Source organism: Crassostrea angulata, chromosome 5 (genome assembly GCF_025612915.1).
Source record: "Crassostrea angulata isolate pt1a10 chromosome 5, ASM2561291v2, whole genome shotgun sequence".
Classification (NCBI taxonomy): Eukaryota; Metazoa; Mollusca; class Bivalvia; order Ostreida; family Ostreidae; genus Magallana; species Magallana angulata.
Genome location: NC_069115.1, coordinates 61357128 through 61626565, shown reverse-complemented (window position 1 = coordinate 61626565; position 269438 = coordinate 61357128). Strand labels below are relative to the sequence as shown.

General features: G+C 32.7%; 15 protein-coding genes, 1 long non-coding RNA gene, 1 other non-coding gene and 5 pseudogenes across 22 annotated transcripts; 14 read left to right on the top strand and 8 right to left on the bottom strand.

Moving 5' to 3' along the window:
• Positions 1-14176: 14176 nt before the first annotated feature.
• On the bottom strand, positions 14177-22723 carry LOC128184803 (microfibril-associated glycoprotein 4-like). The gene is made up of 7 exons (XM_052854391.1): positions 22414-22723; positions 19451-19541; positions 18147-18228; positions 17870-17982; positions 17577-17673; positions 17255-17419; positions 14177-14517 (listed from the first exon to the last, which is right to left on the bottom strand). Exons 1-7 carry the CDS (start codon positions 22653-22655, stop codon positions 14273-14275), a joined length of 1035 nt encoding a protein of 344 aa, XP_052710351.1. The 5' UTR covers positions 22656-22723; the 3' UTR covers positions 14177-14272.
• Positions 22724-39653: 16930 nt separating this feature from the next.
• Positions 39654-44805, top strand: LOC128185546 (uncharacterized). Its single transcript, XM_052855119.1, has 5 exons — positions 39654-39762; positions 40007-41311; positions 44163-44228; positions 44324-44413; positions 44617-44805. Exons 2-5 carry the CDS (start codon positions 40007-40009, stop codon positions 44803-44805), a joined length of 1650 nt encoding a protein of 549 aa, XP_052711079.1. The 5' UTR covers positions 39654-39762.
• Positions 44806-71293: 26488 nt separating this feature from the next.
• On the top strand, positions 71294-76218 carry LOC128184801 (uncharacterized). The gene is made up of 4 exons (XM_052854390.1): positions 71294-71335; positions 72719-74029; positions 74598-74684; positions 74828-76218. Exons 1-3 carry the CDS (start codon positions 71318-71320, stop codon positions 74673-74675), a joined length of 1407 nt encoding a protein of 468 aa, XP_052710350.1. The 5' UTR covers positions 71294-71317; the 3' UTR covers positions 74676-74684; positions 74828-76218.
• An 8270-nt stretch (positions 76219-84488) lies between these two features.
• LOC128184800 (uncharacterized) lies at positions 84489-95686 on the top strand. 2 transcript variants are annotated; one of them, XM_052854388.1, is made up of 5 exons: positions 84495-84557; positions 90413-90428; positions 93329-94636; positions 94911-94997; positions 95089-95686. In XM_052854388.1, the coding sequence occupies exons 3-5, from the start codon at positions 93329-93331 to the stop codon at positions 95089-95091; spliced, it is 1398 nt and encodes a 465-aa protein (XP_052710348.1). In that variant the 5' UTR covers positions 84495-84557; positions 90413-90428; the 3' UTR covers positions 95092-95686. The 2 variants fall into 2 exon arrangements, with proteins under 2 accessions (XP_052710349.1, XP_052710348.1); XM_052854389.1 differs by lacking the exon at positions 90413-90428 and having other exon boundaries at positions 84489-84557.
• Positions 95687-108759: 13073 nt separating this feature from the next.
• On the top strand, positions 108760-111485 carry LOC128184799 (uncharacterized). Its single transcript, XM_052854387.1, has 3 exons — positions 108760-108879; positions 109091-109261; positions 111233-111485. The coding sequence occupies exons 1-3, from the start codon at positions 108868-108870 to the stop codon at positions 111440-111442; spliced, it is 393 nt and encodes a 130-aa protein (XP_052710347.1). The 5' UTR covers positions 108760-108867; the 3' UTR covers positions 111443-111485.
• Positions 111486-111650: 165 nt separating this feature from the next.
• Positions 111651-114695, bottom strand: LOC128184798 (uncharacterized). 2 transcript variants are annotated; one of them, XM_052854385.1, is made up of 4 exons: positions 114501-114695; positions 112940-113093; positions 112499-112618; positions 111651-112274 (listed from the first exon to the last, which is right to left on the bottom strand). In XM_052854385.1, exons 1-4 carry the CDS (start codon positions 114552-114554, stop codon positions 112027-112029), a joined length of 576 nt encoding a protein of 191 aa, XP_052710345.1. In that variant the 5' UTR covers positions 114555-114695; the 3' UTR covers positions 111651-112026. The 2 variants fall into 2 exon arrangements, with proteins under 2 accessions (XP_052710345.1, XP_052710346.1); XM_052854386.1 differs by having other exon boundaries at positions 112940-113089; positions 114501-114588.
• A 4725-nt stretch (positions 114696-119420) lies between these two features.
• Positions 119421-123571, bottom strand: LOC128184370 (uncharacterized). The gene is made up of 3 exons (XM_052853813.1): positions 123247-123571; positions 120570-120798; positions 119421-120286 (listed from the first exon to the last, which is right to left on the bottom strand). Exons 1-3 carry the CDS (start codon positions 123301-123303, stop codon positions 120045-120047), a joined length of 528 nt encoding a protein of 175 aa, XP_052709773.1. The 5' UTR covers positions 123304-123571; the 3' UTR covers positions 119421-120044.
• A 6002-nt stretch (positions 123572-129573) lies between these two features.
• On the bottom strand, positions 129574-131009 carry LOC128186128 (conodipine-P3-like). Its single transcript, XM_052855861.1, has 3 exons — positions 130886-131009; positions 130081-130257; positions 129574-129850 (listed from the first exon to the last, which is right to left on the bottom strand). Exons 1-3 carry the CDS (start codon positions 130889-130891, stop codon positions 129641-129643), a joined length of 393 nt encoding a protein of 130 aa, XP_052711821.1. The 5' UTR covers positions 130892-131009; the 3' UTR covers positions 129574-129640.
• A 1804-nt stretch (positions 131010-132813) lies between these two features.
• LOC128186129 (uncharacterized) lies at positions 132814-134659 on the top strand. Its single transcript, XM_052855862.1, has 2 exons — positions 132814-132971; positions 133098-134659. The coding sequence occupies exons 1-2, from the start codon at positions 132909-132911 to the stop codon at positions 133371-133373; spliced, it is 339 nt and encodes a 112-aa protein (XP_052711822.1). The 5' UTR covers positions 132814-132908; the 3' UTR covers positions 133374-134659.
• A 3473-nt stretch (positions 134660-138132) lies between these two features.
• LOC128184546 (uncharacterized) lies at positions 138133-139492 on the top strand. The gene is made up of 3 exons (XM_052854080.1): positions 138133-138278; positions 138401-138662; positions 138784-139492. Exons 1-3 carry the CDS (start codon positions 138216-138218, stop codon positions 139038-139040), a joined length of 582 nt encoding a protein of 193 aa, XP_052710040.1. The 5' UTR covers positions 138133-138215; the 3' UTR covers positions 139041-139492.
• Positions 139493-154140: 14648 nt separating this feature from the next.
• Positions 154141-175180, top strand: LOC128184432 (ATP-citrate synthase-like). 2 transcript variants are annotated; one of them, XM_052853885.1, is made up of 28 exons: positions 154141-154241; positions 157552-157728; positions 158050-158172; positions 160797-160859; positions 161087-161185; positions 161569-161660; positions 161846-161925; positions 162075-162205; positions 162370-162488; positions 162697-162895; positions 163060-163177; positions 163467-163612; positions 166100-166347; positions 166682-166734; positions 166964-167079; positions 167331-167435; positions 167574-167665; positions 167767-167953; positions 171312-171422; positions 171693-171820; positions 172025-172118; positions 172314-172468; positions 172780-172930; positions 173270-173413; positions 173531-173644; positions 173924-174006; positions 174206-174282; positions 174734-175180. In XM_052853885.1, the coding sequence occupies exons 2-28, from the start codon at positions 157579-157581 to the stop codon at positions 174850-174852; spliced, it is 3297 nt and encodes a 1098-aa protein (XP_052709845.1). In that variant the 5' UTR covers positions 154141-154241; positions 157552-157578; the 3' UTR covers positions 174853-175180. The 2 variants fall into 2 exon arrangements, with proteins under 2 accessions (XP_052709845.1, XP_052709846.1); XM_052853886.1 differs by lacking the exon at positions 154141-154241 and adding an exon at positions 156029-156165.
• Positions 168170-171188, bottom strand: LOC128184433 (uncharacterized). 2 transcript variants are annotated; one of them, XR_008243733.1, is made up of 4 exons: positions 170725-171188; positions 170244-170375; positions 169627-169692; positions 168170-168359 (listed from the first exon to the last, which is right to left on the bottom strand). It is a non-coding gene; the product is annotated as an uncharacterized LOC128184433 (long non-coding RNA). The 2 variants fall into 2 exon arrangements; XR_008243732.1 differs by lacking the exon at positions 170725-171188 and having other exon boundaries at positions 170244-170469.
• Positions 175181-177924: 2744 nt separating the features above from the next.
• On the bottom strand, positions 177925-177996 carry Trnad-guc (transfer RNA aspartic acid (anticodon GUC)). Its single transcript has one exon. It is a non-coding gene; the product is annotated as a tRNA-Asp (tRNA).
• A 4592-nt stretch (positions 177997-182588) lies between these two features.
• Positions 182589-183871, bottom strand: LOC128184976 (uncharacterized). Its single transcript, XM_052854636.1, has 2 exons — positions 183377-183871; positions 182589-183182 (listed from the first exon to the last, which is right to left on the bottom strand). Exons 1-2 carry the CDS (start codon positions 183440-183442, stop codon positions 182721-182723), a joined length of 528 nt encoding a protein of 175 aa, XP_052710596.1. The 5' UTR covers positions 183443-183871; the 3' UTR covers positions 182589-182720.
• Positions 183872-186776: 2905 nt separating this feature from the next.
• LOC128184477 (uncharacterized) lies at positions 186777-188516 on the top strand. The gene is made up of 4 exons (XM_052853970.1): positions 186777-186929; positions 187098-187356; positions 187677-188111; positions 188335-188516. Exons 1-3 carry the CDS (start codon positions 186867-186869, stop codon positions 187922-187924), a joined length of 570 nt encoding a protein of 189 aa, XP_052709930.1. The 5' UTR covers positions 186777-186866; the 3' UTR covers positions 187925-188111; positions 188335-188516.
• Positions 188517-196682: 8166 nt separating this feature from the next.
• LOC128185052 (toll-like receptor 4) lies at positions 196683-197862 on the top strand (annotated as a pseudogene).
• Positions 197863-197900: 38 nt separating this feature from the next.
• On the top strand, positions 197901-199526 carry LOC128185053 (toll-like receptor 4). Its single transcript, XM_052854723.1, has one exon. It carries the CDS (start codon positions 197901-197903, stop codon positions 199071-199073), a length of 1173 nt encoding a protein of 390 aa, XP_052710683.1. The 3' UTR covers positions 199074-199526.
• A 2432-nt stretch (positions 199527-201958) lies between these two features.
• On the top strand, positions 201959-202904 carry LOC128185545 (toll-like receptor 4; annotated as a pseudogene).
• Positions 202905-207980: 5076 nt separating this feature from the next.
• Positions 207981-209292, top strand: LOC128185544 (toll-like receptor 4; annotated as a pseudogene).
• Positions 209293-214839: 5547 nt separating this feature from the next.
• LOC128185543 (toll-like receptor 4) lies at positions 214840-215809 on the top strand (annotated as a pseudogene).
• A 5827-nt stretch (positions 215810-221636) lies between these two features.
• Positions 221637-230101, bottom strand: LOC128185908 (tolloid-like protein 2). 2 transcript variants are annotated; one of them, XM_052855615.1, is made up of 9 exons: positions 230001-230101; positions 225007-225112; positions 224776-224888; positions 224197-224352; positions 223827-223911; positions 223578-223714; positions 222972-223121; positions 222204-222326; positions 221637-221879 (listed from the first exon to the last, which is right to left on the bottom strand). In XM_052855615.1, exons 2-9 carry the CDS (start codon positions 225057-225059, stop codon positions 221740-221742), a joined length of 957 nt encoding a protein of 318 aa, XP_052711575.1. In that variant the 5' UTR covers positions 225060-225112; positions 230001-230101; the 3' UTR covers positions 221637-221739. The 2 variants fall into 2 exon arrangements, with proteins under 2 accessions (XP_052711575.1, XP_052711574.1); XM_052855614.1 differs by lacking the exon at positions 230001-230101 and having other exon boundaries at positions 221637-221876; positions 225007-225155.
• Positions 230102-248213: 18112 nt separating this feature from the next.
• LOC128185923 (toll-like receptor 4) lies at positions 248214-251163 on the top strand (annotated as a pseudogene).
• Positions 251164-269438: the final 18275 nt, after the last annotated feature.

Sequence of the window (269438 nt, the reverse complement as noted above, 5' to 3'; positions counted from 1 at the left end):
TTTTTATAGGAAATTAAATTTTTAAAGAATATATTTCACTTTTCATGCAAGACACACTAGTTCTTAATTCAAAATTGGTTATAAACTTTTTATATAATATTTCTATAAAATGCCACCTTGACACTGACATACGCAGTTCACAATTCAAAATTTATTATTCATGTTTATTTGCTAGAGTAAAACAGCCTTAGCTTCCGGTTGCTCTCACTTTTCAAAAGCAGGTGTATCTGGGCAGATACAATATTAACAAGCATTCTGAGAGTATTGCATAAGCAATACACGTCCCCTACCGGTTTGTAGAAATTTGTTATGCAGAATATCATTCTTACCGTCTTCTATACCCCGAATCAACAGACCAACCCGATAACAAACCCGATTGTAATTATACAAAAAACCCTTTCGAATAAATTAAAAACACAATGCTTGAAACTATTTTAGAGAACTTATTTGTTTTGTTAGAAACAATTAAAGAAATGGTCCAAGTAATGCACAACTGCCTTATCTCGAGAAATGTGTTCATTAACTGAGTTACCTTCTGGAAAGGATAGATCATGGATTATTCTAAATTCTCCCTGTAATGTTTTTGGAACAAGCCCCAATGGAGAGCATACAGAAGTTATCAAAAGGTTTAGAAGTATAAGGACCAGGAATGCGATTGAGACCTAATTCTTTGTCTAACTATTTCCTGACCACCATCGGACTCTTTCTAACCGATGAATGATTGTTCTTAGCAGAATTTGACTGAAATTTAGAGCACCCAAACCTAAATCCAAATTTGAAACCATCAACCAGAAATGTTACCAAACTTTTGTCATAACCTTGCAATTCCTGAAGCAAAAAATCATGCTTTATTGTTGTTGGAACTGAAAATCTTGGTGTTTACCTTGTTTCTATCTGAGTTGTCCCGGTTGCAGTTGATTTTGGGGTGCTGGCCATTGCATAGCTGGCACATGTGCTTGAAATTGCATGGTGAGTTTTTGCACTTTTTACCATTGTTGTAGCTAAAGCAAAAGAATCGTGGTGATCTTGCACTATACTGGGTGTATGACGAGGGACGAAAGGAATGAGTGAGAGTGAAAGCTTTGACCATGTACTCTGTGATGGGGACTTGCCAAGGTACCTTATGTGACTGACGCAGCTAACGGAAGTTCTCGTCATAATATCTCCAGGCATTGTCACCATTGGAGCTCCTGATTTCCCTAACTGTGAAGCAGTATTTAAGCAGATTGGCAAATTCTTGGGGCAACTTTTCTGTGTATATGGACATGAATATCAGAAAGGCTGAAGTCCATTGATGTAAGGACATAATTGACTGTTTGAAGGGCTGAGATTTGAATTGAATTATTCTCTATTTTGATTGACAAATCTTCTTGTTTGAAATTTGGCAGCAAACATTTGCGATCAATGAATTGCTCATTCAAAATTTTGTTTTTGACACGGACCGGAACAGTTGACCCAAGAGGTATGCCATCTGCAACTGTGAGTGGAACAGGATAAGGAGAGTAAGTGTTAGAACCTATATCTGCCACCGACTCACCTGAAAATAGCTCTTGAAGGTTGTTGAGTAGATTAGCATTATTCAAATCAATAGAACTATTGCTACTTGATGAAGCCTGCAGTTGTGTATCAGCAATAGGGGGGTTGCTTGTAGACGGCATTGCTTGCTGTTGTTGCCTGAGGATGGCTGCTGCCAACTGGTCATAGTCGATGAGTGGGTTGCTTGCACTGCTTACTGGTTGTGTGGTTGGATTCAAATCTGTATTGATTTGGCTGACAGGTTGTATGGACATACTCGGATCTGCAATGGTCTGACCAATAAATGTAGAAGCATGACGAGTGGATCTCTTTGATGTTTTTGCCGGTGGAGTGGGTTTAGGAGCTGAGGATTTTCTTTTCTTTGGTGGCATTATGTTATACAATAAGTGCATAGATGGTGTAGATGGTGTATTGACAAGACAATAAGCAACCCAGAATTTTATTATACATAGAGTGCAAGGTGCAAGAAGCCCAACTCTCATAATTAATATGTTCTTGCCAATTTTTAACCAGCCATTGTCAGTAATATTTAACACGAAAATTATTAGTTCAACAAGATAGACATGGCAGGTAATATTGGCTCAGTAATTATATTTGTCATACTTCCCGACCCCCCAAAACAACATGGGAGGCTAATTTATGGATAAACCTGTTGCCATTGGCGAGGGGGGATCCCCGGGCTTCAGGCTTCTCAGCGGAGGGTTGGCGAGGTGCACGCCATCTCTGCCTATATGGGACATATCTAACCAAAATCCCCTGTGTCTCCAGTAGAAGATGTTGCTCAATGTCTGTGTTTTTTGTTTTAGGAGATCATTAACTTACGTCACACTCTCGTTGTATCCCGGGGGATTCGCGGAAGGATCCCTTTGCAGAAGCTGACCGATGATTACCACTCTTGTCCCGAAGCCGTATATCAGGTACTCGGCGAAGGAAACAATGTTGGTTACAATTTGCTTATTTGGTATAAAACCAATGTCATTGCCACGTATTTGTATAAAAAACATATTGGGAGTCTCTGTAACGTCCCTTATCATTCGATGCAGGTCGTATGTTCGTAAACCTCCTCTGGCACAAACCGAGATATTATACCGGTCATCGTCTAGATTTAGGTTTTGAAAATTCGGGTTAACGGTCATAAATTCTGCCAGCCTTCTGATGTATGGGTGTCCGAGGAGACAGACGTGTGTTTTTGTTGATTCGGGATCCACCCCTGCATGTTAATTGAAGATATCAGTAGACTTACTTTCTTATTTCACTGCATTCGTTAATTTTGCACCTCGTATTAAAAAAAACTAATTAGAGCGGCAAAGGTTTTAGATTTTGAGAGTTCGATCCCGATCAAAATGAACTTGAAGATAATAGAAACAATACCCAGAAATCGGAAGATTTGAAAAATTAAATAGCTTATTAGCGAAAAAAGTTTGTATATAAAACATTTTATGGAACATAACATTTTATTGACGTATAATGATTATATTATAATTTGAGATTTTTTTTATATGATTCTCCAGACACATATTATAAGTGTTTGAACTGTACTGATCAGGTTTACCGACTATCATTAGAGTAACATTATCTTTTCTTAAGAGGGTAAAAAATCTTACCCTATCAGTTGGTACAACTCAATGCGTTATGACTTGATTCTGTTATTATACACAAATATATTTGTTATCTTCAACATCCCAGATCATTTTTATGATCTACTAAAAATGAACATAAATATTTACCATTTTATTTCAACTGAGATTTTTGTAACCTAAAGCCAAAATGTTTTAACATGTACCAAATATTATTTTGGTAATTTTCATACGAATTCCTAATATGTGGTGTATTTTTGTTATCGTAATTGTGACAAGCTTTCATGATGGTAAAATAATAGTATGTACTTCTATCAAACTTAAAATAAGTAAATCTAAAAATATACCAAATAGTATCTACCAGTAAAACGGCGGTTTTCTTTTGCCTAGTTTTACCAAGTTTAGAGTTATTTCTATATTTTAATGGAAAATGTATACACAGTATGTTAACAAAACTTTACTTTGCATAAAAGTGTAACGATTTATTCAACCCTTCATAAAGATCCAATCCCGATTGTAATACTACAATGGCATTCACTAAAACCAGTGCAGGCTTTCAAAAATGTTTTGAAAGATCAAAAGTAAACATTTTTATATTTTCAAGAATTATTCTGCATTTTATTTGTGTTTTTAATCACTGCAAAAAAGCAGGTTGAATAACCCAAGTAATTGGGAAATAAAATCAAACAATTCTCCTGTACACAGCCATGTCGCATTACTATTTTCTTTGTCTCAACACGACTATGATGTTAGCTTCAAAGCAATCTTTTTATTAAAAGGAACCGATTATGTTTGAGTCATTTTGTAAAAGTTTATAGCTTGTATAGATATTTTGTTAGTAAGGAAATAATTGATAATGTATCAAGCAGAGTTAGTGTCAAACAATGCATTAAACGCGCTTTTGAGAAAATATTCGAATTAACCATGACATAATGTTGATAAAAACACATAATAACATTCAAGATCAATATGTAAAATATATAGAAAACAAAAACGCTCACGTTAAATTTGTACAATGTTTGTATCAAATATTAATTAATTATAAAACAGGTAAAACTTATGTTTATATATATGTGACTCTTTCAGGGAACAGTTTATGTTAGTGATTAAATAATAATCAATGCTTATTTTGAATAAACATACTGGTGATTTCTCGGCTGATGAACTTAAACTTCGCTTTTTGTCGTAATCAGGAAAAAGGAAAAAATTCATAGATACATTGAGTGGAAAAAACGATTTAACAATAAGTATTAAAAACGTCAGTCAGCATTCGACCTAGCGAAATGAATTTATTTACAAGGACGCGTTATCGACCATAGAACTTATGAAACGATAACGTCAATCGAGACTGTTGAAAATCTTATTACGACATGAAATGGAGCTCGGCTTACTTGAAAATGAGTGTGACTAAAATAGCTGTGAAATAGGTAGCGAAACCCGGGCCGGGCCGGGATTTTAAAAACTGAAAACCGGGTTTTTGTTGATTTCTTACAAAATACTCATTTGTTCTGTACGAAATTTGCAGTACATCTTTAAAAACATCTTGTTCCGTCTTCGCTGAAATTTTTATCATCAAAAAATGAGTTTTTCAATATCTATCACCGATTCTCATTTTTCAAGTGACTAAAATGGGTAGCGAACCCGGGTTACAGATTTTGGCGATATTAAGCGAATTACATTAATTAATTTGGAAACTTGTGTGTTAAATCAATTCTATTTATGTTTAAACACTTAGATAACACAACAATTTCGTCAAAAAATATTATTTTATTGAATTATGGACAAATATTATAAACCCGGTACGGAACAAAACCGGACACGTTTACCCGGGACAAACCTTTTATTTCCGAAAAAAGCGACGAGAACAAAAACAGACAATATGATAACATAAAAAAAAAATCAGTATGATAACCAGCAAAATTAGAACTAATCACTGAATTATTGTTAAACTCATTATTGAACATTTATTTTCTAAACCGATTGAAAGGATGAACTCTTCTCAGCTAGTTTCAGTGGTTTTATTTAACTGTAATAACTTGTTAATACTAGTAAAATCTGCACTGCTAGCTTGGTAACTGCTCTAATTAAAATCATAATGTACCTATTAGTATGATGATATCACAATTGCGCGCTTGCTACAAGTTTAAGTTCAAGTTCAATTTATTCGCTCAAACCAAATAAGTTGGCGCAAGAGGAACATATATATAATACATACAAATACAACTCGTCAGAGGTACATATTGGTCTCATTGGTGATGAATTTCATTATATTTTAGAATGTTCGGCACTAGAAGAAATAAGGAAAAAATACATAAACACAAAATATTGGAAAAGACCTTTTTTACACAAAAGACATAACCTCTCATTCTAAGGAATGTTATACCATCTGCCTGTCTCTACAGGAAAACGATGGTTTGATGTACGAAATTTAATGAATTTTTTTCTTAGTTTTACAGGTAAAATATCAAGATACCTCTCAAAGCCAAAATATGGTTTTAAAATTTTATATACTTGACCTCTGGAAGAACAATTTATATCGTTTGACCATATTTGCATAAATTGGTCTTTTAATCTTTGGTTTACAGTAGCAGATAACCATTCTATATTGACAAAATTATGGTTCTGCCAGACATATTGTAGCCCGCACATGTTCAAAATTCTTTGAATACAATCAATCCATGGGCTTTTACAATCGCTATTAAAATGTTGTGAAAATAAATATCTGTACACTGTATATACAATTTTGTTCTCAGGGCTTATTAGCATTTTCCCCCAATATGTAATTATTCTTGTATAAACATTAATATACAACGGATAGCGCCCTGTTTCTCCATATATCATAAAATTCGGTGTTGTGCTTCTTAAATTAAGTACTGTTTTCAAAAATTTCAGATGTACACGATCAATAATATCTAGATTTTCAAAGCCCCAAATTTCGCAGCCGTACAATAAAACTGATAAAACAACCTTATCAAACAAATCAAATTGACAATTTACTGGTAAATTAAAATTTCTGATTTTTCTTATAACACCATACATAGCCTTTTGAGCCTGTTCACACAGATGCTTTTTTGCTTTAATAAATGAACCAGTTCTTGACAGAACGATACCCAGGTATTTGAATTCTTTAACATTTTCAATAACCTCTCCTTTATAATAAAAAAGCTTTTTTGATGTTGGACCTTTGGAGAAAACCATTAATTTTGTTTTATTAACATTGACATTAGGTTTCCATTGAGGATGTTGGACCTTTGGAGAAAACCATTAATTTTGTTTTATTAACATTGACATTAGGTTTCCATTGAGTACAATAACTATAGAATTCGTTGAGGGCGTTTTGAAGGTTTTCTGTCGATTCCGCCATTATGACGGTTTCGTCAGCGTAAAATAGAATAAGTAGTTTCAAATGTAATAATAACTTGTTTTCGATTTCATTACTAATGCTTTGTAAACCAGCAATATTTTTTTCCAAAAGAAAGTTTTCTAAGTCATTAATGTACAAAAAAAAATTAGAAAGGGGAAAGGTTTTCTCCTTGTCTAACACCTACATTACATTAAAAATAAAATAAAAGCAATACCATTTAATTTTACTAGTGACTTTATACCCAGGTACATGTTTTTAATATATCTAAAGCATTTCCCGTTAATTCCATTCAAAATAAGTTTACTCCACAGGCCGGTCCTCCATACAGTATCAAACGCTTGTTTAAAATCGATGAAAGCACAAAATAATTTCTTTTTCCTTTTCATGAAAATATCACAGAGAAATTGTAATGTCAAAATATGATCTAATGTTGAGTAGTTTTTTCTAAACCCAGCTTGGTTTTCATAAATAAGATTTGTTTCAGTGGCGTATGCTACACGAGAATTAAATATATGTTTCAATTAGTTTAATTATCGGAATTTGTGCTCATCATTCAGCTTCTATTAAGATGAAAGTGAATTAATTTACAAAATTATTGTAATTGACTGAGCTTATTTTACAGGTCTTCTATATATATAGTGTCTGATACTTCAGATGCCTCACTTTAGTACCCGATCGTGTGATGTGCACACGTTGGCTATCTTAAGATTCTCACGAATCACATTTAGTAGGTATGCTGATTTGTTTTTTAATAAAATAAAATGCACAAAAAATACATGTATGTTGACTTTCAACTCATCGCTCGGGAAACATCGAATTAATATGCTGTTATAATTTTAAATGATTGAATATAAGGTTCTATATAAAAAGTACATTATTATAAATAAATTATATAGATGTATTAATGTTTAAAGAAAACAGCATATTAATTTGATCAGGTATAGTATAACATGTACGGATACCTAACGGTGACAACTAAGTACAGGTCTTTATTTATTTTCCACACCACACGTCTCCTTTCATATCTGTGTCTGAGTTCCTTCGGGGGCTTTTGGGAGGAGATAATGCTGGGCATTTTGGGGAGACTGCAATATAACTGTATATGTTATATGAAGTCTTAACCCATTGCACTCCCAGCCGGATATTACAAAGAAAGGAGACTAACTTTTTGAGTTATAGAAAAGATGTTCAAGATTAGAATTATGCTGATTAAAATAAATGTTTATGAATATGGACAGGAGGATCCATACATAAGGGTTTTGATGAAAAGGAAAAGGATTACTTACGAGTAAACGAAGGGTATAAGAAGGACAATTATAGGAATGAATATAAGTTTTGAGAGCAAAAGATAAACATGGAATAGAAGACCCATACATGGATCACTTTGATGTGCGTTATGCATATTGATAGTATATTAAAAAAAAAAACGATTGTTTAAGAATAAAACATTTAACTTTGCAAATGCATAAAATATGTATACAGAGCAAGTGGATTAGAGGACCTATACATGGATCACTTTGATGTGCGTTATGGATATTTATAGTACATTGAAAAAACAAATTGTTAAAGAACAATATATTTAACTTTGCAAATGCATAAAATATGTATATTGATATTACATAGTTTTTATATACAAAAAAAAATAAACAGTTCAAAGTTTTCAGGCATCCCAAAGAGGCTAAACCGATCAAAAAATGAAGATATTGCAAATGAGAAATATATGTATTTTGAATGCAGATTTCCGATTAAAAATTACGGTAACGCTAAAACGTGTACAGCATATTAATCAATATACATTTTGTTTTTTTCTAAAGTAATTTAAAAACTTATAATGATATATATCTTTAAGATCTTTTATCTTTTAAGAATCATTTTATTTATCTTGAAAGTACTAGTACAGTTATAATTAAATAATAAAAAATAACTGTGATGGAAATACGAAGCTTATAGAATAAGACTACATGTGTAATGACGAAACTAATGATGATTATTTTGACTCTCAGGATGGAGCAGGGTGTTATGACCGCAAAGGTTTACAGGACACAATCGTCAAAATTAACCAGCAAAGAGGCTCTTCAGATTCTTCAGAATCATGATCAAAGTTTGATATCGCAAATTCCCCAATGGCGAGCAAAGGCGGGCGAAATATATTTAATATCTAGTGGTGGTGATGACAGGAGGAAAAATGATTGGTCTCATGATGGGTATCAGTGGGCTAATAAAGGAGGAGATGGCTATCCTAGGAGGGAGAAATTATTGTGGAGGAAATATTACAGCATTAGTACCATGCCTACAGACAAAATTGGCTCGTCTGAATTTCAGCGTACATCTTTCAAGCTTGTTGACAATCATTCAATAATTCTTGTTCACTACACAGGGGATGAAAATGTATATGTGCCAAGACCTTATGGAAATAATAAATCAGATCCAGGGGACGACTTTGTATCCACTTGTTCTTCAGTGTTGTCACAGATTAAAGAAAAAGTGGTACATGCATCTGACAAACCCCAGGAAGTTTATAGGAGTATGGTAACAGATGGAAACAAAGTAAGTGGAAAATATCAAGGTGTATTGAATCCCAGAAATGCAAAACAAATCAGGAATATTCAGACGAAAATAAACAAGTCAAGAAGGTTGTCGCACGACGAAATTTACAACACACTTCAACTGGCATACCATTTGGATAATTTTGTGCACCAGTTTTCTATTTTCCCTGATTTGCAATGCTTTGTAGCAAACAAAAAACTTCTACAAGAGTTAAACAAAATTCTTCAAGTGAAATCAGACGAAATTCCACTTTTGTCGTACGACACAACGTTTCTTATTGGAGATTTCTATGTTTCAGTGTTAGTGTTTTAACACGTATTGTTCGATTGCAACCCTTCCATCCCAGTTGCCTTCTACATACACTATAGAAAGTCAGAGGAAATTCATTTAGACTTCTGGAGGAAAATCGCCACACTGGTACCGAACATCAATAGGGCATCGACTGTACTAGTGACTGATAGGGAAAAGGCAGTAGTAAATGCAATCAAGAAAGTAGTTCCAAATGCAGCCTTGGTCCATTGCTGGAACCACATCCACAGTGATGCTAAACATTGGATTAAACAACATGGTGGTAAAAGCGACGATCAACTGGTATATATCAGTAATTTGAAGGAATTGCTACAGATGCAAAATGAGGATGACTATGCTGAGAAATTAGAGGAACTATCTCAGTCATGGAGCAAACCATTTCTTGAATATTACCAGAGCAAACTACATCAAGACATTATTAAGCATTCGGCAAAATGGGTTCTGGAAGAACACAAGGTTTATGACCCATATTCAGGTGTGACTAACAACATGTCAGAGAGCATGAATGCAGTCATAAAAAGGATGATGCTACTGTTTTGGCTTTGAATTATCTTCAGACGTTTTATGTGTACGGAACAATGAGAGGACTTAGCGGTGTTGGAAATTACAGGCTAAAAAATATGCTTTCAGGTGCTGCTGTTGATAGATGTGATCTTCCCAAATGATGTGTGTGCCCCGGAGAAAATTGTTGACTTGGTGAAGGGGAAGATGGTAGAGACAGAACAGGATGGTGAAGATAAAGACCAAGCGGAAGACCTGCCAGTTAATGCCACAGTTATTGACGAAAAAAAACAGCAAAGTACAACACAGAAATCTTTGGCGATTGCTGCTGTGAAAGACAAAAGGGTATTTCATGTACCAGAGGCAGGATCGTTTGTTGTAAAAGGTTCAAATGGAGATAACTACAGCGTTTCGTTGTTCCCAGAAAAATGCCAATGTCCATCCGTAGGTAGTTGCTATTACATCATGGCAGTTAAGATGAGTATGGGCGAGGAAAATATTGAAGAAAATCGCATATACAATCTCACACAGCTGCGAAGGAATAACAGAAAACGGGTAAACAAAAAAGCAGGTAGCAAAAAGCCAAGACCATGCGACAAAGATGTAACAGTCATTGCGGCTCCAGATTCCTGCGTGAAAAGAAACGGAGAATGGTCAAAGGATATTCTACCTACGCATATGGACGCCTTCACGCCAGTTTGTGAAAAACCAGATGGACCAAATTCTGTTTCAACAACCAAAAGAAAACGAAATGACAGACACTCCAAAGCCAGAAAACGCATTAAATTTGAGGATGAAAATGAAATTTATAAAGAGTCAAGTGATGCTGACATAATGAATCCAGGGGAAGAAAAATGGGTAGAAAAAGGCAAACAATTTCTTACCACCAAACACAAAAATGACATTATTAAGGACAACATGTTGTGTAGCGATGTAATAAATTTTGCACAAAGCATCCTTAAACAACAATTCCCGAAGATTAATGGATTCCAACACACTGGATATGCTTCAGTTGTAAAGGACAATAATTGGGAGTATAAATTGCAGATATCACCGGAGATTGCCTCTGTAGCCCAAATTCACCACACTGGGTATCAGCACTGGATTGCCAGTTTGAAAATGAAAGCAAGTGAAAACCTAATGATTCTAGATAGTTTCAACAAAAAGAGAGATTATTTGTCACAGTCAACACAGTTACAACTGGGAAAGATGTATGGAAAAGGAGAAAAAACTTTTAATGTTTCCATCTTGGATGTTCAACAGCAAACAAATGGCGTTGACTGTGGCGTATTTGAAATTGCAAATTTGACTGATTTCTGTTTTTCAGAAGACATCAAGGACCAACCAATTCCATTTGACATAGAAAACAATGAGAAGTCGTTTGATAAAATGTGTAGAAGATAAAAAGTTTGAAAAATTCCCAAAGAAACAAAAACAAAAGAAACGCTTGAGTTTAACCCGGAAAAGGGAATTTATTAAACAAATCAACATTGACTGTGCTGCAGAGTGTAGCCTTCCAAATGTATATGACAACATGATTGCTTGTGAAAATCCATCATGTGGACAGTGGTACCATCTCCGCTGTGTTGGAATCCAAGATCCAAAAGAGAGTCTGGTCTTCGTGTGTCCATCATGCGCTGACTAGGCCGAAGAAATAAAGAATATGAAAAAAAACGCATGTCTTTGTTTTTATTTGTTTTTAATGGGATTGTTTGGTATTTTCTAGTGCTTATTCAGGTTAAACAGACATGAAAATCGTGTCTGGGCCCTGGTAGGGCGTTGCTGACAATGCAATAAGAACGGTTTTCTTGTAACTTTGTAAATATTTTGTACATATCTAATTACAAGAAAAAAAACTTTTAAAATAATAGATAGTGCTTATAGATAGTTAGTATGAGTTTCAGTAAACAGGTTAAATCATTAAGATGTACCGAGTCTGGGCCCTGGTAGGGCGTTGTGTTTTACACAATAAGAACGGGTTTTCATCGTGATCTGATGTTTGCATCCTTAATATTTGTATTTTAAAGGGGGTGGGGGTGTGGGGGAGAAGGCTCAAATGAGAATACCTCCGCGTGGTTTGAGCTTGGCAATGTCACATGAGTGACATCCTCTGGTTACTTTTTTCGGAAATTAAAGGTTTGTCCCGGGTAAAAGTGTCCAGTTTTGTTCCGTCCCGGGTTTATAATATTAGGCCATAATTCTATTAAATGATATTTTTTGACGGAATGGTTGTATTATCTAAGTATTAAAACTAAAATAGCAATGATTAAACACAACAATTTTCCAAATAATCAATGTAATTCTCTAAACATTGCCAAAATGTGTTCCCCGGGTTCGTTACCCATTTTAGTCACTTGAAAAATGAGAATCGGTAATAAATATTGAAAAACTCATTCTGTGATAATGAAAAATTTCAGCGAAGACAAAAAAAGATGTAATAAAGTATCCCTGCAAATTTCGTACAGAACAAATGAGCATTTTATAAGAAATCAACAAAAACCCGGTTTTCATTTTCGAAAATCCCGGCCCGGCCCTGGTTTCGCTACCCATTTTAGTCACACTCCTTGAAAATGTTCTCTTTTTCTGTTTCAACGTGCGGTAAGTGGCCAAGTGTGCGTAAAGCGTTCGGTAGTAATCGATAGCTCTTTATTGTTAAGAATTTGAAAAGTAATGTTGCAAAGAAAGTTAAGTTATATAGGCATACGTTTTAAAAATGTTTATTAATCTATTGCGTAAAGAAGACGAGATTGTGTATGTATGGGTTTGTATTGTTTTTTTACAAAGAATCATACGATTGATAGGTGTAACATATATACATAAGTAAAGTGAACAAACATATGTAAAATTTTTTTAAAAAGCACAAAAATAAAACAAAAAAAACAAAAAAGAAAGACCATCGTAATCTTGTACTAGACTGCGTGTGCACATAGCAGTCTGCGAAATGTGCATGACAAAAGTAAACAGGATAATGAAGAGTATATCCTCAAAACAAAAACAATAGTTATAATTTTATCGAAATTTTGAGCATTTATATAGGTATTTTCCAAAATTGCACAACTCTTTGATATTCTTTGTTGAAAGTAATTGAATAAGTTTAAAGACTAATTTTATCGTAATTTTGAGCATTTATATAGGTATTTTCCCAAATTGCACAACTCTTTGATATTCTTTGTTGAAAGTACGTAATTCAATAAGTTTAAGGACAGAAGGCTTTTCATAATAATATTTTTTACATACAACTTTCTTATTTCCTTATAAAATGGACATATCAAAATAAAATGAAACTCATCTCCAATCTGTGATAGTGAACATAGTTTACAAACTCTCTCATTTCTATGGAGATTATAAAATCTGCCACGCTCAATCTCGAGTTGATGAGAGGATAAACGGTATTAACTTATAAATTGTACATATACAGTTGGTATTGGTTTTGTTAAATATTCTTGTACTTCGAATTTCGAAAGTGCTTTTACATTATACATATGGGGGAATTTTCAAAGTAGCCATGACCCTCTTGTATAAACATGTCGGTCAACCTCTGCTTCACTTCGAGTAGGAATACATGTTCATTAAATTGTTCTTTACAGTTCCATATATATCGAAAACGTAATTTGTTAATCAATTGTTTTATGTATGAGAGCCAACAATTAGAGGCTAACTGTGTTTCACATTCATTTACCATATCTTGGTATATATTGCTTAAAATACAATTATCAATATTCTTTAATTTTATCCAATATTTCAACATTCTATAATTTCTATCCAACTGCAGTGATTTACACCCCAATTCAAAATATACCATCATTGATGTAACACTTTTCATAACACATAATAATTTCTTACAAAAATCTAAATGTGTACTTTCTAATTCACTTACTGGGTGCTGTCCCCATAATTCACAACCTTAATGTACTATGCTACCAATATGTGTATCAAACAGTGACAATTTTGTATTTACGTTCAATTGTAATGGTTTCATTTTGGACAATAAACAAAATACGTCACCTGTCTATTTGGTGTTGCAAAACAACAGTTAAAACGCTTTCTGCACATAAAATGCAAACTGTATATCATACTGTCTCTTTTATGATGGTTTATCACAAATATATCATCGCTAAAACAAAATTTTTCTTTGAATTGTAGTAAAATGTGTACATTTATTTAAACAAATTATATATTGTTGTCAATTTCAATTTAACTTTTAAGGCAATAATGTTAAAGAATGCAATATTGTACACAACTTCGTCATTTAGGAACTGTGGAACCGTAAATTATACATTTTTAAAGAAAACATTTGTAGCGTCAAAAAACTATGTACAAGTGTAATGTTTTTTTATCCATTCATATTCTAAATTTTGATTTTGCAGCGTCACCACGATGATTCTATTGCATCAAACTCCCTTTGTCTTCAAGTCGTCGACACGATTTCTTGTGTACTTTATGACCGCTTAATTTTCATTTCTACATAGGACAAAGACTGGTAGTGACCAGTTATTGATTTCCAGTTAATCCCTTTGCCGTACGTAGTATTCTGATAAAGTCCATTCAGGTTGGATTCATGGCACCCTGCGTACCACCAGGCACCACAGAATTCAATAGCACAGTTTAAACTGCGGGGTCCATCATCATTATCTCGGTCAAATGTTGAAAAAGGCCGTCCATTATGTAAAGATAAACTATCACCTGTACAATACATAAATCAAATACTGTTTAAGATGATAAAAATTTGTGAGTACAAACAATAAGTAGATATGCATCGTGATGCGCATTGCCCCTTCACAACTATTATTCACCGTACTCGCTTTACTGTCTTATATACAAAGATGTCTTAATATTAGTCCACTACATATGATCCGGGGGTGAGGGGGGGGGGGTTACAAGTTTCATTTCCGTACTTCTGTCAGTTCGGCAGTCATTCTGCCCGTTTTTTTTTCGATACGATTGGAGTATTTAAACGTAAATGATGCTATGTAGTTTAAAGTTTGTTATAATTGAAATCGACAGGTAATAAAGAAATAGAGTCTAATCGGGCTCGTCATGTAGAAAAAAAATCAATGTTAAAATGGAATGTTTAATCACTAAATAGAAGTAGATCTAATATCACAACCACTTTTCATTCTTTTTACAGAAGCTTTATCACAAAGGATGTTCAAGCAACATGCATACGTGTTTTCCTTCGAATTAACCTATGTTATTTTTACGTTTATGTCGTTAAAAAAAGATAATGTATATTGTTATATTGTAATAAAGATAATGTATATATTGAATGGGATTAGGCAGCAGGAACAGCCTTCTTTAGACCTCCCCATACATGTACATCAAGGCCAAATTGAACCAATCAAAATATTGCAATGTTTAATACTGATAACAGCATTTAGAATTTAGAAATGAATCAAATAAAGAAAGAAAAAAAATCTTGTGTGTAAAATAAAAAAACCCAAATAATTTCAATAAGGCCTGATTTCAAAGTAGGTTCTAAACTAGAATCACTTCATTATATCTTCTGAAACAGAAGATGTGCTAAAATCAAAAAGGTATTACATGTATTATGATTAAATAATAAATTAATTAAATATTTTAACATGGTTTAAAACAATATATTTTAAACCTTGACATTATCATACAAGCGGCATTATTACAAAGTCGACGCTCCGACCACAGTATATCTACCGTAAAATACGCTTGTAAATTACCATTGTGTGCATGTTCTATTGATTCATCTCATGATAAATCACAGACACAAGTACAAGATATCATATTGACGCAAGCGTCAAATTGGCTGCAAAAAATATAATTGATTGTATACACAAAACACACAACAGAGAAGAAAGTAACGAATTGGTTGTACTAATTTTTATAGTAATTTTTAATATATTTTCAGCAACACGTTTTGAAGTTTAAAATTTTACTTTTATTATAGAATCAAGTTTGTTTCTATAGGTATTTCTAACGGTAATTGTATGATCATTGCCATAGTTTAAAGTAATGGAGAACACATTGATTCGTACATTATTCAAATACAAAATTCAATTCATTATTCTCTTAGAGATTATGAATATTTCAAACTTTTTAAAATTTTGTGTTGCATTGTTTTGAATTAAAACTTAATGCATTAGTGTATATGATTTCAAGGGACCACATTATAAAATAGAAATGGATAATTTTAAAGGTACATGTAAGATCAAACTCATCCGGTAGAATCTGCACAATTTCTAAGTTAAAAAATAAGCCTGGTATCTTTTCCCCAAATGGAATTATAAATCTTTTCTACACTTCAGTGTATGAATATTATGATGGTTATTTAATTGCATGAGGTTTTCAAAAGAATTATAAATAATTCAGGTTCGCTGAAATTTTCAGCTCTTTCATATTTTTGCGTAAATAATTGATATGGATGTCATTTCATGATATTTTTCTACCTTATTTCCAATGAAAATACATGTATAATAAATACACACACAGTCATTTTATTTGACGGCGCACACAGAAATTCAAAAAAATCATTTATATGAAAGTTCGTGTCACTCAGGTCTTTAGTATTTAAGGTCTTTAGTATGTCCCGTATACCGATCCCGCTACATTGTTTTGAAAATAATGAACAACTCGAAATTTTCCGAATATATTAAAGGGACTTGGACACGATTTGAGATCAAAAATGTTATTTTTATTTTTTAGGTATAAAATTGTTTACTGGTGCATTTTCAATAATTGACCAAAATATTGAATGTTAAAGTCAAGTTACAAGCGAGATACAGAGGTAAGAATTGGTTGTAATGTAAACAAAGCTCGAGTCTTATAGTTGTTTACAAAAAATGTATTGAAGTGAATTACCATTTCTTAGACAAAATGACATGTAAAAACAATTTAAATTAATTCAGTATCTTCATAAATACCATTCTTAACAATTGAAAGATACTTTTGATTGAAACTTACACCAATACAACACATTTGTAAAAATGACCAAATTCGAGCTTTGTTTACACAAAAAAGAATTATGAACTCTGTAACTTACTTATAACTTGATATTTGACTCTCAAATTTTGACATAGCATTCTAAACTTCCATCTTTATCAGAATAAACTTTGAAAATGGAAAAATAAAATTTTAAAATTTTAAGTCAAATCGTGTCCAAGTCCCTTTAAAGTCTCGATAAAAACTCGCCTAACACGACAGTCTATGACCTTTTTTTACATTTATGAGTAAAACAAAAAAAAAACCCCAAAATATGTAATATTTTTTAAAGGGCATATTTTACATGCAAATTTTCTTAAAATTTTTACAGTTAAGCATAATAATAATTCTATTTTAAAAAACTATCCTGCAGAAACGCAGTTACAATATTTAAATGTATATCAAATAACGGACCGCCTTTTTGGGGCCCGTAATAAAATAAATCACAATATATATTTTTTTTACTCACCTGCATTGCCTCCCAAAAAAGCGGAAAAGTTCAAACGAAAACTGCTATTCTCAGACTGAATGAAAAAGTCCGAATATCTGGCATAGTAATTCTGTGAAGAGAACTCCATATCAATTCGTAGAATAAATTTACCCTGGCTGGTAATTTCATGAAGATTTTGAAGCCCTGTTGGCAAAAGAGAGTAAAACTTTTAGACATTAAGGACATTTCACCATGTGACGAAATTTTAAATTGAAAAAAAAAAAAGAATTTTGTTGATTTTTTGACATTATTACAGGTGTAAAAAAAAAACTATTTGGACAAGAAAGAAAAAAAACATCACCTATCCAGTATTCGCCACTTGGGTCACCAAAACCCATTTTGTAGTCATCCCAACCTCTATAAAAATCTACAGATCCGTTTATTCTACGCTGTATTACCTAAAAAGATAGATAATAGCACGACATACCAATAATCATACACTATGCATATAGAGCATTAATGGTTCAAATTAAGCAATCATTAGAAATATAACTATATATTTTCAATTAGTTAAATTTTTTACGTTGTCATAACATTCGAGGAATAAAGTGTGATAGAATGTATGTATTAGGTAATACAAGGGGATGTCCTTACAATCCAGCCGCCATTATCCGTGTCCATGTCGCACCAAACAGGTACGGTGCTGCCTCCTAGCGACAGAGAGTACAGTCCAGTGGAACCGTGGATAAGCTTAACGTCTTCACAGTCTAGTTTAGAATAACATGGCGTGGCCTGATTTTTATTTGTATAATTAAAAATAAGTAAAGAGGTGAAACAAGGAAAAAATAAAACAATTAGATTACAAACAACAATCAGAACAATGAACGATTTCAATCCTACTATTTCAATTCTTTAATAAGATCTTTCTTACCTTTGTATTCGCAGTATGGAGAACACTTCACGCACACGTTGTTGTGTCTATTATACACATGATCAATGTCGCAGTCTTTTTTCTAAAAATCGATTAAGTATGAAAAAAGCAAAATATTGTATGAGCAATCAAATTAATTATTCACATACTGAACGTTCGTGAAGATACACCAACATACATCTCTTTGCGCATAAAGCTTTGTAATTTTATTATGATTTCAACCATGTTTATTATCTTTTGAAATAGTGATGATCTTGCTATAGTTATGCTTAGTTTCCTGTTATTATCAAAAAGAAACCAAAGAACACTTGATGACTTTCATCTGTCAAAAGAACAACAAAAAGTATAAAACGCGTGTTATGGAACAAATGTTGAACTTAAATGCTCATTCTCATTTAATAGCATTTATCATTAATTGAAATAGTGGGAACAGATGATCAAATGTAGATTTTCGGTACATTGCGAACAATAAAAACTGAGGTTATATTATTTATTGATTCAATGAATTTAATTAGTTGTTATAGTCTAACATGTAAAGTACTATACTTACATGATACACTATAATACTAAGGCGACGTTTGAAAATTTCGAAAATACAAATAAATCCAAAGTGGACTGTGAAATGATTCATAACAAGAAAGAAGAAGAAAAACACACACATACACACATAGAGAAACAAAAAATCAAACAAAAACAAAAAGCAAAAACATTCGATTAAAATAATATATCAAAATTTAATTATACAATCATTAAAAAAAATTACATCTATATATGTTTCAGTTAAGAAGAAAAAAAATAATGTCATTGAATGTAAACCCATAATCAGTCAATGGCAAATAATGTTGTAATCGTCATAGGGTTCATTTTCTTAAGATTTTATAGAAAAAAATTATAGATATTTTTTTTTCTTTTTAATGGTATAGTATTGCCATTGTGAATGATTGAAGAACGATTTATTTAAATTGTAGATGGGTAAAAATAAATCAATTATCTATTTTACTTGCATTGCTGATAAACAACATATATTGCAAATTGTCTTCAATTACAAACGCCTAAACATATGAAGTTATGTTAACAAATCTAATTCATTCATAAAAATTAACTTAATTTCAACCAACCATATGCTAGATTGATGTCATTCTTAAAGTTACACATAATTATATAGATAAATCACACCATTTTTGTTATCCTTGTAAGCAACATATGTTGGATGATAGTGAAACGATATTTTTGACAAATATGCACCTCATTTCATTTATACATATATATTTTTTTTAATGAATAAATAAAACTCATCTACTTACAAGTTTATATGCAATGCATGGCATTGATTCATTTTGGTTTGTATTCTGATCATAGAGAGAGGATAAAACACACATATTGTGGCCGCTGAGGCTGTAAAAAAGAGATATTCATGCAACAGCTAGGCAGAATAAAATCAAGGGGTTTATTATTTCTGTACATAAACACTATACCTCTTTCATTACGTTTTAATGTGCATATGATACTCATATTTGGTGAAGTGTAGGGTTTTAAATACTGCCATATTGACAATATTTTTTTTTACAACCACTGGTATTATTGCCGATTTGTCATTCAGTGTAATTCAGAAAAAAGACAGTTTAAATTGTGTTCCCCTTTTACTAATTATTAGTTCTTATTATTGGAAACAAAGAAAGAAATGCGAGCAACGTTGTCGTTTCTATACTTACTTCAAAATAATATTTTACAAAAACGTGTTATTAGATATAAGTAGTTATATTTGAAATAAACCTTTACACCAAAATATAATTTAATAATATAATATCGTTTTTATAACGAAGAGATAATTGTAATTTCAAGCAACACTGATATAAAAACAAAGTATAAAATGCAAAATATTTTAACGTAACCCCCCCCCCCCCCCCCGCTCGACCCACTTAAGGAAGACTAACCTAATTTGATTTGAGCAGATATATTGTTCACCTAAAAGAGTTAATGTAAATATGAAAATCGAATTGAAATTTCCAAATATTACAAACAACTACTAAAACTCAATGAATAATTGCTTATGACGCAATTTGAGGGTTTCCTCAGTACCCTCAGTGCCAACATAAGAATTTCGAAGAGTTTTTCAGTGCAAACCTAACTGTCACTCAGGGTTTTCTCAGCACAAATACCTTAAATGAAAGTCGCAGTTCTAAAGCAGGGGCTCGTAACATAAAGGGTACTTCAGTCTAAGACAGTGCTTAAGTAGGACTTATGTTTATTCTTAGACTTAAGTTCATAACTAGAAGAGTGGTTAGCAAGGACAATTTACCCACAACTTAGGCGGCCGATAGAGGTGACTTAAGTATGTCTTAAGTAATGTTTTCACACATTTAGAAGACTTATTGTTAATTATTTCAATTCAACATATGATTACAGATTATTAATCACATTTTGATATTTACACAGAATAAATATCATAATACTCATCAGTATAAATTTTTTGATTTGATTGATATAAATATTTTCCATAAACCAGTGGTGCATGTGGACTGCTAAATAGGTTTTAAACACGTAATGGTCGGTTTACAAGAAGTAACTGCATATATAAACTTTATTTATAAAGATTTATAATGGGGAATGTTTACATCTTTTCTCCATTCGGAATACACTCGAAATACTTCGCGCAATTTTTCAACGTTATCATCCGGGCTTGCTGCAATACAAAATCTCCGTAAACATCACATTTTCTAGCATTGTGGCGTTTCGACTGAGAAATCTTGGAAATTTTTCATACTTTTGAATGAACATCGTTTGAACCCTAAGGTATTTATAAATATTAAGCAAAATGTGAATCCAGGATATCTTGGGACAGAGTATATATAATTATATCAAGTTCTTACGGCCTCGCGATATTACCCCACATGCAGTCTTCGAGAACGACTAAAATAGTAAATATTCGTCAAAACAGAAGCAACAACAATAACCTGAATATATTGCCCGATATTTATCGCTTTGAGTTATGTTTAAAATTTTAGGTACAAACGTATATATACTAATGTCACCTTGAATGTTGTGTATGTACATTTACATCTACCCCCATCTAATATCAAAAATGTCATGCACGTGTATCTATAAAAATATGATTTTATTACCAATACATTCAAATTCGACAAAGGAAATGAAAAATATGTTTATACTTTTAAACATACACATGACTTAGCTAGGACATTGGTAAGTTTGCTTTATGTTACGGTATAAGACATACTTAAGCAGGACTTACGTAGGTCCAAAGATTCCGCCTCAGTCCTACTTATGACCCTACTTAAGCCAAAATCTTAGCATGCTTTATGTTCCGAGCCCCAGGTTTTACGTAAGCTTACATTACTTATAACATGCACTTAAATTATTTAACAGAGTTTGAGCAAGTGAAAATATCTTTTGGATTCCAATCCGCTTCAATACTGGTACTAGAAATAGACACACTTTGACAGTTTTTTTGTTTCATTATTCAAACTCAAAATAGTGTACATAAACATTCTTCTAAGGGTTTGTGCATGTTCATTTTAGGAAATATTAGAGAAAACTAACGACACACCGTACTTTGGCGTGTGCTACCTTAAATATGAAGTCGATAACATGGTCATTTTTAAATGACGTTAATTCAAATTACTATATATAAGTATCATTTTCAATTTAGATAGAAAAGCAGAATTTAAACAAAGGTATTTTTTCTCTTAATGAATGCCTTTTCCCGTAATGTTCAATTGAAAAAGAGAAGTAATATAAACAATTTTAGAAACGGTCTTCACTAAAAATCTAATTCGATTTTTTTTTAAAATTTTTGATTTTGATATCTCTTACTCGTATAAACCTTTCCTGAAAATTCACTATTGTAACAATTAATAAGTCAACCATCCTTAAATTGATTTTAATGATTGTTTATTTTAAAAAATATTGAAAATAGTTTGGTAATTAGGGGGAGACATTCTTGGTATTTTTATGTACTTGATTTTACGCATAAAACACAACTTAACTTTATATTGTTATGGCAGTATAGCTACATAGGATAGGAATAGAATCGTACGAAAATCACAAAAACCAAGCTGCCAAGAATTCATCGGTTCGGATGTAAATCGGCTAAATTTGTTTGGCAGACATAAAGTATAAATTTCTTGTTGCTCTATGAGAATTGTTTCTGAAGGTTTCTTTTTAATTACAAATCATTCACATTCAAGAAGGTTTGTAAATACTGTTTGTTATAACTTTCAAAATAAACATGTTCAAGTTAGATAAATACCTGCAAATGTAGAACATAATACAAGTTCTGTTTTGAGCACAGTTGATAGCACAAAATATAGGTGTTGCTTCAAAATCACTTGCTCCATAAATTACTGTTCTTTGTTCCGATGAAAAATTCAGATGATCTTGCCACCCGTAGAAGGAAAACAAGCCGGTTTTAAATGTTCCACATGAAATAACAATTGATAAAAGGTAACATGTACCAACAAAAACGCATTGCATCAAAATATTTAAGAGCATTGCTATTATCTACTCTAAGTCCTGATGGTCAGTTTACAATATTATTTCTTGTGGAGCTGTGCTCCTTATCAGGGTGTGAAAAATTAGGTTTGATTGTTTATTCTGCGACATCCAATTTTATCGAAACATCGGCTCCGAAAACAAATACTGTTTATTATTAACGAGGTTTACTGTTTATTAATTATGCATGTCATTGGTTATTAAGGATAAATTTATGTACATTATTAGCACACCATTGTACAAGTTTTATGTCAATAAATTCAAAAACTTCTGTTAGAAATGTGATCTATCGTATGGTATATTTTTTATCCATGTACAAAAATAATTGATAATATTTTATATCAGAAACAAAAAATGAAAAGATGTCCAATGACACCTTAGTTAGTAAAGTGAAAATTATTCTTTATCTGGTATTTACATAGATATGTATGATATTCTGCATGCTCTTTTTTATATAAACACATATTTTATATATATTTTTTATATTTTTAAAAAGGATAATTATGTAAACAAACATCTAAATAAAGGTCTGTATTTATTTTATCGTAAGATAACAATTTTTTTTTATTTCCTTATAGCGTTTCAGGCCTATTAAAAATAGGCATCAAAACTTTCATTTGATTTGCAAGCTGAAATTCATTGTACTATACATGTTCTTCAAGATTCACGTGAATTCTATTGATTTACGTTTTACACTCCATTATTAATGAATTACAGGAATTGTTTATTACATTTGCACTTCCAAAACATCCATAGATTGTTTCTATTCAAATAAAGTTTCAGATTCATTCATTAAAAACGATACCAAATATTGGTTTGTTTTGACACATAAATCTAGGGTTAAATGCTTGTCGAATTACTAAATAGATTGAATTATTAACCGTATTCTGCATATCTAATATATTTTGTATTTAAATTAAAGTGAATTTTAAATTTTTCAAACTGTAGGTTGTATAACAATTGAGTCTTTCAGGAATAATGGGATAATGATACATAATAAAAAAAATTTTCTTTTATAACAAAATAACTTATGTTTTCTACGGACAGCGACTTTGTAAACAACAAAGCTGTGCATTTTGAATCTGAATACTGAGTTTTTACTTTGTGTACTGACACTTCTATATGATATTTTAAGCTTATTATAATTAGTTCCTCAATCCTTTTCTTCGATACATCGTTACATCGTTTAGACTTTCAATGAAGCAGTCGAATTACTCGAATAAGAAAACGATGATGTTAGTTTTTCATGCGCTTGAAATTGTATGAAAAGACTAATTTTTAGGGTAAACTGGTTTGCAGAATCCTTTTAAACAGATTGTGAAATTAACGCTTTTTAAAAAGCTTGCCCAACTTAACAAAATTCGTCCATTGCAGGCATGGATTTTTAGATATTCCAGAAGTAATCATTTTATAGCATACAAAAAAAATTGTCTGACATTAACTAGGCTATCTTCGAAGAAATCAATTATAATTGTTTGTTGCTGCTGTTCATAAATGCATAAACGGAACATGCAGATTTAATAAGCCATTTCAGTCTTTCTTTCCGATCTTCGCAAACCGTAGATATGTCTGACGTCATGACGTCAGGCAATTCGATCAAATTGACCTCGAAAAACAATTGCTCAAGGAAACTAACTCCTCGTACGCTTGTACGCCTGACCTGATAAATTCCATAAAGGGAAGCAGCTTCAAAATATATTTAAGTTTCTTTATAAAGTAAACGTATGCGATACTCGTGTACTAAAATCTTTATTGACTGGTGATACAGACAATCAGAATTTGGTGAACGAGTAGGTAAACATCTCGTCATTGTAACATTGCTCTTTCGCAATGCAAATTCTTATTGACTGCATGTTTTTCGTAGCAATTATTTTTTTTTTAATTAATTAATTAGACCGACATAAAATTTAATGTAGAACCAGGGACGTATATACCACCCTAGTAGGACATACAGTTCAGCTAGTCATACAAATCCGTCTAAAATCACTTTATGTAGACATTTGTAACTGTAAGATATTCCAACGAAGATCAATTTAGATAAATTATTTATTTACTGGTATTAATTTTCTTCGTGTATATAGAGATAAGCAGCGTTCACAAACACAGGTAGAATGCAAACTCCGGAGGCTCTCACACCTTTTAAGATAAGCCCTCACCAGAGATTTACCACCCGGTAAAAATTCAAGATATATGATATCGCCCAATTGATTTAGAAAAAAAGGTTTTATAAAACTTCTTTCAAAAGTTATTTGTTGTGCGTTAATTGTGTGAATTTTACATCAGTTTACAATAAGTCACATATTATAATATAAACATTAGACTCTTTTGAGTCGAAAATAGTTGGGGAAACCCCTGATCACGTGTTCCACAATATCACAGATCCATACATTACATATAGTAAATTAAATTAAATTAAATATTGTATCAATGTAGATATACCAATGCACACTTGTTTATCTATTTTCTTCTGGATAACACAAGTGTGTGATGATCATCTTACTATATAACAATTTCTTTGAATACGAACTAAAAAATATAATCATTAAACAATTAAACATGTATTATCTTTTTATTTAAAATATTGATATATAATGCTACATGTTGGCCCGATTGTAGCACTGTTCAGGTAATTCAACATTCAGAATTAAGATAAATATGCATGACCTCAGACAAGGATTACTGTAAACGTATTATATTTTACGTGTACGATATTTGGTCTTTGTCTTTGAACAAGTTGGTGTGGATTTGAATAAGCGTATTCCTGAATGTAACTATTCTAATACATATATGAAGGGCATTTAGCGATGTTCTTGATTTAGCAGAAGCCGCATTCCGCCAAACGCGCTAAATATAATACACAGCCAAATGTAATACGTTAACAGTATTTTACCGACCAACTGGTAATGATATACTGAGTTAACTATGCATATATCGTTTTGAAAAATTATACATTCCACTTAATGTACCAAAGTTTTTCATAGGAATTACTTAAATGTTTTACACTCATTTGCAGTGTAGCAATTGATTTTGTTTGTGTTCTTAGGATTTTAGAGGAAAAAAATGTCGACAGAATTTTTCTTTTGATTTTTAATACTCTTCGCTTATTTATAAAAAATCTTTGAATCATATTTCTAATATTTTAAGGGCAATTTGATACGATTATTACTACATCACGCTATAAATTTTATGTAAAAACATGCAGTGAAAATATGCTAGGGAGGTCCTAGGAACAGCCGCATTGATCTCTTTAAAATAAACATTTGAGGCAATACACATCGATTTTACTGGAACCAACACGCGAAATTGACATAGTTTCAAAACTGATTTCGTGTTTTTAAAAGTCGTACTTTCATGATCAGCGCGAGACAAATAGGTATTTCTGATCTGATAATTTACTGATGACATTCGTAGTATATAGGAGAATAATGTCCGCGGCATCACTTGATCTCGGAAATAACTGTAGTAGAATTGAGAAATAAAGTACAAGTTTTCGTGAATGTTGCAGAATAACCTCCGAGTTCGAGAAATGTTGTTTTGAAATATAAATGCCGAGGCTTTTATATTTCAAACAACATTTCGAGACCGAGAAGGTTATCCTGCAACATTCACGATAACAAGAACTTTATTTCTATTCTACTAACAGCACAGTATTTTTACAGATCGTTTTCCTATAGAGAGACGATCTAGGTCATGTAGACGGCTGTTCCGTGTAACCCCAATGGTTTTGTTAGTAATGTTTACAACTGTATCGATCAAAGGAATCACATACAGACGACAGAATTTTTCTTTGGAATTTTGATACTTTTTACTTATTTATAAAATATCTTTGAATCATATTCCTAATATTTTAAGGGCAAATAATTACGATTATTACTACTACACGTTATATATTTTATGTAAAAACACGCAGTGAAAATGTGCTAGGGAGGTGCTAGGAACAGCCGCATTGGTCTCTTAAATATAAAAATTTGAGGCAATACACACCGTTTTGACTTGAACTAACACGTGAAATTGACATGGTTTTAAAACTTTTTACGGTTTGAAGTTGTACTTTCATGATCAGTGCAAGACAAATAAGTATTTCTGATCTGACTATTTACTGATGACGTTCGTGGTATATAGGAGAATAATGTCCGCGGCAACTCTTTGATCTCGGCAATAACTGTAGTAGAATATACAATAAGTCACATATTATAATATAATATAATATAAACATTAGACTCTTTGGAGTCGAAAATAGTGGGGGAACCCCTGATCAAGTGTTCCAACAGTTCCATATATAACATACAGTAAATCAAATTAAATATTATATAATTGTAGACATACCAATGCGCCCCACCCCGTTCACACTTGTTAATCTAGTATTTCTTTCAGGATAACACACGTGTTTGATAATCATCTTACTATATAACAATTTCTTTATTAACGAACTCAAAAATATAATTATTAAACAATTAAAATGTATTGTGTTACCTTTTTATTTAAGTATTGATAATGCTATATGTAGGTCCTATTGCTAGCAATGTTCCGATGATGCAACATTCAGAATTAAGATGATTATGCATATTAACGTCAGACAAGGATTATTTTACCGACCGACTGGTGATGATATACTGATTTTATGTTAATTGACTATGCATGTTAGTTTTGAAAATGTACACATTCCACTTAATGTGCCAAAGTTTTTCATACGAATTACATAAATGTTTTACACTCATTTGCAGTGTAGCAATTGATTTTGTATGTGTTCTTAGGTTTAAAGAGGAAAAAATGGTTTGCATATATCATGTTTTCATAAAATAAATATTTCAATTTTACAAATTAATTGCTTAACTCTACTTATTCTCATATTTTCTTGTTAAAATCATCCATAATTTTTACGCATAAATGGCAAAAATCAAATAATATGACTGCATCATATTGGATATCGATGTGATTATTCGAAATAAAGTTGAGGCACTAATGCATAAGCATATTTGAAGCAGAATATACAAGAATAAGCATACATAGTGCAATAATTTAACGAAATACTTCCATAGAAATTGAGATACTCGGATAACCATTGAGCAAACAAACTCTAGACATGATTTTACAAAAGACGGTTTAATTAGTGTCTGATACGAGCTGTATTTTAAATTTGTAGGGATCTTTCTTTATTTGATCGCGACCGCGGATAAACTCTGGCACAGTCGTAGCATTGACTATCCTTAAGTAATCGAGAAGAAAAAGAAAACTGTTATCAAATCGAGCTTGGCACTTACCGAAATTGCATGTTCATAATCTTTTTAAGCGGGCATACCGAGATGTTTTCTTAACACAGCTTGCTTCTACAGTGCCAAAACTTACTTGAAAGAAGGTAAATACTAAACTATGCATTTTGTAACCTAATTTTTGATAACAGTAACTTGTCTTTTATAAGATACATAAAAAGGCCTAATACTTCAAATTTTGAACCTGTGCCGTTCAAAATAAATTTCGATTGATTAATCATACTAAATGTATTGAAGTCATTGCACTAATATGATACGCGTGATGTGATATTTCGTCAAATTTACCAAAAAATCGCAGTAAAATTGAAACATCTTATGATTTTCTTCCCAAATTTACTAGCACATTGCGTTAAGTATAGTGATAACAGTGATTTTGATAATTTGAACATTAAACCTTGGATATTTTTAGGATCATTTTCATATTTGGGAGTTATTTTTTGTCAACTCTCCTATGCAGTTACTCTGGCAAAACAGAAGTATAATAGTGTGGCATTAAGCGCACATCATGAATGAAAAACGACAAGCTGAAAAGACAAAATACTAGCAAATAATTGATAATCGCATAAATTTGATATAATGTTTTAAAAAAAAAATTGTTTTCCAAGGGGACTACGCGCATTGATGAGGTTTTCCGGTCAATTCTTTCTTTTATACGTCGATCAATAGAAAAATTATCAAATTCATTTCTTAAATCTGGGCAAAGCGAATTAGGACCGTTGTCCTTAGCGTCGTAAGCTGCAAGGAATGTATTGCATTAATATTTCATTGTATAGAAGAGTTCCAGTACAAGCTCAGATTTTTATTTTGTTTTATCTTTTAGATAGTTTGAAAAAGAAACAAATGACAAAGTAACGAAGATTTTATGAAAGTGATTTAAGTTTGAACTCACATTTTGCCGAGTATATGACTGCATTTTAGAATAATAATGTCATTTTCAGGTCGCATATATATGGCGAAGCCTTGCTCTCAATATTAATACTTTTTCACGATTTTCAATAGAATGAAACACGGTGTTTCAACGTTCACATAGTATATTGTACCTGATAAAGGTCTGCATTTCAAATCAATCAAAGTATCTTCTCGTTAGAATGAAATAAAACAAGAGGACAATAGGCCTTAAAGGTCACTTGAGTAGCATATAACCCATACACAAACTTGTCGAGGAGTCTCATATATGCATTTAATTAGGTTTCATTCTGGAGTAGAAAATTATAAATTTGTAATGACGTTTGTCGTTTAAATCCAATCCAATTATAAAAATGGCTAACAGCACCTTCTTGCTCAAGGTCGCACGTGACGTCACTCATAATGGCGGGTAGATCGAGAGAGAAAAAATGCTTATAGCGACATTTGAATTTTATCGCTTTCAAACTAACGAATTAGCCAGATTTTTTTAAATAAACGACCATAAACTTCATTTTTAATTAGTATAGAATGATTTTGTTTAAAAAAAATCTGATAATTGTAAAAAATGGGATATGTCGTTTTTAAAAGTTCCTTATTTTTATTTTTATTTTGGTAAAAGACCTTATTTTTAAATTTTGGTTTTAAATTCTAAAGATATAAATCTTTCTGTTGGAAGGGGACATTATTTTTTTTTAATAACTTTTAAACCAATCTAGTTTATCTGGGATATGATTGTAGTTCATTCATTCTTTACTGTATCCTTTGATAACTAGAGGATCATTACATTATAATCTACACATCTATAATGAAATTAACAAGACATGAAATTAGCAAATTTACACATTTCAAGGCTGTAAGTAAATATAACCATTTACAATTGCTTAAATAGTATACATTTTTCATGATAAAAATATTAGTATGCATTCAAGAATCAATAACGACTTCCTAGGTTGTTGTAAATTTGACTGAATTGGTGAGAGCTTGTTGACATTTTAAGTCAACCATTAAGCTTTTAGGAATTTAAGACTTCGAAAAGGTTATATTTTAGGATTTCATGAAGTACAGTCATTTCATGCATATCTTTTCAATTTAATGCTATGCTTTGGTATGCGATTTTGATAATATGCTTTGAGATTTTAAATCAATGCTATGAGATTTGTATGCTATGCTATGAGAAATTGAAATGAAGGGCTTAATGCTAAGGTATGCTATGCTATGGTATGCTATGAGATTTGAACAAAAACGCCGCCATACACAGAAGAGTTCCACACATATGGAAGTAAAATGATTAAAAGCGAAAGGTAATCATTTATCCGCAATATGAGCATATTCCTCCAAATAAAAAACATTTAAAACCAAGTTAAAATCATGTTGTATGCTATGCTATGACAAATGAGATTCTATGAGATTATATGCTATGGTATGAGATTCCAATGCTATGCTATGAGATTTCAATGCCATGCTATGAGATTTCAATGCTATGCTATGCTATGGTGTATGTTGTAAAAGATATGCTTGAACTGACTGTAAACGTTAAAAGAGTAATGTTTAATATCAATAAATGTCACCAGAGTTTTAAAAAATAACGATAACCAGAAACCAGATATATATAACGCAAAACGATGACATGCATATATTTTGGTATATTGAAATATGGGTAAATAGATGATTTCTATCCATTGAGATAATGAAAATAGAGAAGTTCTTCATAGAACTTTATATTGAAATACACACATGTACACATCATTAAATTAATTGGGTTTATTTAAGATGAAATTGCCATTTGAAAAAAAGGCAGTTTGAATTAATATGTATGTTTTTCAGAAAAGTATATAATTATGCGTTTTAGTCTTTTGACGGGTGTCATTTTTGCTTAGTTAGTTTCATGAGGGTCAAAGGAGTTTAAAACGTACTGTTTAGGCTACGTTATGTTATCATTTGATTTAGATGACAATCAAATTGTTCAATGGAGTATTAAAAAAATCAGTTTTATGTATCATAAAATTTAGATTGTTCAAGGAATAATCAGGGGTACTTTCCGATAAGGATTGGTATCAATTTTCTCTTGGATTAATCCCAAAAACAATAATTGGATTAAGTCTGAAATGTTCGGATATTCCGTTCTTTATTGTCGCAAAAAGAGTTTTCTATATGTTCCAAATTGCTTGTTTATGATTCAACTGTAATGAAGTCCAAGGACATGTTTTCAAATGATCGTTAACTACCATTTCAATATTCCTATTCAACAAGCAGTGCTTGTTGGAGACTTTCAATAGTTGTTACACGTAGTTGCTATGTATTAAAAATTTTGCAATGATTTTTTTAAACACATGCGGCCATTATAGGTAACTGTTGACGTAGGTTATGATTTAATTGGGTTATTTTAAAATCCACATATCGCGAATAATATGCAAATTAAGTTTCAATTTCTTTTGGAAATTAAAACCAAATTCGGCCACACTTACAGATTTAACAATTAATACAATTTTAAATCCATCATGTTAAAACTCTGTATGTGGATAAGAAAATCCAAACCTGAAGTTCATCTTAATGATTCATTCATTGATATATTGTTCCAAATTATAAAATAAAGGGCTTCTTAAACAAATTTAAATTATTTACCTGTCAAATAGGGTTAATTTTTTTTTACTTTAATGTCAGATGGATGAATCAAAAGGGGAAAAAGTGACAGTGAGTACAAAAACAAAGCTGGAAAAAATTAAATCCTTTTGTGAGTCCTTTGGATGTGCTGTAAAAAAGATTATCCAGTACATCATCGACAGATTGAATGATTTACCTGCCAAGTACATCACACTCTTAGATACATTATGGAAATCCATTGAAGGACTTACTGCTGGAACTTGGAAATCTATAATTGTAGAGGCAATGAAGATATTAGGCCATATATTGTCTCTTGTTGGATTAGCTTTTCCAATTGTTGGGCTACCCTCACGAGTTTTACTTCTAGTGGCTTCTTTTCTAAAGATCATTTTTTGTATATCTGATCTTAAAGTGATGCTAAAGCCTGAATCAACGGTGAACGAATCTTTAAGGCATGATTTGTCTGGTTTAGCCGAGCGGTTAAAAAAAACTGCAATTTTTATTGATGCCGTAGATGAAGAAGAACATGTAGATAAATCGACTCTCCAGAGTTTAATTTCTAACGTTGACATACATATCGGAGTAAATGAAATCGGAAATCTTCAAAGTCGCATTAGGGCCCTCCCTTCTGGTAAACAAGAAGATTGGATGTCATGTTTGCAGCTGTTGACATTGTTTGTTAAGATCTCTACTATGCGACAAATGCTTTTATTTAGAATGATGACTTGCTTGAAAATGAAAGAATATAGTAGAGGTACAGTGAAAGCGTTGCAAAAGTACCTTGAGAAAGAAAAAATAGAAAATCGTGAATTTCTTACCTTTTTCTCAGTGCCAACATTAGAAAACGTAGGTATTTTGACAGTTTTCGATCCATCAGAGCATACGGAACTTGCAACATACGTAAATGAAATGCAACTTTCTTTTTTAAGACTTGAGTACAGGTCAAGCTTTCCTGATCCAACCAGTCACTGATAATTCTATTCTTCTCGGAAGACCGTTTTCATCTTTAAGCTCTGTGAGATCAATGTTGAATAGTACCAGAATCATATTTAAGTTCACTGCGTTGGAAAATACATTTAATGAGTTTTACATCCAAACGCCAAATTCAGGTCAATATATTTATTTGAAAGATAACAGGTATTGCAAATTCAGTAACATGACTCTAGTACCAAACTGTGCGCGATGGCGAGTGATTCTCGTTTATGAGACAGATGACAAAGAGGACCTTCCGTCTCGATTTATATTCTGTACCAAACAATGGCCGTATCGATTCCTCTACTTAGACAGTACATATTTAAAAGCCAGTAAGGAATGTTTATATATAGTAAGATTAGTGTAGTAAGATTTTCAATATCAATGATGTCGATTGGTCAGGATTTAAAAAAAAACCAACAAGGTTGATAATGAGAAAACCAGCAAGTGTATGCTGTTATGATTAATTTGCTGTGGGTTTTTTTCACTGTAAACAAACTTAAATCAATTACTTACTTTGTAAGTTGCCTTTAGATATGCTTTGAAAAGTTAATAATCTCTCAAAATTTTACACTATAATCGAGATTTTTTTTATTTGTCAATGAACTAATAATCTTAAAGAACAGCAATGTCTCTGAAGAGAATGTACATGTATACTCCAAGTAGACTTTAGTTACCATGGCAACCTCGACACAGAGAAAATATTAGCTGTTTTTTCTTCTTCATGTAACATTTTAATTTATATAAGAATTATGTAACTCCATTCACTAATATTTTATAAATAATTAATTGAATGACACCAAAGTGGATGCAAGCTACATTCAAACTCGCATGATACACGACAGAAACCATTTAATTGTTTACAGATAACACAATGACAAATTCTATACCTTGATTAGTGCTAACGTTTGAATTCCATGTTATTTACTACTGTTTGTTGATGTAGCGTTTGAATGCAAACAACGAATAACTTAAAATCTACTTTTTTAAAAGTAATTAAATTTGTGAATTGTAGCTTTTACCGCCTGGAGAAAAGCCGCTCTCTGTCCGAATGACAATTCCAGGGAATTTGGAAGGAATCGTATCTGATTATCAAGACAATGTAATTTTTTTTCGACAAAATATTTTCAGATGAAATTTTACTACATTAAAAATATATTAATTTTTGCAAGCAAAAGTTGTCCGATCAATTTAAAATGTATCTAGCTAATTCGGTACAATATCCCTTTTAGGACCAACTTGTAACAGACAATAGATCATCTTCAACGGACACCGGTCAAAAAGCGCATCTGCAAGCAATCCAGGCCTTTTTGGATAGAAGACAAGTAAGCTTGATAAGAATATTAAAAATAACACAACAACAATAAGCACTGGTTTTTTATGTTGAAAACATACAGACAATACTTTTTTCTTGATTATAGTTTCATAACTGATACTGTGATGTACGTATATGTTTTAAGAGATGTTTTTAATAAATATTTTCTAATCTAAAAGATAACTTACAGCTCAACTTAGTTCTTTAACAGCTGTTGCAAGTTTAAATCGTCATGTTAAAGAATGAATATCATATAATAAGCTGCATATTTTTAGCGAATTACATTTTAAATTATTGAAAATTCAGGCTTTTTTTAAAGTAACGTTAGGGGACTTGCTCGAAATCCTGACGAGCAGATTTTAAAAAAAAATAGCAAATCCTTAAAATCCTATTCCGTACAAAGAAGGGTGCATTGTTACAACGCACTTTAAAAAAATACGCACTTTGAAAAAAAAATCAAAAAGCGTTAAACTTAGGACCATCTTAAGGTAGTCCACCCATAACTAAGGCAAATTTAACGCTTTTGATTGATCTAGACTACATCAAATACGTATTTTAAAGCTATTATGAGGCTGACATAAACCAAACTCGGGTGTATGTAGTCGATTAAATGAACTTTTTGCACTTAAATTTTTTTTAAAAAGTTGTCTGCCCTTTGGGAAAATTTAGAAAATGCATTTTCTGAAAATATGTATGGTAAACTATGAAAGTTTTTAGAATATTCAAAGAAAGGGAACGCCTTTGCAACTTTTTACCAAAAGAAATGTGAGAAAATTACTTGTACAAAAGAAATATACTTAAAAATGCATTTTCCCATAGACTTCAATGTTAACTTCAACATATGATAAAGTTATTAATATCAATTTTTTAAAAATACTTCAAAGGTGAATCTTTGTTATTTAATAAACTCCCTAAAATCACACTTAGATTTTAGTGATCAAACTTGCAATCTATTAGACATGAAATATGATAGATATGGATGGACTACCTTAACGCACTTTTGAAAAACATATTTTTTTCAAAGTGCGTAAATATCGACGATATCAACGCCCTTTGAAAAAAACAAAATTGCCGATTTCTTGAACTTTCAGATCAAATTGGTACTTAAATTAATTCCTGTTATAACGTCCAAGATCTATCTATCTATCTATCTATCTATCTATCTATCTATCTATCTATCTATCTATCTATCTATCTATCTATCTATCTATCTACATATACATTGGGTCAGAGGTACAAAAGTATGAACATATATATTTATAAGGTTTATAAAGTTGAGAAAAATTTTATAAGTTGAAACTTATGGAGAACAAACTACCTCGTATATTCTTGTCATAAACCTCAATACATAATTTCCTCAAAAATTTAATATAACATGTTTTCTTAAGGTACGAAAATTTTAGCACATTTGGTCAACCCTATAATGTTTGATCTATAAACTTTTTGCGGACTTGTGATATTGCGTCACATTCTAAAATATAATGAATTTCATAGGCTATACGTTTTGTGTTAAAAGAGGACAAAACATTTCATTGAATGGGATACCCTCCTATCTTCCAAGTTCAATTTTGTAATAAATTTAACGCACTTTGAAAATGTATTTCAGAGTGCGAAATTTCTTCAAAGAACGTGCCACAATGCATATTGTATAATGGCAGTGTAATACATACACCCCAACTTCATTTTCCTCTAATTATCTCAATCCTCAACCATCGGGAAAAAGGGGGCTGTATCTACCTCTTATATAATTATTTATAATGTTCCAATTTGTTTATATTACTATAATCATTGACATGCCACCTCCCCACCCCTAAAAAAGTTGATTAACGAGAATTATTATTAATTAAAGAGAAAATAGATGTTTTTTGTTCGTTTATAGTTCTTATCTTTATAGTTGGTTTCTAAAACTGAAAGAAAACCACCGGAGGACAGTAATGGAATAGCGTTCCTCGAAGCAATCCATGCTTTTTTGAGTAGGAAAAAAGTAACGATAAATACGGATATTGAGAAAGTAAAGAGATACATCCTCGAAGATGACACCTTTTCTCTGTTTTCTACATTGGAAAATATTTCCGAGATCATATGTTGTCTAGATGAAGAACACTTTACCGACAATACCATGCATCGAATATTAGAGGTGTTTTCAATTAATTTTTACCTCTTTAAAAACGATTTTCCATTCGGGTCAGTTTTCCGGCAACTATTGAGAGTTTGTGGTTTGGTGTTAAGTTGTATCTGGCAATTGCATGATATCGAAAATTGTGTATGCCACCACTTGGACAAAGGAGACAAAACCCGATCAACAGTTTCAAAAGATATACGTGAATTAAAACGATTTGCGTCTTACCTTCATGAAATTGAAATTGCAGATAATATTCTTGAGAAACATATTACGGACAAAAAAGTATGGGCAGCTTTTGCAGAGAGTTTAATTCTCTTATATCTTTAAAAGAAAGAGCAATATCTGATCCACGCCTAATTGTTATGGCGGTGAAGATGAGCATTTTACAATTATCCATATTGTGGCAAATGTATGCCGTAGAAAAAACACCTGGCCATAGTTATATAACTGCAAACTATTTTAAACGAGTCATTTTGATGCATAAGGATGATGATTTCAAATTTGTAGAAGAATTCAAGGAAAGTCATTTGTTCTTGGATAATCGTGAAGATATGGTGTTGGTCAAGACATATCTGGCCTGCACTGAATGTAGTTCGTTGGAAACATCCAAATTAACAAGCACACAAGAAAAGGAACTAATGAGTATGATTATTGCTCCTATGCTAGAAGAGGTACAAAGAAAACGCAGAGATTTGTTAACATCAAATTTTGACGATCAGTAGATACATGTATCTGATTATCTGTACTTAAGTTTACATTGAAATGAAATTATAATATCTACATTATTTAATGAATGATATATAAAATTGGGGTTTGTTTTTTGGATAGTTTTTCAAAAAGAGTTGGTTTATGGCAAAGCTTACATCAAAATTATTGTTGTACCAGCACTTTTTAGAAAACTTTGGGTATATTGCAGGAATCTTATTCCGTCCGTCTGTCCCCTTTTCTTTCTAATACTGGTCTTACAATTTATGCACTAGAAGTATCATTCTCTTACAATGTGACATAGGGTGTCATGGTAATTTGTATTTAGGTTTTTGAAACATTTTAATCATCGAGGCTTATAAGTTGCTAAAAAGGACGTTTTTATTTTCGTCCTAGAACGTCTTCTACAATTTAAACAGTATCCAAATCATCTCTAAAAGTATGATAAAGGTTGGCCTGAACATGTAGATGCGCAATAAGGTTTCTGAAATTCATCCCAGAGGTCAATTATTTGCTTACCTTCTAAAACAAAATTGCCTTGATTTGTTTAAACTGTTTCAGAGTGACAGACTATTTTGTTTTTCTAGATATCAAATTTTCATAAACATAAAAAATAATCAAGTTCTAAATCTTTTTGTCTGTAAAGTTTGACCCATGTGGGTTTTCCCTATTCCCAATGATGATTATAATTACATTTTGTTTTACAGATAGGGTAGAAATTGGATATTACTAATCATATATAAGAATTTAAAAGAAAAAACTATTATAGTATTTTTTAATCTGTTTTGAAGTGCGGAAAATGACATTCTCCTATAATATATTCCTATATTAAGTGTACCTCTATTTTGAGATGGTCTCTAAAAGAACCAGACGGTCGATCTTCTTGAAACTTCGCAGATAAATGACATACGGTTAAAAATGAAAGAGTTTTGTTTTTGTATTTTTTCTGAAAAATAAAAAACCCAAATAGATTATGAAAAAATCAATACAAAGGTCTCTTTAAAAGGAAATAAGGTAATAACGTACAGTCACTGCCAAGAAATGGGTAAAATAAGGTACATGTACAAATGCTGTTAATTTTTAAACACATGCAATGCATTATTATATTTGCAATTTTTTTTAATTTTGTAAAACAGCTAATTGCTCTCCTCTATTAATCACAGATAATCATTATATTAACCGTTATACATATGAACGTGTAATTAAAGAACGCCAGCATTCAAAACTATGTATTTTTGAATTATTCCTCCATATTCAAAATTAATTTGTAGAGGGAAGATTTTGGAGTAGAGATTACGATTACCACAAATTATTTACATACATTACATTAAATATACATGTCAAACTTATTATCCAAGTAGTGATGATATCATCACATCAATGTTTTTTCTGCATATTTATTTATTTCATTGTTGATTACCCGCCATAAAATCCCCAATGTGTGTCGCACAGATGACCTTATATCATATTTGTCGAAACATTGATAAATATTATTTGGGTTTATCAAATTCAATGACACTGTCTGTTTACAATCAGATGATAAAGGGTAAAGTGTAAAGGTTGAGTACTTATTAGGAATTTTGATAAAACATCACAAACAATTCATAGTAATGTTATGTCAGTATTTTGATTATCAGGAATCTCAATGTTATGACTGACAGCTGTAGATATAGAATTTGACTCGTTCTTATGCCTTCAAATATTTGAACGAAAAAAAGCTTTAAGTCTTACTCCATTGGACAGATGTAGAACTCTTAAATCTCGTTAAACAACAAGTTAAAAAAAAATAGTGTTGTATTTTGAACCATATTCGCATTTATGTATCTACCAGTGAAACACAAAAAACCCATTTAAACCATGTAGCAAATTAGAGCACATTTAAAATCAGATTCTATCAAATTTGCCCATATCAACGTAGGGCCTACTTAAAAAGCTATTTAAGTGCGTTTTTAGTGCACAGAATATTTTTACGTTGATGCACTAAGGAACTTTAAAGAATAGATATGTACAAAGCTGGATTTCGGTTGTCTATTTATGTAAGAAGTATTATTCAGTACTATTATTTATAACCATTGTTAAATAAAATCTAATGCCATTTGACAGGCAAATCTAAGTGCGTTTTAAGTGTACAGTATATTTTTACGTTGATGCACTAAGCGAACTAAGTGAGTTGTTTAAGGGTTATTTATGATTAAAATTTTAAACAACAATGTCACTTATTATATCATGATCGTTTTAATTAGCTTTTAATGAACTAGATAATGATAAAATAAAATGGCACAAAAGTCAACATTCTAAGACTACTTTCAAAATAAACAAAAAAAACCCATCTTTTTTTAAACCATTCTAATCCATCGATTAAAGATTATCGCAATATATTTTTTATTGGGTGTTTCTTAAACACTAGATTAACTTATATGCTGTGAACTTCGTTTTTGTGAAAACTGATAAAATGCTTGTATCCTGTTACCTTTTTCAATGTAAACTACATTACCCTGCTAAATGAAAAAACAACAACCCCGAAGTCCATTATTAACTCATTTAAATCTTGACGTCATATAAGAAATACAGGGTAGTATGTGTTACCTTACAATGGAAATCTGAGTTATCCCCTTATACCGGGAAACCTTACCTTAATTTCATGGGTTTTTGAGAATAGTTTTTCCTCGAAAATCTGTAAATAAGGCAAAGTTTAAAGTTAGGTACTAGTATGATAATAACTAGTATAAACGTATAACGTATTACACATTAAAGGCTGTTATTTTAAAAAATAAAATAGAACATTATAAGTAAACATAAATTTAAGTTTATTTTACGTAAAGTATTCATTTGGAGACAGTATCTATGCCAACTTTGATGAAAATTTTAAACTCATTAAACTGAGCATTATATCCTTTTGTTATACTTAATAATACTTTGTATAAAACAAACCACAACACCACAGGGCATCGTTGAATTGCCGTAGAACTACATGTATTACATTAGACATGTCTCTCGGACGTCTGTATTATCACTTATCTAGCGAATAAGATTGCGCAGTATTATCACCTTTTGTGAGTGTATGGTTATAAGAGGACATATCAAGAATGGTTGTGTAGAGGTCAGCTTTCGGTTATTACACGGGACAATAATGGCAGACAATTACTCTTCATACAATACGGCCGGCTAATGACAGCATCCCCATATTTAAAACACTTGTCGTCAACTTCTTGAGAGGTACTTCTTTTGTTTTCATGGATGTTATTTTAATTTTAATACAGTTACCATAGATTTTTGTATTGTCAAAATAATTTCTTTATTACTGATATATAAATCAATTATAATTATTTTGTTTATGTGAAAATATGGATTTCAATCAAGCGATATAATTACGTGATATTTTAACGTTTCAATTTGATAAATGTCTGCAATACATGTGTTTGTCGTTTAATGCATTGTACATGGATATATTTTTTAACAGATGACGGAAAATGCTAGAAACAAACTCAAGAAAATCATACATTTTTGCAAGTCCTTCGGATACGCTGATCATGACAATATTTCTCAATGCATTAGGGCCACATTGGATGACGCACCAGATAAAGTTATATCTTTTATCGACTTAATATGGAAAGTCTTAAAAGGACTAGATGGTAGGAAAAGAAAAGAGGTTATTGTAGAAGGAATACAGATATTAAGCAGTACATTGTCATTGTTAGGGTTACCCATTCCAATAATGAGTATAGCTTCAAATGTTTTTTCACTTGGAGGATTTCTTCTTAAGATTGTTTTTTCTTTGACTGATTTCGAAAGTGTTTTAAAAACAAAAAACAAGGCACTTGATACAATACAACACGAACTAGCTGGTCTAGCTGCACGATTGGAGAGAACTGAAAAGTTTATCGATTTAGTAGATAGTCAGGAATGCACCGGAAAAAATACACTTAAAATGTTGAGGAATGACATCGATATGCAAATTGGAGTCGAACAAATTGGAAATTTAAAAAGTCGCATCAAGAGCCTTATGTCAGGAAAAATGGAAGACTGGTTTACAGCTTTGGAGTTAATAAAATTATTTGTTCGAATCTCTACCTTGCGGCATTCACTTTTAATTCGAATACTGACATGCTTGAAGTCAAATAATTTCATCCCAGCCACAGACACGGCTATACAGAAGCATATTAAGGAAGAAAGAAGGGAAAACCAAAGATTTCTATCAAGTTTTTTCTCTGTGCCATCACTTGAAACTGTTGGTATTTTATCCATTTACGACCCAACAAAAGAGGAAGAAATCGATACGTATATTAAAGATATGGGTTTGTCTTATCAGAATCTTAGAGCAACACTACATGACAAAGTCGTTCAGCTCATACCATTTTCGAATACATCTATCGTCTGTGGCAGAGCAATATTTTCATTCTGGTCTGTAAGATCGATGAAAAGATCATGGAATGCTAAAAATGTTAGAAAAGACTTTAGATTTACTGCAATAAAAGATACATTCAATCTTTTTTACATACAATCACCAGATTTCGATGAATATGTCTATATGAAAGAGAACAACTATTGCAAATACAAAAATATTTTTTATGTGCCAGACAATGCGCATTGGCGGGTTATTCTTGTTTACGATATGGCAGGAGTTCACCAACCACAATTTGAATTCCGTTGCATTCTAAGCACCAAAAAATGGCCTGACAAATTTCTTTACATTGAAAAATCATATTTTGAATGTGCAAAGGGACTAGAAAAAAATTCTAAACTGAGTATTGACTGTTTATTTACGGTAAGATCACTATACTTCTACCTATACACAAAAGATGTTACATGTTATAACAATAATTTCAGTTTGTATATCTCCCAATAATAAACCCACATATTTATAACTGCTATAATGGCAAGAACCTTTAGGTTAATTTCTACCCAGAGTTATCGTTCCTGTTTTGCTCCACTTATACCTCTGTTAACGTCTAAAAAGTAGTGCCACGAAATCATTGGTAATGGAGTATTACTCCGAGGAATAGTTTTTTGTTTGTTACCGTGATTTACCAATACATTCTTTTTATTTTCAAATGTAGATTGAATACATATAAAACTATAATTTATAATATCATGATTGAGAATGGGTTTTGCCAAGATTCTTGGCATTTAGACGTTAACAGAGGTGTTGTAGCGCAAAGTAATACGCCCGCTGGTGAGAGATTGCCTTTAGGTCATAGACAAAATGTTATAAAAAAAAATCTTACATGAAATCAGGGCTTTACTAGTGATTTTGTTATCATCATAACGGAAAATAAATATAAATGGAGCAAATACATAATGTAACAACAATAACTATTTTGAATGTTTAATTATACCCGGTTTTCTTCTTCAGAAATTTCGGGTATATCGTTGTTAACTTGTTCCGTCCGTCCGTCTGTAACGTTCTTCTTTCTCAAACTGCTCTAACATCTGAAAAAAAAACCTGAACTCTTGGAGTTGAGTTTGATTTGGGGTGTAATGATGTATTAAAAAAAAAGGTTTCAAAAATTCTTTGGTAGTCTAGAGGAACAAATAATTGGTAAAAAATATCGTTTTTTCACAAAAAAAAACTTTCTTCCTCGAACTCCTCCGATATTTTCAAAAATGGACAAATCATTTCTTGGAATATTTTTGGGGTGTCCTATAAATGCAGAATTCGGTTTCAGAAATTGAAGTTTTGTCCAGGGGGTCATTTGGTAGCTAAAAAAAATGACTTTTTTTCCCAAAACAGTTTGGGTTTTAAAACGTCAACAATTTTTGCAGTAGCCAAATGATCATTTAGAATATGATTGGAGGTGTCATTTTGAAGTGTGATCATGTTTCAGAATTTTTAATGTCTTGGGGATCGGTGGGTAACAAAAATGGCGTTTTTCGAGAAAAAACAGCATGGTTCCCACAACTCCTCTTACAACTTTTGGAATAGATACGTGATCACTTGGGGTATGATAGGGGCTGTCCTATAGATGTGCAATACATTTAAATTCCGTCCAGGAAATTAAATAATAGCAGAAAATTGACGAGAGAGAGAGAGTATATGGAGTAAATTATAGATGATGCAGATAAACGAACTATCAATCGATAGTTATGAAGTGACAAATCAATGTCTAGCATATCTTATAAATTTATTTAACTTTGAAATGTTTTAAAATTCTTTAAGAAGGGAGCAATGATAAATATATATATATATATATATATATATATATATATATATATATATATATATATATATATATATATATATATACTGTAAAACGAAAAAATATGGCGCACTACAAATTTTAGCGCCTTTGGCGCAACTGCCTCTGAGCGCTAAAATTTATAGTGCGCCAACGATTTTCCATATGTAATAAATTTCTTCAAGTTGCAGAACAATAACGTCAGTCCATTTTTAAGTCTATATAGAAGTGTTCATTTAAATATCAGAGGCTGTCGGTTCTGTTTGTTTAAACAATTACACAGGTAAACGGTATGGGTTATCGGGTACAAAGGCCTAAACATGTTTTAATTAATTTAGTTTTAATTGCTTTTTAATATCTCTCATTAGCACCTTGAAAATTGGGCTTCTTCCCATGCCACTTCCATTTAGCGCCAGGAAATTTAGTTTGTTAGTTCATAATGCGAGAAAAATAATCATTCATTATGTCTCGTGTGGGATAGTGAAATTCCACCTCGGGGCCAAGATTCACGGTCTAGGACTCGGCAGAGCCTGGTCCTAGACCGTGAATCTTGTCCTCTCGGTGGAATTTCACTATCCCACAATCGTAATAATGAATGACTCTACTATTCTCCCTCTCTCTCTCTCTCTCTCAATCAATCAATCAAGTCACGAGCGGCAATGTATAAACTCCGCCCAACTGCGATCGGATTGGAAAAAGGTCAGTTAAAACATTACGTAGAAACTTTTCTGAAGTTAAACGCTTCTACGAAATAAACAATAAAGTATAAATATATAAATCTTTCCCCCCAAAATAATGTTACCAAACAGTGAAGCGCAATGGGTTTGAGCGTAACATTAACTACGTGTCTGTAAGTAGAGAGTTCAATTCCTTACGGTAGTATGGGACATCTGTCGATATTAATGTGGATTAAAGTATATTGTAATAAGAATAAGTAAACATTGTAAAACCCCCAATCTGGATTCATATCTGAGATTTCAAATTTCAAATGCAAACAATTCAGCCCCAAATTGTACATAAAGGGCTGCTCATGTGTATTATGGGACATCATCCATTATGAAATTTATAATTTAAAAGATCACCGGAAATGACCTTCATTTTTACTAAAACTGGTACAAAACAGTTTTATTTAGGGGCAAACACTTGGTACGGGTATTACTGTCTAATGACAGCATCTAGTTTAACTTACAAAAGAAAAAGCTTTAGGTTCGTGTGCATACGTTTGCATTTTAAAGAGTCTTTATGTGTTTTTATGTGTTTGCAAAAAAAAAATAAAATTAAAGGTTGTATGTGGATGAATTTGAAACATTACACTGTTTTATAAGTAAAATGTCTTTAACTGGGCGATCTACCTACTTAATTACTTTACATTTTTTATATTTGAAAGATATTCTATCCAACAAAATTATCTTCACTTATACTAATTAGTATTTATTATAGCTCAGAGAAACATATCCTTTAAGAAGTGTCTTCAAAAAGACAGAACATGGAGGTACTGGAGCTGAAGTATGTATGACTGTAATATTTCTTGTATTAAATACATTTTTCACATCATTTTCCCTTTGTATTTCATGTATCACTTTCTTGATTTAAAATTAAAGATTATTCTTCCTAATGATTCAACAATCTCTGTGCCAACAATGACACCGCTTGGAACGTTAACAGACGATGAAATTAATGACGAATACACGGTATTAATTCTATATTTACTTAAAAAAAATAAAATTACTCCTTTGTTCGATCAAATACTTATGCACATTTAAATAATATTAACAAATGTGAGCCATATTTGATAAAATATCATCAAACGCCTAACTAACAAACAAAGACTGTGAAATAAAAAGAAGTACTCGTATACCCAGTGAATTTTAATTCTTTTTTTTTAAACTTTCAGGAGATATCGAATCAAAACGCAGGAAGTTATACTGAAGAAATACAAAATTCAATTGTTTCCATTCAATCCTTCATCGATGAAAGGAAAGTAAATGTGAAAAAAGATATTGACAGAATAGCGAAATTTATCTCAGAAAAGAAAGATCAAGAATTTTGTTCTTATTTAAAGAAAATAGCATTCCTTGCTTAGCTGGAGATTGTTTTACTGATAGTACCATGGAAGGGGTCTTGTAGATGATATCAATTAATTTCGAGCTATTTCAAGAAGAATTTGAATTTGATTCAGTTTTAAGGCAAATGTTGAGGGTTTGTGGTCTTGTTTTAAGTTGTATTTGGAAAATTGATGATATCAATTCTTACGTAACGCACGATTTGAAACAAGACGATACACATCGCTTACATATTGAAAAAGATCTACGTTCAATTAGGCGATTTGAAATCTCTCTAAATCAAATTGAGTGTGCAGAAAATATAATGGAAAGAGATATTCGGGAAATGAAAAGCGATGGGGTATTTTGTAAGGAGTTAAAATGTCTTGCAAAATTGAGAAAAAAGGTGAAATCTGATCCTCGTTTATTGGTAACCAGTGTTAAAATTAGCATCTTACAGCTAGCCGTACTATGGCAAATGTACGCCGTCGCAAAATGTCCTGGTCATAGTAATATAACTGCAAATACATTACGAAATACTATATTGTTACACAAAAACGATGAAAAATCCTTTTTAAAAAGCATCTTTGAGTGCCGTCTGCCAGTGGATGACTCTGTGAATATGACTTTGTTCCATAAATACGTGGCTTGCATTGATTGCTGATCGAATATTACTCAATAACTACCAAATTACCCAGGTTATTCTCGGAGTTAAACATTTGTCGTTTTTCCCTTTTTAAAGACAGACAACTAAAAGTCCATCACCTTTTGTAAACGCATATTTGGTGGAAAAAAGACAAAATAACTGGTAAAGTGACGTTTGAGATTTAGTAAATTGATATATTTGATACAAATCCCTGTAATGAAATGTTTTTGATGATTGTGAAGATATGGATGTTCGTTACATCAATTATTTAAGTTTATGAGAGCTTTACCAATCATGTCAATTCTCAATTCGACTGTCTGCAACATTTTAAAATGCACATTCTTTTCTTGGAACTTTAAAAGGAGTTCTTTGACTAAAAGAAAAACAAAAACAAAAAGCAAACAACAAAAAACTGTGAACCTAAGGAGATTGACGGTTTGGTTTTTGTTTACATATCTGTTATATTGGAGGAGAAATTATTTTAAAATGATTTTTCCTGTATACACATGTAATGTTACTACGACCTTAATAAAGTAGTTCAACTCTTTTATCAAGTGTTTTTATTGATATGGTCATGTTTACAGTCAATTACGTGTAAATAAAGGCTTTGTTTACATAACATACATACCAATAAGCTAAAAATCGTGAATGATTGCGTCTATGTGAGAAAACAACTACTGTTAAAAAAAATATATCTAGTAACTCTAGATTTTTGCATTTTGTTTTGATAAAAAGATAATATAGACATGTTGTACATTGAAATTTTAATATTTCAACTGGTTTTGATTTTATTTTAAACACATCTATTTTATTTTTAATGAATAAGAACATATTTGTAATCATGGTATTTTTTAATATAAAAACTATGTACAAATCATGCAGTTTTTTGTATCGGTACCGGAAACGGACAATTGGAAGTGAATAACGAAAATAAAAGCTGGTATTTTTTGTACGTTTGCTTAGTGTACATTACTGTTTATCAGGACAGATGAAACACCAAAGAAAGTCTGTTAAATTTGTTAAAAACATCAATTGTTTGAATCCTTCCGGTGAGTACCGGAAGTGACGGTTGAGCAAATGAAAGCGGTTAAACGCATTATCTATCAAATTTCTCTCATCTATATAAGTTACGTTTATTGATCACTTGACTTTCTGAGATCTCATGGGTGAAACAATTATATGAAAAATGCTTAGAGATATTTGAAATATCTCACCGGAAGTAGAATTTTTTGTTTTTATTTAACATAGGAACGTGATATATGAAATGATTAATACTTATATTTTAATTCTATATAACTTAAATTAAATGCAAAAAAAATATTTTTTGAAATGCTTCCGGTGACGACTGGAAGTTATGACGAACAAATAAAAATAGTTTAAGGACATTTACAAGTATATGTCTTTAATTCTACAAAGTCTGAATGCTCAAGTTTTTATCATATTTGAGATCTCAATGTCACAAGCTTTTTGTCGCGTGACAAGAAACGGAATACAGGAAAGGAACTTTGGGAAAAAATGAAATAAATTCCTCGAGATATACTTTTTTCTATCAATGTTGAAATTGTAAGAAAACTATCGAGCCATCTCTAAGATATCTTGTGTACAAAAATTAGTACCCAATTTTCGAGCCTAGTGAGCTCTTAAAAATGGCGCCACTGGCGTAAAACAAAAAAAAATAGGCACAACTTCAGACTATGGTCTACCTATCCTAAAAATTTCATATTCATATATCTGATAGTTTTCGAGCTTAAATGTGCACAAAATGGTCGTTTAAGTTACATAATGAGCGATATATCGGTACCGGAAGTGAAGACGGCAAAAATATTAAAAACAAAATAATTCAGATCACTTCCAATCATCTGTGAAAAAAATGGTGTGAATCAGATGGTTAGTTTCCGAGAAATCGCATGCACAAAATTTGTGGAAAAAAATAACTAGGTACGATCTCGTTACGAGTAACGAGTAGGTCCTTTGTTGTTGTTTTTAAACGATACGATTAAAATATCAATGAAATTTCAGAATTCCCCTCAACCACTCCCTTTAAGATAATATATACGAGTGTCAATATCCTTTAAATGCTTAACAAAGTGTTTTGCTTTTTCACATACAGCACATTAAAGATTTAAGATTTACGTCCCCTAAAATCCCGAATTACGTCATCAATGGGTGTGGCAACGGGTTTTTCAAACTGATATTGTTACAATCAACAACTTTGTTTTTATAATGCATTACGTGATCTTAATCGTTTCAAAGTATGTGTAAAAGACTTGGCCCCTAATTTCATGGGCAAGTCCCTTTTTCTTGAGTTCATTTGAAAGGTCTCACGAATACTTACATTTTTTGTTCTTACACTTATCTAAACTTGTTGTTAATTTTTTTAAGATACAAATGATCGAATATTTTAGGGGCCAGCCTTCTATATCTTTAATGCAGATAGACATTGGTGTTAATTAATTGTAATTGATTGATTAAAGGAATCGATTAGAACCATCAATGCAAACATTTTCTCTTCTACAATGCTAAACAAAATATGTCTCCTTCTCTAGATATATTGCATCAAATTTTTTTGAGTACTCTGGCCCCAAAAATCTCTATTTTTGTAATAAGTGGCAATGATTTTACCTGATGGATATTGTTACGATCAACAACTTTGTTTCTATATTGCATTAGAAAATCTTGATCGTTTTAAAGTAATTTGTAAAAGAATTTACGTGTGTCTTGGTCTCTAATTAAAGGGGACAGCCCCTATTTCTTGAATTTGTTGGAAAGAACTTTTGATTTTCTACGACTTTTATTACATATGTTTAAAAAAGATATCAACTACTAAAAAGATACAGATCAAAACGTTTGATAATTTTGATTCGAAATCGTATCCAATTTTCGTGTCTAAGCGAGCTCAAAGAAATGGCGCCACTGGCGTAAAACAACATAAAAGTGCACAACTTCAAACTATAGGCTTCCTATCCTGAAAATTACATAGTTAAATATCTGATAGTTTCTGAGATCTGCTCTGCAGAAAATAGGTCGTCAAAATTCACAAAATCCGCCGTTAGTCGGGACCGGAAGTGACGACAAAAAAAATCAAAAATGTATTAAGTTAACATCAGGTCCAATCATCTATGAAAACATATTGAATTCTGTTAAATAGTTTTCGAGAAATCGCGTGCACAAAATTTGGGGAAAAAAATAAGAAGAGACAGTTCGAAAACAATAAGGTCTTCGCTGGAAACAGAAGACCTTAAATAATGTATTATTTTTGGATGTATATCGGGATATAAATACGGGTTGGTGCGTGATCAAATCTTCCATAAAGCCCTTCAGCAGTCCGTATTTACATCCCGATATACATACAAAAGTAATACATTATTTCTTTACTAACTACATTCATGACAAGTTCTTTCAACGAGGCGGACTTTTTCTAGGGCTATAATATTGGGTCCTACCTTTGAAATAAAAGATAATCGGATTAAGACACTGTAAATTATTTGGATGCAGCATTTCAATTGGGCGGACCTTTTCTTATACTATAATATTATGTTATACCCCCTGAATCAAAATGTAATTTAAACAAACATCAATAAAATCATGTTCCATTATGTATTAATTACTAGTGCTTAATGCATTGTTAAATTACTTATACCAACATGTTTTTTTTCAACGGGTAGACATTTTTTAGGAATTATTTAAATTAAAAGATCATCTGATTATATTAATAGCAAGCATCAATATGAAAATTCGTTATCTGCATCCAGTATTTCAATGAGGTGGACCTTTTCATGAACTATAATATACACGTACAGGTAAGTTAACAAGTGAATGTGGCAGACGTATACATATGATATCAACATCTAATTTGCCATAAGTAAAGGATAAAACATGTCTTATTTTCAGGCTAAAGTGAATACCAAATTACATAGTTCTTTTTCATTTTTAACATAAAAAGCCGCAAATGTTTAGACATTGAAGATTTTTTCCAGTGATAAGGCTAATTGTATTTTTGCGATAGCCTTTGTTTAAGTACTGATTTCAATGCATGACACACCACCGCTTTTCATATAGTTTGCTTGTAAGAATTAAGCATTCACTTAAAATATGATTAACCTCCTGAACATTGAAAACTTAAGTCTTAAAGCGCTGCGTCAAAAAATGGGTGTACAAAAAAATGGTATTCAAAGTAACAGTTCCAGTGATGATGGACCCTCTACCTCCTTCATTTGATGAAGGACCCTCTACCTCAGTGGCAAAACCCCCAGAAAACATACCTGTCTAGATTTGGAAATAGGAGTGCATACAAACATGTGCATAAAGTGGAAGTTGGTTGGATGCATGCGGGTAAAGAAATAAGAACGCCTACGCCTAGTAGTGGCACAAGAAAACCGAACCTCCCCAAATCGTGCAAGAAGGGTGAATCTCAGGAAGTAAAACCCCCTTTTTCCCAAGAAGGAAAATCCCCAATGGTTCAATCGAAGATTTTGACTTTTCAGTGGCTGATCTTTCGCAAAGAGAACTTGATGTTAAGTCGATAAACGACTTGTACGTAGAATTCAAGATGACTACACTTCAAGTATACCTTATGAACTCAAAGAAACAGAGATAGAGGCGATTCTGCAGTAGATGACCCAAATTCTTCAGGATGAGAGAAACTTCCCGATCCACAACTTACTGATGTTCATGGTGAAGAGGTTCCTGAAATCGCAAGAGCAAGCTCCGAAGATCCACTGAATATTTACGGTAACTGCATGGGTTATTCCAACACACCCGATCATACCACTGAAGATCATTTAGCCGCTGCAATATGAGCATCAACGCAGTGTCTGACGAGGTTTTCAGACTTTCTTATGTACCTGCAGGTAGTTTTTTACTCGATATCCAGAACTACATTTATGACCCATACCTTCCAGTCCAATTTTCCGGATCTTTCTCGAAAAGTGTATTTTTTATACGACCCCGTCGAATAAAAAGCTTCTCGAGTCATTTTTGAGATGTTTACCTGATATTGATAGATGTCTGATCAAAGGTGCTCTCGACAATCTTGATAGTGTAGATGAAAATGAAATCCACGCTTTTTCGAATTTGAGGCTTAGAGTGTTTCCCTCCAAAGACAACTTAAGAAGCTTGTGGTTGAGTTGGCACGCCATGAACTTATCAAAAAGCCGTCTTTTGTAACCCTCTGCTGGTTTCCTTTTTTACGTTGTCATTTGAAGCCTCTGATGGGTAAACTGGAATACAGGTATAAGCAAAGCACATATAGTCATCACCAGAAAAATTCTGAATTTGCTCGTTTTCCGAAAGGAAATGTCGAAGGCAGAGAAGGCAACAGCTGAAGCTCTGAAACGATATGTAAAGACGTGTACGACTGAGAAATTGGTCATGTTTTTGCGTTTTTGCACTGGATCGGACATCGTCATCGGAAAGAAGATCACTGTACGAATCACTCCTCCCATGTCTGATTTTTCATTCTGTCCAGTGGCTCATACATGTGGATGCGTGTTGGAGCTGTCCAGATATTACGATAACTTTCTCCTATTGAGGGAGCACATTGAAAATGCCCTTAAGACTAAAGTATTGAGGATGGGTATTGTGTGAATTTGCTATACTATATTTGGAAAACAATGTTAACTCTTTTGATTTTGATTATTTTGGAGCAAAGGGCAACCAGCTTCTTAAAATTCTTGATGAGAAAAACTTTTTTGTTTGTCAAACGTTTAACAATATTCATGTACAAGTGGGTTTTTTATTTGTGGTTTATTTTGTTACAACATTCTTACGTTATGAAACAAATAAAATTCATTGTTGTATTCATCTGTATTGTATTCTGATGCTGAGTGTGATAGCAAAACACATCTTTCTTTCTTACGTACCACATCTCTTCTTACAACGTAGACTATAAATATTCGTTTCGACGTATATTGGAAATATGATGAATAACATGAATTATATTATGTTTACATTAACCAAGTATTAATTCCTCAATTCCTTACGAAATCTTATAGTTAATTCATAGCTTTATAGAAACAGACAGACTGAAATATACACGCCCTATTTATCGATAAGTCGAAATCTACAGCGACTGAAACTAACAAGAAATTGACTGACTGAAATTGAAACACCCTGCTTTTAGATTGGTGGAAGCCTACAGCGACCTAAAAAATCACGGACTGCACGAAATAATAATGATGATGTCAGACTCAAAGTCATAGGAGACAAATTAGCTGTTTCATTTAGCTTATGTACTTATGTACGTTAACAGTAATTGAATTAATTTTACTTACATTTTACAATCAATTTATCAATTAGTTATTAAAATAAAGATAAAAATATAAACAACTAGATACGATCTCGTTACGAGTAACGAGGAGGTCTTCCGTTCAATTTTTTAAACGATACCATTAAAATATCAATAAAATTTCAGAATTTCCACTCATCCTCTCCCATTCAGATAATGTATACGATTGTCAATATCCTTTCAAATGCTTAATAAAGTAACAAAGTAACAACAACTTTGCTTCTATAATGCATTACAAAATCTTTATTGTTTTAAAATTATTTGTTATAGATTTTAAGAGTGCCTTGGCCCATATTTTTAAAGGGCCAGCCCCTTTTTCTTGACTTCTTTGAAAAGGTATTAGAAATACAAACATTTTTTGTTCTTACAATCATTTAAAATTCTTGATCATTTTTGAGATATTTATAATTGAATATTTTAGGGGCCAGTCCTCTAGATCCTTAATGGGAAAAGAAATTCGTGTTTTGATATGTGGAATCGATTTAAATCATAAATTCATACATTTTCTCTTTTATGATGTCTAACAAAATATTTCTTCTTTTCTAGTTATATTGCGTCAAAGTTTAAGTACTTTGGCTCATAAAGATCCCTAATTACGTAATAAATGGGCGTGGCCATATTTTTTTCTAATAGATATTGGTACGATCAACAACTTTGCTTCTATAATGCATTACAAAATCTTTATCATTATTAAGTTATTTGTAAAAGAGTTTACGAGTGTCTTGGCCCCTAATTTAAAGGGCCAGCCCCTTTTTCTTGATTTCTTTCAAAAGGTCTTAAGAATACAAACATTTTTTTGTTCTTACACCAATCTAAAATTGTTGATCATTTTTGAGATACAAATGATTGAATATTTTAGGGGCCAGCCCTCTAGATCCTTAATGGGGACAGAAATTCTTGTTTTGATATGTGGAATCGATTTAAATCATTAATTCAAAAATTTTCTCTTCTATGATGTCTAACAAAATATGTCTACTTCTCTAGCTATATTGCGTCAAAGTTTAAGTACTTTCGCCCCTAAAAATCCCTAATTACGTAATAAATGGGCGTGGCAATAGTTTTTTTCTAATAGATATTGGTACGATCAACAACTTTGCTTCTATAATGCATCACAAAATCTTTATCATTTTTAAGTTATTTGTAAAAGAGTTTACGAACGTCTTGGCCCCTAAATTAAGGGGCCAGCCCCTTTTTCTTGATTTTGTTGGTAAGAACCTTTTATTATCTACTACTTTTGTTATATATGTCTTAACAAAATATCAACTGATAAAAAGATACAGAACAAAACGTATGAAAATTTTGAATGAAAATTCGTACCCAAATATTGTGCCTCAGTGAGCTCTAAGGAATATAGCCACTGACATAAAATTTAATAGGGCCTAACTTCAAGCTTTACTCTACATATCCTGAAAGTTTCAAACTCATATCTCTAATAGTTTCTGAGATCATCTCTGCACAAAATAGGTCGTAAAAATTACAAAATCGGCCGTAAATCGGTACCGGAAGTGACGACGTCAAAAACTTTAAAAACATATAAAATTCAAGTCACGTTCCATCATCTGTGAAAAAATGATTGAAATCGGTTGAATGGTTTGCGAGAAATCGCGTGCACAAAATTTGGAAAAAAATAATAATAATAACTAGATACGATCTCGTTACGAGTAACGAGTAGGTCTTCCGTTCAATTTTTAAACGATAGCATTAAAATATCAATGAAATTTCAGAATTCCCCTCAACCACTCCCTTTCAGAAAATGTAAACGATTGTCATTATCCTTTAAAATGCTTAACAAAAAGTTTTGCTTTTTCTTATACAGAACATTAAAGATGTAAGATTTTTGTCCCCTAAAATCCCTAATTACGTCATCAATGGGTTTGGAAATGAGTTCTACAAACTGATATTGTTACGATCAATAACTTTGTTCCTACAATGCATTACAAAATCTGTATCGTTTTTAAGTTATCTGTAATAGAGTTTACGACAGTCTTGACCCCTAAATAAAGGGGCCAGCCCCTTTTTCTTGAGTTCATTCGAAAGGTCTCACGAATTATAACATTTTTTGTTCTTACACTTATCTAGAATTGTTGTTCATTTTATAATTACAAATGATAGAATATTTTAGGGGCCAGCCCTATAGATCCTTAATGGGGACAGACATTGGTGTTTTGATTAATGGAATCGATTAGAATCATCAATACAGATATTTTCTCTTCTACAATGCTTAACAAAATATGTCTTCTTCTCTAGATATATTGCGTCAAAGCTTTAGCACTTTGGCCCCTAAAAATCCCTAATTACGTAATAAATGGACGTGGCAATGATTTTTTCTGATAGATATTGTAACGATCAACAACTTTGCTTCTATAATGCATTACAAAATCTTTATCGTTTTTTCGTTATCTGTGATAGAGTTTACGAGTGTCTTGGCCCCTAATTTAAGGGGCCAGCCCCTTTTTCTTGAGTTCATTCGCAAGGTCTCACGAATTATAACATTTTTTGTTCTAACACCTATCTAAAATTGTTTTTCATTTTTGAGATACAAATGACTGAATATTTTAGGGGCCAGCCCTATAGATCCTTAATGGGGACAGAGATTGGTGTTTTGATTAGTGGAATTGATTATTATTATTAAGACAGACATTTTCTCTTCTACAATACTTCAGAAAACATGTCTCCTTCTCTAGATATATCGTGACAAAGTTTAAGTACTCTGGCCCCTAAAAAACCCTAATTACGTCATAAATGGGCGTGGCAATGATTTTTTCGGATAGATATTGTAACGATCAACAACTTTGCTTCTATAATGCATTACAAAATCTTTATCATTTTTAAGTTATTTCTCATAGAGTTTACGAGTGTCTTGGCCCCTAATTTAAGGGGCCAGCCCCTTTTTCTTGATTTTGTTGAAAAGAACTTTTGATTTTCTACCACTTTTGTTATATATGTCTTAACAAAATACCAACTGATAAAAAGATACAGATCAAAACGTATAAAAATTTTGGATAAAAATTCGTACCCAATTTTCGTGCCCAGGCGAGCTCAAAGAAATGGCGCCACTGGCGTAAAACAAAATAATAGTGCACAACTTCAGACTATAGACTACATATCCTGAAAATTTCATAGTCATATCTCTGATAGTTTCTGAGATCAGCTCTGCACAAAATAGGTCGTAAAAAACTACAAAATGGCCGATAAATCGGTACCGGAAGTGACGACAACAAAAATTTCAAAAACATATAAAATTCAGATCATGACTCATCATCTCTGAAAAAATGACTGAAATCGGCTGAATAGTTTTCGAGAAATCGCGTGCACAAAATTTGGAAAAAAAAATAATAATAATAATAACTAGACACGATCTCGTTGCGAGCAACGAGGAGGTCTTCCGTCTGATTTTAGAATTTGAGATATATGTTAGATCTTGATTTTGCTAAACATGATTTAGAATAGAAAAGCGGGGTCTACATTCAAGGGCCAGATACTATTTTGTTTCAGGGATAAGAGCTTTGTTCAACAAGTGTTTAGAAATTCGTCACCGTTCTTGAGATATCTGAGAAAAAAAAGTTTTAGGGGCAGTCCCTTACCTCCTTATTGGAGCCACTGAACCAAATTTTGAAGGTTGCATTTTGTAAAGTACATCATTTTGAGTATCTTTTCTTCTACACTGCATTTCAAAACATTTTCCTTTTTGAGATATAGCTGGTCATAGTTTATGGACCCTTGACCCCTAAAAAATCCTTATTCCATAACACATGAAAAAATCATTACATAACTTGGATACAGAACTGTAAAATAAACATATTTGCTTCTATAGCCTTTCATTAAACTTTCCTCAGTAAAGAGCTACAGATGAAACATTTTAGAGCCCTTTAGTTTCCTAATTTTAGTGGCCAGCCCCTTTTTTGATATCAAATAAAAGGTCAAATGAATCTCAACACATTTTGTTCAACAACTGTTTAGTAATTCGTCACCGTTCTTGAGATATATGGGAAAGAACGTTTAAGGGGCTGATCCCTTAACTCCTTATAGGGGCTATTTAACGAAATTTTGAAAATTGCAGCTTATTAAGTACATCTTTCTGAGTATCTTTTCTTCTTTACTGCATTTCAAAATATTTTTCCTTTCTGAGATATTGGTGATCAAAATTCTATAATTTTGGCCCCTAAAAAACCCTTATTATGTAACACATGATAAAATCATTACATTGCTTGGATACATAACTGTTAGATAAACATATTTGCTTCTATAACCGTTCACAAAATATCCCTCAGTAAAGGGCTACAGATTAAAGACTTTATAGGCCTTTGGTCCCCAAATTTAAGGGGCCAGCCCCTTTTTCTTGGTATCAAATAAAAGGTCATTTAATTCTACACATATTTTGTTCAACAAGTGTTTAAAATATCGTTACCGTTTTAGAGATATACATGTATGAGAAAGAAGGTTTTAGGGGCTGGTCCCTCAACTCCTTTTAGGGGCCATTTAACGAAATTTTGACGGTTGCATTTTGTTGAGAACATTATTTTGAACAACTTTTCTTCTGTAGTATTGCATTACAAAATATTTTTCCTTTCTGAGATATGGGTGATCAAAATATTTGACTTTTGGCCCCTAAAACCCCTTAATTACGTAACACATGATAACATCATTACATTGCTTGAATACATAACTATAAAATAAACACATTTGCTTCTACATCATTTCACAAAATATCTCTCAGTGAAGGGCAACAGATTAAAGACTTTAGAAGCCTTTGGTCCCCTAATTTAAGGGGCCAGCCCCTTTTTCTTGGTATCAAATAAAAGGTCATTTAATTCTACACACATTTTGTTCAACAAGTGTTTAAAATATCGTTACCGTTTTGGAGATATATGAGAAAGTAGGTTTAAGGGGCCGGTCACTTAACTCCTTTTAGGGGCCGTTTAACGAAATTTTGACGGTTGCATTTTGTTAAGAACATCATTTGAAACAACTTTTCTTCTGTATTGCATTACAAAATATTTTTCCTTCCTGAGATATGGGTGATCAAAATTTTGGACTTTTGGCCCTTCAAAACCCTTAATTACGTAACATATGATAAAATCATTACATTACTTGGATACATTACTGTAAGATAAACATATTTGCTTCTATAACATTTCACAAAAAATTTCTCAGTAAAGGGCTACAGATAAAAGACTTTAAAGCCCTTTGGTCCCCTAATTTGAGGGGCCAGCCCCTTTTTCTTGATATCAAATGAAAGGTCCTGTAAAAATTAACTTTTCTTACATTACATATCTTAACAAAATATTTTTCAGGAAAGAGATAAACAAAGAAAACAAGAAAAAAATACGACATTTTTTTAAACTAAATTTTCGGGTCCAGGCGAGCTTCGGCGCCTTTCAATTCAGTTCAAAATGAAAATAAAATTGCAAATCTACAATCTTTTGTCTACCATTCCATGAAAGTTTGAACTCAATATATGTTATAGTTTAGGAGAAGTTAGAGTAACAAGCCACCCCTCTAAAAATCGCTAAAACGTCAATATCTCAAAAACGTAAGTGACGTCATCAATATAATTAAAAACCTATAAGGTTTCGATCACCATCTATCATATCTGAAAGTTTCATGAAAATCGGTGGAGCCGTTTCTGAGAAATCGCGTGCACAAAATTTGTAAGAAAAAAAAAATAATAATAATAATAATAGGGAAAAAGAAACCGAACGAAAACAATAAGGTCTTCCGTTGGAAACGGAAGACCTTAATAAGAAACAGTACGAAAACTATAAGGTCTTCCGTTGGAAACGGAAGACCTTAATAATAAGAAACAGTACGAAAACAATAAGGTCTTCCGTTGGAAACGGAAGACCTTAATAAAATATTTTCTTTGATGATTCCTGCGAGTTATAAAGGTAGCGATTATTGCCCAAAAATATGCATTTTTCGGCAATGCACTGCCACCTTCATATCCCGCATGAATCACTAAAGAAAGCATTTCATTGTTTAAACAGTTCTTTTTTTTTCTCAACCTGATGACTTATCATATTTTGAAATAACTGACTAAGAGAACTCTTTCTCAGCAGAAAGTTCAAGAAGAACCAGACAAGGAGTGCCCTCTTCATCATACAAAACATTTTTTGAAAGACTGCAGAGCCTTTAGAACCAAACCTATAGAGGAAAGAAGATTCGTCAAGGAAAACGATATATGCTTCAAATGTTGTGAATCAACAAAAACATGCTAGAAAGACTTGTAGAAAGACAGTCAATTGAGCTGAGTGTGATAGCAAAACACATATTTCTTTCTTACGTACCACATCTCTTCTTACAAGGACCTCCAAAATGACTGAATTTCATGGCGGGGAGCAGACGGGAGAGACCGGAATCATTGTAGACTCGAAGTGCACCCAGATTTGCAGAGTACACTGTACAAGCAAATCATGTTCCAAGACACTCTTAGTGAAAGTGTATTGTGAAGAGTCGCCAGAAAATGCAGTGAAACTGTACGCCATAATCGACGACCAAAGTAACCGTTCACTAGTAAAGTCAGAACTATTTGACACTCTACAGTTTAGAGGCGGACATGTGAACTATATACTCACATCATATGCAGGCTTATTGGCTACAAAGGGGTGGCATGCTACAGGTATTTTGTACAGTCCACACATGGCAGCACTCATCTGAAACTTCCAACCCTCATAAGAGTGCAACAGCAAATCAGATGTTTGCTCTGAGATTCCGACACCAGACGTTGTTAGATCTTACCCACATCTCTTAGACATTGCCAGATTCATACCTGATCTAGATGACAGTGGCTATACACTGCTTCTTATCGGGAGAGATCATGTCTTGGACCAACGTCTTGGTCTAAGGAACACGCCATATTCACATTGACTCTATCTTGGTTGGGTAATTGTGGGAGAAGCGTGCCAGAACAAGACAAACAAACCAGAAGTTGTGAATATCAACAATATAAACATACTTGGAAATGGACGTCAATCTTTATTCCTACCTTGCAACAACAGTTTTGAAGTCAAGGAAACAAGCAGCATATCTACCATGATCAAACCGACAATTGTTCAGAATGCTGTTGATCCAGACATTTTCATTAGATCTAACTACAATGAGAAGATTGAATATTCTGAGGAGGATGACCAATTCATCAGACTTATGGATGAAGAGTTTCAAAGGGACTGCGAAGGAAGCTGGAAAGCTACAGAAAACTCAAGACGCCATGAAACAAAATGGCAATTTCAGACTACATAAATTTGCCTCAAATAGTCATATTGTGATGGAATCATTTGATTCTTAAGATCTTGCCAAAGATGTCTACCAACTTGACCTAGAGGACAATCCTCCATTACAGCAAAGTATTGGCATCAACTGGAATCTCACAGAAGACAACTTCCGCTTCAGTATCTCAACAGATGACAAACCTTTGTCCAGAAGAGGTGTCCTGTCAACAGTGAACAGCCTAGGAAGACATATCCTCAGACAAATCGTCTGGGACACTTCAAATTGGGATGACCCGTTGACAGAGCCTTTAAAGTCAGAGTGGAACCACTAGAAGTCATCATTACAAGCCCTGGAGAACATCCACATTCAAGGTGTTATTACACTAAATCTGAGCAAGTCCGTAAAAAAGGGATTACTGACTTTTTGTGAAGCTTCAGAAAAGGCCATCGCAGCCGTATCCTACATGAGGAAAACCTATGAGGATAGATCCCAACAAGTAGGATTTGTATTAGGAAAGTCAAACTGGCACCTAAATCGGGTCACACAGTTCCACGACTTGAATTATGTGCAGCCGTTTCAGCAGTTGAAATAGCTCAAACAGTTCAAAACCATATTGACACTGAGTTTCAGGAAGTGAAATATTTCACGGACAGCCGTTTTGTTTTAGGTTATATCCACAAAAACACAAGCCGTATCTTTGTGTATGTCTCCAATAGAGTGTAGAGTAGACGGTTTCGGACCATGGGATGTCATTACACGTAAAACAAGAGGATCCTCTGCAAACAGCAAAAGATGGGCAGCTTTGTTCACCTGTCTGGTGACTCGAGCAGTGCACATAGAAGTACTCGAAGAGATGTCATCATCTTCATTCATAAATGCACTAAGACGGTCCACTGCTATAAGCGAAAAAGAGAAGTTGTTTTGGTCAGATATGTGTACAAACATTGTTGGTGCCATAGATCCCTTACGCATAGATGCAATCTGTGCCGAAGATACCTAGTTAAACAATACCTTTACAATGAAGAGACTGTATGGAAATTTAATTCGCCCCGTGCTTCCCACATGGGTTGTGTGTTGGAAAGGCTCATCGGTGTGATATGTCGAATTCTCGACAGTGTACTACTAGCTAGATCATGGCAAAGTTGGACTGACGCATGCTTTAGTCACTTTCCTAGCAGAAACGAGTGCAATTACAAATTCTCGTCCTCTATCAGGTGTTTCATCAGATTAAGATTCACCATTTATTCTTACACCAAACATGTAACTTACACAAAAAACGGATTCCATGCATTAACGGATTTCCTGTGAGACAGATTCCAAAGACTTGTTGCGTGTCCAGTGGAAAAGAGCACAACATCTTGCGACCATATGGGATAAGTGGAAAAAGGAATATCTACACACTTAACAGACCGCAAGAAATGGTACCGGACTGAAAGGAATGTCCAGGTCAATGATGTAATCTTACTTAAAGATAAAGACGTGCATCGTAACGATTGGCCTTTGGGCGTTGTCACCAACGTGTTTCCTGGAGGAAATGATATAGTGCGTAAAGTAGGGGTCAAGGTTAGCCGGAATGAAAGAGTTTCTTCATACATCGAAACAATGAATGAGATTGTTGTTCTTCTTGAGCGGTGATGGACTTTAGTTGTTCTTATTCTTGCTTAATTCAGGCATTTGTGTACTTTTAAAATCCGTATGACGTTTTAGTTTTTATCATACACAGTATTTGTAAATAAACTCTATTTATGAAAACTATGTTTGAAAATACTTTTAAGGTTAAGTGAAAATAGTTTAAAGTTTGATGTGATATCATTAAAATATCAGACGGGAAGTGTTCCGTCTCCGGAAAAATTTTCAATTTTGACCGGATTTGTGTTTCTCTTTTATTATATAGAAACGTTGTACAAATGTTTTGCTTTAGCATCAGCATGTGATTCCGAGCAGGATTCCTATGTTTCATGTCTCTTTCATAGCAAGATTTATCATAGTCTGTCCCTGCACAGCTTAAGTGTTAATTATGATATTTTCTTAATAATAAGTTTGTATATATGGTTTATTTACTCGTCCAAATATATAACACCACGCAACTATTTAAATAGTAAAAGAACATTCGGATTGAACTTCTCGTGGTACATTTTTCCTATCTTTTAACATAAGTACTAAGTATTCAAAATATATTGATACATTTCATATACCATATATCATATGGATCTTTGGTACATCTCTAAACTTTATTACTTCTGTATTTTTCTACACATGTTTTTGTGTGGCAAATGTGTATTGTGAAATTGTGTCATGATATTAACGCATACTTTTTACATTATGATAAGGCATTAAAGTGAAAAAAGTTATATTTTATACTTATGGGGTAAATTCTGTTCAAATTACTCATTTTCAAGGGAATTTAGAAAGTATGGACACCAATAACTGTCACAACCCTGTATGATTATTTTTTATGTATTGTTGTCTGAGATTGAATTGTAATAGACTAAGTGTGTTTTGTTATTTTCAGTTATCTTACCATTTGGGCCTGACCTCTATAAAGTAAATCATCTTTATTTCGCTGCTGCCTTTGGGGTTATACTAGCGGTATAAACAATCTCCAAATTAAAGACTGCACACTCCTGTATTAGTTCATAGCAGCAAGCGTTCTTTTTAGTGAACGTTCGCAAAGAAGTACCTGATGCTGTAAAGCTAAGCAACTTACTATATCATTTTAAGTTAATCCGAGTGAGAAATAGAAATGCGTTTAATTGCAAAATTATTGCATTTAATTGCAAAACGATTGCGTTTAATCACAAAATGATTGCGGGTTTTTTTTTAAATCATTGCGTTTAAACGCAACAATTCTTTTGCGTTTAAGCGCAAATCGTATTGCGATTAACGAAAAAGATTGCGATTAACGCAAAAGATTGCGATTAAACGCAATAGTAATTGCGTTTAAACGCAAAAGACATTATTTTTCTGCTAGACTGCCCTCAATGAGCTTTCGTTTATATAGGACATATTATAAACTGTCCTAAGATATCATGAATTCAGATTTGGCTTAATTGCTTGTTATTTATAAATACCTCAGGGTTCAAACGATGTTAAATTCAAAAGTATGAAAAATTTCCAAGATTTCTCAATCGAAACGCCCCTGTTAGCTTATCAGGTTTCAATACAATGCTAAAAAAAGTGACGTCTAGGTGGAATTTTGTATTGCAGCAAGCCCGGATGATAACGTTGAAAAATTGCGCGATGTAATCCGAGTATATCCCGAATGGAGAAAAGATGTTAACATTCCCCAAAATAAATCTCCGTAAGGAATCTGTTTCGTTCCTGTGAATTTTTTCGAGTGAAAGATGATAATGTGTCAATGACATTATCTTGGAAAGTATCCCTTTCAACCATTTCATTTGCACTTCTTTCACTGGTATGTGTATTTTTATTAAAAATCGTCCAAATGTGCTGCATAAATATTTTGAGCAAACTATAGAATAAAATGAAATTCGTCTCCAATAGAAATTGAAATTAGAAACCAATTGGTGTGTCTTTTAATATTATAAAATCGACCCGTTTCTATTGCTAATTGATGCGAAGACAACCCGAATCTTGTAATACACTGTTGATATTTAATTGGAATAGAGTAACTTACCAGATTATCAGACTTTTATTACTTTTCAAACACTAAAAGCATTATAAGCTGCATTTTTCATGTAGAATTTTTTTTTATACTAAAATGTTCTTTTCTACTAAAATGACAAAAATATCATGGTTTTTAAATTTCTGTTAGCCATATTTTTATGGAAAATGCCGTTAAGAAGCCTTATTTGGAGAAAAATTGAATTATTGTCGTCCTGTACAAAAATTGTTTTGCTATGTATTCCTTAAAATATATTTGCTTCGACAAAAATTAATGATGTTTTTTAAATCTTATTTATCATAAAAGTTTAAGTTATATGCAGACTTATCATACTAGCAGGTTTTTGCAGCAAAATAAAATTCTAAAAAAAAGCTCATATTGCTTTAACATGTAGTCAACCAGAACATGCTTTTTAATTATAGGTTCACTACATCAATGATGTATCAGTGTAATGTTTGTGACGAAAAAGATTTTGTCGTCATAGCACTCGTTTTAGAGTTTTTACATCCACAGTTTATTCCAATTTCACTAGAAGACCACAAAACAGATACTTATCAAATATTAAAACAATGATAGGGATTCTATAGGTATTTCTAATGAATTTTTTTAAATGTTTTGCGCGTTTTTGTAAAATGTTTTTTTTTCTAAAAAGACAGCTATTAACCAATTGATAGGAATTTTTTTGTCATATGATGGATATTTCCTTCGGACACATAAAAAATATCTATAACACTTCTTAACATTCAAAAATGTTATTATTGCAATTTTTTTTAATATTTCCCCAAATCATAACTTTTCATAGTTTCTTACTCTGTTGACAATTCATCTGAAAAAGTTGCTTGATGTTATAAGAAAATATTTTTTAATAAATGTGACCAAAAAATTGAATGAAAATCATTGCAAATAAACACAAAAAATATTTTAAATTTTATTTGGTATGACACTTCCTCAGGTAAGGGTTATCGTTCCTAAGTCTCAAGACCCAAACACCTTGGGGACTTTTCATTTCTGAGTTGAAGAAAATGTCCTAAATATAATGCTGGAATGATAAATACATACATATTTCATTATAGGCCTGTATACGTGAATATATTCGCTTTAATGCAAAACTAAGTCAAATAAATAAAGGGGAAATTGACTAAGCTAATAGGATTTATGTATCCCAACCTGAGAGAAATTCAAAGCAACCCTCCCATCCCCTTAAGGTGTCGATATTAATGTGCATAAAAGTATATTATAATTGAAATATTTTCACCGGTTTAGAAATTTCTTTCACAGTATTCAACCAAATAATACGTTTAAGAAAATTTTGTTAAGTTAAAAAATTCATTGTTCTCAACGGGAATCGAACTCATGATGTATAGGTTTGAAATGAACCCACAAACCCACTGCGCTACGGTGTAAGATATCGATGATGGGAAAAAAACTATTTCAAAAACTATACTTGATTTTATTGTTTATTTCGATCAATAATAATAAACTTGAATTATAATAATTTGAATAGATTTAATTGGGGAAAATAAATTCAAAGTTGTATTTTACTACTAAACCGAATGGGCATTTGCGCCATCTTATTAGCCCTCCTTCTTTCCTAGTGACGTATAAATTGTTAATATATTAGCATACGTTTCTGATCTACTAGCTGAAGATTGAACAAAGCACTAGCTAAAAAGACATTCTTAGTTGTGTAGATCACTGCAGCGGAGTCATTTTTTCTTCCTAGTTTCAGCACAGATGTGAATGCCCGCAAGGCTTCATTTATCCGCGTTAAGTTACATGAAACCTTCTGAATTTCTACTAGCATGGATATTAAAAAAGCATTGCCGATTTAGAGAATTGATGCTGGGTGTCATATAGGGAGAGGATGTTTATCTTAATTATTTAATAGGAACTGCGGTGCAAGCAAGTGGTATCGTTTTCGAAAGTGAAAGTGAGGGGCTGGGAAGGGCAGAATCATCAAAATATCATGACAAGCAGAGAAGAGCGGGGGAATACACTTAAAAGTCATTCAACTCCATATCCCGGGGGGAGGGTTAGCGTACTGTACTTATAACTTAATGTTTTTTCAATTACACTGTTTCACTCTTAATTTCCTTCCTTTCACTGTATTTTCTATAATGCTCCCAAAATAGTGCGGAAGGAGGACACATGTCTGTACATGTTAACTTGTATAGGAATGAATGATAGTAATTTGCAGCCTTTGTTCATGAAATGATTAAGAGAGCAGGTCAAAAACTTCGGTTGGTGAAACGAAACAGTGTTTTAAAAATTGCTAATAAATGGTTTTCTCTCTGACATTGCACTACACAAATATCTTTCTCAGATTGAAATTGACACATGTACAATCCCTGCAATAGTTAGTTTTTCATCTGTAAGATTCAGTTTTGTTTTCTATGATGTGACATAGAGGAGGCATGTTCTTTAGTTACATGTACTTGTTAAACCAAAGGACGGTATCTTAAAAATCATTGAAATACCGGTATGTTTTTTTTAATCAGTTAAACTCTGTAAATTAAAAGAACTCTCAAACTGACATTTCAAATTTTAAAACAAAGAAACTGATCTACAAAATACATGTATATAATTATAGAGTAACCCCATCGCTAAACTAGTTTTTAAAGCTAGAAAATCCTAATCAAACAAACAAATTTTAGCGAATCAATTTCATAAAAGGATGACTGTATTTAACGCCGTATTTGGGCCGTTTTTGGACACTATTGTCACGTTTATTCCTTATAAATATTTCAAATGCGATGATTTGACCCAACATTTTACGAACTTTGAAAAAAAAAATCAAAGTGCGTTAATTTTGTCCAAGATAACGCACTTTGTACATATTTTTCAAAGTGCGTAATATTTTCAAGTGCGTTGCCACAGAGCTATGTTTGCACAACATACATCTGGTGTCAGAACAAGTCATCAAGCCATGTTTATTAGTCCCCCACCGGTTTTCACCGGAGGGGACTATAGCTTTCCTCTGCGTCCGTCAGTCCGTCTTGTCTGTCTGTCTGTCCCACTTCAGTTTTCCACACTTTTTTCTTTATGCGTTTGAGTAATAATAAGAAATTTGCTAAACAGCTTCAACATGTCAAACTACAGATCAAGTTTACACTTTTGTAACGTCTGGTTGACATATTTTCGAGAAAATAAATGTTTTATATTCCATTTTTTTAATGTCCGGGTTCGTTATCGGGTTCGGTGTGTAATGAATAAACGAGGAAAGTATGTAGTCAGTAATAATATCGTGATTTACTTGTACCATTCCTTTTATTGTTTCTAACAAACAAATAAGTTCAATCTGTAAAGTAGTGTCAAGCGTTGTGTTGTAAATTTAATTGACGTTTTTTTTTTGTATTATTATTACAATCGGGTTCGCTATCGGGTCAGTCTGTTGATTCAGGGAACAGAAGACGGTAAGAAAAGATATTCTGCATTACAGTGCATTGTGTTCACAAAATTCTACCAGCAAGTACTTAATGGACTTGGCGAAATTACTGGAGATAAAATAAAGAGTATTTTTTAACCCATTTTTTATTTAATTTCTATATCAACTATGTAGTTTGACTTTCCTCTGTTCATTTATCTCTGATTAAAGCCTAACATCTCGTTTATAATAGTTTTCAAATTGATGTATGAGTCGACGCTTTCATAGAATAATACAAACCGGTAGGGGACGTGTAATGCTTATGCAATACTCTCAGAATGCTTGTTCATTGAATCTCATAATTGTTCAATATATTTATTTCGTCCACCACTATATTATTCCTAAGACATCCTCATTATTTGATGTTACGGACAGGATGATGTATGTAGAGTATTATTATTGCATACCATTACTTGTGAACCCCGAACATCAACAATATTTATTTATTGTTTCCCGTACGTATTTCTGACAAAATTTTCAATTAATGAGAAATAAACAGTTGTCAATGGTTCAAGCCCCATCACTGGCCGGATCTGCAAAATATTTAGAAATACTTCTTGCCATACTGATTGATTTTCCAGTTTGCCATCATAATTATCATTTTAAAGTTGATTATTGTCATGAACTTTATACTGATGGACAACGAAGATACCTTATGTCTATTGTTTACAATATAGACATCTGAACTTTAAATGTGTTTTCTAATATGCAAGGGTTTATCCAAAAATAGTGTCACAATATGCACAACACTCCTTATGGGCGATGTATTAAATTTTTGTAACTCGAATTTTAATTGGAAATTTATTGGTTATTAAAAAGATATTTGTTTACAACATTATGTATACGTGAAATATCTCCGCGTTATGAATTTATGTCTTTTTAAAGCTTTATTTCAGAAGAAATTCAATGCTTCAAAATTTGAAAGTCAAAAAACAATATTTTGTAACAGATATAATATATAAGTTTTCTAACTGTTTTAAAAATATAGTTAGGGAACGTTGCCGTCAATTTCGGAAAAATGCGTTTTGTATTCAGAACTGCGAATTGTGACATGATGCGTTATTACCTTTGATAGATAGAAATCAGTCTAAAATAGTTATGTTATTAAATTGATATATCAAGCTAAAAGTGAGAGCAAGAGAACAGAATACCCTTTATTCTGTTCCAATATTTTATAAAAGCATATGTCATGTTAATAATGTTTTCTCCGAACATTGTTCTGCCCCCAATGTCACAACATCTATGGACATCCTGTCCTAAAAGCACAATCCTCGACAAAACTCTATCGCCACATAGAGCTACACTAATGGGAAACCCCGGGAAAAAACCTTGAACGAATTTGTTGACAAAATATAAAAAAAAAAAGTGCCATCAAAAGGCTGTCGTACAAAGTACAAAACTGCCCCAAGTTATGCTGAATCGTATAACATAGGTAGAAATTAAATTCCATAACATGTAACATGACATTTTTATTTATAATACTTAAACTGGTAACACGTGCCAAAATTTAAAGTATACAATTCGAACACGCTGACAAATAGAAATACTACAGTAGTTTAAAGTAAACTTTTAGCTGAATATTATTTCCAGTATGATAAAATCGAATAAGATAAACTTACCCTGACTGGAGATTCAGTTACCACGAACTTAAAAACTACTCCTCCATGGGCATGTCAGTCTTAGCCACACCTGGTACATGGAAAACGTGCCCTACCCGAGACAAACTCTCCACCCCTTAAATAGCAACACTGGTTTTAATGCCCGGAACAATGGGACTCCTTGCAGTGTTATATATTCAACTCTACCTGTACGACAACAAATCTCAAAACAGGGTGACACATCGAACAAATTCAATATTGACTAACAGTGACATTACTTTTGGATTAACCCTCGTATTTCACATACGCGTTTATTTTCTTGGTTTCTTTTAGTATCAATAATTGATTGATATTTAAAATATATACAGTGTACATCTACACTTCGTTAGATATATCTGGAAAGATGCATATATATAATTCATGATAAGAAAGAATTTTTGTAAACATTTTAAAGTGCTTCATTGCAGTTTTGTTTTTTGTTTTGCTTCATTCACAACTGTATCTTCATGAGGGATTTTGCTAGTTTAGTGATTCTATATTTCCGATTATAGATGTTCGGGTCTTTTTACGTTGGCTACATCATTAACAAGTATTTACTTTTGTGTGAAGTATTCAGGAGTCTCAAGCAAATTTTCTACTCTGTATTTTTTCTCTAGATTTATTTTAATTTGACACCCTTGCATAATTTTGTCTGTTTTATTCAGTTATTTCATTTTTTGATATAATGTGCAATAAAAGAAACAACTTTCTTTAATCTGTATCAAAATCAAATGCACTTAAGGTAACTCCGTACCTATAATATCATGGGTTCAAAGTTAAAAACTTAACTTTCATCAAAAAATAAATAATATATATATATGTTTCCATACTATTTAAGATGTAAGGTAAAAAAAACCAAAGGCTGAAATTATTATTTGAAAATCACACTTTTTCTGTTTAAAAATTAAATATAAGTGGATGGATACTTATTTATCTACTTAAATTTTATTGCTTACTATGCCAGAAAACTAAAATTAATTAAAAAAGAAAAAGAAAAAATTGTTTACATTAGAAAAATTATAGCATTTAGATATATCACTTAGAGAAAAGTAGAAAAGAGTTATTTCCCTTTGTCATTATTGAATTATGTCAAATATAAGGATGAAAAACGCTTATTATATATCTCTAAGTAAACAATGATTTGAGTTTTTGATGTGCACCTATGATAACATAGAAATTACAAATCTACTTGCAAGAATTTTAATAAATTCATGGTTTATATAAAATGTATGACGTCACAGGAGGGTGGATTTACTTTAAGTCATGTTTTAAGAAAATATTATTGGTCAAAAGAAAGTAATCAATAGAACCATGTGTTTAGAAATTCGGTTTAATCTCCCTCGCTTGCATTGTGGGGCACACCTCATTATGTAGTCATAATGCTCCCTCGTCCAGTTTTTAAATAAATATTTCGAAAACTATAAAATACAAACCATTCTATTCTTGTTCACATCGTCACCTTATGTTCCTTATTTCTTGGCAACATAATTTTCTTTAACATTCTATTTTGTCTATAATACTAAAAATAAAAACTTGTTATTTAGTGATTTTTTTAATAATTATATTATGTGTTTATGTGACCTTTAGACTCTAGGGGCTATTTTTTACCATTATTTGTAGGAAAGACAATCTTTAAAATCCTAAGAGTTAACATTGTAAACCAAATATTATTCGCGACGACTTTATCTCGCGATCTACCATAGCAAGCCTTTTCAACACATGTTTTTGTATTACAACTTTATAGTAAATACTAATTCGCGGCGAGAAATAATGGCGACAATTAGGCTCTCGCGAACCTTGTGAAAATTTCTCACACGCGAATAAAAGTTGGTTTACAGTAACTGTACTGACATGTTAATTAAAGTAAGAATTTCCATCAGTTCGGCGGTTTTTGATTGGTCACCGCTTCACGAAAATTATCTAAATCATTATGGGACAAAAATCTAAATCATAAACAATTAAGATCAACACCTATTTTTGTTCTTTTCTGGTATGCAAATTCCTTATGCATAGCGTTCTAAGTGAATACATGCTTGACATTTGAGGAATTATATCTGTATTATCACAACAGACTGTTTTTTAAAAGAAAATATCTTATACCAGCCGTCATATCACTTAGGTTGTACGACATATTTCTATCTTATTGACGACATTAGAGCATTCTGTCGAGTGAAGTTTATTTTGAATTACCATATATAAAATATAACATAAGTCTTTAAAAAATGGTTTGGGCTATTTGAAGTTCAAACATGTTTTAAGGACGATATTCTAAATATTGGTTTTGTACATGTACCTATATTTTGCTATTATATGTAAATTGTTTATGGCATAGTAGTGTGCATTCAACAAACAACAATATTATTTTTCATTAATAAACGTGAGTGATTTTAATTTCTCTAAAGGTATATATTTAATTTCTCGCCATAAATATTGAGATAGATAGATATATAGATATATGATAGGTAGATATATGATAGATAGATAGATAGATAGATAGATAGATAGATAGATAGATAGATAGATAGATAGATAGATAGATAGATAGATAGATAGAAAAGAATTAACTACATGTTCTTGTTTAGTTAATGAAACCAGTTTTAAGTTACAGTGTGTTATTTACATCCGTTGTAAATGTTTTATCGTATTTATTGTTTCAAGTGTTTTTTTAATAAACGGAGACTTATTTCAATGAAAGTATGTGTTAAAAGACACATTTACAACTAACTTGGCATTAAGTTTGGACGTGTGTACTTTATCATCTCTATTAAACAATAATGTAACGTCAGGTGAAACCCCTTCTAAACGTGTTTTTGATACCAAGCCGTTTATTTGCGGTGCAAAATATTTACACAGATCTTAAGTATGCAAGGTTTATCTGGACAGGGTGAACTTTGGAAGGCATTTTTCAACAAAAGTAAGATAAATTCGCCCTTTATCATTTTATACAGAATGATCGATTGTTTATATAGAATCAATTTTAAAACGAGAGGACAGAAATTACAGATAAGATATCATTTGCACCTGCAATGTAGACAATGTGTCTGTACTTGTGGTAAATAGCTATGCTTCAACCAGTACAATTATGCATTAAGTTCATGCATCAAAACGTTCTTGCTAATGAACAAATTCAACATAACCATACATTGTGCAAACTCCCATTCCAAAAAAATAAAACCCCTAAAATATCAGGTAGCAAATCAGTACATGTATAATTCATTGCATGTAATCATACTCTAAACTTTTGTTATTATTTACAAATAATAAATTTTCCTTCTGTTTTAGTCATTGAGTGCATACATATAAATATTGATCCTCAGTTTGATTAACTATGATTACATTTGGACTTGGAATTGTTTCATGAGGTAAATTACATATGTATTACGCTGTTTCAAAAATACCATCCACATAATAGGTATTGTTATTATTTTTATTATTATTATTATTATTATAAATGTAATCTTCATCATCATTATTATGAATAGACAAATACATAACGGTCGATCTGTAAGTTTTAAATTCTTTGAAGTATAATTTCAGATACACTTACATGTACCTGTTAATTTGAAATATTTAAATGATTAAAAACTAATTATATTACATATTTGATAACACATTATTATTTCAATAAAAAAACCCAATTGATAAAACAGAATTTGTTTGGGGTCAGTCATGTGATCATCACCTTTTACCAGATAACAAACACACCCCATTTTTAGAAAAGAATTGATGTCGTTTGCTGTAAAGGTAACTTGGATTTTTGATTGTTTTGTAACAACAATGTATTCTTCTACTATTACTGTTTTACGGTTTTTTTTTGAATTTTTAATACAGTAATTTTTGAGAAAAGGGACTTTTTATTTAAATGATAAAAACAATGTCTGAATGTTTCAAATATGCGCTTCTTTCCCCCTTAAAATGTTACTAACTTAAGTTTTGATAAATATAACCTAACAAACGTTGAATTTAAACTGAAATAAAACGCATGGGTTAGTATTTAGTATAAATGGTTACATGAATTATTTCATTAGATTTGCATTACATTGTAATGATTAGTAGAATAAACTGATCTTTACACAGAATGATATTTTTATATGTAATAAGAACTCAATTAATTCTTTAAATATTATGATTAATAGACCTTCTTACTTCCCTTTTTTACTTCCCATTTATTTTTATAATATTTATCATCAGTCTAAATTGCTAAGACCTTTCAATGCACATAAGTCACAACAAAGAATAATCTCTTTTTTTAATGACCCACTGTGTCACAAACACCACCGCCGTTTTATCAATCACAAGTATTTCATATTTTACATAAATGTGTAAAAATGCAATTTTTAACTGAGATTTATGAAACAATCTTAGTTTTCTCAATATTTGCTAATCTTTGATTCATTATTAAGAAAACATTATCTATTTCTGAGACGTTTAGCTTGGATTTGTATGTAATATACTTTAAAATAAGCTATGGATGCGTCCAATTTCAAGTGTTGATTCGAGCTTACTGTGATTTTAAATAACAAACAAAATATACGAAAAAAGGCAGAAGTTAAATTATACTGTAAAAGAGAAAAAAAAGCTTTTTTTTAAAACCATGTATTAAATATTTATTGAGAAGTCCTTCTTATTATGTAGCAGCATATTCATAAGCAGGAAATTTAGATTAAAGTAACAAATATTTAATGTAAGAGAAGCCATTAATTTGACCCTTCTAAGACTGAGGTAAAGGTATGCAAAGTTAAGTCACTTTAGGCTCAAAATATGTCCTCATTTTACAATATATACAAACTTCTTAAGAACATGTCTACATTGCTTACTTTAGGTAACATACGTAATTAGAATCAACCGCCTAGGAAACCATTTCTTATTTGAAATTCCCTGTATTGAATCTTTGTATGTAAGACAAAACTATAAAGTTCAAGTTAAATGTCAATACTTGATATATGGGTTGCTTACTGCAATATGATGGCTCTCTTTACTATAATGTAATTATTTTTCTCTTTTTTGAGTCTGTGGAAAGTTAAAGAGTTGGATTATCTTGAATCAGCCAATTAAAATGAACTCTAATTATTTGCTTTTTTCCCTTTACATGCATGTACACAATCCAATGATTTTTTATTTAAAAAGATGGATGGAACACATAGTAAAGAGGTATCAACGAGAACAAAATATGACAAACTTCATGGTTTTTTAAAATCCTTTGGATACGATACTGATGCTATCATACAAGATATCAAAGCTGCTACAAGTGAACTAACTGACGATGACGTTGTAATAGTTGATGTGCTATGTAACTCAATGGAAGGTCTTCAGAAAAGAAGTGGAAAGAGTTCCATCATAGAAGCTATAAAAGTAATGGGGTGTGTCTCTTCAGCAAATATCATTAATGTCAAGGCTGGTTTAACGACAAAGGTAATGATTTTGGTGGTTTATGTTCTCAAGGTCATTTTCCGCATTGTTGATCTCAAAGAATTACTGGATCCAAAATGTACATTCATACATATCACTGTCCATGAGTTCTCCGGCCTTGCAGAGAAAATTGCAAAAAAAGAGATCTTAATTGATGCCGTAGAGATGAAAGAAAACGTCGATGAACCTTCACTGCACAGCTTAATTTCAAATTTTGACATACATATTGGAGTAGACCTAATAGGGAATCTAAAAAGTCGGATCAAAAGCATGATGTCTGAAGGACAGGATATGCAAACATGTCTCCATTTTTTGACATTGTTTGTAAGATTATCTACGTTACGACATGCTCTATTATTTAGATTTAAAACTTGTTTGGAGGTAAATAACTACAGTTCAAGCACAAGTGATACCTTGAAAACATATATCGATCAAGAGAGAGCAGATAGCGAAGAGTTTTTGAGATTTTTTTCACTCCCATCTCTAGAAAACGTCTACGTTCTAGCAGTATTTGACCCAGCAGAGGAAATAGAACTTGCAACATACCTTGAAGATCTTCGTCTTCCACTACAAAATTTACAAAAAGTGTTAGATGGAAAAATCTTTAATATCCAGCCATACAAGAATCCATCAATTCTTCTAGGAAGAAATTTTCCGTCGTTTGGTGCAGCAAGAGCGATGAAAAGTTCAACAGATGTTGATAATGTTCGAATCCAATTCGAATTTGAAGCTGTAGAAAAGTCATTTAATCTTTTTTACATTAAATCCCCGGATTTAAAAGAATACCTCTACATGACAACCACACTTTATTGTGATTATTCTAAAAATTACAAAGGTCAAACAGGTGCTCAGTGGCGGGTAATTCAAGTCAAAGACACCAAAGGAAGAGAAGATGACCCATCTTTGTTTGTTCTATGTACAAGGAAACAGCCACGAAATTTTTTGTACATTCAAGCAGCCGTTCTTATTGATTTTGCCAGGGGTTTAGGAGACAAACGTGAGCCACCTGGGACAGAATGTTTATTTCAAGTAAGTATGGCAGAAAGCATTGCAACCTCAAAAAAGCCCTCGCACTTTTGCTACATTTATAACCTTTTTTGTGCAACAGACATTTCTGTTAATCGTTGACTACTGTGTCGTAAAAAATCAGTATACGTCATTCAAACCAAGTGTCAAAGTATAAGTTATAATATAATGAATAATCAACATTTTAAGCAAATTATTGACTGGAAAATTTGAAACGATTGACTTTTCAGTACTTCATGTGCCTTCTCTCGTTAAAGCGATGTTATAAATAGTTAATTAAATACCACATTGTTTATGAAATTCAATTTGAAACATAAATACGCCTCAAAATTTAAATGTTGGGTCAATTATCGCAACAGAAAAAATTAAATAAACAGGTGGTCAAATAGATAGACGGGTCTGAGTCTCAAGATCCTTTATCTTGTCGCAAAAAATGATATAACCTTATTCAACCATTTAGATAAGTAATGCTGCAAGTACATGGAACTATCTTTGAATGGTATTACTGAAAGTTAATTACGTCATGAGTAGGCGACAATATTTGTATCTTGCTTTGAATGATTTATTTCAGCTGATTCCACCCGGAAAATCTCCGATCAGCATCCATCTTCCAAGTCAAGGACATCTTAGAGAATCTTTCAAACTGTAACTTAAAAAGGTATGCAAATAACAAAGAATTGTGATTTAAATGGTTTTATTTGTATAAATCTTCAATCGTATTGTAATGCTTCCTTTTTTGAAATATAATAATAATTATATTTGTTTAATAATAATCATTATAATATACGTAATGAATTTCAGATTTATCAAAGATCTAAAGAAACCAATGCCTACAACAATGATTAGAAACTAAAGTCAGCGGGTGTTGTCTAATTACTTGCGCTTTCATGGAAATGTATTTATTGAAAATTGAAGACGTGAATGGAGCCTCTTTTTTAAAATCCAGCAAGTTATAAAAAGGTTATGAAAGTTTTGCAGTGATTTGTTTAGTTATCATATAAATTTCATGAAATATTATAATATTGAGTATATACCTAATTATGCAGAAGAAATTACATTTGGTTTACTGTAAAATTTGATATCATAATTATTAAATATATTGTTATCAAGTTATAGCCAATGGATGAAAATTTAAAAAAAAACAAAACCTTATACGTGTGGTGTATGGTTGTTTATCAACGGGTGATACTTTGTCAGATATTTTCGGTAACAAGTATATTTGTCACAACTCCTTGTTTCCGCACTTCAGTGCACTAGTTTTTAAAGATTTACATGTGTATTTTCTTCTAGTTTTTGCTACGAAAATGTGAAAATGATTTCATCGAAGATTTAAATTTAGAAATTTAAAAATAAAGAAAAACACATAGGTATGTAGTAGACAAAACTGCAAATCTTGGTAGCTATCAAGTCTCCTACTGACAAAAACAGAATGCTATGTCGTGTTTCTATAGATCAGAACTTACCGAAATAAAAAAAAAATCTCGCACATCTCTATTCCACCACCTTAATCAATGTTTATAACTTCGAATCAATTGTAATTGTTTCATCAACATAAACAACTGTTTCTCGTTGAAGTCAGTTCAAACTAACAAGCATCGGAAATTTTGTGCATGTCAACAAACGTAACTTTTCACTATTTCCATTTTAGTTATTAAGTTTTAAAAAAACTTAATAATTACATATTTACAAAAATCATTTCTATTTAAGTGATACTTTACAAAAAGCCAGCGATATTCATCTCCGAAAAACGTACTAAATTGTATCGTCCAAAGTCTACATGTAAATAACCGCATTTCACAACGTTGCATTATCGAATAGGTAAAAAAAGATATGGTGTAACTGTAGGATTTATGTAAAACAAACCGTATAATATAGATGGGACATCTTAGGTGTGTGATTTTATATTTGCTTTACCCAAATCGTTTTATTCGTTCGGCAAGCCTCGCTTATAAAGCAAATATAAAATCACACAATATTGATATCCTTTATATGAAAGTGTGCCCTTTTAAATTATATTTTTGTACTGAATACGTATGTCTGTTTTGCTTAAATATTTGTTCATTTACATCTTTTGCAATGCTCAATAAACTTCATTTCTGCTTCAATGTCAGCATAACGAATGTGGTTAATTTTTTACAATAGTTGTGGCATATCTCTGCACACCATGATCATAAATGTCTGTACATTTTTATTATTTACACTTTTCTGCATGTTTTGTTTTCAACATTCATATGAACTACTCTGTTTATATGTAATGAGCTGTTATCCTTAACAATGTGTAGAGTACTTGTATCGGAGAATAGATTCATATCATTTACTTATTTTTCTAAAACACGTTTGGAAATTAAAAGACAAAAATACTTTTAGATCTTACATACAACTCTTTGAACAATTAATAGTTGTACATTAAAATTGTCTTTTTATCATTAGATTAAGCAATCGGAAGTATTGAACACATTATATATGACTACAGAGCTTGTTTTTGTGTATACTTAATTCTTTTCCAGTCTCCTTTATTAGCAAAATAAAAACATATTTCGATAAAAAAGACTATTTATTACTACGTCAAGTAATATTTTATCCTGCATACTTTATCAATGTGAGGGTAACCAAAACAATTTAAGAGTTCAAGTTTTTCTATGGTATGCATTTTGAAATATATTAAAATCAAACCAAAATCACAGATGTGTTGTCTGTCACATTAATTCTTCATCTTACCAAAAACTACCCACCTAAGGAGAACCAAATAATCAGTCTGATTTATCTCTTAACAAATCTAAAAAGATAAATTGACAATTATAAGACAATAGAGTTAAGGAACATTATCTACGGTTGATGATACAAATGTCACAATCGAGTTTCAAGCATACACTATCCCAGTCAGAAGTATACCCCTTATAACAGACGCTCGCTGTGTATTCGGAATATACAAGGGGAAGGGATTACAGACAGTAGGATGCTAAGATAAAAGAAGGGTCTGCTTCATACTTCAGTGCGTACTGTTGACCTCATAAACAATATCCAAGAAAACCCAAAGTAAACCCCGAGAAATCCCCGAGTGGACCCAAATTTTCAAAAATTAAACCCAGAGTTAACCCAAGAAGTAAACCCAGGGTTTAGTTTGGGTTTACTTTGGTGTTAAGTTGGGTCTGATCGGTATTGTAGTTAAACGTCTTTGATCTTACCATCATACTGCCTGTAATTTCTGCCCCTTGTATATTCCGAATACACAGTTAGCGTATGTTTTAAGGGGTATACTTCTAACTGGGTTTACTCGCTGTGTCCATTCTGGGTTTACTTTTGGTTTACTCTCGGCCCACTCTAGTAAACCTGAAGTAAACCCAGAAAGTAAACCCAGGGTTTAGTTGGGGTTTACTTTCTGTTAGGTTGGGTCTGATCGGTACTGTACCATTGTTTATATTATCAAGTTTATTTACATATTTACAGCAAACACAGTTATTTTTTTTGAAATACGTAATCCTCACATACAGAAAGCACATCCGGTTAAACTCCAACACTTCCATACTTACTATGTCTTATATCTCAGCTTACCCCCGAGCATGTCCATACAACTCATATCAAAACAAATCAAACAATGTGATAGTGCCAACTTTCATTTTTCAGAAATATATCGTGCATTGTAAACAAATGACAACCACTGTGTTTAAATACCGAAAATACAAAATGGTTGTTGCTTAACCAGCTAAAAAGCACTATTTACCAAACATGGCAGCAACACAAGCATCAATTACATGTAACTTTATCAAGCCTTACAAATTCATTCCACTGCAGTCATTCTGCAATAAATCGACATCAATTAACTCGGTGGCCCTGTAACAATACAAGGAACTGTTTAAATGAAGAAATAAAGCTTGGATTACGAGGTTTTTTTTAATATGTTAATTTTTTATTCATATGGTACCTGTGATTTCAAGTACATTGCATTAGAGTAGGATGTAAGATTATCTTATCTGTTTTCATATTAAATGTACATGGTGACAAAGTTTGCAGCAGGACAAAGTTAATGTCGTTGTCATTATTTGGTATCTAAGTAGATTCGTCTGATATAATGTGTGAAACTCCGGCCGTTGCTATTCGTATCTATGCGCTTAGAGAATTTGACATTCAAATATTTCTTTTATACATTATGCATTAAAATTTGTTTGTTATCGGGGGCCATCGTGCAAGGTAACCATTTTTATTTGTGCTTCGTGAATTGGTTATTGGTTCATATTTGAATAAAGTAATTATCTATCAAGTATTGTAAATGCAATCCTCCTATTTCTACAAAAGCAAAAAAAAAAAAAACCCGCATAGTTGATTTGTTTTAAATATCTAATTTGTTCATTTCACATTAAATCATGTTTTGCAAATTAGTTGCTACTACTGTTTGATTGAAAACATTAATAATTGATAATGAACTGGGTACAGTTTCAGTCATGATTTGTCGAGTTTAAAAGTGATTTTCAAAATGCACGCAAAAAATTGAATATAACATTTATTTACAAAAGAATAATTATAATAAAGACTTGATTAAGAATCTATGAATAGCTCACTGATTTGATGTTCAAAAGGAGACTGTGACATGTAAACGATGCATTTCACGTTTGTTTTTGTTAAATCTAAGCAGAAGAGTATTCTAACAGTATAGTTTTTTTTCCAAATAGATAACTATGTCCACAGCCGTTGCCCACCATGAAATTCGCATTACAATTTATCAAGGAATATCAAATCACATAAAATATTATTGATTTCGGTGTGGGCAACGGCAGGGGACACGTTCACTTCTTCACAAAACTATCAGAACATATGTCTATTTCATAATTTTTACTACATCCTAAAGATTTAACAAGATTTAGGAGTCATTTAAAAAAAACCCAGGATAGAAGTGTATAACTTTGTACATTATATACACGCGTCATGAGATTTAAACACCTTTTGAACATTACGTTAAATATCGCAAGAAACTGTACCTACTTTTTATCAACTAAACAATACAATCTGATTCTTCCATTTATTTCCCAACCTCTCGACAGCCATTTTTAGAATTGAAATGAACTGGTTTTTTAATGAGGTAAAAAATGCTAGCTTTTGTTGGTATCAGAAGAAATTGATGATGTAACGCTTAAATTAATCAGTAACGCACAAAACTCGTAATCCGGTAATACTGAGGCCAAGGGTCGAGTCATAAACCATGATATGTTTTTTGCAATTGTGAGTCTGAGGGCTACATATCAATTACATACAGTGTATTGATTAGAAACCTTGACCTCAATGGACAAACACAGATTGCAATTGGTAATCCGAGTTACCTTCAAATGATTTTACAGTCTTATTTAATGTAAAGTTGGTAAGTTATTTTACTAATATATTGATGTTTTCATTAATTTCTTCTTAAACATATGATAATTGATGCTTGTGTATACCAATACCTTTTCTAATATTACGACTTGTGATTGAAATCTTAGAAAACAATTTCGAGTTTGATTGTTTATTCTGCGACATAAGATTTTTATTGAAACAATAGCCCCCAAAACAAAAACTGTGTCTACTATTATAAACAAGGTTAACTATTTTTTGACTGCTATTGATTGGTATTAGAGAAAATTTATATACATATCAATAAGCAATACAAGTACTATGTCATCAAATTCAAAAATGTCTGTAAGATGTGATTTTTCTTACCAAATATTTTTCATCCATTAACAGTGATAAAGGTATAACAATTAAATAAGGTATTGATTTTTTTATGAATGTGTAGAAACGAAATTTGAAATGTTTTCGTCCAATGACGCCTTAATTATGTAGGTAAAATCATTCTTTTTTTGTTATTTTAATAGATGTGTATTATAAATTAGCATTTCATTCTGTACACTTTTTTAAAATTATTTTTATAAACATGCACAAATTTATGCTTAGAATGTTTTAAAAACAATGTCAATATCTATATCAAGATTCATTGTGTAATTTCTAATTAACTTTAAAAATATAGAATAAAATGCAACAAAAGTCTCCAATTTTGGACTTTTATTATGTTAACGACAACATCTTTTTTGTAACATATAGTGCAGACTCAGATCATTTAGGTTGACAATCTGAGGGACGTGACTTTTTTTAAGGCTCATACTTGTAGTATTAGCAATAAAGATATGGACAAGTTGCTGTCCTTTAAAAAAAGGACTACAATACGTGGACCATTTGCATATTTTTCCAACGAAAACGTGAAAGCTGTAAGATTATCAGAGATCCCATCGACTCTAGTCGCCTACTTTTTACCACTAAATTTGTACGTTGTATCATGTATAGCCTTGACTTTTTATCTCAGAGTTTAAAGGGTTTATACTTCTAAAATAATTATAAACTATAAAAATGAAGATTGCATGTATAGTATCAGGCATTCGTCGAATTCTACTATTTGCACACACAATACGCTTCGCACTACTTTGTTAACTATGCAGTGACAGCTTTGTGAAAATTAATTTCATATTTTGATGCATTTTTCTTGAGATTTTAACTTTTATACAGTGACATAATTATTCAATCATCTATTATATACAGTCACATAATAATTCAATCATAATTAAATGCTGAAAATCTTTAAATCGGGAAGTACTCTAGCTTCGCCTAATGTAAAAGTAAAGTTAAGCTACATGTGAATTCGGAAAACAACAAAACATTGCAAATTATGCTATTTGATGCCAGTTGTCGTTTCGGCATAACGTTACCTTATTTCATAATACTGACATTTCATATCACATGCCGATCATTTCTTTAAAAGGAAATCTGTGTTTCTGTACTGTTTACCGACAACTTTACAATTACAGCGCCTTTGAACTTATGTGTGCAACAATCGCAGCTTCTCGGGCCTTTCCGGCAAGCTCGGAAAAACACCTCGAATGTATTACCTAGGCGTCTATGACAACCCCCCTCTTTATAAAACTTGATATAAATACAACATATTTTACGAGCTGTTGGGATGTGTGCTATATTTCATTATAGTCAACTATATACCCTAAAATAAAACACAGAAGCGACATACAAGGCTGTCTAGTCGATACTTATTTTAATGGGAAGCGACTCCATTTTGTATAAAATTCTAACATCCGATGATGTTAATACATTCGAGGTGTTTTTCCGAGCTTGCCGGAAAGGCCCGAGAAGTTGCGATTGATGTGTGCAAATGGCATTGGATCCCGATTAAGATAAACGTGTGCTAGCAACTACCCAATTCGTAAAGGAACCAGGCTAACTCATGTGCGGGCTGAATTTTCCCAATAGCATCCGGTTTAACCTCGCTTATATATTTTCTGCGTGGACCTCAGGGTCCACGCAAAAATAGGTTGCAACACAAAATGTTCCATGTGGATAACCTTTACTAGTTTGTGTCTTCCAAATCCAAAAGAGTTATTGAATTAGTAAGGCATTAGGCTCGCAGGATGTTAAGGACGCACGTGTAGTCGAAGTTACATTTAATTACACAAAATAACATCCTACTAATTATGTTCCTATTTAATTATTAAAACAATGAATCCTATTTATTTATTGAAACAATGAAATTTAAACCAAAATAAAATAAAATACCAGGGACATTTTATTTTTTATTTATAACTTAAACTCTATTACGTAGATTTACATATTGATATCGTAATGACTTAAAGGGGAATGTCGTGTACGTATGATCGTGAAATATTGTAAACAGATTTAAAATATTAGAAATCGAAGAACTTTAATAAAGTATTTTTTTGTAATTTGTTGAGTACTGAACAAAAAAATACTGGGACGAATATTAACTTTATGAAATATTCTAAAGGTATGTAATTTTCTTTGTCGTTGTTTATGAAATAAAATCTTATTAGAACAACAATACCCCGTTTATTTAAACTTCTTCATGTTTAACATGAAGTTATAGTTTGATTAATCCTTACCTCGAAAAGTGGGGCTAGAATCAAGCCTTATGTGTTGCTTTAATAACCGGACGAATAACTATTAAATCGAGGAGATATATAATTTCAGCAGTAGTTTTTTAACAGTGGCGTCGGAGGCAAATTAAAATTTGGGGGGGGGGGGGGCTAGAAAGAAATATTGACAAACAAGAAAACAAATCCCAAAATCGTGAAAATCTTAATACGAGGTGGGGGTGGGGGCTAGTATACCTATAACTCCAACACAAGCTTACCTACCAAAATTCTCCCCCCCCCCAATCATGAAATTTCTAATCCGGGAGGGGGGGGGGGGGAAGGGGGTTAGAGATCTATGACTTGTGACTCCAATGTTCATACTTTAGCTCTTAATATTTCTATTTCTAAAGGTAAATTAAGAAAGAACTATGTGTTGCTGTGAGAAAAGTGGGGGTCTGACCCCTTTCCGGTGCTATGTACATGATGCTTTGGTCTAACTTTGCCAAAACGGTGGGAGGGGGCTGTGCCACCCGACCGCCCCCCCCCCCCCGGTTCCGACGCCTATGTTTTATATATATATATATATATAAAAATATGAAAAACTCCTGAAGATTATAATGAAACCGGTAGAGTTTTGAATCGGCTTTCTGTTATTTTTTATTATTTAATACTTGTGTGGATTAACTTAACTCATTTGGATTATATAGATATATATATATATATATATATATATATATATATATATATATATATATATATATATATATATTTATATATATATCCAAAGTCTCTTTTTCAATGAATAATAAAAAACTTTTAAAACACTGTTTCAAAATATTTCGACCGTGTTACCGGTCTTCATCAGTCGGTGTTTATTGTCTATAGCAACACAACGTAGAGCATATACTATGACGTCACAATATGAATACAGTCTGGCAAGTGACGTCATACAACAATATTGCGCCAAAAACATATGAAATAAAGGTGAGAGTCTATAGAAAGCACAGTGATAGCCGTAATTAGTACATAAACAAGTAATATATGAAAAATGTATAGATAACGGGACATAAAATAAAGGATGTGTCTATACAAACTAGTAATAATGTAGTCTAAAGACAATAATGTTCCCTTTTGTTTATACCAAAAGGTATATGAGTATTTAATTTTTTCTTCCACAAATTTTCTCTGAATTTTCTGTAAGTTTCATCTTTGTACAATTTTTCGATACCTATTACAGAATAATTCTCAACTGTGTGTTCGTCAGTATAAAAATGCATTGCTACAGGGTCGTTAGTTTCTGAATACCGGTAACACGGTCGAAATATTTTGAAACAGTGTTTTAAAAGTTTTATATATATATATATATATATATATATATATATATATATATATATATATATATATATATATATATATATGTATATATATAAGGCTGATATTTGGTACCTTTACTTGATATGTTTTTATTTATTACTGAGTATTGCGGGGTAGTATTGTTCTACCTTATTATATTAAATGGAATATAATTTAAGTTCTGGTTTAAAATGTATTTTTAGTCCTACGATAATTTTTACCGTCAAAATATGACACCACATTGTCCAAAACTTTTCTTCTCTAACGATCTTAAATCTTTAGCAATGTTCGATAACTCTATATTCTCTGGATTTTTTTATCCATACCATAAATCTGCCTTTTATATAGACAACTTCAACGTACTTCACTACACCTTCAAATAGTTTTTCAAATCAGCAGAAACTTACCTGATTATGATGGAGAGCATGATGGATAAGAAGTATATATTTCAACTAGGCGGATTCGAACTCATGATATGTGGTTCACAAGCCTGATACTTTAACCACTGAGCTATGACGATATACATCTGAATCGATTGATACAAACAGTTTAACAAAACATTCAAATCGCCGTCTTGTGACGTAGTATCTTAAAAAGTATAGTGTAGTGATGTACCTTAAGGTGGTATGGGACATCTGTTAATATTTATGTGGATTAAAGTACAATATAATAATAATACTTTCACTGGTTTCGAATTTTCAAATTTTACAATTTTTAAATGAAAAAGAGATTTTGAAAATATTTGGAGAGGTAAAAAATGTAAAAAAAAAAAAAAAAAAAAAAAAAAAACCGCGAGGTTCGAACTCATGACTAAAATATTTTAGTAAACCCTCTAACCCACTGCGCTACCCTGTTTAGGGACAACATTGGGAAAGAAACTACTTACATAATTACACTTTATTTCATTACAACATGGATGTGTCCCACACAACATTAAGTAATTTTGAAGTGTTAATGTTACGCTAAGTCATTCAACGAACTGCCGCAATGCTCACGAACTCTTCCGAACGAATGATTCTTCAAAAATACAATAAAGTGCCAGGTACGGGCTGTATTTTAATCTGATGGGATCCCGCTTTATTTGATAATGACAACAGGCATAATCTGATCCAGTTGGTTCATTGTTTGTTTAATCAATAATCTTTAAAAGAACATTAAAAGAAACGTGCCATCAAAACAAGCTCTGCACTTACCTTACTGAAATTGGTTTATTTAGGTGGGCATTTGCGAGATGTGTTTGTGATACAACTTCTACAGTGCTAAACCTTGTGTTAAAGAAGGTAAATATTAAGATACGCATTTTGTAACCCACGTTTGATAAGAGTAACCTGTTTTCCATAGGATCCGTTAAATTGTCCAAAAATTTTCACATTGTGAGGCTGTGAACGAAACTTGACAATCAAAAGGCTTCTTCGATAAGAAAGAATTTTATGGAAATAATCATACTGAAAATATTGAAGTTAATGATATCTGTAGAACAGGGGTTTAAATTTCTAACATACTTATTAAGCAATTCTACCTTCACTCAGATAGGTTTTTGAAATAAGATTTCAATCCATTCATTTTTGTTTTGCTGTTGTATTCTTTGATAACTAAATAATCACACATCACAATCAGTTAAACTAATTTACTGAGGGCAAGGCATGTAACTAATTTAATACTTCTTTTTCTGGCATTAACGGCGCTTATTGCATTAAATTGTCATTGCAATCGATACGATAGTTTAAATGTTTAAATTATTTTGTATTTATTTCTTTTGATAAGATGTGATAAGGTATTAAATCGAATCCATTTCTCATAAAAAAAATTAATGAGATTGTCTGTTACTTAAATATTTGTTTTAGTAACCATTTATCGGCAATCGTTCTTCTATGACGTCAATGAAAGAGTTTGCCTTCAATGGTATGAATCGCAGACCTGCATAAAGCTATTTTTATATATGTTTGTTCACAAAAACATGCACATCATAAACACATAGTAAATATTATACTCGGGCATGCGCTAACTGTGTCCTTGTTGAAAAATAGCAGAGAAACACTAATCTTTTGTTCTTTAACATTTTTTTTCATTAAGGTGATCGTTTTATCATTTTATATTGATTAGTTTGACGAGATATGGTGCTTCTGATTAGTCGAAAAAGGACTATGTGCGATATGGTAAAATATCTGCCCCCGATTTCAACCAATTTTTAAATAGTATCGTATAAAAATGAAATCTTTACAAATCATTGTAAAGAGGATGCCTATCACTTTAAAATCTTGATTTTAGTCATCATTGCTCACTCGCTGTTTATCTATGACGTCACCTAAATTACCTAATTTGCAAACAAATGAAGATATTCTCATTTTTGCTCTATATTTTGCATTCGGAAGTATAGAGCGCAGGTCTGCCCAAGTGCGATTTTAACATATGTTTTTCTTCAGATAGTTATACATATCATACTAAAAAATGGTACTTGAGCAAGCCTGCGCTCAAAGTTTCCCAGTCGAAAAATCATCGGAAAACACCCATATTTTGCCACAAAACATCAATTTATCAAAATAATGCAATATTCATGACGTCATTTCTACATTAAATTATGACGTCACTGTGGTGATAACCTTTTACACCTTTATTTCGAATATGATTTTAACTATCTTTCACCTTATTTTAAAGCTCTTTCTAGAACTTTGATTTGGGGGGGGGGGCAAAAATTGCAAAAAACCGCACTTAGTCCTTTCTTTGATATCCTCATCAACAAATTTTTTTCCGGATTTACTTTTTTCATCTGTTCTTGATTGAGCACTATTTATGGAACGGGAATTTCTAAAATAACAACTGTCAACAAAATATAAAGTTGTTTCTGCTTAATTGTAAGCAAACAAAATACAACGTTATGAATAAAAAAAAGTAAAGTTTAACCTTAAATAAACAATACGCATTAATTATTTCACTAAATTAAAAATTAAGTGTCTTCTCACGATTTCGTCTGCTTGTGGCAACGATCAACATTTACGGCGAGGATGGCTGTTCCAGGAATAATTATAATGAACACATAGGCCTATACACTTTCACGGTAGCACTGTTGTTTAAATTTTCCAACGATTAGTTTTGAATCAACACACGTGCATGATCGGTCACAAGGATATGCATAGTAGAGAAAAGTCATGAGTAATGAATCAACTCCTTCAGCGTATTACAAGCGGTAGATACGCGATATAAAGTACCTCACTGACTATCCAGTTACTACAGCATTAATATTTACAAAAGTCACACATACATAACTATTTTCGTCCACTATCTCGTCTCCTTGCATCATGGTTATGCCCAGTTGCATATTTCAGGAATTTAACTCGCATTTAAGAGATTCGCTCCTCTCTTTTAGGTACATGTAACTATTTTATGTCAGCTCTAGTTTAAAAATCATGCATCATAAATCATTTATATTTGTAGTTTTATTGTTCACAATGCCAAATGAACCACTTGGAATAAAATTACTGAAGGAAAAGTTTATATTTACAGAGTTTAGTAAGGGACTATATTTTGTGGCGGAAGAGTTTCAAGAAGAAAATGAACAATTTTCATAACTCAATAGTTTAACAGTACTGTTACTTTAGCCTCCTAATTTTCAGCAAAGGCTAAACTTCCAGATAGTTTGTGTATTACGATATATTCAATGTTGACCTGAAAAACATATTTGAACAATTTTTTGATTTTTCTATCAAAAAGTTTTGGCATATTTAGCTTATAATTCATAGAAGTCAAGAAAAAATTAACTCCAATTTTTGCCTCAAAATAGCTTATTTCATGTTATATCTAAATTTTTTTTTAGATGTGACCCCTACTTTTTTACTTTTATATGAGACAATAGAAGTCTCATTGTATAGTATGTCCATTTGTATGAACAATTTTGAACAGATGGCATTACTATTTTTTTTATTTGCGTTATAATTTGATTACTCAATCTTTTCATTAGCTGTTGTATTCATTCTGCACTGCCAATTGGAGTCATCAGTAAAGCAAGGTTTTTGAAACTTTGAATTGGATATAACTTTTATAGTCACATGTGTTCAAATTCATACTGTATTGAAATCATTACTAAATAATAATTAAAACTATAATAATGTGTTTGATTTCTTCAAATAATCAATTTTCATGTCAAAATTTTAGCAATAATTTCAGGAAAATTATCATTTCTGTTAGGGGCCCCATATTTCCTAAAAATGGCATGTGATATAGGTCACAAATAAAAAAAAATGAATAAAAGGTCGCAATCTTTATTTCCAGGATGTTTTCTTGACATTACTAGTATTTCAGGTGCCAATCTACTTAAATTCAGTTTTAATGAATCTTGCTGCACAGTGAACAATATCACAAGCCATCGCATGTATTTCCCTTTCGTTTTCAATTCAGTCGGTTCAGATTACAACTTTCTATCTGTGACTAACCTATAAAATTCAGCTTAAATGCCTGAGGGCAAATCAATATTTAATATAGTTGGTGTTATTGTTTTGTATTCATACATGTCGCTTCCGATACATTATTAATAATTTTGATCGAAGACACTCACCTGTTATGCTTTGAAAATGTTGAATCAAATGGTGAGAAACGAATGTAATAATTTTTCTATTGATCAAAGGAGAGTTGACCGGAAAACATTTCCGATCAATTTTTCCTTTGATACGTCATTCATTTCTACTCAGGGTTCAATTTCTCAATTTCTGATTGTTATTAAGTTCAATGTCATAAGTAAAATTTGACCTAAACACAAAAGTATTAATGAAATGAATTATTATTGACATAACATTGGATATTTCTACTATATTATGTAATTAACCTCACAAAATGGGGCTTCTAGGAAAAGAGAGGAAATTCGGACTACAATGTGTATATTTTTCAGATTTTGTTTTTCACTGAAATATTTTTGGCAGTACTATAAAATTGAAAGTTAACATTTTATTTGTTAGTCAACATAATTTTGGATATTTCTGTTGATTTCATCTCACTTTTTCATTAAGATAAACGTATTACAAAAATATTAAAGAATGCCTAAAAAAGATAAAAGACACCATATTTAAAATTTTGATCGTTGACCTCATATAAATTTGATGCCAACAGAATAAAGTAAATATAATTAGTTTAGTACTGTTAATGTTTTGGTATTATCATCATTCAATATTTTGTCAAATCGAATTAAAAATGGGTTGGGATTTGAAAACTGATAGAGAAAATTCCGGAATATTTATAAAAAAAATTCAAGGAAATTTTGGATGCTTTATATCTATTTAGTGCCACTGTCATTCATTAACTGTATTTCATTTTTTACATGGTTTTAGAATTTCTATTACATTGTCATAATTAAGAAAATCACAATGAAGGTGTATGATTTTAAAGGATTTTTCTTAAATATTCAAAAAATATTCAGTATTCATTAACTCAAAAAGTAGATCATTGACCTACTTTTTTGAAATGAAAAATAAAATGACAACAAAAGTTTTCAACACACAATAGATGGTTTTTCATTATCGTCATTGGATTTTTTTTCACTCTGAATAAATGTAATTCTTTAGGATCCTCTACACTCCGTGACTTCTACTTTTTATGACAGTATGTCACAACACGGCGATTTAAGCGCATTGTGAAACAGTTTATACCACCATAATTTGTTGTCTATATCTATACCGCATTGGGTGTTGCTTCGGTCTACCAAATACAACCTGAAAGTCCTGAGTTCGAATACTGCAGATATTTTATTTCTATGAACATCGGTAAAATTTAAAAGGTTGATCCCCCCCAACTGATATTTTTGGGGTCATTTTCAAGTCAAACACATGCTAAAAATCCATATCTTTAAGTAATTTGTAACGATGGGCTTGTCGACAGAATCTTTCCTGTATGGAGGACCATTAAGGCATCTTTGTTATTTAGTGTTGTCACCAGCATAATCACTTTTGACATAGTAATTTTCAACATGATTTTTAATAGCTTCAAACCTAATTTTTCTTAACAACTTTTATTTTAGCGGTAAAAATGCATAATATGGCATAATGTACTTCATTCATTTACATAGGAAAATCAACGTAAACTACCTTGAGTCGTTTTAAATTCGACTGACTGACTGAGCGAAAGTTACAGAGTTTATTGACTTAATAGAGTTCAATTCTTATGATTAACATTAAACAAATTGTATACTGCATGAATCAGTTTTGGATTTCCTAAAGTTTACTTTCAAGTTGAAAGCTAAAATATTAATTAATATCATCAACAAGATCCTTTTTTTTAATGTTGACGAGACCAAAAAAACATTAAGATACACCGATGATTGCAATAAATATCCCAAAGGCAAACTCTCAGAACTATATGAATCACCTCTCTAAATATGTTTAAATCAAAGATAGGATACATAATATAACATCGATTTTAATGAATTTCAGTTTTAATAAATGACGTAAAAAGAAAGTTTTAAGTATCATCAACCTTTATTTACCTGAGTATAATCAGGGTTTGTTTTCGGAAGGAAGTATTTATATTTCATCTCGAGCGTTTGGGTTAACGTTTTTTTTTTTAAATAAAAACACGGGATAATAACCAAGGTGTTCTGATATTTTGCATTGTTTGGTCGCAAAACATTGGTATTCTCTTTGTTTACATGTACCTGATTGCATGCAGTGAATTCTATTGTCTCTGAAGGACATCTTTTCAAATGTTTTCAATATTCCCATTTAACAAATAGTGCATTTTGGAGCATTTAAATTGTTGCTTATTTTACGTTCAGTCCCAATCAGACCCAACATAACACCAGAGTAAACCCCTACCAAATTACAGGTTTACTCGGGGTATACTCGGGAGTTATCCTTACATTTTGTTTTGACAGTAATATTGAAAATTATCTGATACCATACCAATACTTTATTACTAATAACTAATCTGATAATATATAAACCAAGCAGCTTTTATGTTGGCCTTTTACTGTTGTCATGGCATATTTATTATAAAAAGTTATAAAACGTTATATATTCAATTATTCAAATACATAAAAAATATATGGGTCATTATAAACTTATGCTTAAGTTTTGTTTACATAAAAAAGTTTAACATTAAAAAAACAATAAATCTGCAGGTCATATATATACAACTCTCTTTCTGACTCTTTCAGGAAACAAGTCATTCAGGTAAGGTTTTTTTTAAAGGTTTTAAAGGGGGTTAAAAAAAACCTTGATATCTCTGGCTGTACTTTAAACTATATATGAAAAATGACAATAACAATATGTCAAACGTCACAAAATCCATATAGCGAAATACGAATTCAAGGTAGAGAAAACTCGGACCTCTAAAAATTATAGCAGTGGGATCAAGTGTCTAGGAAGAGTCAGCATCTACCGACCACTCGCACCCGGCGTGTGCTCATTGTCAACACCATGAAAAACGGAACAACCTGTAGTAAGTTCTATGCATAAATGATTATCTAACATGTATGAAAAAGTCAGTCGGCATGTGTCTTCATGAAACATTGTACTTGCTGACAAGTCAAAGATCGACCATAGAACTTGCGTAAAGATGATTTAAATCAAGGTAGTACAAACCCGGTCAATTTCCTTTTCTATGGTCGGATGTATTCCGTTACACTTGCACACATGATAAATTGTTTATACGCAAAATGTACAGTCACGTGATTACTTACTATTTATATAACAAATTGTTTTAGCCTGATCAACGTGTATGGTTTCGTTCAGCGAAAGAGGTAGCATTTAGCTTTTGATTATATTCATAATTCTTCAGAAAATAGTTGTTTCGTGTTACGCTGATACTTTGAGTATATATAGTGTTAATCCTTTTATAATTTAAATACAGAAATTAAATAAAATCATTAGGTTTTTTTTATCATTTCCACTATAATAATTATTAAATTGTAAATGAAAATTCATCGGACGCAGCTTTTACTTAATCTAAATTGATTAAGCAAACTGTACACATAACAATAATTCATGGGATTTTTCAATATAATTTTAAATTTTAAAAAAGCGTTCCTTGATTATTACTGCGGGATATAAAGGTGGCGACATTGCAGAAAAAGTACACAAGCCGCGTTAGCAGGTAACGTTATTTTCTCTGCAATGATCACTAACTTCAAACCCTACATAAATCATCAAAGAAGCATTTTTTTGTTTATATTAACATCTTTCTTTTAACAAATTAAATAAACTGAATAAATCGATTGTAATAAGTAATTAAAACTTATACTTTACAGATGAGATTAAATTCATGAACTATTTATATTTACTTATTGATGATGACATGAGTATGTGTGAAGTATACCATACATTAATATCTGTCAGCATACCTAATGTGTGCAGCATTCGCGCCGATATGTGATATTAACATTCTTTCCAAAGGTTACAAATTCAAAGATTTTAAAAAATTGTTGGATATCAAAACTACTCAAGAGTTTTGCGGACACTATTACTTAGTTCATTTGTTAAGTTTTCAACATTAAAACACCTTCTTTGTACTTCTTTTTTCTTCATTACTTACGTCGATATATCCCAGTAAATTTGAAATGAAAGATAACACAAAGTCTTTGACATCTGTATCATATTTATATATTTTTACTGGATAGGGACAGTGATTGGTATAACAACAAAATGCATGATAAACGTGTTGACTTCATTTTTTTCTATAGTCAACTTTCCATACTTTGTAGCAATATACCTTCATTACCATTAGCATGCTCTTTGTATGAACAGTTTCTAAGGCGATGCAAGCTTCTGGCATACAAGTTAGAAAAGATAAAGATAGAAAAGATAAAACAGGATTATCAGCAGTTTCGATTGAAGTCATCTTTTCGCAAGTTCTACGGTCGATACTACGAATTTGTCAGCAAATACAATGTACCATTGGGTCGCATGTGGGCTGACGTATATTAATTGTTAGACCATAATTAATTACCCAATAGTTTTCGGATTTTTTTAGTTTTCACCGATTTTGGACAAAGACCACACAGCGTAGGTGAACGGTCAGTAGAGGATGCTCACTACTCCATGGCAACTAATCTTCACTCTAATTTTTAAGGGGTCCGTATCTGCTCTGCTCCTGTTTTGTATTTTGCCTTTGGATCTATAATTTTGGGCCCTGTTCGTTATCACCACATATCATTTTAAGACTAGTGGATGACATAGCATTCCAATTGATGGTATCCATTGACATTGTTTCTTTTGGAAAAGTAATCAAAGATTAAAGGGATTGTGTTCTATATTTTGGAAAATTTCAAATACTTTTTTTTTTAATTTGTGTTTACGTTAAAGGTTAAGAGACTTAAAAATTTGTATTTTTTAAAATTTAGCATTCATGACAGATTTTCTGGTTAAAAAATGTACCTCTTCTTGTGCTTTTTTTCTGTGATTTATGATTAACCTCTGACATTTTATACAAATTGTAAACCTTGCAAAACTATAAACATCTGGTACACTGGTATATTGATGGTTTGGGTGAAATAAATTAAATCGATATTAAGAAAGTTCATTAAAGGTAATTTTACCTAACGGTAAACAAGTGTTTGCTTTTTAATCTCTTTTTCTATTCTTAATTAGATTCGATTTTTTTATTCTGCACAAACCAATATTGGATAAAAAAGCGGACACTGCATGAAACCTCACTACGTTTTTAATAAATTTTGCCGTATGTGTTTTACAATAAAAACTACGTATTTTAAATTTTTGTCAAATTGGAATCAGATAACGTTAATCTACTTAATAAATCTAAAAGCATCCATATCTAAGATATGCATGTTGATAATATCTAAAAATAAATAATTTAGCAATAAGAAACTATATATCATTATGTATTTGCTTGTGTAATATTAATAAATGATCATCGGCTACACCTCTATCGGCAAAATTCAGCGAACAATTACAAAACCCAAATGTTTTGTTTTTTGATAAAGGATTTAAGAGAATTTTTCAAAAGATTTCACATTTTTAGCTTTTAAAGATTAGATATTTACTACACTATGGTAATGCCAAATTTTATCAAAGAAGTAAAAATGATTTAATCTGATTTTTTACTCATTATAAAGATGGATGCTGTAAACCAAGTCATGCCAGTGTCTCAAAGAAGAAAAATTGAAAGCATTGATTCTTTCTGTAAGTCCTGCGGGTATGATGTCAGTGTCATCACCCAGTTTATCACAGAGAACCATAATGAACTAACAGAAAATGAAGCTTCAATCATAGATGTGCTGTGGGGATCCATTGAAGGATTGCAGAGCGGAAGTGCAAAGTACAGTCAAACTGAAGCTATCAAAATAGTAGGATGTGTTTTGTCAATACCAAAATTAGTTTTCACCATGACAGAGGTCATGAGAAAGGTCGTAGTATTAGTGATTCATTTCCTCAAGATAATATTTCGCATCACCAATCTTAAAGTGATTTTTGATCCAAAGTGCTCAGAAAAAAGCATCAATATGCATGAATTGTCAGGTCTGGCTGAAAAAATGGAAAGAATGGAAGTTTGTATCGATGCCGTAGATGTTTTGGAAGACGTTGACGAACCAACTTTACATAGTTTAGTCTCCAATGTCGATATACATATTGGGGTTGACCAAATCGGAATTCTGAAAAGCCGAATTCAAAGCATGATGTCCGAAGGAGACATGAAAGTGTGTCTTCATTTGTTGACATTGTTTGTGAGAATATCCACCGTGCGTCATTCTCTATTATTCAGAATGATTACTTGTTTGAAGACGAATAACTATAGCAAACATACGAGTGAAACATTGCAAAAATACATTGAAAAAGAAAGAGCTGACGGTGAGCAATTTCTTAATTTTTTTTCGTGTCCATCCCTCAAAAACGTAGGCGTTCTAGCTGTCTTTGAACCAGGTGAACAGATAGAACTGACAGCATATCTCGAAGATATGCATATTCCATTAAAAGATTTACGAAAAGTGCTAGATGGTCGTATTTTTCTAATCCAACCATTCACGAATTCTACAATCTTGCTCGGTAGACAATTTCCGTCAATAAGTGCTGCAAGAGCCATGAAGAGTTCAACAGATGTTGATAATATCCGCATTAGATTTCAATTCAAAGCTCTAGATGGTTCGTTTAATCTATTCAACATTTGTTCGCCAGATCTGGAGGAATATTTATATATGCAAAGTGGACTTTATTGCATATATTCTAAAAAGTTTCAAGCGAGAACTGGTGCACAATGGCGAATAGTACAAGTTAGAGATGACGATGAAAGAGACGACATGCCATCTCTGTTTGTATTGTGCACCAAAAAAAGACCACAGCAATTTTTGTACATGGAAAAATCATTTTTTGAGTGTGCAAGAGGTTTAGAAGAAAAGATACCACCCACAAAAAAATGTTTATTTAAAGTAAGCTTCATTTATACCTAAAATAATTTTGATACTTTAATTTTTTAAGATATCAATAAACACAGCTTACTGTTCAAAAGGGCATGGTCACGATTTTGGTCACGAAATAATTTTAAAAAAAATACTAGTGTCTACAAGAATTACATTGAACGTTAAGCTGGTTTTGTTCACCTTTTTTTAAAACCATATCATATGTATGTAGAGAAAAACAAATTTTCTGGGTTTTTTCTCATATTCTAAAATACAATTCTATCATTTTGTTATATCATTTTAGCTAATACCACCAGGAGAGTCCCCAATACACATTCCAATATCAAATCGTGGAGTATTAGAACGTTTTAAAATGACAGCAGAAGAAAAGGTAGGGACAGAAATATACATATCTATATGTAACGGGAAATGATTTTTAACAAATAATATAGCCATAAATAGTGATTATATTTTGATTTCAGTGATCAAGACGGGGCTATTTTCCTATCGAAAATCTTGATCGAGAAAAATAGGATATACAAGGAAAAAGAAATAATAATCATCTACAGGTATAGCAAGGAAAAGCTACATGTATATGAAGGAAAGTTTTGAAAACTTTAAAATTATCCTTTAAGCATTTGAAAATATGTGTTTTTATTTTGATTTCTGTTTGATTCAACTGTTTATGTTTTGCAGTTATTTCAATATCATACAATATGTTTTATCATTAAGAGTTAAATGTAATTACCATCTGTTTTCTCTGTAAAGATGTCTTTGTTTTGTTCATGTATATACTTGAATTCTAAGAAAAATATAGATGAAGTGTTTACCTAAAAAAAAAATTCTGATGGCTCAACCTTTTGATCACCATTTTCAGCAATCCAATTGTATTATGTGTGTGAGAGTGGGTTTTAAAGAGACATCTTAATGTTATAAAAAATAAAATATCTTAAAATCTTTCATTTCTGAGTCCATTTTAATGCTATTCGTTTAGACAAGAAAAATAAAAGCAAGCATACCGTTTAAAATATGTTAACACAATTATTATTGAAAATGTTGAAACCGTTTTTGATTGAAATACATGGGAAAGTTATTTCACTTTGTGTTATTATTATACTGCTAAAGTTTACATCCGGAAGTACATAGTTTCGTCTCATTGTTTCAAAAAGGTATGGAATTATTTATTTTATTTGTCAAATTGCGTCATATTTTACAAAGGAAAACTTTGCACCAAGTTAAAAAGCTTTACATAATTAAAATATGATGAGAGATTATGCATTTCTTGATTATATGCTTTTATTATATATATTTGATATTATATTATATGTATGGTAAATGTATGCATCAGAGAGTGCATTTTATTAATAATACAAGTTATTGAAGGCATCAGATTATCAATGTCACCATATCCTGCAATATGTACAATCACCCGCACCTGCATTGCTATAAGTCGTAAGGAAAAATCAGTATTTATGTGGTGGCCCAGCAAATTAGTATCATTGGATTTATTTACTCCTTAATTTAAGTATTTTAAAAGGTCATCGTTTTATACATGCATGTAGTTGACATCGTTTATGATGGTTTGACATTTGACCATCTTAGAATAATAATTCTTTGCAAAAATCCCAGAGACTTTGAGTCAAGTAGCTAAACCATGCGTTGAATTACAGATGTTTCCGTTGTAAAAATAAAACCAAAAAAAAAAAAACAGGGTATGGGGCCAGATTCTGTTTGCAAAAATTAACGCCAAGTTAGCCCCCCCCCCCCCATAATTGATTAAACGACCAAAACAAAACCAAACTATACTTATATGTAATATAAAGCAAAGTCGTTATCCACTGATAGAATGCTGGAATTCTGGTAGGTCAGGACATGTTTGCAAAGAGTGCTGAAGTCTGTGCATGTATCAGAGAACGCAATAAAACCGAGGTAGGCTGGCTAATCGTCAAGAGTACATGGCGTTAAATACCAAGTAATAATAGAACACCTTAAATACCGGACAGATCGTCATTTTAATAAACAAAATCAGGAAAACTAGTATAGTCTTTCTTCGCACGAAAAAAAAAGAACTTTAATGAAAGGAACACATTTAAAATTAATTTTACTTATAAACCCAGTAGCTGTATATTAAAGATAGATAAAAATAAATTTAGAGCTTTGGTAGATACTGACGCTGCCGTTTCATAAATCAGTAAAATAATGTTGAATAATTTTCTGAAAAAAAAGTGGAAGTAAACAGTATAGGCAATATGTAATACCAAGGACTATACCTGTATTTTAAAGTTATAAAATTTCATGAGAAAACATCGTACTACTTGTCACGCGTTGTAAACCCAAAGAAACATTGCGATCGAATATACAAACAAAACAGGGCCTAGAAGAAAAGGATGATGTTCCTTAAAGATACGAATATTTTATCCAAAGCGTTCTGAGGAAAAACAACAAAAACAATAAAGACTATTGATTAAGAAAGTGGCCTTGGAGTATCTGATACTGGCAAGATGAATATAGAGACAGGAGAAGAATAGACCATAACGAGTTTCCATAAATAAAAGACAGACAATCGACACGACAATAGCAGAGATGATAAGCACAAAGATTATTGAAAGAATACAGTCGCCATGGTCGTTTCCTTTTGCAGTAGTGAAGAAGGACGGAGTGAACCGCGCAGACTTTCGAAGTTTTAACAAGATATGAAACAAGATATGAAACCATTATCATTACTATTACCATGTTTAGCTCGGTAAAGCTACATGTAAGTACTTCACTGCATTAGACTTAAAGGGTGGATATTGTGAAGACTCCATTGAAGACGAAACACCCTGTCAAGAATAATTTTTCCAGGTTTAAATGATGCCATTTGCATTGAGTACTGCACCAGCAGTCTTCCAGGAACTACTAAAAATCATCGTTTAAGGACAAAAGGAGTTGGCTATTGCATACCTGGACGACACCCTTATATTATCAAAACAGTGGAAAATCACCTCCGTCATTTATAGATGTGTTTAATCGTCAAAGGAAACATGGATTAAACTTAAGCAAAAGAGATGCAGCTTCTTCATGGAAATATCTTAGTTTCATCATCGAGGAACATGGCGTAAAACCGGATTCTAAAGAAAATTGGGGTATATTGTTGTTACCCCGGTCCGTCCGTCCGCTTAACTTTCTCTAATAACTCTTACATCATCTAAACCAACATACTGTACTCTTAGAATTTGATTTGGGGTTTCACATTATTTTGTAAAAAGGTTTCAATAATTGTTTTGTAGTCCTAAGGTTCAAAACATTGGTTAAATATGATGTGTTTTGCAATAAGAGGCCTATGGGTCTTATCGGTCACCTGAGTGACTTCAGTGTGCCTTTTGCAATGTACATTTATGTGCATTATAATTACAAGGTTAAAAAATTCAATTTTAATATACCGGGATTTTTTAATCCAAAATTTCCCTAAATTCTAAGAAAAAATAAAATATCGTAGAGACAGAATTGAAAAAATTTTAAGTATCAAAAAGGCAAAATCACAGCACCCTAGCCTATTTAACCATTATAGACCTGCCCTCACACCAGACCTCTGACCCAGCCATGATTTTTAAAATCTCGCACTCTTCCTCATCATAACTATGTACTTAATTTATCAGAATAGTACTCAGGAGCAGAGGAAAAGATTTTCAAAGAATTACTGCATTGAGTGCCCCATAATAACATCAGAAACCCTGAACCAAGGACCATAAAATTCACAATTTTGGAAGAGACACTCTTCGTCATTACACAAATAAGCTGGAAAAAAGATTTTTGACTGGTATATTGAACCTATGTAAACAAAAACAGGGTATGAGCCTTGTTTAAATGACAAAGCATTGTGAGCTCTGTATCTTGCTTATAACTCTACGAATGACTCTCAAATTTTATTTGATTATTAGAACTGCATTTCTAAAGCATTGTAAATAATAAAAACAAAAATAGAATTAGACCAAAATCGTGACATTGCCCCTTTAAGATGTGCAATAAGGTTTAACAAAATAACTTGAATTTCATCGAGGGAGTCAAAGTAGCGAAAATTGACGTTTATCACTCCTAAAAACCTAGTTCTCAGAACTCTTCTTATGATAAATGAATAGTCACATCATATCTTTGGATATAATAAGGGCTGTCCTATAGATTTGCGATAAGGTTTTTAAAAATAACATTTTATATCCTGATAGTCATATAGTAGCAAAAATTTAACCTTCTTTCCCCTTAAATTGTAAATTAAATGACGTAATTTTTTTTTTTAATTATTAAAACCTCACATATCTTTTTTTTTCTTAGGTGTCTGTTAAATACAAAATTCCCTAATTGAGTACTGCACGATTTTGATCGAGTTAAATCCATTATTAATGTCTTCATTTATTTTCTGTTATGGAATATAAATGAAGGCATTAAAAGTTCTCATTGATATGTCTTAATTAAAGGATATGCATGGCAGAAAAAAGGTACATGCATCAATGGTTTTTATCATATCAAAATAATAGTATCTTTTTCTGTTTTCATTTTGAATCGATTAAATGGTTGACTTTAACTTTTTAACAATTTCGCATTTTATTCCGTTTTCCCTTCCGCTTTTTAGTAATACTCCAAGACTAGAGAAATAGCAATAAATTTTCCAATGCCTATGCTATTTCACAACAAATAGGACACACAAGGAACACCACATATACATAACAATTCGTTTCGGTATCTAAATTGCAATCCATTGAAATAGTCGTTAATTCTTCCTTATGAAAGATCAAATCAGATTAAAAATAAAATGTTAACTTCTATGTAATGCCTCTTGTTTATCAGGTTCAACGTATCATCTAGATATGGTGTGCATAGCCCCAGAACTACACGGTAATTCAAATATTTAAAAGACAAATTTGCAAAATCAATATCCCGCAATTGACAAGCTTTATACGCACTTCGACTTGAATAGCTGGTAAAGATTAATCCCACAGAGACGTTGTAACAGTAGTTTGAAACATCAGAATAAGGTATTCTTTTCTTTTTTATTAAATTCAAATATATTTATAATTAATTCACATTTATAAAAAAACAATGTTTTATTACAGTTCAGTGAACTTAAGTTAAGTTCCCTTTTTTTACTATTTAAATTGTAATGATTTATCTAACACACTTCCTTTACTTTTCTTATTGTCTACTAGATAATGGGCATTGTTCATTTGTTTATTCGCAATGAATAATTTTTGATACTTAATATTTTAAATGATTCTTTTTCATATCCATTGCAACCTTCACCTCAAATGATTAATTAGCATAGAAACATATATATACCATTACTGAATTTTTATTTATTGAAAAAAAAAATACAAAATCCAATCCAGCACCAATTCTTTACCTTATAATTTAATTTCTTTTAATAATTGTATTAATCATTAAGCTTAAAAATGTTTTTATTGATTTGTTATCATGGATAAATAACACAAGTTGCAAGTGCAAGCATATTTATCTTTATTTTTTTAACCAAAGTTACCCTATTCAGTAATTTTCTTTTATGCTACATTGTACTTTAACTTTACTAGATGAATGTGCCACATACTTTACAAGTGTCTTCGAGGGCAAAACTAGAGAATATTCATTCTTTTTGTAAATCCTTTGGTTATGACACTAATGATGTAATCCAAGATATCATTGCAAACATCAGTGAACTAACAGACGAAGACGTTCTTCTCATCGATGCACTGTGGAATTCGAGAAATGGATTCCAGAAAAAAAGTGGGAAATATTCCATCATTGAAGCTATAAGGGTGTTAGGATCTGTTTCATCTGCAAATATCAATTTTCCTAGGGCTGGTTTAACGACAAAAGTTTTCTTTTTGGTGGTTTACATTTTCAAAATTATGTTTCGCATCGTTGATTTGAAAAATTTACTGGATCCGAATTATACTTCAAACAACTTTCCTTTCCATGAATTCTCAGGATTAGCAGAAAAAATTGCGAAAACAAATATCTTAATTGATGCGGTAGAGATAAAAGAAAACGTCGACGAACCTTCACTACACAGCTTAATTTCGAATTTTGACATACACATTGGAGTAGACCAAATTGGAAATCTGAAAAGTCGCATCACAAGCATGATGAGTGAAGGAGGGGATATGCAACAATGTCTCCATCTTTTGACTTTGTTTGTAAGATTATCCATTTTACGACATGCCGTCTTATTCAGATTAAAGACTTGTTTAGAGGCAAATAACTTCAGTCCTGGTACTAGTGGTACCTTAAAAACATTTATTGATAAAGAAAGAGCAGATGGCGAAGAATTTTTGCGATTTTTTTCATTCCCATCTCTAGAAAACGTTTACGTTCTAGCAGTATTTGACCCAGCCGATCATACGGAGCTTACAACATATCTCGAGGAAATGCGTCTACCACTGCAAAATTTACAAAAGATGTTGGATGGAAAAACTTTTCTTGTCCGCCCATTCAAGAATCCATCAATCCTACTTGGTAGAAGTTTCCCGTCTTTTGGTGCAGCAAGAGCAATGCAAAGTTCAACAGATATTGATAATGTCCGAATTCGGTTTGAATTCGAGGCTGTTAAGGAATCATTCAATTTGTTTTACATTCAATCTCCAGATTTAAAAGAATGCCTTTACATGACAAGCAAACTTTATTGTGATTATAATAAAAGTTATAAAGGTCAAATTGGTGCCCAGTGGCGGATAATTCAAGTTAAGCATGCAAAGGGTAGGGAAGAAGACCCATCTTTGTTTGTTCTATGTACAAAAAAACATCCTCATAACTTTCTGTATATTGAGAACGCTTTACTCATCAATTTCGCTAGGGGTTCAGAGGGCAGCAGTACACCACCTGGAACAGAATGTCTATTCCAAGTACGTATACTGGTTCTACTTTAAATCAAAGATACGGTATATTCATGCAAGACAATTTAAGATATAAAATCAATTATATTGCAAATAAACCCAGCATTTTATAGCCTGATATTTGGAGCTGTTCTGTACATAGGCAATGTTTTTAGAATGAATGCACAATATTAAAATCTTATTATTTTTTTCTCAATAATTAGTAATTGTTTTACTTCTTTACCTTCAAAAAGAAAACTTAAAATGTCCATTATAAAGACATTTTTCTTTTAATATGTGATCTAACTTATAAAATATGTTTATTATAAGATATTAGATTAAAAGAGACAAAAGTGTATACGTGCTTGATTTATATTTAGTAGGAAATTATATGTATGTGCCTAGCAATGACGATTGAGCAAACATTATCAGATCTATTTATAACTGTTACTTGTTTTTGATTATCTATTCCAGTTCATTCCTCCCGGAAACCCTCCCATCAGCATTCCTTTCCCAAGTCCTGGACATAAAATATAATCTTTCAAATTGTAATGAAAAGATAGAAACAGTGATGGCTAATATTTTATGTAAATTTTCAAAAAAAAAAAGAAAAAAAAGTGCAACTAGTCCCTCGAAGAAAAATGGAGTTGCAGGAGAATATTTATGTTGACTGTTATATAATATATTCACACATATATATATATATATATATATATATATATATATATATATATATATATATATATATATATATATATATATATATATATATATATGTGCTATTTTTGTATAACTTTTGTCTTTCTTATCCTATACAAAAATATTGTTATGCTTAATTTCATCACAATAAATACAAGGGGTTTAAAGGCTAGAGAAAAAAGAAAAAATTTACAGTTGAATAATTGATACAAATATTGATGTTATTTTGATTCAAGAGATACACTTTGTAATTAAAAATCTATGCATTGTTTTTCAGACTCAATTAAAGTTTAGTAGAAACGTATCTTTTATTTGTTTAAAAAGGAGTTAGATATTAATATAAAAAATACACACAAGACCAGCGATTGCAGAAAATACTGGTCAATTTTCATATTTGTTAAATTTCTTATAGTTTAGTTAATATTTGTGCACCAAACAAAGAAAGGAATAAAATGATTTTTAATACGAATTCTATAAACCCAGAAAATAACACAGAAAATATTACAAATAGTATTCACATAAACAATCAATCAACGGCTTTTCTAAAGCTTTTTCTATGAACGCCAAAAAAACAATTATAAACAACTAATGTTTTACATTCAAAAAGGAAATTCCGAAATAAAAAATTAATGCCATTATATAAATAGTGCCTGTTTGGGAGGGTAACAGTTGAAATTGACACCCCGAGGAAAGTGTCAATTCAACTGTTATCCTCCCAAACAGGCACTATTTATTTTATTATACTGAATGTCTTAATTTTATTGATTTTTTTACTGATTTATATAGAAATGACGTGAATTCCACGGCGAACCGTACGCGCATAATTTACGGGCATGTAACAATTCGTTGTGTTACCCGTTGCTAAGTGTGTTGCTAACGCTGAGGGTAATAGAACGGATTATTAACTGCGTCTAAACCAATCTGATTTCAGTATTTAACATTAAAGTATAATAAATATGAATTATACCAAATGTGAATTATAAAATTTCATATAATAAAAAAAGTACAAGAGGCACAAATTCTTTCTAGAGCAAATGGGTTGGTGATGGTGAAAAAAAATACATAAAAGTTTTTGTTTGAAACTGAGTTAATTGTTAATTTGCTGGAGTTATTTTCTTTAAGTATTAGAATTTCTGCCAGTCCTTCATCATTTATTTGATACTTTTTTATATTTTCATATATCAGCTTAAAAAGAGGCTGTTTTCTAGGTTATGCACGTGGGGGTCTTTTAGCGCTTTTTTCTTACTTTTTCTAAAATTACAATTCTTCTAAGTAGATATACAGCAAACGATATCATCGCCATTGGGAAAGATAGGTTCCATGATAACGTAATATTCATCCTCATGTGAATCACACGTAACAATGCACATTTTCCGTACGTCTTCATTGTTTTTGAACATTTCTCCTTTGAATTAATTGCTAATTGTTACATCCATTATTCAGAAATTGTTAAGTTCTAGCTGTTGAACCATCTTGCTATTTGACCATCGGGTTCTTTAAACCTGTGTAACCATACTAAAGATCGATGATCTGCTAGAAATCCACTGCTTTAGTTTTAGATGGGTCTGTTTTAATTTCTTCTGATAATACAATGTGTTCAAGGAACGAAATTACTTTGCAGAGAAATTGCACTTGTTGGCTTTGAGCTTGAGATTTGCATCACTCAGACGATTGATCACTACATTAAGATTATTCAGGTGTTCCTCAAAATGTAGATTTCCAATTTCTTTGTCACGAATTTCTCCTATAAATATCGGGACTTTCATAATGGTTCCTTCAACGGTGTGTCATCTTTTAATTTAATTAAATAGTCTCCTATTCTCGCCCCTTCCAAAGGCTGATTAGGATCAGTAAACGCAGTTTGGTGCTGTATTAAAAATCTCATGAAACGTTTATGACTGCTCAGGTGATAAGAATTACCCTCCCCCTCCCCCATTCTTTAAACATTTAATTTAGTGTTATTAAAAATCTGAATTGAAATTTACTAAACGGTGATCTGTATACATTGAAGGGGTTATGATAACGGCAATTTATGTTCAATGGAGCGGCGAATTGTTAACTTTATTGTTTACACACAAAAAAGGGATATATAAGGGATAAGCCACCAAAAAACCTGGGGCTCGTAACATAAGGGTACTTAAGTCTAAGACAGTGCTTAAGTAGGACTTATGTACATTCTTAGACTTAAGTCCCTAACAAGAAGAGTGCTTAGCTAGGACAATTTACCCAAAACTTAGGCGGCCGGTAGAGGTGACTTAAGTATTGTTTTCATACATTTAGAAGTTCCATTGTTTATTATTTCAATTCAGCAATTGAATACAGTGTATTTATCGCATATTTACACAAAATCAATATATTAATCAATGTTCACCAATATAAATGTTTTGATTTAATTGATATAAATTTTAACGGTCGTAATGAGCTGTAACATTTTTCCCAAGAATGCAACTGGGCTGCTGAATAGGTTGTCAACACGTAAAGGTCAGTTAAGAAGTAACTATATATGTAAACTCGCGAAACTTAAAATTTAAAAAAGGACAAAACCTTTGCGGTTTTATAGACGACGATTGCCTCATTTCATTACAATGTATATCCACTTCACGATGAAAGTATACTCAGAGTATGTGAATTGCCGTATTGGTGAGGTAAGATGAATAACAAAACATTTAAAGAAATTCACTTCTGAGCATATTGTTCTATCAAGTTCTAACGGCATCGCCATATTACGCCACAGGCAGCCTTCGAAAACGACTAGTGAATATTCGTCAAAACAAAGAAGTAACAACAATCGACTGAAAACATTGCCTAAGATCTTTTTTTTTTAAATTAGGTACATATGTTTGTATATTCATGTCAACTTGCATTGTGCCTGCACATTAACATCTACCCAATCTAATATCAAAGATATCAAGAATAAACAAGCTATTAACCTAAGTCAATAATTTTATTACCAATGCATTCAAATTCGACCAAAGAAATAAAAACATTGGTTTTACTTTTTAACATAAGGATGTCTTACCTAAAACATTGCTAAGTTTGCTTTATGTTACGGTGTAAGACATAGTCCTACTTATGACCCTACTTAAGTCAAAATCTTAGCATGCTTTATGTTACGAGCCCCCAGGGGCTCGTAACATCAAGGGTACTTAAGTCTAAGACAGTGCTTAAGTAGGACTTATGTACATTCTTAGACTTAAGTCCGTAACTAGAAGAGTGCTTAGCTAGGACAATTCACCTAAAACTAAGGCGGTCGGTGGAGCTGACTTAAGTATGTCTTAAGTATTTTTTTCATACATATACAATTTTATTGTTAATTATGAATGCAGTGTATTACGAACATATTTACACAAAAACTAGCCATTGACAGACAGCCCTCGTTACTGCCCTATACGCCAAAGGCGTCACGGGCAGTAAGTAAGTAAGTATCATTATAAGAGAGAGAGAGAGAGAGAGAGAGAGAGAGAGAGAGAGAGAGAGAGAGAGAGAAAGAGAGAGAGAGAGAGAGAGAGAGAGTTCTTAATCATGGATATGCAGATGTGAAAGTCTAAATCAGTTGTTAAAATTCGTCCGAACAAATAAGATTTATTTATTTTTTCATCTAGCCCTTTCACGCCGCCGTACAATGTGGCATCTGTCGCTTCTTGTCTTTCCATGACACTTTGAAAAGGTATCCCGTTTTGTTTTTTTATGAGCTTGCCGTTATATAACTTTATACCCCTGCGAATGTGTTCGGAATGTTTTCTTTATCGTTGCTAAGTATGTAATAAATCTAGAGGTGCTCGAATGAAAGTTCCCGAGACTTCACCGGGATTTGTTCAATTCCTGTGAAATTTCGAGCGGAAGTATAAGTGTTTGGACAATATTCTCAAAATACGTAAGTACTGGTCGTTTTTCATATCGTATCCTGCTTTGATTTATATGTGTTAAAACATGAAAATCTTTTAAGATGTATGTCTTATTTCATCAGAACAGGGTTATTGTTCGTGTTCAACCACGTGTAGAGTGGTTGAAAATATAAACATTGGATTGTTTAATAAATTCATATCCATGTTTGATTCTTGTGGTGTGCAATACCATGTTTTTAAAAATAAAATAATGGGTATCTGATTTGCATAAAAACTTAATATATTGAGTCATTTTCAAGGAACATTCTGATTGATGCTATTACTAGGTCAGGTGCGGATCGAAAACTAATCCTTAGGAGGGATCTCTACTTAGCATGTTAATTGATGCAAGAGCAGAAAAAAATATTTTCTTTCGTCACATTTATTTCTATAACTCATTATATCCACTAATTAATGGAGATAAAGTTTAAAATCTATAAACGTGTATATTTTATATTTGACTTCATGTACCTAGATTCGATTCTAAAAAATAGACACGAGACACGATTTTACTGCGAAACTGAAAATGTCAAATAAAACCACGTGGTCTAAAATTTAAATGACAATAACATTCGCAGGGGTGTTTAGAAGATGGTAAATCTGTAAGGAGAGCCTGTGCTGCGTTCAAGATTGTAGCACCTAGTCAACAGCTATTTAGGTATATTGAACAGATCGCTACTTTAGCCGCTATGTCTCTGATTTGAAATTGGAAATAGTTAGCTAAGGACTAATTGCATCTGCTAATTTCAAGCCAATATATACATCTACATGTTACATTTTTTAAAACCTAGGGTCTTCTTGCTTGCTTTGCTGAACAATTGCAAGTTGCAGATTTTACTCAAGTGCTCGTCAACTACTTCCCGATTTCATTACCATAATGTTGCAAGACCTGAAATATGTTCTTGATTCTAGTCTAAAGTCTTGTCTTAATTTCTGGTCCCTAAGATTTCCTGTATAAATTCGCCTAATGATGCTTTTTTGGCGCCACTTGCATCAGTTTGAGCATTATTTTAGCAGTACCAAGATGGTGATCACTCACAACATCGCTTCACTCGTACGTCTTGTAAAGACCTTTTCCATTTTCCATTGATAGCAATGTGGTCGATTCGGTTTTTATTTTTTCCCTCCAGGTGACACCCATGTTAATTTGTGTGTATCTTTATGCTAAAACAGTGTTCCACAAATGACCAAAAAAATGTTTCCACAAATTTCTGTGAAGTATTCTCTGTTCTCACATTACTTCCACAGCTATGCCTTCCCATAACTCTTTCGTAGCCTGCATTTTCACTTCCAACTTGTGCATTGAGATATCCCATTAAGATTGCCAGATCTTGTTTTGGAACTTTTTGAAGTTCAGCTTGTAGAGTGTCGTTGAATTATTTTTAAATCCTCTGCATCATTTATAGAGGCATAAACCTGTATTATAGATGTCTGTACAGACTTTGTTTTGAATCTGACTATGATCATTATTTCATTAGTAGGATGGTATTATATTAGTGCTTTACCTGCTGTTTTACTTATGATGATTGCTACTATTCGTGATATTGGTTGTCTCTTCTTCCAGAGTATACAATTACTTCACCTGTACTGGTAACACTCTTCCGAAAGTTTGTCCATCGACACTCACTTATGCCTAGTATATGCAGCCGGTTTTCCTTCATCTCTCTAAGTACGCATACTTGAGCCTGTTTTTCTGTTTCATATATGGTGCTTACGTTGCAGAAACCGGCTCTTATTTTAGTTCTTGTGTTCAGCATACTTCTTGTGTGGACAACTTCCTGTCGGGTCTCACTGTCGACAGTCAAGCATGCAGAATTATGCTGGTACTAGTATGCTGAAATCGCCGTGCTAGTAGAATTATTTATAGTCCTTGTTTCCGTAATCAATAATGTTTTAAAGGAAGGGGAGATAAGCCCCTTGCCAAACCTCGAACCTGGTAGACCAGGGATTTGTTTTCAAGATTACCTTCCTCTAGAATGGTTGCCTGCCACTGCCCATGAAGCCACAATCTCCACGTTTGTATCCGAGTTTTCCTCTCTTATATATTTTCTGTCTAGTTTTTTCCCATATAGCGTATGACTTTCCTTAGCCTTCCACAGGGCAGTGTAACTATTTAACCCATAGTTAAGAACAAGGATTACAGGCACCAGGGCATATCCATTCGCTGGTGGACTATACACATGGATTAAGTGGCCTTGTTACCTTCAAGACCCCGTGGTTCTGCTTGGGACCGTAAGATACCTATTCTTTATACTAACATAATAATTATAGTTCTTTTCAAGAACATAAAACTGAGAGTGAGATAAACATTCCAATGTCCAATGAAGGCGTAAATCTTGCTACATGTAGATGTCTTTTGTGCAAGTACAGAACTGACAAGAACAGATTTACTACCTCCAATATTGGTTGCAACTACAAAATATTAGGTAACACGTCTTGTCGCACATTCTGTCAGACTATTGTATTTATCTCATCAGCTGTAAGGTCTGCTCAAATCAAGACCACAAGAGAATCAAACGGGAAACATGTCGATTGCTATTCACCATTCTCCTTAATTTCTTGTTCGAAACGATAATGATCCCCTTCCCTGGATCAATGTTATACAGACCAGATAGTATAATAAGTAGCATAGTTATTATAGTCTTATTCTGCAAAACATGAACCTTTTGCCTCAACTGCAAAACAGGTGCGCTACGGCAATCCTCGCGAAATGTTCTCGTACGCAAATGAAAGTTGGTTTACAGAACATGTTTATCAAACTAGTGGGTTTTTCTCGATTGTAGCACGAATCCATACTTGTAACATTGATAACGTTTGTTGGCTCATTACCTTTAAAGAAATGACGATGAAGGTAAGAAATTAACAGTTTAATGCTACAGCATAAATGCAATAACATGTTCATGATATAAAACTGTACATTGCCAGTTTCACGATTTTAATTGGAAGCTCAGAGTTTGATTTGTTATAAATATGAAGACGACAAGATTCTGAATGTATATTTGTATTTTAATATTTTGGGGGGAAACAAACATTTTTGTGTCAGTTATTGTTTCGTTTCCTAGACTGCGTGCGTCCTGCTGTTTCTGTCGGCGGTCTCTGTATCGGCCACCGACTACTGTCAGGAACACGCCCCCGCGGGAGCCGTCAATGGCTGCAGTGTCCCCCTCCTACACTTCCAATACGAGCCCCAGTTCACGCCCTCCTGTAATAAACACGATATCTGCTACCATTGTGTGAGTACGTTTAAACTAAGATGTTGTAGTTTGATAAAAGTAAACAAAGAGGAAATGTATGACCTTTCATATCACTGAGATGGCTGATTTAGGAAATCATAATTATCAAATCAGTATCGTTGTTATCATTTTCTAGATGTATATTGGTTAATATATATTTGAAGAAAAAATTATTTGTAGCTCTTAACTTAATTTTCGGGTCATCTATTTAATGTGTTATCGTTAAGTGAGTTTATGTCAAGGCGTAAGACCTCACGTAACAGACAAGATAACTGTTATCACGTTCGTTACTAACATAAGGTGCGTTCAGAGTTGTACCGTTGGTGAAATTAAGATTTACCGCTGGCAGCATTTGGTTGCCATTGGTGAACTATGGTAGCCAATGGTCACCAAATGCTGCCATTTGTAGCAATTTGTATAGGTAGTACCATGAACGATTTTTTGTCAAATTCAAACAAATGGTAGCCTTTGGTTACACTTGGTTATCAATTGTAACCATCTAAACATGTAAAACAGTTAAAAACAAAACAAAATACCTTTCCTCTGTGAAGTGTAACTGTTTCCCTTTAAAACAGCTTCATTGAGTGATTTATTATACTTATTCCCAATTATATAAAGAGGTGTACAAAATGACTACCAATAGCTATCATTAATACAAAGAAAGCAAAGATTAATTGCAAAATTGATAATAAATATTTAACGCTAGCAAAAAGTATATTAATTTATAGAATCAATTTTAACAGGAGCTTGGACTTTGGGTAGTTGTGTCAAACAGCAATGTGACATAGGCCTATCAATTATTTCTTTGCTGACCACTCAGTCATGGATCTTTGAAATCAACAAGATTTGTCTGGCTTATATAACCATTTCTACGCAATCTTTGCATATTTTGCTCGATATCAGCATCATTTTAACTTGATTTGTCAATGATGCAAGAAAAAGTAACGTCCTACCGAAAGTCCAAGCTTGAATTTCAAAATGGTTCTCTATCACATATTCTCTATAATAATGACATGTTTCTGGGTATAGAAGCTGGTTTTAGAAGCCCTCAGTTGTATTCATTCAATAAGATATGCATATATTTTATTCTTAAGTCTTTATTTACATCAGTATCTAGAGGCATCTTATAACCCGCCATGTTGAATTAGCATAATGGCGTCACCTACCAACTTGCCTAAGCTCTAGACTGCTGGTAGAATTGATGACCTCATTTGAAATTGAAAGTACACCAATGGTCAACATTGGTAACCAATTGCTACCATTGGGAACCATTTGTAGACATTGGGGACCGAACTTGCCGTTGGTAACAATCTGGTGAACTCTGAACGCACCTATAAACAGTCCATTAACAAGTTCGAACTTTAGTAGAAATATCATCTTCCTAAAACATTAATAAAAGAAGTGTTCCTAATTATTGCAGTTATAAAATTTAAATACTAGTATCTCATTTGAATATTTACTATATCAGACATGGAATCATTCTTAAATATTCAGACAATTAGTTTGTTGTTGAATCGTTGTAGTGTCATTACGAAGTTATTTAACAAATAGGGAAAACAACAATGTGTAAAAAAAAAATTATATTACTGTGTCCAAAACTATAACGTTCAAACTGTTCCCGCACTACTTGTTCGTGAAGCCGTCTTGGTATGAACATACTTTGAATTAGATACATGTAATACCTTTAAGACATTAGTTTCCTGAAGCTGGAAGTCGGTTTTCGGAACACAGTTGGCAGTTTAATTTGTTATTCGCAATTAAAAAGTGAACTGCATTCTTGAATGCAGTTCACAATTCAAAATTTATTATTCATGTTTGTACGCTAGAGTAAAACAGCCTTAGCTTCCACTTGCTCTCTCACCTTTTCAAAAGCAGGTGTGTCGGGGCAGATACAATAAAGGTATAAAAAATTGGGGTGTTTTTTTAAGTATCAAAAAATTAACAAAGTTAATAAAATTATTCTTTTCCCAGGGACATCACTTCGGAATAACAAGATCGCAATGTGACCACAAGTTCCTGAATAACATGATGGCGACCTGTGTCTCCAAGAAGAGACTGATTAACTGCCAACACTCGGCGGAGGCTTTCTTCGCCGCTGTCCGTACGGCTGGGGGTCTGTTCTACATGTCTGACACACCCCACTACTGCATAGAGTCGTGGGTGAGGCACTGTCTCACATGAAAATTGTTACCTTTTACCAACAATAAAACGGATGTAAAGTCTCTCTTAACTTTTTTTTAATCCGGAGATCAAATAGTAAAATAAAACATTATCATGGTTTCATATTTATCGTATTGGGCTTTCATAGATATAAAGGATTTTTTAAACAATATATTTAAAGCATTTTTGTTTAATTGTATTTTTTTTTATTTCAATGTATGCCATTCATCTTAATGTCAGTGCATATGAAATTGACATTCCAATAATCACTTGACTGTTATCTTTTAAAAAGACAGAATTCGAGACTTTTTGATACCATTATCAAACATCATGTTCTGCGTTGTCATAACAATGTTTGCCTCTTGTAGCAAAATAATGTTTGTAACCTTTGCTTCATGTACAGTTTATAGCGCTTGCTATATGAACGTTGCAATAGCTGGTGCCGCGGCGCCTGCGCAATGCTCTCTGCAGGAGTTGTACAAAGCAGTCATCACTCAATTACCTTATTGAGTCAGTGAATGTTAACGTATCTCTATTTCTCCAGGCAGTCGTTTGGTTAATCATTCTGGAATTAATCCTGCATGGCAAAAAAAAAAATAATAAGATCACACAAATACGGAATCGTTCTCTAGCTGTCCATCCTTCCAGAGTTTAATGTTCCGCAGCAAGATCTGTTCATATTCCGAATCACTGGAACTGTGGACAATCGGGAACTTTGTCACAATATCTGAAAACCTCCGCGCGGACAGGTACGGCCTGCGAGCCAACAAGTGGTTTGGGTTGGTTGACAACGAATTGATATCACTTATAGAGTTTATAGAGTTTCCAAATTCCTCATCCGACGTACAGTAATCTGTAAAACCAAATAAATACAGTTTCATTGGTAATAGCCTTCATCGTAGAATTGAAAAGAAGACAGATCCTTCCGAGTACATTAATTTATTACTTTGTTTCGAACATTCAAAGGTATGGATTTGCATGTAATGACTCAACGTTTTCTATAAAGTAACTTAATATAATTGCAGAATCAGTTTGTTCCACCATTTTTTGAATTGCATCGGTTTATTGCATTTTTACCTTCTACGCTAGAGAGTGACACGCTTTTGAGATGGTAAGGGACGATGTTTGGGGCACTCTGACGACGGAGCAAGGGAGCCTCGGATTCTGTGAGGGACTCAGGTGGAACGATATTGACCCCTAAAATGCAACAACAAACTTAACATACACTGTACTGTCTTACAATCTAATTAAAAATATATCTTTGATCCGCTCCTACATTGTAATAGACCGCTACACTTTGTGTAGCGATCTATTAGGAGCGGATCAAAGAACTAGTTTTAATTAGATTGACTGTCTTATACATAACAATTATTAGAAATATTTGTAGGTATTAAAGTAAAGCTTTTTTAGTTATATATATACTTGTATCAATTTAATCAATTAACTAAATCCTAAAAAACAAACAAGATTTTAACACTGTAACAGATGCGATCGATTATTTAAAAAATTGAGACGTACCGACATATCCTTTCTTTCCATTAATCTTAGTAACAAACGTCCGAGAGATCACGTGATGATCAGGCGGGAACTTTGACTTGTTCAGTTTCTGTATGGTTTCACTGATAGAAATTAACTGCTTCATCAAATCGACATCCTGGCGACGAAGATCTGACTAAAACAAAGCAAAGTAACGGATAAACACTATTTTCTAAAGCTTTTTTGTGCGCATATATCAAAAAGACAGTCTGGATTCTGGAAATTGATAATGTGAACATGTTTTATATTTATTTATTTATTACTTATTTATTTTTTTATTTTTGGGGGTTTTTTGTTTGTTTTGTTCTGGGGTTTTTTTAGGGGGAGGAGTATGGAGCGTCTTTAACAATCTATAGTCGTTAATGATATTTAATTTTCTGGCCTAGCACGATAAGTATAATGATAGAATGCTACACGTAACTTTATCAAAATGTGTCATTTTCACCAAATTACAGCACTCTGTATGTACATATACATCAAGATGTGTTGCAAATACTCGAAGATTTCCCCTATTTATTCAAATATTGACTTTATTCGCTGGGTTATTAATGTTAATCGTATTTGTTTAAGTGGTTGGTTAATCGGGTGATTCGTATTATATTCAGTTTATATTAAACATCAGTGTGTGCAGTGAGTGAATAAATGAAGTTTTGGAGAAAATAATGAATGATGAGGTATATATGGGAAACCTAGTTTCATTCCTGTATGTTTTATACAAATTCAAATTTGACCTGGCATAATCAACTTGCAATTAGTAGATCCTCGGTCCGTCAACCCTAATTTCTCATCGAGCTAGTAATTGGTCCAGGCCGGAGAGTTATCTCGCGCTGAACGCACATTTATACGTGTACGTTTAGCAAAGATATTGTTAGCAGGTTTGAACTATGAAAAATGGTATTTGTATATCAATGGACAAACAACCTAAATAGCATATGAATCATAACACATGTACTTGTACTAAATTTATCACATAAAGTGCTGATGCTATTTAAAACTTCTTGCAAAACAGGAAGCTGATACATTATATATTAATATGAAATGTTATAATATTGCAAATCTTTGTGTATAATTTATAAAACTTGTTTTGCATTCATTAATTTTGATCATTAGTCTATGTTTTTGTCGAATTGTACCAAATCAATTCACTTAAAAATTCAGCATCTATTATCTAGACGCATGTACCTCTAATATATACATGTACAGTACTGTACATTGTAGCTTGCATTAAAGTGATGCACCATACATGCAATCGAATTGCAATTGTGTCCTATACGTGAATAATGATTCCTAACCCTAATCATAAAAGATAACGTAAGGCGTTTGATTTTTAAAACCAAATACAGGAAATAAACGATTTTACCACGTAATGCACTTATTTTCAGAAATTAAGATTGTACAAATATTTCTAATCTTGCACCTCTAATTTAATTTTATATATTCTGTACATGTATACTTAGGATTGAAGTAACATTAATACATGTAAGTTTCATTATACTTTATCAATACCGTCAGTTAAGTTGAAATTTTAATAAAATGAACTTACAAGGTCTGATTTAATTTCCTCCAGTTTTTCTAATATTGAGTCAGGAAGAGGCATCTTAGTTTATGAACCAAAACAAGAGTAAGGCGCCACTCTTAACTCACAGAGACCAACATCCTATATATAAGAATGAATATGTACAGCATGCAAGGATCCTTCCGCCACACTCTAACAGGACGTGGCTCAAGAACTTGTTTCTGTCGTGAATATTTGAAATTTGTTTCTTTTAAAGCGGTTCCCAGTAATCCGCCATTAACAATCTTTTGTCGACTTTAATGGTCTGAAGTGTTATTTTGATAAATTGTTATATTTAATCGTCGCCTTGTAGTGAAGAAATCTGTCTAAAGCTGTTTGGTCAAGGTACATGTAGTTATAGAATTCATTAAAGGGTGGTCGTCTTCATACTTTAAATTCATAGGAATCGTTGAGGGGTTTAACTGGATATTTTGATAATTTAGAGTGTCGCTTTAATGGAGTTATGAATGCCGATTATTTTGCCTCTTTTGTAGATCTAATAAACTTAACTTTTAATTCATGTTTATATTTTATCTTAAAATAAATAAAGCATGTTCATAAAATGAGGTTAAGAAGTACAATTCCTATTAGTTCAAATTTGTTATAAAGTACACTGAATAAAATAACTACGATACAGCAGTAAAACCTTTGCACAATCCATTCTGTGTGTTTTTAAGATAGGCATTTTTTTTTACCAGAAATATATAAGGTAGCCAAAAGTGTTTTTAAAAACTATTCTCAGAAACCATCATAATTTAGTTGATAAACAACAATAAAATTCAAAATTCCCAGGTAACTGAAGAAATGAATAGAGTATTTTAAATATCAGTGGTTGGACATTTTGAACTTCTTTCTCGAGTAGAATTCTCCAGTTCAAGGTCTCAATTACATCAACTATAGATGGTGTATGTATAAGTTTGTACGAGACAAGTTAACGTAACAAGAGAACAGGGGTTATTAAAACGCTTGTATAAAATAATAACATGCACAGCAGTGCGTTCTGAGTGTTAGATCAATAAAATCCAACTGCCCACATGTGACTAAATTAGTCAGTGTCAATGCACTGTGATGTTGCTGACTCGTGATAAGCAATGGGAGTAGGTCTAGACTTCGCTCTCGTGATTATCTAAAATGCATTAAGATGTATACTGAAAATTGTTTTCTATACTTGGCTTTTAAGTTTATTTTTTTGTCCTGTAAAAATTTATCGATTTTATTAGTTTTTTGTTTATTTATCTTTATTTTTTTTTGGGGGGGGGGGGGGCTTTTTTTGTTGTCTTTTTTTTTTTGGAGGGGGGTGATTTTTTTTTTTTGGAGGGGGGGGGGGCTTTTATCTCAGGACCTCTGACCAAAGAAGTACTTCATTCCATGTCTTCAGGAAGTTGACAAGATAAGTACAGACTACCGCTGTTAGGTTTTAATCAGTTGTGACGTTTTGTTATCAGGTGCCCCCACACTTCTCCTGCACACTTTGTTCACTTCTGTAAAGGATTGATAGAGAAATCCCATGATTAATTGACTCACAACGAACTTCAGCCTCAACCATAATTTACATCCCACCAGCTTTTGAGCCTAGTTTGCCTTTTAAAAGATTTTTTTTTTCGTTGCTAATACATGTCATCTTAAAATACTAAATTTAGTTGTACATTTACAAATAGATTGAATCACAGAATTTTTATATTTTCTTATCCTTGAATCAATTCTAAAATGACATAAACTCGTGTTTCTTCCCTCTTATTTAATGAGCAAAGGTTTCGTTTGATGGGGTTGGGGGTGATGAATTCGCCCCTCGAAAACCTCTGGAATCTGAGATCTCTTATGACAAGTGAGGAATTTTTAAGTAGATTTTTAAGTAGATTTTATCATAATTAAATCAATTAGAATTTTATAAAACTATCTTAAGGTGTATAAATTTAAAGACTTTGAGTCAAACTACGATAACTTGAAGCTTTCGTCCGATATAAATGATTATAAGAATATGGTCCGTCGTTTTACAGCTGAGTCATGATTCGTCCATGAATTATTGCATCATTTAGTTTAGACGAATCATTGAAAGTTACATTGTAGATAAATTCAAGACAACTTGTTTGAAAAAGTAAGTATTTTTTTTGAAAACGCAGGGATTAACAGAATTATAATTTTATTCATATGGTGAGGGGGTGCGCAATCTCCTTTAAATTTACTACTGGATATATATTAAACTGGTTTATATAAACTTTTGAGGGTTTTTATCACATGACTAATCTTTTACATGGGCCCAGATTTCTGAATGAAATTATGTCTTGAAAAAAAGTTAAGGTTCTACTCATTTTGAAATATATATTTTAAGTTTTGTCACTGTAGATCAATTAAATTGAACACGTGAATAAGTACGCAAAACAAAGTAGAATATTTGATGTTCTCTTCAAAACCTAAACACTTGTCTCTCTTAATGAATTTTCAAATGGTAATGGTGCAGAATATTTTCAACAAGTGTTTGCCGAGAGTAAACACTTCAGACCGAATTTCCTCTGAAGTCGTGCAAGGCCTGTTTACCGTGCATTGTCAATGAAATATCCTGAAGAGACCCAAGCGCCACCTCGAAGTGTCAAATAGTTGATTAAGAGTTAAATGTCAAGATTCTTAACTGTTAACAGCATATGGCAGGGTTATTTTTGCTATATCATGCTGTTCTCATTGTCGCATGGGGGCAGAGACCGAGGAGAGAATAGTCTACCCCCTCAAAGTTTTTTTCAGCAGAAATCGAAATGACGACCTTGCACGTTTACCCAATATTCTTGTGTAGAAACCAATAGAACAAAACATTTAATATCACTTTTCTCAACCCTGTTAAATAAAACTCGCTTTAATGCACAGAATCAAAGGAATTCGATAGAAAACTGTTTTTAAGGTATATTTACTTTGCGGTACAATATCATTTATCAAGGTGACATTTTTCAATCATTTTAGGAGATGCAAATTCATGTGCAAGGATATTTCAAGAAATACGCTTTTAGACACACACTTTATCGCTATCTTTTCAAATCATTGAAAACACTGTAATCCAGGGAAGAATGTGTTTTATACGATTTTTTAAAAAGATGACGCAGGAGGTAAGGAAATGTCCCTGACAGGAACCGATAGACAGAAGAGGTAATAACTTTAAAAAGTCAATAAGTCTTTATTCTTCCGACAGAATAAAACGTTATTGAACATTTTTTTACTGTCTGGGTTATGCATTGCCCCGACTCAACGACACAAAAGCAATATAATCGATGCCCCATAAGCACATGTTTATAAGAATACCTGAAGACTTGAGTGAAGCAACATAAACTATTTTTTTTAGGTTAACAACGAAAGTTTTTTTTGTGCTTCTAATTACTGCTTAGTATGTGTGTACTTTGAAATAGTGGTGTATATCTGTTCAATGACACATAAACTGTATGAAAAACGAAATCAGTAATTTTCGATCATACTTATTTATATTTTCTTTACCCGACAATTTTCTAACAAACTCACAAAACCATTTACATTGTTCAAAGTTCTCTAAACGAATAAAGTACTATAATCAAAGAGATAAATGATATAATGTAATTTCTATGCGCTTCTCCTATTTCTCGTTTGCAAATTTCCCCTCCTTAAGCTATTATCATATCTTTCATTTAGCTGTATGAACTACTTAGAAGTACTGGACCATAAGAGGTACTAATTAGATAGCAGTGTTGTCTCTAAGACCTGGGAGGCGGGGAATTCCCACGCCTATAATGCCTTTATTACCCGGCTATTTTTGAATTTTAAACACATTGTAGCAATAAGCAAGACCCCCAGACCCCCCCCCCCCCCCCTTCTACCTTTTCATTTCCTCCTTCTACTTCAATTTTAGAGACAACCCTGAGATAGTATCAGCATTGTCATGACAATGTTGACTGTATAGCAATTACTTTCACGAAACATACCTATACAACCTTTTTTATTTCGAATCCAATTGTTTTAATACATGTAGTTCCATTTTTTTTAAAAATAAAATATTATCCATCTACTTTTTAAGAATAATCGCTATTTGATTCATTATCTTATAATTTTGTGTGTTTGTTATGTCTTCAGTTTCAGTTTTTTTCAGTTTCAGTTTATTTCACTCAACACCATATAATGGTACAAGAGGTACATAAGAAGAACAAACATATTTACATATATACAATATAGTTGTAAAGTTCAAGAAAGTAAGTGGGGTGAACGAACAATATGATTAATTTTTGAAATAAAGAAACACAGTTTTCTTAATGTGATATAATCGACTGAAGACATGATTTCATAAAACTTTTTAGTGTTAGGAGAAGAACAGTAATATGTATCTAAAAACTGACTTCGTAATTTACTTAATGCCTTGCATTCTAATATAACATGAAATTCATCACCAATTTTGTTACAATTACACAAATTACAATAACGTTTACTTCTTTCAACAATACCCCACCTTCCTATTTCAACCGGAAGATGATGATTTGTAGTTCTAAACTTAACTAATATTTTTCTTAATTTACTGGGTAACAAGAGTAAGTAGCCTTCACATTCAAAATTTGTTTTATAAATTCTATATATAACACCCTTAGTCGATTCCTGAATATCGTTATGCCATTTTTGTAAAAATTGATCTCTTAACCTTTGGTTAATAGTTGTCTTAATCCAACTGGAGTTATAATGGTACGATTCATGATCACACCATAAATTTGAAAGCCCGCATTTATCTAAAAAATTTTTTAAAGAGCATAGCCATGGATTTAATATTTGTCCCTTATCAAATTATATATTCATAAGTTGGTTCATTCTTTAATTTGATAATAACCAACAGTGAAGAATATAATGGAATAGATAGTTTTAAAACAGATCTGAGAGAATGATTTAATGAACAAATATATAAAAATTCAAAACACAATTTTACAAAATTTTAATGCTTGATTTCAATGTCAATATTAAAAGAGTCATTGCATAACATCACGGTTTTCATATAACAATACTAATAATTAAAACAAAATTAATAAAAAAAATCATCACATGAAAAATGAATTTGATGAATAGTAGAATGGAACCATTGGGTCAAATGTTGGTGCATTTTAAATTCACTCATTCGCAGTACACCTGTCTTCCTGGTTGCCCTTTATTTCAATGTTGCAGTACTTGGTGTTAATGTTCTGTTAAAACAGTCACATTTGTCCATTTGCCTTGGCTTTTAGTCCTTTATACTGACTTCAACCGTTTGTATTTACATTTGTAATTACCTGCGTGTGCATGACAGTCTGTAACTCTAGATCTGTCAATGAAATTTGCATAAATTTACATGTCATGTCAGGGAACGGTTGGCAACATGTCGATCACTTCCGGTAAACAAGACAGGTAAATTTCAGTACTAATACAGTAAAGATCTGTAATGCGTCCTTAATGAAACAACTTGATTGTTGGCGGAATAGACAGATTTTCCTTTAATTTCTGTACATGGCACACATAGTATATTACAGACCTTTGTTAGACAAAAATAACGAAGCAAACACACAACAATCACGTCTTCAAACTAGATTTCAGTTGTGAAAATTTCCAGAGTTTAATGTTCGTCATCAAAATCCCTTCATATTTACTGTCGTCTGCTTCTTCTTCTTCGTCTGGAAGTGGCGTCATCACTGCGAGAGAGCGGGACTTTGGGATTGAAGGTATCGGTGTGAGAGATGAGGATGAACAATTTATGTAGTCCTCAAGTTCCTCAATTGTCTCTTCGTTGATGTCTTCCACCGAACTTCCAAATTCTATTTCAAAATATAAAGAATTATTTTGAATGGATAGAAAATTATGACACTTTTTAATATCACAAAAAAACTGGCTCTTATCATCAACATTCTCTTGACAGGCAGTAGCTGTTATTTATCGAAATAATTCAACGATCATACATATAAACATGATGTTTAAGCAACGAAAGTAGACAATGAAAAACAACATTTCGTTGGGTAAGTAACTGAATCCCTGGAAAATATTAAAAGATTTCTTTGTTTGAGAATGTATACGACGTGTCATGGTGTCACTGATATCTACCTTCTGAGGACCCAATGGACCCCATGCTGTCGTTCCGGTGGAGCTTGTTATAGGACGGGGCGCTCTGCTGTCTGACCAGGGGAGTCGCCATGGCAGCGAAGTCCGATGTGGACACGACTCTGGCCCCCGTACTGGGCCGCTGTTGTCGGGACTTTGTCAGATTCCGGATAGATTCGTTAATTCCGATCAATTGTTTCATTAGTTTAACATCTTGTGTTCTCATTGCTTTCTACAATGTAAAATGTGCACGTGTATTTTTACACTGAAATTAGTTTTATATTGCATCATACATGTACGTGCAGTTTACACAATAATTAATAATTATGACAATTAATGACAACCCTATTACTGACAGCCATAATTAATGACAGCCCTATTTAGAATAAATTATTCTAATTTCAGGAAGAGCCTTTCTTTCAAACTTCGTCACTAATAAAAAGCGAGCATCCGTTTCTAGAGTGAATTAAAACAATGGGGAAAACAGCAAGGGCATGCAAGGGTTGTGAAGTAAAAAAAGGAAGGAGGTGTTTCGTGAATTTGTCTTAAATGGCCGCTTTGCAGCAGATGTTAATGTGTATTGTTGACAGATGTATATTATATACACCCTCAATGCTTCTGGCGGTGATCCCCCAGTGCACCAGAAACGGAAATGTTTGTACAGCACAAATCTCCCCAAATTAAGGTGAACAAAGTATTTCTGTATCACCCGATATTTTGTTTTACGTAGATGTTTTTATGTCAGTAATCATCGGCTGATGCTTGCAAAACACGAGTTTTCCTTTTTTTCATTGCTTTTGTTACTTCATCGGACTAGGTATATCAAAAAAGATTGTCTGATTTTGCTCTGCTCACTCATTCCTTCTTTTATATTCTAGCAAACAACTGCTTATTAAAGTGAAGTTCTATTTCTTTAAGTCACTGGCCAAGGTGATGACAATGGAAGTGAACGATATCATTGCAAAAGACATATTTAACTTTAAACGTCAAGGATTATTGTGGAACCTATCTCAATTAGCAATAAATAGACTCACGGTAAAATGCACAATCTGGATATAATTATACGGAAACACGACAAAGACAGACATTTAATTCCATGAGTTTGTTCAAGGAAATTGCATGAGTCTTGCTTTTCTAGCGTGGGGTAATACGTGGTGTCATCGTATGGAAAAAATATTTTTTAAAACGGTCCAGACAAATTAGACTGGAATGTAGATAATTGCAAGAGAAAATTTTTGAAGTAAATTCTTTTTAATATGTTTACCCCCTATGGAATAAAACTTAACATTGGCAAACATAACAGGCCGATCACATCGGTAGACTAATGGAGCAAATTGAAAATCGCATGATTAACAAGACTTTGAACTTCACGTTTTGGAGTTTGACTTTTTGATAGTAATAGGCCAAATCTGACGCATTTACATTATGTTTTTGATTTATTTTTTTTTAACCTAAATAGCGCTTCACGAGTTAAAGATTGTAATAGGCCAATCCGACGCATTTACGTTGTGTTTTGATTTGTTTATCTTTCATAATCTAAACAGCGCGTAACTAAATTGACAATTTCATTCAGTTTAAAACTCTTGTCACGTTGGGTTTGTGTGAAATGAAATCAAACAATATGAAGTTTTCGTGCGTAGAATATTATTAGATTGTTTGTTTTAATGTTTGTTAAATAACACAGCGTGTAGGCATATAAGCAAACTTTTCTTCGTCATATTTAACACACTGTGTACCGGTTTTATAAGCGCTGCAGTCGGGCTTTATGTGAGAAATTAAATTTGAATTATTCTCAAGATGAAAGAAATTGATTCATGTTTGTGATGTTTCAATAAAGAAACGTTTTGTTCCGAAGGTCATTCACACAGAATATATTTACCCAAGGAAATTTCCATTGATGATCGATTAAATACATAACTCGACCCAAAGATCAATTCAGAACTCTAAACACCTTGGAAAACGTTAAAAAATAGTAAAATAGACAGGTAATGCTAGGCAAAAATTTCGAATTCGAAGACATTAACTTCAGAAATGTTTTTAACGTACATTATTTATATCTATATATTGTTACTTTTAAAATTAATTATTCAACACAACTTTACCCAATTTAAGAAGTTTTTTTATTCAAGTATCTGTATAAATACTTTGAAAAGGATTGAACGGCAGCCAATATGCCTATTTTTTTTTCTAATATTATCGCAACTTTTTATGTATAGTCTGATAAATATTACATGATTGTCTCACGACATTTTATGATAAGACTTGGTACTGACATTTTTCATGCTGTTCTTTTATCTCTACAATCAAAAGATCTAATTCAAAATATTTTTTTTCAGAAATTGATACTCAGCAAATACATGTATTGATTCGACATATTTTATCAGGCAGTTATGTTCAGTACTGTATGTAATCAATGTTTAGAATTGAGTGGCGAGTCCGAATGATAAATTCGTGTTATCTATCGGCAAGCATTGTAGTGATACAGAAAATACACTGTTTTTTTCTGCTTTGAAAATGTAAAAAAAAAATTCTCTTTTGATATGCTATGAATAAAATCAGTCTCTAAAAAAAATTATTCATCAGTATTATTTGTAATTAATAGTAAGCTTGATAATGAAAGTCACTGTAACAATCTCTCGTATCATAACAAACGAGTAATGTACATGGGCATATATCTTACCAAATCTGATTTTAAGGAATCCAACAACAGAGAAATTCGATCAGCGGGCGAATCCATGTTTATCAAAGTATAAAATGTAATCAACAATGTCCATGCACCAATATAGATAGAGGATCATCCATTTGCACCTGAATACGAACTGTGTATTTAGATTTCACCTGTAGTATAACGTTCGGCGTTATGGACCACCAGTAGAAGCGCTGGCTTTGTTATAGCACCTGTATTCTCTTTGATTGACAGGTGTAAAATACACTTTCAGATTAAACTACCTGCACAGGTTTCAACGTAAGCCGGTAATTAAAGTTAATGGTTTGTAATTGATGAGAAGAAATACGGATATATGTGACTTTCCCACCCTTAATTAAGTGTGTTGTGGTATAGGTATCGGGCTGGCGGGAGTTGGTATTGCAGGATAGCGATCTACACACAAATAATGAAAATGTACAGACTTGCACTTTAATTCCGGTAGAGAAAAAGAAAACCCGGCCGTTTTAGGGTGAACAAATGAGGTTTAATCCGATAATTATGGAGGAGTCGCTAATCTATGTCGTCTAATAGATCACGATTACAGCTTACACGTTTAGGAGACGTTGACCCAACATGTACTCCGATACGGTGAAGGCAAAGAGCAAGATAACCTATTTCGGATTATACTGTATGACCAATTGACTGATTCAGAATTTATTTGATCTAAGTAGGGGTATGCATCGCTTTTAATTTATTGTCCATAAATGATTTTAATGCAATAGGTTTTCATTAGGCAACTATGCATCTACAATATTCCCTCAAAAACTCGTTAAAGCAAGAGATTGGTTGTATTTAGGGTAAAGAGCTCACAATTTTCTTTGCAATTTTTTAAAAATCATTTTCTGGAATCCATGTATTCTGTCTTCAATAAGGTTTATTTGTTTGCCGATGCATCATAGAAATTGTGTCATGCGCTCTTAATTAATACCGAAGTTGCAGGTTTTTTTATGTTTATAAAAAAAAAGACCTCGTAGGGAAAAAAAACAACAATTACTATCAATTGGCGATGGTGTGTTCGGCCATGCTGTATGGTGGCAGCTTTCAAATAATGTATTAGCTCAATTTAACATTCATTAAATACTTAGTAGTCAGTCTGCCCAATTTTCCATTCTTCATATCAATTTCTGCAAAACCTTGTTGCACGCTTAAATTTATAGAAGTCAACGTCGCAACCTTGTTGCGTAATTTCAAGTCGTATTATTAGAGTTATCAAGGACGGTTTCTTTTGCTAGATCTTAGCTGTTCTCATTTTTCGCCCCGTTTTGGTGCTTATCCAGACAATTAAATTAAACCCTTTAAGACAGCAATATCAAGACAGACCGTGGGAAATACATTTATGTGGGGTTCTCTGTATTTTTTAACTAATAATGATTTTGAACCCATATCCCTATATTATCAATTTAAACTAAAATTATGATTATGATTCCGAATACCGATGTTTCTAACATTAGGATAACAAAACAGATTCATTTCTCATTTGCAATAGCTGAAATGACATAAACCGTTTTTAGATAAAATTTGATTGAACGTAATCTGAAAGCAAACTTATGTACAATAATATATAATTATTTCTAATTACTTAATTATTTCTTGTTTTATACATCATCATATTGTCCTTCGGTTGTCACACTTTTCGGGAATACGACATATAAATGCATTGCGAAAGTTTTTATCTCATCATTGGTATTGCTTTGATATTTAGTCAATTAATGAATTTAAGGTCATTTAACTTTAGGAATTAGTATTTGTAGTAACCTGGTCAGCAGAACGGTATGGCTGAGAGACAACCTGCGGTTTGTTTTGCAGTGTCTCATTGCTACTTAGGATTGCTCTAAAAGTCACTTTTGATCCAGGATATATAGGTTTGGGTTGTTTTTAGAGTTATTACTTGCAAGCATCAAACAGTATCGCTCTGCATTGGAAACCATGTAGTATGTCAAATATTATTAATTGTGAAGAAGTTCCAAATAGGTGAGGCATACTTAAGTATAAGACCCGATTATTTTTGTTTTGAAACGAGCTTTATTCTGGGTGTCTTAATAAATACATGTAAATTTCAACGGAGGAATCTGAGGTGTATTTTTTCTTTCCTCCCAAAATTGAAATTAATAAATACGGGAGTGAGATTCTCTCTTATAAAGGCTTCCTTTAATTAGGCAATGTGTTGATCAAATAGTTTCAACTGAAAGTTACTCAAGGTAACGTTAACTGGTTGTTGTGGCATTTCACAAGTTATCTCTCTTGATTAATTAACAAGTGTTATGGCTGTCAACTAGGGACCAATGGTCGATAATACAACTTTTAATGATAATTTCGAAGTTCAGTGTTCGAACCTTTTTTATCGATTATATAAATCTAGATGTTGTTATTTTCATTCAGTCGATTTTTATTTTACACGTTAGCATACACTCATTAAGTCGGATGTTTATATTAGAACTGGATACCAATTCGGTATTGTATGTAATTTTATGATTGTTTTGATTTGTGGGTTTTTTTTTTCTTCATACTTGTCCTTCTAATACTTTCAGAGTCTTATAGGAGGAAGTCCCAGTTGTGTGGGGGGGGGGGGGGGGGGGGGTGTTTATTTGGTATTCATGGACCAAACGAAACATTGTTTAAAAGAAACAAAATTATTGTCCAGAACATTATTTGAATATACTAGATAAAAACGATATTCAAACATGTGTTAGAGCATTCATTTTAAGTATGACCGTAGAATGTGCTTAATGTTAATTGACATTTCTCAATCAGATAAAAAATGTTACAGTACATTTATGGTATGACTACTATCCTTGAGATTTGATTGATATAGACAAATACACATCCATTTTACAAAAAAAATTGATTGATAAACATAGAACATATTGTTCACTATCCACCTTACAAATGCCGATATAACGTTCAACAGAATTGAATTTTAAAATGTAATGATAGCTCATAGTGATAAAATGTGCAAAGATGTCCTGTGTGTATGTACCATTACTTCTTACATTTAAGAAAAACTGACAATTTTCGATTTTTTCGAAAACCTTTTATGCAGTTTTCAGTTTCGATTTTAAATACCATACCGATGTTTCTGAATTTATACTTCAACCCCATTTTATAACACAGAAAAGTTAACTTTACTTGAATCGTGTATCATTGAAAGATGTGCTGAAAAAAACATTGTCCAACTTGCTTCTATTCAAATATAAAAAGAACCAAAGAACTTTTAAATGATTAATTAATGAGGTCTTTAAACATTTTGATTTTTTTTTTTAACAATATATTTTTACGAAACATTTCTTTTCCTTAACAATAATAAAAGTTGTTAATCTTGTGTTTAAAGGTAGAGTTAGGCACAAACACTTTAAACATGAAAACTGCTGGTTTGAAGAACAAATGTTAAAACGCTGTACTACATTAAAAAATAAAACTGAAGATTAATCTGTAAGGTACATGTATATCAGGTAAATAATCTGCAAGGTCAAGATTTCTTCTCGGAAAGAATTACAGACTGGAGTTATTTTTGTTCCAGACTGTTTTATACTTCTTGTCTTGGAATAAGTTTCATGCTTATTGACTTTCACCAATCAGATTACTCGAATTATTATTGCAACATGATTGATACCTTGATATTTGATTCATAAACCTTAACAAAGGTAAACATAACCTTCCAATGAGATATTACTCCACTAACTTTTTGTGGTTAAGTGCCACACCAAGGGCGTTGGGATAAAAATAACAATAGACGCTTTACAATAAACAAACGGAACTAAGTGGCATTGTTTTGATAGAAACTTGATTGATTGAGAATCAATAAATTTTGCATGAATTTGCATTAATTTTTCTTTCAATTTTAACTGTCTAATGTTTATTTGAGAAGCAGCGATTCACAATTCGCAGACAAGCAGCAACTTTAAAAGAGAACTTTCTATTTCGTAATTAGCATTTGGACCTAAAGAGAATTTGTCCAAAAAGAATGACTTGTTAGCTCATATTATGAGTAAAGTAATAACTAAAATAAACGTTAAAAATTGTGTACGATTACAAATTTTCTAATTATATATTTCAAAATTCTGATAATCATAACGGTTTGCATTTGTTTGAAGTATTGGAACAAAATTGCAGAGCTCTATGCTAGCTATAATATCAAATAATTTCATTGTGTTACATCCAGACGTTTTGTCAATTGATCCTCCTTTAAATGAAAATTTAAATAATTGACATATTACATGCTATATTTAAGTAGTAAAAACAGACAAACGCCAGTTGTTGTTTAGTTTTTAAAGAAAGAAATATGGTTTGAATCGCTTCATGTATTCAACAAATAGTATAACGTGGACTGCTATAACAGTATTTATAATATTAACACAATATTAATAAAAGTTCGTCTTAATTGCTTCACTTTTATTCATTTGACGATGTGATCTACATATTATATTTTAAAATCAGTATAGCTGGTATATGAATATTGAATTTTTATACATGTAATATAAAATGCACGAATGATCAATAGAGCAGTTTTCTTTTTTTCTCTGTAAAAAAAATGTACAATTTTTAAGTATATACAACTATAAAGTATACTGAGAAGTAGTCTTCCTCACAAGTTTTATTTCTTTATATTGGTTTCAACTTTATGTTTTTCAACTTTGCGGTACATGTGGAATTAATTATATATAGTATGCCTCCATTTTACCAATTTCACCTTATACAATTTTTGATACCAACACATATTTTTTGTGCAAATTTGTTAAACCCTTTGATGCAGAACTTTCATTTTTCTATGTCTTTAATTAATTGAATAATGCAACTCATATAACCCTCGTGCGTCATATCTTATATTTAGTTAAGGTCAAGGATTATATCATTAGATTGTTCAATCATACTATCATTCAAAACTGTCAATGTTAACTAAAGTTTTACGACTTTAAAGAAGGCTTATAAAAAAATCTATAAAACCCCCGATTCTGTACATTTCTGTAATTCCTGATTGACATGCCATGAAATCAATCAGCCCTTGTTTGATCTTTATAGGCAAATGTTCGTTTTTCACTTTTTAGGTAAACGTTTAACACAGAGAAGGTGATATGTTTGACACGTGTATGAAACAACACCCAATCTTATAATTAATTTCCTCTAAAGTATTCTAAAGATCTGCGACTTAATTCAATATGTTAACATATACATGTATCTCATGTATATTTTTTTTACAGGTAAACGCATATCTGTTCTTATTCTTGTGGAGGAAGAGGGTACATAAAGTTCGGTATCATAGAACATGCATATACAGTTTAAATAAACATATTCTACCTACAAGATATTAATGCAATTGTTTCCGAAATCATTAAAAAAAAAAAAATTATTTTAAATAGCAAATATTTTAACAACACAACATAATAATAGTTCTATTAAAAAAAAATCTGATCTGCAAGATACAACATTAAATGTTTAGACATGCATAACTTAAGGCATTTTTCATTTGTTCTATATTTTAATGATTTGTGCTTCACGAAATTAATAATTAGCACATCGACACGAGGTTGCTGTGTATCGATGAATTGAATTTTGGGCTGTAAATGTCATTAGTTGACAGCCTTGCATGTTTTATGGTTGCGGTTAAGGGTGTGGATGAAGAAAACGTAAACGATAATTAATTATAACGACTTAAATGTGTTATACAAAAGGCTAAGCAGGTTTTTGCTGACAGGTTACACTAATTTTTTAACATTGATAGATAACCTGCAAACACAATCCTAGAAGTGTTTAAAGATGTCATATTTGGTTAAAGGTGTGGACATATTACCTTGCTTTTATCAATTAGGCTAGAGTATAATATTATGTACAACTAATTTTCTGGCTACAGTATCGAACGAAATTTAATATGATGTCTTTTAGATCCAAATCCTATTTTGAATTTTTCTAAAATGTATTCAGATATTAATTGTAAATGTCCTCATATTTCACATTTAATCAGACGGCCAGTAAGTTGTGTGGAAATTTGGTTTATGTTATTTGTTACTATTATCACCAACTTTCTAAAAGCAGTAACATACATTGTGGTGTTAACGTAAAGAAATAATAAATTAAAAGGATTGAAAGGTTTATAACACATCTTTATATTTTTTTTTTTTATTTTTTAGAAAAATTTTTTGTTCTACAAATGTACGTGAAACAAATATTGATATTTGTATTTTACTGATGTAGAATACAATATTATAGATTCAGTTATTTTTATTTTTATTGAATATGTTGAGGTTCAAGTTTATGTTTCTTACAGACCATTTTTACTATTTGATAAAAAAAAGAAACCAACCGAAATGTATTATGTAAATGTATATGTAAGAAAGATATAAACGAAAAATGAGTTTTGAATACATGTAATTTTTCATGCCAGACATTGGCTGATCCAGGGTTCTGAACAGTAGGCTGGTGCTGTCTCGTGGTAGTGGAAGTAGGCCCCGACCCGTACAGCGGACCAGAAGATCTCTGCTGAATGCTGGCAGTTGACCAGTCGTTTCCTACCGGTGCAAGTGGCTAACATGTGATTCAGAAACATCTTGTCACAAGTTGATCTGTCGTAACCGAAACGATGACCCTGTCAAATATATAGCATAATTAAGATATTTTTTAAATGATAACAGTATACTTGTTATTCCAAAGAAGTGAAGGTTTATCTTTGTTTCAAACACTTTTCAATTATATTTAGATGACAAAAAATGAATTTGTTTACGGTGTTTCTGAAAGATGTCAACAGTTAACAATTGCATTACAGTGTTTAAGTCTTATGTGTATTAGTTTAGCAAAATACTAGGACAGTGTTCTTACACAATCGTAACAGACATCGTGTTTATTACAGGAAGGCGTGAACTGGGCCTCGTAGTCAAAGTGAAGAAGGGGAACACTGCATCCATCAACGGCACCCGAGGGGGCGTGGTCCATGCAGAAGTCACCACCATACACACTTCCGGCAAATACCACGAGTAAAAACAGGTAAACAGAGAACTAAAACAAGTTAACAGTCATTGAACTTAAACTCCTTACATACTTATATTTATATTTACGAAGTAAATTACTAATTGATCATGTTTAAAAATATAATTATTGTCAATTTGTTCCATAGATAATGAATATAGTTACATGTATTTTCCTTCTACCTTCTGTTTTGTGTCTGGAAGGTTTTTTTCTCAAAGTACATATCATGTGAACAAGGAATTTGCTTGTATGATACATATATTGCCTTTTCTCGGTTTTTCACTGTCCAAAAATGATTTCGTCGGCCGTAATTTTTTGTGAAAATTTAAAATATTGTTTATAAGCATTTTGATGATATAAATCTGTTTGTTTTCAACTAACTATTGTTTTGTTCGTATTTTCGTATTTTGGATACCCACACCTGAATATATTAAAAGAAATTTAAATTGATGAATGTTTGGTATCATAAATAAAAGGGATAATTTTCTTTTGCTTTTGACCTTGAGTTTAACCATAAAAAGGGAAACAACCAACAGGCGCTCTCGCCAAATTTTGATGCATCAACCAGTATGCAAAGAAATTTTTGTAAAAGGGGTCTGTGGGTTCAATTTCCGTTGCTCATATATGTGATTTTAAAGGGTGTAGTGAACCGTCTTACCTGCATGATTTGGTCGGTTTTCTGAACAATGAATATCTGTCACAATAAACCCTTATCAATATCAAGTCCGAGCCTTGGCATGGTGATTTCAGTACAGATCACGCATTATATACCAGCCAATTACGCGAGTCAGTATGATATTGCTAAATTCGATCGGGCAACTCGTGAGTATTATATATCATCCAAAATACTCTGAAATACATAGACAACAGTTACAAACTATAGGTCTAGATAAATAGCAAATTACACGTCAGGAATCAGCAGGTCAAGTTAATCAAATTTACAATTAATTAAAACTAAATCAGATCATTTATATTATGAAAATAAAGTTTGTGTATTTTTACAAGTTCAGCTCAAAAACCAAAAGTTTAATAAACTCATGCAATATCAATTTGCTCCATACTCAAGCAAGAATTCAAAAACATGAATTATTTAGTATGTAAACTAAACATATTCATCTGTAATTTTGGATGAAATAAAATTGCAAATTCATTTTTTATTTGTTGATCGATGAAAAAAATATTCCTCTTAAAATTATAGTAATTTAAAAAAGAATCGGTAGATATCGTGGAAACCATGAATTCATGCACATATGTACACAAGAGACAGTATGAGAAGATTATGGACACAATAAGTCTACATTGTATGTGTACATGTTGGTCTTGGTGAAGCATATGAAACGTGAGGAAGTAAGTCAGTGAGATAATAAGTTCTGTATGTTTGAATGGTGTACTGGTTGAACTTATAATTATATTCATTGACTTGTACGTCAATGTTGATATAAATGATTTCTATCATAAGAGAATGTACATAAATTTCAACATATCTGATCATCATATCAATTAAAGATTGAATGTATGTAATGGAGTACGATTTCTTTGTGCATTTTGAAATATCTTTAAATTGATCTATAATGGAGATTTTTGATATATCACGTCGAATCAAGGGCGTCGTATCAAGGACATAGTTTTTTTTTCAATTTCATGATATGAGATTATCATTCTTATATGTCAATACCTGATAATATATATATTTTAACATGAAATTGATTTCTAGAATTTTTTTTTCATTTTAAATTCCTTTTTAATTAAACTATATCAAAGAAATCGTATTCGAGAAAAAAATTAAGTTATGATGGATAACCAAAATTTTGTTAATTTTCTAAAGGTTATATAATTATAGTTTGAATCAATCATTGTTTCTTGAACTGAAATGATCGATATTGAACTATGGTGTAAATCTTCTTCAATCGATCATTATTTCATAAACTGAAATGACCGTTACTGAACTACATGTACGTGTAACATTTCTAATTATAAACTGAAATTTCATCGTACATGAGTACTACTTGTATAATTATATTATGTATGCTCTATTATGTAGATTTGTGGTCCATATACTGAAAACACCAAGAAACAAGCTTGATGGCCTCCATTCACAAAATATCGGAATGTAATCAGATTGAAAATTACAATCATAAATACAAAATGCAACATCAAAAACTTGCAACGTTTAAAGAAGGTTGCAGACAGAAGGTCGTAAGGAATAATGTATATGTTGCCGTTTCGTAGACCAAAGATTATCAGACAATCACTGATTGGAGATGATTGTATTCGATCAGCTGCATCTAATCTTTTCAGAATCAGTATTTTGCCTTCAAAACTGTTACATGTCAGTCAGACCCTCTTGTCAACAACTTGTAAACAGTGTTTTGTCCAAAAACAGTAAAGCTGCGCTTTATGAGATAACAACAAAAAAGAGCCTTTCAACGCGTACTTTAAGCGCCTAGAAAGAATAACCTTACGGTGAAAAAAGAATTTTAAGTCCATTGTTCGTTACTTAAGAGACTGGGCTGTACATTGTGTATTGGACTTTTAAGTGGTAGGGACATCTTATCAGATTAAGGGTTTGCCCAATAACATCTATAAAGTTGTGGGATCGTAGAAACAATCTTTAGAACCCGCGATACAACCAAAAGAGTCAAACGACAAGGAATTCTGTTCCTCTAACAATAACATTGACAATGGAATTTATCTCCGCTACTGACAGAGTTAACGCTGCATTTGCCACACTGCAGACTGAGTTGGTAAGGAAGTTTCAAAATTTTGCAATTTTCGAATTATATAGCTGAAAGACGTTGCTTGCGTTTTGATGCAAGAATTCTTCAGAAGATTAAAGTAGAAATATTTTTCAAACAATTCTCTTTTTTCAGAGGGAAATCAGAACACAAGATATCAGTCTGATGAAGCAGTTATTGAGCATCAATGACTCCATCCAGAGACTGTCCAAAAAGAAGAGCGACAAGTCTCGTGCAAGGAGGATGACACGTAAAATTTCCCGCAAACCCACCCTGGCGGAAATCGAGGACGAAGACCAGACGTTCAGCAGGAAGGACGAGATCACACTCCTGACCAACATCAAACTGTGGAAATACTCCCAGTCCGACGAATCAAGCTCGGGATCGGAATCCGAGGTCTTGTCCGAATAAACAGATCCTTCTGCCCGATCAACAATTACCTCAACCGACGAAGGTTGTGTTTTTCTACCCAAACAGATGCAAAAGAACACCTTTTCTCGACAAGTCAGTTTGGAGGAATTCACGCCGGATTAAGAGAATCGTCTTCATCGGACTCGTGTCTGTCATGTCATCGTTTCTTGTGTCTGAGTTTTCTCTCATTGCCTTTCATTGATGAAAGTTGGGTTTCGTAATGAAGGCGAATGACAGAAGGCCAGCGCTGGCTCACAGCAGTTAATTCTCAGTTGTGAAGAGTACTTTACATGTGTTTGTGTGTCCGTCAAAGTATTTTTGTTTGTTTCATGTCTATTTCTACCATAGTAAAGTCTTTTTTCTTTGCTAGTTGTAACGTAAGATACGTGTAATATACAACGAAGTCTGCCAGTGACGGATCGATGCAATATTTATTTATTGTGCAATTTTGTTCTGGGAAGGGGTGGGGAAGGAGGGGTAGGAAACTGGGTTGGTTATACAATATAGTGGGTTTTAAATTTCTATGGTTAAAAAAAGAAACAAACTAAAAGAAAAATATTTTCGATAGCTGTTCAACTGTTTTCTGACGTATACCCGTTCGGCTCTTTTTTGCTTAATCTGTCTTTAAAAACAAATTTTGACTTGTGAATATTAAAAGTATTTTTAACAATCTCTTAAAGCCTTTTTGGAAATTAAAAAAAAAATCATTTTTTTTAGGCAAAGAAAAGGCTACAGTTAAATTTTAAAAGTTCATGCAACATCTTTAAAACTAAACTTTTGATGGAAAATATTATCTTTTTATTTAAAATACATGGTTGTATTTATTTGGTTCTATAAATGAAAGGTTTATAATTTTTAAAAAGGATTATTCAAATTATGTCTACAGTCTTAACATGATTTTCTCGTTCGAGGCCTATTTCGTAATTACGATTTTCTTCGAATATAGTAAAATACAATTTTACTTTCATATTTCTGAAGTAAGGGTTGGGCGGTAAGGGAACGGGGGTGGTTTTATCTAATGTTTAATTTAAAAAAAATAACTACACAAAACTGTTTTGATACGGAAGGGGGCGTATGATTTTGATATCAGTCTTTATGTACAATGTTTACATGTACACGTTTAAATTTTTCTCTAGTTATTTTCTCCTCTAAAATTCTTTATATTTCTTGCTTATTTTTACCTTTTGGCGATATCTATTGTCTGATTATGAAAAGTCATTTTCCATGAGTATGTTTATAATTATGATGGAATTGGATTTTTAAAAATAAAACTTTTTTAAATTTCTTGTTGATTTTTTATTGGTGGAATGGATTATTTCATAGTTCACAAGATTACTTAATTTCATCGATGGATACACTTGGTGAAAATTCGTGTATTTGCACACCAACATTTACATTCTTGGTGTAGATGTGTCCTTCTCAAGGACTTATTCATAATGATACCTAGGCCTCTCTCTCTCTCTCTCTCTCTCTCTCTCTCTCTCTCTCTCTCTCTTCAATCTTTTTTCAAGTCATAACTTAATATTTAAACCTGATATAGTAGATATAAACATTGTATGTAATAAACTCTATAAGAAAATGTAAGACACTTGGTTGGTAATTAATATTTTCCGCGGTACGGAGATTAGCGGAAAATAATTGTCTTGTTGATTCGAGTAGAAAATTGTATCCCTACGAGTCACGTGGTGACGAGAGTATGATTGGTGTTCGATTAGCACGAGAAATCAGTTCTAGCCCGTCTCCTGACAAAGACGCATCAAATTTTCATCAATGATTTTTTTAAAAGATTTTTTATCAAACTATAATTTAGAAGCTTAAAACATGTTCATATGTTGTTGCAAAGTCCCTGCACTACCCTCGAGACGGCTCGCATTTGCGACTTTGACATGGTTTGGGACACAGGTTTCCAGAGATTTTTCTATTTAATAGTTTTTTATTTCTGGTTTTTTCTGGCCGGTCACGTCGTCGATGAAAGGTTCAAATATTTGTTAAAAAGGGTGAGGCAGTGATTTTTTATATTACATTATATGTACATGATAAAATTTTGTATTGTTCAGCTTAAAATAAACTTCCGGCTCCCCTGTATGCATTTTGGGCTAGTCGGCAAATATATATTTGCTTGTCATTTTTGTAAGAATAGATAAGACTACTTCTTGCATACTACTCAGTATTATGAAACAAAGGCTTTTTTCGGTTTGCTCATTCGCCATTATGTCTTTATCTAATTTTATTCCGCTTTCACCTGTCCGTATCCGGGGTTTTTTTTTCGTATGTACACGATGGAGAGAATGTCTCTTACATTAATCCATACAATAGTTTATTACAAATGTAACAGCAATGATTGTCGAGATGAAGACACATCACAGAGACCTGGTTTGTATATGATGAATCACAATGGGCCATATTCTTTAACCTCTTTTCTCTGTACTTTTCATAATAAGCAATGCACATCAATTAATTTCGTCATCATACCACTTTCTTTTAATTCTAGAAATTATGACTTCCTTTGGGCCATTTAACAAAGTATCATATTCTTTCATTCATTCAGTAAATGCTACACCAATTAATGATTTTTACTGACAAATATGTATAATTTTGACCGTAATGTGTGGGCATTTCCTTTGTCATACATGAAATCAATTAAATTGTTGTAAACGCCGCATTAATTGTCAAGGGGTATGCTTCATTCACATTTATTAAAATAAATTAATTATTATGCACTCTTCTATTTATAGTAACGTCGCCATAAAAAACCTTGTAAATAACACAATAAAAGAGTTTTGTCTCAAATCTAAAAATCTTTGTACTACTATCTCGTTGTTCGTCACTGCCCTCTTTTCTGTTTTGAACCAACAAATCTAATGGTGTAATTTTAAAAGAAATAGCATTTTTATTTTGTCTGTTAGACGATTTTAAAGGACAAAATGTGAGATATCACATGCGGGGTTTTTTATATACATATTTTTGGGGGCGTTTTTTTTTTATAGATAGTGATAAATAATCTATAATGTATGAAACATAAAAATAATGTTACAACGCCGTATTCGGTATTTACATGTACAATGATTCTGAAACTCGTAGTGATTTTAGATTTATTCTTCTAAATAAATGTGCTTTAGAAGACAGTCCCTGTATTTAAAGAGAATGATACTTCGATTCGCTGAAATATTAATTACTGGTTTGTTTTTAAGTTACGGTTTCCACAAAAATTTTATTTTGGCTTTTATTCAGAGGAGGTACATAAGTTGGACAGTGGTAACATTGGTCATTTTGAAAATTTCAACATATTCTGTTAAGTTTGAATTCGAATTCGCAGTAATATCAAGTTCAATCTTTGCATTTAAACTTTCGCCTATGCTGAAACTTATGTAAGTCTTTAATGAAATATAGGTTTGAATAAAGTTAAGATCATTTAATGATGAACAGCTTTCGATTAGTATTCCGGAGCGAAATATCTCAATGTCGGTTGTACGCAAACAATAACTATAGGTTTGACTTTTCTTAAATTTATTTTTATTCTGACAGTATTTGCCATCAATCAGTTATTGAACTATGAAATGAATAAATAAATCCTTTCTTTATTCTTTTAAGGCCATAAAATATTTGAACATAATATTTCATATATCGGTCATTGTCTGTGAGACATTTCAGGCGCGATAACTGTGAAGACACTGTTTAACTGCTGTTGAACTAAAGTAAGGCCTGCAGCATGTCAACTGACTTAATTACTGATCAATCAACCTAATTAGGATTTTAACAATGATAACGCATTTTATTACAGTACAGGACGTGTGTATTACCATGGATTAGGAAGTGAGTGAGTTTTTGTATGAAGAGTATTGGAGCATTCAGTGGCCACTGATATATCACTGGGTGTGCTTGCTGCCTTTGAGAGAACATTTTAGCTTTGTCACGGTGAAACGTGTTACTGAAGGGCATAATGATCTTTTAATAAATTACGAAATTGAAATCTAAATGATCATTCACAATTGTATATCACTTTTTTCATTCATTTTCTAATTTCTAACTAGAAAATCGTTAATTGGAAAATTAATGTACAATAAAATAATATTTTTTTAGAATACAATGATCTGTGAATGTGATAGTTAAATCAGGGCATAATTACATTTAGCAAGAAAGTACGTAGCTATAGACAAAAAGTAAGTAAGCAAGATAGTAAGCAAATAATTCTTTACAGTGAAATATTTAATGTAAATAAATGTAGTTTATCATTTAAACCGGCCAAACTGATTCTCGCTTTCTTAGACTACAGTTTACATTTGTATTTGATTAGAATTAGCTGGCAATTCTAAGACTATTGTTTCTTGTTCCTTTGTTTTAAATACATTTTTGATTTTGTAATTATGATTTTATATATTTAAATAATACTTTTCCAAAAATTATCAATTGATTAAAATTTGATAATCAAATTAAAACAATATCAAACGATAATATCAAATACGACGTATCTTCAAAAGAGACACTGCTTGAATACATATCCCACTCGCAATTGTTATAGCTAGATTAATTATCATTTCAGTTAGCGTATAGTTGTCATGAACTAATTTCCATTGCGCGGTGACGATCTGATACATTCCCGTCTTATCTTTAATCTTCCGTATATATCACAAGACAACTTATTAACTGTTATATCAGATAGGACGGGAGGCGTGGAAACCTCGTCACAGACATTTCATTCGCCAAACGCTGTGTCAACACAGGCGCTTAGATCTATAAAGGCAGAAGGTAGCGAGGTCTGACACTTATAAGAGTTTTCATATTTGTCACAATTACCACTGGAACTATTTCTAAGATATTCTGTTGTGCTCCGATTTTCATTTAATGGATATGGCTTCCTCAGAAGAAAGGATCAGTCTGGCTCTGGCTTCGTTGAAAGCTGACTTGGTACGACCTCAAATATTCGTTTACCTGTCGTGTTTTTATTTGTTTTGCAATTTATGCGAATGTCTTTTTACAAAACGCTTTCATGCAGTAGTTTTCATTGAACACTTTTGACTTTTTTGCAGATGGATATGCGGAGTCAAGATGTCCAGTTGATGAAGCAGTTGATTGCTATTAACACAACCATCAGCTCCATGTCCAGTAGCAGACGACCAGCGTTTCCTGTCCACAGAAGCGCCAGCTTCAGCGTCATCAACAAAGCTCACCCAGACACGTACCAAAACAGACGATGCTCAGACAGTGCCTGCACCACCAGAAAAGTACTCACAAGACACAACAGCGAACCTGTGCAGACCCACAGCAGCTCCTTAAACTCTAGCATGGAAGGTGAGCTTCTTTTCTGTGTCATTTTGATACATAAGAATCAATGCACTCTTTTTAATCAACTGAATTATCAAAATATTTTTTTAACAAATCAATAAAACTGGAAAATTTTGCTTTTTTTCAGAGATCGACAGTAGCTACGAAGATCTAGCTGGGTCTGACTATAATGATAGTGACAGTGAATCGTTCACCACCTCCCCACCATTGGCTGTCTCTAACCGCCGCTCTGTCAGGAAAACGTCTCTTTACTTCATGAGGCCTCTGCCAGAGGAACACGATGGCCTTGACGAGAAAAAATACCATGGGATTCTAATGAAGAACATCAAATTGTGGAAATACTCTCAGGAATCTTTAGACAGTGCGTACAGCACCGGAGATTGACGATCTCATTGCTGGCGCCGTCTGGTGACGCAAAAAATCGCTGCAGAACTCTTCTGCATCCGAAGGAGGAAATAGTAAGCGCTGTAATTAGTAGTTGATGAGCCGTCCGCGTAGTGTCGCTAATGCAGAAGGTGAAACTGAAGTGCCCCTGTCTCATATATCACAGTTTAATCTGTCTCCTAGTGAAGGCAGCTGCTCTAATGGCACGAAAAGCTGTACATGCACCGCTTATGTAACACAGCTTGCCGAGAGAATGCGTACATTAAGGTGAACTTACCGAGATGTTAACATGGACTGAACGTTTCGTTCGTGAAAACAACGTACATGTACCATTCCATTGACTATTGTATGATGTACAGTATTTGTTAGTCAGAAGATGAAATCGATTCTGTCGATATTTTTATACAATTGTTGATTTTTTTTATTGGTTTGTTAAAAGTAATAAAATCCCAAAAAATGATTCCATGTTTGATTTATAATTTATCTTAGTAAGATTGTTTGCTTTCGTATTTGTGGTATTGAATTACAAGGAATTTGCGCAACTACAAAAGCGGATAAGAAGAAGACCCATTGAGATTTTCGTTTAAAGAGTACTTCTTTCCTGTCATGGCGTCACTTTGTAGCTTTAATTGCTGAGCTGAAATTCAATTCTATTTAGAAGTTGATGTTTCGCTAAGGAAATAAAGGACCTAACCTGTTCAATCTTTACAGAAACTTTGAAAGGTAGATAAAATTTACCTTTTACAAATAGATTTTGTCTATCTGCAAAATCTATCGACGATAATTATATACATTTACTTAGTATTTAACAAAGAGAAGAAATTGCCTATGTTACTTTAAAACAATTTGTCATGGGCAACGGTGAATGAATTATAACTAGAACAGATAGCTTCCGTGGTTCACTTTTTTTTTTTAAATGATTTATCATGGTTTTTCAATTTGATGAACGTGTGCATTATTTTCTCTGCTGTATTTGCTGTGTGTTTGCTGTATTCACATTAAAGACACAGCACGCATAATTATTCTGTATTGAAAGGAACAGATTTTTTAGTCCATAAAACGTTGAAAAGAAGTTTCCCCTTTGATAGCTTAAATTGTCTCATGACACCACTAGAAATGACTTAAATGGTGAACTCGATGGTACTTAAACATTTTGAAGGGTTTTAGCATTTCTGGAGGCCAGTTGTGGGAACAATGAAAGGTCATTTCATGTTGGTAATAAATTCTGAGACACATATGACTTATAAATTTTGTATTTTAAATAATTTATCAAACTGCATGTCATTTTCAAGAAAAATCGTGCTCTTATGGTCTTAATGTAAAACCATAGGACCTAACATGATACATCATCTTATTATTCGATGTATTGTATTTCATATTCTTTCTCTGGCTTCTTTACTGTTGCTATTTATTCCACATGTGGTCAACTATTGAAGGAGGCTTACATTTATCTCGGCAAATTGTGTATCTCCAAAAACATTGTTTCCTGTTCTCAATTTCAAACAGTTATATTTTGACAGTTCATGTATGAAAAGTATATGAATATGGACAAGCCGTATACTTTTCTTCACCAATAGTTTCGGCGAGAACAATATTATAATAAAACTCACGAAAGTAATGAAAAAAACCCATCACTGTCACGAATAGTAAACATCGTTATACATTATAAAATGCTATCAGAAACCTAACCATTCTGTCATTGAATAGATAATCAGGAAGAATTGGCTAATAATCATTCATCAACGGTTGAATATTTTATGCTAAATACACCATTATACGCCTGGAATGTGACTTTGATAGTATACCTACTACAGAGGAGATGGTTCGGTGAAAATAGTACCTGTGTAGAAAGTAGACCAACCAGAACAGTATCGGCCAATGAAGTTAATTCAGTTATAACTGATGGTACTAGATTTGCTGAACATAAAAACATAAAATGTAGAAATTTTGTATTTGTATGTACAGCCGTGTTGTCATTTGAGGTATGAAATGAATTAATTTGCATAAATAGCGGAAATTTATGCTTTATCGAAGTACAAATCATATTAAAGTAGTGAGATAACTTAAAGCATTATTACGATGGTGTTTTTTTATGAAAATAAAATCATATTTGCGGTAATGTAATTTGAGACGTTTTGCAAAAATCGCTTATCCTACTCTGGCTTCAATTAATTTTGAATAAAAACATTAATTAGAACTTCAAAGCACAAAGCTCATGTACTGTTTATGATCGCTGACATTACCGATCCCCACATTAACCTTAAAGTGTGACCATTCTTTAAAGCATAACAGTGCATGCCCATCTCATTAAGACAATCATAAACAAAGATAATAATACACAATAGCAATTAAAGCAATTTGTTTACTAGGTGGATTTAACACTTGTTTTTTGTGAATGCTCGATCAACAGAGTCGGTGGTTGGGTTACAATGTACTGTTGTATGTGTACTAGTCGTATCGGCAGACACAGGAATTCTGTGGAATGGTGCGCGCTTATTGTTGATCTGTGCACATCGAGACATCAATATCTTATCAGTCATCTCTGTTTATTTGTTAAAAAAATATCTTATTTCAAAAATCTCCATGTCTTTGAATCTTGATGGATTCAAACAACATCGCTTTGTGTATTTGTCTACAAATCGAGTGATAAAATACATATTTCCTTGTTTTTGCAGACATTAAAGTTATGTGATAAAAAATTTATCTAAAATACGTAATTTCCATAAGATTATCACTAAGCTGCTTGTTATCTATTTTGCAAACAATTTGAAAGATGTTTGAACCAGCATAGTTAAAATTGTGTGCGCATTAAGGTGATTCTATGTTAAAGTACTTCTGACTGTTTACTTGGGGATCGCAAAATGGCACAGTCGTCTGTTATGAAACTGTACTCCCATCTTAAGTGCATAGAAGACGACTTTTTGATAGTCTTCTGTAGATTAGAGAATCAACTCGTATTCTGAGAGTGCATTTTCAACCATTTCGTCTCATTATGATCTTTCTCATTGTAAGTCTTTCTAACCTGGCCGACATATTGCAGCCAAAAAAACAGAGTCTCAAGACTTCGTGCAGACCTGTGGGAAGATGCACTCTCAACAAATAAAACAGTGCATGGGAAAATGCACGGGCTAATTGGGACTGGCGTGAGAGGAAATTGTATAATCTTTATTTCTAGATTAATTACCAAACAGGTTTTGCAACTTGTATTATTTTTTTCTCTCAAGTTCTGGCGCCATAAAGAGAATGATATGAATATAATATAAATTCAAAAGGAAAAAATGGGCACTGACTTGAATCTCCATAACTGAAGAAGGTTTTGTTTTTGTTTCGTTTTGCTTTGGGTTTTTTTTTTGCCATGATAGCAGTAGCTTGATCTATATCAAAGTGATGAAATAACAAGACATTTAAGGATATATTAAGGATAATATCATAGTATTTAACTAAGGTTTAGCAATTAAAACATGTAAATTGTGGATCTGAATTTCAAATAGCCACCAATGTGGGAATTTTTGTTTTCTTAGAAATGTTGTGTGAAGCATTTCCTCGTTATTTAAGTATGCTTATTTATTCTTCTCATTTTCATTTATCTACTAGACTTCTTTTACAACATCTTGGTGATAATTACCTACTCTGCGCTCGGACAGACATTAATTTCACTAATTGCCATCATAAAAACTGAATTGAAAGGTGAAATAAAATGTTTTAAATAACAAATATGGTACAACTATTTTAAAAGGTTAGACAGATACGCTAATATTGTGTAATTGGGTTTCTGCGGAGAAGCTGAAAATAGTTCCACAGCTGTTTATCGAATCTATTCCAAAACCACCAACATTTATAATTTAAAAGCATCCTGAACAATGATAAATGTCGATATATCTTCCTTGAGGGTCATAAAGCATTTTAGACCTAAGACAAAAATTGTACACTGTCTCAATGTCTCTTGATTGAAAACACTGATAAAATTGAATGCTTTAAAAAATGCCTGGATATAAAGTTGTTAATTACAAATTTCAGTTGTCATACTATGATGAACAATCATTCTATGACGGGCTGAAATTTTGGTTGAGGTCTGAAACTGCTTCATGATCCTGAGGCCTGGTTTAGTATCTACAGCTAGTCATATACAGGAGCTCACATCCGGCATTAATATAGAATTAACCGATGTTTTTGATATTTTAATGTAAGTGAAATATTTTTCTTTAGCATGTCCAAGCCATTGGACTACGTGTCTATTTTATCAGTTAATAAATTGGTATGTTAAAGAAAGGTCTTAGGAACACTGCATTAGAATTCATTTCCATGCAAAATTATGGAATTAGCATAAAAGGTACAAAGTTGTTATTCCTACTATTCCTTGATATTCATTTAACCCAGTTACCATTGTTTGCAGGCTTTTATTGCAGAGAACAAAAGGTCGACTTTATTAAAATTAGCTTTTTTGAAAACTGTGGCGCCGAATATATATTTTTGTTTATAAATAAATGTAACTAGAGCTAAGAGGCGCTTGATACATCTACGTCCGAGCTGCGTTTAAAGAATAATGGACTGTCAAGTGTCAATTACACTAACAAGTAGATATTATTGTACTATAATGTGTTTTTGATCTGATTTCAACGTGATTGTTGTAGTAATGATTATGAAACGTTGTTTATTAATTCCCCCTAATATTTCACAATTCTAATTTCATCTATTATGTTAAATAAACGAAACAAGACATGTGAGCTATGCCATCTCTGACATTGACCAAATTTTATGTCTTTCATCGTTAATGATTATTTAATGTTCTGATGTTCGCTAATTAAAAAATTTAATCTCTTATTTGTTTTTATCGGACCGCAAAGAAAAGTAAATGCGACTGTTACTGTCAGAAGTTTTAAAACGGAATGAATAATTGTCTTTTTTTTTCTGTGTGCAATGTTTTCTATAAAAAAAATTGTCTTTCAATAGGGAAAGAACATCTTAATATTGCATTGTATTGTTTTGATTTACAATTTTCTTCATAATTAAAAAAATGACCATCTTACTAAATTTTCACTTCCCTGTTTGGTTTCTTATGCAAATGTCTTATACAGTTTGACAGCTGAGGTCAACAGAGTTAAAACTTAATGCCAAGTACCAACAACAATGGCGCTGAATAACACGAAAAGTACAGACTATTAGTGCCATCTTAGTACAGTGTACATACATCAAGAATGGAATGCAATGTTTGACAGTTCAAAGACGGTCAGAGCATTGAATATGCATGTAAAGTACAAGGTTGTACTCACGGATCGGTCCGTGTGTTTGTGTGTTTGGGGGAATGGTAGTGTTTGTCTGTGTGTTTGTGTGTGGGGGGAAGTACATTTTGTGATAATAAAATTCGGTCATTCAGCTTTATGAAAGAGAAAAAAACGTTGTTATATTTTGACCAGGACGTCATAGTGACCGGAGGATTGAGCACAATAGATACCTGTTCTGTAAGATTGTTTGAAGATTGCACTGTTCCTAATTGATTTTTTCGTGCAGGTTAGAACCGCATTTTATGCCTTTTGAATACAACAATGATAATGTTTGACTTGAAATATGTTTGGTCTATTCTTTTGGTCTTCTGTAGGGGATCTTGTAAACAGTGAAATTGGTTTTTTTAGAGTAACTTTCAGCTATATGAACTGTGTATTGGAGAGTAGTTAAGAATGACGACCGCCATTCAAAACCGTTTGATGTTGGAAAGTCGATTGATCGTTATAACTTTGGCCTATCTGTTTCGATCCTGGAGGTATCTCTCTGGAGGTATATTGACATTGTCACCTGCATTGTAATGCAGTGACACTGGGGGTTAAGGTAGATACAGGTGCATTGTTGTGGTCCATTTCATTACCTAAGAAGAATCAATCCTAAAATTTTATCTATTCCTCGGTCTATTGTAATATATATCAGACTTGGACGAACGTTTTTATGATATATAATTCGTGGTGGGTACAAAAAATCTATTTACCCTCCATACAAATTCACAAAATTTTCAATTAAGCCAAAAAATACGCAAAACTAGAGTTTAATTTGTTTCAATTTTTGAAAAAAAGAAGTCGTTTTTTCTCTTTTATCTCAGAATGACAGTTTAAGGCTTAACAACTTTTTTATTCATTTTTTGCAAACATTTATATTATGATTCAACAGAGTTTGGCATTCGGTCTTCCGAAATGGCAATAAAAGAGGCTAAAAACTCAACGGAATACCACACATAGAGAAAGCCGTCTTGTAGGAGGTTATTTACGTATTCCAGATCAAACGTCTCTCACCACCAGAATCTACTAAATGTCTCGGCGAAATCAAGAGGCAAAACGTGTTTACCTGTTGAAAGACAATATTCTCCTCAAAGACGAGCAATTAAAAAGAAAAAAACCAGATAATGAAAATGATTGTTTTACTTTGGAGGTCGCGATTACATTGTGTTACAACTGCGTTAAACTGTTGTTTCTTTGTCTGCATATATTTTTTTCAACCTATATATTGGAACAAACGTATTTCTATACATGGTACCTGATATAGATAATCTAATGCTAACTGAGGATGGCACCAAGCTTTCATGTAATGATGTGTAACAGTTACTGACATTCCGACCCGGGTCATGGTTACAAAAATAGCAGAGCGATTCTCCTTAAACAGATGACGTGAGCTGAAACCTGATCCGTTTTTAGCTGTTTGGGTTTTATTTATATCGTAATTTTGATTTTCCTTTCAATAATTGTAACTGATATCTTGGAGGAAAATTTCCGGATGTAGCTTGATTGACACTTATTATGGGGAAAAGTGATGACCTTGTTGTACAAATAAACTTCGATTGTTTTACTTTTTAATTAGATACAGGAAAAAGGATGTATTTCTTTCAATTAGCTGTCATAAGTTAATAAACTGCTCGATATTATGTTTCAAGAAACGAATTTTATAAAAATATGAATATTTCACATTAACAAACAAAGAAATGTTCAAGATTTTGAAATCACTGCACGATTACGTCGTAATGCAATAGGAACCGACTGTCTAGTTTGATTGAAGCTTTCTGAATGAATGCTTAGTTCTGAAAGTTATCACAGTAACGTAATTAACATTCTTTAATGACTTTTAAATCATTGGTACGACCTACTTATCAGAAAAACAAACTTACAAACGGCAACAAATGAGCATTAAATACAGTCTAGTGATCCAAGTCGATTCCGCACTGAATCAAATTCCAGACCATTATCTGACAAGCTAAAAGCAATGATAAAAGTCAACAAAGAAAAACGTTTTTATCAGGAGGCCATGCTTATTGCAGTAAATTGCTTATTTGGCCGAAACAGTTCTATTTCATTCATGAAATGGTCACATTTTTCTTCCAAATGTTGAAATTCTTTTCTGCTGTTAACAGTTGGCCGATTACGATAGGTGGGTTTAGGGACTGATTAGAAGGGACGAGGAATGTTGTCTTTGATTACCTGTGGTCTGCGGTTTATATTCCGAACAGGTACCGGCCGTCAGGCTACTCCATACAGATAAATTAATATCATGTTTTTAAGAAAGTTTTCTGAATTCCTCTCTAAGTAAAGGTCGCATGATATCCGTTCGGACCGTACAAAACAGGAAATTTAAAATTCATTTAACTGGGTTAAAATTGATAATTAATGAAAAAATGTCTTAAAAATTACAGTACAGTTTAAAGGTGATTGACGTAAAGAAAGCAAGACAGGTGAACAATATTTTGTAATATTTGCAATATTTTTGAAAAATTACCTTTAATTTTTTCCACCAAATCGGAAGAATATTTTACAAAATATTAGCAGTTATTTTAAATTGAGAAAAACTGATTGATTATTCCCTATAATTTTTTTTAATCAAATATAAATCATAGAAATAGTATCTATTGGATTTAACATTTCATTGCGGAATCACCTATCTTAAAAAATGTAATTTCGGAAGGAAGGAATGATAGATCACGCACACAAATTGATACACCTGTATAGATACATGTTAACTTTATTTTGCGCAGTAAAAATATATTAGATTTATATAATTTATGTTCAAAAAGCATTGGTTGTTGATCGAAATATGATCGCCAATATCAAATCGAATACAGTTAATGTTTCATAACACATGTTCTAATATACTGTAAAGCCTACCGATTTGATAAGCGTCTCTATTTATAAATCCGATATACTTACTTTTATTACAAAATTAATCAGTTTGATGCATTGGGAAGAAGATCGATAGCTTTCAGACATGGAGTAAATGAAAACAGTTCATTTGATATTGTTCTTATTAAACTATTGATTGAAAAAGAATGTACTGTAAAAATATTGACGCCAGGGAAAGCGTGTACATTGATTGTATAAATTTCAGAATCATGCATAAATCATACTTGACTGGTTTTTTTTATATAAATCTAGGTTTATACTTTGATTTTTATTAGAAAAAGTTTGATTCCATATCTGTGAAAGGTTGGCTTACATATCACAGTATATTTGCCTGATTGGAAGTTTTAAAAAAAAATCGTTAAATTGAAAAGAATGCAAGAAAACATAAGAATTCAAGATTGATAATTATTTTTATTTACAAATGTATACGAAGCATTCATTCATCGATATAAATCGACTGATTATTTGATGATTTCCGATAATTCTTTGTTTTTTGTACGGGGTTGGAGAAATTTCAGCCATTTTTTGGATGTCAATGCAAATACCTATAGTTGGAATAAACGAACCTTAATTAACAAAGTGCATTTCATAGACAAATTTTACATGCAATTACGTTCATCGTGCTATGTACTCCCCCACCCCCAACAACAACCCCCCCCCCACCTCCCAAAAAAAACAGTACATCCAAATAAAATTATACTACTTCACAATATAAGCTAGTCAAATCTATAGGAATCCTTTTGAAAAATGAAATCATCCCTCGCTACACAGATTTTTTTTTATTTGTGTTCAAATCTACTGTCATGTTGTAATTTTGAATTTACTGGGTGGGTGTAAATACAAAATTTACAACATGACACTACTCACAATGCACTTACGTAGAATGTGATACATGGTTCTTATTAGAATTCAAGTCCATAAGCTTGTCAGAAAAATAAAGTAGAAAGTAGAAACAGGATTGAAAATGTAAAAATGAAATGAATAAAACCTTAAGAGAATATATATGGCAAAACGTGTATACATACAACCATAAAGATGAATTTAAAACACGCGAAACATAAAATAATAGTGTCTCGTACACTTATAATGTCTAAATATAAGATTATAATAACGAAGCGAAGTTTTGCTAAATTACGGGAAAGCATGCACTGGCATTAAAAACACATGTTGAAAAGTATTAAGCACTTTTTTTATGCCATTACAATTCTTCAACCTGTTTTTATTTTTTAGATTTAATGACGTCAATGAAATTTTGGTATCACTCTATGCCCACGTCTAAGCTAACTAAAATATCTCAAATAAATTTAAAATGAATGTCATTAAAGTTTCAAAATTAATAGACTCGAGCACAATGTCATTAATAATCAAATAGCATAAAGATGGACAAAGTATGGATATTGCGGATCCGTTTTCCCACAGCCTACTTAAAAAAGTCCACCATTTTTCAACTATGAGTAGTTATATAAATTTGTATTGTAGATGTTAACATTAATATGCTTAAAGAATAAAAATCGAGAATTGTAGTAAATATCTTAAAAGATGTTAGACACAAATATGAAATCTTGATGGAAATTTGACAATATATAGTGGATGGAAAAGATCAGCTAATCTATTTATAAACGTATAATTACATTTTGGAACTGTTTGAAAGTAAGGCAAGATAGAAGTGAAAGCAATGCCCATTGTATCTTAATATCTATATCAAATGATAACACTTTGTGATAATTATAAAATGTTTTGAATATTAAACCGTAATTTCATGTCGCAATTATTTACATAGTATCATCTTTTCCACACCTGACTTTTATCTCATTGGCCGTGAAGTTGTTTTTCTGTGTTGGGTTTTCGCACCTCTCGAGCTATCTATTCTGTTTGTCTTTTACTTAATTTTACAAACAGAAAAACAATACTTTCTTTGTACAGCGAGTTCATGGTCATCGTGTTTGTTTGTTCATTGATAAATACATCTGGCAGGGTGACTTCTCTCAGTCAGACGTCTGTCTTGGACCGTAGGGACACGGTGTTTTGATGTGTTAGAGGTCATCCCGTGTTGTCTTTTATCGTAAATAGACTCTTCTATAATCTATGAGGTCATTTCTCTCAGTCGAGACCTTCGGGAAAAAACAAATCAGTGAAAAAAATTACATGCAAAGTAAGATAACCGAGTAAACGACAGGTTGTGTTGAGTATGTTTTATGATATTGGTGAAATGAAGAAAACTAGTAAAGACTGTGTTGTTTCTATCAGATGACTAAATAATAATATTATACTGTATATGTACATGTTCTTACAATTGGCACCGTTATAATGACCTTAAATATACACCCTTCCTTAAAATACATAAAACTTTTTGGGAATCTTAATTGCTGATACACTGTATATTGATTACTGATATTACATGAACACCTCTTTGGGTATTTATACATGTAGTTCCACTTTAAATATCATTTAGTTAGTAAACTAAAAAGAACTGGGCAGCCGTCAATTTGTGTATCTAAAGCTCTCCAAAAAATAACTCATTCATAATTTTAAAAATGCAATGTTTTTCAAGTAAAAGAAAAAGGTTTTCTTAAAAAATAGAAAAGCGAACAACTTTTTTCAGGAAACTTTTGACATAATCATGAACTAGAGCAGTTAAATTCCCATGATGCAATACTGCAGAGTTATTGCAGATCATATAGCTGAAACATGTACATACATCTATAGGATGGATAACTGGTTTGGCTCCTGCTTTCACGGACCCCTGAACGGTACAAGATGGTTTTAAAAATTCTCGGACTTAGCAGAATTTCTTTGATGTAAAATGGATTACTGCCTGTGTATGTACATGTACATACATGTATTGCATATCTAACCAAAGTAATTTCTGTCGGCAAAAAAATTAATGTTTTGCCACTACCAACATTAAAATAACATCATCATCCGCGGAATATAACAGAGATACAGCATAAATTAAGGTTTAAATTAAGTATATACCACGTTGTACTCACTTCACCTAGTGACACTATAATGTATTAATCATGGAAACTCGAAGTATCTTCTGTCTGTAGACTTTTATAAACTTCATGAAGCCTATATTTAGAAAGGTGTGGCTTTATGGTTTTCTTAAACAGGTGCACGTGTGTAGAACAGGTGCTCTAAAATTAACATTGGTTATTTTCTGCTCTAAGCATGTATCATGCATAGTTATAATTTAGAACCATTTTAACCAGGCCTTGGACTTTCAGTAGGACGTAACTATCTATTTCTTGCGTCAAAACAAGTTAAAAATGACACCGATTGAGTTGTCTTAGCTCAAAAGCCAGACAAATCGTGTTAATTTCAAAGAGCAATGGCTGAGTGGTCTACAATGAAATAGACAGGCCTACGTCACATTGCAGTTTGACGTTTGACACCAACTACCCAAAGTCCAAGCTCTTGTTAAAATAGTTCTATACTTAGTCCAGTACTATCCCGTACCAGTTTCTTGCGCCGGTTGGAATGCACATTTCTGTCATTATCAAAATAATAACGCTCGTCATAAAATATCTTAATTCTCAGTATGATACAGACGCGATGCTTGATATACACAGATAATTAATCGATTGCTTCACTGGTTCGATTCAAAAATGAGACTCATCATGGTTCCCATTTTGACATCGATGGCGCATCGCAAAAGTATAAGCTGTCAAATGCTTAATGAGAAGTCCTATAATAGAAGTATTATTTTAACGGTCTATTTTATTTTGGCTTAAAAATTACACTTTATTTTACTGGCGGATAGAAGGAAAGACCACACATTGTAAAGTTCCGCCCCGCAGTTTTCAGTACGAATTAGAATGTTCATTTTGAAATATTTTTGTGGGGTGGGGCTGTCTGTCTTGGTCAAGGGATACGCTATTTTGGCTGTGTTATAGGTTATCTCATCTTGTCTTTTGTATTTCTATAATATCTGGGGTCATCTGTCAATCAGTGGCGCGTACGTCAATGTAAAAACAGTATTCAAAGTGAGATAACTCTGTAAACGACAGAATGTGCTAAATATTAAATAACACCTTTTCAATTTTCTTCATAATATAGCAGCATTTTAAACAAAATAATTTCTGTCGGCGAAAAAATAAATTTGTTTTTAATGTTCTATCACCACTGACAGCATCAGTATTAAATTTGTCATCAGTTGAGGTCATGTCAGAGAGACACAGTGTGAAGAGAGTAATTAAGTACCACACTGTCCTAACTTCACCTAGTGACACTGTAATGTACTAAGCACGGAAACTCGGAGTATCTTTTGTCTGTTGACTGTTTTAAAGTACTTGCTATAAGCTTCATGTGATCCATATTTAGGAAGGCGTGGCTTTATGGTTTCCAAGTACAGGTGTTGTAACAGGTGCTCTAAATTTAACATCGGTTATAATTAAACTTGCTATCGTGCATTGTTATCATAATGATTTATACTAATTTCAATTTTTGCACCAGTAGGAATGCACATTTTCGTCCTTATGAAATATATATAAAGCTCATAATAATAGATGTCAACTCTCGGTATGATACAGACGCAGTATTCATACTGTTAATTGATTCTAATGTCCTATTTGAGAACGAGGCAATATCCCACTGTGATATCATCAGTCCAGAGGATGGCCAGTATTCCGGTCGGTGGTTCAGCGGGACTGAAAGAAGGTGTTGAATCCTTGACTAGACTTCTATTCGATTCGAATTCTGTATTGATTAACATGTCCTCAGTTTGAATTAAAATGTTCCTTTCTGGGGGGGGGGGGGGGGGGGGGGGGTTGCGGGGCATTGGACTTACGTTTCATTATATAGATATAGTTAAAGATCATTTCTTTTATGAATTGTAACAGTATATGTCGTTAATTCATGCACCTGATTGCAGAACATTAAAAGGATTTGGTTCCATAGACCTGTATCATACGTTTGTTGCTAGATGATGATCTGAGGCGTCCCCCCCCCTTCCAACACACTCACACACTCAAACGCAATTTTATGCAATATATTGATTGGGGAATGATTATCTTTTTGTCTTACGATTTTAGTTGTTTTGTTTTAAAATAAACATATCAATAAATGTGTATTTTTTACTCTTATTGATATTTAGTAGATTCAAACTCTCTTTGAAAATGAAACAAACCAACTAAAATAATGGGTAGAACTTGAATCGTTTGTCCTTCTGGAAAATGTTCCTATACATTTGTATAAATATATACTAGTAATCACTAAAACTGTCATTAAAAGCAAAGGGTTCATTGAACAATGGTAGTTTTTAGTGACTCCTTTTTAAGTTATAATACTTTCAAAGAGAACGAAGAACTATATTTTCTGCGTGTAAAAAATGACTTTTAATACAGTTTTCAACCACTAACAACCATCTCTAACTTTCTTTATGCTAAAACCTATGTTCTAATGAGAAAAGAATTGTTGTATCTAATGCCTTCACATATAACGTTTTGATGGTATTATATCACGTGTCACTGTTAAAGAAGCTGTGACTACATGCATGTCTAGTTGCAAAGACTTTAATTCATGGCTTTTAAATTCTGATGTTGACTATATTTAGATAGGATGGTTTACTTTTACCGAACCCCATGCTGAACGTGTTAGCGATTCCATGCTCCTAAAAATAACTGTAATTTATTAGCTGTACATGCTGTAACGTCTCAGAATTTTTATACAGCTATTCTATTTTTAGGCAATGTATGACGTAAAAAATCTTTAATGCAATGTAGACATGTTAGTTTTTTTTTTAAAAATGAATAATTTTTTTTACAAAATGAATAATGACAATGGGTGATACAGTCTGTACCTCTGTCATAGTAAAAATGAAACTGAGGTGAAATATATAATTCTATACTGCATGGTGCCTGGTTTTCCTTGTACAAAGCATCTCTTTAATTCAGTTACTCTTTTAAAGTATTTAATTAGATACCACTTGACACTTGAAAAAGTTTTCACACAGTTAGGTCTTGTGGCCATATGTACATGTATAATATATTTTCACTACATCTCACCATTAAAAGACTCATACCAGCAGAATTTCGATTTTGTATTGAATTAATTATTGATTCATATTAACGGTAATTTGTATTGAGGATGTCAAAAATAAGTAACAAAAGTATATGAAGTCATTATAAAAAAGGGTTCGTTACCTTAACATTTACCAGACATTACCTTAAGCGAAATGTTATATAACAATTTTTATGAAACTGCATGTACGAGGGTTGATCCAAAAGTAAAGTCACAGATGCGATAAAATCGTGAAAAATCCGCGTAAAGTGATACAAACTTGTGCTTTGAGTTATTTAACTATTTCAATTCAGATCAAAAAATTTAATGCATTATGATAAATATTTCTGAAGATAATATCATGCTATAAGCATCAATATCTTGTTAATTAAGTGTTGAACGAAATATAATCAAAATTTTACTTCAAATTAGAATTTTGATAAGGAAAATTTTGATGTATCATTTTATATAATACATCGCCAGTGTGAAACGCGGTGCATAGTGTGACATTACTTTTGGTTCAACCCTAAGTTTATATGTAACTAGAAAACTAAAATTTGATAATTTGAGACAAAATTTAACACAGTCAATGATAATTGACTATACATTGTATTAAAAGACGCATTGGTTTGAATTACGAATAACTTATGTCTTCTAACCAATTTGATTCTTTAATTAAATTAAAAGAAAATTCAATTATTTTGGAAACCATGCAATTATACTGAACATCAGTGATTGCATTTCATCAAAATATTTATCAAATTCGCGCACCAAAATTAATAGTGTGTTTAAGTTGTTTCTGTCAGCTGAAAAGGTAATAAATAACCTGAATAACATTTTATCCGACGAAATATACCATATATTTATAAAAGCAAACAACTGAACTGTTCATTTGTGGAAGATTTTTTTCTGAACAGAATTCCTTACTGTATCGGGCTCGACATACATTGAAATTGGTCGTAAACTTCCTGTGAGGTGACACGGATCGTTCGATGTCGGATGATCCTATCTTACGTACGTGTTCTACCGATTAAGTCGCCTTTTAATTCAGGTAAGAAAATACTTTACATTAAAGTCCTTTTATGCCTCAAAATTTCTTGCCATTACAGGTATGTATTAATTAGATAAAACGCAAACATGTCTGCATATGCGTGTACGTTTGACAGGTTTGCACGCTTTTGATTCGTGCCAGTCGTGGTACCGGTACTTTCACTTTATCTATGAAGCACGCGCACCGGGTTGTTTTATGTATGTTAAAGTAATTTAAAATTATAAAGCATTTTGGATTACTGTTACAGTTCATAAATGTCTGCTTATATACAATGATGTAAGATGAACGTGATTGCATGATGAAATTTAAACTGTTAAAGGTAAAAATTGAATTTTTTTAACTGTTTAGCGTATCATAATTTTTAAAAAACTAAATAAGGATGAACTGACTATGAGTATTGGTTTGTTAATTGTTAATCCACTTTTACAACAATATAAAAGTCTTGGTACATATGGTATATTTAAAAAAGTTTTGTTTCCTCTCTTAAAACAATGGAAAAAGAGTCCATTGTTTAAAGAATTAGGATTTATTGCTTTACTGCTCAAATACCTATATACCAAAGGCCAATAACCATTTCACATTGTTACATAGTTTTATTAGCACAGGAAATTTTATACAAAAAATGATATAACAATGCACATAATGCACTGGTGAGATATTGTATGGTTCTTGGCAGGAATTGGTCTTAGGCCAGTATAGTTTTGGCACTTTAACACATTACAAACTCATGCAGCCATGCACAAAAAATAACCATTAATAGAAATTTTGAAGAGAACAGTTAGCAATGTGGGATAAACAGTATTTGCAGAGTTTCACTAAAATCTATAGGAAACTACTTTTTTTCTGTTCTATCTTAAATCACTATAGCTGAGCTCCATAGTGTTCTACCTACTTTGTCCCATACCATCTTCAGAATGTGTCCTTACTTGAAGACTTTTTCAACATCCATATCTTATGCCATGATCAGACTTAAAGTTGTCATACAGATTGATGTTGAACTGCAGTAGATATTAACTGAGAAATAAAATTGTGGCAGAACACAACTCTACTTCACACAGACAGTCAGCCACATTTTTAAGATGTACAAACTTGCAGTCCTTAGGATATGAACATTGAAGAGCATGTAGCATAGTTGTTAATTATCTGTCAGTAATGAAAGGTTTGTGATAACCAAGCTTTTTTTATGCTTATTTTCTCAGCCAAAATGCTAAGGACAAAACGGAATCGATTTATTCATGGTCAGCTGCAATTGATATTCATCTCAAAGAATTGGTAAAAATCAATGTCTTATTCATAATTAAAACCCTTCTTGTAATTTTCTAATCTTTTCATTCCTTTCATTTCTACCAATGTCATATTTTTTGCTACCAGTCTGATTGTAACAGACTCCTTCAATTGTACATGTAAGGTCTAGGTTTTTTACCTTCATGTGTTGCTGATTGACATCAGGTCTCAGGCATTACTTAAAGACATTTCTACATGGAGAAATATTCATAAGAATAAACCCAACAATTTTTTTATTGTCAGTTGTATCTGATGTACAGCAAGTAATTATAATTTCCCAACTGTGAACAACAGTTAAACATTCCCAAATTTTGTCAGCTTCAGCAAATTGGAAATCTATAAATCCTTCAGATAAATGTGAGTGATTTGGGTTACAGGAGAGATAAGATGCTGTGTTATTGGGTCTATAACATCAATACCACCCCAAATTGTTTGATCCCAGATTAATACAGCTCTCAGCTGCGGCTTCTTCGCCTCCTTGTGGACTGGTTAAGTTGATGCTCCAGGCAGTCCTATAAGCTGTTAGTACTGATTAACCACACTGATAGTGTCAGGGCTTGTATATTGTTTTACTGAAGGTTTAGTGGTTCATCACTAAAGGATTCTGAGCCACTAGACCTACCGGTTGCTTGTTCACAATGTAAGTACTAGCATTTATGCAATTTGAAGAAAATAACTTGACTTCTTTGTGCATTTTTCATTGTAAAAGATTAAATTTTAAGAATTTTGAATTAAGAATGTCAGTTGCTTGTTTAAATTTAAACAGTATACCATGAATGGTTGATTAAGCTTTAACTTTGGAACTCTGTAATACTAATTATGTGTCTGTGTTCACATTATTTTCTGTTAATTTCTATTCCTGAGACAACTAGTATTGATCTGGGTTGTTAAATATATGGGCTCCTCAGTCATGTATGTAGAATATTTGAAATAATGGGTCCACACTGGTGCTGTTTATAGATTTTCATATTGATTGACATCTGTCTAATCATTTAACAATTAAGGTATGAAGAGTGTTATTAGATTTATTACATAATAGGGTCCTTGTGATTGCATTTACTTTCATTCTTTTATTTAAATAATTCTACAGCATATTTTAACTCAGAAGGAAATGAAACTTAAGAAAAATTAATATTGATTTTATGTTTCTAATAGAAAAAATACATAAATTTATTGGAGATGATGATTAATTAGCTATTTCATAATATGAAATCATTATACATGGTATCACATGACAATGATGACAGCAGTGAAGCTTTTTACTGTGACATGAATTTAAAAACTCGTGTGATTGAATTGATCAGCTTGTTTTGAATTCAACATGACGTCCATTTCTCCATCTATTGGGCCTTTGCATTGTCTGAGATTTCTACAAGGTTGCAAGGCTTTTGTGTTAAGCATGGTCACAATTTCATTGAGTGCTATATCACATCATCTGTCCTGGTCATCAATTGATTTTAGCAGGTTCAGCAGGTGTTAGGATGGGATGTTTTGGAATGACGTCTTGTCCTTGCCATCATATAGAATAAAGCAATGAGATTTTTATTGTCCTTGACTTTATATTTACATGTACTTTATATGCTTTGATTAAACCTTCACTGGCTGAGGTATAGTACTCGCATGGCTATTTACATACAGGTAAAAAGGTCAATTTAAATTTGACTTATAAATCAAACATGCTGTGGAAGATAAGTGTTGATTTTTGGTCCGGACATCACACACATTATAGCTAATGATTGGCGAGTGTAGAACGGGGAGAGATATAACATGTACACATGCTTTAAAAGGCTTACATATTTTAATATATTCATTCAGTACATTCAGAGGCCAGTGAAATATTTATGAATTGCATACTATCATTTTAAAATTCTTATCTATGACTGGTAGTTCAAATTACAGAATTTACTCTTCTGAGAACACATATCTGTATATCATTTCTTTGTATTTGTCTTGATAAAGAATCCAAGAATTTAACTTCCTTAATATCCCTGTTTTGTTCTGTAGTTTTTTAAATCTCTGATTTTAGAACTGAGTGTCTTCCTCTACCACCAACATGTCTGCCAAGGCTATTTATGAAGCTAAGGGGAAGGAGCTACTGAACAAATACTTAACTGATGAGGCTGCTAAAAACAGGTTCGCTGTAGTCACAGAAACTGTCAACTGGGACACACAAACAGCTGACCACCCCTGGCTCCTCACAGAGGTAAGATCTACCTGTATTCTTTCTTAAACTCAGGTATTACAAGTATTTTTTTATAAAATAAACCTTAACTTGCCTTGTTAAAGTATGTCATAATGTAAGGAATGTTTCTAGTAATAACAAAAGTACCATATTAATATATCAGGAGTTGTTGGAAATTGAAAACAATTCTACATTGTTTAGTCTGTATTAAGTCTTCATTGTCCCAAATATACTTCCTGATTTATCTCTTGCTCTGTGTAAAGCTGTTTGATTTTACCAACACAAAAATGTCGAGGTTTCTCCAAAAATCATGAACATGCCTTTAATGTTGTGTTTTTACAGAAATTAGTGGTAAAACCTGATCAGCTGATCAAGCGCCGAGGAAAGCTTGGTCTGATAAAAGCTGGGGTGGATCTAGAGGGAGTCAAGGAGTGGCTGAAAAACAAACTGGGCAGGGAGTTTGAGGTAAGACTTCATATACACAAAAATGAAGTCTAGAATATCACCCTGTCCATCCCCAAATTATTTCCAACCATGAAAAAATATTTTTACTGTGAATGAAATTTGTGTTTCATTATTGATATTGTTTTAATTGCTATGATAATTTGTGGAAATTTTAGTGATGTGCCACACCTTGGATAAAAAAAAATGACAGTCACTAGTAAATGTAGTATCAACTAAAATACAGATTATGATAATACCCACCAGGAAAGAAGCTGATTTCACTTGGTATTAAACAGCTGTGTCTTCTCTGTGGTGTAGACAAGGAATACAGCAAAACTCGAATATAACGAACACGGATAAAGCGAATTTACGGCTATAACGAATTATTATTCATGTCCCGGCGAAATTCTTATATAAAACCTATAGAAAATTGATGTATATAACGAACACGGCTATAACGAATTTACGGCTATAACGAAGTAATTTAAAGACCCCCGCTGGCAAAATTTTAATGTATTTTATCATTTTTATAACGAACTTTTTCCATTCCAAATTTCATTGAAGAAACATGCAATTTTAAGATGCATATATAAAATACTCAAATTCAAATAGTTTACGGAATTTTTTTAAAAATTGAAATGAAATGGTTATATTGACTTTTTTTTTAAATGACGGTAATACTAATTTTATAACTTACGATAGTTTCGAAAACTGTTAGCCGGAAAAAACCCTTAATTATTTTATAACGAATTCGCTATAATATTTATTATGAAGTCGTTATAAACGTATAGCGAATTACGGCTATAACGAAGTTTTTTCTATGGTCCCTTGAAATTCGTTATAAACGAGTTTTGCTGTACATGTTTATTGAGAGTCCTCTAACAGAATGTTTGATGTCCCTGTTTAGATAATGTTTCAAACTGTGTGCTGTCTGTCATTTACTCTAGATTTATTGGGTAGTTATTCTACTTCTCCCTTACATGTCATACATATACATCATGTCAATAGTTTTTCATAATTAAGTTTTCTTCAAGTTTAAAGCAAACCCGTTTAGACAAACTGTAGTTGAGCCGAGGCAGTGACTGTACTGCTTGCTTTTAGAAGTGATTGATAAGTTTTCTAAGAATTCAAGCATTGATTCGCAGAAGGAAAAAGGTTACAATGAAATACATGGTGGAATAGCATGGAGGGATTGATTTTTGGGGCTTTATAGGCCTAATAAAGAAAGTCTTGATTAGAGTTGTTATGTGAAGTGATTGGAAGCAAGGAGACAAGATTGGCCTCCACAAAAAGATAGCAATGTTCAGAGCAGGATTGGAACCGTTTGGTGAAAATCAATATAGAGGCAGTAGCTTTGCTTCCATTTCCCTTTTTTGATAAATCTGGTAAAATCATGCAAATGTATCAATTACCAAATAAACCTAAAACCATTGTGGTTTAAGCTTTGAAATTTATGTCTCATCTTTACAGAAACATGGAGGATGAGTAGAACTTGTACTGTGGTTTCATCAATATACGTTGAATACCAATTTTCATGGATTTCGTTATTAGGTTGATCCATGAAATCAAATGTTCATTGAAATGCAATTTCTATAAACATTTTGTATTGATAGGGTCATTGGCCACGAATTTACGTATCCTTGAAGCTGTGATTTTCACTTTATCCATGAAAATTGATACCCTTGAATATTAATGAAACCACAGTATGTCATGTATGATCACATATTGTACATGTTTATCAGATAGATATTTGGCATATTGGTCATGCTAAGTTTGTTGGGTTGATTATTTTACTTTCTTTGTGGTTTTGTTATTAAGTGCCCCTGGGTTTAGTAAGTCTAGATTGGAGGGAATGGGATGGATTTTACACACACAAGATGAATCCAGATTTATATTATTAGGCCTACATGTAACCTCAGCTATAAAGCTGATTATGTAAACTTTCAAAAATTTTCAAAAGCTGACAAATACGGTATTAAAAAAATATAAAGAAAATTTATCAAATCTTAAAAGTTTCAATAGCTGATATTAATATTGAACTTCTTATATCCTGACATGTTATCCCCTAGAAACTTTAAACTCATTGGAATATCCATTGTAATTTATTGAGTTTACGCATACCGTAATGTATATAAAAGTGAAGCAGTTTACATTTGTGGGGGTTTCTTTATCAGAGAGTTTTTATGGCAACCTTTGAGAGTTTACTTCAAAGCTTTTTTTTTTTCATATTAAATTACTTGCATCATGAACACGCAAATTTTAGCTTCCTTCAGATAATATCCTTGAGTTTATTAAACAGTGTCCTTGACTGATAAAGATTTCTACCTGTTTCATTGATACCAGCACTCTGTCACACCTGTAATCTGTTACCTGACCATGTGCTGAATCAGCAAATTTATGTAATGATACATCACATTGTTCATGCTACATGTAACTTTATATGTATCAATTGTACTTGAACTTCATACATGTTACATATTTATATTAATACATACCAGTCTTTTGTAGAAATAAAAAATTTCATTTGAGATCTAGGTGGGTTAAATAAAATTGATGACCATCAAAATAAATCATTAACTTGAACATGTTTTATAAATAGGTTAAAAAAGAATGAACAATTGATATGTTTTGTTTTGTTTATTTAGATTGGTGCAGCTAAAGGGAAACTAAAGAATTTTATCATTGAGCCTTTCATTAAACATGAACAGGTAAATGTACATCAAGAATGTACAATAGTGGTCTGTGAATATCTTTTCAATGTTAAATGACCATAGAAGTTTCATATCATTAAATTTAAAAAGATATTACAGATTGTAATTTAAGTACAGACACGGATCAATAAACATGAAAATACGATTGTCTTTTAAGATTATATTTCATTTGTATACATACATATATGAGTGTTTCTTTGAATATTTCTTTTCTTCTTTTTCAGAATGAAGAGTTTTACCTGTGTATATATTCCTCCAGATACTGTGATACCATACTGTTTCATCATGAAGGGGGGATAGATATTGGGGACGTGGATGCCAAGGTTATTATCTCAAAAACTTACTGGTTTTACATAATCCATCTATCAATTTCTCAGTGTGATCAAATATTTCTTAAACAGCAAAAGATACTTTGATATGATTTGTGCCTACTGTAAATTCCTTATATTACACGAGTACTTAATTTCGCGATCCTGCTGGTTTGTATCAAATCTCAAAAGTGTAAAATCGCAAACATTGAACTTTTCTCCTTATTTCTTATAGTTTTCAACTCTCAGAAAATATGGCGAGATTTAAAATCCGCAAAGGATGCTTCTCGCAATTTTACGCGGATATTAATTCCTAGCGTTTAATTATGAATTTACAGTATTTTAAATATTGGGGACCTAGTGGTATTATCGTATAATAATTATTGTGTCTATTTCAGGCTGTTAAATTAGACATTCCAGTGCTAGAAGAAGTCTCTGAGTCTGACATTAAATCCAAACTGTTGTCCAAAGCCCCCGCCTCCGCCCAAGAGTAAGTGGAGGATATCATGAGTTACTACCCTTTGATTGTGTTAATTTCTTGAAAAAAATGTTTATTTATCATGCATGACTTTTTTTTATATTTATTAAAAATTTTGTCCATACAGTTAAATTGTATAATACAAATAAGATGTATATTTATTTTTCGAACCTGTTATATGTTTATCTTCCTTACAGACCCCTAACAAAATTCATCAAAGCCCTCTACACTCAGTACAGGAACTTACATTTCACATACCTAGAGATCAATCCATTGGGTATGTATTCTTCACACTAAATATCTAACTCATTTTCATTTTTTGAACTGTTCTTTGCTGGAAATGACTGTTATAACTGTTACAGTAATTTGTTTTAATAGATTGTGCTATCAGTAGATTGAATTGAACAATGCATGTATATTTTGTAGTGTTCACGGGCGGCAGACTCTACATCCTGGACCTGGCGGCTAAGATTGACCAGTGTGCCGAGTACCTGTGTAAATCACTTTGGGGAGACCTGGAATTTCCCCCACCCTTTGGGAGGGATGCTCTCCCAGAAGTAAGTGATAGATGTATGGCTGGTACATCAATAAAATTCACATCAGAAAACTATTCATTTCATCACAAAATGTTGCCTTTTTGTTGCCTCAGCATGAACAGGTGCAAAGTTATCATGGAATTAGAAATAAATATTAAGATATTGAAAAAAAAAAATTTCTTTAGGAAGCGTACATTGCTGAACTAGATGCAAAGAGTGGGGCATCTCTAAAACTAACCATTCTGAACAAATCCGGCCGAATCTGGACAATGGTGGCAGGGGGCGGAGCATCTGTCATTTATGCGTAAGATTTTATAATCTTACTGGTCATTGATTGAAAAGATGTTAAAAAATAGAACATTCTTCTTTGCTTTTTGTGAAGTTTTTTTAAAAGTCAATTTAAGAATCAAAAATATATTTTGATCTCTCTTCTTTATAGTTGATTTGATTATGTCACAGTATTTCTAGGTTTTATAGAATCATACTCATTTAGAAAAGTTTTTTATTTTCAGTGACACAATCTGTGATTTGGGAGGGGCCAAAGATCTTGCTAATTACGGGGAGTACTCAGGCGCACCTAGTGAACAGCAGACATATGAGTACGCAAAGACGATCCTGTCACTAATGACAGCAGAGATCCACCCCGACGGCAAAATCCTTATTGTGGGAGGGGGCATTGCTAACTTCACAAATGTAGCAGCAACATTTAAGGTACATTTTCTCAAAGTTACTCTAGCAATTTCTTCTGCAATTTTCTCTGTGTTTAAGAACTATAGTCACAAGTCAGTATTAAGCAATAAAGGTATTCCCTGTGGCCCGAAAAATCCATGTTGTTTTATTTCAAGAAAAATGAAGTTAAACAATGTATATTTTAGGGAATTGTTAGAGGCCTGCGAGAGTACCAGCAGAAGTTGATTGAAGGCAACGTCAGTGTGTATGTGAGGAGGGCTGGACCCAACTACCAGGAAGGCCTCAGGATCATGAGGGAACTCGGTCTGTAAAATTGTTCCTTTATTAATCCTAATATTCATGACCTCATTCCAATTATGAGAAATTCTCTTTTTTGTCGTCCTTTTTGTCTTCTTTTACGTAACATGGTCTCATTTTTATAATTATGAGAGATTAATTATCTTTTCCTTCATTTGATGAATAATGCTTTAAAACATATATTTCCCAGAAGGTGAAAAGCATGAAATCTCACATTTGTTAAAGCCTTAATTTCCATATATATTTGTTTGTCGCTGATTGAGATACAGTTATTGCATGTTTACTCTGATCACAGGAAACACCCTGGGAATCCCGATCCACGTTTTTGGCCCAGAGACCCACATGACGGCTATAGTGAGCATGGCCCTGGGTAAGAGGGAGATCCCTCACACACCGCGCCCAATGAACACCACCGCCAACTTCCTGCTGCCCACAGGAGGGGTAAGTGATCACCAGACCGTAACACAGTCCAAAATGGTCTCCAAAATTTATGAAAATTTCATTATGTCTTCCTAAAATATAATGCCCAATTATATAAGATTCAGAACCCAGTTGGATTAAAAAGATGTTGATTGTTGTCTTAAGAATAGTTATAAATATTAATGCTCATCTACGTGTATTCGATAAGAACCATTTTCCTATTCCACTGTTTTATATATGTGTTGAAATCAACCTCTACTGTTTTCTTACAGGTAGTTCAGGTAAAACAGAGCACCCAGTGTTGTAGTGTCTGAATGTTTGTAGAATTTAGAACAATTATTTCTAAATCAGCTGGTTGAAGTTATACACATACTTACTAATATGTCTGAATTTTAATTTCCTTATTCTCTCTATTATATATTGTAGAATAACTATTGTGTTATAGCAAAAAATACAATTTACCTTATACATGTACTGTGTAAAGTTTAAATAAACTTATGCATTAGACTTCTATCTAAAAAGTGCATTATATTATATACAATTCCTTAAGTGTATTCTTTAGTTGTTGAATATGAAAATATATACAGTTGAATTTTGATATCTTAAACACTGATATCTCGAATACATTGGATATGTCAAAGTGATTTGTAAGTCCAAACCACTTATTTTTTAAGTATTTTACCCTCGATAACTCCAATACTAGGAGATGGATATCTCAAAGTTTTTAAACTGTCCCATCTAGTTTGAGATTAAGTTTGACTGTATATCATTTTTATATGAAGTGAACTGCAATGATGAGTTCAGGAGAATATGCCAATGAAGTTCAATATGTAAAGTCATGTACCGGTACTATTGTATCCTTGTATCCATATCGAACTACTATCTAATGTATTGAGATTAACTAGTTCTCCCAATGTTTATTTTATGAAGTAAGTTATGTATTTTGAGCTTTGCTGTTAAAAGACATGAGATAATTCAAAATTGATGGCTATTAAATTCAGTTGAAGTAATACAAAAGTCAAAGTGTATGACCATGTAGTATAAATATTCAAAAGAAATATGATTTCTGTGAGTCATCATTAGTTTGACCTTTGAACCATTGTGACCTTTGAACTGACACTATACATTTCAGGCCCCCTCGATCTACCGCCAGCAGGGAGGGTTAACTGGGGTAACTCAGTGTTGTAATCTGAGCATGATTGAGTATTGTGACGACTGTCTTTGAGTACATAGTGTAGTTATTATAATGGAGTTCTTTACTTCGTACCATAGTTAAACTATTCAGTATTGTTTATCCTTATGTTTCAAATGTACACATTCATTGACTGACTGCTCCTATTTCATACACTGTTCTTGTAAATCATTCTTTTTGACCTTTTTTTTTATCTTTCTTATTCAATGTGTATTTTAAATTTATGAAATTATTAGTGGGGTATTTATTTAGTCATTGAAACAGTAGGAATCTTTGTTAATGTACACAAGCAAATTTTATACTTCAAGAATCATATATAGCCCATATTAAAAAGATTGAGATACTTGTAGATCAATTATTTAAAAAGAGTACCTAAATCCAACATTCCACCATGTAGCAAAGAGTGAGAAACTAAAATTGATAGCATATTGGCGTGCGACCAGTTCTCACCGAGTACCATTTCTTACCAATGCATTTTTACGTCATTTTATCAACACGTAAAATTATATACAAAAAATGATGTACGTAACAATGCACTGGCAAGAAATGGTACTCAGCGTGAACTGGTCTCACGCCAGTAGATCTTATGTAAAAATTTCATATAGTCCACAACTGTCAGAAAAATACAAGCAAAATTTTAAAATCATTATATTTTGCAGTTACATGTATTAGTTCCTCAAGTTCAATTAGTAGGAAGCAAGAGTATTTTTCAAAACTACATGTATGATATTCAGTTACTTTCGCTTAATCTCAATCAATAGCCACAGAGGAATTTTTTTTATATAGTTGTGAAATGCAGGAAAACTACAAAACTAAAAAACAAGTATAGAGCAGTATGCAGGGATACAATTGCTTTGCTTCAATGCATGAATCCAGTTTTTATGTCGAAATTTTCTTGCTGCAAGAATTTTTATAAAAATTTAGAAAATGATACTTGAAAACTAATTGTTTGTGAGGTTTCAAGTTTGACAGGGCTTGGATATCAGCTTTGACAATTATATCTTATATCTATTAAAAAAATACATAAAAACTTAAAAAAATTGCTAAATTATTAAGAAGGTATTTTGTAGGGCATTGTTTAAATGTCATTTGTGATTCCCTCTTGTTGGAAGGAATATGGTAATATTTACTAGATAATGCCTATTGATGTGTATATATATCTGACGAGGTTAACTTGGCTGAAGTTGATTGTAATCCTCCTGCATGTGTTTTCAGTATATTCTCATCCATATTTAAATGACTCTGAAATGTTATTGCAAGAAGGTCAATGGGGAACAAATCATCCAAACCATTACATCAATGCTATAATATTTCAGGCTTCCCCAGCAACCAGCAGAAGAGGGTCAGTGAACGAACCCTCGTCAAGGTCAGAGGGCAAGGTCACAGTGCCAGATCAAAGTCAACAGGCCTCCTCCAAGTCTGAGAGAACCCAGACACTGTTTACAGAGAAGACGCAGTGTATTGTCTGGGGCATGCAGCAGAGGGCGGTGCAGGGCATGCTGGACTTCGATTACGTCTGCTCCCGCCGCGAACCTTCTGTGGTGGCCATGATTTATCCATTTACGTGAGTTACTTTTTTTTAATAATTCTTTTTGTTTTTTGTCTTTCTTGTTCATTTAAATCTGGTAATGGAAAAATTTTATGAAAAAATTATTTCATTGATAAAACTTGTTGTACAGTTAATTTCATACATGATGACAAGCATTATTACTACCTTTACAATCAGAAGTCATGTCATTGGGAAAATCTCAACATCTTGACTTGTTATCTGTTCTATGTCATGGAATTTTAGATTTGTTCATTTTTACTTAAACTTTTGAAATGATTGTACATGTATTCCCTTTATTTTGTATATATTCGTAAAACATGTATATTAAAACTTCTTTTTTTTTTTTCAGAGGAGATCATAAGCAAAAGTTTTACTGGGGGCATAAAGAAATCCTTGTTCCAGGTATGAATATAAGGGATTTATAAGAAATATGGTAAAGTAAAAAAAGTTTTTCTTAGTACATACACCTGTAGGTACAGTGTATAACTAGTACATGCATAGTTTCATGGAAGATTCATGTTTTAGAAACATGACTGGATCTTTGCAGACTAGAAAATAATGTTTTCACTTGTAAAAATCCTCATAATGTGAACTTCAACATCTAAGAACACATTGTTTTCAATCTTGACAGTGTACAAAAACATGGCTGATGCCATGAAGAAGCACCCCCAGGCTGATGTTCTCATTAACTTTGCCTCCCTTCGCTCAGCCTTCGAAAGTACCATGGAAACCATGACTTACCCACAGGTATAGAAGCAGGCAAATGCTATCATTAAATCACAGGAAACCTGCTGAAGGATGAATGTTAATTTAGTGTCTTTATTGTGTTATCTTATGAAGGAAAGGAACAGTGACTGTCAGCTAATAACATTATATTGCCATGCTTTGATCAACATTTAATAATAAAAACAGTTCTTGTTTTATACATACTGGTAGATTGAATCATTTTATATTTAATTATTGAATAAGCTTTCATATGCATATAAATGTCTTTCAAGATACGTTCCATTGCCATTATCGCCGAAGGAATCCCAGAAAACCTAACCAGACAGATCATCAAAGAGGCGGACAAGAAAGGCGTATTTGTCATTGGACCTGCTACGGTAGGTGATACTTATTATATTTATTGTAACTATGCAAAATCCTTACTCTAGTATCATTTATAAACAAGAACATAACCTTTACTTCATAATAAATTTTGACTATTTAAACATAAACTACAAAGCTTGAATTCATTTTAGGTTGGAGGAGTGAAGCCGGGCTGTTTCAAAATTGGAAACACAGGAGGAATGTTGGACAACATCCTGGCATCTAAGCTCTTCAGGCCTGGGAGGTATGAAGTTGTTGGAAATGAATTTCTAGAAACAATATTTGTAAGAAATACGTTCTTAGTAAATGTACTTTAAAATTTGAAAATTCATTCCTTCCTAACAGTGTAGCATACGTCTCGCGATCAGGGGGAATGTCCAATGAGTTGAACAACGTCATATCACTGAACACAAATGGAGTGTACGAGGGTATAGCTATCGGTGGTGACAGATACCCAGGTACCACCTTCATGGACCACATACTGAGGTACCAGGACGACCCCAATGTCAAAATGATCATCCTGCTGGGCGAGGTAAGATTATTGGTCTATTAACTATTTATTAGCCATCTTTATATCCACAATTGATTGATAGTTTCTTTTGTAATACTTTAATGCTGACACCATTGTGTTAGTAGATTTAGATAGTTTTCAAAGACTAATAGAGACTTAAATTTTTTTTGGTCATACCTGGTACACACAAGGTAGAGACTTAAAGATCAAGATCATAAATGATTAATTAGTATTTGGGTATAGTCCACTAATGCATTTTCCATAGGCGGTAATGTTAACGTTAGGGTTCATAGCTCCGGCCCTAATTTTCGTTCAGCAACGAGGGACCTCTTGAATGAAAGCTCATCAAATTGTCTCTTTCCTGTTAAAATTTCGTGGTTTGAAGTCAGATTTGTTTTCCGGCAAAATGCGTCTGTATTGAAAAACTCTGAAAATGAAAGTAAAAGTAGGGAATTTCTCAGTTTTGGAAAGAATGTACATCAAACAATTTCAATTCTTTTCTTCAAATGATAATTCAATTTTGACACTTGTTTTAAAAATTGCAAATCCTCTTTTCTGACATGTGTCAAACATTCTGATTTAAAATGTCCCAATAAATGTATATACACTCTGCAAGTATAGGGACTATTTTGCTTAAAGGCACTTCTTTGTTGTCCTACCGATTCTAAAAATAGTTAGAGGGATATACCCAATATAAAACAGTCATTGTGGTTATTTACAATTCTTAGCTTATATATTCACTCTAGACACTATAAAGAACCATGATTCCAAATTTGGAAAAATTCAATACATAACTATGGATTTTGCAGCATTGATACACATGCATGAAATTTGAAGAAACAGTCCAGTCATAATTTACCTAAACAACATATAGCTCATTGGCACTCGATCCTCTTCAAATTGCATAAATTGAGGAAAATTTAATCTCAAGGATTAAAATACATGTAAAACATAAACATTCAATATTTTACCAAATTTATTTTGTTCATATTCTTATGAAAAAGCTCAATTATGTCTGATTTCATAAAATTGTTGTCGTAAAAATCATGAGTTTTTCTTTAGTTACAAAAAAGAATTGTTTTCAAACACCACGAAAAAGGTAAAATAGAAAAGTATAGGAATTTCCCTATCCATCAAGGTATTACATGTAGGTATTGGTTTATAAATAATAAAGTTATATGACTCTATAATGTGAGGCCCTCAATTCAGTTTTTGCTCCATTTTGATGCTAGCTTGAGATTACCTCACCTATGACGTCATAATGACGTCATAGTGATGAGTTGTTTTTACTCATATAAGTGTAATATTTGCTGAACTTTTATTTAAGCCTAATTTCGGAACAAATGCACCATGACTTAACTCATTAAATATATGTCATAGGGAAAAGAAACTTGCTAATAAGGATTTTTTCTTTTACTCTTGTATCTTGTTACCATGGTAACAAATTTAGCAAAAATTATCAAAAGACATATCCTATGGAAGAGAGTCTACATTTAACTAAAGTTCAAAATCCAGAAGAACAAGAAATACCCACAAAGTCTGTGAAATATGTATAATCAATGTAAAGTTTCCCAGTATCTATAATATTCTAAATTATCTGCATGTAAAATACTGGCCTTGCAGGGTATATAGTTTTTATAGGTTCCTTCTTTTAAACTTGGACGAGTGAAGTTACAAAAATAAATTTTACTTACATCAAGTGTGGCTCATTGTTGTGTTTTATTCTTTGAAGAAGACTTCCATTTCAATTTACATGTTATCTAAAATGAAATGTTTTGAATTAAATTCTACATTATTAAACACTATTCCCAACATTTGCAATTCCATATCAAAAGCAGCCATATGTTGAGAGAGAGAGAGAGAGATAGAGAGACAGACAGACAGACAGACAGACAGAGACAGAGAGAATTAGAGAGAGGGGGAAAGATACAGAAAGAGAGAACAGATAGGCAACAATAACTACATCTTCATGCACAACACATCTATACAGCCTAAAGACCCCCCCCCCCTCCCCCCAATAACATTCAATATCAACCCCCACCCCAACATATTGATCTATTTTTTCAATAGTATGAATAAATAAATACTAGTAAATATCTACTTAAAATGATTACTGATAATTTCATTCAATTTTGATTATGATAAACAAAGATAGATTTTGTGGATTAAGTACTAACCAACATGGTAGGCTTCTACATGTTAAAGAGTGCATACCTACATCTTCGGTACATAGTCATGTCACATGCATGACAAATTAATTTACTCCAATTTAATGCAAATCTATCATCATAAATATAGAATTGGAACCTACCGGACACTAATACAATTCCCTTACAATGCAAACTAATCTTAGATAGCTGGACACTGCTAGAATGAAGTATTTTTCCTCACCGGAAACTTTCTGCTTTTCTACTTTCACTTTTGCTCGCTTGAAATGATCGCACTAAAAACCCGAAGTGATATTTGGTCTCAAAATTTATAAAAATGTCTTCTAAACTCATATATAATAAGAAACACACATACATTTTCATTTTTTAATGTAAAAACTCAAAATAAATTACATTCAAGTTAAAATCACAATTTCTTTATTTTAAATTGGTTTTTTTGAAAATCCTGGGGGGGGGGGGGGGGGGGGTGTTGTGATGGATATTTTCTTGGAAAATATGCTATTAATATGATTAAACTTGTTGAACTTGTTGGAAATTTAGTTTATTCACATAAATGAGAAGATGTACAAAAAAAAAATGCACGTTTATCATAATAATTGCAAATAAACAAGAAATATGCCTTACCAGCATGGAGCTCAATATGGGTATAGTCCACTAATGCATTTTCCATAGGCGGTAATGTTAACGTTAGGGTTCATAGCTCCGGCCCTAATTTTCGTTCAGCAACGAGGGACCTCTTGAATGAAAGCTCATCAAATTGTCTCTTTCCTGTTAAAATTTCGTGGTTTGAAGTCAGATTTGTTTTCCGGCAAAATGCGTCTGTATTGAAAAACTCTGAAAATGAAAGTAAAAGTAGGGAATTTCTCAGTTTTGGAAAGAATGTACATCAAACAATTTCAATTCTTTTCTTCAAATGATAATTCAATTTTGACACTTGTTTTAAAAATTGCAAATCCTCTTTTCTGACATGTGTCAAACATTCTGATTTAAAATGTCCCAATAAATGTATATACACTCTGCAAGTATAGGGACTATTTTGCTTAAAGGCACTTCTTTGTTGTCCTACCGATTCTAAAAATAGTTAGAGGGATATACCCATTTCAATGTTATTCATGTTGGTTTTGCAAATTTTTATGTGGCTAACATTAATAAAATGATGTATTTGTTATATATAACATGGTCAATCATTACCGTGCCTTGATTGTGAACAGGTAGGTGGGACAGAGGAGTACCACCTGGTGAGTGCCATGAAGAGTGGGCGTGTCAACAAACCGGTGGTGGCCTGGTGTATCGGGACCTGTGCCAAGATGTTCACCTCTGATGTAAGGGTCTTGGAAAGGGAAAAAATTATGACCTTGGTTTTGTTTATTTGCAGCTATTCTTTCAGTTCACTTCAAAAGCATACAAATGCAGGTTTCAAAATAAAAGTTGGAAAAAGAACTGCATATCAAGTAGTTACATAGAACTAATTTACATTTTTTTTAAAAACAGTAGCGTTTCAATGATTATAGTACCAGTATTTGGATAAAGATCTGTGTACCGATAAGAATGATAATGACCATTATTATGATGGTGTGATACTGTTATTTTAGGTACAGTTTGGCCATGCAGGGGCATGTGCAAATGCAGAAGCTGAAACAGCATCAGCAAAAAACCAGGCTCTGACTGATGCTAAAGCCTATGTCCCCAAAAGTTTTGATGAATTGGGCACACTAATAAAGTATGTTTATCAATATCTAGAGATTTTTGATTGCACATTCATCGAGTACCTATGTATATATTATCACCAAGATTATTTTGTAATTCAACAGTCATCAGATTTGGAGACTTTAAACATTGTAAACTGTACATCAATAATATTATTCCACAATTTTAAGTGCTTCTATCTGTACAAACAAAATAATGATGTAAATTGATTGTACAGGGATGTGTATGATAAGCTGGTAGAGAATGGAACCATTGTACCAGAGCCTGAACAACCCCCACCCACAGTACCCATGGACTACACCTGGGCAAGGGTAAGTTCTTTGATTTACATGTAGTAGTACAGACCGGCACTGATTTCCACTAACAGGGACACATTAAGTGCACTTCATGATGATACACATGTAAATGTACATGTACATATAAAATGTGATATGTTGAATATGGCAGTTCAAGGTTAGTTGTATCTATGTATATCCATGTTTTATTTCTCTATACTTTATTTAAAGGAGTTGGGTCTAATCCGTAAGCCGGCGTCCTTTATGACCAGTATCTGTGATGAGAGAGGACAGGAACTGTTGTATGCTGGGATACCGATTACCGACATATTCAAGGAGGACATGGGAATCGGGGGCGTGCTCAGTCTGCTGTGGTTCCAGAGAAGGCAAGTTCTCTCTGCTAAGAGGCTGGATCTTAGTCTCCATGTAATTAGAGCTATGTAAGATGTAAACTCAGACCTCAACTGTTTTACATGTAGTATATTTGAATGCAGTCCTACTGTGGATATTATCAGATTTACCTCCCTTTTCACACATTATCTTAGCTTTGTATAGCTTTCCATCTAACAATTTGCAGATTCCTAGTAATCATTACTCCAACAGCAAATTTTCTATAACATGAAGTAATTTAATAGATTTTTTATCAACACTAAATATAATACTCATAGCATCTAAATAAAATATTTGTCTATTTCAGGTTACCCAAGTACGCGACTAAGTTTATTGAAATGTGTCTGATGGTGACAGCTGATCATGGTCCAGCGGTCTCGGGGGCACACAACACCATCGTGTGTGCCAGGGCCGGCAAAGATCTTGTGTCCTGCCTTGCGTCTGGTCTCCTCACCATTGTAAGTCAAACTAGTTGTACAGAAACTACTTTAAGTTAAGAATCATACTACATGGATCGGGAAACATGTCTTTAACTAAATGAAAGAAATGAATGATTTGGTTCATTATAATGCCATATAATGTACAATATGTTTATGATACATTTGAAGTTAAGGGAGAATGGAAATTTGCTATGAGCATAAATTTGTTGTGTGTGTTTGAATCAACTGTATTTTACTGAATATTTTACTCTCTTCATGTTATGTGATGTACAAGGCAAATAGTTAATGAGAATACACTTATGTCGTATGAAAATTATCTTATACATGTATGTACATTATTACTTTTTTTACCCCTAGGGAGACAGGTTTGGGGGTGCCCTGGACGCTGCAGCTAAACAGTTCTCTGATGCCTACACCAGTGATATGATCCCCATGGAGTTTGTCAACAACATGAGAAAGGAGGGAAAACTCATCATGGGAATAGGTCATAGGGTCAAATCTGTAAGTGCAGGTCAAAGGTCAAATGATCAAGTCTGAAACAAGCACTTATTGTATAATGTCATATTGAAAATGATATAGAATTTAATTTACGTGTGTATTTATTTTCTGCTTTGATAGATCAACAATCCTGACATGAGAGTTGTCATTCTAAAAGAGTATGCAAAGAAGAATTTCCCAGCTACACCACTGTTAGACTATGCAATAGAAGTAGAAAAAATTACAACATCCAAGGTAATTGTTAGTCAAGAATCAAGAGGAAACAAGAAGAACTCCTTCCTTCCAAACACTTTGTAGAAACTGTGCAATGATTATTGTAAACAATTTAGGTTGCGTAATTTGTATACCCATCAAACCTGCATACATAAATGTCAATAGGGATTTTAAACTGGAGTTCAGCATTGAAGTGTTGAATGTTATTGTACATAGACATTTAAATCATGAATGATGCAATGGAAATTATTTTTTTTTTCATGCTTTGTTATGAGAGGAAATTTTTTTTTTCTTCTAAAGAAACCCAACCTAATTCTGAATGTGGATGGTTTCATTGGAGTGGCTTTTGTGGATTTACTCAACAATTGCGGATGTTTCACTGGGTAAGTGTCTCGATCCCACAATGCTTTGTAATCTTCAGAATAATAAAATATGCAGCGTCATGTGGGGTCACTATGTCATTAGTTAGGCTGGCAATAAATTTTTCAATTTAGTCATTGCTAAAGTTTGCAAATGTTGCAATGTGTAGATCTAGAGTAGTTGATAATACTGCATATAAAGCTATGCATGTTTACTTTTTAGGGAGGAAGCCAGGGAACTGATAGATGTAGGTGCCCTCAACGGACTGTTTGTGCTGGGTCGTAGTATGGGATTCATTGGTAAGTCTTCTTACTTTTATTACAATTTACATTTTGCAGTGTAGATTAACGTGACTGTTTGAATCTGTAGTGAAAAGTGGCAAAAAAAATTTAAAAAACCTGTCAGTATACACAGTAGATACATGTATTTCATGAGATTAGTCTGTTTGTCTTGGATCTTGGATAAATTTCGGATGTGCTGGATTGGAAATACTGTGGAATCATCAATATTCGTGGGGGGACCAATGTTTGTGGCTTTCGTGGGTAACGCTTGCCCAGGAATTTATATCCCCACGAACGTATTTACAAGCATTTGTTTAATATTTATTAGTATTATCCCAAACTTCTATCAACAAAATTAAGTCCCCACGAACCACGAAAAATTTGGCTAACCACAAAAATTGACCCCCATGAATAAAAATGTTTCCACACTATACATTGTATCTTTTTATGTTAAAATTTATTATTGCAGGTCATTTTCTGGATCAGAAGAGATTGAAGCAGGGGTTATACAGGCATCCTTGGGACGATATCTCGTACATCATGCCGGAGACCATGGGACTGATGGGAGAAGACACAGACAAAATCTAAATACCACCAACTATAGTGAAGACTGTCCTCTTACACTGCCAATCATAGTGTAGACTGTCTCCTTATTTCGAGCAAGGCTGGCCTTGAACAATCCAAGATAAAAGCTTAATACATGAATATTATAGATTTTACACAGTGCTAGATGAAAAAACACATCAATATTTAGCTATGTGTACTATTTATTGACCTATTGTGAAATGTTATAGATAGAAACACATCTGTGTGATATATACCTTTTATGCAATTGCAAACAGCATAATAATTTAGCTAGAGAATGGATGACAATATTAGCTTTATATGAGTATGTTGCTTAGTTTGGCTTGTAAAACAGACAAAAAACAAAAGAACTTAGTTGTTATTATCTGATTGACTTCTTCAATCTTTGATGTGCAATAGCTGATATTCAGTTACGTACAAAATGTTACACAATATTAAAGACCTGTTGTAAGTTATATAAAGTCTGCTGTTCATCTATTGAAACTATTTTGAAATATAAGTGAGAAAGATACCAGTTTTGTGACTCGGTGTGTATTAAAAGTACCATATTTACTTGGTATGTATTGTGGCCATATACTTTGTGGGTAATTCGTTTTGCTGATTTTAAATGTATTACAGATACACATGAGCTTAATACATGTATATTCTAAGATCATTCCTCGACTTGACAACCATGATTTTGTTTTCACATTAGAGAGATACATTAATAGCACTGTTTTTTACATTACATGTATTACCTTTCGTTTATTGTGCTTACATTAGCCATTTATTTCATTATTTATAACGGACAACATTGGATTTAAAATCCTCGATTGATTGTCTCTTGTTAAAATGAGTATAGTTAATTACATGTACTGATATGTATGCCAACATCTCTTCTTGTTTGCCATGAATTCCCTAGTTGGACGTAGGTGTAGTTTGTATGTGCTATTTAATCATTTGTTGATGTATTAATTTGTTAGAATCTCTACTCATATTCACAAAGCATATTTTAAAGTTTCATCCACATAACAAAATGTGATTATTTCAATGTTGATCAATAACTTTAAAAAGAAATTGTAAGAATTATTCATGTGAAATTTGATTTTCCACACAAGTATTTCGTCTCTTCTCATACAAAGCAATATGTGAAAGCTTGTCTAATACTTAAATGAATTGGCATTATAGTTGTATGTAGTGGTACATGTATTATTTATTTTGATCTGTTTAGTGTCACAATAGCACATCCTCATATATATTTTTTATTTCAGTTATGGGTTACATATCAAATGTGTGTATCTGAGCTTTGGTTTAAATAGAGCAAGGCAAAAACAAAATTGTGTTGCATTGTTTTTATCAGACGTGTCCTCTATTTCTTGAAAATGTTTATTGCACTAAATTGTTGAAAATTAGTGTACCAGGATTAGAAAAATTGTAGCTGGTACATTGGACAGCGGTCACAAAATATTTCATTATATCATTATAATTACTTCATAAAATGTTTAAGAATAGTACTGCTTTCCTCTCTAAAACCATCAGAAAAAAGTCATGTTAAAGGAGAGACAATTCTTGCCTCTGCACCAAAACACTTCACACTTTAGAACGGTCACATCAAATACTTAACTTTCAATATTGGTAAAATTGTTGTTTATTTCAAAAAATATTGTCTTAAGAATAATATGTTCAAAGATTTTTTGACATGCCTATGAAAAAAAGATTCTGGAAAAAAAGAATGCCTGTATTTTAATTCTTAAGGTGGTATGGCACACTTCCATATTGTGACGTATTTCCTATCGAAATAAGTAATGAAATCAAGTATAATTTTTATATATTTTTTTCTTTCCTTTAATCGTTAACTTAGAGCATTGCGCAATGGGATAGAGTGTTCACTAAAAATCTGTAAGTCATGAGTTTGAATCCCTCTGGGACTTTTATTACTAGTATTCTTTCCTTTCCAACAATTCAAAAACACATTTTTTATTTGGTTAAATATTATAAAGATTTGAAAACTAAAGACCAGGGAAAGTAAATTAATTATAACGAACTTTTATCTACATTAATATCGACAGGTGTCCCATACTACAAAATGTACCTTAAATATGTAGTAAAACTCGGAGTTGAAAACAGGTGCCCAGTTTCTTACTTTATTTTTTAACGCAAGTATTTTGTTTGATTTGTCAATTAGTTTTACATCACTCCTCAAGTATGTAAATAAAACTTTTCTCTCTGATGGAAAAACATAAACATCTTGAGAATTGAAATATCTTCTATGCTTCCAGAATCTTTTATGTTCTTGAATGAACAGATGAGCTGAGGATTTGGCTAGTTTGGAGAACGAATTATGTAAAGTGCAGTGTCTAAATAGAAGACAACCAGGTTAGATAAACCTGTTTCTGTTGGAAGACAAGAATTGTTTGTTATGTCTCTGAATGGCCCATCAAGTAAGTGGTGTTTTATAGAAAAGTAAACACGCAGAAATCAAATCCAATATTTACTTTTCCCTCAATAGGCTTATGTAGACTAGATGTGTGGATTGGAGATAAGGGAATCCCATTCATAAAGCTGGCCCTGTCTGTACATGTAGATGTAGATCTATTCCAGGTTGTAGGCAGTGTGAATAACAAGGGTTTACTGGGAGACGGTTGACATTGGGGCTTGGCCTTCAAGATATCTGTTATCCCAGGTCAATCATGAAAAATGTATCATCTGGGGAAAAAATGGACTTCCCCTTCAATTTCCATTGTCTTAGTCACTTGAAAAGTGTGTGTGTGTGTGTGTGGGGGGGGGGGGGGGGGGGTAAACAAAACTTGAAAAAAAATTTAAAGCAAAAAATTATATTTCAGTTCAACATTGCTAGTTCATGGATAATATTCAACTTTTATACTATTGAGACATGTACAAAAAAGTTAGAACGTTTATCTACATGTACTTTCTGGAAAGATTTTGTTGACTAGAAAAAAAAAAACGGTGTGCATATGAGAGTAAAAAGGGTGAATATTTTAAAATTATTATTATTGATTTACAATAAATATTCATGTTTGTTGCAAGTACTATAAAATTTATTATAAAAGTTAAGTAGAAAACAAAAAAATGTGCCTCCCCGGCGGGGAATCGAACCCCGGTCTCCCGCGTGACAGGCGGGGATACTTACCACTATACTACCGAGGATTGGCGATAGTACAGAGGTTTAATAATGTACAGTCTAATCTATGCACTAAGACGTTATACCTGTATATTGCAGTACCTGTATATAATATTTATGTTAAGCAGGCACGTAGCATCGTTTTTGAAAGTTGGGGGGGGGGGGGGTAGACTCATCCAAAAAATCTTGACAAGCCAAAAAAAAAAAAAAAAAAAGTAAAAAAAAAAAAAGGGAAATAAGACTTTCTCAAAATCTTCAAAATCCTAATGGGGGGGGGGGGGGGGGGGGGGGGGCGTGTATATAACTTCAATTTCAATCCTAATTTCCTTATTTTCATATCAATTTTTTACATCCTCCAAAAAAAGTGGGGGGCCAACTCCAGGATAATTCAATTTTTTATATGTAAATTTTAAAAAATTACTTGCTGCAAGAAAAAGTGGGGGGGGGGGGGGGGGGGGGGCAGCCCCCCCCCTGCCCCCCCCCTGCCCCCCCCCCCCCCCCTGATGCTACGTGCCTGTTAAGAGTGTTTTTTTAAATTTAAATCAGTTTTATATCATTATTCATGGATATACAATTAGTTAGTTATAATTCTTTTTTCATTGGAATTATAAATTTTCTTTTATCAGATAGTTTGATACAATCAACATTCATGTATGGAATATTAATTGCAATCGCACACAGCGCACATATGGATATGAAATTGCTTTTTGAAAAAAAAATCAATATATGCAGCTAGAACAGTTACAGAGCTTCCTATCATTTTCTAAAGTCAGTTTCCAAAAATTAATGTGCCATTTCATTTACAATGTCACTATAATAAACGATTACTTAGTACTTTCTTACTTAATGTACCTAAAATTATATATATATACCGGTAGATAGAATAACAGTTTTCATTCTTTTAGTGTGTCTCGACAAATTGTTAAATATATAATTACATTTATATTAATATCCTTGGAAAATGATATAATTCCTAAAGGAGTGAATATTTTCCTTTATTATATAGGGCCTACATGTACCTGTGTAGAAAATCCCATGTGAATATTATTTTCTATTCTCCATTTTTCATAACAGTAAATATCTCTTAAAATGTGAGATAGAGTGGTCACGTGGTATGTTTTATTTTTTATGGAAAATTCTTCTGAGACGATTGCAAAACTGCCACATTTGCACTGGTATAATTCTCTACAAATGTAGCACATACGTAAAATGTACATTTTCTGCAAATAGAATTAGAAATAAAGAATAAATAAAATAATGAATAGAAATAAAACAACAACAAACAAACAAAATAAAACAAAAACAAACAAATACAAAAACAACAAAATCGAGGCTAAAACCACAAAGAATTTTTAAAATATAAGAATACATATTTGTCGTGCACCGACCACTTCTGCTTTACACTGCTGATACGCTTACGATTTAAAAGCACTTAAATGTTACAAATTCTTTACAGTTGTCAACGAAGCATTTATCACGCATTATTATTTAATAAACTGCACGTGATAATTCTGTCATGGAGAGTTACTCCATGGGCGTGGTCCTTTACGACCGAGCGTGAATTCTTTGGGTGGAACCATTCTGCCAGTCCTTAAAACGTTAACATGCTTTGATCAGACAAGCCTAGCGGCGAAATGTTTCCAAAGGAGGAAATTCAATGATAAAAATTATTGCACTGAATGGACTTCCTAAAATCCTTTTTTACTCCTTTTATTAAGGCAAAAATAATTTATAACTGAATGAGTTGCATAATTTTGTGTATTTGACTGTGGGATTTTGTGTTTGCGTGGGAGGATGCATGAATGACAAGAAAGAATGGACTTAATGGGCAAAACACATTTATATATTACGTTTGTAGTATTTTCTGTTCATATATGAAACGCTCAGAGGAAGAGTTAATTTATGTAATTTATTAATGGGCTATACATGATGTTGAAATGTTATCCCAGACTTTGTAGTCTACGATACGTCATCGAATGACCTTCAGAAATAGAGAGATGCCTGCATGACCGCACACAGCGCTGTAAAAATGTCTTTGTAATACTCCGCGTACATGTAATATGATTTATATATGTATACGTGTTTGTAAACTTCTTCAAATATTTCAGCAATTTGAGTTGCAATTTTTGGGGATTTTTTTTTTTTTTTTCTTTAGATTCACTTTTATTGAAATGAAAATCAACTTTACCATAGACTTTATATGGTAAATGCTGTTCATGTACATTACTCGTAAATAATGCAAGTTTCATTTGTAATTATTGTATAATTTGAATCAACTTACAGATAAATGAAAAACAGTATTACGGTTTATAAACTATTTGAAGGATCACATAGAACAAGTGAACATTATTTTCGTTCTTCCAAAAAATTATTTGGTTTGCTGTTTTTCATAGTATACATTATTTTAAATTTTTCTTTTAGTCTTATCTGGGTGATGTTTTATTTTTGAACTTATAAAATTAATTTGTTTGTTCAACGTTTACACTTTTTGCAGCAAAGTTTTACAAATTAAAGTATAACGCTTTAAATGCTTGTCCGGTGTAGTACATTTACATGTACATGTATATCGGTAACCAGTTACACATGTACTTACACATTACAGATGTACTTGTACATGTATGTGTACATATATATGCTGGTATATTGAAGCATCTGAAGGCAGTCAGAATTTATAAATTGGATAGTCAGTTGACTGTAGACTTTATATGGTAAATACTTTACATGACTTGTGAAGTTTTAAATAAAATGATATGGAAATTTAAAACTTGCCCTAAGAAAGTTTTTCCGCGTTAGCTAATGGTGTGAAAATGTCGGGGAAACATCATAATATCAACATGAGAGAAGAAAAAAAAACTGTTTTAATACGACAATTGAATTTGCTAGAATAGCTGACATGGGATAAAATAAATTGCATTCCATATTAATTGAACTCTAAAATTAAATACTGCCGATCTAATTACATAACCATGATTGATTGAGCATGGGTATTGTGTGCAGTGCTGGGAGGAAAATAAATAAAGGCCGTAATGCTATAGCCGGATTACTGCTGCACGTTTTAGCCACGTTATGCTTGCCTTGATTATAGGTTTAACATTCTAAAAATGTTCCATGAGCAGAAAAAAAGATTGATAATCGTCATAAATCTTCCTAATCTTGTCCCAACGCCATTATTATTAAATTGATTCATATTAATTATTTCTCCATTTTGCTCTAATTTGTGTGTATGGAATGCATTTAGATCTTTTTTTTATTTAATCTGGTTCTTATCTTTTCATCAACTCAGAGACACATACTTCAGATCTTTGTAGCGATTGTCGTAAAACGCATTCCGTTTTGTACCCCACGTGCGATAGCAACCACAGTGTTGCTTCTCAAGGATTTGTCATCTGATACTATTAAACGACCATCATCAAAGTTAAACGATCAAACTTTCGGTATTTGATTAATCTTTAAGTAATGCAACCTCCCGGAGTTAAAAGAGAATCGGGGATCCATTTTTCATTTCTTTTTGGGTTACTCTAAATTGGCTGGAGATTTCTTTACGTTATATAATCTCTTTGGATTTCAGGTTGCCATTGGTTGCCATTCTCTTAAAGGTCTGACGTCACACTTCTCACATTTTGTTGCCAGGTTGCTGTAAGTGAAAAGAATTTTCACATTGTTCTCTGTGTGAATCTTTGCTATAATGACAAATTTGCTTTCTCAGATCATATCTGAGATAAACCCATCATAGGAGAACCCTCTGCAATGTTCTTCGACGAAAATTAAACCATAGCAAACGTTTCTGGTTTCAACCTGGAGTTAGATCATTTGGTTTCTTCGTTATTTTTGTGACATTTAGAAGTATCAATCTATCAATTCTAATCTCTATCAAAAACTTCCACAGATGTCGCTATGACCCAGTGACAGCAGACGACAACTTTTACCTATACTGGTAAAACAAATCAATGCCTTCTTTTGTTCCCGAGTTGAGATCACTTTTTACACCTGCATAAATTTTCCTGAGTCAGAGAAGATACCTGTGTGATTTCAGTAAATGTGCGGTGTCTAATCTTTAAAACGAGACGGTCCTCTGCATTTCAATTACATTTATTGCTGTAATATGATTCATTGTTTGCTTTCTTTATGTTTATTATGTAATAGAGTGAAGACATTGTCTTCACCGAGATTTCCATGACAAACCTTCCCACGACCATAGCATTAGCATATAGATCTGATATATATCCGGTTTACAATTTTTTTTCAATTTAAAAATCGTGTGCAGATACGCTGAACAAATAAATAAACTTAAGTTTTTTTTATGAGTTTTATATCATTTACACGAAATGCAGTGATGGAATAATGAAATTATCTTTAATGTTCTTGTATCTTTAATTTGGTATCGGTAGTTATAATAACCTTGAATAATATTAGGTTGTATGACAAGAGAAGTGGTTCTAGTACCATGTACACACTATCTTCTCAATGTAGTAATATACATTAGTACATATATTGTTTAAATATCTTTAAAATATACATAATTGTTTATAATCATATATATATATATATATATATATATATATATATATATATATATATATATATATATATATATATATATATATATATATATATATATATCTTAATTACAGTTTTAAAATAATAAAAATGATGTAGATCTGGTTGCACATGTACATTTATATAAATTATAACAAATGTATACGTTTTGTCGACAAAAATCACATTAAGAAATACATGACACATGATGAAACTAGTTATAGTTTCTTGGACTCTTTGACTTTTTCCAAAGTTTTATATTCTTCATAAGAATCTGGTGATACTTTGCATCGTCCATTTCTTCCTCCTCGGTTAGAGAACCCATGAGTGTGATAGAACTTCCTCTTCCGGAGAAGGATAGCGATAACGGAAAAGCTGGGGCGGACTCGGCATTCAAATCTGACACCGATTCTTGGGAACCAGTTTTGTCTATATCGTCATCTATCACCAAAGGTTCACTGCCGTATCTGACCAATGGGTTTTTGAGATTACACATGACGTCATCGCACGCTCTTTTCTTCGTGTATTTGACGGTTGGGCGTTTTTTTCCAGAACAACTGAAGGTGGCGCTCCTTGAAATGGGGTTTCTGGTTCTTGGGTTGGTAATGGAGGTTATGACGCTATTGATGGCCAACAGTTGTTTCATGAGTTTAACATCCTGACTTCGGATATCTTCCTAAAAAATCATAAATTGGATTTAAGGAGATGATTCATATGTATTTGATCAGTTTGATTAGCCATTTGTACCCCTGTTTTGATTCAGTAGTGTCTTCGAAACTGATAAGGAGAATATAAACATAGCTGCATGACATCTAACAACCAAATAGCAAGAGTTAAAACGAAAGTAAACTTGTCCAAAACTGAACTTACCAAGTCGGATTTTAGTTGTGATAAGGCATGGGTTATCCTGTCTTCTGGGCAGGAATCCTTTTCCATCTCCTCAGACAGAATCAGGTTTCACTAAGCTCCGATCCCTTCTGTTCTTGTTTTCAATAGAAGAGTTGTATTTACCTCAGACAAGACAGATCACTTGCATTTTGTACGATATTCGTAACATCCATTTAATCGTGAGGTTTTTATGCGGTTTTTATGTGTCTCTCTCTTCGATCAGTAAAATTCTACCTTTCTGTCGTATTTTATTAAACCTTCCATACGCCTGAATAAATATCAGACATTATACAGTAACGCTTTTTATAAAATTTATTACGCAAGTCTTCAAAATATTTGATGACAAATAAAGTACCGCTTTACGGACAATTTATTATACATTTGTCAATCATATCTTGAGGCTGAGTGATCTTGGTCAAACAAAACCTCTATAATTTATTTCAAGTGCCAAACAACTTTCTATTTTCCAGTTTTTAAAAGAAGAGATTTGGTGAGCAGATCCCAGCGAATTCCTTGCCTACTGAGGGTGTCTTTAATTAAATAAAAAGGTGGAAAATGTCGTTATTATCAGTTCACGCACTCCAGCCTTTTTTTTTTTAGAAAGCAATGACATTTATATTTACAATATAGTGCAAATTGAAGGAATGTCTCTCATTAGAGAAAACAGGTTCAACACAGTCCGTTTTGTTGCTTCTTTGTATGTATATTTTATTGAATTGAAAATTCGCGTCATAAATTTCCGTATGTCGTTGGTATCTCATTACAACTGTTATAAGCGTACGTTTTCTTTTCAGAGTGGGCCTATTTGGCAGATTTTGAACAAACGGACAATTTTACAGCTATACCAACAAGTTCATTAAATCTTAGTTCGACGATCTGTGAAAGAGGATGCATTCAAATAGTTCATCTAATCATGGGTTTGAACTGCAAAGCACCCAACTCTGTCGACCCCGGCACAATGGTTAAAGTACTACCCAGTTATCGCAACAATTCAAATATTTTGCAGTCGACTCGTGATGTTTAACATTCGCACTCTTCACTGACTGTATTTTGAATTAATTGTTACATGTTTGAATTTTTAATAAAAAGAAGTTGAGGATTGTCAAATGTCCTTGGTTCGTTTCCGAAGAAATTGTACTGGATTGCGGGGTTATGTATATATATAAAGCAAAAAAAAGTTATTGCTACATAAAATAATATTCTCTTTTCTTGAGAGGCAATTTATTAGATGTTCAAGTGAAAGTTTCTATTTTACCGAAAATTCAAAATCTTTAACAAGCTCGTCAAAATGCTTTAAAAATGTACTTGGCCTATCTCCTTCTCTTTTCAAACCCAACAAACGCGTTACATGTATAGTTTGCACTTTAAATACATTTAGAAATCGTACTGGATTATGAGGTTATATATACACAAGGAAAGGCAGAGAAAATATTATTACTAGATAGAATCACTTGTTCTTAACTGAGAAGCAATATATTGGAAATTCAATTCGAATCAAAGTCGCCACATATACACTGAAAAAGTAGAATTGTTAACACCCCCCCCCCCCCTCCCGAGATTGCCTTGTACATGTTTCTATCCCCCTCTTGTTATTGGCATGTGAATTTTGCACTTTAGTATTTTGGCTAAAATCATACTGCGTGTGTAAACACATAGAATATTACATAGGACTTTTTGCTAACATGTTTTAAAGGTTAAATAATTTTAAAGTACCTGTAGTTCAAACGGACTGAATAAGGCGGGGGGGGGGGGTGAGTGGGGAGATTGAATTGACAAATTTCAATTCTTTTAAAAATAATATTGTATAGCAGTTTCAAGAGAAAAAGAAAAAAAAATTCTCTACATCGTTCTTTAAAAGAAGTTGCACAGTTATTCATTTTGTTAATGATAAGTTGCTTAATTTTGTCAAGAGTTAGTACATGTACCTGTACCTGTACTAGTGTCTTTGTTACAGCTTAATACGATGATGAGTAAATTTGAGGACAATCAAACTCTATTAAGACTTTTGGTTGACCTAGTTAACTTATTTGTCCTACATCTCACGTGTATATATCGGACCGATAAACAGGAAATCTTTATTAATCATTCTCATGCATGACTTCAGATGAAAATTCGGAAGAAAATTCAGAATAATTGCTCCTTTCTTTCAAAAACCGATGTGTGTCGAGATGCACAAAGAATAAGCAAATAAATTAGAATTTTAAAACGGAATTAGTCACGACAAAGATGTAATCTCCATTTCTAGATTTGATAATACAAACAAATTCTTTTTACTATTCCACTTTCAAAATTTGATTTGACACGTTTGCGTTATGGAAAATTGGTTTGCATGATTCAAAATGATAGAATAAAGAAACAAAAATGACACGGTCATTTATTGTTGGTTAGAATGTACTTTTTTCAACAGCATTCTGAACTCTTTCTACAGATTATCTAGTACAAATACAAATTTTCCAATACTTAATCCCCCAGCAATCGAACTCTAAATTTACCATTTGTCAAAAGAAGCATTCTTAAGATTTATAAATACAGATATGCAAAACTTCGATTTTTTTACTTTTGTATAAGGAAAAGCAAGGGAATTGCATTTAAAAGAACTTCTCTTTCTGTAAGACAAACGATCTCGTTTATGAAATTTTTTTTAAACTATACAAATTATAATTATACATTAAGTCTATCTAGATTGAATATTGACTACAATGAAAGAAAAATAAAATTTAATACTAATACAAAAAAAGGTGACAAATTCACATGCTACATAACACTCAATTTTTGTTCAATATAGATATTGAGAAAATATCACAGATAATTACTGATCTTGATTGCCTGTGAAATAATTTAGATAATAAATAAACATGTTCCGATCTATCTTATTGAAGTCAAAATACATGTGAGCTATTTGAGTAATAGCAATTTTTAAAAATGTAGTATTTCTTCCCTTTAAAAAATATGTTATTTGGTGAACTGCGTGTAAGTAAATAATGTGAATGAACAATAGCAATAAAAAGATCGAACTACTTTCTCTTTCTTCCTTTGTAAACTCTCAGTGCACCGTACGGGTCTCTCTTATTTATCTATATAACGGATTGTGGTGGGATTACGGGGACAACACCACGGGTTTACTTTTAATGTTTGTAGTAAGCTGCCACTCCCGTTCTCAAGCTCCCGACACAGACTGGCTTTTATTTTGCTAAGGCCACTCATCATACCTGGAAATGGCCCTCTATTATCCGCGCTAATTGTCTCGTGCACTTTATGACTGACTGTCTAATTTTTTGGTTGTTACGTTTGACAACAAAAGTGGGCTTGAATTGAAGATCACGTGATCTCAGGTAAACCTCTAGAAGGACCCGTCAATCAATTTTTTTAAAAAGAAGGAGACGTATAAAATCTGTTGACACCTTTGCAATCGGTTTAAAAACTCTACAATACACACCCGTCTACAGTCTACACACGACTCAAACAGTTAAACATGGAGAAGGATTCATCTTTGGACAGAATCACCCTAGCTCTGTCGAAATTAAAATCGGAGTTGGTGAGTTACGAAGAAAATAAAATACTTTAACATTTCTTTTTATTAAAAAAATCATTAAATTGAAATTTTGCATGGCTGATCAAACATTTTTTTAAATTGATTTTTATTAATTTCAATCGATTTGGATTAGAGAAGCAAAGTTTTTATGAAACAGGGTTATCTTTTCAGATGGACATGAGAAGTCAGGATGTGAAGCTGATGAAGCAACTGATATCCATTAACATTACCATTGGCTCCATGACCAAGAGTGGACACAGGAACCCGGTGTTACGTAGCGCCAGTGTTTGCTCCCTGAAGCCCCGGAGTATGGAGCGGATAGCCAACCGACGGAGCGCGGAAGTGACCACCTGTCTCCGGAACCCACTGGTCCGGCATCGGAGTGCTCCAGTCATGGTCCAGGGGGACGAGCGGGATGATTCCAACTCAGGTACACAGATATTTCATGCATCAATTCGACCATTCACTTTTTTACTTCTCTATATATGTTCATCCACTAGTTTTGTGTATAATTAACTACAGATATCAGACCCATAATAGCGATTTTGAAGGGAGTAGGGAGTAATTAGTCAAAAACTTTCCAACCAAATGAAATGATTATTGCCACTGTCACTATATGCCTATAGCTTTTTCTGTATTTTCTTCCAACTGCCCCATATAACCATATTTACATAAATTTTTATTAGAAACTAAAAATAGCATTAAAAAGTCTGTTGTTTAGATTCTGAATTACATTTTATCTATTAACAGACATTGAAGACGTTGGCGCCAGCAGTCCCACCGATTCAGAGAATGACATTGCATCTCTGTGTTCTTCCGCATCATCCATCATAGCGTCCAATCAGCTTACTCCTCCATCATACCTCCGACCACTTCCGGAAGAGGAGGACACGGACGACAGAATGTATTACGGAATATTAATGAAGAACATAAAGCTCTGGAAATATTCACAGGAGTCTATTAATAGCTCAGAAAGTGACATCTCGATTGACAGTTAATTAAGCGTAGGAAATGATTAGCAATTTTAATGAATGTGGTTTGTTTTTTATGTGTGGATATGATCATATGAATCATGTGCAATATTGACAATTAGGATCCGTATACGTAAATCATCCTATATTCTCCCTGCATCACTCGGCCAAGGAACCCATAATGCAGTAGACCACGGAGGAAATATCAGTGCAGGTGCGCGACGGCATTGTCTTATCAATTGAAAAAAAAGAGAAAAATACTTATACATGTATACACACAAAATTGATGAATCTAAAGAAACACAAAATTGATGAATATAAAGAAACAAATTTGAGAGAAAACTGAATGCTTTTATATAAATAGAAAACTAACTTTATCCATTGATTTTTTAATTCCGTAAAATGAATACTAATGATTTCAAAATTTTATTTTTCAGGTTTCTTTGACAAAACAACAGACAGAAGCTGGAAAAAGATTTGTTCTGAATGAAAGAAGGAAATGATATATTGATGATGACATTCCATTTTTCTTCATCTCTTGTGTGCAATACTCTGACATTCTCAGTTGGAGCAGAATTTATCGGTGTATCTATTTATGAATAAACATTTTTAAACATGTTATTATAATTTTAGTTATAATTTTTGCAAACCTTACTTTTCAAAATTATGAGAATAATCATATTACAAATTCTTTTATCCGAATAAAAAAGTTTTGAAAGCATGCCTGTTAGTATATCAAATTGCTACAAAATTTTATTGTTAAAAAAAAACAGTCCTTTTTATGTATACCTATACTTAAGGAAATAATTATTATTAACCTGTTTGTGTATATTTTATCAAAAGTTCAATTTAAACGTTACAGGGAAATAGATATCCACATTAGCTATTAACAGTGGCCAAAAAGAATAAAGAATAGCGGTACTTCCCTGTTTTAAGTTTATCAACATTATTTGTCCTTTATCAAATCTTTTGGATTCTTAAATGAGTTCTTTTCGAAAAACAACATTCAACATACTCGTAAACAAGTACACAAACGCTGGACTGATACATCTATATATTGGTTTTAAATACTAGTGCCTGTAATTTTGATTAATTAAGATTAAGTCTTCGCAGGAATTGCTGATACTTAATAAAAAAAATTAACAAATTAAATCTTTGGCCACCAAACGATAATAACGGTGTATTCGAGTGAATGATAAAGTTCTGCATGTGCTGATTTCGATTTCAATGGTTGAATCAGACTTTACATATCAAAGAAAATACCTTTCTGTATTACGTAAGGTGGATATTTTGAATAAGACTGTAAATTACTCAGCCGCCCAACAGTCTATTCAACATTTAAGTCAATATTGTTTAGTTGATATCTACAAATATTGACTTGTGAAATCGTTTGGCACACGGGAAAGTCGGTAGTTCATTCATGATCAGAAGGGAAAAAATGAATGAACTTTGGACAGAAGCCAGGACGAATTCTTATAAGTTATTTTTCCTTAATTTTGACGTCAATAAAATCAAAATACGAAAATTGGATAAAAAAGCCTATCTTTCAATCAACTTTCATCAGAGGTTAGAACTAAGGTTAAGAGGAAATGGGGAAAATATTTCCGTTAAATTTTTTAGGTAAATCACAAAGATTCTTACAAAAAGAAAAGAAAACCCAATCCTTGAACTACGAACGAGAGAGAGAGAGAGAGAGAGAGAGAGAGAGAGAGAGAGAGAGATTTTCATGCAATTAAATACTGGTAAGTTACTGCAGGGGGGGGGGGGGGGGGGGGTCGATATAAAAAAACAAGTTTTATAAAACTGCACCATATACATGTACGTTACTTATGGAAATGAATTCATATTACCCACGTATAGATGTTTATTGAGATTTGCCTTTTGGATTTCTTTTTGTAATATTTGATAAAAATGAATGTATGTTATGTAATTAAGGAATCGATACCATGAGAATTTAATGGCACTGCAAGTTTTCTACAAACGTACAAAGTAACCTATATAAATCGGTAAAATGCCTTGATTATTTTTTACGTGCATTTCATTAACTTTTGACAAGTTTTGTCTTCTCGCTTATTTGTAGTATATTACATTTATTTGTTGACAAGATCTTGATGTGTGAGACGGCTAGAAATTATTGTGAATACAAAATTTAATTGTATATATCAAATGGGAAGTTTTTATCATGTCAAAACGTAAACTATATCCAAGTCAAAGTTGATGGACGTAATATTTCAACAGGTTTGCAAAATTTAAATAAAATTCTCTAGCTAAGCATTATAAATGACTGATATTTCTCATTTTTTGGAACAATTATCATATTTTCCTATTTAAGCCAGCCAGAGCCGGCTAATTAATCTTTATTTAAAGAATTTGACGGTTGTGGATTTTTCTCGATAAAAGGTTACGATCAGGTAATCAAAGGCATTTATAGAACCGATCTAGAACCAGACTTGCGTGGAAGCATGTTGCTGATTGCCGGTTTATGAAAGACTGTGAGGCGTTATCGTGGAATCAAATCCACGATTTAAAGCGCAATTAAACATCAATATGTGTTTGTTCCGATATCAAGGACTAGAAAACCTTCCCTATCTTCAGACATATTTGACACTTGTTCATAAACGCACAGAAAAAATCGATGGTATCGGATGTCATTTTTGTGCTCAATTAAGTAGGTATAAAACACAATCAAATCATATTAAATTTAATATTTTTTTTTAAATGTCGTCAATAAAATAACTATAGACTATTGAGCGTGCCTTTGATACATTTGATAAACAATTCAAAATGAGGTTTATGTTTTAGATATGTCAGTATTGTGGATTAATTTAAAATACCATCAAATATTAATTGTTTCACGATTATGATGATAAAATTTGTAAAATATATAAACTGCCCATATTTTGTATGACTCTCAACTCAGATCTTGATGAAATGTACATGTGTCACGTACATTGTCATTAATTGTTACAGCTAGCTTACCGATGTTTAGACATTTCGCAACAAAGAAATTCTTGCAAATTTTAAAATTTAATACAATATGAAAAAAAAACACAACTAGAATATAGTAGTGTTCATCTTTTTTGGACAACGCAATATAATCCCCGCTCCCAAGTTGGAAATGCTCCAGCTGCAAGTCTGTATATCATGTTCTGGAAAAAATTCGGACGGACGACCTGGGAGATATAGTTCCGTGCATGTTAAAAAAGTTGCAATTTATGGCGCACAAAAATGCCACAGCATTGGACTGACTACCCCGGTAATCTTATTTCCACACAAATTCTGTAGAAAAAAATTAATACCATTTATAATTATTCAGGCTATTAACTACTGATATCATCACTTTACTTGCCTCAGACACGCTAATCCACCTCGGAAAATGAAGTATATGAAATGCACGTGCAGATCGAGAGTAGCCATTTTGCTAGCTAATGACCCGAAGCTAGGAAATGACCCATCATCAAGGTAAATGCATGTACTTCAGCATTAAGCAACTTCAAATTGGATAATTTTGTTTTGACCTAAAGTAACCCTACCCCTTTCAACACACATAGTTCTATTTCTTAATTGTCAGCCATCGGGAAGTTAGAGATTTACATGTACGTTGATTCAATGCTACTACACTGTATTTCTCAATTAGTTTACTCATATTTATCTTAATACAGCTAGAAGTTTTTCAGAAGAGTTACAGGAATCGATATGTCTGAACTTACTCTCCCTTTGACTTCAGCCGACGCCTCGTCAGGTCGAACACTGAGTAAATATTGACACTGGATACCTACAAATATTGATTGCTGAATACTGTATATGGGAAATGCAAACGTCTGTTTATTCCATTAAAAAAAAGAGCTCGGGAGTGTTGCCACTCCTAATTCTTGTCCTTTCTTTGAATTCTTTGAAGGTGCGTTCGATTTCATCAATGCACAGGACTGATTGAAAAAATGAGTTTCTTACTTGTTTCCTATGACATTTACATTTGTAATCATGAAAAATTCGAAACAAGGATAATATATACTACCTTTAATATTAAAGACGCTAGGGTCGGTAAAGCGTGTTGCAATATTTTAGCATGTCCCCGATTTTTACGGACTTTTTGCAGTTAATCATTCACCAATATTAATTGAAGACTGCATGCCATTTTTGCCTGTATGCGCTTTTTGGAAAGCAAATGAAAACTCACTAAATTCTAGAGAGTTATAAACTGTATATGTATATTCATACATTTAGCATTTTAATGGTCTAAGCTATTGTAATAAACAACTGTTCTGATGACTGTTATACGATACAAATTATATATATATATATATATATATACATGTATATATAACACTGTCAAACACTATCAAGCCATATCAAATAAAGGACATAGAAATATACACAAGTGTAAGGTTTGTGGTCAGATTATCACATGTTTTGCATTTTTAGGATCTTGACCTAGTGATTTGAAAGGGAATATTATCAGGTATTTAGTGTACAACTGGGGCATTTTTTCCTTTAAATTTTTGTCATCTTAGAAAACGTAATGCTTACGCGATATCAAACTTTTTTTTAACCGCACAAAGAAAGACTACTCGCTTTTATGGTAACGTAAAGCTATTTCATACGTATGCGCTATAGCTAGAGTTCACAATTTTTTAAATTAAATCTTCATGTTTATCTTGAAGTAACATACATACAACCTAACGATATGATCAGATAAATATCATGATAGTTTTTCATTTATTTTCAATCTGTATCATGGGAAGGGCAATAACTCATATATATATATTTAACATTATTATGGCATATTTGAAAGATAAATCATAACATATCAGTAAAATATTTTGATAAAACAAAATAGAATGTATGAGCAAAGACGTTTATTAACAAACGAAATGATATCCAATATCAGTATAAGATGGCACATATGTTGTTTCCAAAAACAATACTTTTTAAGATAATCATTTATACGGGTGAATATTGGTCCGAAAAAACATAATTCACACAATATTTACAAACACTCCGAAAGATAAAATTTCTAACCTTGACACATTTGAACACTGTTTAACAGCTATGCTACGTATAAAAGTGTAGATTAATAGGTGTGAGTTAATTAAATTTGATGCTCCTGAAACTTAGTCAGGTGATCTAGAGGGCATCTTTGCTAGCCAATGATTAATGATCTACTCTGCTCCTCTACAACAGGGTTGTGAAGGAGAAGAGTGGATCGTAAACCCTTGGTTAGCGACAAGAAGGTTGTCGAGGAGCAGAGTGAATCGTAAACTCTTGGCTAGCGACAACAGAGTTGTAGAAGAGCAGAGTGGATCGTAAACTCTTGGCTAGCAACAACAAGGTTGAAGGGGAGCAAAGTGGATCGTAAACTCTTGGCTAGAGAAGATGTGAAGAGGGCTGTAGTGAGAAGACCGACATGGACTTTCAAACGTTAACAATGAAGCTGGTCCAATAAAAAAAAATTGTGAGTGTAGATCGCATATGTTTAAAAAGAAAGGCTACAAGATAATGTTGACAATCATCGCAGATATTAAACACAGATGTACAAAATTACTCAATATCCCAGTAAACAATTGAGAGCGCATTTTAGAACCATTTTAACAAGGCCTTGGACTTTCACTAGGACGTAACTATCTATTTCTTTCGTCAAAACAAGTTGAAAATGACACTGGTTTCAAGCGAAATATACACCGATTGCATAGTCTTAGCTCAAAAGCAAGACAAATCTCGTTGATTTCAAAGAGCAATGACTGAGTGGCCAACAATGAAATTGCTGTTTGACACCAACTATCCAAAGTCCAAGCTCTTAGTAAAATAGTTCTAAAAGTCAAAACCATGCATATCATGCGTGTCAACATCTTGCAAATCATGCGTGTCGAATAGCCAAAGTGCAGCAGGCTCCCGTAAAATGAATAATAACTCCTAACCCAAAGGATATCAACCCTTATAAAAATCAAGATGGAGTTATAAAATCGACAGTCTGGCTGTTTTTCAGAGACTGGACAAAATTTGACCAAATTGAGAGCAGAATTACCAAATTAATCAAAGTACTGAAATACTGAAAGCCGGGCTCTGTTGGTGTGTCTTTATGCATATTGTGTAAAATCTCTCTCTCTCTTTCTCTCTCTCTCTCTCTCTCTCTCTCTCTCTCTCTCTCTCATGCTTTTAATGTCGGCAAAGCGTCAGAGAGCGATTTAATTTTATAAGCGTCCATAAACAAAAATATGTCTGTTTAGTAGAAAAAAGTTCAACAGTTACTGCCTTGAATTTTACAACAAGCGTTATATATTCAATCCTCATTTCTTCAACGTGCAGCAAATTAGTTCATGGAATTCATTCGCATAGTATGTGTCCAAAATGCATAGTCTTGTTTTTAAAACAAGTTATTAGTAAGAAAACTATAAAAGATAGACAATTCTCACGAAATTAAAAAAAAAAAAGAAACAAAATGCAAGCACTTTTGACAAAACCTGGCTCTTTGAGTAACTATTTGGTAAAGCGGAAGCTTTTACTTTGACGCTGTTTGGTTTTTTGTTTACTTTTGAAGTTGTGCAATTTAAAGTAACTGCCTACAGCCAGGCCTCTGCTTTCAGCAGAGCTCAATAAAATATAACAATATATTTGCTCGAACAAAAAAAAACCTTCAGAACTAGAAAAGGAAATATATTTACCTGTAGGAAACTAAATGAAAACGAGAAAATATAATACGAAATAGAGGCAGGAACAAAGAAATAAAAAATAAAAAAAAATCAATTATAATGCTATAAATAAATTGAAGTACTGAAAGCCGGGCTCTTTTGGTGTGTCTTTATGCATATTGTTTGGTAAAGACTGAAAATTAATCTCTCTCTCTCTCTCTCTCTCTCTCTCTCTCTCTCTCTCTCTCTCTCTCTCTCTCTCTCTCTCATAATTATGCTTTTAATGTCGGCAAAGTATTAAAGACCGACCAAATTTTGTAAGCAGCTACAAACAAAAATATATCTGTCTAGTAGAAAAAAGTTCAACAGTTACTGCCTTGAATTTTGCAACAAGCGTTATATTATCAATCCCAATTTCTTCAACGCGCAGCAAAGTAGTTCATAAAAATTCATGCGCATTGTATGTATCAAAAATGCATAGTCTTGTTTTTAAAACAAGTTATTAATAAGAAAACTAAAAAAGATAGACAATTCTCTCGAAATTAGAATAAAAGAGACAAAATGCCAACACTTTTGACAAACGTGGCTCTTTGTGTAACTATTTGGTATAGCGGAAGCTTTTACTTTGACGCTGTTAGGTTTTTTGTTTACTTGTGCTATTTATAGTAACATTGGCGATTTGCCTGCCTACAGCCAGGACTCTGCTTTCAGCAGAGCCCGGCTAAAAAGGTGGAAACAAGAGAATTATAAAACAATTGAAAAAAAACTACATATATAAGGAATAAGGAATCATTCTTTGAGTATTATGAGGTGATAATTTTGGTCGGGGCGTGATCAAATCCAATAAAGCCCGAAGGGCTTTATGATAGATTTGATCACGCTCCGACCGAAGAATGATTCCTTATTACTTATATTTATATAATTTTAAGCCATCGTACAATTAAATCTTTAACTTTAAATAAGAAAACTATACTTTTAATCGTGCATTTCTTACTTTAAGCGTTTTCATATAATTAAATGCGGTTAAACTGTATGTTTATCAAAAATAAACATATACGAGGGTTGTCCCAAAATAGCGTAGACAAGTGGCGTTATTCAGTTAATCGAAGACAAAGGAAGATGAAATTTGTGCCACAAAGGGTTCAAGAAATTTGCATTCAAATAATGTTTTAAAATCAAATATTGTTTGAGATTAAATTAGTGAAATGAAAGCATGTTAGATTAGAAATTCGACATGCGGCGCAATGTCAAAAACAAAAAGTTAAAATCAACATAATGAAAAGAAAATTGCGAGGAAAAGTACTTTTCGAATGAAAAAATTCAAATAAAACATACATTGATATTTGATAATAATTCTATTATTTACTCAATAAATGTTATTGGCTATAACAAAATTTTTAACTATTTTATAGCGCATTTTGTGACAAGTTGAAAAGTTAACTCGTAATAAAATGACGATGTCAGCGTTTAAGGCGGCGCAGCAGTAATTGATACAATTTTGTAAAGACCATGAAATAAATCCTAAGCGGCTTTGGAAGTAAATGAAATTAACAAAATCGATTAAAAATGCGTTTTGTGAATAAGTAGTTAAACAACATTAAAAATATTTGAACAAGTATGATAAAAATGAGTGGAAAAAAGAAACCCCGAACGATATCGGTGGACTTCAAAATGCTGAACGATACATTTCGGCAATACGGACGTTAGACAAAAGTAATACAGGCAAGTTTGGAGCCGACAGATCGATTGTACTAAGAAAATATTTAATAAAAAAAACAAAAACAAAAAAACTAGAAATATATGTTGAATGTGCAATCAGGTTGTTCAAAGGTAATATTTTTTCTGAGACATTTTCGGAATTAAAACGTAAATGTTGTCGTAAACGATGTGGAGGGTTTACCAACAACGTAAAACTGGAAATTTTCGACGTCGCACATTGCGCCGCCTGACAAAACTTGTTGTTACTAATTATTCATTTTCTCGAGAAATAAATAAAATACAGATTTGAATTTTTCAGTATTGTTTGCCAAAGGGTCATTGAAGAAAACATAGAAATCTAATGAAATTGCAGTGAACAGATTATAAATTATGCGTCCTGTCTACGCTATTTTGGGACAACCCTCGTATAGATGCCATAAAAAGTGATGGAAATCCAATACAGCAATCTGCAAAGATTAAATATCATTTCTTGTCAAAAAAATCATTAACCGTTGAAAATAAGTAAAGCTGTCATCTGTCAAGGAAACATTAATTTTAATGGACACACAAAAGGGCACAATTTTGCGGAAGAAAGAAAAATATACGTTGTTCAGTGTTTAAATCAACAGCAAGCAATGTTTTAATCGCAATTATCAGTGAGTGAGGTGAAGAAATGGCGATGTTCCTTATATTGATGATGTTTGGAATGAATACCTCAGCCAAGTTCTTCTCAGAAAATTGCACATGGAAATTCAACGGTGAGGAGGCAAAGGTTAATTGCTCTGGAAGAGGTTTATCATATATACCAAAATTCAATAACAGCGTTTCTTACTTAGACTTGAGTCACAACGGTATTCATGAAATCACTCGCAATTTATTACCAAAGAAATTGAAACAGCTCAACATTTCGTGGAATTTTATAAAGCATTTAAATAGGACATCCTTTGGATGTTTATCAAAGCTGGAATATATCGACTTGTCATACTGCAACATACGTGATGTCGACCAAGGAGTGTTTGGGGAGCTGGTTAATCTACGGTACCTTGACATTTCATACAACAGAAATCTGGGATTTGCATCTTTGCCTAATATAACATTTGGCCTAAGCCAAACACAGATTTCGGTATTGAATTTTAGTGGAATCAATTGTGAAACTGGTGTTGGTACCGTCATTAAAAGAAATCACTTGGACAACATTAGAAAAACTAATTTGACAGAACTATATCTTGCAGGAAACAGACTTGAACTTTTTGAACCGGGCGTGATTTATTACTTGCCCAAAACCATACAAACATTGGGAGTTGCAGAAAATAAATTAATAGCAGGTCTGTACATGTTAGAGTTTAGCTCGATGCTGGAATTAAAAGTAATTAACGCAAGTTTTCAGTCCTATCACCCAAGATTGTATCTTAACCCGATCATAAGCCAATGCCAAGAAAAATTAGATAAAAATTGGAAAAAAAAGTATTTATCAACAAGAGCACGTGACTTTCAATATCAACTGGACTATTCCTTTACCACCGAATCTAGAAACTTTTTATGCTCAAAATAGCCAAATCTATATCATTGAACCTCATTTTAAAGTTACTGCTAAAAACCTTCGACATGTTTACCTACAGAACAACTTTATATTGGCTTTAAGGGAACATGTGCATACTTTTCCAAATCATATTGAAACAATGGATATGTCAAACAATTTTTGTTCCCGCATGGTTCGATTACTTGATGCAAAATCAATGAAACATTTGAACTTTTCTCACAATGATATCAGTCAGGATTTGGAAGGAGACTCAACCGGTGAAATCTTTAATACGTTTACCAGTCTTGAGGTGCTAGACATATCTTCTAACAGGATAGTGTCACTACCAAAACTTCTCCTAAGAAACTCGAACGAATTAAGATATATAGATGCAAGCAACAATGGATTATCTGAATGGTTGGTAGATGTGAGCAAAATGTCGAATCTCAAGTTACTTGATTTGTCTGAGAACAAATTTGCAACGCTAAGTTCACACGCTCGGCAACAGTTTGGACACGCTTTTCAACTATCCAATTTAACCATCGACATTTCAAGAAATGGGATAGCTTGTACTTGTGAGAATCAAGATTTCTTGGTATGGATGCATGAGAACAAAAATTATTTTCTACACATTGAAAACTATACTTGCTCTACAACAGATTCCATGTTCGATTTCAAATCTCTTGAATCCTCTGTACACAACTTGCAAAAGCAATGTAAATCATTCTTGGGTTGGTACATAGGCTGTTCAGTCACCTCAGCAATATTTGTCACATTTATTATTAGTATAATAGTTATTAAAAACAAATGGAAAATACGATATCTTATCTACAAATCCAAGCAAAAGTTTGGTTTTGTAACTCCGTTCAACAGATGTATACCAGATACCATGCATTATGACTATGATGCCTTCCTTTCATACAGTGGTCAAGAATTAATGTTTGTCTTAAAGCAAGTAATACCTAGATTAGAAGTCAACAAAAAACTCAGACTACTAATCAGAGATCGGGATTACTTGCCAGGCATTTCAAAGGTAGACAGCACCATGAAGGGTCTACAAGAAAGTAGACGGACAGTTTGCATAGTGTCCAAAAAGTATTTGGAGTCTAAGTGGCGTGACTATGAATTAAACATGGCTAAGGTAGAAGGTATTGAAGACCGTGGGTCTCTTGATTACGTCATTCTTATATTGTTACCCGAGGTATACAATGGTAAAAATCTTCCTAAAACACTCATGGATCTTATTAGGAAAGAACGGTATATTGAGTATCCAATGGAATCGTGCGCATATGATGATTTCTGGGATCGATTAATCAGAATGATCGAACAGTGATTCTTATTTTCTGTATAATGATGATATTAGATATATGTGAGGAAAAATAATGAAGTGACTTTGGTGATGCATTTGAATTATTTGTACAATTTTCATAGGTGCTAAGTGACAGTTTAAGGTAGCTCACTACATCAAGATCTATACTTGTTTATGACAGTTTAAATGTTTTTTGAATTTTTTATCATTTGATTAGCTTTATCATCATAGGTCAGTGGATAAAATATCACACTTGTGAACTATAAATTTACAAGTTTGAATCCGGTTTTTCAACATTGCGTATTGTTTCGGTCACAAAGAAGGAATTTTCTGCTGAATAGAGAAACTAGTTCAAGGTGTAGTAAGCTTTCTGAAGTACAGTACATATTTGGTAAGTTACGTAACACATTCAATTCAGAAATAAAGTTATCTAATGTTATTTAAAGGAAGATTGCTTGTGTACTCCAGAGAGAATTATCAAAAAGGTAAATTACATGGAACTATTACTGTTAATAGCAGTCTACACATTATTCATAACACTTTGATAAAACCTTGATTAGCATAGCTGATCATGTGCATAAACATTTAAATGAGTGTGTGTTTGATTGTTGATATACATTTTAGATATGTGATGTCCAAAATTTTATTAAATGCTCGTTGCATTACAAATAACGTTTTCAAATATGTTATTAAATTTAAAGCAGGCAATAGAACTCATGTCAGATGTGTCTGTTATAATTTTTCCGTGGCCGTACAGTTAATGTTAGTATGGGAAAAAGTTGGTAGTTTTTGCACTAGTATTCATGACCGATTTGGTAAGAAGAGCTTCCTTTAAAAGCTATTCAAAATGACACACTGATTTAGTCCATTTTGTGGTTTGCGTAATTTGGGTTTTAGTTAGCAAACCAGTCGTTGTTGTAAGGTTATAACATCAAGGGTCTGGATAAGGCTTGGTCACGAACATTAATCGTTGTTTATTGGAAGTAAAAGGCGAAATAAATAATAAATAGTTGCTTTAAAGTATACGGTTTACTTCCTGCAGATTCCATGGTTTTCAAGACACATTTAAACTATTTATTTTACAGAAGGTTTTGCTTGGGTATAGACAGATCTAAATGTAATCATTTGTAGGAATCAAATTATCTTTTAATCTGAAAACGGGCTTTGTTATTTCTAATTTTAGATTAACTAGTAGCGGGAAAAACAAAATTAATAGAATGTTTTCCAAGATCTACTAAAGTTAGTGGGAAATCAGTTGAATTGGTTCAAGCAGCAAGATGAAGTGTATCAAGAATTAACTCAATATTAAAATAATTTTAAATAAAACACATGTGACACTACGTTATACATATGAAAAGCATCCACATACGTTAAACGTATGATTCGTTTACATAGGTTAAACAGAAGTGTTACTTGAAATCACGTTCATTGTACGTGATATCACATATGCATCTCACATGTTTAACATATGTGACATATATATGATATAAATTGCTGTGTAGATCACACACACATGTAGAGAAAGCAGAATCACATGATTATGCGATACATGCAGATATTGCACACAAATGAAACAAATGCACTCAATAGCCTGCAAGTGATAACTGAAAGTGCATTTTAAGAAATCATGCGTATCAAATACTACAGGTACAGCAGGTTTCCGTTATAAATAGCAACCCTCCCCAAATGATCTCAACCCTTAAAAATGAAACTGTAAAATCAAGATAGAATTTAACTGATTGATTAGAGTTATAAATTTGACAATCTGGCTAAATCACACTAAATCACTAAAGACGTTTTACAAGGACTAGACAAAATTTGACCGATAAAAACTTCAGAATTAGAAAGGGAAGTATATTTATCTGTGGGAAATTAAATGAAAAGAGAAAATGTCTCAAGAAACAGAAGCAGGAAACTCAAAGAAGAAATCGAAACAATTATAAACATATTAAAATGCAAAAATAAGGAAATAAAAAAAAAAGATTAACGAAGAGCTCAAATAATTTGAAAGGCTTTTAGATCAAAGATTAGAATAGATAACAAGATATTTGTCAGATATTTAAATATTTTTGAATATAGATAAACTGAGAAAAAAAGTACAGAAAAGTGGAAATAAATCCATGTACTCTAGTGTTTGCCAGAAGAAAAAATGTGCATAACAAATTCAATTTTTTTTTATGCGACGATGAACAACAAACAAAAATCTCTGGTCGAGGAATAACTAATAAAAGTTTAGTTTAAGAATCTGACACACATCGTTATACCACTGCATTAGATTTAATTTACCAATACCCAAAGGAAGGTACTGGTATACTTGTCAAAAGCAATAAAACGGCAGGCCTAGGAGAAAAAGTCTACCATGTTATGAATGAAATATATATCAAAGGGGTACTTCAGCGACTATCCACAACGTTGCACGCATTTTATTCATATAGTCAGCTAACAAAAAGGACAATCATAAAAGACACTATAAATGTATTCTTTCTTTCCCATTATTTTTTTAAAAAGTTTTTATTTCTTTTAAATATCTTGTATTTACCCACATCTCCATAATAAAACTATTTCATCTTTAGCATTTTTGTGCGATTGAATTCGATTAAGCGGTGCTTTTTCAATATGATAATAATTAAATATAGTTAGGCGGAAATTTAACAGGCCAGACTACAAAGAATTTAAATTCGCTTCCTCCAGAAAAAAATATAAACCGATGAACATAAAGTAAACCTGACATCTATAAAGGAAATCATTAATTTATGGAGCATATTTAGGACACATTTAAATTTATTCGTTAAAATTTAAAAACACTCCAAGGAAGTTAAATTCATATTGTTCAGTGCATAAAATTTTTGCTAACAATGTTTTAATCGCATTGAGAGAGGAGAAAATTGCATATCCTCCTTATATTGATAATGTTTGGAATAAACACATCAAGCTTAGGCAAGTCATTTTCAGAAAAATGCAAATGGACACACAAAGATGAGGAAGTGATGGTCAATTGCTCTAGAAGAGGTTTATCACATATACCAAAATTCAATAACAGCGTTTCTTACCTGGACTTAAGTCGCAATCAAATCACCTTCATTTTGCACAGTTTGTTGGGGAAAGATTTAAAACATCTAGACATTTCGTGGAATAATATCAAGCAATTGAATGAAACGTCTTTTGGATGTTTACCTATGTTAAACTATTTGGATTTATCATACTGTAACATACGTGATGTTGACGAAGGGGTCTTTCGAGGGTTGATAAATTTACGGTACCTTAACCTTTCATACAATAGAGAACTAGGATTTGCATCTTTGCCTAATATAACATTTGGCCTAAACCAAACACAGATTTCGGTATTGAATTTTAGTGGAATCAATTGTGAAACTGGTGTTGGTACCGTCATTAAAAGAAATCATTTAGAAAACATTAGGAAAACTAATTTGACAGAACTATATCTCGGAAGTAACAGACTTGAACTGTTTGAGTCGGGCGTGATTTATTACTTGCCAACAACTTTACAAATATTTGGAGTTGCAGAAAATAAATTAACAGCAGGTCTGTACATGTTAGACTTAAGCTCAATGTTGGGATTAAAAGTAATTAACGCAAGTTTTCAATCATATTCACAATTGCACCTCATGCCGATCCTGAGCCATTGTGAAGAAAAAGTAGATGAGAATTTGAAAAGAACTGTTCATCAACCAGATCACATGATTTTCAATATTAACTGGAGTTTTCCTTTACCACCGAATCTAGAAACTCTTTATGCACAAAATAGCCTTATATACCTCCCTGATTCTCCTTTTATATTTACTGCTTCAAACCTTCGACATATTTACCTACAGAACAACTTTATATCGGTTGTAAGGGAGCATGTACATGCTCTTTCAAATCATGTTGAGACAATGGATATGTCAAACAATTTTTGTTCCCGCATGGTTCGATTACTTGATGCAAAATCAATGAAACATTTGAACTTTTCTCACAATGATATCAGTCAGGATCTGGAAGGAGACTCAACTGGTGAAATCTTTAAAACGTTTACCACTCTTGAGGTGCTAGACATATCTTTTAACAGGATAGTGTCACTACCAAAACTTCTCCTAAGAAACTCGAACGAATTAAGATATATTGATGCAAGCAACAATGGAATATCTGAATGGTTGGTAGATGTGAGCAAAATGTCGAATCTCAAGTTACTTGATTTGTATGAGGACAAATTGCAACGCTAAGTTCACACGCTCGGCAACAGTTTTGAGACGCTTTTCAACTATCCAATTTAACCATCGACATTTCAAGAAACGGAATGGCTTGTACTTGTGAGAATCAAGATTTCTTGGTATGGATGCATGAGAACAAAAATTATCTTCTACAAATCAAAAACTATACTTGCTCGACAACAGATTCCATGTTTGATTTCAAATCTCTTGAGTCCTCTGTAGACAACTTGCAAAAGGAATGTAAATCATACTTGGGTTGGTACATAGGCTGTTCAGTCACCTCAGCAATATTTGTCACATTTATTATTAGTATAATAGTTATTAAAAACAAATGGAAAATACGATATCTTATCTACAAATCCAAGCAAAGGTTTGGTTTTTTGACTCCGTTCAACAGATGTATACCAGATACCATGCAGTATGAATATGATGCCTTCCTTTCATACAGTGGTCAAGAATTAATGTTTGTCTTAAAGCAAGTAATACCTAGATTAGAAGTCAACAAACACCTCAGACTACTAATCAGAGATCGGGATTACTTGCCAGGCATTTCAAAGGTAGACAGCACCATGAAGGGTCTACAAGAAAGTAGACGGACAGTTTGCATAGTGTCCAAAAAGTATTTGGAGTCTAAGTGGCGTGACTTTGAATTAAACATGGCTAAGGTAGAAGGTATCGAAGACCGTGGGTCTCTTGATTACGTCATTCTCATATTGTTACCCGAGGTATACAACGGTAAACATCTTCCTAAAACACTCATGGATCTTATTAGGAAAGACCGGTATATTGAGTATCCAATGGAATCATGCGCATATGATGATTTCTGGGATCGATTAATCAGAATGATCGAACAGTGATTCTGATTTTCTGTATAATGATGATATTAGATATATGTGAGGAAAAATCATGAAGTGACTTTAGCGATGCATTTTGAATTATTTGTACAATTTTCATAGGTGCTAAGTGACAGTTTAAGGTAGCTCACTACATCAAGATTTATACTTGTTTATGACAGTTTAAATGTTTTTTGAATTTTTTATCATTTGATTAGGTTCATCATCATAGCTCAGTGGATAAAATATCACACTTGTGAACTGTGAATTTACAAGTTTGAATCCGGTTTTCAACATTGCGTATTGTTCGGTCACAAAGAAGGAATTTTTCTGCTGAATAGGGAGACTAGTTCAAGGTGTAGTAAGCTTTCTAAAATACAATACATATTTTGTAAGTTACGTAACACATTCAATTCAGAAATAAAGTTATCTAATGTTATTTAAAGGAAGATTGCTTGTGTACTCCAGAGAGAATTATCAAAAAGGTAAATTACATGGAACTATTACTGTTAATAGCAGTCTACACATTATTCATAACACTTTGATAAAAACTTGAATTAGACTAGCTGATCATGTGCATAAACATTTAAATGAGTGTGTGTTTAATTATTAATAAACATTTTTGTGAAGTCCAACATTTTATTAAATTATCGTTGTCATACAAATAACGTTTTCAAATATATTATTAAATTTAATGCAGGCAATAGAACTCATGTCATATGTGTCTGTTATAATTTTTCCGTGGCCGTACAGTTAATGTTAGTAAAGGGGAAAATTTGATAGTTTGAGCACTCGTACTCATGACCGATTTGGTAAGAAGAGCTTCCTTCAAAAAGCTGTTCAAAATGGCACACTCATTTATACTATTCAACTTTATGAACCTCAAATTTGCATTTTTGTTTTGCGTTATTTGGGTTTTAATAAGGAAATCAATCTTGTTGTAAGGTTATTACATTGTAAGGTTATAATTTTTCCGTCGCCGTACAGTTAATGTTAGTATGGGGAAAAGTTGGTAGTTTGAGCACTCGTGATCATGACCGATTTGGTAAGAAGAGCTTCCTTCAAAAAGCTATTCAAAATGGAAAACTCATTTATTAGTCCCCTACCGGTTTCACCGGAGGGGACTATAGGTTTCCTCTGCGTCCGTTCGTCCGTCTGTCTGTCCCACTTCAGTTTTCCACACTTTTTTTCTTTATGCATTTGAGGAATAATATGAAACTTACTGAACAGCTTCAAAATGTCAAACTACAGATCAAGTTTACACTTTTATAGCGTTTGGTTGACATACCGGTATTTCGAGAAAATTAATTTTTTATATTCCAATTTTTTAATGTTCGGATTCGTAATCGGGTTTGGTGTGTATTAAATAAACGAGGCCAGTGTGTAGTTAGAAATAATATCGTGCGTTACTTGTACCATTCCTTTTATCATTTCTAACAAATAAATTCTGTAAAATAATGTCAAACATTGTGTTGTAAATTTAATCGGCAGGTTTTTTTGTATTATCACAATCGGCCGGTTCGTTGTCGGGTTCGGCTGTTTAACTGTTTGGTTTGATTCGGGGTACAGAAGACGGTAAGAAATAATATTGTGCATAACAGTGCATCGTTTTCACAAATTTTTACCGGCGAATGCTTAATGGACTTGTCGAAATTACATGATACAAAATAAGGAGTATTATTTTACCGACTTTGTATTTAACTTCTTTATCAACTATAACGTTATAGTTTTAATTTCCTCAGAGTTTGTTCTTTTATCTTATATATTAAAGCATGACATCTCGTTTACAATAGTTCTGAAAAAGTTGTGCGCTTGGAAGCTTTCGTAGAATAATACAAACCGGTATGGGACGTGTATTGCTTTTGCAATACTCCCAGAATGCTTGTTCCATTTTATGTTTTGCGTAAATTGGGTTTTAATAAGCGAACCAGTCGTTGTTGTAAGGTTATAACATCAAGGGTCTGGATAAGGCTTGGTCACGAACATAAATCGTTGTTTATTGGAAGTAAAACGCGAAATAAATAATAAAAAGTTGCTTTAAAGTATACGGTTTACTTCCTGCAGATTCCATGGTTTTCAAGACACAGGTTATTTAAACCATTTATTTTACAGAAGGTTTTGCTTGGGTCTAGATAGATCTAAATGTAATCATTTGTAGGAATCAAATTATCTTTTAATCTGAAAACGGGCTTTGTTATTTCTAATTTTAGATTAACTAGTAGCGGTAAACAAAATGAATAGAATTCTTTTTCAAGATCTACTAAAGTTAGTGGGTAATCAGTTGTATTGGTTCAAGCAGCAAGATGAAGTGTATCAAGAATTAACTCAATATTAAAATAATTAAGTCATTTCATTTTAAATAATACACATGTGACACTACGTTATACATATGAAAAGCATATGTTTGATCCACATACGTTAAACGTATGATTCGTTTACGTACGTTAAACAGAAGTGTTACTTGAAATCTCGTTCATTGTACGTGATATCACATATGCATCACACATATGTGACATATATATGATATAAATCACACACACATGTAGAGAAAGCAGAATCACATGATAATGCCGATACATGCAGATATTGCACACAAATGAAACAAATGCACTCAATAACCTGCCAACAGACAACTGAAAGTGCACTTTAAGCAATCATGCGTATCAAATACTACAGGTGCAGCAGGTTTCCGTTATAAATAGCAACCCTCCACCAAAATGATCTCAACCCTGAAAAATGAAATTGTAATATCAAGATAGAATTTAACCGATTTATTAGAGTTACAAATTTGACAATCTGGCTAAATCACACTAAATCACTCAAGACGTTTTACAGAGACTAGACAAAATTTGACCGATAAAAACTTCAGAACTAGAAAGGGAAGTATATTTATCTGTGGGAAATTAAATGAAAAGAGAAAACGTCTCAAGAAACAGAAGCAGGAAACTCAAAGAAGAAATCGAAACAGTTATAAACATGTTAAAAAGCAAAAAATAAGGAAATAAAAAAACGATTAACGAAAAGTACAAATAATTTGAAAGGCTTTTAGATCAAATGTTAGAATAAATAACAAGTTATTTGTCAGATATTTAAATAATTATGAATATTGATAAACAGGGAAAAAAAGGACTGAAAAGTGGGAATATATTCATGTACCCTAGTGTTTGCTAAAAGAAAAAATGTACATAACAAATTCAATTTTTTTTTATGCGACGATGAACAACACACAAAAATCTCTGGTCGTGGAAAAACTCGTAAAGGTTTAGTTAAAGAATCTGACACACATCGTTATATCAGTGTGTTAAATTTAATAAACCAATACCCAAAAGGAAAGTACTGGTATACTTGTCAAAAACAATCAAGCGGCAGGAGAAAGAGTCTATCATGCTATATCGAAGAGGTACATCAGCGACTATCCACAACGTCGCACGCATTTCATTCGTAAAGTCAGCTAACATATTGGACAATACTAAAGGAAACCGTTATTAAAGTAATCTTTCTTTTCTACTTTTAAAGAAAAAAAATTTCTTCTATTAAATATTTACTGTTTACCCACATCTCCATAATAAAACTATTTCATCTCTAGCATTTTTGTGCAATTGAATTCGATTAAGTTGTGCTTTTTCAATATGATAATAATAAATATAGTTAGGTGGAAATCAAACAGGTCAGTCTGCAAAGAATTCGATTCCTCAAAAGAAAAATATAAACCGATGAACATAAAGTAAACCTGACATCTAGAAAGGAAATCATTATTTTATGGGGCATATTTAGGACACATTAAAATTTATTCGTTAAAATTTGAAAACACTCCAAGGAAGTTGAATACATATTGTTCCGTGCATAAACTATTTGCTAACGATGATTTAATCCCATTGAGAGAGGAGAAAATGTCTACCCTCTTTATATTGATAGTGTTTGGTATAACCAAATCAAGCTTAGGCAAGTCATTTTCAGAAAAATGCAATTGGACACACAGAGATCAGGAAGTGATGGTCAATTGCTCTAGAAGAGGTTTTTCATATCTACCAAAATTCAATAACAGCGTTTCTTACTTGGACTTAAGTCGCAATCAAATCACCAACATTTGTTACAGGTTGTTGCCAAAACATTTAAAACATCTAGACATTTCGTGGAATAATATCAAGCAATTGAACGAAACGTCTTTTGGATTTTTACCTATGTTAAACTATTTGGATTTGTCATACTGCAACATACGTGATGTTGACGAAGGGGTCTTTGGAGGGCTGATTAATTTACAGTACCTTAACATTTCGTACAACAGAGAACTTGGATTTGCATCTTTGCCTAATATAACATTTGGCCTAAACCAAACACAGATTTCGGTATTGAATTTTAATGGAATCAATTGTGAAACTGGTGTTGGTACCGTCATTAAAAGAAATCATTTAGAAAACATTAGGAAAACTAATTTGACAGAACTCTATCTCGGAAGTAACAGACTTGAACTGTTTGAATCGGGCGTGATTTATTACTTGCCAACAACTTTACAAATATTGGGAGTTGCAGAAAATAAATTAACAACAGGTCTGTACATGTTAGAGTTAAGCTCAATGCTGGGATTAAAAGTGATTAACGTAAGTTTTCAATCATATTCACAATTATACCTCATGCCGATCCTAAGCCATTGTCAAGAAAAAGTAGATGAGAATTTGAAAAGAACTGTTCATCAACCAGGGCACATGATTTTCAATATTAACTGGAGTTTTCCTTTACCACCGAATCTAGAAACTCTTTATGCACAAAATAGCCAAATATATATCATTGAACCTCATTTTACATTTACTACTTCGAACCTTCGACATATTTACCTACAAAACAACTTTATATCGGCTTTAAGGGAGCATGTGCATGCTCTTTCAAATCATGTTGAGACAATGGATATGTCAAACAATTTTTGTTCCCGCATGGTTCGATTACTTGATGCAAAATCAATGAAACATTTGAACTTTTCTCACAATGCTATCAGTCAGGATCTGGAAGGAGACTCAACTGGTGAAATCTTTAAAACGTTTACCAGTCTTGAGGTGCTAGACATATCTTTTAACAGGATACTGTCACTACCAAAACTTCTCCTAAGAAACTCGAACGAATTAAGATATATAGATGCAAGCAACAATGGATTATCCTAATGGTTGGTAGATGTGAGCAAAATGTCGAATCTCAAGTTACTTGATTTGTCTGAGAACAAATTTGCAACGCTAAGTTCACACGCTCGGCAACAGTTTGGAGACGCTTTTCAACTATCCAATTTAACCATTGACATTTCAAGAAATGGGATAGCTTGTACTTGTGAGAATCAAGAGTTCTTGGAATGGATGCATGAGAACAAAAATTATTTTTTACACATTGAAAACTATACTTGCTATACAACAGATTCCATGTTCGATTTCAAATCTCTTGAATCCTCTGTACACAACTTGCAAAAGCAATGTAAATCATTCTTGGGTTGGTACATAGGCTGTTCAGTCTCCTCAGCAATATTTGTCACATTTATTATTAGTATTATAGTTATTAAAAACAAATGGAAAATACGATATCTTATCTACAAATCAAAGCAAAGGTTTGGTTTTGTAACTCCGTTCAACAGATGTATACCAGATACCATGCAGTATGAATATGATGCCTTCCTTTCATACAGTGGTCAAGAATTAATGTTTGTCTTAAAGCAAGTAATACCTAGATTAGAAGTCAACAAACACCTCAGACTACTAATCAGAGACCGGGATTACTTGCCTGGCATTTCAAAGGTAGACAGCACCATGAAAAGTCTACAAAAAAGTAGACGGACAGTTTGCATAGTGTCCAAAAAGTATTTGGAGTCTAAGTGGCGTGACTATGAACTAAACATGGCTAAGGTAGAAGGTATCGAAGACCGTGGGTCTCTTGATTACGTCATTCTTATATTGTTACCCGAGGTATACAACGGAAATCATCTTCCTAAAACACTCATGGATCTTATTAGGAAAGACCGGTATATTGAGTATCCAATGGAATCATGCGCTTATGATGATTTCTGGGATCGATTAATCAGAATGATCGAACAGTGATTCTGATTTTCTGTATAATGATGATATTAGATATATGTGAGGAAAAATCATCAAGTGACTTTGGTGATGCATTTTGAATAATTTGTACAATTTTCGTAGGTGCTAAGTGGCAGTTAAAGGTAGCTCACTACTTGTGTATGACAGTTTAAATGTTTTTTGAATTTTTTATCATTTTTTATCATTTTATCATTCATCATCATAGCTCAGTGGATAAAATATCAGACTTGTGAACTGTGAATTTACAAGTTTGAATCCGGTTTTCAACATTGCGTATTGTTTTGTCACAAAGAAGGAATTTTCTGCTGAATAGAGAAACTAGTTCAAGGTGTAGTAAGCTTTCTGAAGTACAGTACATATTTAGTAAGTTACGTAACACATTCAATTCAGAAACAATGTTAACTAATGTTATTTAAAAGATGATTGTTTGTGTAATCCAGAGAGAATCAAAAAAGTAAATTACATGGAACTATTACTGTTGATAGCAGTCTACACAATATTCAACACTTCGATAAAACTTGAATTAGCCTAGCTGATCATGTGCATACACATTTAAATGAGTGTGTGTTTGATTATTGATATACATTTTAGATATGTGAAGTCCAACATTTTATCAAATTCTCGTTGTCATACAAATAACGTTTTCAAATATATTATTAAATTTAATGCAGGCAATAGAACTCATGTCAGATGTGTCTGTTATAATTTTTCCGTGGCCGTACAGTTAATGTTAGTATGGGGAAAATTTGGTAGTTTGAGCACTCGTACTCATGACCGATTTGGTAAGAAGAGCTTCCTTCAAAAAGCTATTCAAAATGGAAAACTCATTTATTAGTCCCCTACCGGTTTCACCGGAGGGGACTATAGCTTTCCTCTGCGTCCGTTCGTCCGTCTGTCTGTCCCACTTCAGTTTTCCACACTTTTTTTCTTTATGCATTTGAGGAATAATATGAAACTTACTGAACAGCTTCAAAATGTCTAACTACAGATCAAGTTTACACTTTTATAGGGTTTGGTTGACATACTGGTATTTCGAGAAAATTAATTTTTTATATTCCAATTTTTTAATGTTCGGGTTCGTAATCGGGTTTGTTGTGTATTAAATAAACGAGGCCAGTGTGTACTTAGAAATAATATCGTGCATTACTTGTACCATTCCTTTTATCATTTCTAACAAACAAATAAATTCTTTAAAATAGTGTCAAACATTGCGTTGTAAATTTAATCGGCAGGTTTTTTTGTATTATCACAATCGGCCGGTTCGTTGTCGGGTTCGGCTGTTTAACTGTTTGGTTTGATTCGGGGTACAGAAGACGGTAAGAAATAATATTGTGCATAACAGTGCATCGTTTTCACAAATTTTTACCGGCGAATACTTAATGAACTTGTCGAAATTACATGATACAAAATAAGGAGTATTATTTTACCGACTTTGTATTTAACTTCTATACGAACTATAACGTTATAGTTTTAATTTCCTCATAGTTTGTTCTTTTATCTTATATATTAAAGCATGACATCTCGTTTACAATAGTTCTGAAATAGTTGTGTGCTTGGAAGCTTTCGTAGAATAATACAAACCGGTAGGGGACGTGTATTGCTTTTGCAATACTCTCAGAATGCTTGTTCCATTTTAATGTTTTGCGTAAATTGGGTTTTAGTTAGCGAACCAGTCGTTGTTGTAAGGTTATAACATCAAGGGTCTGGATAAGGCTTGGTCACGAACATAAATCGTTGTTTATTGGAAGTAAAACTTGAAATAAATAATGAAAAGTTGCTTTAGAGTATACGGTTTACTTCCTGCAGATTCCATGGTTTTCAAGACACAGGTTATTTAAACCATTTATTTTACATAAGGTTTTTCTTGGGTCTAAATAGATCTAAATGTAATCAGTGGTTGGAATCAAATTATCTTTTAATCTGAAAACGGGCTTTGTTATTTCTAATTTTAGATTAACTAGTAGCGGTAAACAAAATGAATAGAATTCTTTTTCAAAATCTACTAAAGTTAGTGGGTAATCAGTTGTATTGGTTCAAGCAGCAAGATGAAGTGTATCAAGAATTAACTCAATATTAAAATAATTAAGTCATTTCATTTTAAATAATACACATGTGACACTACGTTATACATATGAAAAGCATATGTTTGATCCACATACGTTAAAAGTATGTGGATCAAACGTATGATTCTGTCACAAATCAGTATCTACTGGTATTGTATTTGTTTTCTTTACTTATTAGTATCCTGTAGGGACCCTCTTTAACGTTCCTGTGTAACTAGTTTTTTTTACCCGTAGTGTACCTCTCTGGACACGGTGTCAGCTATAGTACGTATTGGTCAGTTCTTTTCTATTGTTCGATTACTTTATTTAAACTGCCGCATTGCAGAACTGGCAGACAGTGGCCACGTTTTCCCCATGACAGGTATGAGCAGCTAAGGTTTTGAGTAACCCTTTCTCCTATTAGGGGTAAGTTAAACTATTTTATACTTTTGTAATTGAACTACGGCTCAGTCTTTTTATATTACTGTGGAGTTTATATTAAGTATTTTTTGTTACTTTTGATATACTGGTTTTACGAGGTAGAACTGTTAAACATAGGTGCTTGCTCGCGCGTGTTCCTGTGTGGTCACGTGTCGAGTGTGTGTGCTTTATATTGCGATATAAATGCATGATATACTTGTATTTTTGCCTTGTAGTTCGGTGTACTTGTATATTGTCCGTGTAGTACGGAGTATTTGTATATCGCTTTGACGTGGCTTTTCTGTGTTAAGTAGTGTGATACTCTTAACGTTATGCAGTGATCGTATTCGCTGTGGTTTCGTGCTATTGTATGGCGTGCTGTTGTTGCCATAATGTTATATTTTAAGTCCGTGCGACTTAGCCTATGTTTATGTAAGGTATATTAATCATGTAACTCAAAATATGTTTATTTGTTTAATTTAATAAGGTCCCTATCCAGCTTCTGGCAGTCCATCGCCGTGGTTATACCTGTCCGCCACTGTCTCACGCCATGTCATATCTATCCACTACTCTTCTACATGCCTGTGACGAAGACTATGGACATCAGAAAACTTAAATATCTTATTGTTTATAATATGTATATTTGTTTGGTTTTATTTTATATAAAAATTGTAAATATAAAACGAATTCTGTTGTGTTTGACTGAACAGTCACGACGGCTGTCGTGACAGATTCGTTTACGTACGTTAAACAGAAGTGTTACTTGAAATCTCGTTCATTGTACGTGATATCACATATGCATCACACATGTTTAACATATGTGACATATATATGATATAAATTGCTGTGTAGATCACACACACATGTAGAGAAAGCAGAATCACATGATAATGCCGATACATGCAGATATTGCACACAAAGAAACAAATGCACTCAATAACCTGCCAACAGATAACTGGAAGTGCACTTCAAGCAATCATGCGTATCAAATACTACAGGTGCAGCAGGTTTCCGTTATAAATAGCAACCCTCCACCAAAATGATCTCAACCTTGAAAAATGAAATTGTAATATCAAGATAGAATTTAACCGATTGAGTAGAGTTACAAATTTGACAATCTGGCTAAATCACACTAAATCACTCAAGACGTTTTACAGAGACTAGACAAAATTTGACCAATAAAAACTTCAGAACTAGAAAGGGAAGTATATTTATCTGTGGGAAATTAAATGAAAAGAAAAAACGTCTCAAGAAACAGAAGCAGGAAACTCAAAGAAGAAATCGAAACAGTTATAAACATGTTAAAAAGCAAAAATAAGGAAATAAAAAAACGATTAACGAAAAGTACAAATAATTTGAAAGGCTTTTAGATCAAATGTTAGAATAAATAACAAGTTATTTGTCAGATATTTGAATAATTTTGAATATTGATAAACAGAGAAAAAAAAGGACTGAAAAGTGGGAATAAATCCATGTACCCTAGTGTTTGCTAAAAGAAAAAAATGTGCATAACAATTTTTATGCGACGATGAACAACACACCAAAATCTCTGGTCGTGGAAAAACTCGTAAAGGTTTAGTTAAAGAATCTGACACACATCGTTACATCACTGTGTTAAATTTAATAAACCAATACCCAAAAGGAAAGTACTGGTATACTTGTCAAAAACAATCAAACGGCAGGAGAAAGAGTCTATCATGCTATGAATGAAATATATATCGAAGAGGTACTTCAGCGACTATCCACAACGTCGCGCGCATTTCATTCGTAAAGTCAGCTAACATAATGGACAATACTAAAGGAAACCATATTTAATGTATTCTTTCTTTTCTAGTTTTTTAAAGTTTTTTTTTCTATTAAATATTTACTGTTTACCCACATCTCCATAATAAAACTATTTCATCTCTAGCATTTTTGTGCAATTGAATTCGATTAAGTTGTGCTTTTTCAAAATGATAATAATAAATATAGTTAGGTGGAAATCAAACAGGTCAGTCTGCAAAGAATTTTAACTCGATTCCTCAAAAGAAAAATATAAACCGATGAACATAAAGTAAACCTGACATCTAGAAAGGAAATCCTTAATTTATGGGGCATATTTAGGACACATTAAAATTTATTCGTTAAAATTTGAAAACACTCCAAGGAAGTTGAATACATATTGTTCCGTGCATAAAATATTTGCTAACGATGATTTAATCCCATTGAGAGATGAGAAAATGTCTACCCTCTTTATATTGATAGTGTTTGGTATAACCACATCAAGCTTAGGCAAGTCATTTTCAGAAAAATGCAAATGGAGACACAGAGATGAGGAAGTGATGGTCAATTGCTCTAGAAGAGGTTTTTCATATCTACCAAAATTCAATAACAGCGTTTCTTACTTGGACTTAAGTCGCAATCAAATCACCAACATTTGTTACAGGTTGTTGCCAAAACATTTAAAACATCTAGACATTTCATGGAATAATATCAAGCAATTGAACGAAACGTCTTTTGGATTTTTACCTATGTTAAACTATTTGGATTTGTCATACTGCAACATACGTGATGTTGACGAAGGGGTCTTTGGAGGGCTGATTAATTTACAGTACCTTAACATTTCGTACAACAGAGAACTTGGATTTGCATCTTTGCCTAATATAACATTTGGCCTAAACCCAACACAGATTTCGGTATTGAATTTTAATGGAATCAATTGTGAAACTGGTGTTGGTACCGTCATTAAAAGAAATCATTTAGAAAACATTAGGAAAACTAATTTGACAGAACTCTATCTCGGAAGTAACAGACTTGAACTGTTTGAATCGGGCGTGATTTATTACTTGCCAACAACTTTACAAATATTGGGAGTTGCAGAAAATAAATTAACAACAGGTCTGTACATGTTAGAGTTAAGCTCAATGTTGGGATTAAAAGTGATTAACGTAAGTTTTCAATCCTATCCACAATTGTACCTCATGCCGATCCTGAGCCATTGTCAAGAAAAAGTAGATGAGAATTTGAAAAGAACTGTTCATCAACCAGGGCACATGATTTTCAATATTAACTGGAGCTTTCCTTTACCACCAAATCTAGAAACTCTTTATGCACAAAATAGCCTAATATACCTCCCTGATACTCATTTTACATTTACTGCTTCAAACCTTCGACATATTTACCTACAAAACAACTTTATATCGGTTTTAAGGGAGCATGTGCATGCTCTTTCAAATCATGTTGAGACAATGGATATGTCAAACAATTTTTGTTCCCGCATGGTTCGGTTACTTGATGCAAAATCAATGAAACATTTGAACTTTTCTCACAATGCTATCAGTCAGGATCTGGAAGGAGACTCAACTGGTGAAATCTTTAAAACGTTTACCAGTCTTGAGGTGCTAGACATATCTTTTAACAGGATACTGTCACTACCAAAACTTCTCCTAAGAAACTCGAACGAATTAAGATATATAGATGCAAGCAACAATGGATTATCTGAATGGTTGGTAGATGTGAGCAAAATGTCGAATCTCAAGTTACTTGATTTGTCTGAGAACAAATTTGCAACGCTAAGTTCACACGCTCGGCAACAGTTTGGAGACGCTTTTCAACTATCCAATTTAACCATTGACATTTCAAGAAATGGGATAGCTTGTACTTGTGATAATCAAGAGTTTTTGGAATGGATGCATGAGAACAAAAATTATTTTTTACACATTGAAAACTATACTTGCTCTACAACAGATTCCATGTTCGATTTCAAATCTCTTGAATCCTCTGTACACAACTTACAAAAGCAATGTAAATCATTCTTGGGTTGGTACATAGGCTGTTCAGTCTCCTCAGCAATATTTGTCACATTTATTATTAGTATAATAGTTATTAAAAACAAATGGAAAATACGATATCTTATCTACAAATCAAAGCAAAGGTTTGGTTTTGTAACTCCGTTCAACAGATGTATACCAGATACCATGCAGTATGAATATGATGCCTTCCTTTCATACAGTGGTCAAGAATTAATGTTTGTCTTAAAGCAAGTAATACCTAGGTTAGAAGTCAACAAAAACCTCAGACTACTAATCAGAGATCGGGATTACTTGCCAGGCATTTCAAAGGTAGACAACACCATGAAAAGTCTACAAGAAAGTAGACGAACAGTTTGCATAGTGTCCAAAAAGTATTTGGAGTCTAAGTGGCGTGACTATGAATTAAACATGGCTAAGGTAGAAGGTATCGAAGACCGTGGGTCTCTTGATTACGTCATTCTTATATTGTTACCCGAGGTATACAACGGTAAACATCTTCCTAAAACACTCATGGATCTTATAAGGAATGACCGGTATATTGAGTATCCAATGGAATCGTGCGCATATGATGATTTCTGGGATCGATTAATCCGAATGATCGAACAGTGATTCTGATTTTCTGTATAATGATGATATTAGATATACATTGTATGTGAAGAAAAGTAATGAGGTCAGATGTATAATGTACCAATGGCTTTGGAGATAAGTACGATTTTTATTGTGCTAAGTGACAGTTTAAGGAAGCTCACTTCAGCAAGGCTTATACTTTTTTATGAAGACGTAATGTTTTATTTAAATGTTTATATTATTCAATTTGGTGAATATCATCATAGCTCGGTGTATAAACTATCAAGCTTGTGAACTTTGGATAAGAGTTTAAATCCGGTTACTGAATTCTTTTTGGAAATCATAATTGAAAATTGCATATTTGTTCCTCTATTTGACTTATGTACATCTTAAACATTATGCTATTTGCCAAAATGAAGTAGTTTTCTGTTGGTTTAAGAAACTATTTCAAGGTGTAATAAGCTGTCTTTAGTACATTGTTATTGTTAATAGCAGTCTTCACATTGAACTTTGATTAAACTGATAAGTATAGCTCACTTTTATGTTAGAGTTGAAAGTTTAATGTTTAATGTTATTTAAATTCTCGTTAGTCATACAACTAAGATTTTCAAACAAATTACTTATTTTAATTGTATGTAATTGAATTAATGTAAGTTCTCTTCAGTATATTTTTTGATGCCGTACAGTAAAAATTGGTAGTAGAAAAAATCTGATAGTCTGAGAGCTCGTGCTTATGACCGATTTGGTATGCAGAGTTTCCTTCAAAAAGCTATTCAAAATCGCATTTGCATGTACCTGCATTATTTTGTTTTACTTTATAAACCTCAAACCTGCGATTTCTGAGATTTTTGTGATTAATGATAATCACAAAATTTATAAAAGTATGACATATATTAAAACTTATATAAAAATAACTTATATAAAAACATAACTTTTTCCCCAGATTTCTGCTTTTTAAACTGTGATCTTGATTGTTTTCCGCCTATTAGGCACACACAAACTGTCGTCTTTTTTTAAAAAAATGAAGTTAGAAAATAATGACAGAGAAAGGGAAAAGAAAAAAGAATAAACAAATTCCTCTTGATTAATTGATTAATGTTTTAAAAACTTTTTTCCTGAGTTCCGTTTATTAAACTGTGATCTTGATTGTTTTCCGCCTAATAGGCACATACAAACTTTCGTCTTTTTATAAAAAGGAAGTCAGAAAATAATGACAGAGAAAAGGAAAAGAACAAAGACTAAACAAATTCCTCTTGATTAATTGCAAATAAGTAAAACGCACTTATTTAACGGTAGAGAGACACATGTATCGTGTATTTAGTAAAATCGACCCCAGTACTTATTTCGAGTATAATAACTTTTCTAATGTACAGCATATATCGATATCAAATATCATATCCTTTAAATGTATATATTTTGTAACTTTTTTCTTTATTATAAAAATCAGAAATAGATATTATATTATTTGGAACTTGCTTTAAATTCACAACTGCCAAACAACAATAAAACTCATTTATTCCATTATTTTCCAAATTTTGATTTAGTATGCATATGTATCGACAACATACAACAAGATTACTGAACTATTGTGCTTTCAAGGCTGCTTGGCACACTACAATGTTATTTTACCAATTTGTAATGTTTCTGTGATAATATATATAATTACATCCACTAAGTATGTTTTCCTCTATTTCTCACGGAAATTGATTGTAAATTATGCATGCATGAATAGACAGATATCTACGCAATCCAAGCAAGACTAACTTATCGGCGTAAAAATATACGCATTCGTCCGATTTAAAAAAAACACATTACAGATATATTGTTAAGCTTTTGAATAGACAACGTCAATTCAAGTAGCTATAGTTAATAAATTTTATATATTGTTCATCATTTTTCTCTTGATGCCATTTGTTGCTTACTTTGCATGGATATTTTCTTGATCCAAACTAATCTACAAATATTGTACAAAAAAAGCACGAACTTTAGATTTGGACGGATTAACCTTTGAATCCCAAGAAAACTGTATTTACCATGGCAACATTCACATATATGGAAAATGGGCTGTTCCTTTTGTTCAACGCCTGATCGACAATGATTTTAATTTAAGCAATTCCTTTTTGGATGACTGATTGAATAATAATAATAGTGTTTCAAAGATATTTTTCACACGCAAACTGTAGCACAATAAACTAATTGATCTTTGTCTGATTGACCCTTTTAACATGCACCCATATTGGCTACTTCAAACAAATGCGTAGTTTTCGAGATATGGAATAACGAACCCGACCTTACGAATTTCATAAGGTTCGAGATATGAAATAAACTTACGAACTGATTGGTACCCCCACCTTTTGATATCTTTTTTTGTAATAAGATCAAATTTAAAACATAAAAATCACTTTATTTTTGCAATTTATTTTTTGCCTTTCCATAAAGATTTATGCTAAATTACGTTGAAGTTGACTCAGTAGTTCTTGAGTAAAACATTTTTAAAAATGCACCCCCTTTTTACAGTCTCGAAGTTTTCTTCCCTTTGAATATAAACTGACCTTTTATTTGGCCAATTTATATATACCTTCCCATAAGATTGTTTTGTGTTAAATTTGGTTTTAGAGAAGTTCAAAAAGTGAAAACGTTTACAGACGGACGGACGGGGAGACATACGGACGACGGACAACATGTGATCAGAAAAGCTCACTTGAGCTTTCAGCTCAGGGTGGCTAAAATGTTATACCTCTTTCCATCGTTTAATTTTAAAATCATTTTTTTTTCAAACAAATCAACCTTTTAAAAAAATACATTAAATTAGTTTAAAATTTTGAAAATATGCTAAAATTTATATCTGAAAGCAAATAGTATTTAAAATATATGGAGTTATTTCCTTCGTCCGGGATCAAAATCCGCTTGTTTTGTCAATAAGAGATGTTAAGATGGCGATTACTTTTAATCCTGAATATTCGAAGCGTGGCGTTTTAGGAATAAAGTGTATTTAAAGAGACCGACTTTAGTTTTCATTGCGCATGTCGCATTTTAGTACAATACAGTGGATTTATACTTCTCATGATTTTTTTCGATATCATTTATAAAATTGAACACAATACACAAAATACAGATAAAATATTTTAGATTTTTAAAGGAAATTTTTATTTTTTTACACGATTTTTCTGTTGTGTGGTAGGGGAGTATTTCCCTTGCTCTTGAGGTGGTGATAAAATGAAGTTTTGTAGGAGCACGTCATTAGAAATAACATAAAAGAAAAAGTAAAAATTGTACGACATTGAAATTTTATACACAGAATCATGCTATCCTCGAGAACATTTTCCTTACTTTTTGAATGAATCAATAATACCAATCTTCATTCGTAATGCTCCAAATATATAGCAAAATTTGGTGCATTTTAATACTTTGAGATGGCCCCTACTAAAAACCGGACGGTAGAATTTAGTATTTTTTACATATAAAGCAGGAAATAATATTACTAATCATATAAAACACTTTGAGAAAAAAAGCTTGTAGTATTGTTTTTTATCGGCTTCGAAATGTGGAAAACGACAATTGCCTTTATATTCCTGTAATAAATGTACCTCTATTTTGAGATGGTCCCTAAAAAAACAGACGGTCGATTTTCTTGAAAATTTGCAAATAAACTAGAGTTGGTTTTAGTGACATATGGTTAAAAGTTAAAGAGTTTTGCTAATGTAGTTTTTCTGCAAAAAACCCAAATTAGCATCCTTAAGTGATAAAACAGCTCAGTAAGGTATTTCCGAATTGATTTTTAAAAAACATGCCATTCAAAGGCAACGTTCTTCCTCGTCTTTGTGCAACGTTTTTATTGCAAACTAATTGCGTTAGAAATCTTGACTTAAATTAAATAAGCTTTGTTGGTTCCTCTTTTACAAATCTACTTTCAATTTGGCATTTTTCGTATTTATTGTAAGCTATCGAACTCGCAACTAGGCAATTAATGGAGTTTTTTAAATCATTATTGCGTATTTCTGTAGGAATTATCAATAGAAATTGAAATAGATTTTTTCAGGTTATAATATTATTTTGTTTCAACCAGGATCTTTAACTGTTTTATTTATCATCCATCTTTGCTGGTACAGTCCTATCTTTAGTTAATATTTTGGTTGAATAGTGAGGCTTTTCAAGTTAATTTGAGATGCGAATCACTGATTTTAATGACAAAACATACACAGATAACCCGTGTATTGCCCTGACAAGTGTTCTCATTAAAAAAAATACAAGTTTCGATTTCATAATAATCACAAAAATTTAATACATTAAAGGTATGAGTTTTCTTTAGTGAGGGACATGAATATTAATGAGAACAGTGTCACGTGGAATATAAGTGTAAAGTGTACGCGATTTTTCCGTATGTTTCCTGCATACTGATTCTTAAAGCTCGCTTTCCTTGCCGTCAACTTGCATTTTCCTATACCTATAGGTAAGATATATGCATCTGGGTCCTATTGAACGCATTGTATTTATAAATTAACGCTTGTTATGCATTTTCTAATTTAAGATCAACACGGTTAAGAAATTCATTGAGATGCCTTTAATATAAAATATTATTTTTTATAGAGGGCCATTTACACACTGGAATTTTTGGTCACAAGTCATTATTTACGTACATTTACCTTAAATTCCTCGAGTACTTTATTTTAACAGAATTTAAAAAAAAGAACAACAGAGAAACGTATTTGCAGGCATTTTCTTCTTCATCCAAACGGTAATGCGACATAGTTCAACCTGCATTTACCACTTGACATTGTAAGGAGTTTCTCCGGCATTGGCCAGGACGTACAGTGTAAACAGGAGTCCCGCCCCCGTGAGACCGGCCCCAACAGAAGAGGCCAGAAGGGGAATGATGAACTTGCGGATAACTGGCGTTGCTGCTTTTTAAAAAAAAGTACAATTATTTTACGTTTTTATTAAAGATAATGATTATGCATTGTAAAAATCATTTTCAAGGATATTTTTTTTTAAATATATAGCATCAGTCCACATGTTTTGATGTTGAAGTGTTAACAAAACAGGATGTATTTTTCTCTCGATGTGATACAAATCGATGGAATTCTTTATTTTAAAAGAACTCGAGAAAAAGAAGGAATCTATAAAATTGATAATTCACATTGCCTCAGCATATAATATTAAAAATACTTTATTAACCACATTTTGAAAATGTGTTCTTTTGTCAGATATTGTTTTACGTCTTTCACCTTCGCATTGGAATCCATTGCCTGTAAATCCGGGTCTACATTCACACAGGAAGGATCCGTCTGTGTTCATACAAATGGCATTATCAGAACACGGCCCTGGTAACGCAGCACACTCATCAACATCTGTAACAAAGCTATTCATAAAAAAAAAATTGCAGCCCGAAACACCTTTCAGTGTGGCCGATACGATTTCTTCCCAAACACCCCTTTTTGTACACACAAGTGAAATTATAAAATCAGTATATGATATATGTTACAAAAGTATAACTTTAAAATGTCTTTAATGTCAGGCGATGTGACGTACACCTCACTTACTCCGTCATAATGAAAGTCAATAAATTTGGGGGGGGGGGGGAATTAAAATCAATCTATAAAATGAAATATGGCAATAAAAAAATGTCAACTATCTAAAAAATCCACATAACGAAATAAAAATTCAAACCAGAGCACCACGGACCTCTAAAAAGATAGAGATGGGACCTAGGAGTGGTAATCATCCCTTGTCACCGGTCGCGCCCGCCGTGTGCTAATTGCTAAAGCAAATTACTAATGTCGTGTCTAGTTTTGGGGGATAATCTATGTTTGGGGAACTCGCTTGTAGTGAGGCACCCTTATGAATCCAGTCTCGGGTCCAAACGGTTTGGGTGCAGATATAATTTGAAAAATAATGTATGCCAGAAAGGACACTAGTACAAATTCTAACAGACACGAAGATGCGCTGTCTATAAACAGTCGTATGACAGAAAAAATATTAAAAATACTGATAACCTTCTTGCTTGTACCGCAGAAGAAACCCGAATTCCTCCTTAATAGACCCAGTTTCGTATCGAACTCGCAGACTTTGCCCACTGCTGAGTCCAAAGTTTTGAGGGAAGAACGGATCACAGCTGTCGAACAACGTATTGTCAGTTGAGGAACCTGAAACAGAAAACATGTGTAGATTATCTGTATCTGTTTCATATAGGGAGTTAAAATAGTTGTTAACTTTGTAGGTTTTAACATGCGCAGTAGTACATTTTTGATTTATCACATCAAATTACTTCACATGGCGATGTTCATATATTTCATCACAGGATGAACCTTTGCCATTCAGTCAACTGAATGTTGAATGAATGGTCTGGAAAGGTGACTGAATGGCACAGCTATGCTATTCAGTCACCTTTTAGTTACTGATCACATTCCATTTAACTGAATGGCAGAGATTCAGCCTGTGTATGATGTATTATCAATTTTCGCAAAATCACAAATTTGATATAGAATAGTTACAAATTTAGAAAACACATTAATTATTAACAATAAGTCTAGTTGAAGTTATTTCAACAAAGAATATTCATAAGACTGTTTTTTTTTTAAAAAAAATCTTATATTATCTACCGTCAAATACTTCAATGGTGTCAAAACAGCCGATTCGCCTTCGGGCAGGTACGAATTCCTCCATATTTGTAAATTCAAAAGTATAATTCACCACTTTACCCTCCTCCGCTAGGATAGTGACGTCACACTCTTCGTTGCTATAGCAATGAACAAAGTTGATGTGTTTTCTCATTTTGTTTTGTTTTTTTTATTTCGTTGCTCTCTCTCTCTCTTTCTTTCTCTCTCTCTTTAGTACTTTGTAAATCTTACCTCCCATATTTACTAGGGAAATTATTCGTTGTCAAAAACTGAGGCGTGTCAGTAGCAAAAAGCGTTGTTGTACCTGGGCAATTGCCTAGTGAAATCACAAATTAGACATTACAAGTCACTCACATAAACAGTATCAAATCAGTTGCCAAAGTCGGCAATGTGTATTTTTATATTTCTTTATTCCAAATAAAAAAAATACATATCGTCAGCTTGCATTCAAATCACCCGTTCACCTTCATACTTTTTAAAAAAAATTGAAAATATGATATAACCCCTGAAAGATTAATTTTACCAGATTTTATTATCTTTTTCATTATCAATATAGCTGTATATTTCATCATTGATGTTACAGACGATTGCTTCAAAGCACCTGAATCTGTGCCAGCAATGACGTTGATAAACAACTCTTCTGTGCTTCCTGTATTGCCGTCTGTGGTCAGCCTGACCGTCAAGGAATCACCGGTAGAAGTAACGATGTTGGAATCTCGATCTGTCAGGGCTCCGGGTTCATCCTCAAGGACGTCATCTGGAATGGATTTTTTTTAGCTTTCTCCGAAATCTTTATCCTGGTGATAATGTATTTTGCTTTATTTAGATTGTCTTTAATTGTGTAAACTTTTTTAAATTCTATTGTAGATTATCTAAGACTTTAAAATCTAAGCAGACATCGTACCTGTAATAAAGACCTAATTATGCATAAACCTGCATTAATGATATACAACTTTGTGATTAACAGACCTTACAAAAGATATAGGTAAATGTTTATTTATATATTATGTATTATATATGTATATGTTTATACATGTACCTGTCACCTGAGTTTACACATTGCCGCCTATCAAACATAATTTAGGCAAAACGTGTATCAGAGAATATTTATTTCATTGCAAAACAAAGCAAATTAAAAGCAATTTTTTAAATTCTAAGTCAATATCAAAGGCAAACTCACCATTAGTATCTAATACTTGAATTCTTTCATTTTCATCTATGGTCGCGTCCCTGCTCTGTAACAAAAGTCGGAGTCCTGGCTGTGCTTTAAAGATCCATTTGCATTCAAAATCCCTGAAACAAGAGAGAAACAACACTATCTATGCCGAATATAGTGCAAAACAATAAATTGCCTCAAATAAAAAAAAACCTTATTAAAACGATCAAAATAATAGGTTGTAAATAGACCTACTCGGGGAATCCAAAAGTGCCAACTGCCGGAAATCGAAATTTTTGTGACTCCATACCAATGCCATCAATGACGATTTCTGATCCGCTATTCGGACAGACAAGATCAGCTTCAAAAACACAATAATATATTATAGTGAATTGAATCACTATCATTAATTTGAACGTGTATTTATCTTACAGTTAGCAGGTTAAATCTATGTTCCCTTTTATAAATACAGGTAAATCAGGTAGTTGAGACATGCCGGGAGGCGCACGCAGGTCGATATGATCTATCATATGTTCCTAAACTCAAACATGATGTTCTTGAAGCTTAGTTACAAAAGCGTTTTTATTTGTAAAATTTGAATTTAAATTTTTATAAGTTTTACTTAATTTTGATTTTTTTTAATTTGTCAAAATTTTAATCTCGTTTTGTTTTATTATTTCAACAAAGATTTCAATTTTTAACTCAATTTAAAACATTTCGGCATATTTTGAAAAATTCAAACCATTTAACTATTTCATTACTAAAGACACAGATTAACAAAGAAAGAATAAATGTGAAAAGATGAAAATACAGAAGAGAAGCGTGTACATATATGTGGTTGTTATCTAAAGTATTAACTAAATCAACTTAATTTGTAAAATGCAATTTCAAAGGACAAATTGTTTGTTTAGAGCCTGTTGACATTTTACAAAAACTGTATGCCGTTAAATTTATAGAGTCATTTTTTTATTGAACTTTACAACATTTAAAATCAGATAGAATTGTGCCCATCCCTAATTACAAAATCGCATTTATAAAAAGTTTCATTTGATGTTCGTTGCTGTCAGATCGCTGCTGTCAGTAAAAATTTAGCTTGTCCTTTCTTAATTTTCTGTTGTCATGTTTGCTATTTTGGATCAGATTACCTAATTCGCTGAGCACACAGTCTCCTTAAAAGTTGCTAAATATTTTTGATTTTCTGTCAAATTGTTTTGACATATAAACTGATATCATAGTTATTACACCACATTATTGCTATTTAAGATAATAACATCCACGAATCGATAAAACTGTCATAGCCACATCGGGAAGAATACGAGTATGTATACTTGCAATTATTTTTTAAGTAAAAAGTGCATTTACATTCAGAAATGGAGTAATAAACTTTTCGACAACACTTAGTCTTGGCTTAAAGTTCAATGTAAAATTGTCAACAACAATAGTAGCGTAATTTTATTCCGAATGCCTAGGTTTGTTATAAATCACATTTATTCTTAACAGTTCGACGTTTATTTTATGCACACATATTTTACACCATGGGTGGTGTCAACGTTTACCGGATTACAAAGCTTGATTATTAATCATACATTTGAGTACATCTTAATGCAGAATTTTTCCTTATCCATTCGATCGTTTCTATGTGCACTGCAAAACCACAGGATCATGTACTACGGGTACCTGCCGTATATCATTTGACATTGATCGACTTATACTCAGTGCGATCCTTCACGTCATGTTGTAAACCCTACCACGACGAATAAAGGAGAAATTGGTGGGGTTCTTTTTTACACTAAAAATTGTGGGGTTTTTTAAAAAAATTTATACATTTGCGCTTTTCTTTATCATCACCTCACCGGCGACGTCGTCGAAAAAGTGCTTTGACGGATGGGGTTGAAGTTCAAAAGGTAAATAAAAACATTTACGACTGCAGCTTAAATCTGATAATTATTTAGAAAATTGGTCGTACGTGTTCTCAGAACAACAACAATATTTTGTAATTTACTGCACGTAGTGCGACAAATCTAAGCGAGACATCTTAGGTTTTTTTTAATATGAAAAATAGGTGTGTCACTAGTACTGTTTCCATTTTCCTTTCTGGCATCGCATATTTCATGCCGCCAACAACGACAAATTTTATTTGTATGAATGAAAAGCGCTCTCTTTATTTGTTACAGAGGCAAATCTCTTTTATTCTAATGTTTTTTTACAAGAAAAAAAGAAAGAAATGTACACGTTAAACAAACATCCAGTTGACCTAGCACATGCAAAAGACGAATGGTACCTTTAGAGCCATGTCATCTATCATTTACTTTAAACATCTTCTAGGATCCAAATGACATTTTAAAATTGTCATATTTTAAAACATATCAGAGAAGAGAACAGAAGTATGCCATGTTCTTACTTGGTAAATTGCAACGAGCACATGTCGAATACATCAAAATCAGCAGAAAAATCGGTTGAAAGATCATTTTGTTGAGAGGAGCAGAAATAAAAAAATCTACAAAAATAATTTTAAACCTCTGTATTTTTCTGATTTTCGACTTGTCGAAAGTAAATTTGATCAAATATTCATGAAATCAAGATGAAAGTAAATATCATACTTTTCTCTCTTTTTTGCTATCATACAACTAGACATAGATATAGTAATCAAAGATAAGAATCCAAAAAGGACTATGTTTTTTGGCGTAACATTGGCGTAGTAAAAATAACATGTTTTTGAAATTCGGAATTGCTGTAGATTCATGAGTCTATTTAACATCAACGTTGGATTTTTCCAACTAATGTGAACTAATTTTAAGACACTTGGGTTTCAGAATATGTTTTTAAATATTATTTACTTGTCAAATTACATTTTTATTAGCTTTTTAAGCGCCCACTCTATAAATAGATCTGTGAGGGGAAAAATCAGTAAAATCAGATTTTCCCTCTTTTTAAAATGTAAATATATGAGCATTTCTTTCAATATTTATCTTTATACAAGGTCTTCAGAACATATAAAACTGGGCTAAGCAAAATCAATTTTTAGTTTAAATATTTATTCTAATTTAGTAGTATAAGCTGTTAGACATCATGATATTCTATTATTTCATTGAATTATAGAAACTTCTTATAGAAATTGTCTTTGAACTTACCAAGCGTTTATTGTAGGTCTCTGGGACCACCAAAATCCACTGACTGTACAGTACACCTCGATAAAGTATTTATAAGGTTCAGCACTAAGGCAGTTTAATAACCAAGTATACATGTTTTCTAAGAATTACACGTGTACTTCATCCATTGGGTATATTTGAGAGTGGCTTTAATGTGCAGACTTTATCACATAGCGAATAGTACTAGTCATAGTATAAAAAACAAACTTTGTGCACTCTTTTATCAGTCAAGCTTACAGCGACATATCAAATACGGGAGCGAGAAGGATCTTTTATTAATTAGAATGACTGTTCTATGAGCAATGGATGTTTTTTTATTGAAATAATTGTACATACAAGATATGAAAACAGTATTTTTCATACAAGAGAAAAAAAATGTAAAAACTTGATATGAAATGTTACAAGTTCCAAAGGGATATTGAGAAAGATCGAAAAGGGTGTGTAGTTCCAAACCTATAATCAATGAGATGCACAATAGATAATATTAATATTACAGGCACGTAGCATCAGGGGGGGGGGGGGCAGGGGGGGCCTGGCCCCCCACTTTTTCTCGCAGCAAGAAATTTTTTAAAATTTACATATAAAAAAATGAATTATAATGGAGTTGCCCCCCCCCCCCACTTTTTTTGAAGTTAGTAAAAAAATTGATATGAAAAAAGGAAATGAGTAGTCAAATGAATATTACCTCCCCCCCCCCCCCCCCCCCCCACGGATTAGGAATTTCATGATTTGGAGGGGAAAAAAATTTGGTAGGGAAGAATTTTTTTTTGGAAGTATAGTTGATTGCCCCCACCCCCCACCTCCCCCCACGGATTAGGATTTTGAAGATTTTTGGAAACTTTAAATTTCCCATTTTTATTTCTTTTGCTTGTAAAGATTTTTTGGATGGGTCTGCCCCCCCCCCCCCCCCACTTTCAAAAACGATGCTACGTGCCTGTATTAGATTTTTTCTTGGTAGTTAAAGTGATTATGTGTGAAGGGTTTAAAAAAGGAACTTGTCTATCTTTTTTTTCAGTGCAAAAAAGTAATAAATGTTAACCAAGACAAAAGTAGTGTTTAACATATGATATTTAAGTTTTTACATGTGTGAAAAAGTATACCAAATAAAATACATGTAGATGGCATGTTTATGACAGAGAAATATGTATAGATTGTTGGACAATGGAAGACCTGAGAGTCAAGCACTCAAAACAGTAAAGAGATATTTCATATTCTCTTTATCATACAGGGAATAATATAGTGTTAAAATAAAGATTTAGCTTTATTTGTTATTTTGTTACATCAGCCAATTGTAAATACATAGTCTATAATCATTGCCATTACTATATAAATGCAATAAAAATGGCTTCTTTCTTTATGAAATGGATCGTTGATGTTTTGATATTCTCTAATTAATATACAGATATTCTCTAATAAATATACAGATATTTTTGTCTTCTTTCTCTTTGTTACCTCAGTGATATAACCTTCAGTCATCCGTCTCAGTATCGCTGCAATATAAGTGTGCGGACATCCCTATTTGTAGGTGTTGGTTGTGGTGGAACAAAAGTGTTTGGTCAGTTCTGCAGGTGTTTTGGCCTTTCAGGCGCGAGTTTGCCTTGCACCCTGCTTCCATTAGGTTTTGTAGTGTTGGCGCAAATGTGTAGCAATCAGGACTACCCGTTTCTATCTTTTGTACGGGCCCGATGTGGAACCAAGACAGTGGCCCCCTTGCACGTTACATTTCTTTGCAAAGACTATATGCTTTCTGATATAAATTGGCAAGTCTGCCCATAATGTTTTGTGTACTTATTAACCGGTCTATCTCTTTTTTTTAAAGGATCGCTTTAAGAGGATGAAAAACACCTGCATCTTGATGTATAAATTATATTGAATTGACATGATTTAATGTATTGAGATACATAAATCATACTTAAAAAAGAATTTTAATAAGTTCACTTCTAAAAAAAAAAATAGTAACAACTGTCTCCATTTCCGCATTAATAATAATTGATAATTCATATATCAGTTTCCAAGTCATTCTGTGACAATAATTAATGTGCTCACTGAATAGTTAAAAATGACGACTAAGGTGATATTCGATAACAGAGTTTTACTTACACAATAATTAATTCACAGGAAACAGCACAACAAACTGTACAGATTCTCTCTGATTTGTTCTCGCTTGCATAAAACATATTGTTCTCGCGGGCATAAACGCGAGACTTCCTGATGTAGAAAGAAATAGAGATCTACCTCAGACCTGCAGGGTGTATAGCAATTTAGAGCACCCTCTATTATACACCAATTAACGGACAGTAAACAGCCTTCAGTACATCAATGTAACTCCTGGTGGGAGGTCGGGGATTTTATCTAACAACAGAGTAACGCAGGATGCATTCATTCTTAAACTGAAATAAACTATATGTTAGACTAAGTTTAATCAACGGAGTTCTGATACATGCGCAAATGCAAGTTAATCCTCGGGATTGAGCTAGGGGGTCCGAAGGATAATTTTGTAAGTCATGGGGAGAGGGGGTCTAGCCCATCCCCCGACCCTCCTCTTCATTCCTCATTCATTTTACAATCACATATTGAGATGCAAACTTAAACGTCTAATGCATTCTTTCTTTGTTTTGACAAGATAAAAAGGGCTTTCCTGTCACCAAAAAATATTCCGGTATTGTCGACCGATAAAACATTGTTATACATGTATAACATTATTCTAAAAATATCTTAAACAGTTTACGGATAAATTAATTTCATTATTAAGTGTATTTTACTAACACTTGTACTTTTATCTTACCAATCGTCGTACAATGTTTGTAAAAAAAAAAGTGGATCGGTGATTTTTTATATACCAAGTCCTAAAGGTTCAATTAAAATGATAACGGACTGCCGGATAATAATGTAAGTACCAAGGTTACATCTTTGCACCCGCTAAAGATGCAGTTTCGCAAAAAAAAAAAAAAAACAAAAAAACATATATACCAAGTATAGCTCATTGACTATTTGAATATTTCGATACATGCAGCTTAGACGGGTTCAAAAATGCAACCTTAGCACTTGCATAGGTAGCTAGGGACATTTTCAGAGTACCAGTCAATATTTTTGTTGTAAAATTAAAAGTTGCTGTACTTGAAGGGCTATGGGTGTTGCTAAAATTCATGAAATGATTTTTGATGATTATTATATAATTAGTTAGAGGGATGTCTCTTGTTGAAATTGGTATATAATAACAAGTCCCATTTGTTAAAGCTGAACACCGCGCGTAAATAGGCGCTGTCCGCCATATTTCTTTTCAGCACCACTTTCCCTACAACCCCTATATAAGCCACATACCTCTTAATAGTTCACAGTATTTCGCTGTAGAAGTCTCACCTGTGTGGACGTACACGTACATCTTGCCTAGCCGTTTTAGTCAGTCGCGATGAATTATCAAGTTTTACGCACTTTTCTCAAACCAAGAGTGTACCAACATCAAATAAACTGTTTAATGCATTAATTACAAACATGATAAGCACATAAAACAAGAATTAAATGCATAAAAATCCAAAGACAACAAAAGTAACACTACACGTCGGCCACGAGTTTCAGGTGTGCAATCGGGTGAAACGAAATCGAAGGATTTATTATCGTTTTACTAACAACGTGCCAGTTTGCCTGTCGGGGCTTACGGAAACTTTTGTATGCTGATTATCACTTAACTCATCGATTGGTTGTTCGATTTCAATGATGTGAATGCTAATTTGCATATCAAACATCGAACCCTGGAACGCACTGACCAATGACATTCCCACCCCTGCGAATGTTATTGTCATTTAAATTTTAGAAAACGTGGTTTTATTTGACCCTTTTAGTTTCGCAGTAAAAATCGTGCCTCGTGTTTATTGCGTGGACCCTGAGGTCCACGCAGAAAATATATAAGCGAGGTTAAACCGGATGCTATGGGGAAAATTCAGCCTACGCGTGAGCGTAATGGGTAGCTCAGGGAACCAGGAATTCCGTGCTAAATGCACACATAAGTTCAGAGGCGCTGTAATTTTAAAGTTGTCGGTAAACAATAAAGAAACAAAGTATTCCTTTTAAAGAAATGATTGGCATGTGATATGAACTATCAGTATTATGAAATAAGTTAATGTTATGCCGAAACTACAACATGCATCAAATAGCATAATTTGCAATGTTTGGTTGTTTTCCGAATACACTTTAAATTTTTTTAAGCATTTAAGTATGATTGAATAATTATGTCACTGTATAAAAGTTTTAATCTCAAGAAAAATACATCAAAATATGAAATTTTTAATTTACACAAAGCTGTCACTGCATAGTTAACAAAGTAGTGCGAATCGTAATGTGTGCGCAAATAGTAGAATTCACCGAATGCCTGATACTATACATGCAAACTTCATTCATAGATAGATCATAATTATTTTAGAAGTATGAATCCTTTAAAGTCTGAGATAAAAAGTCAGGGCTATACATACATGTACATGTATACGTAATACAACGTACAAATTAATTTAGTGGTTAAAAGCAGAGGGCTAGAGTCGTTGGAATCTCTGATAATCTTAAGGCTTTCACGTTTTCGTTGGAAACACATGCAAATGGTCCACGTATTGTAGTCCTTTTTTTAAAGGACAGCAACTTGTAATCTATTTTATAGAATCTAGGTACCTGTAATCAAATATGGAATCTAGACATTTATTGATCTTAAACTTTATCTTCATTAATAGGTAGATAAACTGAGCTCTAGAAATAAATATGACGATAGAAAAATAGGGATTTTTCTGCTGTTGCAATAGCTAATATGTTTAAATAGTCTATCCCAAGATATTTACTAGGCAGCACATTTGGACGATTTTTTATAAAAAAAATACACATACCTGTGAAAGAAGTGCAATTGAAATAGTTGAAAAGGGTAATTTCCAAGATAATTTCATTGACTAATTATCATCTTTCACTCGGAAAAATTCACAGGAACGAAAATAGATTTTTTACGGAGATTTATAATGGGAAATGTTTACATCTTTTCTCCATTCGGAATATACTCGGAATACATCGTGCAATTTTACAACGTTATCATCCGGGCTTACTGCAATACAAAATCCCTGTAGACATCACATTTTTTAGTATTGTATTGAAACCTGATAAGCTAACAGGGGCGTTTCGACTGAGAAATCTTGGAAATTTTTTATATTTTTGAATGAACATCGTTTGAACCCTGAGGTATATATGAATATCATTCAAGTAAGCAAAATGTAAATCCAGGATATCTTGGGACATAGTATAGTAGCGATCTCCGCTCAGGATTAATTTTCGATCCGCGCATGACCTAGTAATAGCATCAATTGTGAAACAGACTGTACTATGTTATGCAGAACGTTCCTTGAAATTGGCTCTATATACCAAGTTTATATACAAAACAAACACTCATTCTTTAAAAAAAAACAACACCAAAAACATGGTATTGAACACCACAAGCATCAAACATGACTTTGATCTTATTAAGCAACCCAATGTATATATTCTTAACCACGTGTAGAGTGGTTGAACACGACCGATAACTCTGTTCTGAATATCATCGTTTAATTTATATAACTGCTAGATGATGAAATATGACATACATCTTCATAAATTTTCGTGTTTTAACATAACTCAAAGTAGGAGATGCTATGAAAAACGACCAGTACTTACGTATTTTGATAATATTATCCGAACACTTATACTTCCGCTCTAAATTTCAGAGGAACTGAACAAATCTCGGAGAAGTCTCGTGAACTTTCATACGAAGCCTCTGGATGTATTGCATAATTAGCAACGATAAAGAAAACATTCCGAACACATTCGCAGGGGTGATTCCAGGATTTTTGTAGTAAAAATCAACACGAGGAGAGTCCGAAGGTTGTTGTTTATGAAATCTATGAAATATACATCCAGTGAATCCCACCATAAGTATTCATAGTTCAGTATCATAAAATCGGTCATTCATCTATCGCTGAATAAATATAAAAATATTAGAAATAAAACATTTTGAATTATAAATAAATTTTTCTTATCTACAAATGGCATCTGACGAACAAAGTGAAGCATTTTTTCTACCATGAAAAGGTTACACTTTTTTGCATTGGAACGTTAAAGAAAACAAGTAAACATGTTGCGGGTCGTTTATTTCATTTGAATACATTGACCATCTTCCCTTTCTAGTGGGTTTTTTTAACGGCAGATGAGGAGCAGCAACTGAAAATAATCATATATCTTTTTATATCGGAGCGCGGATCGAAAATTAATCAGTTTATATACAAAACAATGCTAAATCTGCGTAGGTCATAAGGTCGATGATCCCGTCTTGGTATCGCTCATTCATGGTCTGCAGTCTCTTCTGAATGTTCGCGTACTTCTTTGTCGGTTGACGAATGGTTTTTCCTGCTTCTTTCTGGATTTGTAGAATTTCTTTGCCGTTCTGGATGCCCGTGTCAAATATTTAACAATTTGGTTTTCTAGCTCACAAAATATATCATAATCATAAGCTTGGTAAAAAGTTGAACTGTGGTATATACACACATGCCAAATAAAAATCTTCAGAACTATCTAATAGACATTTACATGTATCAAGCTTAAGCCATATTATAGTGTTACACATATTTTCAAGTAAAGATACATAATGCTTAAGTTTTTCACGAATTAGAATACTGTGGAATCATTAAATTTCGTTGGGGCCAATTTTCGCGGATTGCTTAAATTTTACAGGTTCGTGGGGACGTAATTTCGTGTATTCTCTTAAACTTACAAAGGAAATATGCCTTTATTACCTTAATGTATTAATTCGTGGAAGATGTTAATTCGTGGATGAGAGGTACCCACGAATTCCACGAAAACTGAGCCTCCAGGAAATAAAATGATTCCACAGTAACACAACCACCTCATTGTTTTGATTTTGAACGCATTCTTGGAAAAACAAAGCTATGAAATCCTTCCACGTCAATTGAGAAATTATTTTCTATCCAACATTCCGTAAGGAGAACGATGTCACTTGAGAGAATGCAGCACTGAAATTTTTTATCGCTAAATTTACTGGCAAAACCCCCGTTTATGTTCCAGCTGATTATCTTCACGAAATCATCCTCCAGTTGCCCCTAAGCTTCACCTCTGCCGTTTCCACCGTCCTCTGTAGGTATCTCCTCGGGCTCGTCATCCTCGGAGTCATCTCTGCCAGCTTCGGTGTTAATGGTGTCTCCTGTCTCTCCCATGTATAGTTTGCCGTCAATGAATAGTTTGTCATATTTCAATACAGCCCTTCGATTTTCCCCCAATGCTTTTCTCAATATAGGCGTCAAAGCCTTTCGTTTCTTGACGATTTTTTTTAGGAAATTGTTCTCGTATATTGTACTGCTTGTTTCTGAGTTTGTATCCAGATGTCCTGACACTTTCCCTGACCCTGAAGTTCGAGAATTTCCCAACAGTAGGCCTTGTTTTGTTGTACTGGAATCGTCCAATCCTATGGGCACGCTCGATATTATCTTTAATGCCAACAATGTTTAGTTCTGCTTCACGGAACTCGTTGATCAGGTTTACACAGTTCTCCTTTCCACTGCCGCGGTATTTTGCGAGTCCGAAAAAAGCAAATTATCCCTCATACTTCTTGCCTGCAGATCTGTAATTTGGCCTTGTAATTGTTTATTCGCTAACTTTAGTTCTCTAATTTCCTTTAACTGTTTCCTCAACGTCTCCTTTTAGACTAGTCTGAGATTTCTTGATTTCCCCCATCGAGTTCCCCAAGTTACCAGTAAACTTCTCTAGATGCCATCTCTACATGTAGTCTGTATATTTTCAATGCAATCGCACAATGCAGTCAAATCAGAGCTTACTTTGTCAATTTTCGACATTTTGGTGTCAAGTTCTCCGATTCGAATCATTAGATGACCCACCCATGCTGGTTGCGCAGTGTTCGAATGTGCGTGCGGTGGTGTATTTTTGAAAGTGCCGACTTACCCGCCATTGCCCCCCCCCCCCTGTTTTGGCTGACTTACTGTCCGGTTTTGGTGTCGAACCATCCGAAGATAACCGTCTTTTGCTATCCTTATTATCCTCCGACATTATGGGACATGCACAAAGAGTTTTGTATCACACAAACACAAACATATCACCGTAAAATAAGAAATAAATCTCCTCTCAAAAACTCTGACCGTAAATTCATACCGCATGTGCATTCCCAGGTACAGGTAAAGTCTACCTGTGTCCCAAAGTATATAGAGGTAAAGTCTACCTGTGTCCCCTTAAAGGGCCCCATAATTGCCTTGACCAATTATTATTTTTAATTGAGGAGTAGGCATTTGGAGAATACACCGAAATATCTATTTCAGCTGTCTGCTCCTCTTAGTTGTCTTCCTATTATGATCCTTTATACCAAAATCTTACATAAGTAGTGATTCTATAGTCTGTCTTTTTTTAATTATTTATATTATTTCCCTGTATGAAAATGTACCTCTTTTTATGTACCTCTGAGAATTTGTATTTGTGTGTATTATATATATGTTCCTCTTGTACCAAATTATTTGGTTTGAGCGAATAAACTGAACTTGAACTTGAACTTGAGCAATTTGTTCAATTATAGAATTGATACATAATATCATAATCACATACCTTTGTTTTGATAAGTACTGTCAGGGTTCGGATGAGTCGAAACGGAAAGACGTATTGGGAACTAACAGGAAAAATTGTATTTTCCTGTAGGATGCACTTTGTTGAATTGCTTCCAGTGTTTCTTGAAATATTATTGTGCGTGCTCTCTATCAAAATTAAAAATGATATTTCCGAAAAATTTAAGTTATCGGGACACTTTCCCTGATAGTATTTTTCAAGTTTAGATATAGCGCAATTAACGACTTCTGAGGGAGGAAGAAAATTTCCATCTGACACTTGTACTAGACACTTTTGTTTGTTACTGTTGATTAAATGACATCTAAATTTAAAAAAAAAATTAGTTTTTGACAGATTCGGAAGCTTAACTTTTCGTTTCGTATTCTACAGTTTTTGTTTTGAGTTCCTTTTGTATTTTTCTCAACACATTATTTTCTGATTCAACAAGAGCTTTTTCCTCCTGATGTTTGTTTATATCTCCACACTGTTTGTTTGGAGACACACTTCTCCAGTCTGCACTGTCTTGAGTTATGGTCTAACTTAAATGACAATCATAGCATTGTCTCCCAAATCCGGGAGTAATATTCCCACAAAATTTGTCTTTTAAATTTTGTAAATGGTCCGGAGCACTTTAGTTTTGAACTCCAAACTCCAAAATTTCTTGCTTTAGATTACTCATCGAATGTTCGATGGGCGTGTGATAAGTGTAGTTTTGGAAAATATCTGGAGTCTTTTCCTGCACATGTATCTGAGTTTCAGGCATACTTTGAGGAGTTTTGTGCATGACTGGCTCAGAACCCTTATCAATGACTAAAATATTTATATTTGAATCTGTTGACGGTGCGAATTTCAAAAATCTATTTTAATGTTTTCCTGTTAGGTCCACGTAATCTACTTCTTCATCGCGGTATGCTAATATCGACGAAGACACAAGACCTATAGCTTTTATTTCTGAATAAATGGCACTTTTTATTCCAATATACGAAGTAAGTTCAGAAAATTCCGCCGACACCGGAGACATGCGTCCATTATTCTGTCATACAGCTTTTTCCTCACTAAAAGTTATTGTTAAACATTCTTTTGAAAAGCAAAGGTTACGTAATATACAACCTAGTTTACCTTGCTAAATCCGAGCACAGCAAGCATGCCAAGGTTTATCCATCCGTAAAAAATAAACAAGTATGTAAACGTATATCGTAGTAAGTTATTAATTATAATAACTCTATTAATGATAACAACAATTATGTAGACTAATATGTAGAAATTTGAATTGAGTGGGCCGGATGAGTTTTGAAAAGCAGGAGCGTTCGAGTAATTGGTTCCCCCTTTCAATGCATTGAATACCCCCTCCCCTCAAATCATGAAAACATACTTAGAGATACACCCTTTCCAATATTATTTAATTGCATCTACTAGCTAGAGTGATATCAAATGATTAAGTTATATTATACATTTATATTCACAACTTTTTCATACTGAGAATCCTAAAAGCAGTACAATGTTGAATGCCTTTTCCGCAGCTTGCTCTTATGGCAAGAATTCCAGAAGAAAAAAACTTGACTACCCAATGAGTGATTGTGCCATTTATTGATCAAATAAATGACAAATTTATAACTAAAGCACATTTAATGTCGAATAACAATTATCATATGATATTAGCTAATGTAATAACTGGGATAAGGTCTTATGATAAATTAAAGATTTAAGCCTAGAAATACATAGAGTGCAAGAAGCATAACTCTGTATCTCATAATTAATCTGTTATTGCCAATTTTTAACCAGCCATTGTCAATAATATTTAACACAAAGTTATAAGTCATACACGATAGACTTGGCAGGTAATATTGGATCAATAATTATATTTATCATACTTCCTGACTCCCCAAAACGACCTGGAAGGCTAAAAAGATAAACCTGTTGCCATTCACGGCAAGATCATAAATTCAGATCAAGCACATATGCAAGATCATAACATTCTTCAGGCAACCATTTTAAATAAATAAACAGACTTCCTGGCTCCCAACACAGAGACAAGAATTCAGGAAGTTTAAATAAATAAACTTGCTGCCGCACAAAATATGATCATAACTCAAGATCAAGCACAGATGCAAGATCATCAACATTCTTTAGGCAACCATTTTAAAGAAATAAACAGACTTCCTGACATGTTCTAAGGAGTCTTGGAAGGTGAAAGGAAAACAACTTGTTGCCTCACACTTTGCAACATGTAAAATTAATGATGCTCAGACAACATGATTCGATTGACCCATGTAAATAACATGCATGGCATAACTTGATATGCCTTAATTATACACTAATTGTCAATGGGCCGTTATAAATGCATTTCCATACTTAATAATTTGATATATACTAACCCTGTTGCCATCTAATATTGATACAGTGATACTTATCTAGGAGAATGCCCATTAACAGCATTCCTGATGCTTCTCCAATATTTATTCATTAACAAGGAGGGATCCCCGGGCTTCAGGCTTCTCAGCGGAGGGTTGGCAAGGTGCACGCTATCTCTGCCTAGGTGAGACATATCCATCGAAAATCCCCTTTGTCTCCAGTAGAATATGTTGCTCAACATGCTCAATGTCTGTGTTTTTTGTGTTAAGAGACCATTAAATTTAGTCACGCTCTCGTTGTATCCCGGGGGACTCGCGGAAGGATCCCTTTGCAGAAGGTTACCGATGATCACCACTCTTGTCTTGGGTAGCAAGGGACAGTTTCGAATAAAGTACCCTTCAATATTTTTGTAAAATTGAGAGTTGCTGTACTTGAAGGCTTATGAGTGTTGCTAAAATTCATGAAATGATTTTTAATGATTATCATTAGTTAGAGGGGTGTCTCTTGTTGAAATTGATATGCAATATGTAGGCCCCTTATGTTAGGTACATGAGAATCAGAAGTAAAATGCGAAACCTGCGGCTGTGACTGTTGTGCTGACTTTACACAGTGAAATTGCAAGTTACAGACGGGAGGTAAAATAACACGAAAAGTAGGTGGATGGGACATTGAAAACTATACACCGGTAAGTTTGTGACATGTGATAGTGCAACATGCACGTGGTACGGATGGTCAACCCTCTGCAGGGAATTAGCTGGGGGAGGTCTAAAAAGCTGAAAAATCATGAAAAATTAGCAAAATATGAAAGGGTCAAAATCTCATAAAAACCAGTATGTAGAGAATTTTACAGGTTTTGATTAGTAATTTTCTTCAGAAATTGGTGATTGGCCTTAGAAAGAGTGAATTAAAGGTATTTGTGCTGAATGGGAACTGAGGAAATTCTAGTTACAGAGTTCCGAAGACATGCATCCCTTTGCTACAATGAATTGTATCAAAAAACTGTCCCCTGCCACCTTGAGGCCGTATGTCAGGTACTCGGCGAAGGAAACAATGTTGGTTGCATTTTTTTAATTTGGTATAAAACCAATGTCATTGCCACCTATTTGTATTAAAAAACATATTGGGAGTCCCTGTAACGTCCTTTATCATTCGGTGCAGGTCGTAATTTCGTAAACCTCCTCTGGCACAAACTGAAATATTATACCGGTCATCGTCTAGAATTAGGTTTTGCAAATTCGGGTTAACGGTCATAAATTCAGCCAGCCTTCTGATGTATTAATGTCCGAGGAGACAGACGTGTGTTTTTGTTGATTCGGGATCCACCCCTGCCATGTTTATTGAAGATATCAATATTTAGACTTACTTTCTTATTTCACTGCATGCATTAACTTTGCACGTCGTATTAAAAATCTATTTAGAGCGGCAGAGGTTTTAGATTTTGAAAGTTCGATCCCGATCAAAAAAAAACTTGAAGATAATAGATACAATAACCAGAAATCGGAAGATTTGAAAAATTAAATAGCTATACAGCGAAGAGAGTTTGTATACTAACATTTTATGGAGCATATTTTTCATTGATGCACATTTTTTTCAATTTCATAAATAGAAATCATCACGGAAAATAGAGAAATAAATTAGGAAGATTTTATGTAAACGGTAAAGAACTGAGTAAGGATTGTAATAGACAACTTGGTAGGATCGAAGGAGGAGGCAATGTTTCTGATCTTCAACTGCCGAGAGGTCTACGCCAACGGGTCTCAAAAAATTTGGTATTAGTGCAAACTGTATTTCAATTTGGAAACGTTATGTAACTGTCGGTACCGTACGCAGAAGACCGCGTCGAGGAGGTCCAAGTAAAATTGTGTAACAGGAGGATGTACATCGTATTGCTGTTTTGAAAACTATTAATCCTACAATGTCGCTAAAACCAGTCAAAGATAACATCTTACAGTACTCCAATACACTTCAAAATATAAGTTTTCCTACAATGTCAAACATTATCAGAAAAGATCTACATGTGACACTTAAACGAGTCACATTCTGTCGCGGTAACAGATTTACTCTTCCCAATTTACAATACACTCAAAGGTCTTATAAATATGTGAACAACGAGGATCCATTTGCACTCAAACTTATTGATGATATAGGATTTGTTGTGTGTGATGGAAACAAAGTATATGGCCCTTCTGCAAAGGAGACCACGTGTGTTGTTGTTGCTAAATCTAATGCGAAAATTCATTTTACTATCAGCCTCATAGTTGGTATATCGGGTGTAAAATTTGTAAAAATAGTTGAGAGTTCCTCGAATTTTATCGAATTTTCGAATTTCTTAGGGGAGGCAGGAAATGTAGCTACTGATGAAGGAGAAAAAGTTCTGAAACGAGGAGACACCCTCATAGTGGACAACGCACCCAGGCATCGTAATAAGTCTGAGGTAGTTCTCAGAAACTGGCTACCTACAATTGGCATTTAATACATATACTCCTGACTTATATCCAGCCGAGTTGTGTTTTAGAAAAGTTAAAATTTTATTAAAAACAGAAAAATACACCGCACTTTTAGGCCAGAATATAAAGGTTGCTTTGTATAGCGCATTTAGCGAAATAACTGTTCACGACACATTGCCATTTTTTCGAGCAACGGAGTATATAGATGTTTAATTTCTAAATGATTTATTAAACGATGGTTGTGGATGTTTTTCTGACTTTGATATCTTTTTCTAAATCATTATGACAATAGTAAATTGTTATAAATAAATAAAGCAAACCGGAGTTTGGACTGATCACGTGTTGATATTTCCAACAAAACAATCGTGTAATATCATTGGTCCGTCTTCTTGGGTTCTGTGTTTGATATGCAAATTAGTATTAACAACCAATCGATGAGTAATATGATAATCAGCATACAACATTTAAGCACGGTCTGACAAGCAAACTGTCACGCTGTTAGTAAAACGATAATATATAACAGGTACGTCTCTGAACCGTTTACGTTTTCATAGCAAATGGTTCTTTGAATTTTGAACCGACGTAATTAACAATGCAGAATAATTGCACATGAGGCTAATACATTAATTTCAGGAGGCCAATACAACCATTTCTTTTGAAATATAACTTTTTCTGGCAGGACAAATAGATATTACTTTTCCGGTGTGTTTCAGGAGATTTAAGGGAATTTGACTAAATTAAAAGTCATCTCGTTTGTGACTTAACAAGAAAACTGAATCAAAAATATCATGTAATCCAAAAACAGTTAGGATATACACAACGACGAATGTTAGTAGTCTAGTTCTTTTTGTTCTTACGTGACTAAGCAAAACACCATATAACATGAACCAAATAGGTGGGGTGTTCCGATATAATTTAGACACTTTATTTAAAGGGCAAATCGATGGTCTGAGAGAATTTGTATACATTAAATTTTACAACAAAATTTAATAACATAAAGATACGAAACATGAAAAAAAAAAAATGGTTTCTTAAAGTATATAAAAGTGTAAAGGATCGAAGTATTTCATTTATATATAAAATTGAAGAGTAGGAATCTGACACTGCAACTTATAAAGATCTTGTGGACCAAGAATCTGTATCAATTTTTTTAACAAGTGTAACATTTATGGAAACTTTTTTTGACTTTTTGGCTTTAAATGGTTGTGGTTTTTAATTCAGCCAAAGAAATTCGACAATGTCCGCAAAATTAATTTTAATTTTGTGGAATAGAGGATTACACGTAAATTTTTGCAAAGAACTGACTATCAGAACATTTTTGCATATTGGTAATATCAATGTTTTCCACAATCGTGTTTTTTCACTACTTAATAGGTAACATTTTTCTGACAACGTTTGAAACAAAGTGTTCAAATAAGATGCTCAGCACGAAGTGTTATGTCAAAACATGGTATGGCTTTAAATATACCCTAAAGTTATATTCATTTTGAAAAATATATGCTTTTAAGATGAAATTTTATTTGTCTTTGTTATATATCACAACATATATGAGTTTCATAAAAGAGTTTATTTATATTTTATTGATGCATATTATGTTTTTATATTATCAAGCTTTACAATATATCGTTTGTCCAAGTGGTTGGGTATCAAGAAAACTATATCAGGAAAAAACAAACTGGCCTCAGGCTCACGTAATTATTTTGTTTGAATTTCTTTGCTATTCTATCCATGGCAAAATCATTGAAAGTATCAATTTCTCCCTTTATTTGTGGACAAATCCTTTTTCATTAAAATGAACTGTCAAAAATATGGTAGATCTCTTGCTCAAATTGAAGATAAAAGTAAAAACAAATGGCTGAGGAAAAAATATTCAAATATTAAAACCGGTAACTTTATTTAAAGATCCATAATTTTCAGTTACAGTTTCAAGTAGATTTCATTTACTTTGTGGGGTTTCTCGTTTATGATTAATATAAATAAATATAAGATTCAAATGTTTCTCGCTCATTTTAAGTCAGTGTTGTTGTCATATATCTATTACTTTTCGATTTTTTCCTCTTACCAGTACCTTAAAAAATCTAATGTAGAATGATTCTGTTGTAATTGGCATGTAATCGATCTAAATACACAATTCTTTTGACTTATGTTAAACAGTCTTAGGTTCAAAATTTTTTGTAAAATATAAAATGTGTTATAGATCTAAAAACAAAACAGAGACATATAATGTATTGGTTTTATATTTGAAAAACATAAAATACAATATTGATGCTCTTCGTATGAACAGTTTCTAAGACGAGGCAAGCTACTGACAAACAAGTCGATAAAACGGGACTTTCAACTGTCTCGTTTGAAGTAATCTCGTCTTAAGTTCTCTGGTCGATACAATGACCTTGTGGCAAATACAATCTTCCACTGGGTCGCATTCTGACTGACGTTTTTCATACTAATTGTTAAACCCATAATTATTCACCTAATTGTCCACGGACTTTTTCGGTTTTTTCCCCGATTACGACAAAGAGCACGCGGCGGGTGTGACCGGTCAGCAGAGGATGCTCACTCCTCCTGGGCACCTAATCCTACCTTTATCTTTTTAGAGGCCTGTGTTGCTTTGCTTTAAATTTGTATTTCGTTTTATGGATTTTTGAGATGAGTTTGTTATTGTCATTTTTTCATTGTAAAATATTTCAATAATACAGATATTTAGAATTAATATTGTGAAATTTGCAGATATATGCCATAATTGAATTATAGATATTATTTATTATTATCTTGAGATAGTTGGATATTGTTTAAGAGATGTTCTGCAATGCGAAATAAAAGAAAAAAAGTTTAGGATTTTTCTCAAAAACAAAACTCACGCCTTAAATGTGCACTACAAATGTTTATGTGTGTACTTTATATAAGTTTAATTTTAATAAGGAATATGTAATGATGCTGTTGATTTAGGAAAATAAGGTTTCTAGATGCGGTTTTTCTTCCGGGCGGAATGTAAATTATCTCCTTTGGTTCAGAGTAGAACCAGATAATTACAAATCTATAGAACACTTTGGAAATGTTGTGTCTTGGCAGTTTGGTGTTGATAAATTTGGAGACATGAATTATCATGGTCACCTTTTCTTTATCTGCGAGAAATATTCATCTGTATATCTGAAAAACAAAGGTTCTTTTTTTTGCTGGAATAGTCAACACGTGTTCAAGATAAAATTGATTTTACATGATTCAAAAAGTATGTGCCTGTAGCCCTTTTCTAAAAAAAAACTCTTAAGCTTTTGCGTAAGATTTCAACTTAAGAATCTTTTAAGAGAAATCTTAAGTGATTTTCACGAACACATTTGTCACAGGTTTCATTTAAGAATTAACTTACGAGTTATCCTTTCCATAGCTACGATTTGAATTCACTTTATAACTCTTATAAAACAGAAGAAACATATAAATAAACCAACATTCTCATAAAAAAAATATGCAAAACTTAAATTATATACCACTTTCATCAATGTGATGTAAAATATGACGTCACAATCAAAATGTGTGTTTAATAAGTGGAACGTAAGAAAATCTTACGAGAAAAATTTGCCCTTAAAATTTTTGGGAATTTATTTGTGTATTTTTTTTTACAATTACTGCTATATATTATTTACAGTTTTGATATACTTACGAGAGGGTATGTGCTATCGTAAAGTTACGACAAAATCTACACGTAAGAATCCCTTAAGAGGTTGTGTGAAAATGGATAAAAACTTAAGTGTTTTCACTTGCGATAAAAAATAATCGTAAGTTTTTTGTGCAAAGGGCTACTGGTGCCTACTGAATTATGTCTTGTATATAGTTCATACAGAAACAACTTTCCAAATGTGAGGCTGTATGATGGGTAGATATAGGTGAATGTAATAGATGAAGGCTTACTGTCCAAGAACGGGTGAGCTGTTCAATACATCTAAATAACGTTATATAAATAAAGTTTTAGGTTACGAATGTAATATAATAAAATGTAATAGATTTATATACACAATAGCAACACAATATAACTAAAGAATGGAAAATGGATATTTGGGTGTCTGCGAGTTAACTTCACATGCATAACTGGTGTTTCATTAATTTGCGAAAGTAGTTCAGTAGCTTCTCCGGTGAAAATGTGAAAACATAAAATATAAGTACCATTATATTCATTGCCAAGTCGATGAATCCCTAGCTACGTACCCCTTTAAGCGTTAAAAAAACATGTAATTATGATATCATAAATTACTTTTTTAAAATTGTACCAGGTTATAAATATGTCTGTCTTTGTGTTTGTTTATGCATTGTTTGTATCCAATACACAGCTTACTGTATATTTAAATGCAATTTTACATTATCAAAGCTTGTACAGGTGTAAGTGTACAGAGCAAACTGTTCTACGGGCATTTACCAAATACTGTTTTTCTGTCTGCGCCACTTCAATATTTGCTTTCCTATTTATTTTGTACATCATTGGTGGAGTCACTTTAAATAAGCAATGTGTGTTATTTTTGACAAGAAGGCAATTATAAATGAATACTTATTTTGCAATTTGTCTTATAACACTACTGGTTTATTCTAATATAGCGAAGTTTTATCTAGCGTCTTTTTATTAAGCATTCGTAATTGACACAGACTTAAATTTGGTTTTTTAATATTTAAACAAAAAAGGTATGCGGTAACATTGAAAGAATTTTTTTCGTTATGCAAAAGAGCTGAAAAATACGAAAGCCCATTGAGCTCATTTTCTTAGGTAAAAAAAAATATTTCTTTCGCGAATAAACGCGAAACTTTCGCGAATAAACGCGTTACTTTCGCAAATAAACGCGAAACTTTCGCGAATAAAAGCGTAACTTTCGCGATAAAACGCGTTAGTTTCGCGAATTTACGCGTAACTTTAACGAATAAACGCGTTAGTTTCGCAAAATAACGCGTAACTTTCGCGAATAAGCGCGAAAGTTTCGCGAATTAACGCGGAACTATCGCGAATAAACGCGAAAATTCCGCGATATAACGCGTTTTTATTGTTATTTCATAGAAGAACCCCTATGAAGAATAATTACTGAAAACAAATGTATTAATTTACATAAAACAAAATAATATTATATAAAGATGTAATGTAAATGAATAAGATTTAACTTTATACAAATTAACATAAATTCAAACGTTGGAAATCTTTAAAATCTTAGTACTGATTTTCAAAGGACATAATGCATCGCGCTTCTCACATTCTAATGGGCGCTGTATTATTTAAAAAAGAGGCAGCAACATTTTTTTGATTATAACGATTTTAATTCGAATTAAACGTTTTATTAAGTATCATTTTAGAATTTAAAGGATATCATTGTTTAAATCGTTATGATATATGTTTTATCGCCGCGACATAAACTAACGTCTAGTTTAATATCAGAAAGATAAGTCAAGCTGTGAATTGAAATTTTTAAGCTTTTGTTCAAATCTAGATGACGTTAATTCGTCCTCCAAATTAATCAGATATTTCATTTGAAAATTAATACCAAGATTTTAAAGGTTTCCGACGGTTGAATATCAATTTTATATGAAAAAGATAACCAATGAATGCCTGTTCGAACACAGGGTCGACGAACAAATGAAAATTCTAATATGATGCTCAAACTTATTATCTACATTGGACAAATAACATATAAAAATGTTATAAAGTTTTATCAGATTTATTATAATCTATGTGCAAAAAAGATAATTTTTTCTTCATAAATCAACGTAACGCGGATATTATAATAATAATGAATAATAAATATTTTATGATATAAAACTTAAAATGTGTTTGTTTTCAATCATTTTTCTTCAATAGGGTTTTGTATGAAATGACAATATTTATATAATGGTTTCGCGTTTATTCGCGAAAGTTTCGCGTTTATTCGCGAAACTAACGCGTTATATCGCGAAAATTTCGCGTTTATTCGCGAAACTAACGCGTTTATTCGCGAAAGTTACGCGTTTATTCGCGAAAGTTTCGCGTTTATTCGCGAAAGTTATGTGTTTATTCGCGAAAGTTACGCGTTTATTCGCTCAACAAACGCGTTTTATCGCGAAAGTTTCGCGTTTATTCGCGAAAAAAATATTTATTTCACCTACAAAAATGGGCTCAATGGGCTTTCGTAGAAAAAAATATTATTCATAATTGAAATCTCAGAATTCCATTGAGAATCTAAACTCACGGAAGCGTCTGCAGGACAAATGCCCCTTTTTTACAGATGAGGTAACTGACAAGGTTAGAACCTTGAAAGTTGTTACAACTTGCGTTTGAACGATCTGTATATGATTATTCACTGAAATATATTTAAACAAAACCAACTTACGGTTGTACACTTCACTCCTTCAGCCAAACTCTCAGAATACATCATTTTTGTCCAAATTGTACGTAATAATTTCCCTCACAAACATATTTTACCCTCAAATTAACAAAATAATATTATAAAAAAGCATATCTTACATGAAGGATTTTAATATATCTAAAAACACCTTATCAATGACAAAACTTGAAAGGTTGTTCTTATCTAGAAAATTTTTCAATCTCTGAAAAATATCAAACTACACGATGTAGGATTTCTACATGTGCATTTTAATTTTAAAAAAAAGTAAGCATAAGATTAGAGTTTCTAGTTCGTGAATTCTTAAACAAACAAACATTGAAGAGCGCAGTAGAGGCAACAGCCTTATCTCAAGGCATTTGCCTATCACTTATCTTTATCAGAGATAATTTTAACTTCCTACTTTTTAGATCACTAGGAGGAGGCAATCTTATATCATATCATTTATTATGTGTAAGATGGGATATAAATAGCGTGGATTTCATCTCACTTGAAATCCTATTGAAATAGCTACGCACGACTTCAATACCCTAAACCCTTGATTACTTGAACGATATGGCGATCATCTTTGTTTGGATAATCACGTTTGAATGTTTTATCTCTTCTCAGGCATTTTTAGAAAATTGCAAATGGACAAACAAGGACAACGAGGTAAAAGTTAATTGTTCTGAAAGAGGTTTAAGATTTATTCCAAAATTCAACGACTCTGTTACTTACTTAGACTTGAGTCACAACGGAATTGCTGTAATCACTAGCAATTCATTACCAAAGAGACTGAAACATCTTGACATTTCGTGGAATAGTTGGTTAATCTACGGTATCTAAATATTTCATACAACAGAGAACTAGGATTTGCATCTTTGCCGAACATAACGTTTGATATGAACAAAACAAGTATTATGTCTTTGGATTTTAATGGAATTAACTGTGCAACTGGTGTTGGTACAATGATGAAAAGATATCATCTAAAATTCATTCAAACAACAAACTTGTCTGAATTGTTTCTTGCTAATAACAGACTTGAACTTTTTGAGCCAGGGGTGATACATAGTTTACCAAAAAGTATAAAAATTCTTTCTATGGCAGAAAATAGATTGACAGCAGGTGTATATCTATTGGAGTTTGAAAATATGTCTGGATTGAAAATCTTAAACATAAGTTACTTAATACATCCACCACTTTATCCTATTATTGCTTTATTATTGCTCCAAACCTTCGACATGTTTACCTACAAAACAACTTTATTCTGTCTTTGAAAGGGAAAATACGGACAGCAGACAGCAAAGTGGAGACCATAGATATTTCAAACAATTTTTGTAGCCATTTGTTTCGTTCAATTGATGGGAAAAATATTAGACACATGAACATTTCTCATAATGATTTAAGCCAAGATTTAGAAAGAGACACAAATGGCAGCATCTTTAAAATGTTAACAAATCTTATTGTGTTAGACATGTCCTTTAACAAAGTATTGTCCCTTCCAAAGCTACTGCTAAAGAACCAAAACAAACTGAGATATCTGAATGCAAGCAATAATCGTTTATCAGAGTGGTTTGTCGATGTAAAACACATGTCAAATCTTACCTTATTGGATCTGTCTGATAACAAATTTGCAACAATTAGTCCAAGTGCTCGCAACCAATTAGAGAAGCATTTCCAGATCAACTTAGCTATTGATTTGTCAAGAAATGGATTGGCATGTACCTGCGAAAATCAAAAGTTTTTGATATGGATTTTAAAATATAAATCCCACTTTATAAATATCGATAACTACACTTGTTCTTCGCCAAATACTTTATTCAAGTTCAAAACTTTCGAATCTTCTTTAAACATCCTACAAAAACAATGTACATCATACTTGGGTTGGTACGTAGCCTGCTCAGTCACCTTAGCAATGTTTTTACGTTTGTAATCAGTTTAGCACTTGTTAAAAATAAATGGAAAATACGATACCTTATTTACAAATCCAAGCAAAAATTCGGAATTGTAACTGTCACATTAAAATTCATCATTGTATATATTTAGTTTCGTAATTTAACTTAACCACATATCCCGTGGTGAGCCCCTTAGTGTTTTAGTCATACGTATTTGTAAATACCCATATTGAACCTCAGTTCACCGGGCCTTAAACCCGCCAGTCCGTGCAGTATCAGTTTGGACGCGGCAGTCCAGAGGGAAGGACGCACTTAAACTTCTCTCGTGCATACCATCCAGTCACTATGTTTTTTGTTAATTGAAATAGCTGTGTGCTAACTCTGAAGTGAACCTGGTACTGGCTTTTTCTGAAGTGAGGTTTAATAATTGTCAATTTTATCGTCATTTCGTTCATTACTGTTCTAAAACACCCAGTCATGGTATTCCAATCGTTTTTATGCTTATTTGTTACGTTTGAATTTAAATGTCTATGTTTAGATACACGTGTTTGAATCTATTATAAGTATGGCGGACTATTATGGTCATATTCCTTTTGTAGTCATGGGTAGTATTATGCAACACTGCATTTGAGTAATTATGAGTTAGTGTTTTGTGAGTGTAAAAGCTAACATGCTTTATAGTAAGTCTTCTTTAAGACTGTGTATCAGTATTTTGTGTGTAATAAGGGTCTATGCTAAGAGTGTCATTCGTGACCGTATAGCCTGTAAGTAAAGTATGGTGCGTATTGGTGTAAAAGCCACAGTTGCTTTTGTAATGTACTTAATGTGTTTGTGTACTATGTTGGCGCAGGTTCCTTGTTCCATCTATTGTGTAAACCAATTTCATCGATGGTGGCCGAATATTGGTGACGTCTTGTGTAGACCAAGTGGCCAGTAGAGAACATTGTCTATTGGAGGACCTCACCAGTCCATTCTTGTCAAGACCAAGTGGCAATAGACAACAGTGGAGGACCTTACCAGTTCCCATACTAGGACAATTACTTTCTATATGTATTGATTCAAACTATATTAAATATGTAAAAACAATGTAAAAATATTGTCTTAGTCTTTGTCTTACAGTAAATATAAATTTTAGTTAATTCCGCTCGAAAATCTGTGACAGTAACTCCCATTAATGGAAATTTACCAAATGGTATCTATTATGAATATGACGCCTTCCTTTCATACAGAATTAATATTTGTTTTAAAGGAAGTTATACCTCGGCTCGAGGTTAACAAAAGCCTAAAACTCATTGTCAGAGACCGAGATTATCTACCAGGCATTCCGAAAGTCGACAGTATAATGAACAGTCTTCAGGAAAGCAAGCGGACTATTTGTATAGTTTCCAAGAAGTATTTGGAGTCAAAGTGGCGTGACTATGAACTTAACATGGCGAAAGTAGAAGCCATTGAAGATCGGGGATCTCTTGAATACGTCATTCTTATAATGTTACCCGACGTTTATAACAATGAAATTCCGCATAAAATCATGGACCTTATTAAGAAGGACCGATTTATTGAATATCCTATGGAATCATGCGCGTATGATGACTTTTGGGAGAGGTTAATGGTAATGCTTGATCAATGATTTGACAACCTGTGTTATGTGTTCTTAAAGAATGACTGATTATCTCTATATTTTACTACCAGAAATATGCTCATGCATATTTTCCCTTAAAATAGGTCACTAAAAACTAATGATATCGTCATCTGCGGATAAAAAAAGTGATTTCTAATCATATTTTTTTCTTTAAAAACACAAATAATCAATTCTGACTATTAGGGCAAACATTTAATATACGATGCCGAAAACCTATTTAATCGTTTTAAATAAAATTTCACTTATCCTATATTGCATTTAAGGTAAATAGTTGTTGATTTTATTTATGTGGATTTTTTAAACCTTAAATTGACTTTTAAGTCGTAAGTTGTACTCTTCCATGTCACAAATTAAATAACAGAATTTCATAAGTCATTTGTTAACATGATGAAAAAAAAAAGAAATTTATATATAACTATTAACAATAATAAATTTTTGAGCAACACAATTATCGTTTTTCATCAACGGTAGACAAAATAATATACATTGTTATATTCAGTAGTTTATTCTCACTATATAACTCTATATAGATGAATAGTCAATAATTGTAATATTAGCTCGTCCGAAAAAATTTAACCGGTCAATATTTTCTTGATATTGACCGGCTAGGAATAATATCTAGAGAACATTCCCTGTATTTCAAATAATCGCCTCTGATTTGTTGCTTTGTAAACGGTGACGTAAATAACTCTTCGCGACTCCAAAACAAGGTGACGTCATAATAGACAGTCAGTCAAGGCAAGTAAACAACGGACGCGCAATGCGACGGTTTGCTATCATAAAGGATATAAGGATTTGCGAATTACTGTGAAGTAAAATCAAGTAGAACATCTGTGTGTTAATTCCTTCGGTCGGCGGAATATCACCAGTGACCGTTTGATGCTGAAGATATTTTGGAAATGAACTTTGCACAAAATTGAAGTCGTGAATTCTTTGTTGAGCTAAGAAAATTACGGCGATCTGTTTTCAATTACTTTCTTAAATTTTGGTTTGTTTCTTCATATAACAAAACAAATATTGACTGTGTTTTCGGGCAACATTGATTTGTTAGCCCCCTTGGGACGAAAATATTGCCCTCCGCTTCGCGTCGGGCAATATTTCGTTCCTCGGGGGCTAATATAATCAATGTTGCCCTCAACCCCAGTCAATATTTGTATAATATTGATTGTTTGAATGTCAAAATAAACCATATTGGAAGATAAAACTTAATTGTACATAGAGTACCCTTTATTACATGATATCTTCAAAGGCTGTTAAATACTATTAGTGACGCAGAAGAGTGCTTGGTTAGAATAGAAGGAAAATAAATACAGTTTGATTTTTTGCTATTAGATTGATGCTGTTATTTCAATTATTTGTATCAGTAGGTAGTTGAGTAATACCCTTGATTTATTGTAGTCATTTTTTAGCGTTTGCATTTCCTTTACAGTACTGCAACTGGGAGTTTGTCTTGTTTGATACTTAAGGTTCTATGATCCCAAATGTTAAATATCGCATCCTTTCTAAGTTACAATCTGTTTTATACGTTTTATAAATAAAAAAAAAACAAGATAAATTTCATTACTTTTTTCATACACTTTATGAAATTTTTCAAATTTACAAGTACATGTACGTACAAAGTCATGATAAAGGGGGGAGAAATATTGGGGATTGTGTTGCGTCAAACGTTTCATTCTTTTGTTCTCTCCTTGCGGCCAGAAAGATACATTCATGTAAATGTAGAAAATTATATTCCATCGATATTACAATAAATGGTCATGTTTTGTAGCTTTTGTTTTTGTTTGTTTGTTTCTTTTTTCTTTTTTTGGTTTTCTGGGGTTTTTTTGCTGTTCTGTTGACAAAAAAATTCAAGGTACATTGGACGCATGCCGTCGGCAAAGTATGGTTACTATAATCATTTTTAGGACAACATTAGATGTTTTACATAATATTGACACAAGCTTGCAAAACATTTTTCAATAAAATCAAAAACCTCAAAAAAAATTTTTTTACAACACCAATCTTATGAAATTTTGTTTCATAGCTAAAGATTGCAATAAGTAGTAAATTCATTATAATAATTCCATGGATAATGACATTACGATAATATATTTTTATAATAAGCCTTTTTTGCTTCTTAAATGAAAAATAATGTTCATAATCATATAATACTGAATAGTTCTTGATAAGGTCCTGAAGGAATATTGTTTAATTGTCATTATCGCATTAAGACTTACACTACACATTCAATATTTTTGTTATAATGATGCAAAATATATACTGAGAGAATATAATGCACAAAACAATAAATAACTCATCTACTTTTTATGATGATACAGCATTTTTAAATAAAACTAAAAAAAAACTTACTAGGTGTGGTAATTACATGTAAGTATGAATTAAGAATGAATTAAAATGCACTACAAAATGGTGGTACCTTGACGAAAAAACACATTGTCTCAATGTACAACAAGAAAAAAAGAACGAGAAAATTAAACAAGCATTTAACAAAGGATGTTTTTCTTGAAAAAAAAAAAAGTGAAAAATAAAAAATATTAGAAAAAGTAGAGATTTGGAGTTTCTTTCTCTTCTTCATTTGTAAAGTTGCATAGTGTACAATGAATTGGCTTATATTTGGTCGGTCTGACTCCTCAAACCCGGAGAAGATCGTCACAAAATAAAAGCAATTAATAAAAGACGTTTTCCATGAAAACATGTGAGAAATAAAAATATTATAATAATTTCAGATTTGGATGTTTCTTCCTTTTCGTCACATGTAAAGGAACATATTGTAGAGTGAAATGGTTTATACTTGTACGGTCTGACTCTTAAAACACGAAGTTGATCATCATATTTTTTACTAATTAGGTTTTTAATTCTGATGTCATGGAATTGGTGGTTCGCGTGTGTATATTTGTTTATCCCACTAGGAGGGAGATAAATACTGTAAGAGCTATTAATTCATACTTATTAGTGTCTTCCGCTTGGGAGCGGAAGACCTTACTATTATTCTGAAAAATTTTCAAATTTCTTATTACTTTTTTTCTTCCAGACGCCAACTTCGATCCGTAATATCTCACTCGTTTGTTCATCGATTGTTTTGAAATTTTCTGGACTGATAACATGCCGCGTGATGTTGTCGTTGCATATTTTGGTTGAGGAAAATCCGCATCCACTTTTGAGCTATTCCCCTTTTAGTAAAATTTAACGACTTCTTTTGTCCAGGGGGGTTTAGCTTTAACGATGACTGGCAGAGTCTCAAAGATGGGCTGGTTTGGAAGCTAATACATTGTATTTGTGCGACACATATTTTATTTATTATTTAAATGCAAATAAAAGGGGTAGTATAGATGTTGAAACAAAGGTAAGAAAAAAATTCAAAAAAATTCGCGTATTTTCCGTGTTAGTTTTCTATCTGATAAAAATGTGTTATAACATGTATTTTAAAAGTTCTTGGTCTTACCAAGACCTTTCATTCGGTATACAGAAAAAGGGGCTGGCCCCTATAATTAGGGAGTTAGAGGCGTCAAAATTTTTTTGTCAATAACTTGTAAAGGAATAACAATTTCTAATGCATTATTGAAGCAAAGTTGTAAAGAAATTAATTTTGAATCCTTCCATAGTATTCAATTTAACGTTTTCGTAATATATAGTCAGTATTTGCAGAAACAATTGTTGTCTGTTCGGTCCATTTTTGTGGGGGTGCGCACGTTTAGGAGGTTATGAAAGGGCTTCTTGTAATGCACTAACTGATACATGCAGCGCGCAAAAATAATTCCACATAAAATTCCCAAATGTTTTTTTTCATATGTACATTTTCATTTCATAAAGATGAACCTCTTTGACCTTATGTTTGTTGTTTGTTTCATAACTCCCTGTCTATATTTAGATGCATTACGAGACTCAGGTAACCGATCGATAGGAGAGTCGCTAGCTTTATTCAGGCCGTCGCCTAGACGACAGTGCATGTGCTTGTAGAGCTGGGCGTACACGTTTAACGCCCCACTGTGTTACTGTAACAGAGACATTTTGAATTGTTTCAGTACTGGGAGATGTGTTAATAAAATGGTTCCAATGCATGGTAATTAAACTCAACTTTTCTACAATACGTATACACGGCCGTCTTTTAAAGCACAATGTGTATTACTGACAAGACAAATGTACGCTGGCAATTTAAACGAACTCGGGATTGCTCCCGATAGAACATTTCTTTAAAAGCAAAACAAAATACTGATTTGCGTTGGATATAATATTATCATCGTGGAGATGATTTTAAAAAGTGAACTTGATATTCGCATACGATAATATTTGAATCCAAAGCCGCTAGTTTTAAGTTACGGTTATTAGGGATATTATTATGACTTGCCCCGCGTTTCATGTGTTTTACTTGCAAAACTTCTACAAACGAAAATACCAAACAACCTTCTAAATTATTCTAAAGTTCTAAAAAATGTAGACTGAATGACTGAATTCTTTACCGTTTTCCGTCTGGGTTATTTTGAATCACGTGTGTACGTTATGTGTACAAATAAATTAGTAGCCATATAGATGAACACTTTAAGTGTTTAATTTTTAAAAGAAATTGTGTACATGCAAAGCAATGCAATGCTAGGGCAATTAAATTCGAACAATGTATATCGTGAGGGTCGGACTGATACTGGTTCTGCTTGTTCTACAAATAGCGAATGTATGACGAAGTATTGGGGTGTTATATTTTAAACAAATATAAGTATTGCTTTCTTTAAAGCTTGCATTACTCAACAAAGTATTTTATTGGAAGCATTCTTTGTTACATTAGCTGCATATTTGTGTCGCTCGGTCTGTATCCCGGAAAAATTGACTACCATCCGAAATTTTTCATAGGGCTACAGACTTGCAGTTAACATTACCTATAAAATACATTTTAGAATTTGCCGCTATTTATAAATTCATTAAAAATACGCGCAGAATCAAGTGGTAATATGTCGTTTGATATGGGATTTATGACGTCTATTTATATTGTTTTCATTAAAATTATTTCCTTATTTCAAGCTTGTGGGTGGAATGAAATCAGTTTCACATGTTATATGACACAAAGATGTCCCCTCCCCACTTTTTTTCACAGCCTCTATTTTTAAAAAAAATTACTTACAAAAATTGAATTATCATGGAGTTGCCCCCCTCCATTTTAATTGGTAGCATGTAAAAAAAAAAATGGTATGAAAATCATGAAATTAGGAGTGAAATTTTTTTTTTTTGCTTGTCAAGATTTGTTGGATGAGTTTGCCCCCCCCCCCCCCCACTTTCAAATATACGTGCCTGGAAATTACTCATTTTTTATTCGCTTCTTTAATAAACAAAACAAACCAACAAACAAAACCATTCCAGATAAATATAATTACATGTGTCAAAAATAAGCTACACATTCATCCTTCGCACGCCCCCCCCCCCCCCTCAAAAAACAAAATTATTCTTCAAAACCCCCTGTAAAATTGCCAGGATCTCCGCATATATACTAAAAGATTCATTGGCGCTTGTGTTCGATAAAAATGCGTGTAAAACGTTTGCCAATGGTCTTTTTACCTTCGTATCGGGCATAACCACAGTCCCACTCTGTGAATAAAATGCGGTGAATCAAACTAGAGACAACGTGTTAAGATCTGTATTTCCTTATAAACATGAAGTATCATCGTGCAAAATTCACTGTTCAATTATAAAAAAAATTTGGACTTGTAAAATTCAACATCTGTTTCGTAATTTTTTCTCACAGTTTATTTCTTACAAAGTTACTTTTTTATTTAGTGATTGACACTTTTCAGACTCTATATGTGATTTCAAAGAGACAATGACAATGACAATGAACTTTATTCTCATAACTGAATTTACAGTGTAGAGAAAATACATATTACAGTATGTACAGACTACAATATATATAATAGATGAAAATCAATGGTACAGGCATGATGAAGGAATAACAGATATAATTTAACCAAGAGAGCTAACTCTCTCAAATATTGTATCTAATAGTTTACAAATATAAGTAAGTTGGTTTATGTTTGTGACATTAAACAGTTTTTCAAATTTTACAACATTTGGATTTGTTATGAAATAGTTTGGTAAACATATAACTCTTGAATTGGATATATATACATCAGTACATTTGAAAAGGTAGTGAAATTCATCCCCAATTTCATTGCAGGTACATAGTTTACAAATTCTGTTTTCTCTAGGAATATTAAACCATCTACCTATCTCAATAGGTAATTTAGCATTACCAGTTATAAAGTTACAATATTTCCTACATAATTGTGTTGGCAAAGTCAATAAATATTTTTCAAAATCCAGTGACTTTTTAAAAATCATATAATTTAAACCTTTTGGAGAATTATGTACCTCACTATACCATGATTGCTTAAATTTGTCTAATAAAATATTGTATACTTTAGATTTTAACCGGGGTGTGTTTATTGTGTTTGATACCATATATATGTCAATCCACATTGATTTAAAGTTTTCTTAATGGCTTTTCACCATGGGTTATTAAAATTCTTCAATACATTAAAAAGTTTTGCTGACAATTTTGAGTTCTGGAAATTGACTAATGTACCCCAGAAAGAAATCATTCTAACTTCAACATTAATTGTTAAAGGGTATCTTCCAAGTTCCCCATATACCATAAAGTTTAAAGTTGAGGTTCTCAAGTTCAATATATGTTTACAAAATTTTAAATGTAATTTTTCAAGGAGATTAGTGTTATGAAAACCCCAAACTTCGCATCCATATAATAAAATTGGTTTGATAATTTTATCGAACATGTCTACTTTACAATCAATTGTTAGATTATGGGTTCTGCACTTCCCATTAACACCATACATTGCTTTAGTAGCTTTATCAAACAGTTCTTTAACATTAAGATTAAAAGAGTTGCTTTTACAAAAAGTAACACCCAGGTATTTAAAGTTGTTAACAATTTCTAATTGGGAAACTTCAAAAGTAAAACAGTTGGTTTGATTACCTCTACCAAATATTACAACTTTAGTTTTTTTTACTGTTAACCTTAAGACGCCACTCTTTACAATATCTAGAAAAAACATTGAGTAAGTGTTAAAAATCTTCTGGATTTTCTGACAATAAGATGGTATCATCTGCATGCAATAAGACAAAAAGGTTTAAATAAAGATTAAGATCGTTTTTAATGTTATCAGACAAGCGCGACAAACCTCTCACATTGTTTGTATAAAGATACTCCTCAAGATCATTTAAATATAGTGAAAATGAAAAAGGCGATAAATTTTCCCCTTGTGTTACCCCAACTGTACATTCGAAAAATTCAGAACTTAATCCATTAACCAGAACTTTTGACTTAATACCTTTGTACATATTAATAAAAATTTCAAAACATTTTCCATCAATATTGTTTGATAATACCTTGTTCCATAAACCAATGTGCCAAACAGAGTCAAATGCTTTCTCAAAATCTATAAACGCACAATATAATTTCATCTTATGCAATTTGAAGAGCTCGATAAGAGAATACAATGAAAAAATATGATCTATTGTACTATGACCTCTACGAAAATCTGCTTGGTTCTCTAAAATGATTTGAACATTAATTGAATTTTCCAAGCTCAAGTGAATTTATCTGACAAAGTCCGATAACTTGTTCTAATCCTTTGCAGACAGTCTGAGAAAAAACTGGCCCTGAACAGCACTTGTAGAATAAAACCGTAAGGACAGTTTGAAGGGAAGACAGATCATGTAAATAAAAAAAATATATATTCACAAAAGGTTAAAAACAGATAGGACATAATTTTTTAAAAATAAAAAAAAATGATAAAAAACAAATAAAAAATAAAAATGAAAAGAAAACATAAACACGTATAATAAATGAAACCGATTAAGGAACGAATTAACAAGTTGAATTAGTTAAAATGTCACTGATTCTTTATCTTTTTTAATAATTTTGATTATAAGATTCCGCCAATCGCACCACCAAGAATATTGCCGAAAAGTCCACCGAGATAGCCTCCCACAATTGGTATGTATGCTTGACCAAGAAGAGTGCCTGCAACTCCACCAACAGACGAACCTATTTCTCTTTTGTAACTTTGTGTTTTTTGGTCATCTGCCATATTGGTGTCGCTTTTAATGCTATATATTTTTATCGACAAAGATATTATTTCCGAGCCAACTTGAATGGTAGGTGCACCTGCAGCAGCTGATTTTCTTGCTGCTTGCACTTTTTGAACAATTTCAATTTTACCTTCCCTTACTGTAGACCTCATACACTGTTTCTGTGCATGGTATTGGAACTGTTCAAGCAATGCGTTTTGTTTTGGCCCATGATCAATGACATCCCATACATTCGTGGGTTTAATCATTTTCCCTAATTCTTCACGAATCTTTGAATCAACCTTCGATTTTACCATATCGCTATTCAACAACGTTTTGATATCGTTTGCAGAGTTGGTCATGCTCTTTAAAGTGTTTATTGATACAGTTTGTACAGGTATTAGATCTACCATTTTTTCTATGTTGTTTCCTACAAAATCTACGCATTTTTCTCCGACAAATCCTAAGACTTTTGTTGCCGTGTCTGGAATTTGAGTCATTTGATGTTGTGCTCCTCTCGAAGACACACCGTCCACCATGTTACTTAATACAATCTTTTTAAAGTCATTTTCAGTTTGTTCAGACGTATTGTCACCCGAAAAAATCCAGTTGACATAACTTTGGCAGTTATTGTAACGTGCAGAGTAGCTTTGTTCACCCAATCTTTTTTCTGCTCTTTGAATACATTCATACTCGGTTTGTTTGTCTTTTGGATAGTCACGTCGCTCGACTATGTAAATCGTATTACTATTGCTTTTTTTTAGGTCAAATATATCTCGTCCTGGCGAAGAGGGATTACGCCTGTATTCTTCATAATCAAGGTGTACTTTTGTTATTTGTCCAGAGGATCCTAAACACGAAGACACACTACTGTAGTGATAAAGATCACAGCCTTTTTCATCTTTCTTACCGACAAACACATGATGTGTGTAAAGATTTCCATATCTTGGTATTTTCAGTTCTCTACAACATCGAACTTTCTGTATAAACTGATCAATGTTTACGATTACAGACATAGTTCTCCGGTACCAATTTTTGGACAATTGTAACCCTGTAAAATATTACCAGAATGTGTCGTCAGTTTTGAAAATACACACAAGTAGCTGCATTTTGTTATACAAATTTTTATTCATTCATGTGTTACATTATATGACGATATAGGGCCTTAATGCGGGAATATTTAAATTTTCTGTAGTAATAGCGGGAATATTTTGTATTTACAGAACGGTGCATTATTTTTGGAAGGGTCCATTAGTAGCCAATAGAATTGATAGAACAGGTTTTAGACATTATTCAGGTGTTATTCAGGTATTCACTTCTAGCCACTGCGCGTCAGGTTTTAGACAAAATTTAAAAAAATTATTTCTAATGACTATATGTAAATTATATACCGTATATGTTGTGAGGTCTGTTCACAACCTCCCTGCATCCAGCGGCACATGGCAACAGACACAGGTTTTCTAGAGTTTTTAAACTGCGATTTTTATCGTTTTATCTCTAGTTTTTTTTCTAGCTGGCTCTTATGCATTATGTAAAGGGGGATTTTTTATGACTGATATTTTATTTTTTTATGTATATCGTTACACTAGTACAGTGTAGTTTTCATATATTTATATTTGCTAGTTCATCGTGATGTTCTTTTGTAAGTTTGTCTATATATATGACATATATTTTAATAATCAACGGCGTACAGCGACCACTGCTGGCTGTCAGGCATTTTGATGTAAGTAATAAAATTATTACATGATCATGACTTACGATTCACAAAAGATCATATTTTATGGATAAACATCGCAACAAAGCGTTTTTAAAAATTACAATTGCAATTCGTCAAAGAAGTAAAGCGTTTTTAATAATTACAATTGCTATTCGTCAAAGAAGTAAAATCAATTAAGTTTATTTCTGACTATTGTAACAAGTCTCGATCAAAATCGCAAACACAATATCAAAAACCCTTGAATCTGATTTTGCAATAGAATTACCTCTTAAATTGGGTAAGTAGACTCTAACTTAGCTTTCAATAGCTTTGTTTTCAAATCTTCAAACGCTCTGAGACTTCCACAAAATTGGTACGATATGTATTCCGTTAGGCTTCAATCGTTTTAAGTAAAAACATTTTACTGATACACTTTATTATAATATAAAAGTACTGTCTTGTCAAAAGTAGTGTCATATTTATTTATTATGATAATCAAATACTTACAAGCAGCGTTCTAGGTTGGTACCTTGGTGTTGGTACCTTTTAACGCCCTAAGGCTTTATGAAAGGTTTAATCTCGTACCAACCCGTATTTTTATCCCGATACATCTAAAAATATATGATACTTTATTTCCTAAATAAATGTGAAAGAGAGCCATAAGAACAGATAAGGTTCTCTATTACTTATAATTTCTAATGTGATGGTTTAACTGTACAGTACAAATTCCGGTGCCGAAGGGCAAAAGTGTTGCAGGTCGTTATTACTAGGGTTCTAGATAATTCACTGTAGCACAAACATGTATCTAACAAAATCATTTACAATTAAAATAAATTATCATTTTAATCCTTACAATGATGTGTAAAACAAGCTTCTTCGTAAAAATGACGTTGTTCTACTTATTACTAGATGGTATCCAACTTTTTACTTTAATATGATATGATGCTTGATATGTTGAAATGTTTTTAGACGGAGGCTCTATGAGCCTCCTCTATTGCTACCGGTCAGCTTGCATGAGACGTCGATAATGAACTTGGTGGATTCGACGGACACCACCTCGCGGCAAAAATTGCAATATTCGTTTGGAATTCACATTTCAATATTATTTTTTAAATAAACAACTTATTTGCAGTTACAATAAATAGAACTATACATATTGCGATCAATAAAAACGATTTCTCGTAATTTTAGTCCATATGTCAAATTCCTAGTAAGTATATGAATATGCATGAGTTTAAGAATAGCAATGGTGTGTAATCGTATTGTGCTATTTATACTTTTTATACAACTTCCTGTCCATGCCGTCAACTAATGAGGATTCCTCAAGAACCATTTGTATTGAATAATTATAAAATTCAATGGATAAACATGGATATAACAGGTCAGTGAGTGTGGATTTTCAAGATGGCCGCTGCTGCACAGTTCGACCCGCCGCTCCTCGACTGGGACGCATCTGACATGTATCAGGAATTCTGTCGCTTTACACAGCACGTACAATTTGTATTCAAAGGACCATTTGCATCCGCCAAAGACAAAAATCGTGCAGTATGGCTAGGTATCTGGATCGGTAAACAAGGACGAGAAGTGTACAAGACATTTGACTGGGAATCCGGGGATGAGGACAAACCCGACAAGATTCTCGACAAATTCGAGGCTTACGTCCGCCCAAGGAAAAACAAACGAACAGCCAGATTCAAAGTAAAACAGAGGAAACAAGGTGAAAGTGAGTCATTCGATAGCTTTGTTAAAGACTTGAGGCTTATCATTATGGACTGTGAATACACAGATCAAACTACAAGAGAGACTATTAGACCAAGGCAGTGACCTAACACTCGCAAAAGCTCTCAGCATTGTTCGACAGTATGAGAACTCGCAGGAAACAGCTAAAACTCATTCGAGGAAGTGAGGATCAAACACTTACCCATTAAATCTCACAAGTACATGCCACACAGAAGAAATTCTACCAGCATAAACCCAGTTATAATACGAAGAAACACAAGAGGCAGCCTTACAAGTCTAGAAACAAGAGCGAAAAATGTAGCAGATGTGGGCTCGACCCGACAGAAAGCCATGTAAAATCAGGCCAGTGTCCGGCAATAGGAACAAGATGCAACTACTGTCACAACAAGGACCATTGGACAGCTGCGTGCCGAAAACGTACAAGAGAAGTTAACACACTACATGAGACAGTTAGTGAGACAAACAGTGAAACTAATTCATCAGATGAAGACATACATCATATATATAGTGCACAAGATGACAGTTCTATGGCAAATGACAAATGGGTTGTAAAGGCAACTATCAACCTATCAACAGTAAACCTGTAAGATTTCGAATAGACACTGGGGACAAGTCTTCGATCATTGTAAAATCAGTGTTTGACTCTCTAGGATCTTGCGCACAGACTCACAAGAGCACAAAAGTTCTCAAGTCTTACACTTAACATAGGATCAAGCCTCTGTACAGCGTTAACCTTCCAATCGAACATAAGTAAAGACGAGTGAATGTGCAATTTGAAATTGTAGAATTAGAGCAGGAAAACATCATCAGTGGAGATGTAGCAGAGGAACTCAATCTTATTGAAAGAATACTGAAGCTTGATGACAAGGTTGATAATCCGCCAAAATCCAAGTTTAAAGACTTTCCTGAGCTTATAAAAACCTCAGGAACTCTGCCTGGAGAACACAACACTGTAATAGATCCAGAAGCAGTGGGAGTTATTCACGCACCCCGTAGACAGCCTGAAGCACTGAAACCGCTTATCATTGGAAAGCTCAAGGAGATGGAACAGAATGGCTACATCACAAAAGTAGATACCCCGACTGAGTGGGTCAGTTCAATGGTTGTATCGACGAGGAATAACAAGATTCGCATATGTTTGGACCCGTCCGACCTAAACAAAGTTGTAAAGAGAGCTCACCATCCCATGAAAACATTCGAGGACATTGTGTCAAACATACCTAATGCCTGTGTTTTCTCCAAGCTAGATGCTAAATCAGGATTTCTCCAGATCAAGCTGAACGAGAAATCATTATACCTAACAACCTTCAATACTCCAATTGAAAGGTACAGATGGCTACGCCTTCCATTTGGCATTAAATCTGCCCCCGAAATCTTTCAGCACATCATGGATCAGATGCATGAAGGGATAGAAGGCGCAGCAGCTGTGATGGATGATATACTCATAGGAGGACGGGATGTAGAACATCATGATTAGATATTCAGAAAAGTCATTGAGAGAGCTACACAGTATAACCTGAAACTTAATTATGACAAGTGTGAAATCAGACAGCCACATGTCTCATATGTAGGACACTTGATCACCAAGAATGGCATTAAGCCAGATCCGTCCAAAGTCCGAGCTCTAGTTGACATGCCAAGGCCAAAGGACAGAGAAGGAGTAAGACGTTTTCTAGGACTAGTCCAGTATTTAGCCAAATTTATCCCAAACTTGAGTCAAGTGGACGCACCACTCAGGGTACTAGTGAAGTCGGAAACAGAATTCATGTGGCATCATGAGCAAGAAAACAGCTTCAATGAACTTAAAAGACTTTGTAGTCAACAACCTGTGCTTGCATTTTATGACGTCAACAAACCGGTGGAGATTCAATGTGATGCATCAAAGGATGGGCTTGGAGCAGTCCTTATTCAAGCAGGGCGTCCAGTTGCATACTCATCTCGCTCGCTCTCAGACACAGAGAAACGCTATGCGCAGATAGAAAAAGAAATGCTGTCCATTGTACACGCAGCAACAAAATTCCATTGCTATATATTTGGGAAAGAAACTACCGTCTACAACGACCACAAACCATTGGAAATGATCGTCAAAAAACCGTTAGCATCAGCACCAATGAGGCTGCAGAAAATGCTGCTGAAGCTACAGTGGTACAACCTAAAAGTCTGTTACCGTAGAGGAAAGGATATGACAGTGGCTGATGCCCTGTCCAGAGAGTACTTACCTGAGGCAGATCCGGAGATGGATACTCTTGAAAACGTCAATATGTTCAACATGTTAGATGTCACTCCTGATCGCTACTTGGATATAGCCCATCGCACCAGATTAGAGCTGTAAGACCTCTGTAGCATGATAGTAAATGGATGGCCGGACATTAAGTCTGAAACCCCTCTCTGCCTTAGAGAATACTGGAATTCTCGAGATTTGTTATCAGTCACAGATGGCATAGTCTTCAAAGGAATGAGGATCGTTATACCACCAAGCTTACGCAGTCATATGCTGAAGCTGATTCATGAGTCACATTTGGGAATCGTTAAATGCAAACAGAGGGCTAGGGAGGTCTTGTACTGGCCCGCCATGAACGCAGCCATTGAAGAGGAGGTCAGGAACTGTCCTAAATGTACCATGTACCAAAACAAAGTCGTGAACCACTTGTACCAAAAATTACTCCTGAGATCCCTCATGGTGAAGTTGGCTGTGATTTGTTTGAATTCGAACAGAAAAAGTACCTTATGATAGTGGACTACCATTCCAGATACTTCGACGCAATTGAACTGAAGTCCACAACAACATCAGCAGTTGTCAGTGCAAAAACTTAAGATACAAATGACAGGTTCAGGCAGCATGAGGCACTTTCAAATTCATGTTCACAATAATTATACAGTTTTTTTTAGGAATGATGAGGTCTTAATCTGATCTCTGAAACCTACGATTATAACCTGGTCGTGCTTTAGCAAATTTGGTAATGAAAGCAATCTGTTAAATTTTATTATTTTTCAGAACAGTGGATTTATATTGAATATGATATACTTTTTTCAAGATTTAAAAAACATAGAAATTTGTAACAGCGTATTAAATAGCGGCCTCATTAGGTCTTTTATAAATACATGCAAGAATATAGCACCAGAAGAGTCTTCATATATATATACATAACAACTGAAGTAAAGAAACACAATACCATGTATGCTTCATCTCATCAACAGAATCAATGATTCTAATAGAATATCATTGCAATGTGTATAATTTTCTTAAAAGGACATATTAACCAGCAGCAAATAGACATTAAAGTATTTTTCTTAACAAAGAAAATCGATCAAATGTGCAATGATAACTAAATAAATTATCAACATGTGGTATACGCTACTATAATTTGAAAAAAAAATTAGATTTCCTTAAGACCTGTACATAGTTAATAAGCAAAATCTGAAACGAACCATTCTTCAGTTATTTCATTAAAATAATAGGGATTTACTACCTAAAATATATATCATTAAATGAATGAACTGATAAGGATAGTCATTATTAATATTGTAACATGGTTATTTATCTTCCGTCCATAATGAGTTCATTCAAGCCTAACATGAAAACAGTCTTAATTTTCTTAACACATACTATTTACATATTTTGACCGGGTTACAATTTAATTTTTTTAATCGTAAATTGCATAACCTGTTAAGGAATTAATTTTCACCATTTCATTATTACAATTTTCAAATACAAAGGTTTAGCCTCTCTGTACTTATACTAAGTTTACAATTATTAAAATAGTATCCGTCCCTTTTTCAGGAAACATATATTGTAAGCATTACCTTGAAGGTTTCTCATATTTAGTGTGTATTCAAATAAACAAATGAAGTATATATAAAGTAGCTTTGTCGTAAACCTGTGATTAAAAGAATTATTAAGATACAATATTGTTGATAATACAAAGTAAAGATTAAATATTTGAGAAAAAGAACTTACGTTTTTAATTAATTTTTTCTGCAAGCTCTTAGAACGGTGTACACAAGAAGGAATAGATACGTAATAATAATTTACTGGATTTAAACATAACAAAACGGTGTATTAAAATTAAACAGATCTTATTGGTTAATATTTTTTAAGAAATTTTGTTTTCACCAAACATCGCCATTGAACGTGATTCAATATGCTTTTGAATTTAAAGAGGCCAGGGGGTCTCTTTCTTAATGACATTTATAGATTTCATTATATATCTGATTTTAAATGCCCCATTTAAAACGAAGTTTACATATTCGCATAGTAAGGCACATGTAATAACTTTTTGAATATCTTGGTAGTTTTCCAAAATATTATTACTTAACCAAAAATCAGCCCAAAGTTTATATACACGTTTTCGAACTAGAGTTTTGATATTGATTTTGATTACACATCACTATATATAGAAATGAAATTAACAAATCTTATATAGGTTTAAACTTTGGACTATCAATGATAAGACTCTCCCTTAACATCATTAAGTGTTTCGGGTATTTCAATTGTTTTTTCATAGAAGACTTGGAATGAAATAATTTTTTTTTCATCTACTTCTTTCATTTTATATCACTTACTAGCAGTGTATGATGTCAGAAGTGACGCTTCTTTAGAATTTCATCAGTAGAAATCAATTATGTGTATTGTTTTTATCTACTGGCAAGGGAAACATAAGATAAAGCTTTGAACAAGCTAAATTTTTCTGTGAACTGTACGTCTTTGATAGATAGAATATTAATGAAATCTTTTGTTTTTTTCACACTTGCACTTAATGTTTTCTGAAAGCAAAAATGAAACAAAATAGCTTTTTCAAATCCTGCAAAATATTGCGAACATGTCTACTAAGTAATGTCGTATTTCTGATTTAAAGGCGTTTGGGTCAAAATGAAAATTACAAAGAAAATACTTCATATCTATATAAATGTACAAAGAAGACATGAGGACAGTAAAAGATGATATACATTTTAAAAGACCCTTATCATGTGTAGTTCTTTGTTTTTATACAGGGTACTTGTGCTTGCATTTGACTTGTTATCTTTATTAAAAGTGAAATTTTACTTTATTTAGACATTGATAATACTTGTTTAATACTGTGAACCTATGTTCAATCAATATACATTATGAAAATTATTAGAACCTAAGAGGTTACTTTGTATAGCCTAAAACCAAGACGTGGAACGTAAATCAAAATGCTTCTTGTCAACCAATATCGGCCATATAGGTCAATACTTCGATGTAACAAAAAATTCTGTATTTCTTAATATTATACGACAGTAAATAATAATGAAAACACCCATTTTTAAATGTGTCAAGTAATTTTACCAGCGTTCCATAATTTTGTTGAACAAAAGTTGACAGTTCAAATATGCTTGTAGAGTTCTTTGTTATGAGACAAAAACAACAAAACCATTCATAAAATTTCCAACTCACTGATTGCTTTGTGTACTTCACTGAACAAAACTGTTTGTTCGATTACAAGGATTTATTTTTGGGTAAATCAAGCAAGGTTATTCTGGTACCGTTTATTGTGTAAAGCATTGATCTCATGCGTGAATTGGATCTCTTCCAATTTCCAAACCTACACAGGTGTTCTGAAATATGTTTCATTTAGCTTATTTCTTTTTAAATTCGGACTAATTTCACATTTACATTTCGAAATCGAATTTCGACTACTTGTTTGTTTTGTTTGCTGTTGTTTTATTTCATTTTTTTAGAGGGGGGGGGGTTATTACAAAGTACAGACCCATCAAAGGAACATTAATAAAGTAATGTTTGTCACCATTTCTCGTGCATGTTTTATTATTAGGCTGTTTGCTTTATTAGTTATTTATTCATTCTGTTAAAACCGGCAGTGCTTCCTCCAAATTTGATAATGTGTAATTTCCGTTTAAAGCACAAATTGTAATATATCGTATTGCAGTGTAGTGGAGCATGCATGTACTGAGTGGCATCCACACAGTCCTTAACATTCAGAAATTGAAGGCAGCACAACGCCGATCGGCTCGATTTGTGATGAACAACTACACACGAACTAGCAGTGGAACATTAATGCTTGAAACTCTCCAGTGGATATCCTTGGAAGAACGCCGAGCCTGAAACAAACTAGTAGCTATTCCAACAACTAAGCTACATCCAATGATGACTCCAGCCGGAGGCCACAAAACCAGATACTTGATTCCCTATGCTAGGACTTTATTATATAAGCATTCCTTCTTCCATGATAGTATCAGGATCTGGAACAACTTGCTACAGAGATCAGTGGGCAGTACCTCCCTCGATGAATTCAAACAGGAGGTCCTGGCATGCAGTCTACGCTAGAGTACCACCATCTTTTATCCAGTTTTAACCTCACCTGTACTGTATATACATGCAGTCAATGTTTCACCGAGATCAAGCCGAAGTGCGATGATACTCCAAAGAGTCCTGAACTTTCTCGGAAGAAGAAGACCAATGCAATACAAATACTGTCTGGCTTTCTTTTTTCATAGATATATACATAAAGGCTCATGCGACAAGAATTTAAAATAACAATGATTATGTTGTTCTTCGTTCGGAAAAGTTAAATTGCTATTTTAACCAAGCAAGAATTAATCGCTTGAGTAAAATAACTTTAATAGCTCAAAAGGTTTTTCAAAATTTCGGAAAACTCAATTACAATTTAATCACATAGAGAGCAAGACTACAAAAATATTCATATCAGAAAAAGAAGGATATTTTAATTATATTTAGCTGGAATTTTGACAAAAAAATATATCCGGCAAACATCGTGCA

Excerpts from the sequence above, each read along its gene's own strand:
- LOC128184803 (XM_052854391.1), bottom strand. The coding sequence starts at position 22,655 with ATGCTCTTAAATATTTTGATGCAATGCGTTTTTGTTGGTACATGTTAC. Across the intron at positions 19,542-22,413 it reads ATTATGTTCTACATTTGCAG|CCTCAGCGGCCACAATATGT; the intron begins GTATTTATCTAA and ends TCTTTTTTACAG. Across the intron at positions 17,983-18,146 it reads TCCATACTGCGAATACAAAG|ACTGTGAAGACGTTAAGCTT; the intron begins GTAAGAAAGATC and ends ATTCTAAACTAG.
- LOC128185546 (XM_052855119.1), top strand. The coding sequence starts at position 40,007 with ATGACGGAAAATGCTAGAAACAAACTCAAGAAAATCATACATTTTTGC. Across the intron at positions 44,229-44,323 it reads ATGGAGGTACTGGAGCTGAA|ATTATTCTTCCTAATGATTC; the intron begins GTATGTATGACT and ends TTAAAATTAAAG. Across the intron at positions 44,414-44,616 it reads AAATTAATGACGAATACACG|GAGATATCGAATCAAAACGC; the intron begins GTATTAATTCTA and ends TTAAACTTTCAG.
- LOC128184801 (XM_052854390.1), top strand. Across the intron at positions 74,030-74,597 it reads GGACAGAATGTTTATTTCAA|CTGATTCCACCCGGAAAATC; the intron begins GTAAGTATGGCA and ends GATTTATTTCAG.
- LOC128184800 (XM_052854389.1), top strand. The coding sequence starts at position 93,329 with ATGGATGCTGTAAACCAAGTCATGCCAGTGTCTCAAAGAAGAAAAATT. Across the intron at positions 94,637-94,910 it reads CAAAAAAATGTTTATTTAAA|CTAATACCACCAGGAGAGTC; the intron begins GTAAGCTTCATT and ends ATATCATTTTAG.
- LOC128184799 (XM_052854387.1), top strand. Across the intron at positions 109,262-111,232 it reads ACGATATCTGCTACCATTGT|GGACATCACTTCGGAATAAC; the intron begins GTGAGTACGTTT and ends TTCTTTTCCCAG.
- LOC128184798 (XM_052854385.1), bottom strand. The coding sequence starts at position 114,554 with ATGCCTCTTCCTGACTCAATATTAGAAAAACTGGAGGAAATTAAATCA. Across the intron at positions 112,619-112,939 it reads TGGAAAGAAAGGATATGTCG|GGGTCAATATCGTTCCACCT; the intron begins GTACGTCTCAAT and ends GTTGCATTTTAG. Across the intron at positions 112,275-112,498 it reads GTCACTCTCTAGCGTAGAAG|ATTACTGTACGTCGGATGAG; the intron begins GTAAAAATGCAA and ends TTGGTTTTACAG.
- LOC128184370 (XM_052853813.1), bottom strand. The coding sequence starts at position 123,303 with ATGGATTCGCCCGCTGATCGAATTTCTCTGTTGTTGGATTCCTTAAAA. Across the intron at positions 120,799-123,246 it reads ATTCCTTAAAATCAGATTTG|AAAGCAATGAGAACACAAGA; the intron begins GTAAGATATATG and ends TTTACATTGTAG. Across the intron at positions 120,287-120,569 it reads GTCCATTGGGTCCTCAGAAG|AATTTGGAAGTTCGGTGGAA; the intron begins GTAGATATCAGT and ends ATTTTGAAATAG.
- LOC128186128 (XM_052855861.1), bottom strand. Across the intron at positions 129,851-130,080 it reads ACGATGTCTGTTACGATTGT|GGTCATCGTTTCGGTTACGA; the intron begins GTAAGAACACTG and ends TATATTTGACAG.
- LOC128186129 (XM_052855862.1), top strand. The coding sequence starts at position 132,909 with ATGGAATTTATCTCCGCTACTGACAGAGTTAACGCTGCATTTGCCACA. Across the intron at positions 132,972-133,097 it reads CCACACTGCAGACTGAGTTG|AGGGAAATCAGAACACAAGA; the intron begins GTAAGGAAGTTT and ends CTCTTTTTTCAG.
- LOC128184546 (XM_052854080.1), top strand. The coding sequence starts at position 138,216 with ATGGATATGGCTTCCTCAGAAGAAAGGATCAGTCTGGCTCTGGCTTCG. Across the intron at positions 138,279-138,400 it reads CTTCGTTGAAAGCTGACTTG|ATGGATATGCGGAGTCAAGA; the intron begins GTACGACCTCAA and ends ACTTTTTTGCAG. Across the intron at positions 138,663-138,783 it reads CTTAAACTCTAGCATGGAAG|AGATCGACAGTAGCTACGAA; the intron begins GTGAGCTTCTTT and ends GCTTTTTTTCAG.
- LOC128184432 (XM_052853885.1), top strand. The coding sequence starts at position 157,579 with ATGTCTGCCAAGGCTATTTATGAAGCTAAGGGGAAGGAGCTACTGAAC. Across the intron at positions 161,661-161,845 it reads GCCCCCGCCTCCGCCCAAGA|ACCCCTAACAAAATTCATCA; the intron begins GTAAGTGGAGGA and ends TCTTCCTTACAG. Across the intron at positions 162,206-162,369 it reads GGAGGGATGCTCTCCCAGAA|GAAGCGTACATTGCTGAACT; the intron begins GTAAGTGATAGA and ends AAATTTCTTTAG.
- LOC128184976 (XM_052854636.1), bottom strand. The coding sequence starts at position 183,442 with ATGGAAAAGGATTCCTGCCCAGAAGACAGGATAACCCATGCCTTATCA. Across the intron at positions 183,183-183,376 it reads CACAACTAAAATCCGACTTG|GAAGATATCCGAAGTCAGGA; the intron begins GTAAGTTCAGTT and ends ATGATTTTTTAG.
- LOC128184477 (XM_052853970.1), top strand. The coding sequence starts at position 186,867 with ATGGAGAAGGATTCATCTTTGGACAGAATCACCCTAGCTCTGTCGAAA. Across the intron at positions 186,930-187,097 it reads CGAAATTAAAATCGGAGTTG|ATGGACATGAGAAGTCAGGA; the intron begins GTGAGTTACGAA and ends TTATCTTTTCAG. Across the intron at positions 187,357-187,676 it reads GCGGGATGATTCCAACTCAG|ACATTGAAGACGTTGGCGCC; the intron begins GTACACAGATAT and ends ATCTATTAACAG.
- LOC128185053 (XM_052854723.1), top strand. The coding sequence starts at position 197,901 with ATGGATATGTCAAACAATTTTTGTTCCCGCATGGTTCGATTACTTGAT.
- LOC128185908 (XM_052855615.1), bottom strand. The coding sequence starts at position 225,059 with ATGGAGTCACAAAAATTTCGATTTCCGGCAGTTGGCACTTTTGGATTC. Across the intron at positions 224,353-224,775 it reads TCAAGTATTAGATACTAATG|ATGACGTCCTTGAGGATGAA; the intron begins GTGAGTTTGCCT and ends AATCCATTCCAG. Across the intron at positions 223,122-223,577 it reads CACCATTGAAGTATTTGACG|GTTCCTCAACTGACAATACG; the intron begins GTAGATAATATA and ends TTTCTGTTTCAG.